The sequence below is a fragment of the Mesoplodon bidens genome, assembly GCF_964165515.1.
Source record: "Mesoplodon bidens genome assembly, chromosome: X".
Classification (NCBI taxonomy): Eukaryota; Metazoa; Chordata; class Mammalia; order Artiodactyla; family Ziphiidae; genus Mesoplodon; species Mesoplodon bidens.
In genome coordinates this window covers 73944613-74232970 of record NC_138163.1, presented here as the reverse complement: position 1 = coordinate 74232970, position 288358 = coordinate 73944613, and the positions used below count along the sequence as shown (strand labels likewise).

The window sequence follows — 288358 nt, the reverse complement described above, 5'->3', positions numbered from 1 at the left end:
CACACCTGTCAGAATGGGCATCATAAAAAAATCTAGAAACAATGAACGTTGGAGAGGGTGTGGAGAAAAGAGAACACTCTTGCACTGCTGGTGGGAATGTCAATTGGTAGAGCCACTATGGAGAACAGTATGGAGGTTCCTTAAAAAACTACAAATAGAACTACCATACAACCCAGAAATCCCACTACTGGGCATATACGCTGAGAAAATCATATTTCAAAAAGTGTCATGTGCCAAAATGTTCATTGCAGCTCTATTTACTGTAGCCATGAGATAGAAACACCCTAAGTGTCCATCATTGGATGAATGGATAAAGAAGATGTGGCACATATATACAATGGAATATTACTCTGCCATAAAAGGAAACGAAATTGAGTTATTTGTAGTGAGGTGGATGGACCTAGAGTTTGTCATACAGAGTGAAGTAAGTCAGAAAGAGAAAAACAAATACTGTATGCTAACACATATATATATGGGAAAGAATGTCATGAAGAACCTAGGGGCAAGACAGGAATAAAGACACAGACCTACTAGAGAATGGAATTCAGGATATGGGGATGGGGAAGGGTAAAGTCTGACAAAGTGAGAGGGTGTCGTGGACATATATACACTACCAAACATAAAATAGATAGCTAGTGGGAAGCAGTTGCATAGCAAAGGAGGTCAACTCGGTGCTTTTTGGCCACCTAGATGGGTGGGATAGGGAGGGTGGGAGGGAGGGAGACTCAAGAGGGAAGAGATATGGGAATATATGTATGTGTATAACTGATTCACTTTGTTATAAGCAGAAACTAGCACACCACTGTAAAGCAATTATACTCCAATAAAGATGTAAAAGAACAGCAACAACAACAACAACAAAAACTAAAGTAGGAATAAACGTGACCAAGGAGATGAAAGACTTAAATGCAGAGAAGTATAAAGCACAGATAAAGGAAATTAAAGATGATTCAAAGAAATGGAACGATACCCCATGCTCTTGGAATGGAAGAATTAATATTGTTAAAATGACCACACTACCCAAAGATATCTACAGATTTAATGTGACCCCTATTAAATTACCTATGACATTTTTCACAGAACTAGAGAAATAATCCTAAAATTTTATGGAACCATAAAAGACCAGGAATTATGAAAAGAGTCCTGAGGAAAAAGAGCAAAGCTGGAGGCATAACCCTTCCAGACATCAGACAATACAACAAAGTGACAGTAATCAAAACAGCATGGAAGATAGTGGAGTAGAAGGATGTGCACTCAATCCCTCTTTCAAGAGCACTGGAATCACAACTAACTGCTGAACAGTCATCATCAGAAAGACACTGGAACTCACCAAAAAATATACCTCACATCCAAAGACAAAGGAGAAGCCACAGTGAGAGGGTTGGAGGGTCACAATCACAATAAAATCAAATCACATAAACACAGGGTGGGTGACTCACAAACTGGAGAACAATTATACCACAAAAGTCCACACTGGAGTGAAGGTTCTGAGCCCCACATCAGGCTTCCCAACCTGGGGGTCCAGCAATGGGAGGAGGAATTCTGAGAAATCAGACTTTGAAGACTAGCAGGATTTGATTGCAGGACTTCTACAGGACTGGGGGAAACAGAGGCTCCACTCTTGGAGGGCACACACAAAGTAGTGTCCACATCAGGACCCAGGGGAAGGAGTAGTGACCCCATAGGAGACAGAACCAGACCCACCAGCTAGTGCTGGAGGGTCTCCTGCAAAGCTTTGGAGGATGGCTGTGGATCACCGTGGGGACAGGGACACTGGCAGTAGAGGTTGTGGGAAGTACTCCTTGGCATGAGCCCTCACAGAGTCTGCCATTAGCCCCATCAAACAGCCTGTAACCTCCAGTACTGAGTCACCTCAGGCCCAACAACCAATAGGGAGGTAACACAGCCCCACACATCAGCAGGCAAGCGGATTAAAGTTTTACTGACCTCTGCACAGCAGAACAACACCCAGCTCTACCCACCATCACTCCCTCCCATCAGGAAGCTTGCACAAGCCTCTTAGATAGCCTTATCCACCAGAGGGCAGACAACAGAAGCAAGAAGAAATACAGTCCTGCAGCCTGTGGAACAAATACCAAATTCACAGAAAGATAGACAAAATGTAAAGGCAGAGGACTATGTACCAGATGAAGGAACAAGGTAAAACCCCAGAAAAACAACTAAATGAAGCAGAAATAGGCAAACGTCCAGAAAAATAATTCAGAATAATGATAGTGAAGATGATCCAGGACCTTGGAAAAAGAGTGGAGGCAAACATTTAGAAGATGCAAGAAATGTTTAACAAAGAGCTAGAAAAAATAAAGAACAAATAAACAGAGATGAACAACAAAATAACTGAAATGAAAAGTACACTAGAAGGAATCAATAGCAGAATAAATGAGGCAGAAGAACGAATAAGTGGCCTGGAAGACAGAATGGTGGAATTCGCTACCATGGAACAAAATAAAGAAAAAAGAATGAAAGGAAATGAAGACAGCCTAAGAGTCCTCTAGGACAACATTAAAAACAACCAACATGCACATTATAGGGGTCCCAGAAGGAGAAGAGAGAGAGAAAGGACCCAAGAAAATAATTGAAGAGATTATAGTTGAAAACTTCCCTAATATGTGAAAGGAAATATTCACCCAAGTCCAGGAAGTGCAGAGAGTCCCAGGCAGGATAAACCCAAGGAGGAACACGCCAAGACACATAGTAATCAAATTGAAAAAATTAAAGGCAAAGAAAAATTATTAAAAGCAACAAGTGAAAAATGACAAATAACATACAAGGGAACTCCCATAATGTTAACAGATGATTTCTCAACAGAAACTCTACAAGCCACAAGTGAGTGGCATGATATATTTAAAGTGACGAAAGGGAAAAACTTACAACCAAAATTATTCTACCCAGCTAGGATCTCATTCAGATTCGACAGAGAAAACAAAACCTTTACAGATAAGCAAAAGCTAAGAGAAAACCAGCTCTACAACAAATGTTAAAGGAATTTCTCTAAGTGGAAAACACAAGAGAAGAAAAGGATCTACAAAAGCAAACTCAAAGCATTTAACAAAATGGTAATAGGAACAGGCATATCAATAAGTATCTTAAATGTGAATGGATTAAATGCTCCAACCAAAAGACACAGGCTCACTGAATGGAAATAAAAACAAGACCTATATATATGTAGTCTACAAGAGACCCACTTCAGAAGTAAGGAGACATGCAGGCTGAAAGTCAGGGGATGGAAAAAGATATTCCATGCAAATGGAAATCAAAAGAAAGGTGGAGTAACAATACTCATTCACATAAAATAGACTTTAATATAAAGAATATTACAAGAGACAAGGAAGGACACTACAGAATGATAAAGGGATCAATCCAAAAAGAAGATATAACAATTATAAATATAAATGCACCCAACATAGGAGCACCTCACTACCTAAGGCAAATGTTAACACCTATAAAAGAGGAACTTGACAGAAACACAATAATAGTGGTGGACTTTAACACCTCAGTTACACCAATGGACAGATTGTCCAGACAGAAAAATAATGAGGAAACACAAGCTTTAAGTGAAACAATATACCACATAGCTTGAATTGATATTTATAGGACATTCTATCTGAAAACAGCAGATTACACTTTCTTCTCAAGTGCACATGGAACATTCTCCAGAACAGATCACATCACGGGTCACAGATCAAACTTTGGTAAATTTAAGAAAATTGAAATCATATCATACATATTTTCCGACCACAACACTATAGATTAGAAATAAATTACAACAAAAAGTAAAAAACACCATAAAAAACACAAACACATGGAAGCTAAACAACACACTACTAAATAACAAAGAGATCACAGAAGAACTCAAAGAGGAAATCAAAAAATACCTAGAGACAAATGACAACAAAAACACGATGATCCAAAACCTATGGGATGCAGCAAAATCAATTCTAAGAAGGAAGTATACAGCAGTACAATCCTACCTCAAGAAAAAAGAAAAATGTCAAAATAAACAATCTAAACTTACAGCAAAAGGAACTAGAGAAAGAAGAACTAACAAACCCCACAGTTAGTAGAAAGAAAGAAATCGTAAAGATCAGAGGAGAAATGAATGAAATAGAAACAAAGAAAACAATAACAAAGAACAATAAAGCTAAAAGCTGTTTTATTGAGAAGATAAACAAAATTGATAAGCCTTTAGCCAGACTCATCAAGAAAAACAGGGGGAGGACTCAAATCAATAAAATAAGAAATGAAAAAGGAGAAGTGACAATGGACACCATAGAAATACAAAAAATCATAAGAGACTACTTACTACAAGCAACTTTATGCCAAGAAAATTGTCAACCTGGAAGAAATGGACAAATTCTTAGAATAGTATAACCTTCCAAGACTGAATCAGGAAGACATAGAAAATATGAACAGACAAATCACAGGTAATGTAATTGAAACTGTGATTAAAAATCTTCCAACAAACAGAAGTACAGGACCAGATGGCTTCACAGGTGAATTCTATGAAACATTTAGAGAAGAGCTAATGCCCATACTTCTCAAACTCTTCCAAAATAATTGCAGAGGAAGGAAAACTCTCAAACTCATTCTATGAGACCAGCACCACCCTGATACCAAAACCAGACAAAGATACTACAAAAAAGAAAATTACAGACCAATATCACTGATGAATATACATGCAAAAATCCTCAGCAAAGTACTAGCAAACAGAATCCAACAACACATTAACAAGATCGTATACCATGATCAAGTAGGATTTATCTCAGAGAGCAAGGATTCTTCAATATATGCAAATCAAGCAATGTGATACACCATACTAACAAAATGAAGAATAAAAACCATATGATCATCTCAATAGATGCAGAAAAAGCTTTTGACAAAATTCAACACCCATTTATGATAAAAACTCTCCAGAAAGTGGGCATAGAGGAAACCTACCTCAAAATAATAAATGCCATATATGACAAACCCATAGCAAACATCATTCTCAGTGGTGAAAAACTGAAAGCATTTCCTCTAAGATCAGAAACAAAATAAGGATGTCCACTCTCACCACTATTATTCAACATAGTTCTGGAAGTCCTAGCAATGCAATCAGAGAAGAAAAAGAAATAAAAGTAATACAAATTGGAAAAGAAGAAGTAAAACTGTCACTGTTTGCAGATGACATGATACTATACTTAGATAATCCTAAGGATGTCACCAGAAAATTACTAGAGCTAATAAATGAATTTGGTAAAGGGGCAGGATACAAAATTAATGTACATAAATCACTTGCATTTCTATATACTAACAATGAAAGATCAGAAAGAGAAATTAAGGAAACAACCCCATTCACCATTGCAACAAAAAGAATAAAATACTTAGGAATAAACCTACCTAAGGTAAAAGATCTGTATTCAGACAACTGTAAGACACTGATGAAAAAAACCAAAGGTGCAGAGAAACCTTCAAAATGGCAGAGGAGTAAGACGTGGAGATCACCTCCCTCCCCACAAATAAAACAGAAATACATCTACATGTGGAACAGCTCCTACAGAACACCTACTGAACGCTGACAGAAGAACTCAGACTTCCCAAAAGGCAAGAAACTTCCCACGTACCTGGGTAGGGTAAAAGAAAAAAAGGAAAAACAGAGACAAAAGAATAGGGACAGGACCTGCACGTCTGAGAGGGAGCTGTGAAGGAGGAAAACTTTCCACACACTAGGAAGCTCCTTCACTGGCAGAGATGGGGGGCGGTGGGTGGGAAGCTTCAGAGCCACAGAGGAGAGTGCAGCAATAGGGGTGCAGAGGGCAAAGTGGAGAGATTCCTACACAGAGGATCGGTGCTGACCATCTCTTGCCAGCCTGAGATGCTTGTCTGCTCACCCACTGGGGCGGGTGGGAGCTGGGAGCTGAAGCTCTGTCTTTGGTGGTCAGATCCCAGGGAGAGGAGTGGGGTTGCCTGCATGAACACAGCCTGAAGGGGGCTAGTGCACCACAGCTAGCTAGGAAGGAGTCCGGGAAAAAGTCTTTACCTGCCTAAGAGGCAAGAGACAATTGTTTCAGGGTGCACAAGGAGAGGGGATTCAAAGCACCACATAAACGAGCTCCAGAGACAGGCACAAGCCATGGCTATCAGCATGGACACCAGAGACGGGCATGAAACACTAAGGCTGCTGCTGCAGCCACCAAGAATCCTGTGTGCTAGCACAGGTCACTATACACACCTCCCCTCCTAGGAGCCTGTGCAGCCCACCACTGCCAGGTCCCGTGATCCAGGGGCAACCTCCCTTGGAGAACACACAGTGTGCCTCAGGGTGTTGCAACGTCATGCTGGCCTCTGCTGCCGCAGGGTCGCCCCTCATTCCGTACCCTTCCTTCACCCTGGCCTGAGTGAGCCAAAGCCCACTAATCAGCTGCTACTTTAACCCCATCACATCTGAGCAAAGAACTGATATCTTCAGGGGACCAACATGCAAAGGCGGTGCCAAATCAAAAGCTGAACCCCAGGAGGTGTGCAAACAAAGAAGAGAAAGGGAAATCTCTCCATGCAGCCTCAGGAGCAGCGGATTAAAGCTCCACAATCAACTTCATATACCCAGCACTTCTGGAATACCTGAATACACAATGAATCATCCCAAAATTGAAGCGGTTTACTTTAGGAGCAACTGTAGACTTGGGGTTTGCTTCCTGCATCTAATTTTTTCCTGGCCTTATGTTTATCTTAGTTTAGTATTTAGAGTTTATTATTATTGGTAGATTTATTTATTGATTTGGTTTCTCTGTTCCTTTTATATATATATATATATATTACCTTTTTCTCTTTTTGTGAGTGTGTATGTGAATGCTTCTTGGTGTGATTTTGTCTGTATATCTTTGCTGTTACCACTTGCCCTAGGGTTCAGTCTTTCCTTTTTTTTTTTTTTTTAGTATACTTTTTAGCACTTGCTGTCATTGGTGGATTTGTTTTTTGTTTTTTTTTTTTTTGCTTTGGTTGCTCTCTTCTTTCTTTCTTTTTTTCTTTCTTTTTTTATTCTTTTTCTTAATTTTTAAGAATTTTTTTAATAACTTTTATTTTTTTTTTTATTTTTTCCTTCCAGGGTCTTGGTGCTCAAGCCATGTGTCAGGCCTGTGTCTGTAAGGTGGGAGAGCCAAGTTCAGGACATTCATCCACCAGAGAACTCCTGGCTCCATGTAATATCAAATGATGAAAGCTCTCCCAGCGATCTCCATCTCAATGTCAAGACCCAGCTCCACTCAACGAACAGCAAGCTACAGTGCTGGACACCCTATGCCAAACAACTAGCAAGACAGGAATGCAACCCCACCCATTAGCAGAGAGGCTACCTAAAATCATAATAAGGTCACAGACACCCCAAAATAGACCACCATATGTTGTTCTGCCCACCAGAAAGACAAGATCCAGCCTCATCCACCAGAACACAGGTACTAGTCCCCTCCACCAGGAAGCCCACACAACCCACTGGACCAACCTTAGCCACTGGGGGCAGACACCAAAAACAAAGGGAACTACGAACCTGCAACCTGTGAAAAGGAGACCCCAAACACAGTAAGTTAAGCAAAATGAGAAGACAGAAAAACACACAGCAGATGAAGGAGCAAGGTAAAAACCCACCAGACCAAACAAATGAAGAGGAAATAGTCAGTCTACCTGAAAAAGTACTCAAAGTAATGATAAAGGTGAACCAACATCTTGGAAATAGAATGGAGAAAATGCAAGAAACATTTAACAAGGACCTAGAAGGACTAAAGAGCAAACAAAGAAAGATGAACAGCACAATAAATGAAGTTAAAAATTCTCTAGAAGGAATCAATAGCAGAATAACTGAGATAGAAGAACGGATAAATGGCCTGGAAGATAAAATAGTGGAAATAGCTACCACAGAGCAGAATAAAGAAAAAAGAATGAAAAGAACTGAGGACAGTCTCAGAGACCTCTAGGGCAACATTAAACACACCAACATTCGAATTATAGGAGTCCCAGAAAAAGAAGAGAAAAAGAAAGGGACTGAAAATATTTGAAGAGATTATAGTTGAAAACTTCGTTAATATGGGAAAGGAAATAGTTAATCAAGTCCAGGAAGCACAGATAGTCCCATAAAAGATAAATCCAAGGAGAAATATGCCAAGACACATATTAATCAAACTATCAAAAATTAAGTACAAAGAAAAAATATTAAAAGCAGCAAGGGAAAAACAACAAATAACATACAAAGGAATCCCCATAAGGTTAATAGTTGATGGCTATCATCAGGAAGTCTACAAATAATAAATGTTGGACAGGATGTGGAGAAAAGCAAACCCTCCTATACTGCTGGTGGGAATGTAAATTGGTGCATCCATATGAAAAGCAGTATGGAGGTTCCTTAAAAATAATGAAACTAAAAATAGAGTTACCATATGATTCCCTAATACCATTCCTGGGCATATATTCAGAGAAAGCCATATTTCAGAAAGATACATGCACCCCAATGTTCATGGCACCACTATTTACAATAGCCAAGATATGAAAGCAACCTAAATGTCCATTGATGGATGAATGGATAAAGAAGATGTGTATACATATACAATGGAATGTTACTCAGCCATAAAAATGAAAAATATTGCCATTTGCAGCAACATGGATGGACCTAGAGATTATCATATTAAGTGAAGTAAGTCAGACACAGAAAGACAAATGTCATATGGCATCACTCATATGTGAAGTTTGAAATATCATAGAAGTGAACTTATTTACAAAACAGAAACAAACTCACTGACATAGAAAACAAACTTATGGTTACCAAAGGGGAAGGAGGAGCAGGGTTAAATTAGAAGTTTGCGATTAGCAGATAAAAACTACTATATGTAAAATAGATAAACAACAAAGTCCTACTGGGACTAATATTCAATATCTTCTAATAAACTATAATGTAAAATAATCTGAAAAGGGATATATATATATATATATATATATATATATATATATATATATATATATATATATATATATATATATATATATATATCTGAATCACGTTGCTGTACACCAGAAACTAACACAACATTGTAAGTTATCTATACTTCATTTTTTTAAAGTGTGTATATTAATAAAACTGTAGGTTATGATGTGACGTGAATCTTCAGTTGGAACTAGTAATATAAAAGTAGCTATATTCAAAATTGAAGAATTGAAGCTGTGACAAAGTTAACATTTTTTAAAAATCTTAAGTTAGGACTGATAACACTACATTATTATTGTCTGATAACAAGCAAAGCAGCACGAGGACTCTGATAAATACAAACATATTGACAGTGAAGTCATTGACAAATCTCTAGGATGTCTCCATACAGCATACAATTTCTAAAATATTTATACTAATAACATTTATCTGTACCAATTTAGCCAGAAAATCTAAGCATCTCTTCCGATCTGACAACTATTGCCATGCAACACATCACTTGTTGTTACTTCAAATAAACACTTATTATTAGAACCTCTCTTTTTACAAGGTCAAAGAACAAATCTTTCATGATTTTCCAAGGGCCCTCCAGGAAATCTCAGACAGTTTTAGGTACAAGAGATAGTAAGATTCAATTCAATGTCAGAAGTTGTCAGATTTGAACACTTAATTAAGGTAGGATTTTAGGTTGCTGAGAAGCAGTACTTGGATACCTATTTAACCACAATGACAATAAAATATTTTTAAAGTAAACATAGTAGGTAACATGATTGTAAAACAACTTACATCTTCCCTAAGTGAGAAGTGTTTGTTCTCTTCAATCATCAAGGGCATAATAAAGTCAACATAAGCCATAGAATATTTGCTATCGACACAGATTACACAGAATAAAAAAAATAACCTTATAGAATTTTTATTAAGAGCAACCTGATAGTCCAAGAAAATTTTGTCAATTTAACAGAGAGAAAAAAGCAAACTCTAGTTTTGCATGTATATAATACTTGATACTAAAGGAAACACAGCTCTTTTTGAAAATTTTATGAAGAGACCAATCAAATCTTAGCCAGCTTTGTTCATGGTAAATAAAATTCCTCTTTCATGAAACTTCTATGACTTTCTATTTCCACTCAGATTTTGCAGTATACTTTGCTCTTTTTCATTCTGTAAAAAAAATTTACTTTAGGAAAACTACTCTCTTATTTATTTTTATTTATTTTATTTTATTTATTTATTTATTTATTTGCAGTATACGGGCCTCTCACTGCCATGGCCTCTCCCACTGCAGAGCACAGGCTCCGGATACGCAGGCCCAGCGGCCATGGCTCACGGGCCCAGCCGCTCTGTGGCATGTGGGATCCTTCCGGACTGGGGCACGAACCCGCATCCCTTGCAACGGCAGGTGGGCTCCCAACCACTGCGCCACCAGGGAAGCCCAAAACTACTCTCTTTTTCCCTTAACAAAAACATATCCTGCATGCTTTGCATACAAAGTCGAACTTCTGTGACCCCATTGCTCCTAGTAGAGTCTCATTTATGTATACTGATTATAACTTTAAATTCATGTCTATTCTTCAGAGAAAACTAGAAGGTAGATAACTTGTGTGTGAACTGTCACACACGAGCATTTTTCAGCAGAATAGCAGAGCCCATGAATACATACAATATAGTATTATATGGTGACACATATCCTTTATACAACTTCTCAAAGTGGCAAAAATGAACACATTCATTAACAGACACAAAGATGTCGCTTCTCTGTAGTATATAAAAATAAGAACCAAAGTATATAAACTTAAATTATGCTTTATAATGTTTCTGTATTCTTCTTACTTGCAAATGATCTAAACATCCAATGACAATTAAGTTAGTAAATGATTTTTAGTTACATAAAGATTTTGGAAATTATCTTTCAGCTGACATACAATAAAAAAATAATTATTATTGAAATAAATTTTGTCAGAATAATGATTCAATTTGGTTAAGCATATATTTACATTTTTCATAATCTTAAACATTTAGTAGAATTAATGATAGCTGATTCAATCAGTAAACCTGTATCGTTTAGGAAGAACATAACTCAAGTATAATAAAAATCTAAAAGTGTTGTGCCTAACATTGATTATCAGAGAAGACATAGATGTTTTTGTTAAACAAAAAATATTACACCAATCTCATTTGCCAAAGGTTTACCTAAATTATGTGAACCTGAATTCTTAAAACATTTTTGAGTTTGTTTCTGTACATTTACTTTTTAACACACTGAAAATACTGGAAGATCAATGTCCTTATTTTCTAGGAATTTTAAGAACATTCCTTTTATATAAGCACTTATTTATCCCTAAACCAATCAGAGTAGATCTTTAAGATTTTTTACAGCTTAATTTGGTAATACCATCTGGAGGTCAGAAAGCATTATACACTTACATAATGAGAGGTAAAAAGCCTTTCTGAATTACAGACACATTCACAGACACATGGAGAGATAAAAATCATATAGCTTCAATTCTATTTCAACCCTGAGTCAAAAGTAAACACAAAATTACAAAACACACCAATTCTTATCAAAGAACCATTCTCTTGTCATTGGGTAGGAGTCTTTAACTGATTTGAGCTTAAAACAGTTAGACAAACAAACAGAAAAGGCTAACAAGTCAGATTCCCTTGCCATCTTGCACTCAACAGAGACAAGATCTCTATAAGTCATTAATCCCCTTACAGAAATCACTAAATGGTCAGACAAAGCAAAATAACCTGGCATGAAAAATCAAGTGATTATTCAGAAACAATCAAATCCTTACTGAACTATCAGTGGACAAGAGTCTGGAACACAGGACCAAGAATCAGACTCACCATTGGATACGTGGATCACCAGTCAAGAATAGAGTGCAAAAAGGCTCTGAGATCCCTGGTTACTTGGGTGGAATAAACAGGGATCCAAAGCAAGTTGGAATCCCATCTGAGTCATAGCACCAAACTGTCAAAGACACAATGCACTGGAAAATTAAGGACATGAATTTATTCAGGTTATTGCAATAGAGAGAACAGTCATTAATGAGGAACACTCAAAGAAAAGGAAGGAAGTATGAGCCTTTATAGAGTTGGTAGAAAAAGGGGTCATGAAGAGGGAAAACAGTGAGGCTATCTGAATGGTAGAGGCAGTTAGTTCTCAGAATACACCAGAACAGGGGGGTCCTTTGTTGTTAGTTGTTTGGAACACAAAGGGATGGGGGGATTTTTCAACTGTCCCTGCTTTCTGGAAGCACAGGGCTTAGATAAAGTTCGTCATTGCCACATGACACAACATATTTCTCCTTTTTATGGTGAGAAGGCAAGGGAAGCTCAATCTTACAATACATTAAAAAAGATACATTCAAATACAAATTATTTATACACCTAGCAATGCCCTAGACAGAGACAAAGCTATTTCAGTTTTTTAATGTGCTGTTAATATTTTTCCCAGCAACTTACATAATTACCTCATAATCTTGAGTGAATGTAAATTTAATTTAAAAAGTGAAAGTTGACAATCATTTACTCACTCTTGCCTCTTCATTTTCTAGGGAAACCACTAGTAACTCTATATCCTCCAAGAAAGCATATGAGCTTTATTATATTTCCCTCAGTTAAACCTAACAAACTATGTTCTCTCAAACAGCCAGTACCTCATATAACCTTGAAGAATGTGATTAGCCCCAAAGAAAAGTGAAGACATTTTCACTTAGTGGTGAATTATCAATCACATTTCTCAGCTCTGTGCACATGTTCATGGTGTCCTACTGTCAAGTATTGTGAAAACTGGAACCCTTACATTGTTCAAATATCCATAGGGTAATTAAGTTTGTTGAAATAAAATGTATAAAAACTTAAACACTTTCCCCTGGCTGGAAGAATTCCCAGAGAATATGACAGGAGATTGTAAACATACAAGAAACTAAACAGACATAATCATCACCCTGGCTTAAAATGCTTTTTTTTTAATTTATTTTCATCTCAGATTTGAAACATCAGTAAAACAGATCCTGAATGAATGGAAAACATTAGCTCATATAGTTGTGTGTCTTGAAAGATTTTGTGGTTTCAGGAAACGACAAAACAGAGGAAAGGAACAGAGTGCTTTCATAAAAAATAACATCCTATAAACAAAAGCCATATGTTGTCTTTGAGACATATCAAACTCTAAGTTTATTAAAATTTCTACCTTGTAAAGTTGCTAGAACAATAAAAAATACTGTTATGTACCTGACTTGTCTTTTTCCCAGGGGTGACATTATCTTCTACCAGAGTGACCTTTCCTAGACAAGGTAGTTTCACAGACTTCAGAAGGACACCAGAGCCTAGAATCTCAGTTCCAGAAATTCTAACCCAGTTCTGATAAAAGTTTCCCTACCCTTACCAGCTCCATGACTAGTCACCCACGTGCTCTGAGCTAAGTTTGCACTCAAAAAACTTAGGCATAACAGAGGAATCCTATTTTTTTTCATAAAGTATATTTGTTGACAGAAGCCAAGTGATTAGAAAAGAAGTGCATGGTAAGCCCTTGACATTATTACACTCTGAAAAATATAGGAGGAGGAGGTAATTCATATCTAGTGTGGATTCCAACCAAGTAGTGATACCTCCCACGCAAAGGATTAGAATAAACAAAATGTATAGCAATCCCACTTGACTCTAGACCACCCCATTCCTGCAGTATTTTAACAGCAGAGACAAAAGAACACTGTTTGAGAGTAACTTAGGCAGGAAGAGTTACTCAGGTTAGAGAGTTGCAGAACCAACAAAGACATGAGCTGTTTCCCTGGTTAACAAATAAAGGAGGTAACAAAGATTTTGCAAAAGATAAGGAAAAAAACAAATCCCTTGTGAAAACCTACTTATTTTTGTAAAGATGTCCTTAAAGGGAATTTTGAGGAATAACCTAAGTAAATTCTGAGAATAATTTGCAAATTATCTGAGCAATTCTAGCACAAATTTTGAGTAACGTGAAATTCAGGGACATAAAAAAGTTCAGGAGAAACAGGGTGAAAAGGAATCCAGACTGGACCAAACAGGCCTTCTTCTATTAACTATACAGGATTAGATTTCCACCGGATCCTTAGTGAGGAGGAACTGGAAACCTATCTCAAAACTCCACTCTATATCTTTATAGTGATTATATCTATTTAGTGTAGTTAGAATAAATTATATCTAATTTTCACTAAAGAGGGAATTTTAAGGGATTCTCTGAATTCTTGTGTTGTATTCATAAAAATCTCAAAATTTAAAAATTCCTTCAGACATTATTATATATAGGTACCTAAAGAAGCCCTGAAACCTTCAAAACTGCTTCACCACATGGAGACCAAGCACACGGCATTAAAAGACAAGCCTTTGGAGTTTTTCAAAAGGAAAACACGTGAACACAAAGAACAGAAGCAATTATTGAAGGCCACCGCTTCATCAAATGTATCTGCACTGAGAGCATCATTCTTAGTGGCTAACTGCATTGCTAAAGCTAAGAAGTGTTTTACTATTGGTGAAGAGTTGATCCTGCCTGCTGCTAAGGACATTAGTCATGAACTTTTAGGAGAGGCTACAGTTCAAAAGGTGGCACGTGTTCCTCTTTCAGCTAGCACCATCACTAGATGAATGATGACATAACAGAGGATATTGAGGCACAATTGTTAGAGAGGATTCATGAGACACTTTGGTACACAATCCAGGTTCACGAGTCTACTGATGTTGACAACAAGAAAACAAAGCTTGTTTTTCTGTGATATATTTTTCAGGAAGATGTGCATGAGGATAAGTTACGTGTACTTTGTGACCAACGAACACCACAGTTGCAGAACTATTCAAGTCTTTGAATAATTACATATCAGGAAAACTGAATTGGTCATTTTGTGTTGGTATATGCATGGACAGAGCTGCTGCCATGATTGGATGGCTTTCTGCTTTCACTACTCAGGTCAAAGAGGTTGCTTCTGAATGTGAGTTTCCACACTGTGTCATCCATAGAGAATTGTTGGCTAGCTGAAAAATGTCACCAGAACTTAACAATATTTTGCAGGATGTGATTTAAATTATCAACCGCATTAAGGTACATGTCCTTAACTCACGTCTGTTTGTGCGGCTCTGTAAGGAGATGGACGTAGAGCACACACGTCTTCTCCTATACATGGAAATGAGATGGCTTTCTAAAGGTAGATCACTGGCCAGAGATTTTGGGTTACAAGAGCCACTCCAGAGATTTCTTTTAGAAGAACAGTCACCACTGGCAGCACATTTCAGTGACACAGAATGGTTTGCAAAACTTGCTTCCTTGTGTGACATAACCTGCTCAACAGACTCAACCTGTCACTTCAGGAGAGAATGACAACTGTGTTCAAGTTGGCAGATAAAGTGGCTGCATTCAAAGCCAAACTGGAATTATGGAGCCGGCGAGTGAACATTAGGATTTTTGACATGTTTCAAACATGAGCAGAGATTTTGAAAGAGACTGAGCCAGGGCCTTCTTTCTCCCAGCTGGTGCCTGATCACCTATCTCAGCTTTCAAAAGAATTTGAGCATTACTTTCCAACCACAAAAGACCCCCAAACTGGGAAGGAATGGATCTGTGACCCATTTGTGAATAAGCCAGGTGAATCAACTTTGTCCGTGCTAGAAGAGGGTCAATTGCTTGAGATCACACATGATGGTGGCTTAAAAGTATGTTTGAGACAAGTTCAAATCTCCATACTTTCTGGATTAAAGTCAAGGCAGACCACCCAGAGATTGCCACAAAAGCACTGAAAAGCCTGCTTCCATTTCCAACATCCTACCTTTTTGAAGCGGCGTTTTCTGCAGTGACAGCAACCAAAACGAGATTACGGAGTAGACTGGACATAAGCAACACACTTCACATGTCACTGTCTCCCATCACCTCCAGATGGGACCATCTAGTTGCAGGAAAACAAGCTCAGGGGTCCCACTGATTCTGCATTATGGTGAGTTATATAATTACTTCATTATATAGTACAATGTAATAATAATAGAAATAAAGTGCAAAATAGATGTAATGCACTTGAATCATCCTGAAACCATCCCCCCACCCCTTGGTCCATGGAAAAATAGCCACCTATGGGAATACCAGCTGGGTTTATATATACTTGCAAGTACTTAATTGAGAATGAAAAGAAATTGGGCCCTGAAATGGACAAAATGGGGTTCTTTTAGCATTCCAAAGCTGAATTTTTAGTGCACAATTACAGCCCGCAGTCTTCTGGATCTCTGCCGGCAGGGTACTGGAAACAACAGTGGTAAGTGCTTTTCTCTTTCCTAAAATTAAATTAGCAGGGAAAAATAGTTGTAGGGCTAGCTCTTAAGGAATTAAAAGCAACTGTCCTTGTTTTACAAATCTAGTTTTTATAGGACCAGATGTGTGGCCCAAAGATAATCCACAGCCTACCGATCCTTTTACCACTCCCAAAACCTCCCCTATTTATCTTTTTTTTAAACAATGCGTATGTATTTATTTTAAAATATAAGAAAAAAAACCTAAAATAAACAGCCCTAAATGTAAACAGATACTAGCTAACAGGATGATCACCACAGCAGTGTTTTTGCATCAAAAATGGAAACTTCCAAATGTCACAAAAATGAAGTAATAATTAAATCACTTATTCAATAACACCAAGTACAAGCAGTAGTAAATATATTTGAATTTTAGGCAAGAAAATGTGTTCCCCAATATACCTATATATCATGCAAGTAGATTAAAATTATATGTATAATAGGATGCAAATTTGTTGCAAGTAAACACTTTCCAATATGCAAATACAGCTAGAGATAGGTACATACAAAGGCATCAACATCTTCAGTGTGAGTATGTCTGGATGACAGACTTATCTGTGATTTTTGTTTTTCTTCTTACTCATTTTGGTTTTCTGCTATGGATATGTATCACTTCATACTAGAAGAATGGGAGAAGTTAGTTTTCATAAAGGAAAAAAATAAAAATAAAAAACTCCAAAGAGCTTTATTTTCTTTTAGCTTTTGGTTTAAACACTTCAAAATGTTTGCATTGGTATGTACTAGGACAAATGATGGCCTATTTTTTCAAGTTTTCCTGCATCTAATGAGATCATCATGCAAATTTTGTTCTTCAATTTGTTGATGTGGTATATCAAACTGATTGACTTGCAGATATTGAAAAATCCTTGCATCCCTGGAATAAATCCCACTTGATCATGGTATATGATCCTTTTAATATACTGTTGGATTCTGTTTACTACTATTTTATTGAGGGATTTTTTGTCTGTGTTTATCAGTGATATTGGCCTGTAATTTTTTGGTTTTTGGTATCTTTGGCTGGTTTTGGTATCAGGGTGATGGTGGCCTCATAGAATGAGCTCAGGAATGTTCATTCCTCTGCAAAGTTTTGGAATAGTTTAAGAAGGATTGGTGTTAGCTCTTCTCTAAATGTTTGATAGAATTCACCTGTGAAGCCATCTGGTCCTGGACTTTTGTTTGTTGGGAAATTTTTTAATCACAGTTTCAATTGCATTACTTGTGATTGGTCTGTTCATATTTTCAATTTCTTCCTGGTTCAGTCTTGGGAGATTGTGCCTTTCTAAAATTTTGTCCATTTCTTCTAAGTTGTCCATTTTATTGGGATATAGTTGCTTTTAGTAGCCCCTTATGATCCTTTACATTTCTGTGGTATCTGTTTTAACTTCTCCTTTTTCATTTCTAATTTTATTTATTTGAGCATTCTCCCTCTTTTTCTTGATGACTCTAAAATTGTATCATTTTTGCTTATTTTTTCAAAGAACCAGCTTTTAGTTTCTTCATCTCTATTTCATTTATTTCTGCTTGGATATTTATGATTTCTTTCCTTCTACTAACTTTGGGTTTTGTTTGTTCTACTTTCTCTAGTTGCTTTAGATGGAAGGTTAGGCTGGTTATTTGAGATTTTTCTTATTTCCTGAGGTAAGATTGCTTTGCTCTAAACTTTCCTCTTAGGACTGCTTTTGCTGCATTCCTTAGGTTTTGGATTGTCGTACTTTCATTTTCATTTTTCTCTAGGTATTTTTTGACTTCCTCTGCGATTTCTTCAGTGATCCACTTATTGTTTAGAAACATATTGTTTAGCCTCCACATGTTTGTGTTTTTTTACAGCTTTTTTATTGTAGTTGATTTCTAACCTCATAGCGTGTGGTGGGAAAAGATGCTTGATGTGATTTCAATGTTTTTCTTTTTATATTTACTGAGGCTTGCTTTTTGCCCAGCATGTAATAAATTCTGGAGAATGTTCCATGTGTACTTGAGAAGAATGTGTATTCTGCTGCTTTTGGGTGGAATGCTCTATAAATTTCAATTAAGTCCATCTGGTCTAATGTGTCATTTAAGGCCTGTGTTTCCTTATTGATTTTCTCTTGATGATCTGTCCATTGATGAAAGTGGGGTGTTAAAGTCCCCCCCATTATTGTGTTACTGTCAATTTCCCCTTTTATGCTTGTTAGTGTTTGTCTTATACATTGAGATGCTTGTATGTTAGCTGCATATATATGTACAATTGTTATATCTTCTTGGATTGATCTCTTGATCCTTATGGTACTGTCCTTCTTTGTCTCTTGTAATAGCCTTTGTTTTAAAGTTTATTTTGTCTGATATAAATATTGCTATTCCAACTTTCCTTTGATTTCTATTTGCATGGAAAATCTTTTTCTATCCCCTCACTTTCTGTCTGTATGTGTCCCTAGATCTGAAGTGAGTCTCTTGTAGGCAGTATATATGCAGGTCTTGTTTTTATATCCATTCAGGCAGTCTGTGTCTTTTGCTTGGAGCATTTAATCCATTTAAGTTTAAGGTAATTATCGATATGTACTTTCTAATTGCCATTTTGTTAATTGTTTTAGATTTGTTTTTGTAGGTCTTTTTTTCTTCCCTTCCTCTTTTTTTCTCTTCTCTTGTGATCTGATGACTAATTTTAGTGTTGTGTTTGGAATCCTTTTTATTTTGTGTGTGTGTATCTATTGTAGATTTTCGGTTTGCAGTTACCATGAGGTTTTGATATAGCAGTATATATATAAACAGGATTGTTTCAAGTTGCTGGCCTTTTAAATTCAAATGCCTTTCCAATATCCTGCATTTGGGCTCTCCTCTTCTCACATTTGCTGGGTTTTATATCATATTTGTGTGTGGATGATTTCCTACCTTTACTATATGTTTGCCTTTACTGGTGAACTTTCCCATTTGTAATTTTCTTGTTTCTAGTTGTGGTCTTATCTTTTTCTCCTAGAGAATATCCTTTAGCATTTGTTGCAAAGCTGGTCTCATGGTGCTGAATTCTCTTAGCTTTTGCTTGTCTGTAAAACTTTTGGTTTCTCCATCAAATCTGAATGAGAGCCTTGCTGGGTAGAGTATTCTTAGTTACAGTTTCTTCCCTTTAATCACTTTAAAGATATTGTGCCACTCACTTCTGGCCTGCAGAGTTTCAGCTGAGAAATTAGCTGATATCCTCATGAGAGTTTCCTTGTACATTATTGGCTGCATTTCCCTTGTTGCTTTTAATATTTTTTCTTTGCCTTTAATTTTTGTCAATTTGATTACTATGTGTCTCAGCATGTTCCTCCTTGGGTTTATCCTGCCTGGGACTCTCTACACTTCCTGGACTTGGGTTACTGTTTCCTTTCCCATGTTAGGGAAGTTTTCAGCTATTATCTGTTCAAATATTTTCTCAGGTCCTTTCTCTCTTCTCCTTCTTGGACCCTTATAATGCAAATGTTGGTGCATTTAATGTTGTCCCAGAGGTCTCTTATACTGCCTTTATTTCTTTTCATCCTTTTTTCTTTATTCTGTTCTGCAGCAGTGATTTCCACCATTCTGTTTTCCAGCTCACTTATCAGTTCTACAGCCTCTGTTATTCTGCTATTGATTCCTTCTAGTGTATTTTTTCATTTCAGTTATCTTATTGTTTATCTCTGTTTGTTCTTTAGTTCTTCCAGTTCTTTGTTAAACTTTTATTCTCTCTTCTCAATCTGTGACTCCATTCTTTTTCTGAGATCTTAGATCATCTTTACTATCATTATTCTGAATTATTTTTCAGGTAGATTTCCTATCCCCACTTCACTTAGTTGTTTTTTCTGAGGTTTTATCTTGTTCTTTCCTCTGGGACGTATTCCTCTGCCATCCCATTTTGTCTAACTTTTTTTTATTGCAGTTTCTGTTCTACAGGCTGCAAGCTTGTAGTTCTTGCTCCTGCTGTCTGACCCCTGGTGAATGAGGCTAAGAGGCCTATGCAGGCTTCCTGGTGGGAGGGACTGGTCCTGCCCATTGGTGGGTGGAGTTGGATCTTGTCCCCCTGCTGGGCAGCACTCTGTCAAGAGGTGTGTTTAGCCAGCAGCTATGTTCTCAGTAAGACTTTAAGCAGCCTGTCTACTGATGGGTGGGGCTTTGTTCCCCCTGTTGGTTGTTTGTCTTGAGGCTTCTCAGTACTGGAGCCTACTGGCTACTTGGTGGGGCAGGGTTTGGTGAGAAAAGGCAGCCTCTAGGAAGGTTCACACCAATGAGTATTACCCAGAGCTACTGCTACCAGTGTCTTTGTCCCTGCAGTGACCCACAGCCACCCCCCACCTCTGCAGGAGACCCTCCAATACTAGCAGGTAGATCTGGCACAGGCTTTTATGAGGTCACTGCTTTTTTCTCTGGGTCTTGGTGCACACAAGACCTTGTGTGCACCCTCCAAGAGTGGAGTTTCTGTGTCTCCCAGTGATGTGGAATTCCTGTGATCAAACTCTGCTGGTCTTCAAAGCCAAATTCTCTGGGGTCTTCTCCTCCCATTGCCAGACCCCCAGAGGTGAGCCTTACTTGGGGCTCAGAACTTTCACTCCTGTGGGAGAACCTCTGGTATATAATTATTTTCCAGTTTTTAGGTTGCTTACCCAGTGGGTATGGGATTTGATTTTATTGTGGCTGCACCCCTCTTACCATCTTATTGTGGCTTCCTCTTTGTCTTCAGATGTAGGGTATCTTTTCTGGTAAGTTCCAGGGTACTTTGGTGATGGTTGTTCAGCAGTTATTTGTAATTTTGTTGTTTTTGTAAGAAGAGTTGAGCTCATGTGCTTCTACTCCACCATCTTGTCTGTTTCTTTCCCCCTTATCTATCTTAAGAGGTTTGTAATTTTGAGAAAAAATTTTGACTTTAAGGGAACAAAGGCCTCCTTGAATGAACTTTCCTTTTTCCTCTTATGTCTTTGAGATGCAAATGTTCTACCTGGTCTTCTCCAGGAACCTTATCTCTGCTATCTTTTTAAAATGCAAATTTCAGGAGAGAGTATAGGTAATTTGGAACTTGTCTTGTCAAGGACAAAGAGAAGTCTTAAGTGTTTTCTCTATAAGTATTAGTAAAAATTGTTTAGCCACCTAGAAATGTGACCTTGATTTGGTCCATCCGCCAGAAACCCATTTTAAATTCAACCTCTTTTGTAACTGATGGGTTTCATGTTACTTTATAGTAAGTCCTCTACATACAAACCTTAAAGCTGTGAACTTTCAAAGATGCAAACATGCGTTCACATGTCCAATCATGTAAGTTAGCTCAAGATACTGTACTGTTAAGATTAAAAATATTTTCTTTATTTGTGGTGTTTGTATTTTTATGTATTGTTTGTGTGAAAAGTATTATAAACCTATTACAGTATAGTACTATATAACCAACTGTGTTGGGTACCTAGGCTAACTTTGTTGGACTTATGAACAAATTGAACTTACAAACACACTCTCAGAATGGAACTCATTTATATATAGGGGACTTACTGTACCTGATTCATGGCTGAAATTTTGGAACGGGACCGTACGGTCTCTGTCTTTATGTGTTTTTGTGAGTCTATATGTGTGTGTTGTAGACGTGTGGTATTGCCAAAGTTAATTTGTAAAAGAGCTTTATTTAATTGGCTTAAAGGAAATTAAGTACTTAAATAAACACTCAGAAATATAAAAGAAACTGGTCAGAATGGATTTTTGGTTCACATGATCTGGAAAATACTCCTTATTGAATTAATATCTGAAGACTTCCCTGGTGACCCAGTGGCTAAGACTGCACTCCCAATGCAGGAGGCTCAGGTTTGATCCCTGGTCAGGGAACTAGATCCCACATGCCACAACTAGGAGTTCACATGTTGCAACTAAAGATCCAACATGCTGCATCTAAAGATCCCACATACCACAACTAAAGATCCCACATGATGCAACTGAAAAGAAAAATATCCCACATGCTGCAATGAAGATCCTGCATGCCACAACTAAGACCACATGTGCCGAATCTAAGACCTGGCACAACCAAATGAATAAATATTTTTAAAAAGAATTAATATCTGGTTGCCAACAAACACATGAAAGGATGCTCAACATCACTAATCATTAGAGAAATGTAAATCAAAACTACAATGAGGGGGCTTTTCTGGTGACGCAGTGGTTGAGAGTCTGCCTGCTGATGCAGGGGACATGGGTTTGTGCCTCAGTCCAGGAATATCCCACATGCTGTGGAGTGGCTGGGCCTGTGAGCCATGGCCGCTGAGCCTGCATGTCCAGAGCCTGTGCTCTGCAACGGGAGAGGCCACAGCAGTGAGAGGCCTGTGTACCGAAAAACAACAACAACAACAACAACAACAACAACAAACTACAATGAGGTATCACCTCACACCAGTCATAATGGCCATCACTAAAAAGTCTACAAACAATAAATGCTGGAATGGGTGTGGAAAAAAGGGAACACTCTTGCACTGTTTGTGGGAATGTAAATTAATACAGCCATTATGGAGAACAGTATGGAGGTTCCTTAAAAAACTAAAAATAGAACTACCATCCGACACAGCAATCCCACTACTGGGCATATACCCTTAGAAAACCATAATTCAAATAGAGTCATGTATCACAATGTTCATTGCAGCTCTATTTACAATAGTCAGGACATGGAAGCAACCTAAGTGTCCATCAACAGATGAATGGATAAAGAAGATGTGGCACATATACACAATGGAATATTACTCAGCCATTAAAAGGAATGAAACTGAGTTATTTGCAGTAAGGTGGATGGACCTAGAGTCTGTCACACAGAGTGAAGTAAGTCAGAAAGAGAAAATCAAATACCATATGCTAACACATCTATATGGGATCTTAAAAAAAAAAACTGGTTTTGAAGAACCTAGGGGCAGGACAGGAATAAAGACACAGACATAGAGAATGGACCTGAGGACACAGGGAGGGGGAAGGGTAAGCTGGGACGAAGTGAGAGAGTGGCATGGACATATATACACTACCAAATGTAAAATAGATAGCGAGTGGGAAGCAGCCGCATAGCACAGGAAGATCAGCTCGGTGCTTTGTGACCTCCTAGAGGAGTAGGATAGGGAGGGTGAGAGCAAGACGCAAGAGGGAGGAGATATGGGGATATTTGTATATGTATAGCTGATTCACTTTGTTATAAAGCAGAAACTAACACACCATTGTAAAGCAATTATACTCCAATAAAGATGTGAAAAAAATAATTACTATCTGGTATTAAAGTTAGCTTAAGCTTCTTGGTTTAATTAATACAGACATCTTTAGAGTTATCCACATCAATTATAATACTCTTATTGTACCTTGGTTTACTATAAATCAAATAAGATCTTATTCCTGTGACAATGTGTATCAGAAAAAAATAGCTTGATATGATAATACTTTTGTGTAAATGAAATATAGGTAAATGAGATAAGAGCTTTTAGGTAAACTCTTTCAGGAATAATTATGTCTTAGGAATGTCTACTTAGGAATAGTCTCTCATGACTTTCATAACTTGCTACATTAAGTTAAATGATCGGAATTTTTTGACTATTGTAGATCATCTCTAATAAGATAAAATATTGGAACATCAATTGCTGGCGAATCTAAGTTTACCTACCTTTGCCTTCTTAGGAGAGGAAGACTAAAGCATAAGTTTTCCAGTCAGGAAATGGTGATATGGCAAACAGTTCCCAATTACGTGCTTCTTGGTTTTTGCTAGCTTTTAAGTGTTAAAATTGTAATATATGTAATTAAAGCTACTAAAATAAAAAGGGAAACATTTCAGTATGCCAGGAATGTAAGATGCGTGTTTTCAGTAAAAGAAGGTGTGAGGAATGGAAATGCATTTTGTTAAAGGGAAAAAGGGTACTTTTCTCCTAGAGATGGCTGTTTTCAAATGGAAAAGAAAATAAGGAACAGATTAGTATGGATACAGAAAACTGTGGAGGGTTTGTGGAGGAAGAACACTGAGAGAGTTTTGTGCATGTTCAGACTGACTAAGATAAGATTGAATTTAATTAAGAAGATGAATTTTAAAGTTAAAGTTGTCCAAAACCTGAATTTAGTTTTCTCTCTAGGAGGACAAAGTTTTCTTAAAATGTTTAACTGCTTTTGGTAATAGATTGTGTGAGTTTCTGTGCAGTTAATTGATTCATGACAACCTCTGAGATCTTTTATTGTTCCTTTGGTTAAATGAATAGATATTGTTTCACAGTGAACTATGATCCTATTTGACCAGGTGTTTTGAAACTTTTTGATATTTTTGACAAACTTCCCAAACATCAAATTCTAAATGAAGTTCATTTGACCTCTAGCTAACTTTCGAGTTTTCTAAAGGGTTCCTGGAGCACCTCAAAATATTTGATTTCTCTCCATCCTCAGAGAGAGGAATATTAAACTAATTAGGCATGGGAAGCATTGTCAAATGACTGGTGATAGAACTTCTTAGTCTGTATCATATGGGTAAAAGTTATTAATATAGATATTCTAGAAATTATATGGAGCTCCTAAAATTTTGGTATGTTCTGGTAAATTATATCAGCCACAATTCTACTTATTATCTTAAATTGTGTGTCACAGAAGTAAATGAGTTTATTTATCCTTGCATTGTTTAACTGTTTTATCATTCATAGACAGTTTTTTTACTCTGATGCTTTTGCAAAAGTATGTTTCATCTTCAAGAAGATTCATAGTACAGGTTTCTAATAACTTTCAGATCATACCACTGAACTGGGTAAAATTAAATATTCTAATGGAAAACCTGATGGCTTCATAAAACTGTTAATGGAAGATTAAGATCAAGGATTAGTCACATCAGAATGAGCAAAATTATAGGTATGGTTATAATTTTTGGGTTTTGTCTGAAATATTACTGGTTTGTAACCTGTGTTTTCCAGGTATAAGGAAATCTTTAAATTACACCTCTGTAAGTAGAAGTGAAATATTTATCTTTTCTCTCTACCTGATGTTTCTAGAATTTGGAAACTCTTAAGTTCCCATCAGCTTTCTCAGATACATAAGGAAGGCCACCTCCTAACAGGTACAGGAATCTCTATTTGGGGGACCTTGAGAAGAGAGGAATTCATCAAAATCTATCACCTAAATCTATAGATATTACAGTTGGAATCTGTGACATACTCTTTGTGTGTCTTCCCTGGCATTAAAGTTTTTTAAAGTTCAATCAGATTTATTATGAAAAGTTCCAGCAAAGCCAATTTAAAAGAGCCCATGTGATCAATTAACCAGAACTTTTTTGCAACCAAATTAGTCTTAATTTAGCTATATTTTGTAGAAATGAAGATAATTATAGAGAGAAAAGGATTATGTTTCAGTAGATGTTGAATTTTAATTTTATTAACTAAGGTCTGTATTTACTGGCTAAAACTCACTTCCCAGATAGCTCCTTTTAAAGCTTAGTTGTTAGAAGGACAGTCTAAGCCTCTTTTTCAAGTTATCACAGTAATCTAACTTTTGATTAAGGTTGGATTATCTGTGACCTACAACCAGGTGATTATGCATACTGGAAAAGACATCAGATAAAGGACTATTTACAGCCACATTGGAAAGTACCACATCAGACCTCTCCTGAATGAACTGCAATTCCTGTTTCTGACACCTGACTTTAACTAAGATCAACACTACCAAACCAGAAGAAGATGACATCTGAAGTAGACAGCTGACACAAGATGCTGGACCAGGCCTGTATACTGATTACTTTGACAATTGCTCACACTTTTGCTTATGAACAAATGTATTTCTTGGGCTCAATCGCATATAAATTTCAAAAATCCATCAAATTGCTGGGTTTGTGGCCAAGTACCTATGTCCAGTATTCCCAGGTTGCCTTGTTGGAATTCTCCTCTCCAAGGCTCTAATTGGATAGCCCTTAGAAATTTTATTTTAAAAGAAAGAAACTCTAACAGCATGCAAGCTAATGTTACCACCAGTATCACTAAGTGAGACCCCCTTATCTGGCCAACTGATAATGCCAGTTCTGAACATGAACATAAATACTCCTTTTCATTAGATGTGGAGTATTGGGTAGCTCCTAACAGGACACAATAGATTTATAGAACAAGTTTAGGCCCTTGGCTCTCCCCCCAGGTTGGTTAGGAAGATATATAATTGTTTTCCCTTAGGCTCAAGGTCACCAAGGTCGTCTTGGAAACAACCCCTGTCAATCTGTCTTTAATGTGGGCACACTGGTCTCAATCAGTTTTCCAAAGGTATGATCATTTGATCTCAATATTTGTTCCTTCACTTGGAATAGATGGTATCATTAGTCACATACATAATTTAACTAAATTTACTCAGCAAGTTTTGAATGATAGTAATCAAGCCATTAACTTGCTTAATTCAGAAGTCTCCATGATAAGAAGTGTAGTCTTACAGAATCGCCTGGGCCTTAATATTTTAACTGTTTTTCAAGGGAGAACTTGTGCTATAATACATACTGAATGCTGCAACTTTATACCCATTGAGTCTTCAAACGTAACCAACTTATGACCCATATAAAGAGTCAGATTTCAGCTCTGAACACTCCTCTTCCCAGTTTTAGGGGAAATACTAGGGAAATGGTTCGGGTCAGGAGAATACTGGCTTAAATCTTTGCTAATGATATTGTTGGTCCACTGGCAATTTTAATTAGTTTGTGGAGCTTATAAGGTGACAGTTTCTTGCCTTTTGTGCTTTGTGTCATCTATGGGTACTAAGATAATGATTTCTAAAACACTTGAAATTTTGATCACATTTAGAGTGTCTAACATAATGGACATACACAATTTACTTATTAGGAAAATTAGCTTAAATCTTATTGGACCACTTGGAATTGACTGTAGGACCTTGCTGAAGATTCTACTAGTATAATCCACCAAAAAGTGAAAACTGGGCGATTAGGACTGGGCACTGAAGACCATGATGAACTCAGGGCAGGGAAGCAACCACCCTGGCATTGAGGGACCAAATATTTGATCACCTAATGCTTCCTATGGAAATATTAATGATCAAAGGGGGGAAATAGTGAAATAAAATTCACATTTTATAACAAGGCAATATATATTTTTGTTTTTTTGAAATTAATTGTTATTGGAGGATAGTTGATTTACAATGCTGTCTTAGTTTCTGCTGTATAGGAAAGTGAACCAGTTATACATATACATACATCCACTCTTTTTTAGAATCTTTTCCCATATAGTCCATTACAGAGTACTGAGTAGAGTTACCTGTGCTATACAGTAGGTCCTTATAAACTGTCTATTTTATATATAGTAATATGTATATGTCAATCCCAATCTCCCAATTTATCCCTCCCTGCCTTTCTCCTTGCATGACCATAAGTTTGTGTTCTACATCTGTGACTCGATTTGTTTTGTAAATAAATTCATTTGTACAACTTTTTTAGATTTTTACATATAAGTGATAGCATATGATACTGTCTTTCTCTTTCTAACTGAATTCACTCAGTATGGCAATTTCTAGGTCCAATCAGTGTCATTGCAAATGGCATTCTTTCATTCTTTTTATGGCTGAGTAATATTCCATTGTATATATGTACCTCATCTTCTTTATCTATGTATCCATTGATGGACATTTAGGTTGCTTCCATGTCCTGACTATTGTAAATAGTGCTGCAGTGAATATTGGGGTGCATGTATCCTTCTGAATTATGATTTACTCCAGATATATGCACAGGAGAGGGATTTCTGGATCCTATGATAGTTTTATTTTTAGTTTTTTAAGGAACTTCATACTGTTCTCCATAGTGGCTGTACAAATTTACAATCCACCAACAGTGTAGGAGGGCTCCTTTTTCTCCACACCCTCTCCAGCATTTACTTTTTGTAGATTTTTTTGATGAGTGCCATTCTAAGCAGTGTGAGGTGATAACTCACTGTAGTTTTGATTTGCATTTCTCAAGTAATTAGTGATGTTGAGCATCCTTTCATGGGCTTTTTGGCCATCTTTGGAGAAATGTCTATTTAGATATTTGGCCCATTTTCTGATTGGGTTGTTTTTTTGTTTTTTGTTTTTATATTGAGTCACAAGTACTGTTAGTATATTTTGGAGATTAATCCCTGTTGGTCACTTCATTAGCAAATATTTTCTCCCATTCTGATGGTTGTCTTTTTGTTTTGTATATGGTTTCCGTTGCTGTGCAAAAGCTTTGAAGTTTAAGTAGGTCCCATGTGTTTATTTTTTTATTAATATTTATTGGAGTATAGTTGCTTTATAATGTGCTAGCTTCTGCTGTACAGCAAAGTGAATCAGATATACATATACATATATCCCCTCTTTTTTGGATTTCCTTCCCATTTACATCACCACAGAGAACTGAGTTGAGTTCCCTGTGTTATACAGTAGGTTCTTACAGGTTATCTATTTTATGCATAGTAGTGCATATATGTCAAACCCAACCTCCCAATTCATCCCATCCCTCATCCCCCCCTGGTATCCACACATCTGTTCTCTATGTCTGTGTCTCTATTTCTGCTTTGCAAAAAAATTTACCTGTATCATTTTTCTAGATTCCACATATAAGTGATATTATACAAAATTTGTTTTGTTCCTTCTCACTTACTTCACTCTGTACGACAGTCTCTAGGTCCGTTCATGGCTCTGCAAATTGCACAGTTTAGTTCCTTTTTATGGCTGAGTAACATTCCATTGTATATATGTACATCTACTTTATTCTTCTGTTGATGGGCATTTAGGTTGCTTCCATGTCCTGGCTATTGTAAATATTGCTGCAATGAAAAATAGGGTGCATGCACCTCTTTGAATTATGGTTTTCTCTGGGTACATACCCAGGACTGGGACTTCTGGGTCACATGGTAGTTTTATTTTTAGCTTTTTAAGGAAACTCCATACTGTTCTACATAGTGGCTATATCAATTTACAAGCCCACCAAGAGTGTAAGAGGATTCCCTTTTCTACACACCCTCTCCAGCATTTATTGTTTGTATATTTTTTAATGATGGCCATTCTGACTGGTGTAAGGTGGTACCTCCTTGTAGTTTTGGTTTGTGTTTCTCTAATAACTAGTGATGTGGAGCATCCTTTCATGTGTTTCTTGGCCATCTGTATGTCTTCTTTGGAGAAATGTCTATTTAAGTCTTCTGCCCATTTTTTAATTGGGTTGTTTATTTGTTTGTTTTTGATGTGAGCTGCATGAGTTGTTTGTATATTTTGGAGATTAATCCCTTGTAAGGTGCTTAGTTGGCAAATATTTTCTCCCATTCTGAGGTTTGTCTTTTCATCTTATTTATGGTTTCCTTTGTTGTGCAAAAGCTTTTAAGTTTAATTAGGTCCCACTTGTTTATTTTTGTTTTTATTTTCATTGCTCTAGGAGGTGGGTCAAAAACGGTCTTGCTGTAATTTATGTCAAAGAGTGTTCTGCCCATTTTTTCCTCTAAGAGTTTTATATTATCTGGCCTTATGTTTAGGTCCTTAATCCACTTTGAGTTTATTTTTGTGTATGGTGTTAGGGAGTGTTCTAATTTTACTCTTTTACCTGTAGCTAACCAGTTTTCACATCACCAGTTATTGAAGAGGCTTTCTTTTCTCCACTGTATATTCTTGCCTCATTTTTCATAGATTAGGTGACCATATGTACGTGGGTTTATCTCTGGGCGTTCTATTCAGTTCCATTGATCTATATGTCTGTTTTTGTGCCAGTACCATACTGTCTTGATTACTGTAGCTTTGTAGTATAGTCTGAAGTCAGGGAGCCTGATTCTTTCTGCTCCGTTTTTCTTTCTCAAAATTGCTGTGGCTCTTTGGGGTTTTTTTGTGTTTCCATACAAACTGTAAAGTTTTTTGTTCTACTTCTGTGAAAAATGCTATTGGTAATTTCATAAGGATTGCATTGAATGTGTAGATTGCTTTGGGTAGTATAGTCATTTTGAAAATATTGATTCTTCCAATCCATGAACATGTTATATCTTTCCATCTGTTTGTGTCGTCTTTGATTTCTTTCATCAGTGTCTTATAATCTTCTGCATACAGGTCTTTTACCTCCTTAGGTAGGTTTATTCCTTGGTATTTTATTCTTTTTGATGTGATGGTAAATGGAATTTTTTCCTTGATTTCCCTTTGTGATCTTTCATTTTAGTGTATAGAAATGCAAAAGATTTTTGTGCATTAATTTTTATCCTGCAAGTTTACCAAATTCATTGATGAGCTCTAGTAGTTTTCTGGTAGCATCTTTAGGATTTTCTATGTATAGTATCATGTCATCTGCAAACAGTAACAGTTTTACTTATTTTCCAATTTGGATTCCTTTTATTTCTTTTTTCTGTGATTGCCAGGGCTAGGACTTCCAAAACTATGTTGAATAAAAGTAGTGAGAGGACATGCTTGTCTTTTTTTCTGATCTTTGAGGAAATGCTTTCAGCTTTTCACTGTTGAAAATGATGTTACCTGTGACTTTGTCATATATGGTCTTTATTATGCTGAGGTAGATTCCCTCTATGCTGACTTTCTCGAGTTTTTATCATAAATCGGTGTTGAATTTTTTTGAAAATTTTTTCTGCCTCTATTGAGATGATCATATAGTTTTTATCCTGCAGTTGGTTAATCTGGTGTATCTCATTGATTGATTTATGTATATTGAAGACTTGCAGCCCTGGCATAAATCTCACTTGATCATGGTGTATGTTCTTTTTAATGTGTTGTTGGCTTTGGTTTGCTTTTAGTTTGTTGAGAATTTCTGAGTCTGTGTTCGTCAGTGATATTAACTTGTAATTTTCTTTTATTGGGGATGTCTTTGTCTGGTTTTGGTATCAGGTGATGGTGCCTTTGTAGAATGCGCTTGGGAGCATTGATTCCTCTGCAACTTTTTGGAATATTTTGAGAAGTATAGGTGTTAATTCTTCTTTAAATGTTTGATAGAATTCACTTATAAAGCCACCTGGTCCTGGACTTTTGTTTGCTGGAAGATTTTTATCACTGTTTAAATTTCAGTACTTGTGATTGGTCTGTTTGTATTTTCTATTCTACTGGGAATTGACTGTAGGACCTTGCTGAACATTCTGCTAGCATTACCTCCGAAAAGAGAGAACAGTGTTATTAGGACCTAGCATTGAGGAACATGATTGGCCTGGACAGGCAAGCATCCACCCAAGCATTAAGGGGCCAAATATTTGATCACCTAATGCTTTCTATTGAAAGATTAATGATCAAAAGGGGGAAATTGTGAAATAAAATTCATATCTTATGGCAAGGCTAGAAAAAATTAAATATGAACTTTTTTCTCTGCCCTTTGTCCTCCTCTTTCCCCCCTACTCTGCACTGTGGATCTGCATTATGCATCAAGCAGACCCCCACCCCCACTGGCAGAAATACTTGCTCCACCATAAAGAGCAACATTCTCCTAGCACCAAAAAGCCAACTCCTTAAAAGATAACTTCCTTCTTGCTCTTGTAAGGGACCACAATGACGCTTATGTCTGGCTTGTGTACACAGTCAATAATACATCATTTAATGTCCAGACCTTTGTCTCAAAAAACTTATATAACTGTGCCTTGATTTCTAATAGGCAGCACAGTTCTCAGAGTTTTCTGAGATGTTGTTCCCGGGTTATAATCCTTAATTTGGCTCAAATAAAATTTTCCATTTCTCTTAGATTGACTGATTAATTTTTCATTGACAACATCATGTTCTACTATAAAGCACTTAAAAGTAACCAAAATTTATAATATAAATTTAATAATTTATATTATAGAAGCTCAACAGTAGTATAGTATCTCAGGCCTCATACTCCTCTAAATCTTCTTTTCCTCAAGCACAAGCACAAGAGTTCAAAATAAAGGATTTACCATTATTTTCTGATGAGCGAGAGAGGAGTTTTTTTTTCTGTTTCATTTCACCTGTATATCTTGGAGTTTGGGTTTATATTATTTTCTGCTACAAATACATATTATTTCAAGCACTTAATGTGATAACTCAACTTCGTGAGCTACCAGAAACCTCCCCATCATTTAAGACATTTTTCTATAAGAGAATGCATTCCAAAAATATTTAAAGAGCTACTTGAAAGTGAACTATTTGAAAGCTACTGAAGTAGGTCAGAATATGTCACCTCAAAATATACCACTTTGGCATGAGGATTATTTTGAGTTAAAGGCAATTAAGAAAGAGCAAACACAGGAGGAGTTCTCTGCCCTGCTCTTATCTACCTAAAAGCAGGGCATACATTTCCATTTGTAAAAGTGTTCCCCTCTCCCTTTCCAGAAAGAGAACAACTCTTATCAAAAGATAATGGCTTGGGCTTCCCTGGTGGTACAGTGGTTGAGAATCCACCTGCTGATGCAGGGGACACGGGTTCATGCCCCGGTCCAGGAAGATCCCACATGCCGTGGAGTGGCTAGGTCTATGAGCCATGGCCACTGAGCCTGCACGTCCAGAGCCTGTGCTCCTCAGTGGGAGAGGCCACAGCAGTGAGAGGCCCGCATACCACACACAAAAAAAGAGAATGGCTTGAATCTGCATAACAAATCTTACTAAACAACTCTATCTACTATATTTTCTTAGTTAACATCTCACTATTTACCACCCTTAGGATCCCAAACCTACTTTTCCTTTGTCTAGTCCCTTATTCTCAGTTTGTCATCCTTTGTTAAAATGATATATAATCCCCCTGGTATAACTGCCTCTTTGGTTTTTACTATTTTTGTGTGTGTGAAGCCCCCTCCCCTACATGAAAATTAAAAACATTAATATATCTTTTCTCCTGTTAATCTGTCTTTTGTCAATTTAACTTGCATGTTCCATCTACATACATAAGAGGGAAGAAGAATAATTTTTCTTCCATGACAGTTCAATGGGCTCATAAGTTCAATATTGCTACATTCTAATATTTGCAATCAAATACAAATTAAAAGCTTATTTATATTTTAGTCATATTTGCAATTCTGAAATTATTCATCATTTTCTCTCAATCAATTTTTCTCAACTAGGGGCTTACCTAAGGACAAGATAAATGAGTAATGGTCAGTGGCAGGCAGGTGAGAAAAAGTTCTCCAGGTGATACTGATGCACAAGTCCTCCCTCAATCACTATTGCAAACATTTGTTTTCTGGTATAAATTTGTACTGTGTCTCAAAAGATATGCAAACCTGGCCCCCTAAAACAGCTTCCTAGCAAACAACCTTATCTATTTCAAACCTCAGGGCAGGTAGGCAAGTGTACCCTCTGTACTTGTTTACCACTTATCAACTATTGCTACCTGGGGCCCCACCCTATTTATAAGCAAGTCTCTGACTCTCACTCACTCTTCATCAGCATACTGGTATCCTCTCAGGAGGGAAGCATATATCTACATAGAGATGTCTGAAAGCACCATGTTCTAGATACCAATCCAGACATAAAATCACAAGAGTTACTCATTCTTGGCAGAGGGAAAAGAGGTAGCAACTTAGGTCATTTTGGGGAAATTCAGTTGACTAAAGGAGCTGTAGAAAGTCAAGCACTATTTTAATACTAATACCTAGATTCTGAAATGAGACTGACCAAATTGACTGGAGGAATTTAAAATCAATTTGGACTGTAGAAGTCTGCTGTTGCTATTTATCTGACTGAAATAAGAGACAAAGATAAAGCCAGTTGAAAGTTAACATGATACAATATGCTTTCCCAAGTCCCATTGCAGCTGTAAAGTATCATAACAATCCCTTTCTTTGAGTGACTACTGCTCTCTCTAAAATCATAGACTATCAGAAACATCACTGTTTGAGCCACTATCAGGAAGAAAAAAAATACCTTAATTTTACCTGGAGGATCTAAATCACTTTGACCCAGGTAAGAGACCTTGATTTCCATCTAATGTACTCTGATAAAAGATTTCTGGGTATAACATCCCACATCTATACTATTTCTTCCCGAGGACACAGGATCTTGAGTCCACTTTGAAATCCAGATCAGAAGTTCGTCCCTTTACATGCAGTCCTGCTTTGCCCATGAAACACTGCTTCATTTGAATTTCACTTAAAATCTACCATTCTCTCAAATCTTATAGTAATTCTATATTTTCCTTTGTTTGGTGAGATATCCCATGATTCCTCTGGTTTTCGATATTGGCCTTTTTTATTAGCTCATCAATCCAAGTCTCATTCCGATAGATATTAAAAAGTTTACTTTTATCCTAGAAGAAAATTTTATTTATCCATTCATTCTACTATGATATATTATCCAAAACTTGAAAGTAAAATAAACCTATGGGCATTATGTCTTTTAATGTTATACAGGGCAAATTCCACTCAAAGATTATGTAGAAAAATGAACCTAGTTTGACTCACTGATATTGATTAAAAGTCCAAAAATTAGTAAAGTTACATTGTAACATACAGATTTGGTGTAGTGGAGGAGCAAATAATTTCTGTCTGTTCAAGTAGATAATTCCAAAGGTTATATTGTATGGCCTTGTAATAATTAACATGTTTCGTACCTAAAACAAAAATTTTGTGCAGAGGAAGGAAAACTCCCAAACTCATTCTATGAGGCCACCATCACCCTGATACCGAAACCAGTCAAAGATACCACTAAAAAAGAAAATTACAGGCCAATATCACTGATGAAAACAGACACAAAAATCCTCAAAAAATACTAGCAATTTGAATCCAACAATACATTAAAAGGGTCATACACCATGACCAAGTGGGATTTATCCCAGGGATGCAAGGATTTTTTTCAATATCTGCAAAGCAATCAGTGTGATACACCACGTCAACAAATTGAAGAATAAAAACCTTATGATCATCTCAAGAGATGCAGAAAAAGCTCTTGACAAAATTAAGCACTGATTTATAATAAAAACTCTCCAGAAAGTGGGCATAGAGGGAACATACCTCAACATAATAAAGGCCATATATGACAAACCTACAGCTAACATCATATTCAATGGTGAAAACATGAAAGCATTTCCTCTAAGATCAGGAAGAAGAAAAGGATGTCCACTCTTATCACTTTTATTCAACATAGTTTTGGAAGTCCTAGTTATGGAAATCAGAGAAGAAAAAGAAATAAAAGGAATCCAAATTGGAAAACAAGAAGTTAAACTGTCACTGTTTCAGAAGACATGATACTATACATAGAAAATCCTAAAGATGCTACCAGAAAACTACTTGAGCTCATCAATGAATTTTTGCAAAGTTGCAGGATACAAAATTAATACACAAAAATCTGTTGCATTTCTATACACTAACAATGAAAGATCAGAAAGAGAAATTCAAGAACCAATCCCATTTACCATTGCATCAAAAAGAATAAAACACCTAGGAATAAACCTATCTAAGGAGAAAAAAGACCTGTATTCTGAAAACTATAAGATGCTGATGAAAGAAATCGAAGAAGACACAAACAGATGGAAAGATATACCATGTTCTTGGATTGGAAGAATAAATATTGTCAAAATGACTATACTACTCAAGGTAATCTACAGATTCAATGCACTCCCAATCAAATTACCAATGGCATTTTTCAGAGAACTGGAACAAAATAATCTTAAAATTTGCATGGAGACACAAAAGGCCCCAAATAGCCAAAGCAATCTTGAGCAAGAAAAATGGAGCTGGAGGAATCAGGCTCCCTGACTTCAGACTATACTACAAAGCTAGAGTCACCAAAACAGTATGGTACTGGCACAAAAATAGAACTATAGATCAAGGGAACAGGATAGAAAGCCCAGAAATTAACTTAAGCACTTATGGTCAATTAATCTATGACAAAGGAGGCAAGACTAAACAATGGTGGAAAGACAGTCTCTTCAACAAATGGTGCTGGGAAAACGGGACAGCTACATGTAAAAAAAGTGAAATTAGATCATTCTTTAACACCATACACAAAAATAATCTCCAAATATGTTAAAGACAAATTTGAAAACAGACACTATAAAACTCCTCGAGGGAAACATAGGCAGAACACTCTGTGACATAAAGCACAGCAATATCTTTTCTGATCTGTCTTCCAGAGAAATGGAAATAAAAACAAAAACAAATCGGTCCTAATTAAACTCAAAAGCTGTTGCACAGCAAAGGAAACCATAAACAAAATGAAAAGACAACCTACAGATTGGGAGAAAATATTTGCAAATGATGTGACTGACAAGGGATTAGTCTCAAAAATTTACAGACAGCTCATGAGGCATAATATCATCAAAACAAACAACCCAATCAAAAACTGGATAGAAGACCTAAATAGACATTTTTCCAAGAAAGACATACAAATGGCCAAGAGGCTCATGAAAAGATGTTCAACATTGCCAATGATTACAGAAATACAAATTAAAACTACAATGAGATATTACCTCATACCAGTCAAAGTGGCTATCATCAAAACATCCACAAACAATAAATGCTGGAGAGGGTGTGTAGAGAAGGGAACCCTCCTACACTGTTGGTGAGAATGTAAATTGGTACAGCCACTGTGGAGAACAGTATGGATGTTCCTTAAAAAACTAAAAATAGAGCTATCATATGACCTTGCAATTCCACTCCTGGGCATATATCTGTAGAAAAACATGGTCCGAAAGGATACATGCACCCTAATGTTCATTGCAGCACTGTTTATAAAGCCAAGACATGAAAGCAACCTAAATGTCTATTGACAGAGGAATGAATAAAGAAGTGGTGTATACATACAGTGGAATATTACTCAGCCATAAAAGGAATGAAATAATGCCATTTGCAGCAACATGGATGGACCTAGAGATTGTCATACTCAGTGAAGTAAGTCAGACAGAGAAAGAGAAATATGATATGGGATTGCTTGTATGCAGAATCTAAAATGAAATGATACAAATGAACATATTTACAAAACAGAAATGGACTCACAGACTTAGAGAATGAATTTATTGTCACCAGGGTGGGCAGGATGGAGGGAAGGCACAGTTAGGGAGTTTGGGATTGACAAGTACACACTGCTTTATTTAAATAGGATAACCAACAAGGAACTGCTATATAGCACAGGGAACACTGCTCAATGTTATGTGGCAGCCTGGATGGGATGGGAGTCTGGGGGAGAATGGATGCATGAATATGTATGGCTGAGTCACTTTGCTCTGCACCTGAAACTATCACAACATTGTTAATCGGCTATACTCCAATATAAAATAAAAAGTTAAAATAAATAAATAAATAAAATAGCAATTTTATCCAAAAAAGTTTTTTTGATTGTCTATACATAATTAGCTTCTCAAATGAACTGGTCTTACAATCTTTCTGGTTCCCTCATTAATTGATGAATTAAATAAATCTTTGACACCTGTTCCTTTTATATTTGTATAAAAATAGTGAGTTAAACTTTCTGAAAATTAAACTTTAACAGTTTACTCAGTAAATAAACAATTCAGATATTCAAACATTTTTACTTAATTTTTTATTATTTATTATTTACTTACATTTTTACCATTTCTGAACCTCTTCATTTCTCTGTGGAGACCCAAATTTCCATCTAGAATCATTTTCCTTCTCCCTGAAGGACTTGTTTTAACATTTCTTGTAGTTCAAATCATCTGGTAATTAATTCTTTCAGCCATTGTATGAAAATGCCACTATTTTACTTTTATTTTTAAAAATAATTTTACTGTGTATCATGCTCCAGTTTGATATTTTTTTTCTTTCAGTACGTTTAAAGATGTTACTCCATTGTCTTCTGGCTTTCACAGTGTTGAAATAAAGACAGTTGTCATTCTCATTTTGTTCCCTTAATATGACTTTTTTCTCTGGCTGCCTTTTTTTTTTTCATTTTTGTCCACACTGCATGGTTTGTGGGATCTTAGCTCCCCAACCGTGGATCAAACCTGGGCCCATGGCATTGAAAGCACTGAGTCTTAACCCCTGGACTGTCAGGGAATTCCCTCTGGCTTCATTTTTTACTGTTATTTTCCATTTATCGTGTGTGCTGTGTAGCAATGCAACATTTCCAATATTTCTTCTGTCTCTGGTTTGTATAAATTCTTGATTCTCTTAGATTATAATTTGTATCAAATTTGGAAAAAGTTAGCCATTATTTTTTCAAATTAATTGTCTATACATCATATTTTCCTTTGGGGACTCTAATTACACATATTTAGACAGCTTGATATTGTCCCACAGCTCACTAAATTTCTGTTCTTTTTTTTTTTTCTTTTTTACTTCTGTGCCTCATTTTGGATTATTTCTTTTGCTATATCTTCAAGTTCACTAATCTTTTATTTTGAAATGTCTAATCTTCTCTTATGAATTTGTCAAATTATCAGTTCTGAATTGGAGCACAGGGTCTGGATGGTGAGACATGGTTCAAAAATAGACAAGAGAAATTGAAATAGAGAATTTCATTATTCACAGGTCCTGGAGGAAGTGTCTGTCATGCATCAAGAGGTTACATAGAGAAGTCAAGGCAAAGTGCTCAGAGAAACAGGACCCGGGACACATGCCTTTATTAGGGTATGTGGGTAGAATGTTTTGGGGTTCTTGGCCTAAGGCTAGATTGGTCAATTCAAACCAAAAGAGCAGTGTTTAGTAAGTTCTACAGGGTTCTTTCTAAGGGACACAAAATAAAAGACATTAGGAGACAGGAGAGACTGTTTGATTACAAGAGCTTTTGGAGAAATCACATCAGGAACTTGCATTTGCTTGTGACTCTGTGTGCTGCCATTTAGAGCATGCACTTTTGTGAGGGGGCTAGCATCAGATTAACATCACTATAGGCTGCTTGGGCAAACAGAATGGATGCCAAGACAGCAATATCATGGAGAAGTTTAGCTAAACTCTAGACATGCTGTTAATCCATTTTTTTCATTTCTGATATTGTATTCTCTAGAAGATGAATTTTGTGTTTTTTTAATATCTATTCTTTCTTTTCTCATTATGTTCATGTTTTCTTTTCCAAGTATGAGAATATAAAGTATAGTTATAATAGCTGTTTTAGTGTTCTTGTCTTGTAATTTTATCTTCCTTGCCATTTCTGATTCAGTTGACTGATTTAACTCCTTCTTATTGATATATTTTTTGGTTTCTTTAAATAGCTAGGAAATACTGATTCAATGCCAGTCATTGTGAATTTTATGTTGCTGAGTGCTGAATTTTTTTATCATCTTTCTAATACTATTGAATTTTTTCTGGTAGGCAGTTAAATAACTTGGGACTTAATTTGATAATTTTAATATTTGTAAATATTTGTAAATATAGAATTAGCTTTATTCTAGTTCTAATTTGTCTTTGCTTCTTAGGAATAGCCTTTCTGGGGTCTCTACTGATGTTGTATGTATTCAACAAGATCTTTCCCCTTTAGCTGGAAGTAAGATAAGTTATTTTCAGCCCTCTATGAGCTAAGGAATTTTTTTTTGTTTGACAGATCCTTGGTAATTAATTTTCCTCATAGGTTGTTCTTGCCTGATCTGTGGGGCTTTATCCTCTGCATACAAAGATTGGAATTCAGCCAAAGACCTAAGGGATTCCCCATGCTAATTGTAGAGCCTGTACTCTATGTAGCTTCCTTCTCTCAGACACTGTATCCTGTAATTTCTCACTTCCCTGGTCTTTTCTATTTCTCCTCAACTCAGTGTGATTCCCAAATTCTCTTAGGTTTGTCTCTACATATGAGATAGTCTAGGGCTTATCTCAAAACAGAAATCTTTGGTGATTTTAGGGTTCATTACATTTGTTTGTGTTTTCTACGTGATTACTGTCTTGTTCTCCCTTTTGTCTGAAAAATAGTTTTTTTTCCTATATTTCGTTCACTTTTTTTTAGTTTTTAACTGCAAAAGGGTTATTCCAGACTGCCTTACTCCTTCATGCATAGAAGCAGAAGTCTCACTTACATTCGTTTTTTAAATAATGTTTTGAGGAGTATAGATTTCCAAATTGACTGTGTTTTTAAAGCACTTTAAAACTGTCATTCCTAATTTAACTAAGGTGATAAAACACCTGTACACTAAAATACATAGGACATTAGTGAAAGAAATTCAAGAAAACTCAAATAAATGGAAAAATATTCTATGCTCATGGATTGGAAAAATTAATGTGTTAAAATGTCCATACAAACCAAAGTGATCTGCAGTATCAATGCAACCCCTATTAAAATTCCAAAGGCATTTTTCAAAGCAACAGAAAAAAGAAAAACTATACTAAAATTTGTATGGAACCATGAAAAAATCTGAATAGTCAAGGCAATCCTGTTAAAGAACAACAAGGTAGGAGGCATTACCCTTCCTTACTTCAAACTGTATAACAAAGTTATAGTGATCAAAACAGTACTGGCATAAAAATAGGCACATAGAAAAGTGAAACAAAATAGAGAGCCCAGATATAAATGCAAGCATATACAGTCAACAGTTTTTGAAAAGGATGAAAAGACCACACAATGGGGAAAAATAGTATCTTCAATAAATAGTATTGAAGAATAGTAATAGTATCTCACTGGTGGGGAGATAAGGTGGGACAGAAGGGGAGCTTTGGGGGCCAGGAGGAGAGTGCAGCACCTGGTCTGTGGCAGGCAAGACAAAGTGAGACCTACACAGGTGGTCTGTGACACAACCCTCCACACCCCAGCCTGAAATGTGTATCCACCAGTGCAGATGGGGGCTGGGGGCTGGAACGTGGGATTTGGAGAGCAGACATGGGGAGAGGACTGATGTTGGCTATGAGGAAACAGCCTTAGGGGATAGGAGTGAGGAGCTCCACAACCAGGAATGCTCATGGAGGAAACCCCAACCGCCATAGAAGTGAAGCACAATTATTGAATGACACACAAAGGGTGGGACCACCATTAAAACCTTTCTCTCCATGTGCAGGCCCCTGTCTCCTTGAGGAATAAGAAGGGCTCCAACTGGAGCAGGCTCATGTGCCCCCAGCTGCCACCAACTCCTCCATCCCCTCCCCACTGGGACAAGGTCCTCTGCCCCTGGCTGCTGCTGCCTCCCCCACAGCCTCCCACCTGGGCAGGCTCATGTGTGTTGAAGCAGACTTGGGAGCAGATGTCTGTGGGTGTCCCACAAGCAGAGGTGGGGCTGAAACCACAGCTGAAGCCCAGGGGCCAAGCAACTGAGGAGAAGGGCTAAAATCTCTCCTCATTGCTAGGAGAACCATGGATTTATACCCCTGCAACTGGATTTGTAAACTCAGCACCTGCAGAACATCTGAATGGACAACAAGTGCTCCTGAAACCAAGATAGGTCTAGCTTTAGGAGCTGTGGAATTTGTGGTCACGTACATGTGGGAGTTGGACCCAGCCAGAGTCTGAGCTGTCTCCATAACACCCACAGCAGGTCCAGATCCATGATTACTGCAATCATGGGACCTGACTTCAGTGGATCTATGCTGTGGTCTGGTGAAAACAATGCCTGAGAGACACCAGGACCAATTGCTGGCATAACCACGATTAAGGTGGGGCTGAGAGTAGTGCCAACAACAGTGTAATCTGAGAGCTTACACAATGTGTGAAAGGTGACACAACAGAGCACACCAACAGATGAACAGCTCCAGAGATGGAATACTCAGTACCTTCTCTCCAGTGGGAGTGCTCCAATCCTGCCTACCTCATATCACAGATCAGAAACACAATGAAGAGACAGATCTCAAAGCCTCTACTCCAACATCTAGGGAGAAGGCCTTGCCCCTGACAAGGCAGTGACAACCACAGAGCAGAGGGGAGGCTCTGCTCAACATCCAGTGCAGGGTCTAGTTGCCACAACATAAGTCACACCTCCTATCAAGGGGATAACGGCCAGCATACACTGATGAAAGAGATGGCAGACATCCATACTAAAAACAGCCCTCTCACCAAAAATGATTAAACCTATGCAGGCTACACAAGAATGTTCCCACATAAAAATAACCCTCCTAGACAGTGTGAGGGTCTAGCATCAGAAGGAAGAAACCTCAAAACATTTAGCGTTGAAGGCCAGCAGGGTTTTAGTGCAGGAAATCCACAGACTGGGGAAACAGAGACTCCAGACTTGGAAGGTGCACACAAGATCTCACATGCACTGGGACCCAGCACAAAGCAGTACTTCCATAGAACCTAGGCTATACCTACCTAGGGGTCTTGGAGGGTCTCATGGGGAGGCGAGGGTCAATTGTAGCTCACTGTGGGAGCAAGGACACTGGTAGCAGAAGCCCCAGGGAATGTTGAGCAGTGTGAGCTCTCCTAGAGGACCCCATTTCAGCATCAGGACCAGCCCCACCCAACAGCCTTCAGGCTCCAGTGCTGGGATGCCTCAGTCAAACAACAAACAGGGCAGGAACAAAGCCCCACACAGCAGCAGACAAGCTGCATAAAGTCATACTGAGAGCACATTTATCTGCTAAACATGCCCGCTGACATGGCCCTGCCCACCAGAGGGACCAGACCAAGCTCCAACCACCAGTGGGCTGGACCAGTCTCTCCCACCAGGAAGCCTACACTAGCATCTTAGACAGCATCATCCACCAGGGGGCAGACAGCAGAAGCAAGAACTACAAGTCTGCAGCCTGCGGAAAGGAAATTGCAATCAAAGAACGTTAGACAAAATGAGAGAGCAGGGGAATATGTTCCAGATGAAGGAACAAGGTAAAACCCCAGATAAAACAACTAAGTGAAGTGGAGATAGGCAATCTACCTGAAAAAAAATTCAGAGCAATGTTAGTAAAGATGATCCAAGATCTCAGAAAAAGAGTAGAGGCATAGATCAAGGAGATACAAGGAATGTTTTAAAAGGACATAGAAGAGCTAAAAAACAAACAAACAGAGATGAACAACACAATAACTGAATTGACAAATAACCTAGAAGGAATCAATAGCAGAATAACTATGGCAGAAGAACAAATAAGTGAGCTGGAAGACAGGGTGGTGGAAATCACTGCCATAGATCAGAATAAAGAAAAAAAGAATGAAAATAAATGAGGACAGTCTCAGACACTTCTGAGACTTAAATATGAAATGCACCAACCTGGGAGTTCCCTTGTGGGATAGTGGTTAGGAGTCAGTGCTTCAACTGCTGTGGCCTGGGTTCAGTTCCTGGTTGGGGAACTGAGATCCTGCAAGCTTCGCAATGTGGCCTAAATAAATAAATAAATAAATACACATGCCAACATTCGCATTATAGGGGTCCCAGAAGAAGAAGAGAAAGTGAACGGGCTTGAGGAAATATTTGAAGAGATTGCAGCCACAAACTTCCCTAACATGGGAAAGGAAACAGTCACCCAATTCCAGGAAGCACAGAGAGTCCCCCCATACAGGATAATCTCAAGGAGGAACACACCAAGACATATAGCAATCAAACTAACAAAAATTAAATACAAAGGAAAAAATATTAAAAGCAACAAGGGAAAATCAACAAATTACATACAAGGGAATTCCCATAAGGTTATCAGCTGACTTTTCAGCAGAAACTCTGCAGGCCAAAAGGAAATGGCAGGATATATTTAATTGATGAAAGGGAAAAACCTACAACATAGTATACTCTACCCAGCTATGCTCTCATTCAGAATCAGTCATGAAATAAAAAGTTCTACAGACAACCATGGGTATTCCCTGGGGTTCCAGTGGTTAGGACTCCACACACTCACTGCCGAGGGCCCATGTTGAATCCCTGGTAAGGGAACTAAGATCCCACAAGCTGCATAGCTCAGCCAAAAAAAAATGCTTTGCAGACAAACAAAAGCTAAGAGAATTCAGCACCACCAAACTAGGCTTACAACAAAGGCTAAAGAAATGTCTCATGAGCGGGGAGTGGGAGGAAGAAGCCACAACTAGAAACAAGAAAATTATAAATGTGAAAGCTCACTGGTAAAGGTAAACATATGATAAAAGTAGGAAATCACCCACACACAAATATGATATCAAGACCAGCAACCATGAGAAGAGGAGAGTACAAATGCAGGAAATGAGAAATGCCTTTGAAATTGAGACCAGCAATTAAAACAACAACATACATATATAGACTTCTATATCAAAATCTTATGGGAACTGAAAATCAAATAATTTACAATAGATACACAAAAAAGAAAAAGCAACCCAAACACAAAACTAAAGATAGTCATCAAACCACAAGAGAAGAGAACAAAAGTAGGGAACAAAGACCAACAAAAACAAATCTGAAACAATTAACAAAATGACAATAAGAACATACATACTGATAACTATTTTAAGTGTAAAGGGATTAAATGCTCCAACCAAAAGACATAGACTGAATGAATGGATACATAAACAAGTCCTGCATATATGCGGTCTACAAGACACCCTATTCAGGCCTAGGGACACATGCAGACTGAAAATGAGGGGGAGGAAAAAGTTTCCATGAAAATGGAAGTCAAAAGAAAGCTGGAGTAATAATAATCATATGAGACAAATAGACTTTAAAATAAAGACTATTACAAAGGACAAGGAATGACACTACATAATGAACAAGGGATCAATCCAAGAAGAAGATATAACAATTGTAACTATGTATACACCCAATATAAGAGCACCTCAATATATAAGGCAAATGCAAACAGCCATAAAAAGGGAAATTGACAGTAACACAATAATAGCGGGGAACTTTATCACCTCACTTACACCAGCAGACAGATCAACCAGACAGAAAATCAATAAGAAACACAAGCCATAAATGACACATTAGATCTGAAGAACTTAATTGATATTTATAGGGCATTCCATCCAAAAGCAACAGAATACATTTTCTTCTTAAGTGCAAACGGAACATTCTCCAGGATAGATCACATCTTGGGTCACAAATCAAGTCACATTAAATTTAAGAAAACTGAAATTATATAGGCATCTTTTCTAACTTCAACACTATGTTATTAGAAATAAATTACAGAAAAAAACCCCGAAAAAACACAAAACACATGGAGACTAAACAATATACTATTAAACAACCAATGGATCACAGAAGAAATCAAAGATGAAATAAAAAAATAACTAGAGAAAAATGAAAATGAAAACATGATGATCCAAAACCTATTGGACACAGTAAAAGCAGTCATAAGAGGGAAGTTTACAGCAATATAATCTTACGTCAGAAAACAAGAAAAATCTCAAATAAACAACCTAACCTTATATCTAAAGCAACTAGAGAAAGAAGAACAAAACCCAAAGTTAGTACAAGGAAAGAAATCATAATGATCAGAGCAAAAATAACTGAAATAGAGATGAAGAAAACAATAGCAAAGATCAATGAAACTAAACGCTGGTTCTTTGAGAAGATAAACAAAATTGATAAACCTATAGCCAGACACATGAAGAAAAACAGGAGAGGATTCAAATCAATAAAATTAGAAATGAAAAAGGAGAAGTTAAAATGGACACCACAGAAATACAAAGGATCATAAGAGACTACTACATGTAACAATATGCCAATAAAATGGACAATCTAGAAGAAATGGATAAATTCTTAGAAAGTTACAACCTACAAAGACTGAACCAGGAAGGAATTGAAAATATGACCAGACCAACACAAGTACTGAAATTGAAAATGTAATAAAAAAAATTTCCAACAAGCAGAAGTCCAGGACCAGATGGCTTCACAGGCTAATTCTATCAAACACTTAGAGAAAAGTTAACACCTATCATTCTCAAAATATTCCAAAAAATTTCAAAGGAATGAACACTCTCAAGCTCATTCTATGAGGCCTGCAGTATTCTAATACAAAAACCAGACAAAAACACCACAGAAAAATTTACAACCCAATATCACTGATGAACATAGATGCAGAAATCCCCTACAAAATACTAGCAAACCAAATCCAACAACACATTAATAGGATCATACACCATAATGAAGTGGCACTTATCCCAGGGATGCAAGGATTCTTCAATATACACAAATCCATCAATGTGGAAATTTTTTGATCACAGTTTCAATTTCAGTGCTTGTGACTGCTCTGTTCATATTTTCTGTTTCTTCCTGGTTCAGTATAGGAAGGGTGTACCTTTCTAAGAATTTACCATTTCTTGTAGATTGTCCATTTTATTGGATCATTGTTATTTGTAGCATGTTCTTATGATCCTTTGTATTTCTGTGGTGTCCATTGTAACTTCTCATTTTTCATTTCTAATTTTATTGATTTGAGCCCTGTCTCATTTTTTCTTGATGAGTCTAGCTAAAGGTTTACCTGTTTTTTAATCTTTTGAAAGAACCAGCTTTTGGTTGCATTGATCTTTTTTACCATCTTCTTCATCTCTATTAAAAGAAGTGAAGGATAAAAACCATATAATCATCTGAATAGATGCACAGAAAACTTTTCACAAAATTCAACACCCATTTATGATTTAAAAAAAAAAAACTCTCCAGAAACTAGGCATAGAGGGAACCCACCTCAACATAATAAAGACCATACATGACAAACCCACAGCTAACATCATTCTCAACAGTGAAAAACTGAGAACATTTTCTCTAAGATCAGGAACAAGACAAGAATGTCCACTCTAGCCACTTTTATTCAACATAATTTTGGAAGTTTTAGCCACAGCAATCAGAGAAAAAAAAGAAATAAAAGGCATCTAAATTGGCAAAAAACAAGTAAAACAATCACTGTTTGCAGATGACATGATTCTATACATTAAAAATCCCGAAGATGCTACCAGAAAACTACCAGAGCTAATCAATGAATTTGGTAAAGTTACCAGATACAAAATTAATACAGAGAAATATCTTGCATTCCTACACCCTAGCAATGAAAAACCAGAAACAGAAATTAAGGAAACTATCCAATTTACCACGGCATCAAAAAGAATAAAATAACTAGGAATACACCTACCTAAGGAGAAAAAAAGACCTGTATGCATAAAACTATAAGACACTGATGAAAGAAATCAAAGACAACACAAACAGATGGAGAGATATGCCATGTTCTTGGATTGGAAGAATCAATATTGTGAAAATGACTACACTACCCAAAGAAATCTACAGATTCAATGCAACCATCCCTATCAAACAACCAAAGGCATTTATCACAGAACTAGAACAAAAATTTCACAATTTGAATGGAAACACAAAAGACCCCAAATAGCAATAGCAATCTTGAGAAAGAAAAATGTAGCTGGAGGAATCAGGCTCTCTGACTTCAGACTATACTACAAAGCTACAGTAATCAAGACAGTATGGTACTGGCACAAAAGCAGAAATATAGATCAATGGAACAGGATAGAAAGCCCAGAGATAACCATGCACATGCAGTCACGTTATCTTTGATAAAGGAGGCAAGAATATACAACGGAGAAAAGACAGCCTCTTCAATAAGTAGTACTGGGAAAACTGGAAAGCTACATGTAAAAGAATGAAATTAGAACACTTCCTAAAACCATACACAAAAATAAACTCAAAATGGATTAAAGACCTAAATGTAAGGCAACACACTATAAAACTCTTAGAGGGAAACATAGGAAAAACACTCTTTCACATAAATCACAGCAAGATTCTTTGTGACCCACCTGCTAGAGAACTGGAAAGTAAAACAAAAATAAAAAATGGGACCTAATGAAACTTAAAAGCTTTTGCACAGCACAGGAAACCATAAAGAAGATGAAAAGAAAATCCTCAGAATGGGAGAAAATATTTACCAATGATGCAACTGACATAAGACTAATCTCCAAAATATACAAGCAGCTCATGCAGCTTAATATAAAAAAAATACAATCCAAAAACAGATGGAAGAACTAAGGAGACATTTCTCCACAGAAGATATACAGATTGGCAAGAAACATATGAAAGGATGTTCAACATCACTAATCATTAGAGAAATGGAAATCAAAACTACAATGAGGTATCACCTCACACTAGTCAGAATGGTCATCATCAAAAAATCTACAAACAATAAAGGCTGGAGAGGGTGTGGAGAAGAGGGAACCTTCTTGCACTGTTCATGAGAATGTAAACTGATACAGCCACTATGGAGAACAGTATGGAGGTTCCTTAAAAGACTAAAAATAGAACTACCATACAACACAGCAACCCCACTACTGGGCATATACCCTGAGAAAACCATAATTCAAAAAGAGTCATGTACCAATATGTTCATTGCAGCTCTATTTAGAGTAGCCAGGACATGGAAGCAACCTAAATGTCCACTAACAGATAAATGGATGAAGAAGACGTGGTGCATATATACAATGGAATATTACTCAGCCATAAAAAGAAACGAAACTGAGTTATTTGTAGTGAGGAGGATGGACCTAGAGTCTGTCATACAGAGTGAAGTAACTCAGAAAGAGAAAAACAAATACCATATGCTAACACATATATATGGAATCTAAAGAAAAAAATTTTCTGAAGAACCTAGGGGCAAGACAAGAATAAAGATGCAGATGTAGAGAATGGACTTGATGTCACAGGGAGGAGGAAGTGTAAGCTGGGATGACATGAGAGAGTGGCGTGGACATATATACACTACCAAATGTAAAACCGTTAGCTAGTGGGAAGCAGCCGCATAGCACAGGGAGATCAGCTTGGTGCTTTGTGACCACCTAAAGGGGTGGGATAGGGAGGGTGGGAGGGAGGGATACGCAAGAGAAAAGAGATATGGGGATATATGTATATGTATAGCTGACTCACTTTGTTATAAAGCAGAAACTAACACACCATTGTAAAGCAATTATACTCCAAGATGGTAAAAAAAAAAGAGTCATGTACCACAATATTCATTGCAGCTCTGTTTATAATAGCCAGGACATGGAAGCAACCTAAGTGTCCACTGACAGATGAATGGATAAAGAAGATGTGGCACATATATACAATGGAATATTACTCAGCCATAAAAAGAAACGATATTGAATTATTTGTAGTGAGGTGGATGGACCTAGAGTCTATCATACAGAGTGAAGTAAGTCAGAAAGAGAAAAACAAATACCATATGCTAACACATATATATGGAATCTAAAAAAACGCAAAAAACAAAAAGAACCTGAAAGTGTTCTGTAGCACCTAGTGTCAGGACAGGAATAAAAGATGCAGATATAGAGAATGGACTTGAGGACACGGGGAGTGGGAAGGGTAAGCTGGGATGAAGTGACAGAGTGGCATGGACTTATATACACTACCAAATGTAAACTAGATAGCTAGTGGGAAGCAGCCAAGTAGCACAGGGAGATCAGCTCAATGTTTGTGACCACCTAGAGGGGTGGGATAGATAATGTGGAAGTGAGACACTAGATTGAAGAGATATGGGGATATATGCATATGTATAGCTGATTCACTTTTTTATAAAGCAGAAACTAACACACCACTGTAAAGCAATTATACTCCAATAAAGATTTTAAAATAAATTAATTAATATAGAACTACCATATGTTCCAGCAGTAACACTCCTGGGCATATATCCAGAGAAAATCATAATTCAAAAAGGTACATGCACCCCAATATTCATTGCAGCACTATTTACAATAGCCAAGATATGAAAACAACCTCAATGCCCATCAACAGAAGACTGGATAAAGAAGATATGTTATGTACAGTGAAGATATGTACAGTGAAATATTACTCAGCTATAAAAAAAGAACAAAATAATGCCCTTTGCAGCAACATGGATGGACCTATCAATTGTCATAATGAGTGAAGTAAGTCAGACAGAGAAAGTCAGACAGATATCAAATATCATACGATATCAGTTTTATGTGGATCTAAAAAATGGCTACAAATCAACTTATTTACAATACAGAAATAGAGTCACAGATGTAGGAAACAAATTTATGGTTACCACGGGGGAAAGCAACGGAGGGATAAATTGGGAAATTGAGATTGACATATACATGACTATATATAAAATTGATGACTAATAAGGACCTTTGTATAGCACAGGAAACTCTACTCAGTACTCTGTAATGGCCTATATGGGAAAATAATCTAAAAAAAAAGTGGATATATGTATGTGTACAACTGATTCATTTTCCTGTGTAGCAGAAATGAACACAGCATTGTACATCAACTATACTCCAATAAAATATTTTTTAAATAGTCAGGGGTTGGTTTATGGATCAAGTGGGCCTGACCATACTCCAAAAAATAAAGAAAACCTCTTTTTAGAAAAAAAGAAAGAATCAGAGAGAAAGGATAGATTATGTACAATGGAAAGCAATTAAACTAACAGACAACCTCTTAAGGCAACAAGTGAAAACTGAAAACAAATTATATATTCAAAGTGCTGAGAAAAGATGACTTTCCACATAGTATTGTGTAGCTAACGAAATTATCTTTTTATCACAAGTGTGAAATATAGACCTCTAAATAATTTACCCTAATATGCCTTTACTAAAATAACTTCTGAAGAATATAGCCCAGATAGGAAAAAAAGTAATCCCAGAATTGGATTAGTAGTGCAAGAAGGAATGAGGATCAAGGAATCTGGCAAATATGTAGATAAATGTAAATAAGCAGTTTGTAAAATTAAAAATAATGTTTAATTTGTGGGATTTTAAAATGACAGCAAATCAATAATTTGGAAAGTGTGAAATTGGAGTAAAAATGTTTTAAGTAAAAGTGTTTAAGATTTTTTGCAAAGTGAATTAACATACTACTTTTAGATATTTTAATTTATGTACACATAGTAAAATTTCAAGGATATATAATAAAAATAGAATGTATAAATTTTAAAACATGTGATAGAAAGATTAAGTTATCAGAATCCAGAATGTTTGAAAGCTGAACTTTGGTGGACTGTTCCAGGTCAGTGTAGCTTTTTGGACTGAAAGACTTTCTAGTCTATAAGTGGTAAAGTACCATTGTCTTTTTATGAATCTTTAATAGACATAAAATATACTTAACTAACTACAGTTCTACGAGGTGATGACTGCTTTCAAACATCTGGATAACCATCAATGTCCTGATGCTGGTTTTCTACAACCTCTTAGAGCTGGATGAATAAGAATAGAATGCTTTGGACCACTGTGTCCTGCACAGAGTTTTAAGCGCATGTTGAAAAATATCACAGAATTCTGCAGACAAACTTCACATTAATGCACTAAAGCTCCTCTGAAGTCCTATTTAGAGCAATAATTCTCAAGCATGACTACATTTTGAATCACATGTAGAGTGATTAAACACTGTAGGTGGCTGGGCCATTCTTCAGACTAATTAAATCAGAATTTGGTGGTGGAGCAGGAAGGGGTTGCAATCCCCAGCCCTAGCCTTTGAAAATACTGTAAAATTGCCTGTATCCTTTTCCACCTCCTTCCTAAGGGCCCAAGGCTCCATTATGCAACCAGGCTGCCCTTGCTTTCATAGCCTCTTCTGTCTGAAATTGGCACTCTCCCATCTGTTATCCCACTCCCTCAATTCCAACAAAAAATTTACTAAACTTCAGTACTGAGTCACAACAGAGTGTTATTGGCTGAAAATAGCTTAGCTAGCTTCCTAGAGAGAGAAGAGGGAGTTGTAGTTTAACAGGGGAATTTCAATAACAGAGAATATAAACTCAAAAGAATGAATCCAGAAAGGAGCAATTCCAGGCATCTTATTAGGGGTCACAAGGGAGCTATTTGGGTACAAAATTTATCTGAGAGCCCCTCACCTACCTGGAGGTATTATCTTTTTTACCTGTATATAATTTGAGCTAAGAATTTGACTTTTTTCACTTGAGAGTAGAGATATGTGTTTATTCTACAGAATGGAATGTTAGAGGGGAATGATGAAAAGAAAGTAAAAGATAATAGTTACTGATGGTCCCCACAACACAAAGATGTTCCATCCATTGTTCCTATTCTCTGCTGCTGAGTCCATATACATGTTTGGGGAGGAGGACAGGCATTTTAATTCCCTCCTGATTTCTGAGAATAAATAAATGAACAAGGAACTATATTGTTCTTAGGCTGGAGGGAAAACATTTTAACAACTTGTTTGTATGGAAGCTTATCTTGTCCCTTGGGATTGGCAGGTCAGAATCAGTTTTATTTGTACTTTATTTTTATTTAATTACATTGCGAGCATAGTGGGAGGGTGGAGTTTGGATAAATTTTCTTCATTCATATAAAAGAATAAATGTACATGATTTGATCAAAACACACATTTTAAAAAGAACAAGAGCTTGTGATTTATCAATCTGAAGAATTTTTTGAAATATCTGTGTCTATAATTTTTTTAATCTAGTGGCAGGGTTTTTTTTTTTTTGTAGCAGGAGCTATAAGCACAAATTAATCACAGCTTGAACATCTGTGTGTATGACTAAGATGGTAAAAGAATATATGAAAATGAAAATTGCCAAAAATTGTTGTGGAAGAAAAGAAAATTATATTTGAGTAAAAGAATGGAAATAAACATAAGAAGACATAAAAAACTGAGAAGGAGGAATAAGTTGAAGAGTAAAAATGGAAAGGGATTAGTAGTCTATAAATTATTCCATTCCAGGGGGGCTACAGGACACATAATATTAATAGCTAACATTTATTGACCTTTTTCAATGTTCTGGGTACAGTCTAAGTAATTTAAATACACTAACTCAAGTGATCTTCAAAGAGGTTGGTACGATTATTATCCCCATTTTATAGGTGCGGAGTAAGGAAATGAGACACTGTGCTGTTAGGTACCTTTGCCAAGGTCGTACAATCAGTAAGTTGAAAAGCCTGGATTTTTTAAAAGCTTAGATTCTAACCTTAGCAATCTGAAGCAAGAGCCTGTGTTCTTAATTACTGCAATATGATGTGAGAAACCAGAGTCCTACTCATCCTATCAAGAGTTTATTTTAATCCCTACTTCTTTAGCCATGCTAGTAAAACTTGGGAAAGGAAAACAATGGAATCCCTTGGGTAATAAGTTTTAAAAACTGACTCAGCTAATATTTGGTCCAAATAATGGTTAAGTGATATTACTCATACCCTTGCATGGTGCTAGAACTCTGGAGTGCAAAATGGGAAGGTGCAATGGCTCTTTGTTAATGTTATATGCCCAGATGTAAACCTCTCAATTTTATTCATTACCATGGTCACATCTTGGACTTTTTATCACCTGGATAATTAAATGTAACTTAGAGGGAGAGTCAAAATAAAATAACAAAAGGAAAAATTAAATATAAGCCAAGGACTGCCACTTCTGACTATGATGACACAATTTGCATAAGATCAACCCTTCTGCTAGGAACAATTATAAATTTTGGATTAATATTTTTTAAACTCGCTTGTTTGAAAGCATCTTAGAGCAATCAAAGCATTCAGGACTTGACAGGCCAAAATCCCAGAGAGAGGGAAACAAATGAATTGACGCAAACCATATCTGATACTATTTTCTTTGTGGACATTTTCTTATACCTGATATGGGGCATGAAAATTGAACAGAAATTAGTAAGCGTAAAGTTTTCTGTAGTCTCCAGAGGCTAGGGAGTCAAAACCCAGAGTTAAAAACTTCAGAAAACTACAGAGAAGTTAGCTGTGTTGCCAGTGAAATAGGAATGGGAATTGGCAGGAGTCTGAGAAATCAAGCAAAAAGCATACGCTAAGAAATTATACAGAACTTTCAGCATTTTCACAAAGCAGGAGAGGCCGAAATTAAAATTCAGGGCTTGCCAATAGGGGAGAGACCTTGGAAAATCCCGAGGATTGCAGTTGAAATCCTTGAAGTGCTGCACCATGAGTAAGAACAAATCAGAAATAGACCAGCTTTTAAAATGTCTGATAACAAGCCTAGAACCATCTGAATCTCTTATCTAACCAAAGTGTTCGGTCCTCACCCTAACTGCAGGTGACAAGAAAACTAAATTCAACATAGAATGAGATAACATCCAGATCCCTAGCAAGTTTTTATACACAATGCCCAACATGTAACTTAAAATTATTCATATTTCAAGAACTTAGGACCAAATGAGAGAAAACCAAGAGGTAAAAGCAAACAATAGGACTCAACCCAATCCCAAAATGGGCAAAATATCTAAATAGACATTTCTCCAAATAAGATATACAGATTGCTAACAAACACATGAAAGGATGCTCAACATCACTAATCATTAGAGAAATGCAAATCAAAACTACAATGAGGTATCACCTCACACCAGTCAGAATGGCCATCATGAAAAAATCTACAAACAATAAATGTTGGAGAGGATGTGGAGAAAAGGGAACCCCCTTACACTCTTTGTGGGAATGGAAGTAGATACAGCCACTATGGAGAATAGTATGGAGGTTCCTTAAAAAAACTAAAAATAGAACTACCATATGACCCAGCAATACCACTACTGGGCATATACCTTGAGAACACCATAATTCAAAAAGAGTCATGTACCGCAGCGTTCATTGCAGCTCTATTTACAATAGCCAGGACATGGAAGCAACCTCAGTTGATGAATGGATAAAGAAGATGTGTCACATATATACAGTGGAATATTACTCTGCCACAAAAAGAAACGAAATTGAGTTATTTGTAGTGAGGTGGATGGACCTAGAGTCTGTCATACAGAGTGAAGTAAGTCAGAAAGAGAAAAATAAATACCATATATGCTAACACACATATATGGAATCTAAAAAATAAAATTGGTTCTGATAAATCTAGGGGCAGGACAGGAATAAAGATGCAGACGTAGAGAATGGACTTGATGACACTGGGAGGGGGAAGGGTAAGCTGGGACGAAGTGAGAAAGTAGCATTGACATATATACACTACCAGATATAAAATAGATAGCAAGTGAGAAGCAGCTACATCACAAGGGGAGATCAGCTCGGTGCTCTGTGACCACCTGGAGGGGTGGGATAGGGAGGGAGATGCAAGAGGGAGGGGATATGGGGTGATATATATACATATAGCTGATTCACATTGTTATACAGCAGAAATGAACACAACATTGTAAAGCAGTTATACTCCAATAAATGTTTAAAAAAGCAAAATAGAAACACATAAACAAGTGATCTTAATATTGGAGTTACAGACAGACACTTTAAAATAACTTTAATTATGCATACCCCATGAACCTAATCCAACTTCTATGGATATACACAGAGATTTAAGTGTATACATCTAACAAAAGACATGCACAATAATGTTCATAGCAGTCATTCATCATAACACAAAATAGAAATGAACTGTATGTCCATCACCAATTAAGTTTAGTGCACTTTATGTATTTAATATATGAATGCTAAACCTCAATAAAGAAGTAAAGCAAATAAAATAACTATGATTAATATGATCAAGGAAATAGAGGAAAACATGGAAAATCTTACTAGAAAACTGGAATTTATATTAAAAATATAATGAAGATTATGGAACCAGATAATGAAATATTTAAAATCAATATCTTAATATGTGGACTTAACAGCATATTAAACAAAACAAAAGGGAAGATTAGTAGGTTGAAAAATAGGTCATTTGAATGGAGAGATGAAGGGAAAATAGGATGGAAAATATAGAAAAGAACATGGGATGTATGGTACAGTAAAAAATATCTAGAATATGTGTAATTGACATCCTGTTAAGAGAAAAGAGAGAATAGGGCACAAAAATTATTTAGAGAGACCTGGTTAAATTTTTATAGAACTGATGAAAGTCAGGAAGCTCTAGAATCATGAAACTCTAAGAATACCAAGCAGGATAAATTCAAAAGTCACACTGGACACATCATAGTAAAACTGATCAAAGTGAAATGAAAGACAAAGAGAAACACTTTTAAAGCAGTAAGAAAAAAAAGAGAGAAAGTAATTAACTTTCAAAATGGCAACAAGCCTCACAATGAAATATCTTTATTTTTCAACTTTATTGAGAAATAAGTGACAAATGTAATAGTGTATATTTATAATGTACAGCATGATAATTTGATACACCTATACAATGTAGAATGAATACCAAGATCAAGACAATTAACACATCAATCATCTCAAATAGGTAACCCTTTTGTGTGTGGTGAGAATTCTTAAGACGTACCCTCACCAACATTCAAGTTCACAATGCCATATTAGTAAGCATAGTCACGATGCTGTATATTAGTTCCTCAGAAGTTACTTATCTTATAACTGAAAGTATGTACACTTTAACCTACATCTTCCCATTTCCTCCTTCCCACAGTCCCTGGCAACCACCATTCTATTATCTGTTTCTATGAAATCAGCTTTATTTTTTAGATTTCATATATATGTGATACCATACAGTATTTGTCTTTCTCTTTTATTTCACTTAGCATAATGCCCTCCACGTTCATCCATGTTCTTACAAATAGCAGCATTTCCTTCTTTTTATGGTTGAATGTGAAAATGAATTATAACATTTTCTTTATCCATTCATTTGTCAAACAACATTTAGTACATTTAGGTTGTTTCCATATCTAAGCCATTTAATTCATGTTGCAATGAACATGGGAGTTCAAATATCTCTTTGAGATACTGATTTCATTTCCTTCAGATTTATACTAAAAAGTGGGATTGCTGGATCATATGGCAGTTCTATTTAAAAATATTTTTAAAACCCCTATTCTGGGAGATGCATGAGGGAGGGGAAAAAAAAAACAACCCTATTATATTTTCCATAGTGTCTGCACCAATTTACATTCCCACCTACAGTTCACAAGGTTTCCCTTTTCTCCACATCCTCACCAATGCTTGTTATCTCTTATCTTTTTGATAATAGCCATCCTAACAAGTGTGAGGTAATCTCATTGTGGTTTTGATTTGCATTTCCCTGATAATTAGTGATGTTGAGCATCTTTTCTTGTACCTGTTGGCCATCTATATGTCTTCTTTGGAAAAAAAATCTATTGCTATCCTCTGCCAATTTTTTGAGTTGCTTGATATTTTGATATTAAGTTCTATGAGTTCTTTATATATTTTAGATATTAGTCCCTTATGAGATATATAATTTTCACATATTTTCTCCCATTCAGTAGGTTGCTTTTCATTCCGTTGATGGTGTCCTCCACTGTGCAGACATTTTTTTAGTTTGATGTAGTCCCACTTGTTTATTTTTACTATTGTTGCCTTTGTTTTTGGTGTCAAATCCAAAAATTTATTGCCAAGACTGATGTCAAGGAGTATATGGCCTATGTTTTCTTCTAGGAGTTTTATGGTTTCAGGCATTACATTCAAGTCTTTAACCCATTTTGAGTTGATTTTGTGGTAGATCAAGACAGTGTTCCAGTTTCATTCTTTTGCATGTGGCTGTCCAGTTTTCCCAACATCATTTATTGAGGACACTCTTTTTCCCAATTGTACATTCTTGTCTCCTTTGTCATAAATTGACTATACATGTTTGGGTTCATTTCTGGGCTCTCTCTCCTGTTCCATTGATCTATGTGTTTGTCTTAATGCCAATACCATGCTGTTTTGATTACTATAGCTTTGTAATGTAGTTTGAAATCAGGGAGGGAGTGATGCCACCAGTTTGTTCTTCTTTCTTAGAATTGTTTTAGGTATTCAGGGTCTTTTGTTGTTCCACACAAATTTTAGGATTGTTTTTTTTTAGTTCTGTGAAAAATGCCACTGGAATTTGATAGGGATTACATTGAATCTGTAGATTACTTTGAGTAGTATGGACATTTTAACAATATTAATTCTTCCAATCCATGAACACAAAATACCTTTCCATTTATTTCTGTCACATTCAATTTCTTTTTCAATGTCTTATAATTTTCTATGAGTAATAGGTCATTAACCTCCTTGGCTAAATTTATTTCCAGATATTTAATTCTTTTTGATACAATTGTAAATGGGATATTTTCTTAATTTCACTTTCTGAGAGTTTCATATTAGGGTATAAAAAACTAACTGATTCTTATATAATAATTTTAAACTTTACTAAATTTGTTTATTAGTTCTAACTGTTCTTTGGTGGAGTCTTTATGGTTTTCAACATATAATTCTTTGTCATCTGCAAATAACACAGTTTTACTTCTTTCTTTCCAATTGGGATATCTTTTATTTCTTTTTCTTGACTAATTGCTCTCATTAAGACATCCAATACTATGCTGAATAAAAGTGTCCAGAAATGGAATCCTTTTCTTGTTCCTAATTTTAGAGGAAATGTTTCAGTTTCTCACCACTGAGTATGTTAACTCTGGACTTGTCATACATGGCATTTATCATGTTGTTGTACATTCCCTCTATATCTATGTTGTTGAGTTTTTATCATAAATGGATGCTGTATTATGTCAAATATTTTTAATCCATCTATTAAGATGCTCATATGATTTTATCCTTTACTTTGTTAATGTGGTGTGTCACATTGGTTGATTTATGGATACTGAACCATCGTTGCATCCCTGGAATAAATCCCACTTGATCATGGTGTATAATCTTTTTAATATATTGTTGAATTTGGTTTGCTAATATTTTGTTAAGAATTTTTGCATCTATGTACATCAGTGATAGTGGCATGTAATTTTTTTTTTTTGTAGAGTCCTTTTCTGGTTTTGGTATCAGGGTAATTCTGGACTCAAAAAATGAGTTTGGAAATGTTCCCTCCTCTTCTTTTTTTGGAAAAGTTTGAGAAGTAATGGATGTAAGCCTTCTTTGAATGTTTGGTAGAACTCATCAGTGAAGCTCTCTGGTGTTAGACTTCTGTTTGTTCAGAGGTTTTCAATTACTGAGTCAACTCCCTACTGGTAATCAGTATGTTCAGATTTTCTTATTTCTTCATTATTTACTCTTGGTAAGTCATATGTTTCTAGAAATTTATACAATTCTTCTTTGTTAGCAAATTTGTCAGCATAGGATTGTTCATATTAGTCTCTTATGATCCTCTGTGTTTCTGCAGTATCAGTTAAAACATCTTTTAAATTTCTGGTTTTATTTGGGTCTGCTCTCTGTTTTTTTTCTTGGTGAGTCTACCTAACGGTTTGTCAATTTTGTCTATTTTTTCAAAGAACCAACTCTTGGTTTCATTGATCTCTTCTATTGTCTTTTTAGATCTCTATTATTTATTTCCACTTTGATCTTCATTATTTCCTTCCTTCCAACGTTGGGTTTCATTTATTCTTATTTTTCTCTCATGTTTGATGTATAAAATTAGCTTGTTTATTTGAGATTTTCTTTTTTCTTGCTATAGGCATTTATTGCTACAAATTTCCCTCTCAGAACTGCTTTTGCTTCATCCCATAAGTTTTGGTATGTTCCATTTCCATTTTCCTTTGTCTCAAGGTAGTTTTTTAATTTCTTTTTTCATCTATTCATTGACCCATTGTTTGTCTAGTAGCATGGTGTTCAATCAACACATATATATATTTTAATTTTCCAGTTTTCTTCTTGTAACTGATTTCTAGTTTTATACCATTGTGGTCAGAAAAGATGCTTGATATAACCTCAACCCTCTCAAATCTATTAAGACTTGTTTTGTGGCCACTCATGTGATCTATCTCAGAGAATGTTCTATTTGCACTTGAAAAGAATGTGTATTCTATTGCTTGTGGATACAATGATCTTTATATTTCTGTTAAGTCCATTTGGTGTAATATGTAAGGCTGATGCTTCCTTATCATCTTTCTGGATTACTTATCCATTGATGTAAGTGGGGTATTAGAATCCCCTAGTATCATTGTACTGCTGTCTATTTCTCCCTGTAGGTATGTTAATATTTGCATTATATATTTAAGTGCTTTATATTGGGTGCATAAACATTTACAAATGGCATATCCTTTTGTTTGGTTGTCCCCTTTATCATTTTGTAATGACCTTCTGTATCTCATATTATAGTCTTTGTTTTAAAGACTATTTTGTCTGATATAAGTATAGCTACTCCAGCTTTCTTTTGGTTTCCATGTGGATGTAATATTGTTTTCTATCCCTCCACTTTCATCTTGTGTGTGTCCTTACATCTGAAGTGAGTCTCTTGTTGGCAACATACACATGGGTCTTGTATTTTTATCCATTCAACCACACTCTGCCTTTTGATTGGAGAATTTCATCCATTTACATTTAAAGTAATTATTGATAAGTACATTTTTTTTCCATTTTGTTAATTATTCTGGCTCTTTTGTAGTTTCTGTTTCTTTCTTCTTCTCTTGCTCTCTTCCTTTGTGGCTTGATGACTTTCTTTAATTATAATACTCTATTATAAGTTGATATTAAATTAAGTTTGAACACATTCTGAAGTTCTATATTTCTATTTGCCCTTCATGTTATGTTTTTGATGTTACATTTTATATCTTTTATCTTTGTATCCCTTTACTATATATTGTAGTTATAATTATTTTAACTACTTCTGTGTTTTAATGTTTATACTAGCTTTATGTGATGAATCCACTATCTTTACTATATAACTACCAGTAAGATTTACACATTCATATGTTTTCTTGTTACTAATTAGCACCCTTTTTTTTAGCTTAAAGAAGTTCTTTTAACATTTCTTGTATAGTCAGTTTAGGAGTGATGAATCCTTTAGCTTTTGCTTGTTTGGAAAACTTTTTAACTCTCAGTTCTGAATGATAACTTTTCTGTGTATAGTATTCTTTGTTGGTAGTTTTTTTCATTCAGCACTTTGACTATATTGTACTGCCCCTTTCTGGCCTGAAAATTTTCTGCTGAAAAATCTGTTGACAGTCTTATGAGGGTTCCTTGTGTGTAACAAGTTATTTTTCTCTTGTCGTTTTAAGACTTTTTTCCTTGTCTTTAATTTTGCCATGTTGATTATAATGTTTTGATATGGGTGCTTTTGGGTTCTTCTTGTTTGGAAATCTCTTTGCTTCCTGGATCTGGATGTCTGTTTCCTTCCCCAGGTTAGGGAAGTTCTCAGCCATTATATCTTCAAATAAATTTTCTGCCATTTTCTTGCTCTCTTCTCCCTTTGGAGCCCCTATCATGCAAATGTTTGTCTGCTTAATGTTGTCCCATAAGTCCCTTAATTTATCTTCATTTTTTGCATTTTTTATGCTCTTCTGACTGGGTGAGCTTTACTGCCCTGACTTCGAGTTCACTGATCCTTTCCCCTGCTCCATCTAGTCTGTTGTTGAAACCCTCTATTGTATTTTTCAATTCAATTATTGTATCCTACAGCTCTGTGATTTCTATTTGGTTCTTTCTCATATTTTCTACCTCTTTGTTGAAGTTCTCACTGTGTTCATCCATTCTTTTCCTAAATTCAGTGACCTCCATGAACATTACTTTTAACTCTTTGTCAGGTAAATCACTTATCTCCATTTCATTAAGGTTTTTTTTCTTAAGTATTACCTTGTTCTTTTGTTTGGAACATATTCCTCTGTTTCTTAATTTTGCTTGATTCCCTGTGTTGGTATCTACTCATCAGATAAAACAACCACCTCTCCCAGTCTTCAGTGAGTGACTTCATGTAGGAAATGAACCTTATTGTTCAACCCTGCCCTAATTCTTGGCTGTCTCTCAAACTTTTGTGATTGTTCAAGCAGCCTATTTTATTTTTAATGGTTTCCAGTAGTTGACGGTATGACAAGACCTCAGTGTCCCAAAGGGGAGGACCTCAGTCAGCACCTATATTTAGGCTGATTGGAAGCCAGACTCTCCAGTAGCAGCTTCTAGAGTATGCAAATGTATACAGTCCTATGGACTGAAAGTGTCAGCCCCACTGACCACCAGTGCCAAGTGATCTAAAAGAGTCCCCTGGGCAGAAGCTGCAAAAATCAGGTCTCCAAACAAATGTATAAGCTTCTGTCTGGGAGATACAAGCAAGTTGTAGTGAGGCAGATGGAGAGCACAAAGCTAGTGTGCACTGGCTTATGTTTCTCTGAGAACACGTCCATAGATTTCTAGATATGTGCCAAACCTGACGCCTACCCTCAGGTCAATGTTCTAGGACAAGCAAATAGACCTCTTTCACAAAGAGACTTTGAGTGTGTTTCAGTATGCTGTCTATGCAGAGCCCTGTGAGTGGTACCATGCCAGGAACTATCTCTCTGATTGTTATAGCCCCATGGGACCCAAGAATGCAAGTCCCTTTGGCTACCAGAGCCAGACAATCAAGGGGCATTCCCCTAGGCTGCAGCCTCAAAGATCAGAGAACTAGAAGTAAAAACTGGAGCACCAGATTCATGTAAAATCTCCCCTCAAGAGAAACGGATGTTCTGGATTAAGGCAGAGGGAGAGTGCAAAGATAGGGCCCACAATACAAGGCCTCTGGAAAAGATTACATTCAGCCCTTAGATGCATGTTTAGTTAGAATCCTGCCCCTCAGGCTGCAACTATCATGATAAGTTAACAGGCTTCATCATAGAAAGACTGGGATCTGGGGTCTATTGCTTTTTTGCTGTGCACTGGAGGTGGTAGCAATTTAAAAACTCTTTTCCTGTTGATTACAGTGTTGTGGGACCCATGAGTGAAAGCCCCACTGGCTACTGAAGCCAGGTGATACTGAAGTGTCCCCTGACAGAAACCACAAAAATTGGGATTACAGATATAAAACCTAGGCACCAGGTGCATGTAAAATTCCCCTCTGTGAGTTACTGACACTCTGGAGCATAGTAGAGGGAGAGTGCAAAGATGGCACCCACTTGCTGGAACAAGAAAAGGAAAATTGTCAAGATTGCACCTGCCAGGAAAAAAGAAAGAAAAAGAAAGGAAATAACCCCCTAGAGTTAAAAAATAATAATAATAATATTGCAGTCACTGGCTGGAGCAAGGCAGAAGGAAAGAAAAAAGCAGGAAAGAAGGAAGGAAGGAAGAAAGGAAGGAAGGAAGGGAGGGAGGGAGGGAGGGAAGGAGGGAGGGAAGGAAGAATGAAAGAAAGAAAGAAAGAAAGAAAGAAAGAAAGAAAGAAAGAAAGAAAGAAAGAAAGAGAAAGAAACGGACCTAGAGGCTTTTTTTTTTAAGGGAAAATAGAGATGGTGCCTGCAGCTGGAGCAAGACAGAAGGAAAGTACAAAGGTGGCATCCATCAGTCTCTATCCCAGATAGCACCTCAGCAGTCCTCCAAAAGTGTGTCAAATCATATGTCTGCCCCCAGGCCTACGTTCAAAGATCAGCAAATGAGGCTCTCCCATACCACATCCGGGCATGCTTGATTTGCCACTTCTTTGTTGGGCCCTGGGACAGGCGAGTCTGTGTGTTCAAGACCTTTAAGTGCCATTTCTCAGATCCCTATAGCATTTTGTCTCTCATGGACACTAGCCTGAATGGTTTTAAAGGTTAGAATTTTGTAGCCGAGCAGGACCCTATGGGACCATCCTGGGACAGACTCCTTCCCCCATGTCTTTTGCCTGCCTCTTGTTTATAAAAAGGCTTTCATCTCCTAGACTTTCCTTGACTTCCAAAGAACAGATTCAGTTACTAACTAAGAAAGTGAGGGGATGCAGAAACAAAGGAAAAACAAGCCCAACATAATCTCTTCCATGATTGTTAGCTTAAACTAATGCCTTGATTCATCACCCCAAACTGTCAAGATAACGTCCTGTGGCTTCAACTAGTTGGCCCCAAGCAGAAAGAGTGAAAATGTGGTATTAGGTCGCATATATTAATATCAGTCCATTACTGCTCTCCAATCAGCTACAGAGTTCAATTAACATCATCCTGGACTGCAAAGTATACTAAAGGTATGGTACTATAGACCTTACCCAGCTTTCATCCAAAATAAAAAGTAGCAGAATCTTGGCAACTGTTTACTTAAGGGGTTATGGTGCTGTCTTTTAGTTTCTACTTTTTTCTTCTGATTGTAAAATGAAGAGAGGTTATTATATTAGAGTTGTTTAAATATGCAATTTTTAAAACCTAAAAATTAGCCTAATGAATATTGTTTTGTTATGAAAGCAAATACCATGAGGGAGGGGAAGAGTGGGCAGGGGAATGTAGCTCTCTTTTTTTCTGCTTTTCAACCTTTCTCATGCTGCCATCTAGTGTTCTGTTTATACTGTTTGCATTTACATTTTAGTATTAACCGATATCCCTCTGTATCTCTAAATGCCACTGCAAGAAAGGATCTGGGTATTCTGACTTCCCTGTCCAATGTTCTTTTCACTTTACCACATTTGGGATAAAGTAGAACATAATCATAACAACTGTAGCTCTCACTTGTGATGGTCTCTGCAGTTTACGAAGTACTTTCACACACTTGTCACCTTAAATTGCTCCTAATAGCAGCACTTCAATGATCAGAGACTACAAATTCTTTAAGGCAAATAATCATAGAATGTCAGAACTGAAAATGATATTAGAGTATAGCTAGCCCAATGGTTTTCAAACCATGGTATTCTCTGTCCTAAGCTTCCATGGAAGTGACTTGGGGGTAGGGGTAGGAGTAATGGGACTTCTTCCTCTTACCCCTATCACCACAAAACACAACTCCTTTATATATAGCACTGTTCCATTGATTTTATATGTTTTATCTATTTAGGCACTAATATGATTTTATTTTTCTGTATGAGATTTTGCCCACAGCCAGGATTCTACTACTAAAAAGTAAAAGTTGAAAATCCATACAGATGAGAAAACTGAAGCTCAGAGAGTTTCAGTCATAAGTGAAAGATCATGCAGCTAATAAATAACAGAGAAAGATCTGCCTGATTCTAAGGCCCACATTGGCTTCCCAGACTATGGAGTTGCTTATACTAATCCAGATAGTTAAAAGAAATGAAAGATCAGACAAAAAAAAAAAAAGATGTTTTTTTTAAAACTGTGGTAAAATATACATAACATAAAATGTACCCTTTTAACCATTTTTAAGTTTATAATTCAGTGGCATTAAGAACATTTACAATGTGTATCCACATTGTATCCACCACTATGTATTTCCATAACTTTTTGCCATCTCAAACAGAAACTCTGTATCCATTAAACAATAACTCCCCATTCTCCCCTCTATCCAGTCCCTGGAAACCAAAATTTATCCTCTGTGTCTATGAATTTGACTGCTCTAGGAACCTCATATAAATGGAATCATACAATATTTGTCCTCCTGTGACTGGCTGATTTCACTTAGCATAATGTCTTCAAGGTTCACCCATGTTGTAGCATGTGTCAGAATTCCCTTACTTTTTTTTTCACATCTTTATTGGAGTATAATTGCTTTACAATGGTGTGTTAGTTTCTGCTGTATAACAAAGTGAATCAGCTATATGTACACATATATCCCCATATCCCCTTCCTCTTGTGTCTCCCTCCACCCTCCCTATCCCACCCTTCTATATGGTCACAAAGCACCGAGCTGATCTCCCTGTGCTATGTGGCTGCTTTCCACTACGATCTATTTTACATTTAATACTGTATATGTGTCAATGCCATTCTCACACTTCGTGCCAGCTTACCCTTCCCCCTCCCCATGTCCTCAAGTTCTTTCTCTACTTTTTGAGGCTAATATTACATTGTATGTATATATCACATTTTGTTTATTCATTCATCCATCAATGGACATTGGGTTGTTCTCTACTGTTGACTGTTGTCAATAGTGCTGCTATAATTATTTGTGTACAAATATATGTGAGTCCCTGATTTAATTTACTTTGGTATATACCTGAGAATAAAAATTGCTAAATCATATGGTATTTCTTTATTTACCTTTCTGCAAAACCACCAAATTGCTTTCCACTTTGAAGATTTTTTTTCTTTTATTCTTTTTCTTTTAATTTTTATGAGTATAGTTGATTTACAATGTTGTGCTAGTTTCACGTATATAGCAAAGTGAATTGGAGATATATATATATATATATATATATATATATATATATATATATATATATATATATATGTATATATATATCCATTGCTTTTCAGATTATTTTGCCATATAGGTTATTACAAAATATTGAGTAGAGTTCCCTGTCCTTATTAGTTATCTATTTTATATGATATCACTTATATGTGGAATCTAATAAAAATGGTATAAATGAACTTATTTACAAAACAGAAACAGAGTATAACCAATCTCAAAATCAAACTTATGGTTACTAAAGGGAAACGTGGGGAGAAGTGATAAATTAGGAGATTGGGATTAACATATACACACTGAAGTATTTTTAAAAGCAATGGATTATAAATTCAGACAATACGTTTTCCAAATAATATATTTACCACTCCAATAAAGATTTTCCTTTTATGTTAAATCGTTTTTTTATAGAACATTGTTGTCTATAATCAAGAACACCTTATATGATTTTTATCACTGCTTATACTAAAGATTCTCTTGCTCTCTGTATAGTTACAATGAGTTGAAGTTTTGCTGATAGTTAATGCTGAGATTTAGAAGTCCTGTGTTGTTTATGAAGACACATTTCTTTAGAATCCCTTCCTTTTTGTCTACCTTCCCTAACTTATTTTGGCAAGGCCCTAATCTAATAGAAATTCTGACATTTATATAAGCACATTTGCCTCCAAAAGATGGAAGAATAAGACTAATTTATCATGCCATTCTTTGAAGTTGCTCCAGATCAATTAAATGTCTTCTTCTCAGTGTTAAGTCCTCAGGTTTCCTAAAGCATAATTTTCAAAATTAAAAATGTTTCAATTGATCAGTTAATTAATGAACTGAATGATCAACTTACAGTATCATGTCACAATGTCTCTTTTACCTGAAGTAACTCTGTGGTACGAATAAAATGTCCTTTTTATTTTTACCCCCAGCACAGAATGTGAAAATCTTCCAGCAGATGCATAATATGAAATCAATTTGACCAGGATTATTCTATCGTTATTGCTAATATCAGTGAGTGTGACAAAAATAAATTTGCTTGAAGGAAGTATTCTTAGATACAGTTGTTTCTAAAAGACAATTCTACCAACATATTGACAGGTTCAAGCATTTAATTAACTAAATGTTTACCTACAGACCTACTAAGCTTCTGAGTTAACAAGAGAGAATATCCCTGTTTTCATGGAGGTTCCACTCTAGTGTCACGAGACAGACAAAGCACTAATAAGCAAAAATAATTTCAAATAGTGACAAGTACTAGATGGAAAGTGTTATTCTTTAGTTAAGATGGCCAGGTAAAACTTTTCTGAAGAGATATTTGAGCTGACACCTCAATGGCAAGTAGGAGACAGCCATGCAAAATATGATCCAGGCAGAGAGAATACCAAGTGCAAAGGCCTTGAGGTAGGAGAGGAAATGTACATATATACCAGATCATGTAGGGTCTTGAAAATCATGATAAGGAGTTTAGATTTTAACCTCAGTTCAACTTATATCAATACAGTTAAATCACCATGTATAATCTACTATGAAAGATTCTAAATTTTGATTCAGAATTTTATAGGAGAATTGACAGTTCTCTCATTCCTGTGTTGGAGGACAAGTCATTGGAAGTAGATCCTATTATAAGTCCAATAAGTGATCTTATCTCTGTACCTTTTTTACTACAAATTTATGGCTGGACACTGCTGATGAACAGGAGGGAAAATAGGTTAGTGGTATTACTACATTTTTGTGATGCTTTCAAGTTAAGTGTGTTGCAATAGGAGAAAACAGGGAATTTGATTTCAAAGAATTTAAAAAACACTTGGTTTTATGGTTTTAGGGTTCAAGCCTGAGAAACTTTGGGCCAGGGGACAGGTAGTAAACCATTTTTGAATTTAGCCATTTCCAGCTAATCCTTATTCTTTGGAAAAAATGAGGTTTGGAGTTAGCAAGAGGAAATCTCGACAGTCACTGGGGGTCTTGATATTTTTATGGCCACTTCCCTACCTTTCCACCCAAGTCTGCTTTCTATACTGCTTCAGGAGAAAAGATGGGACGATAAGTGTTGGTAAGTCAAAATGTGACCTTAGAAAAGGGCCAGAATTCCTAGTAACCAGAGGAATGATGGAAGTGTGTAGGCCTTAAAGAAATGCTACTTCATCTGGGTGATGAGGCTTATTAGCATCGCACATCACCATATTACATGATGAATGAGGACCTCTCCTCCAATATTTCAGAAGGGTGGGATACCGTAGTGACCCATCTAAGAAAGCTTTGCTGTTGCTTCAGGTAATGACACTGCCGTATTCCCCAGGAATCTAGAGATGGAAATGGCTCACACAGCTCAGGGTAGCCTCCTAGACATGAGACTAGGCCTCCACCTTGCAACTAAATGATGATAGCCTTGGGCTAATTTCCCACTCAAGTAATTTTGTTTTGGATTTGAACACGTATGAGGGTTCTAATCACTCCACATACTCACTAATATTTGTTACTATCATTATTATTATTATTGCCCTCTTAGTAGATGGAAAGTAGTATCTCATGGTTTTGATTTGCATTCCCCCATGACTAATGATATTGACCAACTTTTCATGTGCTTATTGGTCATTTGTTTATGTTCTTTGGAGAATTATTTATTCAAATCCTTTGCCCATTTTTTAATGGGGTTGCTTATCTTTTTGTTGCTGAGGTGTAAGGGTTCTTTATGTATATTCTGGATCCTAGATCCTTACCAGATATATGATTTGCAACTATTTTCTCCCTTTCTGTGGTTTATCTTTTCACTTTCTTGATAATGTTCTTTGAAGCACAAAAATCGTTAATTTTAATGAAGTCCAATTTATTGCCCTCCCTTTGGTTGCTTGTGCTTTGTCATATCTATGAAATTATTACCTAATCTAAGTTGACAGATATTTACACTCAGGTTTTCTTCAAAGAGTTTTATAATTTTAGTTAGGTCTTTAATCTGTTTTGAGTTAATTTTTGCATATGATGTGATATAGTGGCCTAGCTTCACTCTTTTGCACATGGATATCAAGTTGTTCCAGCACTATTTGTTGAAAGGACTATTCTTACTCTGATTAAATTGTCTTGGCACCACTGTCAAAAATCAATAGATCATAGATGTATGATTTATTTCTGGACACTGAATTCTATTCCACTGATTTATATGTCTATATTTATATCAGTATCACAGTCTTGCAATTGTTTTTAGTAAGGCTTGAAATTGGGGATCGTGAGTCCTCCAGCTTTGTTCTTTTCAGGATTGTTTTGGCTTTTCTGAGTCCCTGGCATTTTCATATGAATTTCTAAAGTTTCTGCACAAAAGTCAGTTGGGATTTTGCTGGAGATTGTGTTGAATCTGTAGATCAACTTGGGTTTATTGCCATTTTAATATTATGTCTTCTAAACCGTGAATACAGGATATCTTTCCACTTATTTAGATCTTTAATTTCATTCAAAAGTATTTTGTAGTTTTCAATGTACGGGTCCTATACTTCTTTTGTTAAACTTATTCCTAAGTATTTTATTATTTTTGATGTTGTTGTAAATGGAATTGCTTTCTCAATTTTATTTTTGGATTCTTCACTGATAGTCTATAGAAATATAACTGTTTTGCATATTGATCATGTATCATGCAAACTTGCTGTACTCATTCATTTTTTCTAATATTTTAAAATTCATTCTTTAAAAATTTCAACATACAGAATGATGAAATTTGCAAATGGAGATAATTTTACTTCTTCTTTTCCACTCTGGATGCCCTTTATTTATTTTTCTTGCCTAAACACCCATGTTAGGACCTTGAAGACAACGTTGAATAGAAGTGGAGGAAGCAGAAATCTTGTCTTGTTCCTGATCTTAAGTGAAGAGTATTCAGTATTTCTCTCTTAAGTATGATATTAACTGTGGGTTTTTCATAGATGCCCCTTATCAGGTTGAGGAAGTTCTCTTCTGTTTGCTGCAAATTTTTATCAATAATTGGCGTTGATTTTTTTTTTTTTTTTTTTTGCTTTACACGGGCCTCTCACTGTTGTGGCCTCTCCCGTGTGGAGCACAGGCTCCAGACGCACAGGCCCAGCAGCCATGGCTCACGGGCCCAGCCACTCTGCGGCATGTGGGATCTTCCCGGACCGGGGCACAAACCCACGTCCCCTGCATCGGCAGGCAGACTCTCAACCACTGCATCACCAGGGAAGCCCTGGTGTTGAATTTTATCAAATGATTTTTCTAATTCTAATGACACGATAATGTAGTTTTCATTTTATTCTATTAGTATGGTGCATTACATTAATTGATTTTTCAAATTTTAAGCCAAACTGCTTTCCTGGGATAAAACCCACTTGATAATGGTGTATATACCTTTATATATATTACTGGACTTGGTTTGCTAGTATTTTTGTACCTATTGATACTCACAAGGAATATAGGTCTGTAGTTTTCTTGTGTTGTCTTTGTCAGATCTTAGTATCTGTGTAACACTGGGCTCATAGAATATGTTGGAAAGTGTCCTTTTCACTTTTATTTTCTGTAATACTTTTTGAAGGATTAGTGTTAATTATATTTGGTAGAATTCACCAGTGAACACTCTACGACTGGGGTTTTCTTTGTGGGATGTTTTTAAATTATGAATTCAATTTACTTGTCTTAGTTCAGGCTGCTATAACAAAAATACTATAGAGTGGATAGCTTAAACAGCAAAAATTTATTTCTCACAGTTCTGGAGGCTGGAAACTCTAAGGTCAATGTTCTGGGAAATTTAGTATCTGGTGTGGGCCCTCTTCCTGGCTTGCAGCAGCCAACTTCTCATTTTATCCTCACATGGCATATAGAGCAAGGCTCTAGTCTCTCTTCTTATAAGGACACTAATCTCACCATGGGAGCCTCACCCTCATCACCTCACCTAAACCTAATTACCTCCTAAATGCCCCACCTCCTAATATCATCCCACTGAGGGTTGTGGTTTCAACACTTGAATTTCTGGGAGACAGAAACATTAAGTCCATAACAGTTGTTATAGGTCTATCTGGATTTTCTATTTATTCTTAGTTTTGGTAGTTTGTGTCTTTCTAGGAATTTGTCCATTTCATGTATGTTATCTGATTTGTTGGCATGCAGTTTGTCATGGACTGAATTGTGTACCCTGCCCCATATGTTGAGGCTCTAAGCCCTAATATGAATGTATTTGGATAGGGTCTTTGAGGAGGCAATTAATGTTAAATGAGATCATAAGGGTGGGGCTCTAATCCAATATGATTGGTGTCCTCCTAAGAAGAGGAAGAGACACAAGGGATGCATGCTCCTCTGTGTGAGGAAAGAGCAAGAAGGCTTCCGTTTGTAAGCCAAAGAGGGAGGCCTCAGAATAAACCATCTCTGCCAGCACTTTGGTCTTCTAGTCTCTGCAGATGTGAAATTTCTGTTGTTTAAACCACATGGTCTGTGGTATTTTGTTATGGCAGACATAGCAGACTAATATACCATTGTTCATAATATTCCTTAATAATCCTTTTGATTTCTTTAAGGTAGGAGGTGATGCCTTCTCTTCCACTCTTGATTTTAGTAATCTGAGTCTTATTTTTTCTTAGCATAGCTAAAGGTTTGTCACTTTTGTTGATCCCTTCATAGAGTCGACTTTTTGTTTAATATTCTCTACTGTTTTTCTATTCTCTATTTCAACTCTAATATTTATCATGTCCTTCCTCCTCTTTGCTTTGGGTTTAGTTGCTCTTCTTTTCCTAATTTCCTAAGGTGAAAGGTTAGGTTATTGATTTGAGAGCTTTCGTACTTTCTTTTATTATTATTTTTTTGGGGGGCGCACCATGTGGCATGTGGGATCTTAGTTCCCCGACCAGGGATTGAACCTGTGCCCCCTGCATTGGGAGCACAGAGTCTTAACCACTGGACCACCAGGGAAGTCCTCCTTCCATTTTATATAGGTATTTACAACTATAAGCTTTCTTTTGAGTACTCCTTTTGCTGGTCTTATAAGTTTTGATATGTTGTGTTTCAGTTTTACTCATATCAATGTATTTTCTAATTTCCCTTATGATTTCCTCCTTGATCTATTGGTTATTTAAGTGTTGTCTGACTTCCACATAAATTTTCCAATTCCCTCCTGTTGTTTGCTTCCAATTTCATTCCACTATAGTGGGAGGACATACTTTGCACGATTTAATCCTTTTAAATTTATCAAAACTTGTCTTATGGCTTTGAATATAGTATATTCTGAAGAATATCCTATGTGCTCTTGAGGATAATGTGTATTCTGCTATTACTGGAAACTGTTTTATGCCTGCTTCTCCCTGCAAGGTAAAATCTCTTGAGTCAGGTCATTGGAGCTGGTAGTGGGGAAAAAGGCAAGCTTCCCTCTGAGTGATCCCTACTGTAGGAGTTGAGCACTCAGTTGGGGGAAGGGACATCAGCCTGAGATCTTCTACTGGCATAGAACCACATCATGAGCTGGGGAAAGAGTGATCAGGGCCTCAGTCTTCTCAGCCCACACTACCAAAGCAGAACCTCCATACCATGAAAGGTGGTTGGGCAGAAAAAGGGAGCCCCCACTTGTCAACCTCATTGAGACTTAGCCTCAGTAACACATAGCTGGGGGAAGGATAAGAAATGCTGATATCCTGCTCCTACCTGGAAGAAATCCCTTAGCCTTGGATCTGGAGGGATAGGGAGGCTTTGTTTTTGGCTGTAGAAGGCTAGAGTAGTCACTGCCTTGCTGACCTGGGATGGGGTAAGGAGAGAGCAGCCTTGGTCTTGGTTCAGATACCATAGATTCTCACCTTTCTTGCAGAATTTCCATAGATTTTCTTGAACATACTTTTTTTGTTTTTTTTCTATGTGCCGTTTGTCTTTACATTTCCAGAGGTTTTCACCAGTTCCACTGAGAAGTGAGTCAGAAGAGCTCCTCCCATTATCAGGCTAGAAGTTAATCTTTCTAATTCATTTTTTACACTTAAATTGCATTCTGCAAGCCTTCCTTTATGAAAATTGAAACATATGAAAGCAGTTCAGATAGGATATTTGTCTTCAAATGAATAACTTTAATCCGTAGAGTATAAGGCTTATCAAGATTCTAAGAAAATCAAGACTCAAATGAAAGTATGTTTTGGAGATTAGGAAGATGCATAAAGGATATGCAAAAAATTGAGAATAAAATCATAAGTACTTTAGAAATCATTTAGTGATCAACTTCAGCCTTGTATAGCTAAAGACAACAGAAACCAAGGAAGAAAAGGGAATTGGCCAAAGCCACTCAGTAAGTCTCTGACAGATCTAAGGCTAAAACTAGACCAATGGGAAGTGGTATGTGTAATAATAGTTAAGTATACAGACTTTGGAAAATGACCTGAGGGTAAATCCTGCCATTTATTAGCAGCATGATCTTGGGCAAATTGTTTGCATTTCTACACACCAGTTTCCTCATCTGCAAAATAGGACTAATAATACCTTCCTAATAGCACTGAGCTCTCAAGAAATCTAACTATTATTACTAATACCATCAATTCTGACATTAAAATTCCACCATCACAAACAATCCCTTTATAGCCCATCCCCTCAAAAAAAAAATCACGTGAGGCTTCCCCTAACCTGTTTCTGAGGCTGCTGTGTTTGAAGGCATCGACACCCAAATCCTGAACACAAGAGGATTTCATTCCTCATTCACCCTCCAAACCCCATTCCTCTCTCTCCTCTAGTTAAAATGGATCTTAGAGAGGTATCAAAGTTTCCCCTTAGCTTTCCTTTCTCCCCTTACCTTCCACCATAACCATAGTACCTGACTCTAGAGTCAGACTCCTTCCATCAAAACACATGTCAAGCATACAGGCCAGGCCACAGAATGGTGTGCAACCACAGCACAAGGCCCCAAGCCAGATTTCTAGGTTATATTCTCCTAATATAAGCAAAGATTAGTGTAGGTATAATCAGTTAGCCAAACCTGACTTTCTCTACCTAGCTAGAAAAATAAACTCTCCTATTTTGAAGCCAAAAATAAAGCAGAATTAACTTACTAGAAATTAGGCAACAAGCCCAGAGAAAATTGATGTTCTCTATTTTCAACTCCCTTTCTGTTTGATTTTTACAGCAATCTTTGTTGACAGAACAACTCAACAGTCAATCTGTTGAAAACCAACATTTCTCTTCCTTGGAAGACAATGAGTGGAAAGTGGTTAGAAGAGAAAATGTGGCATTGTGAAATATGAATGAGACCAATGTAAATGCCACGAACCAAATGCAATTGGGGCAGTCCTAATGGCTTTTCAAAACCCATTGCAAAATCCCATTACTTAAGAATAAAGAAGGGAGCTCTACCATGTAACAAAGGACATTAGTTCTGAGTTAAATTACTTTAAGTTTTTCCCCTAATAACCACATAAACTGTAACAGAATTGTTATAAAAATAAATAAAGGGCCTCCCTGGTGGCACAGTGGTTGAGAGTCCGCCTGCCAATGCAGGGGACACGGGTTCATGCCCCAGTCTGGGAAGATCCCACATGCCGTGGAGCAGCTAGGCCCATGAGCCATGGCTGCTGAGCCTGCACGTCTGGTGCCTGTGCTCCGCAACGGGAGAGGGCACAACAATGATAGGCCCACGTACCGCAAAAAAAAATAAATTAAAAAAAATAAGTAAATAAGTAAATAAATAAATAAATACATAAATAAATAAATACTGTTATAAAATTCAAGTTAGCAGGGGTTCAAATTCAGTTTTACTATATTTATATGGCTACTTGAAACCCACCAAATGTCTTCCCTTTCCCAAAGTCTTACCTAGGAAAAAAATACAAATCATTAAAATGATACCAAAGAAGGATTGGTATATGAAAGTTAGGTTAGTAAATGCTTTCTTTTTGAAACACTCTATTCTCCCTAGATATTTTGGATTTAGGGAAATTTTTAAAAATGAGGGTGCAGGGTTCCCCTGGTGGCGTAGTGGTTGGAAGTCCACCTGCCGATGCAGGGGACACGGGTTCGTGCCCCGGTCCGGGAAGATCCCACATGCCAAGGAGCGGCTGGGCCTGTGAGCCATGGCCGCTGAGCCTGTGCATCCGGAGCCTGTGCTCCGCAACAGGAGGCCACAACAGTGGGAGGCCCGCGTACCACAAAAAAACAAAAAAACAAAAAACAAAAAATGAGGGTGCAAGGGAAGAGTGGCAAATTAAATGAGTAAAACTCAGAAGTAATTCAAGGAATGTAAAAAAAAAAAAAAAAGCCCAAAACAAAACCCTAAACTAAATTAAAACCATGGCTTAAACCAGGAACCTTGCTATACTCTCTGAGAATTGTACTTAAAAACCATTTAAATTAAGAAGGGGAAAAAGCTCTAGGTTTTTCAGCTGGCAAGAGAGCACAGAGTGTGTAAGGTAGCAGTAACTGATAAATTTTTTATCATGCACTGTAAAGGACACTTATGTGCATTATTAGCAGAATTAATCCTCAAAATAAGATATAAGTAAATTCGCTACATTTTTCTTGGATATTTACCTTTGTGTAATTATGCATAAGATATGTACTTTAAGAGTTCCATTCATTTTTCTACTTACAAATCTGATATCTTTAAAACTTTTAGTTCCTAACTAACCACCTCCTAAAAGTACTAAGAGGCATAAAGACCCACATCATAATGTCCTCTTTATTAAATGATCTTAGATATAAGCAAAAAGAAATGTTATCTTCAAAGTACTTATTGCATGATTTTGGAGTCTTCTTTTCATAGACAATGGAAAAAAGGAAAATGGAACCAAATATCACTCCATTAATAAGATATAAAAGCTAAGACTAGAAACCTGGAAGCTGATATTCTGGATGAACAAGGCTTTTCTGTTTACTAGCCACATAATGTTTGGCAAATTACTAGATTTCACTGAAACTCATTTTTTCTGATCTGAAAAATGGAATTGACTGATAGTGTCATTCTGGTGCTTGAGAATATATTTGAAGATGAAATTTGTAAACTGAAAAGCTCTTTAAAAAAATCACAGTGCTTGGCACATAACAATTACTCAGTAAATGTTGAAATTAATTAATAAATATTGACTGAAATAATAAAATGAACAAATAAACAAATCTGAGAAGGAATAGACTAGTCTTCCTTTAGCCACTTCTTATCATTGATATAAAGAATGTAGGCTAGGTCTTCCCTGGTGGAGCAGTGGTTGAGAGTCCGCCTGCCGATGCAGGGGACACGGGTTCATGCCCTGGTCCAGGAAGATCCCACATGCTGAGGAGGGGCTGGGCCCATGAGCCATGGCCGCTGAGCCTGCACGTCCGGAGCCTGTGCTCTGCAACGGGAGCGGCCACAACAGTGAGAGGCCCATGTACCAAAAAAAAAAAAGAAAAAAAAAGAATGTAGGCTACAAATTCCTGGTGGTAAATATCTTCTTCTATGAAGGAGATCCCCATATGTATCTGGAAAAATAACGTAGCTCATTATCTCAGATTTTTCTCTGGAAATTTCTGCTTGAATAATTATAAGCAAAGCAATAAAAGATTAATATTTTGACAGTATTGAAAACTTATTGTATTCACCGGTCATCTTTATGAGGCAACTGGAGAGTAAAAATATATCTACCATAAACTTGAACTATTATTTTGCCTTAGTAACTATTTTTCTGTATCATGATAACTACTCAACACAATTACAACAAAAATGAACAGCAACCTTCGAAACCGAAAGGCAATGTGACTATGATCAAGCAAATGATATTTTCTGCTCCATAGGACCACACTAGGCAAAATTAACACTTATGTTCTTATATACAAGGTTTGCTATAATTTGTAAATTAAAGTTTAACAAATAGAAACAATTCAAAACCACCACTATTTCATTATTAATGTTTCAGATGAACAATGCCCATTGTAACAAAAAATCCCCTAAAAAATGAACTATTTATAATTTGGGCTGAAAATTTCATTTTAACATGATATTCTAAGCTTTTTTAATAAGAAAAAAAAAGAATCACCTTCAGACAGTTTTACTGCCTGAAATTACTTGACAGGCTAAACAAAATTCCAAATATAAGTTAACATGTTGCTATACAAAAACTACTTAGAACTGTAGCATGACAAAAATCAATCACAAAAAAATTCCTAAAAATGAATAAATCTCACCAAGTAATATTAGTAACCTAAATGAAGCAATTTAAAATGTTTTGATTTCTTCATATATTTACTATAAAACTTATTCTCTAAGAGAATCATAAAAATGCTGAGCAGGTAATCTGACTATACAAAATTTACAAATCAATGAAAGGATACTAGCTTCAGAAATTTGTTTTTAAAAGTTCTCCAATGTCAAATTAAGATTTAATTTGTTAATAATTAATAACAGTTAGAATTATCTATTAGATGTTTGTAATCGACAGATAAGAGGTAACATTATTAAGGCAATTGCCACAGCTGGCAAAGGAAAAACATACTAAAGTTACCAAGAAAGGAAAGAAGAAAAAATGTCTCTTCAAAACTTCAAGAAAACACTGACACCATAAAATATTCATTTTATTTAATGTTGTATTTGGTTTACCGGCAATCTGTAGCATTAAAAAAATCCTTTATTTATTTATATGAAAGACCTAAGAAAGCAACTTAGGTGTACAGGCTTAAATATCCAAAGAAAACCAACTCACAGGCTCAATGTTTTGGTTTCAATTTATTTTGTGCATTTTTGGAAAGTAGCTTTAAATTGTCAGGGGAATAAAACTGAGGAAGAGGGTAGAGAGCACTCTGTCCTTGACCTTCCTAACTAGAAAGAAAAATGGATCTTCTTCTGAATACTACTGTAATATTTTGTTATAAAAATTCTTTACTTTTTTTATCTCAAAAAAAGTATCAGGTGAAGTCAGAAAACAACAGAGCCTGCTAATTAATAATTTTTAATGTACACTTTTATATCTTTAAAGAGGGCTATCTTTAACCAATCAAGCAACTATACACAAATACCAAACAATGCATCTCCACTTAAATCTCCAAATATTGCAAAAATGTGGACTACTTTCATAGCCATAGGATATGATGCCAGAAGGCAAAGGTGATATTTTTGCTAAATACCTTATTTCTTAATTCTAAATACACAAAACAGACAGTATATGTATGAAACATACAGTTGGGTCTTTAGCCAGCTTACTTACCTTGAAACGAATGGAGTTCTGACCACTGGTAAGAAAATTCTCAGCAGCCATTTAGTTGCATAAGTGGCATGTTCTTGTTAGGGCCTCCAGTTCCTGGCTTAAAAGTTACCTCTCACCTTGGGTCTCTCCCTTCTTCATTTACATTGAATTAAAGCACCATTTATAATATAGTTAAGCCTCTGTGGGCAATTTTACTATAAATAAGAATGCCAGAGATTCATAGCTCAGCTGTTAAAACTTATAAGCTATAAACACATTAGAAATCTATTCATTTCAAAGAGCTCTCTCTACAAAACAAAATGTTGAATAAAGCTTTGCAGGCTGTTTTTTAATGCACCAAGCAGCCCACATTTAAAATGCTAACATATTTTTACCTAAAAGTGACCCAAAGAATATCTGCAACAACTAAGGAAAAAAAGAAAAAAAACACCTTAATTTTCTTTGATAGGAAGAAGAGCCCTAGTTTCTCTAATTAAAATAATAACAATAATAGAATATTATATGACAAAAGACAAGAAATGAAAGGCCTAAGAGTTACATGTTACCATTTCTGAAGCTGGATAATGCAAAGGTAACTCCATATTTCTTTCTTTTTGTTAATTTATCTCCAGTACCTGAGTTGAGGCACAAAGCAGGAAGAGTGCAATCGATTCCAAACAACTTGGAATTTTATTGTAAACATCCCATAAAGAATGGCAACAAATTAGTTCAGTTTTTTTTTCTTTGAAGATAATTGCTTATAAAGACTAATAATTGCCAAACAAAACATCTTTTATAAACCAAGCCAGTTTAGTTTACCTTTCTTTACTGAATTTTAGTTTAATGGACATTTTGTCCATATACAATATCACATCAACTATTAACTGAATGATTTTCTACCTTAAAATTTATGGATACTAAGAACAAACATAAAGTACAGTTTTGTTAATACTTTGTAAGGGATTACAAAAGACAAGGATGATAAGTTACAGGACAAAGAAATAACTTACTGATTGCCATCACCACAGTATTGTTTAAAGAATTAACATTTGTAGTACTGCCTAATATGTATCTGGTGGTATATGTAAAAACACATTTCCCAACTGTGTTTCTAAATATTTTTGTATGTGATTTTAAAAGTCAATTACCAATGGCGATTTTAATACGTATCAATAGTTTTATTTTTTAGAAAATACTTACAATGCTTTTATGTCAAAGTCTCATATTCTAAATTTAATTAAGATAGGCATAAGAATAACAAATGGGCATACATATAAATAAACAAACACACCTTAACTCTAAACTGCAGGGCCTTTCTACTGTACTTCTTCCATCAATGAATCATAAATTGCCAGTCTTGTTGAAGTTTGCTAAATTAGGTGCACTCTTCATTGCAGAAAGAGAAATGAGGATAAAAGCAAGCAGGAGAGAAATGATGGAAAAGGAAATAATCAAGGATAAGACTATATAAGAAATAAATGTCAAAAAATTTGAGGACAATCCATATTATACAAAATATAGCACCATGAAAATAATTTAACCTCATAATTAGAATTTAAACAAAACTTGTTAAATTTGGTAAATTAAACTTGGTAAAGAAACTTTACTGAGAGGTGAAAAGCAAAAAAGCATGAAAATATTTTCACACTATTTTTTAAAACAAGCCTTAAAACCATGTTAGAATATTCTATTTTCAATATAACTTTCATAAACCCTCATGTAACACAAAGATGTTGGGGATGGAGTTAACATTTAAAACAATGAACTTTAAATGTTGAAATTTCCATTCCTTCCCCCAGAAGTAAACTATTTATTTCAGAACTTGAAATGTTGGTAATTGTTTAAAAGGCTGGATATAAAATTATACTGAAAATTATACAGGATGTAAGTCTTTTTGAGGATGTGAAAATTCCAGCTTAAAAAAAAAGAAAATTCCAACTTTAAAGATAAGTACCAGTTGGTAAATGTGCATAAAATAATTCCCGAGATATATGAGCAAGTAATAAGGTGTTTAATTTTATCACTACCACAACATACAAATTTTGAAAAATGCTCAAAAATGTTTTTATCAAAAAGCTAGAAGTAGCATTCACATCTTTCTCTTTTAATTATTCTGTTATTGTCTGATGACAACCTAGGATTACAACAAAAACAACAACAAAGGTAAATGACTCAAATTTAGTTCAAAGTACTGGAAGGCTGAGTTAGGTATCTGAGCACACAGTTGTGCAGAATAAGATTTATTAATTTTACTCAGTTTCTTAGCCTCTGGGTAAACAAAGTGCTGTATGGAAGAATTCCAGCACAAGCCTGATCTCTGGGAAGGGAAACAGACAAAGAAACATATGAAAGAAGGGCAAATTAGATTTAAAAAAAATAGGACACATGTACACGACAAAACCTAGATTGTTTATCTAGAAGGCATAATGATATGGATGATCAAGCAGTATATATACAGGCTAAGCACTTTACAAAAGAGGCAATAAATTGGTAGACAGTGAAAACGGCTGTCTTCCATACAAACTTTTTTTTTTAATGTCTGAGATAAAGCGTGTCAAGTTGGGGGGAAAAATCTACATATAGACCTATGCATGTGTGTGTGTGCGCGTGCAGGCACGAGCACCCACGTGCACACACACAAACATATTTAGTCATTACATTAATAGGCTAGTGAATGTTTTGGAAAGCATCCTATTGCTGGAAGAGATACACACAGCAAGCCATAGAAGAAACACACAATTCTGTTTTCATAAACAGATACACATGCTAGGATCTTAAAGCTGGGAATTAAAACATTATTAGCATTCATGAGAAATATTACAATTCATTGACTGTTAATATCTAGCATAGGAATAGGCTTGTACATGTATATGGTCTCATGGGCCTAAATGTAACTGTTTTTTTCTTAGCAATTTATTTAAGATTTAGACTTTTCTTCAAAATTCTTAGCTCATTTCCTACTTTCTTTGCTATGGCTAAACCCAGATCTTATTTAGGTTTTAAGGACCTCTAAAATATTAAAGTGATAAAATATCAATGCGATATAAATTACAACACATTCACAGGAGGTGGTATTACAAAAAAAAAGCAAAGTATAAATGGGGGGGGGAGGGAGTCCAGATATAAAAGTAAAAATACTGTCTTCCAAACTTTTATTTTCACACTTATTAAAATAATTTGCATGCAAACAGAAAACAATCTGTTTGTTTTGTAATAAATGATAACTATGCTCATCTAACATACCCTGGTGACTAACTTTAAATCCTAATAACTGAAATCAATATCACAGCAAAATGCTGTTCACTAGTATTTTCACAGTATCTCACTACATATAAAATATGCTTAAAAATGTCTTCAGCCTTATTATTCTAATTATCTAAACCTAGAAAATCTTGACGTTTGGGAAATAAATGTGCCATTTTTATTTTTCAAAATAAATTATAAATAAAGCTTGAGATAGCTAAATCACACAGATGGCAATTCTTCTACATTTCAAGAGGTCGGCTCTTCATAGAAGAATGTCAAAAAATTTTTTTCACACTAAAATGATACACATTTGAGTATATCCATGAATTTAAGTAACTATGTTACTTTGAATAGGGTAGGCCAAAGTGTTATCGATTCCAGGAAAACACAGGCACACATTTAGTCTAAATGTCTAAGATATGAAAAACTAAAATAGTAGATTTTAGCAAAAATCAAATGTAGAGTTTTAAACATGAATATTTTTGAATCTATATTATGGTTAAAAGTGGCAGCTGAGTTACAACCAGAAGTAATTTTGGTTTAGTGAAAAGTAGACAACAACAACAACAACAAAAAATCAGCTTGATCTACTGTCCAGTAACAGAAGTTAGTTCCATTAATAATTCACAATACTAATTCACAATACTTTCTTAAAGCCTGAACATCATTTCTACTGCAAGTGAAAATTGCTTAAAGATGTTAGTCCGAGAATAACCCCCACCGAACCCAACCAAAAAAGCAAAGTTATGTGTGTACTCCTTCCTCTGCACTTAAGGATTTTCAGATGCATGAAATGATTGAAAGCATAAGACAAATACATTAGCTTAGGAAATATCCTGGGATTACTAAGCATACATTAAAACGTTTCTTTTATCCCACAAGACTGATCTATGCGCAACAAATCGGTTGCTACAAAAACAGAGATCAATATTATCCTTCTCACCTCAAAAAATCTAAGAATCTAATGAATTAGCGAATTTGCAATCTCTCAAATTTGAAGAGTAAAATTGATCTTGGAACTCAAGCTCACTTATGGAACCATGTGCACTCTACTGCTGTAAACAAGACCATACGGTTTAAAGTTTTTTAATCTATAAAATAATGAATCAAAATATCAGTGTGCAGTGCAACCAGGTTCTATTCTGAAAGATTATCACAGAAGAACCCTTTGGAATGGTATGAGCAGAACCCTATTGAAGTTGATTCAAAATATTAGCTAGCCAAAACATTCCAACTCAAACTAGGTGCTGTGTTACATTTTAAAATTCAAAACTAGTCACTCACAGCTGTTAAATAGTAAGTGGTAGCAGAGATATATAAGTAGTAGATCAAGTCTACTTATACAAATATGTTCTAAGAAAAGACTAATAAGGTAGAGCATACTAAAGAAAGTTTGTTAATTACAACTATTAATTTGAGAACCAATACAATTACTAACCTCTCAGCTTATAACTTATGAGTATTCACTCCTATCAAGCTTGTTCTATTTCTCCTTAGTAATGAATGACAGCATCTATTTTTCTTAATGTTTCCAGTAGTTGTAGTTAATAGAGGTAGCTGAGCTACTATTAAGTTATTCTTTGTGGATGAGGATTTTTCAAATGTTTAAGTTATTTTTTAAGCTACACAAGTTCTATTAATGCAATAAAATATAATAGGAAAAAGAAAATGGATGCAAGAAACTTTTGCATTTGGCACCTTGTCTAGATTGATACCTCAAGTATTCTTTTTTTAATAAAGTTAATGCACACATCAGGACACACCACAAAGATTTGCTACATATTTACAAGGCACCAACCCTTTCTCACCTTTAACATGAATTAAGCAAATCAATGAAAAGCATATTAAGAACCCCCCACCCCCCAAAAAAACTGTAGTATAAATATATACTTCAGTTCAGTACAATTCAGGAAAGTTTGGCCTGGGAAGAGTAAAATAATCCAGATCGTTCTTACAATATAGAAACTGTAAACATTTAATAGCTGCCTTTAGGATTGGTGTATTGTGCAAAAGTTATTATTACTGGTACAGGAATCAAAATGGCAAAAACAAACTATATAAAACTCTGTAAGAAGGTGCTATACTTCTGTGATACAAAAGCAAAAGAGGGATATTCCATTGAGATAAAAATGTCATGCTACTCTTAAGAAGCTGAATGCTCCCTTCATGTAGTAAATCTGTAGTGTGTCTGTGGTGTGTGTGTATGTCTGTGTGTGTGTGTGTGTGTGTGTGTGTGTAGAATTTTTTAAAATTTAAGGCCTAATGAATAAGGCTTGTTTGAACAAATGAAGTGTGGAGATCAAAAGTCTTGAAACAAATGTATACTGGCATAATGGAAAAGCACCAATGTGAAAGGAAGCAGAAGTCCCCACACAACTTGCTTTGTAGATTTCCTGGTAAATTCCCTGCAGTAGAAGGCCATTAAATTTTTAAAATTATTCTAAATTTATTAACTGTTAATAATTCCATCCCATGAGATGGCTAACCCTGGCTTTTTCTGTCATTTTACGGACTCTGCCTGATCTGGATGTACCAAGATTTAGAGGATCTTCAGTGGACACAAAATTGTCATTATCAGAATCATCATTATATAAAACAGTCCTCCTGCCTTGGTTTCTTGTTTTAATTCGAGGCAGTCTACTGAAACGTCCTGAAAACATAGTATCAAATTCATCATCTGCAATACGTGCACGTTTGGCTCTGGTGGCTCCTCTAGAAGCACCTCTTCCTCCTCTCCCTCTCCCTCTCCCTCTCGTGCCACCTCCACCTCTTCCTCGACTGCCTCGTCCCCTGCCTCCTCTTCCTCTGCCTCCTCTACTCCATCTACCCCATCTGCCCCATCTGCCTCTTCCTCCCGTGCCTCTCGTCTTCCAGTTTCTTTTTCCATTGGCATATTGCTTTCTGAGTTTTCTTTTAGGCCTAGTTTGTATGAATTTGCTATAGTCATGGTCGCCATCTACGTAATCTTGATCTGTTCTGGAAGTTGATTCAGAGTCAGAATCAGAACCACAGGTACTTTCAGAACTTAAACTGGATCCTAACTCTCCACTCTCTGAGGAAGATAAATGTGATTTCTCTTTTGTTTCTTTTTTCTCTTTCTCTTCTCTTCCCATGCTCTCATCTTCTTCTGATGCACTAAGTAGTTTCCTCTTGATTCCTGCCCGGGGCTCTCTGCCATCACCATTTATAAGGGGTCCATCAAGGGAGTGATCTAAATCAAGATGAATAATTTTTAAAGTTAAGCTTTGACATTGATAAGATGGTTATTTAGGTTCAAAAGTAAAATAAAAAGTCTATCAAAATATATTTGGTGCCCAAAGATAGATGGGGTAAAATCATGGAGAGTGCTGGAGTATGAATTTAGATCTGTTTGAAATTAAAGATACTAAGGTTTTAATTTTTATCTAATTGCTTTTTGCAGGGGATGGGGGGAGTGTAGAGGGATGATGGGTGGTGAGGTAGCTTGGTAGAAATTTTAAGGGCTTGAACTCTAGAAGGAACAATCTGGGAACATGCATCAGAATAATTTTATTCATTCATTCAACAAATATTATTGATTACCTACTATCTGCCAGGCATTGTATGGACTTTGGAATATGGCAATGATGAGACAAAGTCCTTGATCTTTGAATTTATATTTTAGTGTGGAAACCCTGATAGACAATGAAGTAAACAAATACATAATATAACTTCAAGTACTAATATGGGTTACAAAGAAAAAGAAAAGTGGGTAAAAAAAAAGAGTGTGAATGTATGTATGGGGGGTATATTAGATAGGGAAGACTTTTCTGCTGAGGCAGTATTTGAGAAAAGAACTGAATGAAGTGAGATCTGGGGAAAGAACATTCCACTGAAGGAAACAGGAACCCAGTATAATTAGAGTGGAAGAGAAAAATAAGAAGTAGTAGGAGATGACTGCCAGTGGAGAGTTTTAAAGCTAGAGAATGACAGGATCTGATTTACATTTTTAAGAGTGCTATGGTTGCTGTATAGATAATGGAATATAGGAGGGGCAAGATTGAAAGCAGAGATCAGTTGGGAGTACATTGCAATGGTCTAGGTAAGAGATGATGAGAGATGTATCAATAAAGGTGATGATAAGTGATTAGATTTAGAATATTTCCTTCTGGGGGAGCTACCAGAACCAACCTTCATAGTTCAAACTGACAGAAATTGCTGATGGATTGGATGTCAAGTGTTAAGCACAAAATGAAGATCAACTCCTAGGTTTTATGCCTGAGTAACTTGGTGAATGGTAGAGATATTTTGCTAGGTTAGAGAACAATGAAGGAGAATAGATTTGGGCAATCTGGTGGAAAGAAAAAATCAAGATTCCAGATAGAAATACTACTAGAAATCCAAGTCAAGACATTTTAAAAAAGAAAAAGAAAAAAAGCAAGTGGATATACCAGTTCAGAACTCAGGGGAGACTTGGATAGAGTTGGAGATATAATTTTGGAAATTTTCAGTAAAGAGATAACATTTAGGGCAAAGAGAAATAAGAAAGCTCACTGAGAGAGCAAGTAAAGAGAGAGAAGGTGGCTGAGGACAGAGACTTAGTATATTCCAACATTTAAAGATAAAGAACAATTGGCAAAAATAAGTGAGGTAAGAGGAAAATAGGAAAGTGGACTGGCAAAATTGGAGAGAGCAAAGAGTAGGGTTGTATGGTAACCACAATTACAAGATTAATCTAATAGTCTAGGTGTTATGGATTGAATTTTCTGTGCCCACCCCACCCCCTCAAATACATATGTTGAAGCCCTAACCCCCAATATGACTGTACGTGGAGCCTTTAAGGAAGTAATTAAAATTAAATGAAATCATAAGGGTAGGTGGGCCCTAATGCACCAGGACTTGCCTGTGTCCTTATAAGAGAAAGACACACCAGTGCTCACTTGCTCTCCTTGTCTGTGTATGCAAAGAAAAACCTCACACGAGGACACAGGGAGAAGGTAGCCATGAGCAAGCCAGGAAGAAAGCCCTTACTAGACACCAACCCTGCTGGCACCTTGGTCTTGGATTTTGGACCTCCAGAACTGTGAGAAAATAAATGTCTGTTGTAGGTATATGAAAAGGTGCTCAACATCTCTAACCATCAGTGAAATGTAAATCAAAACCACAATCAGATATCACCTCACACCTGTTAGGGTGGCTAATATCAAAATGATAAAAGATAACAAGTGTTGGTGAGGATGTGGAGTAAAGGGAACCCCTGTACACTGTTGGTGAGAAAGTAAATTAGTACAGCCATTATGGAAATCAGTATGGAGGTTCCCTAAAAAAAACTAAAAATAGAACTACAATTTGATCCAGCAAACCCACTTCTGGATATATACCCAAAGAAATTGAAATCAGCATCTTGAAGAGATATCTGTATTCCCATGTTCAGTGTAGCATTATTCACAACAGCCAAGACATGGAAACAACCTGTATGTCTCTCTACAGATGAATGGATAAAAGAAGGAAATATTGCCATTTACGACAACATGCATGGAGCTGGAGGACATTATGCTAAGCAACATATGCAAGATACAGAAAGAGAAATATTGCATGATATCACTTATATCTATAATCTAAAACAGTCATACTCATAGAGGGAGAGAGTAGGATGGAGGTTGCCAGGGGCTGGAGGGAGGAAAAATGGGGAGGTGTTGGTTAAAGGGTACAAAGATTCAGTTATTCTGGATATCACATATGCAGCATGGTGACTACAGTTAACAATACTGTATCGTATACCTGAAATTTGCTAAGAGGATAGACCTTAAATCTCCTGAACACACACACACACATACACACACACTCAGTAACTATGTAGAGGTGATGGATATGTTAATTAGTTTGATTGTGGTGACCATTTCATGGTGTATATGTATATCAAAATATCAAATTGTACACTTTAAATATATACAATTTTTATATGTCAAATGGTATCTCAATATAGCTGCTAAAAAATGAACATCTGTTGTTTAAGCCAATCTGTGGTATCTTGCTGTGACAGCCCATGTTGACTATTATACTAGGCTAGAGACTATGGGGATAGCAATACAAACTGTAGCAAGAGATTTGAGTGATACTAAAAAGTTGTAGACTTCACAAAACTTAGCAACTGACACTTATGAGGGATAAAAGGTGAGTCAAAGAACACTGTAAGATTTTAAGCTGGATGACTCAGAAGATGATGGTGCCATTAACTGAAATAGTGAGTGCAAAAAAAGAAGCAATCTTGAAACATAAAAATGGATGATACCTAAGTGTCCATCATCAGATGAATGGATAAAGAAGATGTGGCACATATATACAATGGAATATTACGCAGCCATAAAAAGAAACGAAACTGAGCTATTTGTGATGAGGTGGATAGACCTAGAGTCTGTCATACAGAGTGAAGTAAGTCAGAAAGAGAAAGACAAATACCGTATGCTAACACATATATATGGAATTTAAAAAAAAATGTCATGAAGAACCTAGGGGTAAAACGGGAATAAAGACACAGACCTACTTGAGAATGGAATTGAGGATATGGGGAGTGGGAAGGGTAAGCTGTGACAAAGCGAAAGAGAGGCATGGACATATATACACTACCAAACGTAAGGTAGATAGATAGTGGGAAGCCGCATAGCACAGGGAGATCAGCTCGGTGCTTTGTGACAGCCTGGAGGGGTGGGATGGGGAGGGTGGGAGAGAGGGAGATGCATGAGGGAAGGGATGTGGGAACAGATGTATATGTATGACTGATTCACTTTGTTATAAAGCAGAAACTAATAAAAAATTTTTTAAAAATGGATGATAAGCACTCAAGGGAAATTTTTTTAAAGAAGTACTGGAAATGAGACTGGTAGAATAAAGAGATGTTAGGGCTAGATATATGAATTTGGAGTCATGAGCATAAAGATGATAGATGTAGTTATTAAATTCCTTTATTTGTAGAAGACAAAAAAGTGAGAAACTGAAAATAGGTGGCATGAAAGGCCAAAGAAAAGACAAAATATAGAAATATAGGAGAAACAGAGATATAGGATCAGTAGAGTATAGAAGCCAAGCAGTGGAGTTCCTAGAGGGTGTAGTCAATAGCATGCAACGATATAGAGAGATCGAGGAGATGGGGACTAAGAAAAGGACACTGGTTGGTCACTGAAGATTACTGGTGATTCTGGGGAAAAAAGATTTTGGAGAGTGGTATGGGAAGAAGCCAGACTACAAAGCATAAAGGAATGTTTAAATAGAAAGAAAATAGAGGTAGGAAGTATAAGCTATTCTTTCTAAAAGCTTGACAGTGAAGGATAGAGCAAAAAGAGAAGTGCCATGAGTATGCAATGGCAGCAGGATCAGAGGAGAGGGTAAAGATATAAATTGGAAAAATAAAGGCACTAATTATTTTAAAGTAATCTGAAGTTTCAATATTTCTCACATAACTGATATAAAATATATCTTTAGAACATCTATTTTTAAGTTATTTGATACTTCAATAACAATGAATAAGCTACTTAATCTTTCATTAAAAATTTATATAAAATAGAAATATATATTCCAATAAACATATTTATAAAAGCATATTAATCATTCTTCACAAACTTCAAATAGATGAACATATTAGAACTTTCTGTGAACATGCTCAGGGTCCATAACATAGGACTAAGTATAAGAAGAAAGTCTGCATAACAACAATAACCTTCCAGTATTTATAACCGATGCCCTCAGACATGGTCCAAAATGGATGTACCTGATAATGAATTATTAGGTCTGTGATTTCTTTTTAAGCAGTGAAAATTATAATTCAAATAAAAGTTATATGAAAGCTCATCACATGAAATAAAAAACAGAGTTGTTCTGGTTGAAAGGAGAAAGCTCTTCTGAGTATTTCTGAAGTACCTTTTTGGATTATCCAGAAACAGGTAGAACAGTCTGAAAACCCCTGAATTATTGAGACAGCAGGCCCCCAAAGGAAGAGAATATCTGAGTAACATAACTGGAAAACCAAAGGAAGGTTTTAGAAGTGGATGTTGACTGAAAGAAGGCTCACTTTTCAACACAAACCCTTTTGTAAAATTGGGGTAGCCCTTAAAAATATGAGGCCTAAAAAAAAAAAAAAAAAATATATATATATATATATATATATATATATATATATATATATATATATATATATATGAGGCCTATTTAAAGGTGATTTTGGATTCTTTTTCCTTTCTTATTCATATGGTTTAATAATATGAAAAACCCTAAATGTGTCAAACAGTCTAGTTTTTACTGTGCTTGGGGAAAGATCTTTTCATTTAGTTTTTTCTCCCTACTCATTTAAAATTTTATTTTAAAAGACTAAGATATGTTTGGAAATCTGCATATGAAATCCTATCTGACTCAAATCTGACAATATTGAAATCCTCATTAACTATAAGAACATGCTAATTTTTACTACCTAAATACATCAGCTTTTAAATGATTTGTCTGCCATCATAAAGGAACAAAGAATAAATGCCCTGTCCATATTTATTTCTTACCTTGTTTAATCGGCAAAACTTTATTTCGAAATGATTTGGCTTTCCCTGGGTCATGGCTATTTCCACTTCGGCTATATCCACTGAAGCTCGATGAAGAAAATGGCCCATCCAGTTCGTCATCAAGTAAATACAGTGACAGCCCTTCAGCAGCATCTGAAACTTACATTTAAAAAAATTGTGATGTTAACATAATTATGTTTTCAGAAATTTAAACAGGCTTTTTTAAAAACTATATCTCAGTTATTTCACTCTAACATCAAAATTACAAACTGTTTAAAGAAAATATGAATATTTTGAGAACAAATGTTTTATTACATCATTAAGCTTTCAAGCACAGTTTGTCAGAAAAACTTGTCCAAGGAAACCACCTCCCCACACTATGAATCTTCAATTCTTAGGTTGGCAAATATATTACAGATGAGTGGTCTGAGATATTACAGATGTTAAAAATCATAAAGTCACATAATTTTAAAACTAAGTGACTTTAAAATTCATCTAGTCTTAACACCCTCACTTTAAAAATGAAGAAACTAAGTCCTATGACCTAATGTCTTACCCAGGGCCACAGAGAACTGGGGATAAAATGCAACTTTTCTATTGATACATCCAAATCCACTGCTCCTTGCATTATAAACCATGCTGCCTCTTCTATATTCTTTAGTTAAACTAAAATACAGAACACGAAAAACAAAAGACATATTTACCAGGAGATGAGAAAGGAGAGCTAGTCCTGGCATAAGACACTGAGGTATTCTGGTCATTTTTAGGCTGTAACTTCATTTGTTTCTGTTTCCCTTTTGGACTATAAGTAAAAATATATAATAATGAACAATTTTTTCTATTAGCAATATATTATGATAGTATGATACAAAATGCTTAAGCTAAGCAAAGAAGAAATGCAATATAATTTAAGTGAAATACTTCAAATTGGTAATAGGACAAAGTTAAATTTCAATCATTAAAATTAAAAAAAAAAGGTTTTGGTATAGTAAAATCCATATAAACAAGGCTTTGGGTTACCAGCTCCACCTTTACACAGGTATAAGAGTTCTAACAACAACAACAGAAAATCTATTGGATTCCTTCAAAGCAGTCAATAAACTTTAAGAAGTGAGGTAATACATACAAGATGCTTTGAAAACTAAACTGCTATGTCAATGTAATATACCTAGGAGCTCTGCTACTAGATAATGAACTGCTGCTACTTCTTAGACGTTTTCTGTACCGTGGCCTTCTCCTCTTCTGACTCTGGATTGCTGACTTATATTCAGAGACGATATTTTTAATATGACTTTCAAATAAGGCAGATAATCGCAATGTCATGCTATAGATCTGAAAAGGTAGAAATTAGTCTTGTTTTACCAACTACTTTAATTATATAAAAATAACAGGTTATAAACATGCCTGAACAATATCAACATCATCCTTTCAGACATAATATATGTGCTCCTTACACTTGAAAAATTCTTCCTGAAGAATTAAACAAAATACCATTTTCACCTACAAATTAATAAAGATTTTTAAAAGATAATATCCAATGTTGGGAAGGGGAGGAAAAAACATTCTTATACATTGCCAGTGGGTATTTTAACCTGAACAACATTCTAAGGACAATCTGCAATATTTGCCAAAAACGTTAAAATATATACATCCTTTGGCTAATAATTTCATCTTTAGGAATCTATCCTAAGGAAATATCAGAGAATTACACACACAAAATAATTACGTTCAAGGATGTTAAAGATGTTAGACACAGCATTATCCATTTTAATTGAAAAACTAAAAACAACCTAAATCTCTAGCACCAGGACACAGGTTAAACAACACAAAACCACCTACACAAAACCACCTACTCTTCTGTTTTCAAAGAGTAATAATAAGATGGAAAAATGTTCATAATATATATTTTTAAAAAAGGCTTCAAAATATAAAACCTACTGTTTAAAGATTATACAAATATTTATCAGTACACATGTAAATGTAGAAAATAAATCAAGTGTGAAAAATTATGTGTACAGAAATCAGTGAAAATTCATGTCATATGAAGTGGAAGTGAGCATGTATATACCTACTGTGCAATTGATTTTAAAGTTAATCAGATACTAGTGATTAGAAAATACAAAAAATTATTACTTTTTCATTCTCAAGATGCTTAAATACTGACAAAACACAGAGAAAGTATTAAATGTGAGTATGAATAAACAGTTATAATTTCCCAATATAGTTCACTAATTTGTTATAATAAAGGAACATAAATATTCAGAGCTAATCTAAATATTTCATATAAATTAATCCAATCAACCATTTTTATTTATCAAATTATTTATTGGATATATTAAAGAGTACTCAAATTTCTACCACTACTTTCCTTGACTTCTCTCTGGCAAATATAGGTATTACTTAAGAGTAAAGAAGAGGCAGGTAGGAGAAAGGAAGAAGGGTTTAATTTCAGAATGACTATGCTAAATGTATCTTTAATGCATGCTTAATAAACTGTTTCAGGGAAAGTACTGAGAATCAAACTTTAGAAACTATGTCAGAATGGTAGTACATACTTGTTTAGCAATTTTAAAACTGGTGAAAGAAAATTGCCTGATATATATAACTAAACACTTAGGTAATTAATCCACCTAATATTGTTTTTTTCATACCCTTGACTTTTTATTAGAGGTATAAGCTTTGGAGTTGCTGAATATTTGGCGAACATCCTTATAAAATTCCAGAGGACTACCATAGTTTCCTGCTTCCAAAGTTTCTTTCACAGTGCTGAAGTCCATAGGAGTGTCTATAACATGACAATCCTACAAAGAAGAATGTGTTATTAAACACACAGGCTGAGTAACAACACTACATAATACAATGGGACTGAGATTTGCATCATCATGAAACAAACACACTGCTCTTCAATCTGCCAGTTACCTCTTCGTAGTCCCAAACCATCAATTTAATAGAGGTCTTTGGTGGCTCAGGGAAACAGCAGGGGTCTGTGGGAGGGTCTTAGCCCTCACCTTTCAATGGAAAACCATATGACTCTCTCAAGGGACAGAACAGAAAATCCACAGCCACTGGCTTCATCTCTACATAGATGGGAATATCTTGGAAATAGGTAGCGAATTTGTGACATGGAATTATTTAATTCTGTGTGAATAATCCCATCTTCTACTTTCATTGAGCAATGTGCCAGGGAGTTGGCATGAGGGTATTCTACCTAAACTGTCATTAGTTGAAGGTCAAAATCAAATTGGCCATGTTTGTGCCTTTCTCCTATCTTTTTGTTTTTTAATAAATGTGACACTTGTGCTTCATCTAAAGTCTTCAGTCTCAGATTCATAATTAGTTTGATCTTTATTAGTTAGTGGTAGGAGAAGATTCTTTCTATTTTAACCTAAATCTTTCAAGTCTAGTTAAGATATTCCTAGGGTTATCATATGGAATTACATCTGAAATTTATACTTATGTATACCACAACCACCAATAATAAACATGTTCTGGAGTGAAAACCATAGTCAATATTAGATCCTTCATCCTACTTAGAATCATTAAGAAATAAAAGCACAACATTTCTCTCAAAGGAGAATCCAAAGGGCCAGATGAAGGGGCAGAAGAAAGGTATTAAAAAAAGAGAAAGTATTTTTCAAAGTATGAGAAACCACAGTTGATCTTAATGTATCTTCTTAAATTTTTTTGCTAAATCATAAAAACCAAAGTGTATTTCAACATAATATGGCTTATGAAACAAACATTTTCATAGAGAAAAAATATTGGAACTTCATGTAATACAATGACCAAAACTCAAAAGACCCAGTCAGCCTGATGAATAAAGTCCCACTGGGAACAATCAGCTGCAGTTACAGACATAATTATGTTGTGTAATTGATGCTTTCTACTCTGCTACAGTAGTTTTAGACCTATAGAAACAAACATCTACCCAGATGCTACAAAGAACACTCCAGAGCATGTGTTGTTTAAAAGACAAAAAATAAACAACCAAAAACTCAAACAAAGGTAAAAAGATAGTGAGCAAAGTTGAAAAATAGCTTTACAAATTGTAAAAGGTTTACTTACAGTATGGGGATTTAAAAAAGTAAAACAACACAAAAACAACCAGAACATATATGCCTTTTAAGAGACTACTAGGCCTACCTCACAAAGAGATGGATCTTGTTGTCGTTCTGGAATAACTGACTCAGAGGATTCACCCTCTTGCTCTTGATGGCCCTATTAGGGTAAAGAAGATATATTGTATTTCCAGGCCACCACAACAAAATATCAAGACTTGCAATGCAATTATGATTTAAAGCTCAAAGATCCATAAACAGGAATTATGTTTTTACTGACTATAATTTAAGATGGAGGAATTCTACATTCACCATTCTCCTCTACCATGAAAAACACAAAACTAATTTATTCTACCTAAACCCCCTACAATAACAAATCAAGTTTTGTTGAATGTAATTTTGTTCCTTATTTGAATAATATTTTTTCCCAACTGAAACCTGTGCATGCAGAGAATACTGATGTTTACTAATTTCAGAGGATAGTTTGATGTATTTCTGAAATATTGCTGTACCTTTTTTCTGAAAAAGCTAAAACAGATTTGCTATCTATACTAAAAGGTTATTCAACATATAAATAGATATACTCCTAGAAAAGGAATCCTCTAATTTAAGTTCTCATGCTTTTATCTTTGACGAAAAGTAATTTGGTATATTGATTACTCTAAGTGATCATATTGAAGAACTTATTTATTGTAAATTAAATAGGGCTGATATATGATATCAAGGGTTTCCAGTGTGTAGAAGTTTATTAGAAGTTAATAAAATACATTATACAAATATGCAAAATAAAAGCAGCAAGGAAATTCAAAGATGTTTAGATTAAAATTTGGTTTACAACTGTGTAATTTACAAAGTACATGTCAGGCATTTTAAAAAGTCATGACTAATCACACTACCTACTTTCACAATTCAAAGATACACAAACAAAGAAGGAAGAAGGAAGGAAGGAAGAAAGGGGGGAAAGGGCTCTTACCTAGAACTTAGCATGGACATTTATGGGAAATTACATATTGGTAATTATTTAAATAACTATACTTACTGGGTAGGAAAGAGGATCAGATGGCTGTCGAAATGGCTCTGAGTCTTCACGTTCATAAATGAGGCCCAACAGTTCTGTGCATTGTTTTCTCCAAGCATCAGGATTACACTTTAAAGACAGTCTTCTGCCTCGGCATTTGACCTGTAGATTTTAAAAGAATTATATCTAAAAGCTCTTTCCTTAAGTCTTCATTGATTTTCTCCTGTCTTCCTATGTTAATATATATCTATATAAGATAGAGCAGCTGTTATTTAAAAGTTTCTTAGTTTAGATTAAACATCATTCTCCCTGGCAAAAATATAAACAAATAAAAACTGGATATTATATTCTTAGAAACAGCAAGAATTCTAGCATTCTGAATTCTCACTTTAAGAAAATCTACAAGGTCAATAATTTTAATACCTTAGTCTTTGCCGCTAGTTAAGAATATTTGACAATGGCACCGTAATTTTCTTAAAATAACACTTGAACAATATATATATTCTTAAGTAAATCCTTTGTGGTCATAATATATTCTTGCCTTTACTATTTGATGCCATTTTTACACAATCTGTTTCAGTATTTGAAAGGAAACATTTTCCTTATATACAACAAATGTTTGTCTAATTATCATAGAGGAGAAGTGTGCAGAACAGAGTTAACATAACAGACCTGAGGCTATCTATAGCAGGGCTTGCTTATAAGGTTGGCCCTTGACTGGCGTCTAAGAACTTGGTACTTGAACTCTTTCCTAAGTAATAAAGGTGGTTTACTGTGCCCACACTGTTTGTACAAAGAATGTCACTTGTGTTGAACATTCACTTGCCTGTACATTTCCTATGCTTTCCTGCTTTCTGGGAGTCTGGAATCTTGGCATGTGCTAGCTAGATGGGGTTTACATAACAAGCTCCCAATAAATTCTTTGGGAGCTCAGTCTCTAATCACACACATGTTGCTATATTTTCACTGTGGGGAAAGAATGTACTCTGTGTGGCCCTTCAGAGGAGAGAGAGAACATAAAGAAAACTGCACATGGATTCCTCCAGACTCTGTCTGTATCTTTTTCCCTGTGATCCAGCGGTGTATCCTTACTGTGTCACTGTCATAAACCTTAGCAATGAGTTAACAAGTATATATACTGAGTTCCATAAGTCTTTCTAGCAATTCTCCAAATATGTGGAGTTGGTCTTAGGGATCCCTGACACAGGAAGCCTGAATTTTTTCTTATCAGCAGTTCATTTATCCACTTACCATTCTTCCAGATGAAGTACCAGGACCATCTGAATCTAAATCAACCATTTCTGTATCCTAAAATTAAAATGGAAGAGTGGGAGAAGATATTAAGTTTATAAATTAGTCTTACAAATTAGATAAAATTTACAAAGAAATGACAAATATAATCACAATTAGCTCCCTCATTGGACCAGGCAACAGAACAAAGGTGGGAGGGAGACTCACTCCAAACTTCACCTACATGCTATATACAAGTTGGAAAATATACTGGGAGAAGAAGAGTAAATGAGGTTTCTCTTTAAATCAGAATAGGAAGTGAGGGGGAAAGTACTATGACTGGTATCTAAAGTTGTACCTAAATGTTAGTATTTTTTAAAAAAATTATTTTATATGACATGCTAATTTAATATACTATAATCATGAATTACTCATGATTAATATTTTGCTACTTCAAGAAATACATCTCTTTTCTATAGGGAAAATATGAATGTGTATTAAAACATAAGATTCAGTTAAGTATCCCTCTGAGGGTTAGTTTTTTAATACAAAGAGGCAAGGCCCACACACCACTATTAACTTGGTGATGGTGAAGCACATTGGTAATGCCTCGGATAATCTAGAAAACGGCTACAAATGAACTTATCTACAAAACAGAAATAGAGTTACAGATGTAGAAAATAAATTTATGGTTACCAGGCGGGTAACGGTGGGGGAGGGATAAACTGGAAGATTGGGATTGACGTATTCACACTACTATATATAAAATAGATAACTAATAAGGACCTACTGTCTAGCACAGGGAACTGTACTCAATACTCTGTAATGGCCTATATGGGAAAATAATCTAAAAAAGAGTGGATATATGTATATGTATATGTATAACAGATTCACTTTGCTGTACACCTGAAATTAACACAGCATTGCAAATCAACTATACCCAAATAATTTTTTTTTTAAAAAAAGCTAAGTAGCTCATGAGCCATTGGTTTCCCTTTCTAAAATTGCTGAATTACCTTTTACTTTAATTTTCTATTCTAACCCAGAGTGCCATTCTGAGGTGAGCAACATCCATCCATGATAAAAACTCCCTGTGGGGTTAATATCCAAAAGGTATAACAAAATAGGTATAGATTTTATTTCAACATAATAAAGGCCATATATGACAAACTCACAGCTAACTTCATGGTCAATGGAAAAAACCCAAAAGCTTTTTCTCTAAGATCAGGAACGAGACAAGGATGCCCACTCTTTTATTTTATTTAACATAGTATTGGAAGTCCTAGCTAGAACAATTAGTCAAGAAAAACAAAAGACATCCAAATTAAAAAGGAAGAAGTAATACTGTCTCTGTTAGCAGATGACATAATATTACATATAGAAAACTCTAAATACTCCACCAAAAAACTGCTAGAACTAATCAACAAACTCAGTAAAGTTGAAGGATACAAAATCAATATACAAAAATAAGTTGTGTTTCTATACACTAATAATGGGCTATCAGAAAGAGAAATTAAGAAAATAATGCCATTTATAATTGCATCAAAAAGAATAAAATACCTAGGAATAAATTTAACCAAGGAGTTGAAAGATCTGGACACTGAAAACTATAAGACATTGATGAAACAGAAGAATACACAAATAAATGGAAAGATAGTCCATGCGCATGGATTGGGAAAATTAATATCGTTAAAATGTTTGTACTACTCAAAGCAATATACAGATTCAGCACAATTTCCAACAGCATTTTTTGCAGAAATAGAAAATAATCTTAAAATTCATATGGAACCATATAAAAGAATTCTAATAGCAATCTTGAGAAAGAAGAACAAAGCTGGAGGCATCACACCTCCTGATACCAAACTATGTTACAAATATATAGTAATCACAAGAGTATGATATTGACATAAAACACAGAGATCAATGGAACAGAATAGAGCACAGAAATAAACCCATGCATATTGGTCAATTAATTTACAACAGAAGAGCCAAGAATATAAAATAGGGAAAGGATAGTTTCTTCAATAAATTGTGCTGGGAAAACTGGATATCCACCTGCAAAAGAATGGAACTGGACACCTATCTTACACCATACATTAAACACAACTCAAAATGGATTAAGGACTTGGATGTAAGACATGAAACCATAAAACTCCTAAGAGAGGGCTTCCCTGGTGGCACAGTGGTTGAGAGTTCACCTGCCGATGCAGGGGACACGAGTTCATGTCCTGGTCCAGGAAGATCCCACATGCCGCGGAGAGGCTGGGCCCGTGAGACATGGCTGCTGAGCCTGCACGTCCGGAGCCTGTGCTCCACAATGGGAGAGGCCACAACAGTGAGAGGCCCGCGTACCGTAAACAAAACAAAACAACAACAACAACAACAAAAACTCCTAAGAGAAGACACAGAGGGGTAAGCTGCTTGACATTTGTCTTGACAATGATGTTTTTGGATGTGACAAAATCCAAAGGTAATAAAAGGCAACAAAAGCAAAAATAAACAAGTGGGACTACTTGACTACTTCTGCACAGTAAAGAAAACCATCAACAAAATGAAAGGCAATGTACCAAATGGGAGAAAATATTTGCAAATCATATATTTCATAGGGGGTTAATATCCAAAAGATATAAACAACTTGATAGCAAAAGAACAAATAATCCAATTAAAAAATAGGTAGAGAAACTGAATAGACATTTTTCCAAAGGAGACATCCAAACAGCCAACAGGTACATGAAAAGGCACTCAACATCACTAATCATCAGGGAAAAGCAAATGAAAACCACAGTGAAATATCACCTCACACCTGTTAGAATGGTTATTATCAAATAGACAAAGAAATAACAAGTGCTGGTGAGGATGTGGAGAAAAGAGAGTCCTTGTGCACTGTTGGTAGGAATGTAAATTGGTACAGCCACTATGGAAAACAGTATGGAGGTTCCTCAAAAAATTAAAAACAGAACTACCATATGATCCAGCAATCTCACTTCTGGGTATATATCTAAAGGAAATAAAAACAAGATATCAAAGATATAAAGTACTCCCACGTTCATTGCAGTATTATTCACAATAGCTAAGATATGGAAACAATCTGTCTGTCAACAGATGAATGGACAGAGAAGATATGGTGTATATATATACACAATGGAATATTATTCAGCCTTAAGAAAGAAGGTAAGTCTGCCATTTGTGACAATGCAGATGGACCTTGAGGGCATTATGCTAAGTGAAATAAGTCAGACAAACAAAGACAAATACTGTATGGTATCACTCATATGTAGAATCTTAAAAAAAAGGAAAAGTCAAACTCATAGAAACAGAGTACAGAAAATCGGTTGGGTGGTGAACCAGATGGTGGGGGGTGGGAATATGGAGAGGGTGGTAAAAGGATACAAACTTCCAGCTAGAAGATGAATAAGGTGTGAGTATATAAGGATCTAATGTAAGCCATGGTGACTATAATTGATAACACTGTATTGTATAACTGCAATTTACTTAAAGAGTAGAACTTAAATGTTGAAAGAAAGGAAGGAAGGGAGGGAGGGAGGGAGGAAGGGAGAGAGGGAGGGAGGGAGGAAGAATTACATTTTACTTTAATTTCCTATTCTAATCCAAGTAATGCTACTTTAAAGAGGTATTCTTGCTACATCAAATTCTGAATCAAAATGCATTTATATGAAAGGTCAGAGAAAATATCAGGAATAAGAATGATGAATTTTTCATTAGTTTCAGGAGGATAATATCTAATTGGCATATCTGAGTTTTCCTTAATATGTAAATAACATTTAACTTCAATAATACTTACAGCATTTTATAGTCAAATACATTTTTGTAAAATTTAAAAACACTGGGGAAAAATAAATAAAAAGTAAAAATAAAAACACTGGAGATTTACCATTCTGGGAATTAACAGTACAGAAAATATAAACATGTAAAATACCTCTGTACAATAATAGCCACTGCAATAAAATCCAGCATATTTGAGTCACTCATCTCCGGGATGAATTGTTTTCCATTAAATACTTTTGAATTATCACTTTTCATTACTGTTTAAGCCTCTTATCTTGATTTTTGCTTCTCTCTATCATGGCCTCTAGTCACAATTAGCTTAATGTAAATTAGGGATATGACTGGGTGGGGAAATAAGATACATGAGGGTCTACTGACAATACTAATTCCATTTCATTAAGAAAAACTGGTTTATGTTTGCAAATTTTCATAAAGGAAGTCAAATAGCAATTCCATGAAACTACTAAAAATGTAGACTTTCAAGTTTAAAATTATAAAATACTTTAAAATTTTATATATACTGTGTAGAAAATTAATCCCTACTAAAACTTCCATCAACTAACCATTCTTTTAAAACACTGATTAGTGCTTTGTCCTGTTTTCAAGGGCTGGAAAATAAAGTATTGATTTCTCATCACTGAAACCCACTATGTCAAAAAGGATGACTGACCACCTCTCTCTGACTGTAGCACCACTATATTTTTGGTATATATTACCTACATATAGGTTAAAGAGTTTAATACAAAAAATGCAAGTGTTCAGTCAGCTTTCAGAAATCAGCTTCACTGCTCATAGTTAGTTTTAACATTTACATATAATACTTATTGTACTTTAAATGACAGAAAAGGAATTCATGCCTACTAATCATGCTGTGATTCTTACCTCCTCTGCATCAGTACTGTTTAGCTCTTCTGCTTTAATTTTATTATAAGTATCCAGTATATCAGTACAGCTCTGATCCCTGAGAAGACAGATAAATTAAAATACATTTCAATAAATTTTAGAAGTCAGAAGTCAGCCTCTGTGGGAGATAAAACTTCTTCTTACCCAATAAATCGAAGTAAGACATCAGTTACAATTTTGGCTGCTTTAACTATAGGACTGTCTGGCTCATTGAAAGTCCTAGCATTATGCTCAATGTAGCGTACTTCCCACATTAATGCTGATATTCTCCTATGAAAGAAAAAATACCCTGTTACTCTTGGTTCATACATTTAAAGTCTATTCTAGGATTAGACAACATAGAACAACTAGGCATTTAATCATGATATATCAAAGGTGTTCAAATATATGTATGTGACTCAATATATGTGTGTGACTAATGTGCACTAATAAAGGTATACAGTTAGAGTATTTGAAGCACAGGCAAGAGTTCAGAACCACTGGACTATAAACTTGGATATGAAAACATGGAAAAGAACTAACCCACAACATTGTGGGTAAACAGTGATTTGACCAAGGTCAAAGTAATAAAAACAAACAAATACTGCTTTGATAAATCAACAGAAGAATGTTTCGTTTTCAGAGAAAAGCAAAGAACAAAAAGGACAGATTTTTATCTCATTGCTTTTATGATATATATTATTGAATGAAATTATAGGTAAAGATATAAAATACACCCAACTGGTTATATTTATAACCATTTCATGGAATAATTGTGGTTAGGATACAGTAGACTCTAGGGTGAGAGAGTTACCAAAAGCTGCCCTCCACTGCCTTCCCATAATCACCCCACTCCCAACCAAACCCAAGGAAAAAATAACTTGGCTTTTTCTATACACATTTTGGGGCTGGTAATTAAATCTAATTAACTAATGCCTAATTCCCCAACAGGGTATTTAAAACATGCTCCAAGTTCCTGGAGCACCATAATCAGGATGATTCCACAAACTACTTAATCTGCCTTTAATAAGCTAAAATTAACTGTAGTTTTTGTTTCATATGTGACTTGTGCTAGTCATAATTTCCTCCCTGTCCATACCCCTTCTTACCCTGGAAGAGTGAAAATCTACTGAATAAAGGGAAATCAGTGTTCCAAATTTTCAGGAGAAATTTTGGAGCGGGTCTTCTAAACAGTTATTTTACACTATGAAAACAAAGATCTCAGTGTATCATTATGCAAAAAGGAAAGCAAAAGATATAAAACTATACAAGCTTTTAGGAAATGATAAAAACTAAATAGACCTGTAAAAGCGATTTTCAAGTCTCCGCCTGATGGTGTTGAGGTCAGTTGGATAAGCAACTACAGTACAATACAAGGGATAGGCACTGAGATCCACTGGAACAGCAAAAGGGCTGGCAAAATCTACAACATTTACAAAATAAAAAAAGACAGTTATAAAGAACACTAACATTTCATGTAAACAAAAACACATATAAACAAGAAGGGTGGGTGATATAATACTACATTTCTAAAATGCTGATGATTCAATTATGCAAAAACTAGACCAATACTATTATAATGTTATTCTTTTTATTTGGACATTCTATCTATGAATCAATCATTCATGATACACTGGTTCAAATCAGGTAAAAACAAGACAAAATTAAAGGGGAACTGTGTTTAACTTCAAATGTATGTCTTTTGGGGCTTCCCTGGTGGCGCAGTGGTTGAGAGTCCGCCTGCCGATGCAGGGGACACGGGTTCTTGCCCGGGTCCGGGAGGATCCCACATGCTGCGGAGCGGCTGGGCACGTGGGCCATGGCCGCTGGGCCTGCGCGTCCGGAGCCTGTGCTCCGCAATGGGAGAGGCCACAACAGTGAGAGGCCCGCGTACCGCAAAAAAAAAAAAAAAAAAAAAAAAAGTATGTCTTTTCTGGATAAATGTCAAATGTCTTGTGATATACTTCAGAAAATATAAGTAGTCATGGAGTAAAATATATTACTGCACCCACTGTCTTTACCAAAAAATCGATCCAAACTTAGCTCAGGGAATAGCTAGAAAGCCAAAATGACTCAAGAAAGTAAAAGACACCTATATGGCTGCCTTCACTATTATAGCCTCAGAACTGAAAAACTTTGCCAGTCATTAATTTGGCCAAGCAAATAAAAATGTTATTATTAAAACTAGAATCACCGTGCCTCTTGAGTTAAAAGTATACAGTGAGAAAATGCATTTCCTTTTACAGAACTTATAATTCTGCTGGTTTTCCTTATTTCTTCCCATCTTCCTAATATTCTTTCACATTCACCATACCCAGGGAAAGAAGGTGGTTGATGCCCTGAATAACTCGTTCACATTCCTCATCTCTGGAATGAGCCCCCCACTCTCCTTCCTGAGGTTTGTATAGCAAAGCAGTCAATTCCTCCTGGGACACAGGAACACCAGCACCAACTTCATCTGGAAAGGCAGCTACGCATAAAGTGAAAAATCAGAAATAATTAGTTTCTAGAATCATTCTATTGCCATTTTTCTTTTAGAAAAATTATAATTCATTTTTTAAAAGCATATTTACTTCCTTCTGGAATTGGCTCCATATCCCAGGGACTCATCTTTTCTCTCTCGTTATTGTCCCAGCTATTAAAAAATAACAAGATACAAATCAAATTCAGGTGACACTTTATATACTAGCATAATTTGCATTACTTCTTGGGGGTGAAATCTGTAAAGGGACAATACAGTTTCCTTGAAGTACAACTTTGCTTACACAAAGATAATAATAAGCTTCTAATAGAGAAAACATGGCCCATCAATATGAAAGAGAGTCATAAGCTTACTCTTAGTTCTGCTGGGCTTTTTTTTTTTTTTTTAATTCCAACCAAGCATACGTTCAATGTTAAGCCAGGGTACGGAATAAAAAGATCTCTTTGGAAAATTCCTTTCAGGTTAAAAAAGTCGATTTAATAGATCACTTCTTTCTATGAGATAACCTACTTTATTCTAACAGGTTGAGTATTATAGCTTCTCCAAAAGTTTATTATTCCCTTTGATCTACAATATGGAGACCCAAAGTCAATCTTCATAGAATAAACATTTGTTCTATCATTCTTGAGAAGAAAACTTTATTTATTAGGAATCTTACAACTCTGGTATTTCATGAAGAGCAAAAGTAAATTGTAGACAAACAGTATATCCAAACATAATGCAGTCACTCCTGTCTAGAATTCATACCATTAAATAAAAGACTATGTAAATATTCAGTATTATATTCCAGCTGTAACAATTAAACACTGAATTGATTTCAGTATTCTTCATGAAATAATAATTGTAATTCTTGTCTAAAATAGAAATACTTAAGAGAAAATACAGGAATAAGGGAGGCAGAAATAAGTCTTCAGTTCCTGCTTTGTGTTAGCATGCATATTGGACCAAAAGGTTTATCACCAAATTCCTTCCTTAAAGGTACTATGATTACTTCCTTACAGGTACAAGTCTTATAAGGCTAGGTAAGGTAGGGTTTATAGAAAGTCCATATAGTACTAAAGTATTATATCAGGTGTAAAAGACCATAAATATACTTACTGAACACTGTAACACTGGAAAGAACTATCAGGATACTCTGGTTGAAAAGGCTGCTGACTCTCCACGGTCCCAAACCACCAGGCATCATCTATTATACTGCGGAATCTATCACCTACAATGTTTTTAGAAATTCTTAAGAGTGCTCTTGAGAATAATCACTCTGTTCCCACTCTAAACTGCTAGTTTTTGTTGAATACAGAAGCAGCATTGTATCCAGCAATATTAGAAGTTTCAATCTGAGTTTTCCATATATGTGAATTTTATATTTTACCCTCTTCAAGGATTTTGATTTCCAAATGCTAATAATTATTCTGAAATAAATCACATATTACCGCATATAATTTAACTTTTACCAATTACTTGGGATCATTAGACATACTGCTTTTTGTACTGCACATATGATACTACAGTGGTTTCTTCTATTTTTTGTTTCACCATTTTGTTTTTAAAAATCCCTTCATACTAGTTTTGTACCTCTAAATGGCTAAGGAATACAAAACCAACCACGTGGACAAAAATGTTTCTCCCACATAAGAAAGGAGAATTTAAAGTACTAATAGCAGATAATAACATAGTGTTTGCTCTGTGTCAGGCACCATTTTATTCATATTGACCTTATAGGTAGATTCTGATGTGATTCCCATTTTACAGATAATGGAATTGAGGCAGAGAGAGGTCAAAATCTTGCCCAACATTAAACAGCTAGTGAAGGGGGAGGAATAGAGGGGGAGAGAATAAGAAGGGGAAAGAGAGGAAAGGGAGAAAAAGGGAGAGGAAGAGAGTGAGAGAGGAGGCGGGCAGAGGAGTAGATAGAAAGAGGTAGAAGAGGAGGAAGAAGGAGATGGAGAGGGGGTGGGGGGGCAGAGAGGAAGACAAAGGAGAGAGAAAACCACAATCAGTAAAGGTCTGTTAAGAGCCCAAGTGTTAAGTACTCCATTTCATGGCCATTGACATTTCAAGATTTTCTTTTTAATACAGATTTGTATTCTAATAGAGTAGGTATTCACAGAAAAGGTTTTATGCCACTTACAATGTTCATAAAATCACTGAAATGTAACTGAAAAGAAAAATTTAATTTAATTTTTCTAATTTGGCTAACAGCTTTTTCAGTCTACTGGTTTCTTTCTGTTAAATTGGTTTAAAAGTTACTTACTCTACTTCAAACAATAATTATTCAGTGAGAATTCTATACTTACCAATCTGCCAGTTCCTTTCTTTGGCTTCATTATAAAACTGATGTAGCACAAGGAAGTCAATGACATCTGGCATGTCATGATACCTGAGGAGAAAGTAAAGTACATATTATTCAGTATACAGATATAACAGTATAAGTTACTTTCTAAACATCCAGGGATATATGCTTAATGTGGAGGTATTGAGCAAAATGTTGCAAATCTCAAGGTCCCAGTGAATGCCTTTACTTAAATTAAACCCCATCTGTTTGATCTGTTTGGCTTAAATATTTACTTATGACATTATTTTTTTAATATTTGCATAAAGTATTTTATTTTCTTTATTACAGTGTATGTTTATTGGGGTTGTTTTTTGCTTGTTTTTTTTTCTCCGTATTTAGACATCTTTATTGGAGTAAATTGGCCTTACAATGGTGTGTTAGTTTCTGCTTTATAACAAAGTGAATCAGTTATATATATATATATTCCCATATGTCTTCCCTCTTGCGTCTCCCTCCCTCCCATCCTCCCTATCCCACCCCTCTAGGTAGTCACAAAACAGCAAGCTGATCTCCCTGTGCTATGCGGCTGCTTCCCACTAGCTATCTATTTTACGTTTGGTAGTGTATATATGTCCATGCCACTCTCTCACTCTGTCACAGCTTACCCTTCCCCCTCCCCATGTCCTCAAGTCCATTCTCTAGTAGGTCTGTGTCTTTATTCCTGTCTTACCCCTAGGTACTTCATGATCTTTCTTTTTTTCTTTTTTTTCTTAGATTCCATATATATGTGTTAGCATAACGTATTTGTTTTTCTCTTTCTGACTTACTTCACTCTGTATGACAAACTCTAGATCCATCCACCTCACTACAAATAACTCAATTTTGTTTCTTTTTATGGCTGAGTAATATTCCATTGTATATATGTGCCACATCTTCTTTATACATTCATCCAATGATGGACACAGTTTGCTTCCATGCCCTGGCTATTGTAAATAGAGCTGCAATGAATATTTTGGTACATGACTCTTTTTGAATTATGGTTTTCTCAGGGTATATGCCCAGGAGTGGGATTGCTGGGTGGGAAGGTAGTACTATTTTTAGTTTTCTAAGGAACCTCCATACTGTTCTCCATAATGGCTGTATCAATTTACATTCCCACCAGCAGTGCAAGAGTGTTCCTTCTCTCCACACCCTCTCCAGCATTTATTGTTTCTAGATTTTTTGATGATGTGCATTCTGACTGGTGTGAGATAAAAGCTCATTGTAGTTTTGATTTGTATTTCTCTAATGATTAATGACGTTGAGCATTCTTTCATGTGTTTGTTGGCAATCTGTATATCTTATTTGGAGAAATGTCTGTTTAGGTCTTCTGCCCATTTTCGGATTGGGTTATTTGTTTTTCTGTTATTGAGCTGCATGAGCTACTTGTAAATCTTGGAGAAAATCCTTTGTCACTTGCTTCATTTGCAAATATATTCTCCCATTCTGAGGGTTGTCTTTTGCTCTTGTTTATGGTTTCCTTTGCTGTGCAAAAGCTTTGAAGTTTCATTAGGTCCCATTTGTTTATTTTAGTTTTTATTTCCATTTCTCTAGGAGGTAGGTCAAAAAGGATCTTACTGTGATTTATATAATAGAGTATTCTGCCTATGTTTTCCTCTAAGAGTTAGAGAGTGTCTGGCCTTAAATCTAGGTCTTTAATCCATTTTGAGTCTATTTTTGTGTATGGTGTTAGGGAGTGTTCTAATTTCATACTTTTACATGTAACTGTGCAGTTTTCCCAGCACCACTTATTGAAGAGTCTGTCTTTTCTCCACTAGTATATTCTTGCCTCCTTTATCAAAGATAATGTGACCATATGTGTGTGGGTTTAGCTGTGGGCTTTCTATCCTGTTCCATTGATCTATATTTCTGTTTTTGTGCCAGTACCATACTGTCTTAATTACTGTAGCTTTGCAGTATAGTCTGATGTCAGGGAGCCTGATTCCTCCAGCTCCAGTTTTCACTCTCAAGATTGCTTTGGCTATTGGGGTCTTTTGTGTTTCCATACAAATGGTGAAATATTTTGTTCTTGTTCTCAGAAAAATGCCAGTGGTATTTTGATAGGGATTGCACTGAACCTGTAGATCGCCTTGGGTAGTAGAGTTATTTTCACAATGTTGATTCTTCCAATCCAAGAACATGGTATATCTCTCCATCTATTTGTATCATCTTTAATTTCTTTCATCAGTGTCTTATAATTTTCTGCATTCAGGTCTTTTGTCTCCTTAGGCAGGTTTATTCCTAAATATTTTATTCTTTTTGTTGCAATGGTAAATGGGAGTGTTTTCTTAATTTCACTTTCACATTTTTCATCATTAGTGTATAGGAATGCCAGAGATTTCTGTGCATTAATTTTGTATGCTGCTACTCTACAAAATTCATTGATTAGTTCTAGTAGTTTTCTGGTAGCATGTTTAGGATTCTCTATGTAGAGTATCATGTCATCTGCAAACAGTGACAGCTTTACTTCTTCTTTTCCAATTTGGATTCCTCTTATTTCTTTTTCTTCTCTGATTGCTGTGGCTAAAACTTCCAAAACTATGTTGCATAAGAGTGTTGAGAGTGCGCAACTTTGTCTTGTTCCTAATCTTACTGGAAGAGGTTTCAGTTTTTCACTAACGAGGACGATGTTGGCTGTGGGTTTTTCGTATGTGGCCTTCATTATTTTGAGGAAAGTTCCCTATATGACTACTTTCTCCAGGCTTTGTATCATAAATGGGTGTTGAGTTTTGTCGAAAGCTTTCTCTGCATCTATTGAGATGATCATATGGCTTTTCTCCATTGTTAATAAAGTGTATCATGTTGATTGATTTGCGTATATTGAAGAATCTTTGCATTCCTGGAATAAACACAACTTGATCATGGTATATGATCCTTTTAATGTGCTGTTGGATTCTGTTTGCTAGTATTTTGTTGATGATATTTGCATCTATGTTCATCAGTGATATTGGCCTGTAGTTTTCTTTCTTTGTGACATCTTTTTCTGGTTTTGGTATCAGGGTGATGGTGGTCTCGTAGAATGAGTTTGGGAGTGTTTCTCCCTCTACTATATTTTGGAAGAGTTTGAGAAGGATAGGTGTTAGCTTTTTTCTAAATGTTTGATAGAATTAGCCTGCAAAGCCATCTGGTCCTGGGCTTGTGTTTGTTGGAAGATTTTTAATCACAGTTTCAGTTTCAGTGCTTGTGATTGGTCTGTTCACATTTTTTATTTCTTCCTGGTTCCATCTCAGTTGTGCATTTCTAAGAATTTGTCCATTTCTTCCAGGTTGTCCATTTTTTTGGCATAGAGTTGTTTGTAGTACTCTCTCACGATCCTTTGTATTTCTGCAGTGTCCGTTGTTACTTCTCCTTTTTCATTTCTAATTCTATGTCCTGCCACTCCCTTCGGGCTTACAGAGTTTCTTCTGAAAGATCAGCTGTTAACCTTATGGGGATTCCCTTGTGTGTTACTTGTTGTTTTTCCCTTGCTGCTTTTAATATGTTTTCTTTGTAGTTAAATTTGATAGTTTGATTAATATGTGTCTTGGCGTATTTCTCCTTGGATTTATCCTGTATGGGACTCTCTGTGCTTCCTGGACTTGATTAACAATTTCCTTTCCCATATTAGGGAAGTTTTCAACTATAATCTCTTCAAATATTTTCTCAGTCCCTTTCTTTTTCTCTTCTTCTTCTGGAACCCCTATAATTCGAATGTTGGTTTGTTTAATGTTGTCCCAGAGGCCTCTGAAACTGCCCCCAGGTCTTTTCATTCTTTTTTCTTTATTCTGCTCTGCAGTAGTTATTTCCACTATTTTATCTTCCAGGTCACTTATCCATTCTTCTGCCTCAGTTATTCTGCTATTGATCCCTTCTAGAGTATTTTTAATTTCATTTATTGTGTCGTTCATCATTGCTTGTTTCCTCTTTAGTTCTTCTGGGTCCTTGAAAAATGTTTCTTGCATTTTCTCTATTCTATTTCCAAGATTTTGGATCATCTTTACTATCATTATTCTGAATTCTTTTTCAGGTAGACTGCCTATTTCCTCTTCATTTGTTAGGTCTGGTGGGTTTTTACCTTGCTCTTTCATCTGCTGTGTGTTTTTTTGTCTTCTCATTTTGCTTATCTTACTGTGTGTGGTGTCTCCTTTTTGCAGGCTGCAGTTTAGTAAGTCCCCTTGTTTTTGGTGTCTGTTCCCGGTTGCTAAGGTTGTTTTAGTGGGTTATGCAGGCTTCCTGGTGGAGGGGACTAGTGCCTATGTTCTGGTGGATGAGGCTGGATCTTGTCTTTTTTGTTGGAAGGTCCACATCCGGTGGTTTGTTTTGGGGTGTCTGTGGCCTTATTATGATTTTAGGCAGCCTCTCTGCTAATGGGTGGAGTTGTGTTTCTGTCTTGCAAGTTGTTTGGCATAGGGTATCCAGCACTGTAGCTTGCTGGTCGTTGAGTGAAGCTGGGTGTTGTTGTTGAGATGGAGATCTCTGGGAGATTTTCACCATTTGATATTACGTGGAGTTCAGAGGTCTCTTGTGGACCAGTGTCCTGAAGTTGGCTCTCCCACCTCAGAGGCACAGCACTGAATCCTGGCTGGAGCACCAAGAGCCTTCATCCACATGGCTCAGAATAAAAGGGATAAAAAATAGAAAGAAAGAGGATAAAATAAAATAAAATACAGTAAGATAAAATAAAATAAAGTTATTAAAATAAAAAATAATTATTAAAAAAATTAAGGAAAGAAAGAAAGAAAAAACAAACAAACAAACAACTGAATGGACAGAACCCTAGGTCAAATGGTGAAAGCAAAGCTATACAGACAAAAACTCCCACAAAAGGATACACATACACACTCACAAAAAGAGGAAAAGTGGAAAAAATAATAAATCTTGCTCTCAAAGTCCACCTTATCAATTTTGGATGATTTGTTGTCTATTCAGGTATTCTGCAGATGCTGGGTACATCAAGTTGATTGTGGAGATTTAATCTGATGCTCCTGCGGCTGCTGGGAGGGATTTTCCTTTCTGTTCTTTGTTCACACAGCTCCTGGTTTCAGCTTTGGATGTGGACTCGCCTCTGCATGTAGGTCGCCTGAGGGCGTCTGTTCTTCTCTCAGACAGGACAGGGTTAAAGGAGCAGGTGATTTGGGGGCTCTGGCTCACTCAGGCCAGGGGGAGGGAGGGGTACAGATGTGGGGCAAGCCTGCAGCAGCAGAGGCCGGCATGACGTTGCAGCAGCCTGAGGCATGCCGTGCGTTCTCCCCAGGAAGTTGTCCCTGGATCTCGGGACCCAGGCAGTAGCAGGCTGCACATCCTCCCGGGAGGGGAGGTGTGGATAGTGACCTGTGCTTGCACACAGGCTTCTTGGTGGCGGCAGCAGCAGCCTTACCACCTCATGTCCGTCTGTGAGGTCTGCACTGACAGCTGCGGCTCACGCCTGTCTCTGGAGCTCCTTTAAGCAGCGCTCTTAATCCCTTCTCCTCACACAAAAGGAAACAAAGAGGGAGGAAAATGTCTCCTGCCTCTTTGGCAGTTCCAGAGTTTTGCCCAGACTCCCTCCTGGCTAGCTGTGGTGCACTAATCCCTTCAGGCTGTGTTCACACCGCCAACACCAGTCCTCTCCCTGTGATCCGACTGAAGCCTGAGCCTCAGCTCCTAGCCCTCGCCCACCCCGGCGGGTGAGCAGACAAGCCTCTCGGGCTGGTGAGTGCTGGTCGGCACTGATCCTCTGTGCAGGAATCTCTCCGCTTTGCCCTCCACACCCCTGTTGCTGCGCTCTCCTCTGCGGCTGGCTCCAAAGCTTCCCCCCTCTGCCACCCGCAGTCTCCACCCACGAGGGGGCTTCCTAGTGTGTGGAAACCTTTCCTGCTTCACAGCTCCCTCTCACTGGTGCAGGTCCCATCCGTATTCTTTTGTCTCTGTTTTGTCTTTTTTCTTTTGCCCTACCCAGGTACGTGGGCAGTTTCTTGCCTTTTGGGGTGTCTGAGGTCTTCTGCCAGTATTCAGTGGGTGTTCTATAGGAGCAGTTCCACGTGTAGATGTATTTCTGATGTGTCTGTGGGGAGCAAGGTGATCTCCGTGTCTTGCTCTTCCACCATCTTCCTCAACTCTCCCTTATGCCATTATTTATATCACTAGCTATATTACTTACTTACTTATTTATTTATTATTATTTATTTATTTTTGGCTTCCTTGGTTCTTTGTTGCAGCATGCGGGCTTTCTCTATTTGTGGTGAGCAGGGGTACTCTTCAATGTGGTGTGCGGGTTTCTCACTGTTGTGGCTTCTGTTGTTGTGGAGCACGGGGTCTAGGTGTGTGGGCTTCAGTAGTTGTGGCAGGCAGGCTCAGTACTTGTGGCTCACAGGCTCTACAGTGCGGGCTCATTAGTTGTGGCACACGGGCTTAGTTGCTCCACGGCATGTGGGATCTTCCCGGGCCAGAGCTGGAACCCATGTCCCCTGCATTGGCAGGTGGATTCTTAACCACTGTGCCATCAAGGAAGCCCGATATCACTAGCTATATTATTTTTATCCTATTTTATAAGATAGTTGTTTCTTACATTACCCAGTTATGTAACCAGGTCTTCAACAAAACTAATGATGCTTAAATGTCTTGAGGCAATTGATCACATACATAGTTTCATATAAAATTAATTGTAATAGCACAACTCTAGATATGGGAAGAAGCAACAAGGAGAATATTTCCTGGATTATAAGAGTCTAGTAAAACTAATGATCCCAAGCCTAATCCAGAAATAGCACATTGAGTGGCCTATCAACAAAGTCCTTGCCTGACCTAAGAATAAGCCTTCATAATGCCATGGGACAAATGGGTCATGACATTCTTCCCAAACCTTGGTTGAATTTATGACCAATGGGGTGTACTGTAAACAGAAATATGTTGCCTGCCACTCCAGTTCTACAGGGGTCAAGTCATTAGCCACTGTAGTTGCTGACCTACAGCACACCCTGAAAGGAATTCAAGATGAAACATTCTGTGTTTTGGATATATGGGCCCCTAGATATTTAAGATGCATATGTAATGAAGAATTTCAATGACCCTGGATTCTTCCATCTTCCCATATATAGAAAAGCAATAAAATCATTAACTGAGATATCTGATCCTTGTGACTTGCAATAACTAGCAGAATGTATGCTTGACTATATGTATTCCCCAGCCCCCCAAAAATCATATATACACTGGCTCATTCCCTCCTACCTCTTGAGAGCAGATTGTCAGAGCTATCTGAGAGTCTGTCTACTAGACTATAGTCCTAAGTAAGTCCCCAGATAAAAGTGAAACACACAACTCTCACATTGTACGTTTTTCACTTGAGATATAGATAGATAGAAAGATAGATAGGGAGCTATTAAGTGGAGAAACAAAGCAAGAGTTATACAAAGCAAGAATTAAACATTAAACCTTGGTCTTTAAACTCTAAAGCCTGTAGTGCTGTCATGTTTTCCTTCCCATTAAGACTTGTACTCTGCAGAATACATGATAGGGATTAAAATACACACACACACACACACACGCAATCCAAGATAGGTACTCACTTAATGGAAAAAGATTCTCCAGTCATTTTGCCTGAAATGGGGTCCAGAAATGCAAGCTTCAAGCAGCACAGTGTAGGTGGTCCAACCTCATATTTGATTCCTACAATCTTAACAAATTCTTGTTCCTATTCATGTGAATAACAATAAATTATTACTTTCTATATAAATAATTGCCTAACATTTGCATATTATTTCATTATTATTTGAACAATTTAAAAATTATCTGAAACATCGTAAATCAACTGTACTCCAATAAAACTTTAAAAATAAAAATAAATAAATAAATAAAAATTATCCTAATACCCACCAGATACTAGGCACTCCACTAAGCGTTAAAGGTAATAAGACATGGCTCTTGACCCCTTAATAGCAATTTGTAGTTTAGGGCAGGGCTATAAACCAACGATAAACAGCAGAATCCCCTTGGGAACCTTTTTAAAATTCATGTTCCTAAACCCTACTACTATGGAATTGAATTCCTATGAATATCCTATGTCTGGGATAAAGCTCAGTCATATATATTTTGAAAAAACTCCCTAGGTTTTTCTCTGGGGAGTTAAAAATTGCTCTGCTGGTTAAGAATCACTCCTCTTGTCACTACTTCTCCCAAGAACTCCTTGATATTCTGCCAGTGGGAGATCTTTGTGGCCGTCTTCTTGCCTCCTCCAGCCCCACGGAACCCTACAAGTCTCAGTCATGCATGAGTGCATCTCCATCCATGTTGGCCAGGCTGGTGTCCAGATCAGCAATTTCTGCTGGGAGCTCTACTGCCTGGAACATGGCATCCAGCCTGATGACCAGATGCCAAGTGACAAGACCACTGGGGGAGGAGATGACTCCTTCAGCACCTTCTTCAGTGAGACAGAGCATGTGCCCAGGGCAGCGTTTGTAGACCTGGAACCCACAATCACTGATGAAGTTTGCACTGGCATCTACCACCAGCTCTTCCACCCTGAGCAGATCGTCACAGGCAAGGAAGATGCTGCCAATAACTATTCCCAAGGTCACTACACCATGGGCAAGGAGATCATTGACCTTGTCTTGGACCAAACTCGGACACTGGCTGACCAGTGTACAGGCCTTCAGGGTTTCCTGGTTTTCCACAGTTTGGTTGGGGAACTGGTTCTGGGTTAACCTCCCTGCTGATGGAATGTCTCTCTGTCGACTATGGCAAGAAGGCTCACCTGGACCACAAGTTTGACCTGATGTATGTCAAGACTGCCTTTGTTCACTGGTATGTGGGTGAGGGCATGGAGGAAAGAGAGTTTTCTGAGGCCCGTGAGTACATGGCTGCCCTTAAGAAGGAGTATGAGGAGGCTGGAGCAGATAGTGCTGAGGGAGAGGATGAGGGTAAAGATTATTAACCTGTCTGCTGCAATTTTACACTCTTGTCTTGGGACTGTCTTATTTGTGTTCTGTGGAGCTGCCCATTGTGGCCCTATCTTGTCAATAAAAGTGATATTTCTATTTGAAAAAAGAAAAGAATCACTCCTCTAGCAGAAATACAGTTTGTAAGTAGGCAGATGGACATGTTATGTATATGTTTGGGAAAAGGACTTACATTTATAAGTGCCTACAATATTATTTTATAATACCATCCTTATACATCATTATTAGTCACACTTAACAGATGACAAAACTGAGCCTCATGGGTAGAGTGACTTGTTTCAAGTTACACATTAGTATATAGCAGAGCTGGGATTGAAATTCAGGTCTTATTCCAAAGCCCAGGCTCTTATACCACATATATGCTGCCTCCTAAAATATCCTATAACTACAGGGTTAGAATTTAAAGTAGGAAATCATATGGTTTATTTATTCCTTTGATTCTAAAAAAAACACAAAACAAAACAAGAACAAAAACCTCAATTTTCACCTAATTCAGAACAGATGGTAGCATTCCTGTTTCCCAGGAGATGATTATGTAAAGCTCACTTGATAAGAAATTTTAGCACCTTATAACTTTAATACAATTTTTATAAGTGTCAAATCTTTATTTCAATAAATATATACATTCTCTCTTGCATCCTTTTAAGCATCATTACACAACAACCCTTCATTTACCTGGAAAACTATCATAAAATTGCCCTTTAGTCTCTTGTTCTCAGTGTCGAAAAAACAAAATGACAAAAACAAATGTAAACCTAAGTAGAAATGATGGTGTATGTATCTCTATGTCTCTTTGTCTGTATTTACATAAGTATGAATGAGTGAATGAATATGTATTTACAGTGAGAAAATCCTTCTCTAAAAAATAAACATATCTGTTTTATTCAATGACATGTAGCTACATAGGTACTATATCAAAAGAAATAAATAAAGCACCACAAAGTCATGAGTTTCTTAGAATTTATGATATTTACTATATCTTAAATCTTCCATAATCTCAAGGGTGTTTGTGGTCCACATATGCAGTCACAGTTTATAGAGCTTCGAGAACGTACAAAGCTGCTGTGGAAAATATCCAGGCCATGGAACTACTGCTTTGCTCCAATTATATCAATAGAATGGTATACACTACAGGACCTGAAGCTTGAAGGAAATTAGGTCAAATAATCAAGACAACAGGTGGCATACAAATTTCGGGAACCATAAGATGTGACCCATAACACTCAGCGGTACAAGAGTATGGTACATCACTTTATCCTGGCTGCACAATCAACAGTGAGATATCCAGAAACTGAGAATAAGCCTATAGGCTAATAACAATTCCCAAGATACTTCAATTGCATAGCTTATTAATTTGGTGAACTTACCCTGAGATCCATTTTATTCCATGGCTGTTTTTGTAGGTTAACGCTGTATATTTTTGATTTTCTTACAGCCCGTACATAAGCTTCATGTCCTTGCCTAAAATATATAAGCTAAAACAAAAAACATGAGGTATTAAACAGCAGCATCCCATTTAACACCTCTATACGTCCCAAGATATTCCTACAAATGTCCTCTTCTGTTTACAAAGAGTATAAATAATTATAATTTTGAAAAAAATTATACAATAAAGGTACTTATAATCAAATAATGTTCATTCAGTACTCATGCCTATGTAGCCCTGTGCTAAATATTGCATAATAAAAACACACACAGTCCTTCTTCTCCCTAGAACCTGCATAAATTTCTGAAGAAATAGACTAATGACAAATGTACACAAAAGTGGTCATATTTTAAAGTAATATATTTCAATCTGTAATTGACATTCTAAAGCATCAACATTTTAATAGCCTACACATTATATATATATATATATATATATATATATTTCTAACCACAGGCTACTAAATACAGTAATTTCTAGACAGATTAAAATTTTTCTTTTGTAAGAAATAATATCAGAACTAGCATGGTATGGAAGGAAAATGAATCCAAATGCTTGATAAAACTGTTCACCTCTTTAGGACAGCATTCACTACCATATTCTGATTCATTAAAAAAGTTTCTTTCCCACAATAATTTTTTTTCAGCCTCACACCATACTGACAGGTTCAAATCACCTCCCAACCACAAAAATCTTCGCCTCCTTTAAGGCTCAGAATACTGAATCTGATTAAACAATCAGCAAACATTTCCAAAGTGAATGCCAACATTGGATACAGCTTATTGTCCCAAGCCTGTGCCCACCAGGGTAGAACAATGCCAGGGCGAATGGCCTTGCAGTAATGTTCCCTAAATATCCCTGGGTGCACTCTGTACCTGAGAAGTTTAAGATCAGATTGCAAGTAGAATATTTAAGTAATGCCACCCTTCTTGTATACGTAGCTTCTTCCAAAGAGCAGGCCTACTTTGTAGGTGCTTTTCCCACTCTGCTTCCTTTATTTATTATTAATCCAAACACCCCACAATCATTACACAAAGGCAACCATGGGGACAGGGAAGAAGTCAGGAGACCTGACTGCTGTTGGTTCCACCCTTACAGGCCATGTGGCTCTGGCCTTCCACATGCTCACCTGTCAAATGAAGAGGACACTCTGCTGGCAGGGGTGTTTGAAAGATTAAAAACAATAACAAAGGACAGAGAGACTAGCATGCCTCAGGTATATCCTAAGTGCCCTACAAATATCCTTTACTTTAATCCTTCCCAGAGCCCTATAAGGTAGATACCTTTATCCCCACTGTACAGTTGAGTAAACTAGGGCACAGAGAAGTAATTTGTCAAAATCTTATTAGGTTTCATGCAATCCAATGTCCATTGCAGCACTATTTACAATAGCCAGAAGCAACATGGAAGCAACCTAAATGTTCAACAGAGGAATGGATAAAGAAGATGTGGTACATATATATAATGGAATATTACTCAGCAGTAAAAAAGAACAAAGTAATGCCATTTGCAGCAACATGGATGGACCTAGATTTGTCATACTAAATGAAGTAAGTCAGAAAGAGAAAGACAAATATCATTATGATACCACTTATATGTGGAATCTAAAAAAAAAAGGGGGTACAAATGAACTTATTTACAAAATAGAAGTAGAGTCACAGATGTAGAAAACAAACTTATGGTTATCAGGGAATAAGGGGGGAAGGAATAAATTAGGAGATAGGGATTGACATATACACACTACTATATATAAAATAGATAACTAATAAGAACCTGCTGTATAGCACAGGGAACTCTACTCAGTACTCTGTAATGGTGTATATCGGAAAAGAATCAAAAAAGAAAAAAAGAGTGGATATATGTACATGTATAACTGACTCACTTTGCTGTACACCTGAAACTAACACAACATTGTAAATCAACTATACTCCAATAAAAATGTTTAAAAAAAGAAAAAAAAACCTTATGTTTCCTATAATACTTTTAAAGGGGTGGTAGAGATAAATAGAAGAAAGTAACGTAAAAAATACCATACTATGGAGATTTTAAAAATACACTGACATATTCTACCAATCAACACTAAGTCAGAATTTCTAATAGTTAAAAATACAAGTAAGGGCCTCCCTGGTGGCGCAGTGGTTGAGAGTCCGCCTGCGGATGCAGGGGATACGGGTTCGTGCCCCGGTCTGGGAGGATCCCATATGCAGCGGAGCGGCTGGGCCCGTGAGCCATGGCCGCTGGGCCTGCGCGTCCGGAGCCTGTGCTCCGCAACGGGAGAGGCCACAACAGTGAGAGGCCCGCATACCGCAAAAAGAAAAAAAAAAAAAAAAAAAAAAATACAAGTAAAATGTTTTTAAAGGTTTAAATATTAGTATATAAACACAACTGTAATGGTAAAAAAAAGTCATTACCATGCTTACCAATAACATGATAAGCATGTTATTCAGATATCCTTTATTATATATTTATTCTAGTACTCAACAAATATTGATCAAATATGTATGTACAAGGCCCTGGGTGCTATGGTAAGACATCAAAATAAAATCCTTTCCCTCAAGGATATGGACAGACATGTAGATATATGAGTATGATACAAGGCAGAATGTAGTATGTATCATAAGAGAGAAATAATTTAGATGGGAAAGCACAGGAAGAAGGAGTGGCAAGCAAATGGTAAGTAGGGATAACATCCAAAAGAAGTTGGCATTTAAGTTAAACCTTGAAAAATGAGCATTTTTGAGAGGCAATGACCTGTGGGTAGGGATATTCCAGGCAAAATAATGAAGGCTTAACACTTAAAAGTAAAAAGTAATGCTGTCATTAACAGATTGATTATATAAAAGTATGTTTCTGCCTTTATGGGTTCTTTAAAAACATTATTTAATTCACGTATTTCACTGTCTGATTCACTTATACACCTTTTCCATTACCTGAACAACTGTCTTTACCTAATACACATTAGTCTTGAAGCATATAATCATGCACTAAGTTTAACAAAATAAAGGGAAAGGTAAATATGGTCCTATAAAATAGAGAGGAGTCTCAGATCATAGAGTATACAGATACTTATTCTGTTCTAAGATTTTTTTTAATATTTATTTGCTTATTTATTTATTTATTTATTTGTTTGTTTGTTTGTTTTTGGCTGTGTTGGGTCTTAGTTGCAGCACATGGGATCTTTTGCTGTGGCATGTGGGCGTCTCTCTAGTTGCAGTGCATGGGCTCTCTAGTTGTGGTGCACAGGCTCCAGAGCACATGAGCTCTGTAGTTGCGGGACACAGGCTCTCTAGTTGTGGCATGCGGTCTCAGTAGCTGTGGCAAGCAGGCTTAGTTGCCCCTTAGCATGCAGGATCTTAGTTCCCTGACCGGGGATTGAACCTTCACTCCTTGCATTGGAAGGCAGATTCTTAACCACTGGACCGCCAGGAAGTCCCCCTGTTCTAAGATTAATTCAAAATTATTTCTCTTAAGCCTCCATAAAAAAAGGCAATAAATACAAGAAATAGTGATTTTTGGATATACCCCTAAGAAAGCTCTTCTAAGTTTTTTTTCATACAGCATTCATCCAGAGCACGTTTTACTAAAATAACCACACAAACGAGCATTGCTCAAAAGTCCGACAGTTACAAGAAGACACACAGGAAAGGAACCATTTTAATAATATCAAAAGATATTATAATAAGCAATAGTTTAATTGTAAGGCTACTTGGTAGCTACCTCTGGTACAAAATATCTATAGAAGACAATTATAGAAATGTTTGGTAAAATTTTTATTGGTTCCAAGACTTTTAGAACCATTTCCAAGGTTTTGTTCCTTCTTTATTACGGTGATAATATTACATTCCTACTATGGGTCTTAAGTTGACAACTGTGGGTAAGCATTTAATCATTCAAAAATGAATGATTAGTCAATATGTCAGAGACTATACAAGCCAACTAGGGCTCAAAATATAACAATGCTACCATGATTTTCATAAGAAAATCAAATAAAAATTTTTCACTGTATAGAATTTAAATCAGTGTTTGACTGACCAATCATAAATATGGCTGTTACTCAATCATAGGTTCAGTAGGAAGGCCTTGTTTGTGAAATGACTTTCCTGTAAGCATTGAAAGGGGTGATGATCATCCTCTAGAATATTTTCTATCAGGTTGAGCATGGGCTTCTTTTAAAAAAACAAAAACAAAAAAACAAAGCAAAAACAACAGTATTAGGACTTGATTAGGATTCAAAATACCACTCAATTCTACTATGTGGCAATTAAGATAAAAATAAAGACAATTATTTTCATGGCTTCACAAGCCAATCAATTTATCTCAATGTTCATTGAGCATCTACTATACTAAAGACTCTGTGTCAGGCCCTACAAAGGACACAAAAATTAGTAAGATTCAGTCACTGTCCACAATAAATATATAATTGAGCAGCACAGTTAAGATGGTGAACATATAACTATAATAGAATTGAGAATATGGATGGCCTAAGACTGATATTAAAGTGAGTACTCTTGAGGTTCCAAGAGAAAAACGTTATTTAACAGAAAACAATTACCTCGTCTCCCATCTGTGGGACAAACGGGGAACGTCGTGGTATGGTATCCAAGATCCACTGAGGGGCAAACCATTCTTCATTGGGCTCACCTGCCATAGAAACCAGTCCTCCTTTCTAAAATATAGTTCACAAACATATAAACTGTAAATATATGGACAGTTGTAGAAAAAATAGCAGGTAGAAAATGTTAAAAACATCAGGTTATAATAAAACACAAAATATACAAATTTTAAACATTTTCTTTTACCAATTAATTATGCATAACATTTGTACCAATAAAACAAACAAGTGAGTAATATGTTGTTCAATTTTGGCTGACAGATAATATGACACTATATACTATCTAAAAACCACAAATTTTACTCTTCATGTCCTTAGTATATCAAAGGAATTCAAATACAAGTAACACAATAACTTTTTGCCAATTAAATGATGACCATCAAAAAGATAATTCTGTCTACTAAAGCAAGAGGTTACAGAATGAATACAGAATCCATTTTTAAATTAATATTCAAGGAACTCTGTGGATTAAGTTTTTACATCATTCAAATGAAATTATAGTGGGAAAAAAACATCATTGGGATGAAATGAAAACATAAAGAAATAGAAGAAGCCCTACATGATTTATCATATCCTTCCATTTTACAAGTCAAAAATATATAGAAATTTATGACTGGTGACATGACAAGAATAATCCTTTTATACTACAGTGGCTTATTTAAAAAACTCTACTACATTTTAACAAACAACTGTCAAAATGTATTTATTTAATGTTAAAATAATAATGAAAATATTCTAGCCTCTACTTTTGACAACAGAAAAAATTTAAAAAATCTTTACATCTTTTATACAATTTTACTTAGATTCTCAGATGGAATATTATTTTTAGATAAAAGTGAAGTGTTACTGTTAAATATTCAAATATCAAAGGAAAAAGCCAAAACCAAAAAAAAAAAATGAAAAACAACCTGTAAACTTACAAACCTTCTTTCTAGTCTGTTTAGGTTTCTTTTGCCGTTCTTCAAGTGACTTCAAATTCTCCTCCTCAGAGCTGCTGCATATTTTCCGTGTTGCCTGTCTCGTTTGCCTTTTTGGAGGTTGCAAATTTATTCCAGCATCTGCTGTCCAATCAGAATATTCACTTGATGAATCACTGTAAATAATACATAAGTTCAGAAAAGGAATAGTTTTGCCTCATGATTGAAAGATGATCATTTTGTAATCAAACAGCATTATAAATGACATGGTTTGATTTTGTTCTAACCAAAGATTAAAAAAAATATCAAATATAGAATTTTGATCATTACCTAAGTGATTTTAGTGAAATGCTTCTTGGATAAAGTATAATGCTTAGTTTCCCATAACAGGATTTAAAATTCAAAATTCCTGTCCAAATGACAAAAGCTTCTTTAAATAAAGATGTTCCTTATCCCTGGAAATGGTTAAATATAGTTGTTTTAAACCTGAAATAAATACACATAGCCTGCCAAGGTGTAGAATCTTGGATTTACAAAGAATCTTATTTTACAGATGGAACTATTTTAGGGAATTAAAGCCCATGATGACATGCGCAAAAAGATATTGGTAGAGCTAGGATAAAACAACAGGTCTCTGGGCTTCCAACCCAATACTCTTTCTACTATAACATACTATTTTAACTCTGCCTTTACCAAATTCCTACAAGAACATAATTTCACATTAAAACTGTCAAATGATATTGACCAAATCAAAACCATTAAAACTACCTGGAGGAACTTTCACTTTGCCATTCAATAACAGGATCCTCTATAGAAGCATCACTTGTGCCAACTGTTTCATCTTCCTGCAATAAAGAGCCAGCAATTGAGATATATGGTTATTATTAACTAGCATATTATTAATTAGCATATATTACCTGTCTTATAACACTTTTTGTATTCCCCCCTCCAAAGAAAAGTTCTAGTTAAAATGTATGTAATCATTCTTCTATATATACTTGTAACTCATAACTAAGCCTACCAAGTATTTAAAGATTTCTAGCATCTACTATCTTACTGATATGAGACACCTTTTCTTATTTCAAAGATGCAATAGACTCCTTAAGAAACACAAATATAACCCTCTTAAATTTTGTTAAAACCACTGTTTTCTTTTTTTAATTGAAGTATAGTTGATTTACAATGCTGTGTTAGCTTCAGATATACAGCACAGTGATTCGGTTTTTGTTTTTCATTGGGGTACAGTTGCTTTACAATGTTGTGTTAGTTTCTGCTGTACAACAAAGTGAATCAACTATATGTATATGTATATCCCCTCCCTCTTGATTCAGTTTTATATGTATATATATATACATGAAAAAAATATGAATTTATATGAATATATATATATTCTTTTTCAGATTCTTTTCCCTTATAGAAAGTCATTATTTTAAAAAATACCTACACAAAAGAAAGATAAAAATACCTATATGCCTCTACCAAGTTAATATAATTACTCTCCATAAAAAAGTTAATCATCTTTTTATTATGTAAGATCTCAAACGTACCAAAGTAGAGGAAATAGATAACATCCTTGTGTACACAATCTCCAGTTTAGACAATAACTCACTGCCTATCTTGTATATATACCCTTACCAATTGCCTCATACCTCAGGGATTATTGTGAAAAAAAAGCATTCCCACTATAAATATTTATTAAGATTAGGATTCTTTTTAAAAACATAACTACAACACAATTATTACATTAAAAAGATAACATTTTTTTTCTTTTTTAATAACAGCCTTATTGAGATAGAACTCACATACCATAAACTTCACCCCTTCAGAGTATACAGTTCAATGGTTTTTAGTATATTTAGAGCTGTTCAACCATCACCACTAATTTTAGAACACTTTCATCACCCCAAAAATAATCCTTAAACCCATTAGCAAGGACCCCTCACTACCCACTACCTCAAGCCCCTGGCAGACACCAATCTACTTTTGGTCTTGGTACTCTTGTCAAAGTACCACATCCTTTGAACAACAAAATCTGTACCAAGTAATCTTCGTTTTTCTTCTCTCTTCTTCTTTTTCATGTATTTTTAGTTTTCTTAACCATCTTAAATTGCTATGTTGCCCTGAATTTCTCCTTGCCTATCTGTCTTAGTGACACTCATGCAACAGGACTCTTTAATCCATCTACATTCATTGTCTTTTTGTTTTAATTCTTTTAAGTCCATGGCTCAGAGGCAATAGTTGTTTTTTTTTAATTGTTATTGGAGTATAGTTGTTTTACAATGTTGTGCTAGCCTCTACTGTACAGCAAAGTGAACCAGCCACACACACACACACATCCCCTCCCCTCTGGATTTCCTTCCCATCCAGGTCACCACAGGGCACTGAGTAGAGTTCCCCATGCTATACAGTAGGTCCTCATTAGCCATCTATTCCATACATATCAATAGTGTTTATATGTCAATCCCAATCTCCCAATTCATCCCACCCCCCCTTCCTCCTTGTTATCCATACATTTGTTCACTACGTCTGTCTCTATTTCTGCTTTGTAAATAAGATTGTCTAAACCGATTTTTTCAGATTCCACATATGTGTTAATATACAATATTTGTTTTTCTCTTTCTGACTTACTTCACTCTGTATGATAGTCTTGAATACGTGATCATTCTTTTCAGATCAACATTTTCATGGGTGGGGGGAGATAAGGAGGGATATCATTGATAAGAGTTAAAGAATTGTGAATGGTGGGAGAAGAATGAGGGTACCATACATTATCAATGTATAATTAAACACTCATTCACTTAAATATTATAGTTATTAAGAGAACAAAAGGAAAGGACTGGAGAAGAGAGGAATATGAGGAAAAGAACTGCTATAGTCTTTATTTCATTACCATGAAAAAGGTAGGTCTGAAAAAAATCATCACTCAGTAATCTCCATGACTGGTAAAGTCAACAATAACAGAAAACATGTATATTATGATTACACAGTCAACAAGTTCTGGAACTGTATAACTAGTTATCTCAGTTAATATTCCACTTCTTTCCATTTCTAGGCAGATTTGCTCTCACTCTCTTTTCTTACTGTCCCAAAGCCAAACTTTTCCTGGCATGTTTGATACCCTAAACCAAGATAATATCTTAGGTACACATAAGAGAAGATATCTAAAGGAATTCAATATAATGCTCAAATTTGCCTATTAAATGTCTTATTAATAAATAATACTCATAAGAAAGTCATTAAAATAATTTTCTATTAAATTGACCCTTAAAAATAAACCCAAAGTTTATCAAATTGCTATTTCTTTCATGATATGTCGATTTTCAGCCTTTCATAGAAAAAAAAAGTTTGAAAAGGAATCTAGGTATCAGATATGCCTTAACTTCTTTGTGATTTTACAAGGTCTCGGATATTGACCTCATTGATAGTCTCATGTTATTAAAACTAGTTGAAAAATTTTAAAAAAATAAGTAAACCCAAAGTGATGACACTAACTGGGAAACAAAAAATTACATTGAGTAAATAATAGCAGATATCTAACCTCTGAGGAGCTATCTGAGTCTTCCTGTACACCTGAATTTTGACATGATGCTTGTGAATTATGCTCTATGTTGGATCGTGTTTGGTAAGTATGCTGACGTTTGCGTTGTGTCCTTCGTAAAGACCGCCCACAGCTAGGTGGATAATCATTCTATAAAACAGAAGGAAAAGAAATTTAAAAAAATGAAAGTCTCAGTGAATATACACAAAAGAACATATATAAAGCGAACCAGTTGGGCTTGATTTGGAGTGAGGGTGGAGGTGAGAGATAGTTATAAATTCCCAAAAAGAAAACCCAAAATTATACTATGTTTTTACATTAAAAATATACTTCATTTTATATATTTAACCCACTTCCATTAATACTGATAACTTTCCATATTTTGAAAACTTTGTGATCAAATTAAAGACAGTGCTGAAATTCTAAGTTGCAAGAATCTGCCCACTCAGAATTTACATATACCATATTATCTACAATTTATTACAGGATGAAGCAAGATATATATATCATATGTATGTGTATATATAATTATTAATATAACATGTATTTCTTTAGTTCTATAAAAAACTACATTTAGTATATGAGTCAAAATAAAAATTTAATTTTTAATAACAAAAATGTAAAGTAAAAACTGTTTTATTCTACCCTTTACAAGTATAAAATATTATTACTGATACACCATATGTCAAAACCCTAATATGTCATCAGGAGTAAACAAGCTTAAAGGTCTTCTAAATCAGTATCAAGGGTCAGTTTCTTATCTTACATGTAAACGTTTCTCATTTTCAATATAAATAAAAATGTTTACAGATCCAACTACCCTGTTTATTAATCTCAGACAAGTCTGATGTTTGACAAATCAGCTTAGCAGGAAAAAAGAATATAAATCATGGATGTGAGTCATTCAAAATCTCTAAGAAAATAATCTTATCAGAGAACATCATATAAGCTAATAAAATCTGAATACAAATTAAGAAAGTGGGTATCAAAATGATCTAAGAATAGAGATATTCATATAATAATTACCTGAAATTGTATTTATCAATACTGAAAAGACACTTAAAATTCAGTACCCATTGCTTATATTTCCTTAATAAGATTAAAATCAACCTAGACTTTCCAATTTACCATACTCTTCAGGAGTTATAGTTATTAGTTCTGGGAACAAAACTATATTCTTATGCCACTAGTTTGTTCAACCTCAGAGTACTAGTAAGGGGCTTAACATGCACCTAATGAAGTACAGGAATCTTATTCCCTGATTAGCAGTTTCTACTGGGAATATGAATCTTCCTAATGTATATAGAACAGATTTTGCTCCTAATTAGGTAGGCCAGGAGTAAGCCTAGGGCAGGGGTCAGCAAAATTTTTCTGTAAAGGGCCAGAATACAAATATTTTGGCTTTGCAGGTCATATGATCTCTGTGGCAACTACTCAATTCCATATAGCATGAAAGAAATCATAGACAATATATAAATGAATAGGTATGGTTGTGCTCCAATAAAACTTTATTAATAGGAATAGGCAGTAGACCAGATTTAGTCCATGGGCAGTTTGCCAACCTCTGGCCTAGGGTATCTGAACATTTGTTTTACATTGTGATTAGTGATCCAGCATTAATTTTAAAGTTCTACTTTAACCATATGAAAATGGTATTTTAATACAAATATCCTATACATACAATGACCACATATCCTAGATTTGGGGGGATAGTTCTAACTTTGTGTAATTTTACCCTTATTAATAATAACCATATATCTCCATTTGGGGTTTTAAAAAAATAGTTTCCCTATATACAGACACCTATTGAAATAATCCCTTAATACATAACTGCCACCTTTCAAAAACCTAGTATCTGCAAATATTTACAAATAGTGTATTGCAAAGTACTGTAAGCCTAAACTTACCCTTTGGGTAGCATAAGATGGCTTTTTCTTCTTTTCGACTGTATAAAGACTTATTTCTATGTCACCTTTAGCAGTTCGACATTCTTCCTGAACCCTAATAACAAATCAAAGGTCAAAGTAACAGAAAATCATCAAAAAGCAAACCAATGGTTTATTTATTATTAGAGAAATGCAAATCAAAACTACAATGAGGTATCACCTCACACCAGTTAGAAAGGGCATCGTCAGAAAATCTACAAACAACAAATGATGGAGAGGGAGTGGAGAAAAGGGAACCCTCTTGCACTGTTGGTGGGAACGTAAATTGATACAGCCACTATGGAGAACACTATGGAGGTTCCTTAATAAACTAAAAATAGAATTACCATATGATCCAGCAATCCCACTACTGGGCATATACCCAGAGAAAACCATAATTCAAAAAGACACGTGCACTCCAATGTTCATTGCAGCACTATTTACAAGAGCCAGGTCATGGAAGCAACCTAAATGCCCATCGACAGACGAATGGATAAAGAAGATGTGGTACATATATACAATGGAATATTACTCAGCCATAAAAAGGAATGAAGTTGGGTCATTTATTGAGACATGGATGGATCTAGAGTCTGTCATACAGAGTGAAATAAGTCAGAAAGAGAAAAACAATTATCGTGTATTAACGCATATATGTGGAACCTAGAAAATGGTACAGATGAACTGCTTTGCAGGGCAGAAATTGAGACACAGATGTAGAGGACAAACATATGGACACCAAGGGGGTAAAGTGGCAGGGGGTAGGGGTGGGGGTGTGATGAATTGGGAGATTGGGATTGACATGTATACACTGATGTGTATAAAACTGATGACAAGAACTTCCTTTATAAAAAAATAAATAAAATAAAATTCAAAAATTCAAAAAAAACCTAGATAACAAAAACACTTTTAAATATAAAATGGGACATTTTAACCATTTTAGGTATGTAACTCAGTGGTATTAATGACATTTACAATGTTGTGTAACCATCATCACTATTTCCAAAACTTTTGCATCACTCCAAACATAAACTTTATAACCATTAAGCAAAAACTCTTTATTTCTCCTTTCACCAGCCCCTGCTAACATCTAATCTACTTTATATCTGTATGAATTTGCCTACTCTAGATATTTCATGTAAGTGGAATTATACACTATTTGTCCTTCTGTGTCTGGCTGATTTCACTAAGCATTATGTTTTCCATGTTTATCCATGTTATAGCAAGTATCAGAAGTTTTTATGGCTGAATTATATTCCAGTGTATGTATATATCACACTTTATTTATCCATTCATCTGTTGGCAGAAACTTGAATTGTTTCTACAATTCAGCTATTATGAAATAATGCTACAATGAACATTGGCATACAAGTATCTGAGTCCTTGCTTTCAATTCTACTTCTAACGTTTTGAACAGAGAATTATTTCATATTGTTCTACTGCCAGGGGTAGCATTCAGTTCATATATTAGCTATGTCTCCCTTTTCTTATTACTGCTAAAGAAAGAAAAGGTAAATTAATTTTGCTACTTTGTTGGCTCAGCTGGTAAAAAGGTGTTGCTAGGAAGATATCATGATTTGAATGGATTTTCTATGTTCTCTGTCAATGTCCTTTCTGTTTTCCAAATCTATTTCTAGTTGCTGTGCATCATCTGGAGTCAATATTACAGTAAATGTTAAGGTTTACAAATAAGGATAGGGATTCTAAGTTTGAAATTCATCTTAATGAAATCGTTTCATCAAAAGAAGTCTACTTAAATGATATTTCTAAATATACACTAAGCACTGGGTCTACTACATACCTATACTGCACTCCCAAACTGCTCCAATTCTGAGTTTCCTCAGAACCACTGTTGAATATTGGGTCCATGTATCACTGACATTATTTAATCACATATGGCCTCATGTTCTTACTTAATAGTATTTTTTTCATGTCTTCTAACCTAGACTATAAATTCAAAGAAGACAGAGATTATGTTTTTTTCATTTTTCAGTATTCCCCAAAACATTTATCACAAAGCTAAGTAAATTTAAGATAATCTTTAAATAGTTGTTATGGAATGAACTAAAGAAATAATGTGGAAAAACTAATGCATGCCTCAGCTAAATTAAAGAAAAATACCTTAGTTATTAGCCTAATATAGTACATTTTCTAACATCTTTATTGTAGTATAATTGCTTTACAGTAGCGTGTTGGTTTCTGCTTTACAACAAAGTGAATCAGCTATATGTATACATATATCCCCATATCTCCTCCCTTTTGTGCCTCCCTCCCACCCTCCCTATCCCACCCCTGTTGGTGGTCACAAAGCACCGAGCTGATCTCCCTGTTCTATGTGGCTGCTTCCCACTAGCTATCTATTTTACATTTGGTAGTGTATATATGTCCATGCCACTCTCTCACTTCATCCCAGCTTACCCTTCTCCCTCCCCATGTCAAGTACATACTCTACATCTATGTCTTTATTCCTGTCTTGCCCCTAGGTTCTTCAGAACCATTTTATTTTAATTTTTTTAGATTCCATATATATGTGTTAACATATGGTATTTGTTTTTCTCTTTCTGACTTACTTCACTCTGTATGACAGACTCTAGGTCCATTCACCTCACTACAAATAACTCAATTTTGTTTCTTTTTATGGCTGAGTAATATTCCATTGTATATATGTGCCACATCTTCTTCATCCATTCATCTGTTGATGGACCCTTAGGTTGCTTCCATGTCCTGGCTACTGTAAATAGAGCTGCAATGAACATTGTGGTACATGACTCTTTTTGAATTATGGTTTTCTCAGGGTATATGCCCAGTAGTGGGATTGCTGAGTTGTATGGTAGTTATATTTTTAGTTTTTTAAGGAACCTCCATACTGTTCTCAATAGTGGCTGTATCAATTTACATTCCTACCAACAGTGCAAGAGGGTTCCTTTTTCTCCACACTCTCTCCAGCATTTATTGTTTGTAGATTTTTTGATGATGGCCATTCTGACTGGTGTGAGATGATACCTCACTGTAGTTTTGATTTGCATTTCTCTAATGATTAGTGATGTTGAGCATTCTTTCATGTGTTTGTTGGCAATCCATATATCTTCTTTGGGCAAATGTCAATTTAGGTCTTCTGTCCATTTTTGGATTGGGTTGTTTGTTTTTTTGATATTGAGCTACATGAGCTGCTTGTAATTTTTGGAGATTAATCCTTTGTCAGTTCCGTCGTTTGCAAATATTTTCTCCCATTCTGAGGGTTGTCTTTTCATCTTGTTTATGGTTTCCTTTGCTGTGCAAAAGTTTTTAAGTTTCATTAGGTTCCATTTGTTTATTTTTGTTTTTATTTCCATTTCTCTAGGAGGTGGGTCAAAAAGAGTACATTTTAATTTACTTACTCAGAAAGAATGTTACCATATTGACTCACCTACTAACCCCATTATTTAGTTCATTGACCACCACTCTTCTGCTCCATGCCATGAGATCTCTTTCAGTGGCCATCTGGCTTCTAGGAGCATTGTTATGCATTTGTCGGACACCTTCAATTTGACCACTACGTCGGAGTCCAATGTTTGGGGAAGAAGATATGTCCATATTTGGATTTCTCAAAGCTAAAACAAAAACAAAGGAAGGCACCACTCTCTCAGCAAAGGCACCAAACTCTTCCAGATCAGAACTCTAAATAAAATGGGAGATTCAAAGACAGTACTGCAGGACAATATTGCTATCCCTTTTTTATACGTTTTCTGTACCCCCTTTATGGTTTCTACAATCTTATAGATAAAGCAGGCACTCAATAAATGTTTACTGTCTCTATAGCTCTTTTAATTTTTTTCAGAGGACTTTCACATCTGTCATCTACTAAATGCTCAGTAAATACAAAAGGTGTATTTAACATATTTGGTAGATTCATAAATGTTATTAGTACTAGTTCAGAAAGCAGCTTTTTAATCTAAATTCTACCTTTATTTAACCCATTAAAAGATTTTTGAATAGAACTCCAATAAAGCTTTCTAAAATAGTACGAAAAAATATTTAAAAAATTAACCTATCAAAATTTCATTTTCAAAATTGACAAGGAATGAAAGAAAGAGGAAATGAGCAATAGAAAATTTACTTTTGTTTTTAATCCACCAGTAAGGACCCTGCTTATTTTTGTTGTAATTGCAAATAAAACAAAAATGGAAAATGAAACATTAAACTGTTAAAATAAGCACCAGAAAAACAAACAAACAAACAAATGAACATTGCAAAGAGAAGTCAGTGGGGTCCCTTTGACTAACAGCATTTCAAACCTAATCACAGAAACCTAGCTTTGAAATTACTGACCTCTAAATCAGGGTTCTAAGAAATTTTTATGTCTTAGGAACAAATGGCCTGGATATATAGGATTATCAGCCCACTTCTTATCTTGTTCCAGGTTAAGGAAAGCTTATCTGAGCTAGGTGCTCCAAGTGAAATGAACAAAGAATGTTTTTATTTTAATTTTATGGGATACTAAAGAAATCAGGAAATGAGTAAAAGACCCTGTGAATCACCTCAAATCTAAATCACCTTATTCATTTCTGTGGACTCCAAAACGTCACAATACCCAAATAAATGTCCTCAATTATGTAAATATAAAAAGAAACACATTGGCCAAAATCCCACGAGGACTGAATTGTAAACAGAACTAATAGTTCTTGATAAAAGTAAAACTGACATAGGCTAAGATTATATAAAATTCAGATGTATAGACACATTTCATGTAAAGTGAAGGAAGACATACAATAGATTGGAATAATAGTGGTAATTAGAATCAAACTTGTCAAAGTCAATTAAGAAGTTGTATCTGGGGCTTCCCTGGTGGTGCAGTGGTTGAGAGTCTGCCTGCTGATGCAGGGAACGCGGGTTCGTGCCCCGGTCCGGGAAGATCCCACGTGCCGCGGAGCGGCTGGGCCTGTGAGCCATGGCTGCTGAACCTGCGTGTCCGGAGCCTGTGCTCCGCAGCAGGAGAGGCCACAACAGTGAGAGGCCTGCATACCGCAAAAAAGAAAAAAAAACAAAAAAAGAGAAGTTGTATCTGTATTCCCTAAGAAGAGGGCTTCTTGTCTTCCAGTGTAGTTTTGTAAACTCGAGAGACAGATGATATGTTGCGTCCTTTTCAACAAAGGAGGGCAATTTTTTTTTGTATTAATTTTTAAAGTGCCTTTAATTTTGAAAACTTTTAGGTCGGTTACCTTAGAAGGGGCTGGACTTATTGTAGCACCTTGCTTATTAGAACAAAAGTAAAGACTGCAAATACATAACTGAGTTAACAGAAAACAGTATATTAAAATACACTGTCTGTGGGCTTCCCTGGTTGTGCAGTGGTTAGGAATCCACCTGCCAATGCAGGGGATGCGTGTTTGAGCCCTAATCCAGGAGGATCCCACATGCCGTGGAGCAACTGAGCCCACAACTGCTGAGCCTGCACTCTAGAGCCTGTGAACCACAGCTGCTGAGGTCGCATGCCACAACTACTGAGGCCCACACGCCTAGACCACGTGCTCCAGAACATGAGAAGCCACGGTAATGAGAAGCCTGCACACTGCAACGAAGAGTAGCCCTAGCTCACTGCAACTAGAGAAAACCCACACGCAGCAACGAAGACCCAACACAGCCAAAAATAAATAAATGAAATAAATTTATAAAAACGAAATAAAATCAAATACAGCACCTGTATTCCTTAGGAGATGCTAAATCACTTTAGCCCCAAATGATAATGAGAGTATGGCACTTTAGTGTATCATATCACAACTGTAAATTAACAAAAATATTGCTTTTATTTAAAAACCTAAAATGTTCCTCACATGTAATTACTTGGTACCAGTAAAATAATTAAAGTACATTCATCATACCTTTTACAAATATATACATACTTACCACCATTAGCAGAATATGATCTATTAATTGGAAAATGTGGAACATCTCCTTCATTAATTAGCCTCAGATCTTGTTCTCTTTGTAACTCCCTGATTATTCCATCAAGAATGCTCTCATCTTGGTCATTGGTTTGTTGCCCAATTACCTGTTCTACTACTTCACCATCACCTTAATTAGACCAAAGATATAAAGCCACAAAATTATTTACATTTCAGTGTGCCATAAATATAGTAAACTCAAGCTTAATCTATAAGTTTCTAGACAAATAGTTTTAAAGGGATTAAAGTGAAAATAAAACGTATAGCAAATAAAATATTTTTAAATAACTTTTAAATATGTCAGCTTGTGTGTTTCACTTAACCAATGTCCCCAAACTAGACAGTATTATGAGAGCCTTCTCACCTTAAAGAAAAAATATTAAATTATTAACTTAAAAATGAATTTTCTCTATAGAATATTCCATGCTAAAATTTGGGAGTAGAGATTTGAGTAAGGTTTTAATAAGTTCAACTGAAAATACCAAAAATGCTTTGCATCTTTCGTGAGAATTTCCTTTCTGAAAGAAATCAATTATGGTCTTTCAAATATTGTCTCTTTTGAGAATACCTCAGTATATTGATGAGTATAGACATTATTTCTTATAATGAAATTCAATGATTACGTCTGAATAAAAACTTATTTATTTCTATGATCTTTTTCTTTCTTAAATACATCTTAAACCTATTTTTCATCTTGTCCTCTAGTCAGATTAAATGGCATCTAGTAGAGTAGCCAAGTGATCAGGTCTTATTGGAAGTAAAATATGAATTACAGATTTTTTATTCATATGCTTTCAGTTTTATCTCCTATTAATATTCATGCCTTTCCCCCTTATTTAATAAATATGACATCAAAGAAGTAACTATTGGCACGTGTGTAACACCATTTCATTGCTCTACAAATCTTTATGAGAGAGAACATAAAAAAGGATATGCAACATTTCATTCTAGAAAGGTCAAGTCTTAATTCCCTAGTAAGGATATAAAATTCCATTTGCAGGAGTTCCCTGCAAATGGTTAGGATTCATTGCTTTCATTGTGGAGGCCTGGGTTCAATCCCTGGTCAGGGAAACATCCTGCATGCCACATGGCACAGCCAAAATACAAAAAAAAAAAAAAAAAAAAAGAAAAAAAATCCATTTGAAAATAAATAACTTATTACCTCATACTTAGAAGAAAACCTACAAGTAACAAACTAAGGTATGAAGGCATTCTGGTGTGGAGGGTGGTGTGGAGGCAGTATACCTAAGGGAAATATGCCAACCAGAAGAGTTGCTTTAATAGAGAATAGCTTATTTCAATGTCTTTTTCTGCTACATTCCCATAATGCATCACACTCATCACTGCTTCAATATCCTCCAAGGTTGAGTGTTATTTAAACACTCAGCATCCCCCACCCCAAAACTCAATAATTCTTTACATTTCAAACATGAGGATGGGTAAACAGCCACTGCCCAGTTTGTAGTTCTTGAAATTTCCTCTTCTTCAGTCCATTAACTATGTACTCTCAAATTAAAATACTAATACTATGAGCAGTGGAATTTCACCAATTATAAAAGCTTGACATATTAAAGTTAGTACATTTAATCATCACTAGATTTCAATACTATAAACAACAGGATCATACATATGTTCAGGGTTCTAAGAAAGCAGGTCAACACATTCTCTGTTTGAGTGTACTCTTCTTTGTCCTAGTCCATTTATCTGTGTCCAGGTGAGATAAACAGTGTAAAAGTACTCTGGTAAGATAAAAAGTTCTATGCAACTGAAAATTAATAAAGTATTAGGTAAAATATAGTATAACCTTCTACAGAGTTTAGCATGGGGATATATTATAGAGAGAACAGAAGCAAGTATAACATTTTGCAAAATGTTTTAAATTTAATTTTGTAGAGAACATACCATTAGCCACATATCCCAGCTGTGGTATAAGCTGTTCATCTTTACAATTTTCCCGTCCTGGTACTAGCCTTTGGAATTTTGTGGGATGTGGATTTCCATCAACATCCACCAAGAATGGGGGAGGCATGAGATGAGGAGCTTGTTGGGTTTGTTCATCCAATACATAGTTGTTGGCATCACGGATAAGAGGTCGATAATCCGTATGGAAGAACATCTGATCTGGAATCTTTATGACAGATTTTTAGTATTTAATATGCACAGGAAATTTATAAATAAGCATTTATTTTCATTCCTAGAGCACAGGTGTTTTTTCAAATCACACAATTTCTGCATTATCTTTATAGTCCTCTATAGTCATATGTTCCCTCTAGGTAGAAGTGAATCACCTAGATCATAATCCTATCTTTTCTCCACAAAACTCTACAATCTATATTACATTCTGGCCCTCCAATATCGTATTTTTCCAATTAGAATAAGAAGAAGCAAAGCAACAACACAGTAGATAGAGTTAGTTATTTTTTAAGTTGCAAAAAAATACAAACTTTTATAACTATTTTTCTTGCTTATTTTTATTCAAATAAGGATCAATGGAGTATAATATAAATGGTGAGACAGGTAAATATCAATTGCGTGAAAGACACTCAAAGGTGATACAAGTATTGAGCTGAACTCAAAGATTCTAAGCTCTTTTCCAACTCCAAGATTCTATAATCTATCCTAAAGTCACAGCTACTAAAATATAAGAAACCAATTAAGTTAGCTTCCAAAGTATTTTAACAAGATCAATAATAGGTAAAGTAGCCAAGCAAGAATATAAGCATTCAGTCACCAGCTGCTTATTCCCAACTTAGGATAAGTAGAGGATGTAATCTGGTAAAATTGTTCTATTATTACACCTGAAAGGCAGTACAGAGAATATGTTCTAAGCAAAAGGATTTCCTAATGATTTTTTTTTTTTTTTTGGCTGAATTGGGTCTTCATTGCTATGTGCGGGCTTTCTCTAGCTGTGGCAAGCAGGGGCTATACTCTTCGTTGCAGTGTGCAGGCTTCTCATTGTTGTAGCTTCTCTCGTTGCAGAGCATAGGCTCTAGGCACATGGGCTTCAGTAGTTGTGGCACACAGGCTCAGTAGTTGTGGCTCATGGGCTCTAGAGCACAGGCTTCAGTAGTTGCGGCACATGGGCTTAGTTGCTCTGTGGAATGTGGGATCTTCCCAGACCATGGTTCGAACCCATGTCCCCTGCATTGGCAGGCAGATTCTTAACCACTGCACCACCAGGGAAGTCCCTCCTAATGAATTTTTATATCTACATCATCCTATATCTTAATAGTAATTTGAACTGCCAAGCTTTATGTTCTGCCAGTGATGAAAAATTTTACCAAAAAAGGTGACTTTGTTATTTTATATCTATTGACACAGAGTGACCCTTATTAACTGGAATACTTCAAATAAAATTTATGAATGATACAATACAAAATTGCAATCTACAACAAAAACTAAATATACTAACCTTTTCATAGTATTTACTGCATCCAAATCCAAAAAGCAGCAAATGCCCATGAGAATCAGTGCAGGCAAAATGGTTTCCATCTGGTGAAAATTTACAGTCAAACACTGCACCATGGCCTTGACCTTCAATCTGAAATTTAAGAGTCACTTTAAGTCATCTTAAGAGGTAATTTTCAAATAATAAGTGGTCAATAGCTTCTGCTTGCTAATATCTTGGATTCTGTGATGCATCAACATTCCAATGTACTCTCTGACTACTGTAGCCAGAACCCTACTGTAATAGTAAAGCTCTAAAAGAAATTAGGGAGAATTTCACGTCAAACATTACTAGCAATGTCATATCTGAAGAAGAACTGCGTGAATGACTGAAGAGAATAATAAAGACCTAAACACAACCAAATTGACAAAGGCGCTATCTCAGCAAAGTCAAGATATTATCTTCATATTTAAATTGTAATGCAAGTTTTAAAAGAACCATCCTAAAATTAAAGTACACAAATCAATCTCACTAACACAAGGCAGAGGATTATTATTAACACTCTGAATCTGTATAAAGCCTATAAAAGGGAGCTCAAAGGCCAACAATTTAGAAACGTTTAGTCAGAACTATTCTTCAGAAAGGAACACTAAATATGGTGAATATGAGTATTCCCATCACCACAGGAGGGTGTTCTACTGGAAGAAGAGATGGCTCACCATATTCTTCCATAGTTTGTATGAAATATATCTTAGAAGTATCCATATCTCCAATTCCATGTGTGCCAAACAGCTTTCTGATTACTAACTAAGCTATATGGGGCTTACCAGAGACAGATACAATACAGTCACTGTTGTGATTCATTAATTAGGATTACAGTTTAAACATTAACTTTTTTGTGATTTTGGTTAGTGTTAGCTCCAAATGCTTATTAAATTTGAGTTTCTAGAATTAAGAGCTGGGAACAAGAATTTGGAAAGTGCTAACACCACAATAACAGAGACATCCTGAAAGGCATTTCTCAACTGGCCTTACTCTTGGGTCTTGAGTCATCCTCTAAGTTATTACATGGATTTAAACAGATGACACTTGCCACTAAGTATACTTTAATTACCAAGTTGTCACATAAGATAAGTCTGTTTTAATATCAACTAAGCATAGATTACCCTTACCATGTTAAAATAATTCCGAATTTTGGTCCCCCGGTCAAGGTCCCAAATAAAAATGTTCCCATCATGACCTGCCGAAAGTATGATCTTTTGATCAAATGGATGTGCTTCCAAAACAAATACTTCATCATCATGTCCCTGTGACAAAATCAATATTAAAAATGAAAAGCAACACTGAGTATCTGGCTTATTTGGTTAAAAGATCTTGGGAGTACGCTATCAATCTGATTCAGATGAATTCATGTACACAAATTTAACAGCATTTACTACATGCACGTTATAAGAAATAGTTTAGAGTTCCTTATATATTTAAATGCTGATTTCATAAAATATTCAATAAAGAGAATATCTGAAAAGGTGTTTAAAATAAAGACAGTCAAAATCAGTTATAGTTCATTAACCAGGTCCCTGAAGTGGAATTCTTATTTCTAGGACTCTGCTATTAAAAGGTTACAAAATATGTGACAAACAGAATCTTTTATTAACACCCAATTCTAACACAGTGATAACAGACAAACCTTCATTATTCTTCATCCAGCACTCTCTATCACTGGTATTCATATTGTATCGTGGGAGGCCCCATGATATATTCAAACAAGCTATAGTTTGTCCTTTTTACCTTTATCTACTTTATAGTTGAAGGTTTCATCTAATATACTATCTGAAAAATGGGTTTGCTGCTAAAAAAAATAAGTTTGAAAACCAATGCTCATATGTTTCCATGACAATAAATCAAGTAATATCAGTATCTCTATAGACCTTAGATCAGGAGTCTGAAAACTATAAACTTCAAGCCAAATCTAGCCCCGGTATGTTTCTGGACATACAGCCTGAGAGATAAAGATGTTTTTTACATTTTTTAATAGGTGGTAAAAAATGAAAGAATATGCAACAGAGACCATATGTGGCCTTCAAAGCCTAAAATATTTACTATATGGCCTCTTAAAGAAAAAGTTTGCTAAAACCTGATTTAGATCATTGTTGATTTTCCTAAACTCCTGACTAGAGAGTACATCATTAACAACAGGCTCAAAGTCTTAGAAAAGCATGCAGGAAATCCTGAAATTGGATTTCACTTAGGAACACGTCAGCATATTACACATCAGGGGCTTCTAGAAATGATCATATATTGTGAACCTAAAAAGTGCATTTTATCCCAAATCATTGTATACAAAAATAGAGTATCCTACCATATCACCATTATGGACAAAAATCTAATAGTAACTTCAGAATGGCTCAAAATGAAAAATGGAAGATGAGGAGGTAAAATCCATTACAATAAATATGATCACAAAACTTTTTCCCAATGACTACCAAAAAATTATTTATTTACCATAACAAAATCTCTTGTTGAATATCCAATTTGATATAGTAAATACTTTCTCAGTTTCCTAATTAGTAAATAATAAAATTACACTGTTAAACTCAAATGATAGTGATACAACTACATTAGTGTACATTAGGAAAGACAGGCTTTTAAATAGGGGGTTGCATTTTTGGCCAAAATGATATAGTCACTGGGTCATGGGAAACAAAACCTAGTCAGCTTCAGTCATGTCTTAACATTTATCATCTGCCCTATTTTTATTTATCAAGCACACCTCTATTTCCACCACTACCACACAATCCAAATTATCATCATGGCCCATCCTATCACAGAATCCTACAGTATACCCAGAGTCATTCTTATCTCATTCCAATCTATTCTCTCTACTCTATTGCTAGAATTACAGGGTATTTTTCAAAAACAAAATTCACATGCTATTCCTTTGCTTTTAAACCTTTTCATGGTGTCCTGTTGGTCTCAGGATAGATCCTGCAAGACCTTGTATGGTCTGGCCCCTGTCCATTTCTCCAGTCCTATGGGGTGACACTCTTTCTGCTTTCTGTGCTCTAGCCAAAAATTGGCTTTCTTTCTCCTCCTTTCTACCTCAAGAACTTTATACATGCTTTTCCCTCTTCTTAGAGGGACCTTTCAACCTTCTCCCATATGTAATTTACCAAATATTTATTGACCATACTGAGACAGAAAATAAACAAACAAAAAAATACAGTAAGAAAATATCAGGTAGTGATAAACACTATGATGAAAATAAAGCAGGACAATGACTGGGAGGCTACTTTAGATTGTTTGATCAGGGAAGGGCTTGTCAAGGAGGTGACATCTAGGCTGAGAGCTACAAATCTTAACCCAAACTTCACTTCCTCAGGAAGCTTTTCCTGACCCTGCCAGACCAGGTTTGGTCATCCTATTAGAAACCTGCTTTGCACTTTTCTTTCTTAGCATTTATTTATTAAATGCTTGTTTCTTTCTTTTTTTAAAAAAAAATTATTTATAAGCTGTAAACTCCAGGAGGATGGGGACCCTTTAATTTAACATTTACTCCTAACTCAATGGTTGGCACAGTGGATACTCAGTAAGTATTTGCTGAATGGAAGAACTTTATGCCCTAGTTAAGACCCTGACATACAAATTGTTAACACATAATATATAAATTCTATACCAAAACTAAGCAGATTTGACTGTTACAAGGACTAAAAATAGTCTGTCCTAAAATTTCTTCATTAAAATTCACTGGAAACAGATGACCCATGAGTCAGCCCATGGGAAGTGTACCACTAAAGAGAACTCTAAATTAAGATATTTATTAAGATGGAATTTTATAAAACCAATGGCTACAACATGGCATTTGAAGCTGTGATTTTTAGAGATAAAGACCTGCAGCCACTGGCCACATGTGGCTACTAAGCATCTGAAATGTGGCTAGTGCAAACTGAGATGTTCTATAATTGTAAAATACACACTAGATTTCAAAGATTTAGTACGAAAAATGTGAACAATTTCATTAATATGTCATATTAACTACATGTTCAAATGTTACTATTTTAGATATACTGGGTTAAATAAAATATATTATTAAAATTAATTTTACCTGTTACATTTTATTTTTTTATTGTGGCTACTAAGAAAATTAATATTATATACATGGCTCATATTATATTTTTATTGGACTGTGCTGACATAGACAAACATTTCCTAGTAAGTAATAAAGCAAACAGTATAGGTTTTTCCACACATATTAATAGAAACTTGTATCAGGGAACAGTGAAAGCCAGAATGAGATAAGCATTGATTTAACAGATAAAAGGAAGAATCTAAAACTCCCCTAACACAGTGTTAGGGTTTTACTTAGGAAGGAGGACTTGGGAGGTATATGAAAGATCAACTGCAAATCCTCACAGGCCTTAGAAAAGATTATCTCACATAGGCATCAAATAAGGATGATACTATGGCATACAACAAAGAGATGAGTCATGAGAATTGGTATCTAGTCCCTATCATTTACTACTGTGTAAACCATATGGCAGTCACTTGGCCCTTCTGAAAGTACTTATGAATCGATTATTGAAGCTGATAGGAAATAGGCTTTTAAGTATAGTTCAACTAGGACAAATTCCTTTTTTTAAAAGAAAGAAGGAAAGACACCATTTTCTCCTACTTCTTCCTCTTACCTCTACTTCTTGCATAAATTAATCCCCAAAGGTAAAATACAGGATACCCTTGTTAAAATAAAGTCAGCTCTACACTTAAAACACTAATAACAAAAAAATCCCAACTCATGTTAAAAACAAAATAACTTACATACCCTTGACCACATATGATAACATAATGTGTAAATAAATATCAGTCTTGGAAAGGATCTTAAGAAGTTTTCATACTTGCTTTTAGCAGCTACACCATGTGCCATCCCTATTTTGTAGATATGTCAACAGAGGTAACTTGAATAATTACTTCTCCAAAGGACAGTAAGCCATAGAAAGTAAACTAGAACACTGAAATTTCCTGTCTTCTAGAATAATGCCCTTTGTGTCCATTTTAATTATTCCAAAAATAGAATACTTACGGATAAAGTATGAAGAAGTTGGCCTGTGATAGAATTCCATACTTTCAAAAGGAAATTGTTCACTGCAGTAATAACTGTGGTATCATAGCGATCCCAAGCCACCATAGTCACCTTAAGTTTAGTGACCTTGTCTTCTCCAGATGGCAAATTATTCCTAAACAAAATGATTTCAGGTTCATAAATTTTGAACAAAGGTGCATCTAACAGAGCAAATTATGGCAAAAATCTCTCCAGGAGCATGCAATTTTTAAAATTAAAAACTCCTAAACTATACTTTTAACTATTCATGAAATAAAATAATAAGAGTAACACATAGGGCAATACCCATAAGATTATTTTAGGGAGGAAAAAAAACACAAAATGACAAAAAATTTATAGTTAGTTACATGAGAACAACAAAAAAGTGAAATTAGAAAGGAATCTGCAGATACCTTGAAAAATAAAGTACAAGGTTAGATTTGCTACCAGAAAATAAGAAGAAAACATATAATGGACACTTTATTCTTAAATATTCATTTTTGAAACTAAAAGGTCTTATAAAAAAGCAGTAAGAAATTCAGTAACTGTTGCTTTAATTGAATGACATTATCAGTAGCTGACTATGACCACAAAGTTGGTTCTATATTGTTATTAATGGGAAGATAATTAATTTCCCGGTCATACCCTAAAGGAATTGCAGTATCCTAAAGAGGAATTATATATCTTCCAATGAACAGTGAAGATGATGAAACAGAATTCTGATTAATTGTATTTATAATGTCAAGTAGGAATGTTAGCAATATGAAACATAAAGGTATCCTCAGTATGTCAGAGAAATATCTAAACATATGATGACATTTAATAGGGACAATCCTCAAAGTAGAAAATAGTATAAATAGATATAAAAAATGACTCATACAAAATCAGGGCAGAGAATGATTATATGGGCATTAGTAAAGCACAGAGACCTTTGGATCACAAGAGACCAGAATTTTCAATGAGTCAGCTATGTTCCTATCATCCAATCTGTCCACCAACAGCAAAAGGCAATAGTGCTTAGAGACTATATACAGATGCAAACTTCACATCTACCAATTAACTCCAAATTAAAAAGATATTTATTTTCATTATTAAATAGAATTCAATAATGTAAAACATACTATACCATATGAGAACCACTAAAATATCTAATATCAAATCTTACCCAGTCATTTTAGTAGCCATATCTAGTACTATACTCTTCCACTCTTGTTGCTGATATTGCCAAATTCTTGCCGTTCCATCTCTACTTCCACTAACAAATCTTAAACTGCAAAGAAAGTTAAAATATCCTTATTACATCCCTCTAAAATGGAAATCACTATTTTTCTAATTATAAAAGTAATACCTTCATCCTCATATACTTCTGCAGAGAATAAAAATGGTACACTTTGTAAAACAGTTTGGCAGTTCCTCAAAATGATAAACAGTACCATATGACTCAGCACTTCTACTCCCCCATAAATATACAAGAGCAATGAAAACATAAGTCCACACAAAAACCTGTACACGAATATTTATGACATTATTCATTATACGCCAAAAAGTGGTGACAACCCAAATGTCGATCAACTGATAAATGGATAAACAAATTGTTGTCTATCCATACAATCGAATGCTTGACAGCCACAAAAAGAAATCCAATTCTTATACATGCTCCAACATGGATGAATCTTGAAAACATTATGCTAAGTGGAAAAAGTCACAAAAGACCAAATATTGTATGATTCCATTAATATGAAACATCCAGAATAGGCAAATCTATAAAAACAAAAAGGTGGATTAATGGTTGTTCAGAGCTGAAGGTGAAGGTGTAAAAAGATTGGGGATTGAAAGCTAAAGGGTATGATATGGGAAATCTTTTTAGGGTGATGACAATGTTCTAGGGCTATGGATTCAGAGATACAAACTACTATGTATAAAACAGATAAGCAACAAGGATATAGGGTACAGCATGAAGAAATATAGCCATTATTTTATAATAACCTTAAATGGAGTATAATCTATAAAAATATTGAATCACTATGTTGTACACCTGAAACTAATACAGTATTATAAATTAAATATACTTCGATTAAAAAATAATAAAATAAAATTGATCATAGTGAAGGTTGCACAACCCTGTGAATATACTAAAAACATTGAATTTTATGTGGAATATATCTCAATAAAACTGTTATAAAAATACATTCATTAACCCATAAATCTATCACTGTTCATAATTTAGTTTCTATTCTTTCAGACTTTATTAAAGACATATATATACTTAGATATTCCCCCTAAGGAAAATAGAATTACACTACATATAATGTTTATAATATTTTTCTTTAATTTAAGTGTACAGTTTGACTCTTGAACAATGTAGGGATTAGAGGCACCAAACCCCACACTGCCACACAATCAAAACTTTGCGTGTATATTTTGACTCCCCCAAAGTTAAATACTATTAGCCTACTGTTGAGCAGAATTACCAATAACATAAACACTTGACTAACACTTATTTTGTGTGTTATATGTGAATCTACATATATTTTATACATTCATGACATACCTTTCTCTTAATTTTTTGATATTTCTAGGCTACATGGTTTGTCTGAGTTTTTTCAAATTGTCACAAATCTCCAAAACTTTTTCTAATGTATTTATTGAAAAACAATCTGCATAAGTGGACCTGAACAGTTCAAACCTATGCTTTTCAAGGGTCAACTCTATTTTGTCAATATATTTCTATGTTTACAAATATAAAAACTACCATCACTTTCAATAAATGTTCAACAATACGGATGTATCAAAATTTATTTAATCAACCTCCTAATGATGAATATTTTTACTGTTTCCAGTCTTTGCCATTATAAATAATGTTGTGATGAATATCTCTATACACATCCTTGTAAAACCTTATATATATCTTTGCTGAGTCAAAGGGTAGGCACATTTTTTTTTTAAAGAAAGAAAAGCTTTATTCTGTCTCAGCTTCCGGTTTGGTCACAGATGCACACACTGGGAGCTGTCAAATCAATGACATTTTCCTAGTATAACAGTATAAAGGACCCTTTCAGAAAGAATTTATACTCTTTTCCTGAATCTTTTCTCCCTTATATTCCCCCTTCAGGATAGGCACATTTTGAAAGCTTTTGACATACTGCCAAATTATTTCCCTGAAAAGTTTTTTTAAAAAACAATTTACAGTATCATCAAGGTTGTGGGGGAGTGTCTATTTTCCCTAAACCCTTGTCAATATTGGGTGTTATCATTCTTCAATATCTTGTCATTCTGAAAGAAAAAAATTGTTACTGTTATTCTAAATTGTATTTCTCTGATTTTTAGTAAAATTGGACATCTTTTGATGTATTTACTGGCCACATAAGTAATTAAGATAAAATAATGTTTCTCATTTAAGGAAAAAGGCAAAGAATTAAAAAAATTCATATACTCCTAGAATGAAAGAATAGTAGCTGTACAAACCTTCCAGTGTATAGCTCAGTAGGGTGCAATAAACCAACTTAAAAATTATTTTAAGGATTTCTCATTCCTAATAAAAACATCACTCTTTGTGGACCATCATTATTTACTCTCGCATTTAACAAAGATGAACACATTCATCATAGTAATCACCCAGTGTTTGAAAAATATTTAATAATAAAACATGGTCACCCACATAAAGTCTATATAGACAGATAAGGATACAAATTTATGCTATGTAGTTGAATTTTTAAATCTATTCTAGGTCAATTTGTAGACCAGGGCAGAAGATTATCACCTTCTGGGGACCAGACATTTGAGAGGGTACATGAATACCTGTATATAATTTCTGAGTTTACAGACATAGGAAATTGTGTATCATATGAGTAGTAGAGACAGTAAGCGATACAGATGCTCAAAGGAAGAAAAGACAGCTAAAATCTCAAGCAGTCAGGAAAGGCTTCAGGTAGGGTATGAACCTTAAAAGGAAGATAGAACTTAGAGAAGAAAAAGAGACAGGAGGGAGAAGGAAAATAAAAGGAAGGAGAGCAGAAGGAAGAGGGAGGACATAGGCGGTATAGAAAAAGAGTGAAAGGAAGTAGGGTATGATTATTTCTGGTGTGAGGTAAAGTATAAGTGAAAGAATGGATAAGAGAATGTATATGGGATGTAATAATAATGATGACTAAATCAATTGGGCTGGATCTAAGTATTTAAATGGGGAATAGTAGATAAGAAAAGAATGTAGGTCTAAGTCAAGTTGAAGAGAATTCTGAATGCCAGGCTAAAACATTTGAATTCTATAAACAAAGAGAAAACACTGAAGATTTCTGAACAGGGCAATGTTCATCTGACAGAGATGGACAAGATACATTTAGAAGGGAAAAGAAAACTGAAGGTAATGGGTCAAATAATGGAATTCTTGACTAAGGTGTGAGATAACAGAAATGGAAAAAGGAAAATCACTAATAAAGGAAGAACTGAGAGACTATGGCTACTACTTGGATGGGAGCTTAGAAGACCTGGGGTAAGAATGTCATCAAAGACAGACAAGGGTGGGCTTCCCTGGTGGCGCAGTGGTTGAGAGTCTGCCTGCCGATGCAGGGGACACGGGTTCATGCCCCGGTCCGGGAAGATCCCACATGCCATGGAGCAGCTGGGCCCATGAGCCATGGCCGCTGAGCCTGCGTGTCTGGAGCCTGTGCTCTGCAATGGGAGAGGCCACAACAGTGAGAGGCCCGTGTACCGCAAAAAAAAAAAAAAAAAAAAAAATGACAGACAAGGGCTTTCAGCCTAAGTGACTGGACAGAAAAAAAAATGTAGTAGAAGTAGTGTTTTCTGAAGAAATACAGGTAAAATATGTGAAACATCTGTTTATACAGATATGTACTACATAGTTACCTGTCTCCATTGTTACAGAACTGAACAGCAACAACCTTGTCCTAAAACATAAAACAATAGATTTTTGGTTAGAATTAATTTATTTTTAAAACGAATAAAGTACTCTTCCCGTCATATTCACATATGAAAGTATCATGGAGTAGATTTTTTAATGCTATAATTTTCTTTAAAAAAACCCTCTAATTTTCTTTAAAAAAATTAATGAAGGCTGAAACAATACATTAACTAAGGAGGAATACTTATCAGCAGTAATTTGAGAAAAACCAGACATAAGCAAACCTGTTTCTAAACCATAATCTCAAGAGACAGATAGTTCTGAATAGGTGATAGTTTATTATATCCCCCATAATAAGACAGCACACTAATCTAAAACGCCAACTTAAAATAATTCATTTAATAGTAGTTGAATTAAGTTCCTCACAACATTTTTTTTAAATTTTAGAAAACAAATCAATAATTTGTTTCTTACATGGTTTATTTAATTATTTTACAATGAATTCATTTGACCATCTTTAGGTTCTATAATTTAGATACTGTTGTTTGAACCTTCCTTTACAATGACTAAACTAAACTTTTACAAATATAATGTGCATTGTAGTGATTATATTATAGTAATGCACCTTCAAATGTAAACATTTTCACAAACCACAATTATTGAACTACATTTGAACTTAATTTTTAAATTAATTTTCTTTTTTTATTTGAACTTAATTTTTTTTTTTTTTTTTTTTTTTTTGCAGTATGCAGGCCTCTCACTGTTGTGGCCTCTCCTGCTGTGGAGCACAGGCTCCGGACGCGCAGGCTCAGCGGCCATGGCTCCCAGGCCCAGCTGCTCCGCAGCATGTGGTATCTTCCCAGACTGGAGCATGAACCCGTGTCCCCTGCATTGGCAGGCGGACTCTCAACCACTGCACCACCAGGGAAGCCCTGAACTTAATTTTTAATATAAAGCTCAGATACTAAATGTCTTCGTATTTAACTATTTTTTTTCATTTTAAAAACGTGTTAAACCGTGTTCATATGTTCAGACGTATCTGTGATTCACACTGTACCATGATTTCACTGAGTATTTACCTGACAGATTCGGGATTCTCACTGCCAGTTGCAATAACTGATTTTAGATGTTCTGGAAGGACATCTTACTTTCAATGACTAACAGCCGCCACTGATTTCAACAGGGAATGTTTAAGTTTTCTGACTTTTTTCTTAGCTAGGCCCTTGCCAACAAAAAACCTACCAATCAGTGTTTCTTCATCTTTTCCCCCCTCAATTATTTCCCATTCATTTATTACCTCCTCCTCTCTCAGCTCTCAATAAATTTGACTGAACTGTATACACACCTTGCTTGGGTGGTAACTGTAAATATGCCTCCTTTGTGTGCTCTAGCACAAGTGGATTTTTCCTACTGGATAGTCTCAGATTGAGATCTTTATATATTTCCTAAGTTTTTCTCTTTCACAATTTACATAATATTCCAGGATTTTAGTATCTAGGAATAAGTAACAGCAAGGTGAGAGCTCAGCTAGGTTCAGTAACTTTTCATAAGGAGAATATCCAATTATGTTTATATGGTGAGACAAAAGCAGGAGGGTGTTTCCAAAAGCTCAAGGAAAAGGTTTCTAACAGGGGTCTCTTTTACTACAAATTTCGGGAACATGATTGATTTTGGAACTCACAAAGTATCTTTTTTTAAAAGTCATCTTTCAGGGAAATTATGTGTTTTATTGATATGTACTAAGACTATTCCAAATCAAGTGTCAATAGTAGTAGGAACAGTAACAGTAAGACTTGTAAAGCTGAGTACTTTCAAATGCTGACTATACAGCTTTGACAATGAGGAACATGAGATATACAGTGAGCTGAAACAGAAATACTCCCATATTCAACAGTAAATAATTACCTGGAGAAGGTAAGGAAATAAACTGAAGGAAGAAGTGAAAGGTACACAGGGATATGAATAAACAGTAGTGGCTCCAAGATTCCTGAAAATGTCACAGGAGAGTGGAAAGAGATTGGGAGGAAAAATGCCAGGCATCAATGGCTGTCACCCCAGCATAAAATTGTCCCCTGTACGGAAGGCTGTTTTTGATAACTAAGTGGGATTAGATTTCAGGAGTCTGATGGCATTCTGAAAATAATCAAACTAAGATCAATGAGCTAAATTCAGTAAAAAGAATTTTTTTTCCTAAGACATACTTTAATGTGTCTTTTAATAAGTGTATAGACTTTGAAGTAACAAACACCTATGTAATTAATAAAATAAAGCAAGCTAGAAGAGGATTTTTGTAAATTATTACTGTAATATATATATATATATTTTCCCTTCCCATACAGTCAGATAGAAATTGTCTTAAATACTACATCCATACTAAATCCAGAATTTTACACTGATCTTCATTACCAAAGAGACATCTTACCATATAGGTTTCAGTACCAATCTATATTAAATTAGGGTAGAGATCAGAAAAGAAGAAATAAAACCAATTTTCCAGGGATGTTTAAAAAGAAAGCAACATATTTAATTTTCTAATTTTGTTCTTACCGTATGTGACTCTAATTCAGCAATTTTCTCAGGGATCTCAGAACCCAAATAATATATTCTAATCACATGGTCAGTGCTACCTGTTGTAATGAACATACCACCTAGAGGATTAAAAAACAAACAAACATTGTACCAAAGAATTTTAAAAACCCTCTGATGGCTTCCTTAGTTATATGTTACCTTGTTATTTAAAAAGCCTTCAAGAAACATAAGGTTATTTTCTAACCATTAAAGACATATTAACATTTCTGAAGAAAAATAAGTAAAATTCAAGAAAAACAAGAGGAATATTTAAAGAACAACTATACCATTCACCCAATAAAAATCGACCAACTATACACTAAATACAGGCCTTTGGATCATAAACATTAAAGGCGTTGAGGAATTCATTTCTTCATATTTTATGTAAAAACATAATGTTCCAAAATTATTTATAAAATAACCTATATCTACAATTCTTTGTATAGTGGCTACAGTGGTTGAGTGTGAAAACTCAGCAGCTTTTGGGATGATGAAAAAAATTCTAGAGATGGATGGTGGTAATGTATGTAGAACAATGTGAATATACTTAATGCCACAGAACTGTACACTTAAAAAATGTTCTTAAAATGGTAAATTTCATGTTATATTTTACCACAACAAAAAAGAAAAGGTTAACCATCACATAATTCTTAGTAGTAGAAAAACACTGTTTATATACTGTGAACATGTCTTTTACATGGAGCCACTGTACATGTTTTCTGAAAAGTCAGGGCAGAATTTTAGTGTTGAATTGTGTATGAGTATTGGGGGAAGGCTGTACTTTTTACCAACTAAATTCTGTATTATATAAAAACATATTAATTGTAAATAAGAAAACAACTCAAAATCTATTACATGTTAATTAGAGTCTACAAAGGTCTGTCTATTATAACATATGGTTCACATTTTTAGCATGTTTCCATTAATTCTCAAACATACACATTTTTTCTCCACAAAATTAAAAAAATATTTTACAATTGAAAAATCTTTTATAACTGGATTATTCAATATTTTAGGTACTCAAAACATTCAATTTTTACACATACCAGAACTGAAAGATGAACAAGATATCTGAACTCCAGGTCTAGATCTCTCAGTAAATTTCACTGGGCGATCTCTAAGAGAAAAGTAAAATGTTTTTATTTTTCATCATGTACATTTAATGTGCAAGAATTTTAGCATACTGCTAGATATTGACAGATTTATCATCAATATTATAGAAACCACAAAACTGAAGTAGTCAGTAAGTACTATTCCCGTTATTGAAGTTAAAAATACATTTAAACTTACAAATATATTTTATGCTATCAGTATTATTATGTTAGCTTTACAAACAAATTACAATGTTACTTACTACCATCATGAAGAAAGGTTCAAAGTGTTCTTACCAGAGTAAGAAATGAAAGAAATACTCCTTATCAAAATTTTGTGCATAAATTAAATAGTCTCTTCAACATTGGTTTCATAAAAAATTTATTCTAAAATATCTAACATCAAATTGAAGTAGGTATGCATATGTACATACACACTCATACATACATAAATTTATATACTTACATACATTGACTATCAAGAATCTCTCAAGGTGATAAAGAAAAATTTCTAACCCAATTTTAAACTTACTTAAACTTCATTGTTTTTACATGCCATTGCCAGAAACAGATAGTTCCATCAGCACCAGTAGAAGTGAGGTATCTGGTTGTGCCTTTAGTTGATGGACAAAACTGGAAAAAAAAATTAATTAAAATAGAAACCTTTCATGTTCAAGCTTAATTTCAGTTTCAAGAAATTATTTATTTAAATTTCCTAGATTAATGAATACCTTATAAAAATTGAAAATATCAAAAAACTAGAAAAGTCATTCATTGAATTTAGGATAAAATATTTTAGCCCTAAAGATAATTATTTTAAAATTATTCAACATCACACTTTAATATTATTATTTTACTACTTTTAATGGAGAAAAAAAACAAAGTCATTACTAGTTAAACCATTACAAATCTGCTGAATATACACTTATATAGCAACCATATAAAATTTGTATAGTTCACATGAAAAAGGCATGCATCAGAAGTAAGTCTAAAACAGTGATAAGGAAGTTAATGTCTAAGTATTGGGTTTTAACATTTTACTTTAAACTCTAATTTCAATGAAGTATGATAGAAATTTCACCATTCTTAAATTTAAATCATCTTCACGTGTTTTAATGGATAACATAAAATAGGTCTGATGTCTGTTTGTATCATTGTGGAAAAAAGAGATTAAAAAAATATACTTGAGTTGCCAATTTAAAGTATGACTACTATCCGATGGTCTTTATCATGTAGGATTCTCAGGCTCTAACTCTCAGTATTTTACAGGTCCTCAGAAGAGAATCAGAGAAGGGAAAAACCAACTAGGCTCCCGATACCTGGGACACAGGAAAAGGTTGAAAATCAAACCAGGGTCTCTAGCATGCTCATGAGCTTTAAAAATCCCAAATAGGAATTTCCCTGACAGTCCAGTGGTTAGGACTCGGAGCTTTCACTGCCATGGCCCAGGTTCAATTCTTGGTCGGGGAACTAAGGTCCTGCAAGCCACTCAGCATGGCAAATAAATAAATAAAAATTAAATAAAAAATTAAAAAAAATAAAATCCCAAATAAACATAATGAATACCTTCTAATGAGATGAAAATCAAGGATCATTGGATTTGAATAAATTTTAAACTCAAACCAAAAGAAAATGATCATTATAGATATTAGAAGTCATTTATTTAGTTTTCTTGTTTGGAAGCACAGAACTTCTAAAGACTACAGAGTTTAAATCAAACAAAAAATATCAATTAATATTATCCATTAACAGTTGATGAACATTAAAGAAACCAGTACTCAGGTAGCCTGCTTATATTTTCATTTCTGACAGAGAAGCATGCAATAGAAAGCTTAATCCACAATCTATAGTAGGGGTCTTCAAATTAAGGCCCACACACCAAATCCAGCTTCCTGCCCATTTCTGTAAATAAAGTTTTATTGGAACACAGTCACCTTACACTGTCTATGATTGCTTCTGCATTGCAAAGGCAGAGTTAAGTAGCTGCTGCAGAGACCATATGGCCTTCAAAGCCTAATATATTTACTATCTGGCCTGTAAATTTGCTGATCTAGGATCTATAGGAATGAGAAAATAAAATATGAAATGTAATGATTTTATTAAGTTTGAAGAATCACCAAAACCTTTATTATGCTCATATTTAAAATGTTTCAATCACAAAGGGGAATTCAGTCCATTAATGTACCTTAACTGGATTGTTTTTAAATGAGAAATCATGTTTAAGATTATAAAAACACATATGTGCATTTCTGAATACAAATTAATACACAGTTATTGAAGAAAAGTTAGAAAATATAGAAAAACAGAATAAAAGCTATTTATAATCCCACTACCCAGAGGCAACCACTATTAACATCATACCATTTTACCTCAATTTTATTAAAAAAGAAAGAAAGAAACTGAGAGAATAATAATACACTATGATGTTAACAGAGACAGTCAATTAGCAAAGAATAAAGCATACAGAATGCATGCTAAATTATCATTACTATGAACAAAAATGAAAGAGTGCTGGGGGGGTAATGATTTACAATTTTAGAGTGGTAAGTTTGTCAGAGGAGGTCTCCCTGGAAAAGTGACAGACATTTCCATCACTTAGAAAGTAAGGGAATAAACCATGTGACTATCCAAAGAGGACCATTTCAGAGACATGAAACAGCAAGAGCAAAGACAGGAGTGTAGCTAGAGTGGTCTAAAAAAGCAGCTAAAGCAGAATGAGAACAGGACATAAGTAGTAGGAGATAAGGTCAAAGAGAGCAAGAGGCTGAGTATGTAAGGCTTTGTGGGTCATTGTAAAATCCTCAGCTTTAACTCTGAATTTGGAGGCTATTAAAGGTTCTGAGCATCAGTGACATGATTTAACTTTGTTTTTTTTAAACTTCCATCGTAAAATCACTCATGCAGCTACACAGAGGCTAGACTGAGACAGAAAAGAGGGATGGGAAGAAGCAGGAAGATCAGTTAGAAGTCTGTTTCCAAAATCTAGGTCACAGATGATAGTAATTTGAAATAGGGTAGTAATGATAGAGGTCATGAGAATTTGTTCAGATTCTGGATATATTTTGAGGGTAGAGCCAACATGATTTGCTAACAAGTTAGATATGGGCTATGAGAAACAAAAAGTCAGGGATGACTACTCTGAGCAATTGGAAGGATGAAACTGTCATTTGTTTAGATGGGGAAAGCTTTGGGAGGAGTAAATCTGAGGAAGGAAGACAGGGGTTAAGTTTTGAAGATGTTGAGTTTGAGATGCCTCGTAGACATTCATGTGATGATGCCAAGTAGATAGTTGAATGTACAAGTATGGAGCTAAAAGATAGGCCCCAAGATGGAAATACAAGTTTGGAGTCATCAGCATACAAGATGAAATTTAAAGCCATGAGAGTTGATGAGATCAGTAAGGGAAAGAATGTTAAAGAAAAGAGGTCCATACAAAAACAAAACAAAACAGGGCTTCCCTGGTGGTGCAGTGGCTGAGAGTCCGTCTGCCAATGCAGGGGACACGGGTTCGTGCCCTGGTCCGGGAAGATCACACATGCCGTGGAGTGGCTAGGCCTGTAAGCCATGGCTGCTGAGCCTGCACGTCCGGAGCCTATGCTCCGCAACAGGAGAGGCCACAACACTGAGAGGCCCGCGTACCACAAAAACAAAATAAAACAAAACAAAACAAAACAAAGACGTCCATGGATCTCTAGGGCACTTACACACATAAATCAAATGAGACAGAAACTAGCAAATTAAACTATGAAGGAGCCAAACAGTTCCATAAACATTTCCAGTATAAACAAATATTCATATTTTTTATATTGTATGAGACTATCTCCAAATTCCAGAAACAGTCTGTCAGATAGGATTGTGGGAACACAAGTAACTAGTAATATCCCAAAATAAAATCCAAAAAGTAATTTCAACTCATCAAAAATTTGACATAAAAATGTTCAAATTCAATATATGTTGAATCCAATTCCTGCTAGGCCCTCATAAACAGGTGATATATTATTTAAATAACACACACAAAAAAATGACTGGCATATTTATTAGTGATTAAAGAACAAAGAAAAGTGAATGGGAGTAATTATCTCATCCGCAAAAGTGATCTCCTTGCCCAAAATAAAAGACAGTGTCAGAAGGATTGCTCTGTTTTGCTGTCAACACAAAGAAGAGAACAAAGTTCTTTGGGGAGTATCCAGGACTTACACTACCAACATCTGGTAAAAACACTATATGGACAAATATTTAAAAACTCAATGTTTTGTATGTCAAACATCAAGCTAAAATAAGAAATGACTGAAACTAAGAATAAAAATTTCCCTAATATTAAACTATGCATACACACACACACACACACACACACACACACAATCTGAACTGATAAACATTTTGTATTAAATATTAACACAAAGTATGCCAATATTCAAATTAGAAGCTACTTATATCCTGCCTAAAAGGTACTGGTGTTGTTCCTTAAGGCAATTCCAAGTCTTTTCCCTTCTTCACAAATACAAATGAGATAAAGAAGATGTCTTACACTGCACTTGAAAAACCTTTTCAATGACCTTTTTACTTATTTCTAAAGGGAACAGATTTATATGAAAAGGGAACTTTAAAAAATACCTGTCTGCAAGGTAGGGACAAAGCCCTTAAGAGATCAATATTTTTCTGTTGCCATTCTTTGTATAATCCACACGATGTAACAAAAAACAAGAGAATTCTCATTCTTATTACATCTACTAGAGGTATCTTTTTATTTTTCTTACCTGTATGGAAGTAATAGAAGCTGAATGTCCCTGAAGGACTGCAACTGGTGCACAAGTTCGAAGACACCACACTCTTACAACTTTATCACAGCTGCCTGCGGCAATGAGAGTGTTTTCATAGTTAACAGCCATGTCAGAAATTTCAGCAGAGTGCCCTCGAAGTGTAGCAAGAAGGCGCCCGTCATCTGTTGCCCAAATTTTCACCAAACAGTCATCTGAACCCTACAGCAACACAAAAGGACAGAAGATTTACAGTAAAGCAGAAATTTGCACCCTCCCCCCCCAATAAAAGCAAAAACAAAGGAGAATTTTATTAAGTTACTTCTAAGCCTTTTCTTTTTAGTCTCTTTTCTTCATATAACATGGAGTGAGTAGAAAATATAAAATATGTCCAAATGACAGCACTGACAAAGCACTGTCCAAACTGATAATGGCATATATGAATAACTCCTCAAAACTACTACCAATCCTGAAAACTCAAAATATTTTTTTTACTTTTAACTGATTTGGCATTAACTATCTCTGCCATTATTTCTTTCCTTATACCTGACAGTCTTTTTTCTTAATTGCTTGAATTTTTTTTCTCTACAAATACTTAAAACTTTAACCTAAAATCTACATGCAAACATGAGACTTTGTTAATAATCTCTGGGGAAAATATTATGTGGAACTTCCTACTGAGAACTTCAAAAGAGCTTTAAATAGTAAAAAGCAATTCTACTGTGGTAGATAAGCTATTTAATAATTATCTGTTTATAAAAAGATGAAAATCATCATCCTCATCATCATCAACACCCATATACTTAGGTGATGCATTTTGTGTCATGAAAACATCAATGGAAGAGTCTGTAATGAACTCCAAGAAGTTGTACTCCTCAAAATACAAACCACTTCCTTTGTTGTAGCCTACGAATTTAAAAAGAAAAGTATGCTATTACCTACACTTCTACATTAACTTGGTACTGAAACAATGAGACTAAGCCTTTACTTGGAAAGATTAGTGTGCTACTATTTTGTGCTCAAAAGCACACAATATGATCTGGTTAATAAAAGTCCAATTTTAAAACTAATTACTATTGAATTCAAAGAGAGATATATACAATAACTGTAATCTTCATTACTAAACATGTAGTTCAACTATTCAACTATAAGGATGATGTAATCATTAATTAAGCAGAACTGGCACCAATAGAAAATACATTTTAATAAATGTTTGCTAAAATGGAATGAAACCAATTGAGTAGATAAACTTGTTTCACATAAATTAACCACCTCTAGAATATAAGGCCTTCTGAAGATTTATTTTTTTTAATTACATTTCCCAAATATTGAGTTAATTATAGTTCATCCATTTATTTATATAGAAAGAGAAAAGATTTTCAATTTCCACTCATCTTTTCTTGCATGCATTGTGTCTAAAAAGGAAGAACTGCTTACAAAGCATAGTTCAAGGCCATGAAGCCTAGCTTCCATTGTTGTAAATCTCTAATATGCTATAGTATCATTAATTTTAAACTCACTGTAAAAATTCTTCTCCCACTTCGGTCAAATGCTACACAGTAGACAGATGACAAGTGCCCCAGAATTCTCTTATGCATCTTAATGTGCTGGTAAGCAGATGAAGGGAAAATATGGCTGAAGCGACTACATCCGGTTAATTGCCTGGCAGAGGTGATATTCACTGAAAAACAGAAAACAGAGGATTCACTTCTTAAAACCTAAAAGTGAAAACTACATTTAACATGAAGTTAAATCATCAGTATTATGATGAAACAAAACAGGGTACACACACCATGGCAATTCTACGCTGTGAGAAGTCTAAATTCCATCACACATTTCACGATTTTATGAACTCAAGTTCACTATCACAAAGCACTAAGAATACTCTTCTTTCAAATCCCAGAAGTCTGATTTTCTGTTTACCTTACTATGGTTTCCCAAGTACAATCCCATTTTGCCTTTCTTGGTATACTTCAGTCAAAGACACTGTAACTTTAAATATATATAGGTAAATCTTACCATAACATGAAATAATTTTAGAATAAAAATGGTATTTGGTTAAGTATAATACATCTTAAAATGTATATAGGAAATTCTATGAACTCCTGTCCTACCTTCATATACCCATCCACCCTGTAAACAGTTGTGCCTAAAAATTCAAGAGCAATACAAGAGATTTATACAGTAAAAAGAGGAAGGAAGCTATAACACCACATAGGTTTTCAGTAACAAACAATCCTTTCTATACTTTATAGGTTCTCCCTCTTTTTGGTTTCAGAAACTATAGACTCTCCCTCTAATCAATGAACTTTTGAGAATTCATCTCTTATAAGGTCAACTTAGATCCTGGCTCCTTTTTTGTTTGTTTGTTTTGTGTTCTAATTTTCTTAAAAAGCAGCCAGAATAAAGCATAAGTCTGCAAAATTCTCCTCCAAATACCATCTGGATTCTACTCACTTCCCTAAAACGAAGATCTTGTTCCCTATGTAAGGATATACAAGTACCTACTTGCTCTGTGACATTCCACCAGTCTTCCTTTATACACTGAAATTATTCAGCATCCAACATATTATATTTTAATCAAAACATAGAAGCCTTAAAAGTTAAAGTGACCTTGAGGCAAGGCAAAATTTTACCATACTTCATAATAATATAGTATAAATAATAATAGCTTTATGTTGAAACAAAGCAAAATTAAGGCAAGAATTGAGTTGTAGCTAGATTAGTACAATTAGAAGCATGCCACAATCAAAAATAAGAAACCTTTCAACATCTCAATCTTAAAAGTAATGAAGTCTTTTTCAGGCAAAGGTCAATCCACTGGCCACCTTAAACTGACAAAATGACAAAAATTGAATGATGAATAGAAAAATCCAATTTTGAATGCAAATCATAAGAACACATTAGAAATCTGAGTATTTATGTCGAGATGCTGAATAAATAATGGTGGAAAATCCATAAGCATCAGTACTAGGTAAGAGGTTTCCTTTTTGGCAGTTGCTTCCTATGCCAACCTCTAGAAATGGCCACAACTCTAAGATGGGAAGAGCAGGCACCGTAACTTTCGGACTTTAGCAATCTTCCCTCTCCAGTCAAACATTTCTTACTGTTCTGAGTTCCTTGAAACAATCAACCATTACTTCTGCTTTGTTTTTTTACATTCATATTCTGTAAATAAATAGAGGAAAAGGTGTGTTACTTTTAAGGAAGGATTTTTCAACCTTGGAACTATTGGCCTTTGGAACTCTGGGACTGTGGATTCTTTGTTGTGGGGGGCTGTCTGTCTATTGTAGAATGTTTAGCAGCATACCTGGCCTCTACCAACCAGATGCTATTAACACCCCACCAACAACAAATTGTGACAAGCAAAAAATATCCCCAGACATTGCCAAACATCTCCTGGGGAAAAACTGCCCCTGACTGAAAACCAATTTGAAGCTTAAAAACAAAAAAAAAAAACACCATCAACATGAAGAAAAAAATCAGAAAAGCAGAGATAGAGAAAGAATCAGAATTACAGAATATATGATGGACTATTCTGTAAAAATTAATAATTAAAATATGAAAACTCCATCAATGTGGAACAATTTAGGCACTACAAAGCAAAAAATATAAAATATGAACTTGTAAGTAGATGATGATTTAAATTATACAAAAAATGCATACATATATGTATAAAGACTAGAAAGAAAAAGAAAAATGAAACCAACTGCTTTGTGATAAAAGTATAGATTTTTTTTAAAGTTTCACTTAACACTCTTCTAATAGTACATTTTTATCTTAAATTCAAGTTTTCTATTAGGTTCTCTAGTCCACTAACAGCTATTCAAAAAATTCCTATATATGGTATATCACATTCAACAGCAGCATCATCAAATATTCCTTCTTTCTTATCTCAGCGATTTCTGTTTATTCATATAGCACCTGAGATGATAATATTTATACATTTTTCTCAGTCATTTGGTAATGTTAACAAGCCTTAGGCTCTATATACAATAAGGAGTTCTGTCAACACTCTTTTGCATGTATTCACCATTTAGCCACTATTTTTCAGTACTGATGCTTTTTGCTTTTCTTACATCTCTAAAGAATCCTTTATCAAGAACATTTTCTGAAATTTGTAATTGCTGATAACTGACTTTAAAAATACAATTAAAAAGAGTTCACTTTTGACCAATCCTTGAGTATTTTACTAGAAAGTAGATCTCATTCTTCTAGCATAAATATTATATAGCTCCTTCAGGGGAGAGGGATGCTTAGAGTCCTTATTCCTTTCCTCAAAAGTAGTAATAAAATAAAGGGACACACACACACAATTATCACCGTGTTGTATTTAAATGTTTCTATCAAGATTACTATGAAAAGCTATATGCCAATAAAGTGGACAACATAGAAGAAATTGACAAATTCCTAGAAATGTGCAATCTCCTAAAACTAAACCAGGAAGAAATAGAAAATATGAATAGACCATTGGTAACCAATCTAGTGGTTACCAATGGGGAAAAGAAAGGGGGAGGGGGCAAATTAGGGATAGGGGGTTAAGAGGTACAAACTACAATGTAGAAAATAAATAAGCTACAAGGATATATTGTACAGCAAAGGGAAACATAGCCAATATTTTATAATAACTATAAATGGAGTATAATCTATAAAAAATTTTGAATCAGTTATATACCTGAATCTAATATTGTAAATCAACTATACCTCAATTAAAAAATAAATAAATAAAAAGAAAACAGTCAAAAATAAAATAAGGGATTTCCCTGGTGGTGCAGTGGTTAAGAATCCACCTGCCAATGCAGGGGACATGGGTTTGATCCCTGGTCAGGGAAGATCCCACATGCCATGGAGCAACTAAGCCCATGCACCACAACTACTGAGCCTGTGCTCTAGAGCCTGCAAGCCACAACTACTGAGCCTGTGCACCACAACGAAGAGTAACCCCTGCTCTCCACAACTAGAGAAAGTCTGCACGCAGCAACAAAGACCCAACAGAGCAAATAAATTAATTAATTAAATAAAATATATACCCTTTTTAAAAAAAATTTAAAAATAAATATCTATCAAATGTACTATTTGAATGCATTGTTTCTTCTTCTATTATAAGCAGAATGCAAGATTAAAGATGAGCAATTTAAACTTTCACCCTAACAAAGTAGAATATTAATGAGAAACAACTACAAATTTAAAAAAAATCCCACAATCCTATGTCAATATATCCACTATTCATTATTGCAATCTCAATATTAAGCCTTCTAAAATCTACTGTATTTCAAAGGTATGTAATAAGTTTTAGTATATATAATTAATTACCTTGATTACTTATTTAAGTATTTTAAAAACACTATAAAGAGGGCTTCCCTGGTGGCGCAGTGGTTGGGAGTCCGCCTGCCGATGCAGGGGAGACGGGTTCGTGCCCCGGTCTGGGAAGATCCCACATGCCGCGGAGCGGCTGGGCCCGTGAGCCATGGCCGCTGGGCCTGTGCGTCCGGAGCCTGTGCTCCGCAACGGGAGAGGCCACAACAGTGAGAGGCCCACATACCACAAAAAAAAAAATAAAATAAAATAAAAATAAAAATAAAAATAAAAACACTATAAAGAGTAAACGTTATCTCAGCTTCAATTTACTAAGGAATGTAGCTCTCAAAGTTACAAAAGTGAAATGACAATACAACCCTCAAAACACTGGTTAGAACGGGACAATCAATCAACATTTTAGTCAGAACAAAATGCCTGCTTCTCCATCCACTGTTGTTAAGGATCTGGCAACCTTGAAAAATAGTACACCTTAATTATGACACCTTTCTATCTGGGGAGTTGATATGGTTATAGTCAGGTTCGAACAATCAGCTACAGAGCATTTTCTCTTGAGTACTGATGTGAACATGCCAACCTTGTCTTGAAATACATTAAGAACTTTTGAGAAAAACATCTTTGATGTCATAATAATTTCTTTGTATTTAGCAATGCTGGCAAATTCACTTAGTAGATAAACTAGTCAAATATATATACATATAAAATTTATTTAAATACAAAATATTGCATTCAGAATCCACTATGTCTCCTAAGTTTTTTTCTTTAAATCTTTGTAGGATAAGCTTCCAAACTGTTCTCTAAAAAATGATATATGAACTAACCCAACAAGAGACCAAAATGCTTAAAGATTCAAGTAATAACAAGCTAAGACTTATTCAGTGTATTTTATAAACTTTTTAAGTCACAGAGATTAATAAACAGCTACAAATGGAATAATTGCTTTCTCTCTTTAAAAGGTATTTGTTGACAACCTACTATGAGCTAAAGCACTGTGACAGACACTAGAATACAACTTATAAACGAGTCAAACAAGATTCCCATCCTTGTGGAATTTACATTATTCCACTGGGCAAAAGCTTTCATCATTTACTCAATTTCAGGAATGAATAAGATACTTTAATGAAGTGATCTGCAGAAATATATATCTCTGAAAATGTTATTTCTAATAAGTTCTGCAAGTGATGCTGACACTGTGCCAAATTTGGGAACTACCAATTCTAGTCCAACTTCCCTCCCCACAAAATTATCCTTTCTATAATGTATCTGGTAGATAGCCATTCAGCTTCTGCCTATACACTTCTAGTAAAGAGAATATTATTTCTCAAAAATGAATGATTTATATGTTGAGCTGCTCTAATTTTGCAGAGACTCTACCTTTCACTGAGCTCAATTTCCTTCCCTACACGTTCCAGAGAATCACAGTTTTAGCCCTTGAGAGCTACACTTAAAAAAAAAAGTCAAATCCCTTTGTTACATGGTAACCCATGAAATATTTAAAGATAGCTATCATTTGTGCCTTAAGTCTTCTCTCAACATGTGAGGTCCCCTCTATATTACTCACAGCCATAATTTACAAACACCTTTCTTTCCTATCATTCCCTATAGAAAAAAAACATTATTTCACCATAAACACTACTGTGATTGCTTTTTCCTGGTAAGTCTCTAGTTCATCAATGTCTGAGCCTCTTAAAAAGATACGAGGGGCCTCCCTGGTGGCGCAGTGGTTGAGAGTCCGCCTGCCGATGCAGGGGATACGGGTTCGTGCCCCGGTCTGGGAGGATCCCATATGCCGCGGAGCGGCTGGGCCCGTGAGCCATGGCCGCTGGGCCTGCGCATCCGGAGCCTGTGCTCCGCAACGGGAGAGGCCACAACAGTGAGAGGCCCGCATACCGCAAAAAGAAAAAAAAAAAAAAAAGATACGAGGACTTCCCTGATGGTCTAGTGGTTAAGATTCCACACGTACAATGCAGGGGGTTCAGGTTCAATCCCTGGTCAGGGAACTAAGATCCCACATGCCGCGTGGTACGGCCAAAAAAAAAAAAAAACAACTGAGCAAAATATCCCCAGTGGTCTGATCAGCACAGAGTACAGGGGATTATTTCCAGCTATGCCTCTATAAATGCAATTTAAGATTGCAAAGACTACATTAGTTTTCTAAAACAGCTGCCTTACGCTCTCTAATAGTCAGATTAAAGTTAGTTTGACATTCTTTTCTAGTAAATGTATTTGAGGTCCTAGTGATCACCTCCTTCTTTTCTAAAAGTACACAAACCACTTATTAAATAAGCCTGTCTAAAATTTTCCTGGGGTTAAAGCTAAGTTCACCAATCAATAATTTAAAGATCTGTTCTTTGTTTCCTTATTGTATACCTGTCCGTTGGTCATTTCCATTTCTCTTGTCTACTCTGATTTCACAAAGAATACCTGCCAGTGAAAACTAGTTTAGTATACTGTGACTTAATTCATTTGGGACTCTTAAAGCAGCTAGGTACTCATGCATCTTGGGTTTTCTTTTCTTTTAACCATGCTAAGCTCTATCCTTTACAGTTTAGAGATCTTCCTCTTTGATAGAGAAGACTAAAGCAAAATATAATTATGCCCAGCACTTACATTTTAGTGATAAATGTATTCCATCTATTCCTTTTTAATAAATCTATAGGTTCCTTCCCCATATGCTAATTGGAACTTTAAAGGTGTTTTGGGAGTATTCTTATATGGATTGAACCATATGAAATTGTTGATATTCAACCATTTTCTACAAATAGAAGTAGTGATTTTAAATGGCTCAACATAATAACTAAATTGGAGTGGGAGGAATAAAAGGACATTCATTATTAGTTTGATATAGATATCCTGCTTTTTTACCTCTCCATTAGGAAAGCATCATCCATACTGTCCAGTCTGTAATGTAAATATAATCCAATATAAATTTCTCACTCAGTCTCTACACACTGTTTTTCATAGCACAGCCACAGTTTGGCCTATGGATTTGTAAATACATTTAACATGCACTGCTACTCCTTACCTTCCTATTAGATATGTTTGTTTATGACCAAGTATCGCCACTCATAACACTTTAAGTACTAATACCATTACAAGTTTTGAATGTATTTATGTTAAATTTTCTAGTGCATTTTGTTGCATTATATCTAATATTTGTAAATATTCTGCCTAACCTGTATGTTTTCTGTCATGAATTATTGGCCACTTCCTCCTTTATGGATCTTTTCCCTATGTTATACCTGCTATACTTCATCATATAACTTTTTTTCTTATGGGTAATTTTACTAGCCCAGTAACAAATGGTAAAATTAACTTATTTTGGCTTAATTTCCTGTGCTTTCTCCATATCAGTTAGAAGTGGTAATGAACAGTAAAAGGGAGAGAATACAAGGTAACAGTTATCCCACAAGAAGGCTCAAATTTTATGAAGAACATATTAAAGAATTAATTTAAAATGAATAAAATGCACATAAAGATTCTCCTGAAATCTATTTTTTCTATTAATATTTTAAATGCTATTTAATTACCTTTAGAAATTAATAATACTGAATGGTCTTTGAAAAAAGGAACATAAAAATATCATAATTTGAAGTGTATAATATTCTAGTGTATGTTGGATATTAATGCACCATTTTATGTAATCAAATTCTATTTGTTTCAAAATTACAATATGGAATACTGTGTCCCAAATTAATAAGGTTAGAACCAGACTGACTTTTTTCATCTAGTCTTCAATAATAGCTTTGCCTTCCTCACTTTTTGGCATCCTGAATTATAAGGATGTGCTTCTTTTCTTAAGTTACTCTTTTTTTACTGTCCTCTTCATTAGTTATCCATCCTACCATTTTATAGGAAAGTAAAATCTACCAATAACCTATAAAATTCTAGTGTTAGAAAAAAGTGTGTGTATTTTAGAACATTTGTTGAGTGTGGCACAAGATATACTATTTATTCTCTTGATTTCAAAGGTTAGTACTAGACCCTCAAATATTAAATGGTGATAAAAAAACTTTAAAATTTAGAAGAATCAATAACAAGGACACTTAACAACAGTAAATCCAAACTGAGGACTTATTACAGGGTTGTTGTACCAAAAAAAAAAAAAACTGTATTAGTACATCAGCTTATTCCTACAATAGTTCAAGACCACACAGTTTGTTCTCCTAAATTCAGTCAATCATATCAACACACCTAGGTTAGTAAGCAAAAAGAAATAGAAGGATCATTGCAAGTGAATAAATTCTGTGAAAAAATACCTCAAAGCACATTTCCTTCTATTATCTTCATACATGAAAGATAGAACATTATTAGACCAAAAAAAAAATGATTAGGAAGCCTAAGCTAAAACATACTGAAACAATTATATAACAGGTAGAGGACAAAAACTGTAAAGTAGTAAGTAAGTTTAAAATTGGGGAAAGTTGTAATAAAGTATAAAATATTTGTATTTTATACTAAATTTAAGGTTTTATATTTTATATACTTAATAAAGAAAATGTTGAATTAGAATGAGTATTATAGAATTTCATACTCCACATGATTTCTTGCTAAGACACAGCTATCAATAGCAGAATCCAAATTTAAAGTGCATTAGGGGAATGATGTCAGCATCATAACAGTTGAGTTTTTCTTTTTTTCTCTCCCCTCTGATGAACAAATAATTGGACAATAATAGCTGAGAACATCCCAATCATGGGAAAGGACTTGGACATACAAGTACATGAAGCTAATAGAAAACCTTATTACTGCAATGCAAAAAGACGTTCTGTAAGACACATTATAATGAAAATTTCAGAAATCAATGATAAAGAATATTAAAGCCAGCAACAGGAAAAGAGAAAGTAACCTACAAAGGAAACCCCATTAGCCTATCAGCAGATTTCTCAGCAGAAATTCTATAGGCCAGGAGAGTGTGGACTCACATATTCCAATTATTGAAAGATAAAAATTGCCAGCCAAGAATACTTTATCTGGTAAAGTTATCCTTCAAAAGTGAAGGAGAAATAAAGGTTTTCTCAGCCAAACGAAAGCTGTGGGAGTTCATTACCACTAGACTTGCTTTGTAAAGAAACACTAAAAGGAGTTCTCCAAGTGAAACGAAAGAACTAAAAAGCGAGATGATGACATATGAAACACTCTACTAAAGGAGAAAAATGGACAGAATTAGAAAACTGTAATTCCATATTAGAATGGTATGTTAACCACTTAACTTTAGATACAGGTTAAAAGGAAAGTATTAAAAATAACTGTAACCACTATAATTTGATAATGAATACACAGCATAAAAAGAGGTAAATAGCGAAACTGAAAATATAAAAGTGGAGGAGAAGGACTTCCCTGGTGGTCCAGTGGTTAAGACTCTGCTTCAATTGCAGGGGGCATGCGTTCAATCTCTGGTTGGAGAACTAAGATTCCACATGCTGCATGGCACAGCCAAAAAAAAAAAAAAAAGAAAAGAAAAAGAAAGAAAGAAAGAAAAGCAGAGGAGAAAATGGGTGGAAATCTTTAAAGGTGAATGAAGATAAGTTGCTATCAGCATAAAATTGACTGTTTTTTTTTATCTATAAGATGTTTTATGTAAGCCTCATGGTAACCACAAAGCAAAAATCTAGAATAGATTCATGAAACTAAAAATAGGACAGACAGAGCATTCCACCATGGAAAACCAACAATTTACAAGGCATGCAGAAACAATGGGAAAAAGAAACAATGGAGACATAAAACAACCACAAGGCAAACAATAAAATGGCAGTTGTAAGGCCTTACATATCAATAATCACTCTAAATGTAAATGGTTGAATTCACCAATCAAATGGCATAGAGTGGTTGGATGGGTAAAAAAAAACAAGAAAAAAAAAACAAGACCCAACTACATGCCATTTACAGGAAATTCAGTTCAGCTCTAAAGACATATAGACTCAAATTAAATGGATGGAAGAAGATACTACTGGCAAGTGGAAACCAAAAGAAAGTGGGGGTAGCCATATTTATCAAGCAAAGTAAGACCTTCAAGCCCAAAATGATAACAAAGACAAAAACTGTCATTATATAATGATAAAAGGAGTCATTACATCAAGAAGGTATAACAATTGTAAATATATGTGCAGCCAACATAGAAGCACCTAAATATATTAAGCAAATACTAACAGGTCTGAAGGGAGAAACAGACAACAAAACAACAATACTAGAGGACTTTAATAGTCCCCTGTCAGCAATGGATAGATCACCCAGAGAGAAAATCAATAAGGAAAGGTTGGAATTGAACATACTTTAGAGCAAATAGACTTAACAGATATATAGAACATTCCATCCAATGGCAGCAGAAGAAACGTGAACATGAAACATTTTCCTAAATAGATCATATGACAGGACACAAAACAAGTCTTAGCAAATTTAAGACTGAAATCATTCCAACTATCTTTTCTGACCATAATCATATGAAACTACAAATCAACAACAAGAAGAAACCTGGAAAGTCTACAAATATGTGGAAACTAACCAACACAATTCTGAACAGCCAATGGTAAAAGATAAAATCAAAAAGGACACAAAAAACTATCTGTAAACAAATGAAAATGGAAAGACAACATATTAAATCCTAGGAGATGCTGCAAAAGCAGTTCTGAGATAAGTTTACAGTGATAAATTCATGTATTAAAAAAATTAGAAAGACTGGAAATAAACAACATCACTTCAAGAAATTAGAGAGGAGAACAAAGTAAACCCCAAGTCAGCAGAAGGAAGGAAATAATAGAGATCAGGGTGAAAATAAATGAAATAGAGACCAGAAAAACAATAGAAAAGTTCAACAAAACTAGGAGCTGGTTCTTCAAAAAGATAAACAAAATTGACAACTTTAGCTAGGCTATGAAAAAAAAAAGTGAAGACTCAAATAATATTAGAAATGAGAGACATTACAACTGATACTGCAGAAATACATAGGTTCATAAGAAACTACTATGAACTATTATATGCCAACAAATAGATAACATAGAAGAAATGGATAAATTCCTAGAAACACATAAACTACAAACACTGATGCAGGAATAAATAGAAAATCTGAACAGATCAGTAACAAGTAAAGAGACTAAATCAGTAATCAAACACCTCCCAACACAGAAAAGCCCAGGACAGGTGGTTTCACAGGGCAATTCCACCAAAAATTTCAAGAAGACTTAATGCCAGTCCTTCTCAAATTCTTTCAAACTGTAGAGGAGGGAACACTTCCAAACTCATTCTATGAGGCCAGGATTACTCTGATACCAAAGGCAGATAAGAGCACTACAGGAAAAGAAAACTACAGATCAATATCCCTGATGAACATAGATGTAAAAAATTCTCAACAAAATATTAGCAAACGGAATTCAAGAACACATTCAAAGAATCATAGAAAATGACCAGGGCTTCCCTGGTGGCACAGTGGTTAAGAATCCACCTGCCAAGGAAGGGGACACAGGTTTGAGCCCTGGTCTGGGAAGATCCCACATGCTGTGGAGCAGCTAAGCCTGTGCACCACAACCACTGAGCCTATGCTCTAGAGCCTGCAAGCCACAGCTACTGAGCCCACATGCCACAACTACTGAAGCCTGAGTGCCTAGAGCCTGTGTTCCAAAACAAGAGAAGCCACCATAATGAGAAGCCCGTGCATGGCAACAAAGAGCAGCCCCCGCTCCCTGCAACTAAAGAAAGGAAAGCCCGCATGCAGCAACAAAGACCCAACACAGCCAAAAATAAAGCTAATTAATTAATTAATTAAAAAAAGAAAGTGACCAAGTGGAATTTATCCCTAGGATGCATGGATGGTTCAACATATGCAAATCAATAAATATAATATATAACAGTAATAGAATGAAGCATAGAAATCACATAATCATTTCAATAGATGAAGAAAAAGCATTTGACAAAATACAACATCCTTTCATGATAAAAACTTTCAACGTATTGGGTATAGAAAGAGCATACCAACATAATGAAGGCCATATGCAACAAACCCATAGCTAACATTATATTCAATAGTGAAAAATCAAAAGCTTTTCCTTTAAGACCAGGAACAAGACAAGGATGCCCACTCTCACCCCTCTCATTCAGTTTAGTACTAAAAGTCCTAGATAGAGCAATTAGGTAAGACAAAGAACTACAAGACATCCAAATCGAGAAGGAAGAAGTATAATTGTTGTTATTAGCAGATGATATGATTTTATATATAGAAAATCCCAAAGACTCAAGTAAAATATGTTATAAGGAATCAACACATTCAGTAAAGTTGCAGGATATAAAATCAACATAAAGATATGAGTTGCATTTCTATACACTAATAATAAAACATCTGAAAACAAAACTATCCCATTTACAATAGCATCAAAAACAATAAAATACTTAGGAATAAATTTAACCAAGGAAGTAAAAGATTTGTACAAAATAAATAAATAAATAACTACAAGACTGTTGAAAGAAGTTGAAGATACAAACAAATGGAAAGAAATCCCATGTTCATGGATGCAAAGATTGTTAAAATATCCATGCCACCCATATCTATCTGTGGATTCAACACAATCCCTATCAAAATTCCAATGGCATAATTAAAAATAAAATTCAAAATTCAGAAAAAACAATTCCAATGGCATAATTCAAAGAAATAGAAAAAGCAATCCTAAAATTTGTATGGAACCACAAAAAAACAGAATAGCCAAAGCAATCCTGAGAAAGAACAAAGCCAGATATACCACACTTTCTGATTTCAAACTATACTATAAAGCTATAGTAATTAAAGCAGTATGGTATTGGTATAAACACAGACCCACACACCAATGGAACATATTGAGGGTCCAGAAATAACCCTCCATGTATGGTCAACTAATATTCAAAAACATAGTCAAGGGAACCAAGAACACTCAATGGGGAAAGGATAGTCTCTTCAACAAATGGTGCTGAGAAAACTAGATAAACACAGGCAAAAAAATGAAATTGGACCCCTATCTTACACCACTTACAAAAAATAACTCAAAATGTACCAGAGATCTGATACCATAAAACTTCTAAAAGAAAATGTAGGGAAGAAGCTCTTTGACATTGGTCATGGCAATGATTATTCACATATGACACCAGAAGCATAAACAACAAAAGCAAAAATCAACAAGTGGGACATCAAACTTAAAAGCTCCTGCTCAGCAAAAGAATCAAAATGATGAAAACACAACCTACAGAATGTGAGAAAATTTTTGCAAACCATATATCTGATAAGGGGTTAATATCCAACATATATAAAGAACTCATAAAACTCAATAACAAAAAATCTGATTAAAAAGTGGGCAGAGGGGCTTCCCTGGTGGTGCAGTGGCTGAGAGTCCTCTTGCCGATGCAGGGGACGCGGGTTCATGCCCCGGTCTGGGAAGACCCCACATGGCGTGGAGCGGCTGGGCCTGTGAGCCATGGCCACTGAGCCTGCGCGTCCGGAGCCTGTGCTCCGCAGCGGGAGAGGCCACAGCGGTGAGAGGCCCGCGTACCGCAAAAAAAAAAAAAAAATGGGCAGAGGAACTAAACAGACATTTGTCCAAAGAAGACATCCAAATGCCCACCAGATAAATGAAAAGATACTCAACATCACTAATTGTCAGGGAAATGCAAAGCAAAGCCACAACGAGATATCACCTCTCATCTTTTAGAATGGCTATCATCAAGAAGACAAGAGATAACACACACTGGCAAGGATGAGGAGAAAAGGGAACTGTTGGTGGGAATGTAAGTTGGCTCAGCCCCTATGGAAAACAATATGGAGGTTCCTCAATAAATTAAAAATAGAACTACCAGGGAATTCCCTGGCAGTCCAGTGGTTAGGACTCCACGCTTCCACTGCAGGGGTCATGGGTTCAATCCCTGGTTGGGGAACTAAGATCCCACATGCTACATGGCACAGCCAAAAAAAGAAAAAAGAAAAAGAAAAGAAAAAAAAAACTACCATAATACCCAGCAATTCCACTTTTCACTATATACCCAAAGGAAATGAAAAAAAAAATATTGAAGAGATTCACTCTCACTTTTATTCTGGTATTATTCACAGTAGCCATGATATGGAGACAACCTACGTACCCATAACAGACGAATGGATAAAGCAGTTGTGGTATACAATGGAATATTATTCAGCCATGATAAAGAAGGGCATCTTGCCATTTCTGACGACATGTATGGACCTTGAAGACTTTATATTAAGTGTGATGAGTCAGAGAAAGACAAGTACTATATAAAGACAGTAAGATGGTGGTTATCAGGGGCTGGGGAGTAGGGGAATAGGACAGATGGTTAAGGGCACAAACTTAGTAAACAGTAAATAAGTCCTTGTGATCTAATGCACAGTATAGTGAATATAGACAACAATACTGTTGTATAGTTATCAAACTTGCTGAGTTTAGAACTTAATTATTCCAATCATTAAAATGAAATGATGATTATGTAATGTGATAGAGGTGCTAACTATCATTACAATGGTAATCATATTAAAATATGTAAATGTATCAACATGTTGTACACCCTTAAATTTACACAATATTATATGTGTAACAAATATATTTCAATTTAAAAATGTGCATTAAAAATGCCCATTTTTATAAAAAGCATAGGCTCAAATAAGCATTTGATTCAACCACAGGAAGAGACATTTGCCAACAGGTACAATTAGAAATTTAATATTTGTAATCATTTTCTGTCTTATGAAAATTTTCATTGAGATTTACATTTAAAATGTAACTGAGCTTTGTGCTCTTTAATTCTAGACACAGGAAATGCAGGAGACAGGAAAAACAGCTGCCTTTGGCAATCAGAAAATGCAAACCTGCTGTCTATGACAACATGGATGAACCTGGTGGACATTATGCTAAGTGAAATAAACCAGATGGAGAAGGACAAATATTACATGATTTCACTCTTATGTAGAATCTTTTTTAAAAAGTTGAATTCATAGTAACAATAAGTAGAATGGTAGTGGTCAGACGCTGGGGGGAGACAGAGGAGGTGATACTGTTTAAGGAGTACAAACATTGGGTTTTAAGATAAAAAAATTCTGGATATCTAATATACAGCTTAGTAACTACAGTTAATAATAATCTACCGTATACTTGAAATTTGGTAAGAAAGTAAATCTTAAGTGTTCTCATAACACACACAAAAATGGTAACATAATAGGTAACTGACAGGTTTATTTTTTATTGTGGTAATCATTTCACATGGTAGACATATATCAAAACACCAAGTTGTACAACTTAAATGTATATAATATGTTTTTGTCAAAAATAAATAAATAGAAAGGAAAAATGCAAGCCAACACTATTGAAGATTCTGAGAGGCTAATCAGCATTTCTGAGGCCCTAGAAAGTAACCGACACACAACCATGACTTACCTTTCTCTCTTTGAACTAGTGTATGTTATAGAATTGTGCTAGAGCTTGAAGGAACTTTAAAGATTAATTTTTACTCTAATCACTCATTTTACATATAAATAAACTATGATCCAAGTTGGTGAAGCAAATTTTCCAAAGTCATACAGGTGATAATTAACAGAGAAGGAGGGTGCTTGAATTTATGTCCAATGTTCTTTTTTCTTATACCACAGCTACCTCTCAGTTAGTGCTTTATGTTTAAACATATCAGATATCAGCAATGTTTACCCCCCCACCAAATAAAGGATACTGATGGGTCAAAGCAGTGAACTCAGACCCTTGTTTTTCTGGGTACCAAGTCACTATTCAATATAAATGAGGACATGTGTTTGACAGACAAGGAGAGCAGGGCAAAGGATATATACAATAGTAATCCTGTGGGAAAATCAAAGAGCCAGCCAAGTAGCTCGACAGGTGTTGGCAGAATGGGTTCTACCAATTCCCCCTATTTTGGCAGAATGATGGAGTAAAAAGGCAACATAGTATTGAGAAAAGAACAAGAGGCCTAGCTTCTTCCTTATCTATAAAATCTATAAAACAGGCATAATACCACCTATCTAAGTGACATGAATTTTATAGAACATCTAGCACAGTAGACTTAGTTTCTGTGAAGCTTCATTCCTATTCTTCCCTTTCCTTTCCTCTCTAGAATTTCAGTGCTCTCACATTCCAAAATGGGTAGGGTGGAGAGAAGAGGAAAACATTTGGTATTAGATCGATTACTCTAATGATAGTAATCTCTATGCTAAAGAAAATAATAAAATATATTCAAAAACATTATATTATCCATACTTTGCCAACCGGAATAGACAAAAAAAAATCCCTTGTTATATAATAAACCTTAACATTTATTTAATACTTTTTATGTGCCAGGCACTATGCTAAGCACTTTATATGTTTAACTTATTTAACCCTACAAAGTGAGTACTATTAGCATCCTCTTTTTAAAGACATGGAAACTGAGGCATAAAGAGGTTAAATAATTTCTCCAAGATCCCAAGCTAATAACTGACAGAGCCAGGATTCAAATCGAGGCAATATGACTTCAGAGGCTGATCTCTTAAAAAATATTGTATAACAGTTTTTTTCTGAAAATGAGAGAAAAAAATTTTTTAAATTATCATTTGCACCAATAGGTAAACTGTGTTCCAAATCTTCTAGCCCAAACCAACCCAGATCATAATTACATCTGCCAAATCATCTAATCCCAAAACTATAGTATAAAAAAGCAAGATAGAATATGTTTTAAAAGAGATTGAAAACTCCTAGAAATAATAGGTGGGCTAAGCAAGGTCACAGGAAATAAGATCAACACACATAAATCAAATGCATTTCTATACACTAATAATGAATATGCAGAAACCAAAATTAAAAACACAACATCACTGATAGGGGTAGGAGATTAAGAGGTACAAACTACTTTGTATAAAATAAATAAGCTATAAGAATATATTGTGCAGCACAGGGAATATAGCCTCTATTTTATAATAACCACAGATGGAGCATAATCTTTACAAATTGTGAATCACTATGTTCTACACCTGAAACTTATGTAATATTGTAAATCAACTATACCTTGATAAAAAATAAAGTGTAAAAAACCACACACATTTACAATCACTCCAAAAATTAAATACTTGGATATATACTTAACAAAACATGTACAATATCTATATGCTGTAATTATAAAATGCTGATGAAAGAAATCAAAGGAGACCTCAATAAATAGACATACCATGTCCATGGATTGAAGTCTTGACATAGTAAACACGTTAATTCTCCCAAATTGATTTATAGGCTTAATGCAATTCCTTTCAAAAGGCTTTTACAGACATTAATAACCCTGTCCTAAAATTTATATGGAATGGCACTGGCCCTAGATGTTGAAAACAATCTCGACAAATAGTAAAGTGAGAGGGACTACTCTTTCCAACGTTAAGCCTTACTATGTAACTACAATAATCAAAACAATGCGGTCCTGGTAAAGAGATAAACACATATATCAATGGAACAGAATAGAGGAGCAAGTAGATACACACAAATAGTAACTGATGTTTGAAAAAAGTACAAATCAAATTCAATGGAGGAAGGATATCATTTTAAACGAATGGTGCTGGAGCAACTAGACATCCATTGATAAAAAATATTGAACTTCCACCTAAAGTTCAAACCTAAACTTCTCCCAGTTTACCAACGCAGCACCTTTGCTTACGCTACTCTCTTAGCCTTATGCCTAACCTCTGCCATTTCAGCTAGTCAATATCCTTCTTATCCTTGGAGGCATAGCCTAAAATCATTCTTTTTCATGAAATCTTTCTCAATCACTTCAGCCAAAACTAAACCCTCCTGTTTCACTTCTTATCGTGGTCCTTGTATTAGTTATCTGTGCATATCTCTGATCTAATATGACAAGCACTTTAAGGATAGAGATTAACGTCTAATGTATCATGTACTGACCTAGCTCAGTCCCTTGGAAGCAAAAGACCCTCAAGTATTTGCTTAATTATCTGGTCCCACCTTTCCCAAAATATCCAACCATAATTCATATTCCTCCAGGGCATAAATTTTCCACTTAAAATCAGAGAAGTCTTCTTTTCTGTCCTATGCAGATATCCTCTCATCTGTAATGTTCCATCCTTCAACTTATAATTAATCCTTCAAAGTTCATCTCAAAGGTCACTTATTCCTCAAAATCTTTCCATGTTTCTCTTAATCAGTTTCATCTCCCCTTCCTTCCTTAATGCCCATTACTGTATTTCCATTAAATCACTTAGTCTATGTCTGCTTTAGACAGAACATTTGTGTCTCCTCCCCCAAATTCATATATTGAAAACCTAATATCCAATGTGATGGTATTAGGATGTGGTACCTTTGGGGAAGTAAATTAGTGACTTTATATAAGAGGCCTGAGAAAGTTCCCTTGCCCCTTCCTCCATGTGAGGTATCTATGAACCAGAAAGCCAGTTCTAACCTGACACCAAATCTGCTAGTGCCTAATCTTCGACTTCTCAAATTCCAGAACAGTGAGAAATAAATGTTGTTCATAAGCCACCTCGCCTATACTATTTTGTTATATCAGCCCAGAAGAACTGAGACAATGCCTTGTACTATAATCATAATCCAGCATCTGTCTAAACCTCCCCAAAGAGTAAAATTATTGACAGCAAGGACTGCCCTGAACATTAGAAAAGGTTTTGCATATATTTGGTGTTCAAGTATTTGCTGAATTGAATAAAAATTATTTCTAGTATTCAACCTTCCAAAACCATTGAGAATATAAATTCCATAGTAAGTTTGATAGGGAATATTGATCAAATACGCAATTTTCTTCTTATGACTTACAAGATATCATTTCTGATTCTCATTTCAAGATATCATTACTGCCTCTCCAAACCTTGCCTTCTTAGTTTCTTATATTGTTTTTTCTACTCTGACTCACCCTTGATGAAATGCTAACAGTGCACTCAAATTCTATCCTGGGATTTCTTCTGTTTTTCATGCTGTCCCTGCAATCTTACCTACCCATATACTAATTACTGCCAAATCTTTATCTCTAACTTACATCTTTCACGTGAGCTCCTGGACCACATTTTCAACTACCTAATGGACATCCTTCCCCTCTACCTAGATGTACCACAGATGGAGAGTTCCCAAATCATGTCCATTATCCTTCCATCACAAGTTTTCTATATTTTCCCTCTCCTCAATTTTGTTACTAATAGTTTTACTCTTCCTCTTTTATGCCCCACATCCAATCAAACTGTATTATTCATCTCACCTCCAAAATTTTGCTTGAATCAATCCAGTTATGTCCATTTCTATTGCTACTACCCCCACACTCATCATCTCCTGTCTATACCTACAATAAGAGCCTTCCCTCTGATTTCCCTGCCTGCCTCCTCCATTCTCTCTCCTCTCCAATTTATCTTATATTTTTCCACCTGAGCTATCTTTTCAAAATAAAAATCCAATCATATAATTTTCCCATTCAAAAGTACCCAATGGTTCTTCAGTACCTATAGTATAAAATCTAAATTCATTAGTGTAGAACAGAGGTTGGCCAACTTGGGTCCACAGGCCAAATGCATCTCACCACCTATTTTTACAAATACAATTTTATTAGAAAACAACCATGGTCATTCATTTACATATTATCTAGAGCTGTTTTTACACTACCACAGAGTTGAGTAATTGCAACAGAGACCAAATGATCCAGAAGGCCAAAAAAAAAATTGACTATCTGGCCCTTTATCCAAAAATTTTGCTGACTCCTGACATGGACAGTTCAGAATAATTGGGCCCCAACCTCTCTTTCCAGTTTCATCTCCACCGCAGATTCTAGGCTCTTACAAGGGGTTCTATTATGGCAACTAGGAAATATATATTACTTACTTTGCTGAGACTTTTGTGGAAAGGGCACTGGATTTGGAGACAAAGATCAGGTCCTGAAACTTAAGTTTAGATACTAAAAAAGCACCCCACTACAGTCGCATGTGAGCTAGATAATCTTTTTGTGATGATAACTCAAATACCAGATCTTTAACCTTTGAGTAATTATTATCACTATCAACATTATTATCAGCATGTGTGATCCAATATCATAATTACAAGTTACATTTGCATAACATTTTAAAGCTTATAAAGTAATTCCAAAGACATCTCATTTGAGTTCACAGTAATCCTGTGAGATCTGAAGGCAAGCATTTTTTTCAATTTGTAAATAAGGAAATTAAAGCCCAAAGAAAATGTCTTGCCTAACATCAATACATAGCAGACCCTTGGTTCAATCCAGGTCTCTTGATTCTAGTTCAACAGTCTTCTTACTTTTCAGTGCTGTCTATTTAATGCCATTATAGAAAATATATAATGAGCCGGAAATAGGAAATAACTATAACATCAAAAATTCTACATTATATTCCTCAATATTCCCTCTACCTGCAAAAGACACTGAACAAAATCGGCAGGGACTCTGTTATCTACTAAATTGGGTTTTACTAGAAAGTTCACCAAGAACCAAAGAGTTGGTTTGAGATGGCCACATCAGAGCTGTTAGACCATTCTTCTACCCGACTCATTCTCTATTTACAGTGGAGAAAAATCTGTTGGTTTTAAAATTATTGTACACTGTCATGGAATTTTGAACTGGTGTTAGAAAATGTTTGTAGACCAAAACAAAAGATTTTCAATTCAACAGACTAAGAACATCCAGAAAAGCCCTTAAACACAATTAATAACAAATTGTTGTAGGTTGACCATGTGTTTTTAAAAGATTTATAAGAACACATGTTGAAAGAATCAAAACTTATCTGGGACTGAAAGAGTAAATGTCATTTAGGACTGAAAAAGAAAAAAGAGGCCCTGCAATTAATCAGGCTGGGAGGACAGACAAAGATAAAACCAGCTGAAAAGTTAACAGGAAACACTGTTTTTCCCAAGGTCATGCAGCAATTGTAAAATATCATAGCGACCCCTTCTTTGGGTGATTACAGCTTTCTTACCAATGATGCCCCCATCCTCACTTTGGTATTTTCATTTATTACTGGAGCGAGATACCCAATTCCTAAACCGCCCTGCTTCATGACCGCACCCAACCCTTAGTTAATCCCCACTTCTCTCAATTAACCTCAGAATCAGCCACCAATCCAGAACTAATCCTGGCTTCCTTCAGACACTCCTCAAAATTCTTCAGTGGTAAGCCACAATTTACTAAAGACACTTCCCTCCTCCCTCTTGCCCAGAGGCCTTCCACGGTGCCTCAGGAGTACATTCCCTCACTAAGAGTCAATAAATTTGATTTTGTCAAACTACAGGCTTGTTCCTAGGGGTCTTTGTTTGATGAGACTTGCACAAGGTAAGTTATTTTGAATTACCCTACACATTCAGCAGTTTAGTACTGACAAAAGCCCTCCCTGCTACAAAACAAAAACAAAAACAGAAACACTTGAACTGGACTTCCCTGGTGGCGCAGTGGTTAAGAATCAGCCTGCCAATTCAGGGGACACAGGTTCGAGCCCTGGTCCGGGAAAATCCCACATGCTCCAGAGCAACTAAGCCCATGCACCACAACTACTGAAGCCCACGCTCCTAGACCCCATGCTCCACTACAAGAGAAGCCACTGAAATGAGAAGCCCGTGTACCGCAACAAAGAGTAGCCCCTGCTTGCCACAACTAGAGAAAGCCCGTGCTCGGCAACGAACAGCCAACGCAGCCCCCCAAAAAAATAATTAATTAATTAATTAAAAAAACTTGAACCTAAACCAGAAAATCACTAAACACAAGAAACTTCCACTGCCAATAAGGATGAATAACTCACTGAATTCTACTGCTTATATCACAGGAAATATCTGATCAATGATGCTAAGAGATAATGACATCTACCATATCTTTGCCTGCCAAAGCCAGGAAACTACCATATCTGCTGGGAAAAAGAGTACATCATCGTGCTCGCTTCGGCTAAAATTGGAAGGATACAGAGAAGATTAGCATGGCACCTGCACAAGGATGACACACAAATTCGTGAAGTGTTCCATATTAAAAAAAAAAGAGTATATCATCAACTTGGCATCAAGCTCCAGATAAAAACCAGATGTGTACAAACTGGTGATATTATTTGATTTTTAACACAAATGAGTCACATAACTCTTGAGCAATTTTATCTGTCACCTACAATCTAATAATATGCTATACAAAGTGTTCATGAAATCTTTGTGTAATTTGCTAACTTTTAATTTTTAAACTTTAATACAGATTATATAAAAAGAATATTTCCAATTCTTCTGCAACTGGCATTGAAAGATAAACTGAATTAATTGTTTTAAATATAGGTCAAACTAACTTCATATCCATAGAAGCCATAAACAACCCAGGGAGTTTAAAAATGCTTCTTTACCAGTAATGCTCTGGAAATAGCAGGTCTAGCTATTTTAAAGAATAATCTCAACCCCTTTGCTAGGCCAGCCCTATGAGAGGAATGAAGGACAAAGGACATTATTACCAAAAGCATGTTCTAATATGATGCCTATAGCATCAAGAAATGTTTTAAAATCCACTAAAACAACTTCATAACAATAAAGCAAAATTGTGACCTTCTAAGAAATAGTAGCTACATACCTACATCAAAGACAAACCTCAAGAATGTGGGGGTAGGGCAGAGGTTGAAGCAGGGAGAGGGGTGCTTTCAGCAAAAGCTTAAGGCATTCAAAACAGTACCAGGCTCAACCAATAATTGCTAACCAAATAAAAGACTTAAGGCTTTATACACACAAGGCAGAAAGGATTATTGTTCACAGATCAGACTTCTTACACCACACCCATCACCATCAACATCATCTTCAAAAACAGTTTTTCAGGAAACAGGTTGTATTTAAAGAGGGCTAAATTATTCTTGGATTAGTCTTTTCTCTTTTACAAAAAAGTCAATTGATTAACATTTGTAGTTTTATTTTTTTAATATTAATTAAAAAATAGCATAATAGCATATATACGACCTTATGATTGGTTAAAATGCAGTTGAACATATCAATCGGCTCCTATAGGTAGAGAGGACAATAACAGACCAAGAAAATACTCTGCCAAGAACATTGGAAATTGACTCATGAAATTCAGTGTTAATTCCATATTTAAAATGACTAGTGTTTTCTGTGTGAAACTTGGTTTGGGATTTCCCAAAATAGCTCTAACAACAAATTAATATAAAGTCTTAAAAGAAGCCAGAAAAAGGGCAAAAATGAATTTTAATAAAACCTGAAAACTGTAGTAGAAGTACAACAGAATTATTTCTTTCATGGATTTGATGCTACTATGAATCAAATTATATCTCTGAAAGCTTAACCACACAGAGTAACAGCTTCACAGTCTTTAAGGCTGATGCCATTCCCACCCCTTAACACCCATCCACAGTACAATTTAAGTAAACCTAGTAAGTCCTACAGGCTATTGGTATTCATGGTCATTGAATGTCTTATTGCTAGGATAATATCATATAAGATATGGCAAAGAAACCATATTTCTAATTCCATTCAGGCTTTCTGCAAAGTTCACTTAATATAATTTGGGAATAAATATCCTAAATCTTTATTTTACTATCTTCTTCTAAACCATTTAATTTGATTTGGTTATTATACAGACATTTTAGACTGTCTTTTCCTCCAAATAAACAAATCTAAACTGTTTTACAGCTTCCCTTTGTGAACTATAAAGTTCTATTTCTATAAGGTACTGGGTAAAATGTATAGAACAAATACTAAAAGATCCTTTTAGAATACTCTGGTGTATGTTGAAAGAAAAAGCTAAAGAAATGACAAAGAATAATGAGGAAAGGAAAAAAGTGTTCTTAATAGGATTAAACAGAAATTATATTTTCATTATATTTTACATGATCATACTAAGACACAACAGAATCTACTTCCTTTCAAATAAAGGAACTAAAATTATTATCCTAATATTAATATAATATTGATTCCAGAAATGGATACAAGGGGCTAGAAACTCATACAAGCTATATAAAACCATAAAAATGCCTTTAAAAGGGATGCTTCCATTTCCATGTGGCAGCAATCATAGCACTTCCATTCATTTAATATTTAGTGAGCACTCACAATGTAGCACATACAAAAGACTCTGAGTTTATATTCCAGTTCTAATTACTTGCAGGTGTGACAAGAATCCCTTGCTCCTCTCCAGATACAAGAAAGCAATAACTTTAGAAGCAACTTGTTTCATGCATAATTATCAAGTACAAAAAGGAGGAAGGTGAAGTGGAGGGAAGCAGGCAACAAAAAGCAAGTCTTGGCCAAAGTGTGATACATGGGCAAGAGATGAGAACTACATAAAATCAGAGGGAGGATGACAAATATTCCTGGCAGAAACCCAGCCAACCTCAACCAAATAAAGTTTACCTTAAAGTACTTTCTTTCAATTTACATTTACATATTAACAAGAGGTAGATTTCCCACCTCCAAGTGAATTCTGGCTTTAAGTTGACATATAACCATACAATGGCCAATAAGTCAAGAGCCAATCAATGTTAAATGGAAGCTTATGGCAACAGATAAATATTAATTTGGCTACAGAGTTAATACAAGCCTCCTGAGTTTTATAAGTTGTAAATTACAGGCTTACTATGTAAATTACAGGACATTGCTATATGTCAATTGTACTAAAGATAAAAGGGGTAACAAAAGGTTTAGAGTCTTACAGCATCATGCCCTTGACTCAGTTTAGAAATACAAGCATGTACATTTGTTCCTTGGGTACAATGTTAAGTCTCAAACTAAAATGAACAAGGCGTCTTGCTGCCATTTCTATGGATAATTTTATGAAAATTGTTTAGAATGTGATAATTAGGACAATTTCTGAAACTTTTACCATGATGGGTAATAACTATAATACTAGTTCTTCCAAATATTCATTTCAAACAGACATGAAACAGATTTTTAAAATTATTTCTGTACTGACAAACTCTCAAAGCAGAGATGTACTTATATGAAATTATATTTTCAAGTTTTAATGTAACCAATACAAAGTTTCCAAAACAACCACTAATTTTTAAAGGGATGAAGAAATAACAATACATAGTGATTATAGTGTAAGATCTCAAACAGTACTACAAATATTAATTACATATGCCCCAGGATTTCTTTGAGTGGTATTAGGTATTGATACTGTTTTGAAAGAAAAAGACTCACAGGCATAGAAAACTTATGGTTACCAAAGGGGATGGTGGTGGGGGAGGGAAGAAAAATCAGGAGTTTGGGATTAACATATACATACTACTATTTATAAAACAGAAAAACAACAAAGACCTACTGTATAGCACAGGGAACTATATTCAATATCTTGTAATAACCTATAATGGAAAATAATCTGAAAAAAGAATAGATAGATATACATATATATATTACTGAATCACTGTGCTATACACCTGAAACTAACACAACATTGAAAATTAACTATACTTCAATTTAAAAAAGTTAAGAAAAAAAGAATAAGACAGGGACTTAATATGAAAAGTACTGTTTTGAATTTAGTTCAATGTTTTTCCTCTGATTTAATTTGACACAATGAAAAACCAACTTGATTAGTCAAGCATACAGCTGATGAGGTGGCATGACTGGAGCTTAGACCTGTAATAATGTAAATATAGGCATTGTTGGTCTTGCCCTATAGGAATTTGGAAATTTATTCCTGGTAAATTTAAGTACACATATATTTAAAGTATTACAGCTGTTAGTCTGGAGAATGTAATCTGGGAATTAACTCCCAAATTCCATTCCCATGCTCCCTCTCCTCCATTTCATTAAATTACTAAATAACATTGCTGATTAACTGCACAAAAGATGGGAACATTTGAATAAATAATCCAATATAGTAGAGAGTCCAGATAAGGTCAGAATTTTATTGGTTTGGGCCAAAGACAATCGTAAAACTTTCATTGGAAAGAAGTGGCACAATGTGATCTTTAAAGTGAGTTACTAAAATCATAATAGGAAAAGCTAAAGGAAGTTTCTAAGTACAAAAATTGGAAACATTCCAGGTTAAGTATATAAAGTAAATCATTAGGCAATATATTATTACCAAATTATGCACCTATCCAGAGGGCTGCTTACGGATTCCCACACTGGTCTAGATCTGCACTGTCCATTGGCTATATGCAGTTACTGAATGTCAAATTACTTAAAGTTCCATAAAATTAAAAACTTAGACCTCAGATACAATAGCCACATGTGACTAGTGGCTACTGTTTTGGATATCACAGGATAGAACATTTCCATAATCACTGAAAGTTCTATTGGGTAGCACTATACTATATAAAATACCAGTTAAAGTGAGTGCCAAGAAATAACTGGTACAATTCCAACTATACTGAATAAAATTTTAAATGTGGGACATATCTGTTTACAATAAAAATTCTACAGAAAGTAGGAATAGGGACTTCCCTGGTGGCCCAGTGGTTAAGAATCCACCTTCCAATGCAAGGGATGCAGGTTCGATCCCTGGTCGGGGAACTAAGATCCCAGATGCTGCAGGGCAACTAAGCCCATGAGCTGCAACTACTGAGCCCACGCACCACAATTACAGAGCCCACATGCTTTGGAACCCGTGTGCCACAACTAGTGAGCCCCCGAGCTCTGGAGCCCGCACACCACAACTAGAGAGAGCCCGTGCAATGCAATGAAAGATCCCACGTGCCACAAATAAGACCCGACGCAACCAAAAATAAAGTAAGTTTTTTTTTTTTTTAAATGAAGTAGGAATAGAAGGGAACATCCTCAACCTGATAAAGAGCATCTACAATCATACTTAATGGTGAAAGATTGACTGCTTTCCCTGTAAGATCAGGAATAAGGCAAGAACATCCAGTCTTACCACTTCAATTCACAATTGTACTTGAGGTACTAACAGTTCAAGGCAAAAAAAAAAAAAAAAGCACTATAAGGCATAAAAGATTATAAAGGATAAAGTGAACCTGTCTTTATTTGTGGACAACATGATTATCCATGTAGAAAATCTCAAATAATGTCAAAAAAGAAAAAAAGGCTATTAGATCTAGTTAGAGAATTTTGGATTAGCAATATACAAAAAAAAAAAACAACACTGTGTTTACTAACAACAACTGGGAACTGAAATTTTAAAATACACAATTTAAAATAGCATCAGAAACCCTTAGGGAAAAATTTCACAAAACATTGCTGTGAGAAATTTAAAAAGACCTAAATAAACGGAGAATTATACTATGTTCCTGGAATGAAAGGCTCAATGTTAAGATGTGAATTTTCCCCAAATTGATCTACAAATTCAATGTAATCCCAAACAAAATCTCAGTTGCTTCTTTTTATAGAAATTGAGAAGCTAATTCTAAAATTATACATTGCTAGTAGGAATACAAAATGCGATAGCTACTTTTGAAATAATTTGATAGTGTCTTAAAGTTAAACCTGCACTTACCATATGATCCAACAATCCACTACCTAGCTATTCACCCAGAGAAATGAAAACAGATGTTCATGCAACAACCTGTACAAGAATATTTATAGGTCTTTATTTATAATAGCCAAAATTTGGAACAACCCAAATGTCCATCAATAGATGAATGGACAAACAGAATCCAGTGTATCTATACAACAGAATACAACTTGGTGAAATGATATGCATGAATAAAAAAAGAATTAGGTCTAAGTGAAATCAAACAGACACAAAAGGCTACATACTACATAATTTCGTTTAGATGACATTCTATATAAGGCAAAAGTACAGTGATAGATGAGTGGTTTCCAGGGATTGAGGAAGAGGGGATTGACTGCAATGAGGCATGAAATGAATTTAAGGGGTGATAAAAATGTTCCATATTTTTATTGTGTTGGTGATGGTTATACAAATGTATTCATTTGTCAAAACTCATTGAACTGCACACTTAAAAAGGCAGAACTTGGGAATTCCCTGGTGGTCCAGTGGTTAGGACTCAGGGATTTCACTGCCAGGACAGGTTCGATCCCTGTTGGGGGAACTAAGATCCCACAAGTCATGCGGTGTGGTCAAAAAAAATGGGGGGAGAACCTTTTTATGTAAATCATACATACACCATAATATATGACTTAAAAAATAAAAGTAATGTGGCTAATCCTTTATCTTTTGAGTTCTAAGTGTAGATCTTTTATAAAAGGAAGTATTGGTAACATCTGACCATGAAATGTTTTTTTTTTTTCCCTTTGGCCACCCCACACAGCTTGTGGGATTTTAGTTCCCCAACCAGGGATTGAACCTGGGCTCTCTCGGCAGTGAGAATGTGGAGTCCTAACCATTGGACCACCAGGGAATTCCCCATGAAATGGTTTAGAAATAGACTGGAAGGCAAGCAGTGTAACGTATGCCAGTCACATACTTCTCTGGGCTTTGGATTTTTCTTCTCTAAACAGGGGTTTGCAACCCAGTTTCCCAAATCTGTTCCCAGGAAACTTTCAGAATGTTACAGGTGTTCTGGGAAAAGGATTTCAACTGTCAATTTACTTAGATAATGCTGCCCTTAAGGTGATTCACAATGCATTTCAGCATATGAAAGGATCTGAGCAGTCCTACATGCATTCATTTGTTTCTGTATTTTTTTAAACTCAGTGTTTCCCACATTTACTTGACCAAGGAACCCTTTTATCAAGAAACAGTGTTGCTAAAAGTTCTTTCTAGTGCTAAGATTCTTTGATAAAACCTTCAAGACTTACCTTCATGATTAAGTTTTATTTATACAAGGAAACTATAAAATTGATTTTAAAGTAGCTATGGAAAACTGTACCCCACAATGAGAAAACTGTCTCAAATAACAAATTTTAAAAGATTTTCTACTCATCTTGTTTACTTCCATAGTCAACTCCCCTGAATTTTTATCAGGTTCTGAATTCTAAATATGTTGAACTTAAGTATCCTGACTAGTATATACTACATGAAAATACATCATGATTGAGTTATCTCTATTTCAATAGCTCATCCTCAAATAACATGGCAGATTTAAGAAAGTGAAAGCATCAGTGACAGGGACACTAAAATTCCTAAGCAATTATCATTATGAATAACAAATAATTAAGTCAGAATGTGAAGCATTTACTGTACAAAACCAACAGAAGTTTGAATGTATATGCACAGTAGAAAGAATTTTTTAAAAGAGAAGAAAAGAGGGACTTCCCTGGTGATCCAGTGGTTAAGACTCCATGCTCGCAATGCAGGGGGCCTGGGTTCAATCCCTAGTCAGGGAACTAGATCCCACATGCCACAACTAAATATCCCACAAGAGGCAAAGAAGATCTCGCATGCCACAACTAAGACCAGGTGCAGCCAAATAAATAAATATTTAAAAAAAGAGAAAGAGGGCCTCCCTGGTGATGCAGTGATTGAGAGTCCGCCTGCCAATGCAGGGGGACATGGGTTCGTGCCCAGTCCGGGAAGATCCCACATGCCGTGGAGCGGCTAGGCCCATGAGCCATGGCCGCTGAGCCTGTGCATCCGGAGCCTGTGCTCCGCAACGGGAGAGGCCACAACAGTGAGAGGCCCGCGTATCGCAAAAAAAAAAAAAAAAAAAAAAAAAGAGAGAGAGAGAAAGAGAAGGAAAGAAAGAATAAAGAAATATTGAAAACCTAATACTCTACAGGCTGCTCTTCAGTGGTTCACATGTGACCACTGAAGGAAGTATAAAGCATATAAACAATGTTGATAGTACGACTAAGACTATTATATATTTTGAACATAAATAAATGCATGAAAAATAAAAGCTATCTCAATTCAATTCAATAAATTAATTATGAATAAAGCTTAAGGGAAAAGTGAACACCAGAAAATTCTGGATGGTAAACAAACTGCCGCTGAAAATGAAAAAAAAAAAAAAAAAACAGTAAAAACACCATGTCCAATTAGACCCAACCCAGTAGTCTACTTTTTCCAGTAATATCCATGCTATGGAAGAGTAGTGTTAGCAATATATATCAAAGAATCCAATTTATCTTAATAAAACTTATGAATCTTTCTCAATGACTTCATCTAAATATTTTAAAAAATTATTTCTAGTCTAAATTTATTTAACCTCTTTGGGTAAATAAGTTCTATAAGCTAATTATATAAAATAGTACTCCTTAAAAAAACTAATCTTATTTTTCAATTTGAATTTAAGGCATATTCTCTAGGCACTAGGCACTATATAAAATAATGTGATTTTTCAGAAGAGTGAGAAAATAGGAAAAGAGTGGCAGTTACTCATCTAGCTGCCTGGTTCTCTACATTCTTCACAAGAATTAACTTTAGTATAAATGGTTTTGTTAGCTAGATCTCCTTGGGAACCACTACTATTATTTCTTCATAATGGTCTGGCCAAAGATGACCCAGGAATAATATGAACGGGACATGTGAATTTCAGTAAACTACAAGTGGGAAGGGTGATTTTTTTTCTTTTAATAAAGACATAAAATTTATTACATCATTATAAGTTTGGCAAGCAGCTGTAAGCAGAATGTACTTTTGCTTCCTTCTGAAATCTATCTTTACATAGTTCCCTGTAAAATCTTTGAGCTCAGCACAGAAATATGTAACTAGACATCCATATGGTAAAAAACACCTGAAATATATAAAAAAGGAAATGCTTCTGCTAAGAGGAAAGAAAGAAAGAAAGAAAGAAAGAAAGAAAGAAAGAAAGAAAGAAAGAAAGAAAGAAAGAAAGAAAGAAAGAAAGAAAGAAAGAAAGAAAGAAAGAAAGAAAGAAAGAAAGAAAGAAAAAGAGAAAGAAAGAAAGAAAGAAAGAAGAGAAAGAGAGAAGCAGAGAAAGGGAGAAAGAAAAAGAAAGAAAGGGAGAGAAAGAGAAGGAGAGAAAGAGAGAGAGAAGGAGAGGAGAGGAGAGAAGGAGAGAAAGGGAGAAAGGAAGAAAGGAAGGAAGGAAGGAAGAAAGAGAGAAAGAAAGGAAGGAAGGAAGGAGAAAAGAAAGAAAGAAAGGGAGGGAAGACAGGCGAGGAGTGGAAAGGAGGGGAAGGGGAAGGGAGAGAAGGAGGAGGGGAGGACGAGGGGACGGGGGAGGGGGAGGAGGGGAAGGGGAGGAGGAGAGGAGAGGAGGGGAAGGGAAAGAAAGAAAATGAATTTTTAAAAAAGGTTACCTTTTACAAAACCATGATTATATTTGCTTTACATAAAAATGCTTTAGGGCTTCCCTGGTGGCACAGTGGTTTAGAGTCCGCCTGCCGATGCAGGGGACATGGGTTCGTGCCCTGGTCCGGGAAGATCCCACATGCCGCTAAGCAGCTGGGCCCGTGAGCCATGGCCACTGAGCCTGCGCGTCTGGAGCCTGTGCTCCGCAACGGGAGAGGCTACAACAGTGAGAGGCCCGCATATCACAAAAAAAAAAAAATGCTTTAAAAAATCTGGACCAACCATGAAACTCTTCAAGAATGTAAGCAGTTTGTTTATACTTCAAATTTAATTCTGGTATGTATTTTTGGCTGTATAATGAGTTCAGGAAGGAACAAATTAAGAATATGTTTATAACTCACATGGACATTACTCACCCACATTTGGAGGTTTCACATAATTTACAGGTAGTTCTGGAGGTCTGCCTCTATGTAGAGCTGCAAAAGCAGAGCCATTCCATAGTATACTCTTACAGTCTATACAAAAAGATTCAAAAGTCAGTCAAGGCATATAACAGTTTTCTTTTAACTGTACCCCAGAGGCAAATATCTGTTTTCAATTTTATTTATTGAAATACATTTTTAACTATTAAAACCACAATAAGAAATAACATGCATATGTTTAAAAGTGTTATAATCTATATTATGATAGGTAAACACCAATGCCTTAATATTATCATCAGGATATTTTATTTTCATGCTGATATAGAACCAAAGCTTTTATTATACATATATTTGAATCTTATGTAAATATCTCATGGATTAATAAGGTTTTAAGTTTACATTCATCCCCTTCTTGATCTTTAGGCTTATACACATCTTCTCATATAAAACTGTATAAGCAAGGAAATGAATACAGCACAAGTATGCCAGGTAAAATTCAGAAACATTTATACTTCATGTATGCTCATGTTATGGAGCGCCTGCCAGCTGTGCCATGACAGGTTGTTACACTGCATATCAGATGATAATTGAGTAAAAATAGTTGTGTTTTTTATCTTTAATGTTTATGTCAAAAAATTCAAGCAAATATGAAATATTCCTAATAATTCAAATTTGAAACAAAAATATTCTAGTACTCTCTTGAAAGGTTTCAAATTAACTGAATTGAAGAATTTCCTTAAATTATAAAATGAGATATTTAAAAACTGACATCATTTATGTAACTATTTATATTTGTAAATTAGGATTTTTAAAACATTATGGTAAAAAAACAAAACATAGAAATAAATTGGTTGCCAGACCTGAAGTATTTAATTCACTAAGGCATCCTAAACGCCTAATTTCACATTTTTATGTTCAGAAAATTCTATCTATATAATTTACATATGGGGGTTCCGTGTAAAACTTTGGGAGAAATCTGTAAAAGACTGAAAAATAGTGGAGTAGAGAAACTGTTACTGAATGCTGATGGATTGATTTTTTTAATATTTTTAATTATAAACATAGTTACATATCATAATTTTTATTTACCTGTTATGAAGTACCCAATGTGATTAGGATGATATCAAGACTCAAAGATTAAGAACATCAAAATGTAATGAAAGAATATTTTATGTATTTATACTGTACTAATCAGAGCAGCAGTCTTTTGAGATTTCTATTCCATAGGATTACAAAGATATTTTATAGTCTTTACCTCTATAGTATTCACTGTTTTACAGAAAAGGGATCCATTTAGGCCTCTAAAAATTTACTTGTACACTAGGAAAATAGAAACAAGGTTGGCAAGATAAGAAAAACTAAAAGAAAATTAGTATTTAGAAAAGCATGGGGACATTTAATTAACATAAAAATACACTACTCTTGACTCTTTCCTCTAAAAACTGTAAAAATCTTACCTTTGGCATCCCGTAACAGAGACTGCCGACCAACACCTAGTAATGTCTGTACCCCAGGAACACTCTGAGGGATCTCCTTATCTAGTAAGGGACCAATCCGCTCACAAATTTTAAGGAGGTAGTCTGGAGGAATGTGTGCATTGGCTGCCACCTAAAAAGCATAAGTAAAATACAGGAAAACAAATTTGGTTTAAAAACATTAATCTAGTCCATTACCAAACATCATGGAAAAAAGTACAATTTTAAAACAAGGAAAATAACATTTTAAATATTTAATACTTCAACCAAATTTAAGAAACAGCTACAAAAAGTAAGCATCATTTAAACAAATGATAACACATAAATGACATGGCAGTTTAACTTACTTTTTCGTGCCTTGATTAAATCATTTGCTTAGCTGTTAATCTAATGCAATAAGCATTACAAAACAGCAAAAAGGAGCATGCCTAAAAATCAAAGAAGTACAAAGATGATGGGTAAACTCTACTAGTACTTGATCAGCAGTGATCAAGAATCAGAGAATCTAGATTCTATATAAATGATAAGAATGCAAACAAAAGGTAATACTTGCACCAAACTCTCACTTAAGTCCCTTTAGGATTAACAGGGCACATTTGCTTAATTAAAGCAGAACTCTTTCTCCTAAAAAAGTTAATTGGTTTTCAAAAAAGTATCAAATTAATGATTATTTTAAATACCATGTTCTAAACAAGCTATGTACTCAAAATTCATTGCAACATTAACTCATTTTTTTCCTCCAAGTGCTTTATTTATTTTTTTAACATTAACTCATTTTTAAAACACAAGTAAATTTCTGAAGATGATTAACAAATGTAGATATGGATGAGACAATAAAACAACGAAACTGGTTTTCATTTTTTATCTAAGCTAATGTTAAAGTTACTGATGTGTTTCATAAATACCTAATTATTAAAACAGTAAAGAGTAAACTAGAACATTAAAAATCTTTAGATAAAAAGAACATCTACATTCTCATCTTGACAAAAGGCCCTAAAATCTACTTACAGTTACAATGCCAATTTTTATAAGTGCTACAGAGAGAGAAATATATATATATATATATATATATATATATATACATATATATACCTACCATCATATAGGACACATATCAATATATTACCGCCAAGTCAAAAACAATATAACACAAAGGAATAATTTTGTAAATCATCCCTAATGATCACCAGAAGAGATTATGTGTGTTCTTGATAAATACTGGTTCACTGAATCAATGAATGAGTAAAAACCAAAGTCTACCTATAAGCAATATCATATGAACTCACAGAGGAAAAAGCTTCCTCCTATCAGGGTGCCTTTTTTGTTTTCTTAGGAACCACAGGTCAAAGAACTACAATCCAACATGTACTTAGGAATCTGAGAATAAATGATTCTATTGTGATTTTAAAAAATTATTTCCTGCCAATTATCTTTCGTAAGTCCCTGCAAAAACGAATTTTAATCTACCAAAATCACTGGGGCCTGGCAACTGTCATGATGGTCAGGAAGAATGGCAACTTATGGGACTTCCCTGGCACAGTGATTAAGACTCCATGCTTCCACTGCAGGGGGCACGGGTTCAACCTCTGGTCAGGGAACTAAGATTAAAAAGAAAAAAAAAAAAGAATGGCAACTTAACCTGATTATTTGCATCTACAAGGTTTAGCTTCTGGATTGGGACAAAGTATCAAGCAAATTCTTTCAGTTATTTCACACATGTCTAGTTTTGTTTTCCAAGCAATTAACTACATAGAACTAAAATATACAGGTAATATTAAAGTGAAAGTACGTGATGATTCAATCTAAAGACTTTTTTTTTGTTACCTAGAGACACTGATGTCCTAAAATCCTAGTTTGTAATTCATTCTCTCCACAATAGGGCATTCCTAAATAGGCCTACATGCAAATATAGTTAGTACTCCTAAAAACATATATCTCAAAGAAAAAAGCCTTAACATACTGCATATTAACATCTATAATAGTTTGTGCCTTTTTTCCCCCAACACTGTCTTGTATAAACTGGGCTTCTGATATCAGTCATTACTTTTTCACCAAGTAAATGTTATAAGTCTTTACACACAATGGTAGTTGATGTCTTTAGTGGCATTTTCTTTTTTATCAATTTTCTTTTCCTCATTTCATTACCATCTCAAGAGTTATTCATTTGTTACACAAATCTAACTACCCTAAAACTTGCAATATATATATATATATATATATGTATATGTATATATATATATGTATATGTATATATATATGTATATGTGTATATATATATATATGGTAACATATAATCCAGAAAATGGGAGTTCTCTGATATGAATTTTTAGTATTACCCTCTTAAAGAAATCTGTCAGAATTATATCTTTATATCTTTATATCTTAAACTTAGGCCCCCTGGCTACTTCATTTTATAAAAACAATGATGTTTGATTTTCAGCTAGTTATATAAATTTTTTATCAATTCCTCAGTAATCATTTAAAAACACAGAATCATTAATTAAGCAACTAAAACAAGGCTCATCTACTCTCATATTCTCCCCCTTGAAAATTTGTATTAGTAACACAGACTGCAAAAAGTTAAAACTATAAATTTGATAAACTGAAAGAAATTAAACGAAGCCTAGATTATAAACCTTCTTGATAGGAACACTGGCTGACCTAAAGAGCAAATCTAACAACTGAAATTACCACACTTGAGAATCATTATGACAACTGAGAAGACCAGAGAGCTCACTGAAATGATCCTACTACTCATAATTAGTTAAAAGGAATCCAGCTGGGCACTGAATAAAATACAAAAGGTACCTAATCTCAGGGGGCCAGAACTGCACCAAGAGCTACATTTGAAATACTAATTTTCAGATAGCCATGATAGCATTCTTCCTTTGGCTTTTCGAAATAATAAGATCAGACAAGTAACTAAAAAACAAAGAAAATAAAATTGTATGTTTTGTTTTCTAACTAAAATCACTACACAGGTAAAATGAAGAATGAAACTGAGACCATATGCTGAAGAAGTAAAATGAAACATTTTATCTGAGGTTTGAAATTTTTTTGGGGGAGGAATAGAAAATGAACATCCATAAAGTTAGTCACATGACTTTTTGATATTTGGGGACAGGAAACAAACAGATTTTGAAAAATACAGCAAGGCTTTAAATATATCAATATAAGTATAGTAGAGATAAGCATAGTACTTTGAAGTCTAAGAGCCTGGATTACTCAGGCTCTAAAATTGACTAGCTGTTACTCCTTCTGGCAGTATGATACAGTAGAAAAGTCTTAGATTTGAATTTTTCCAGCATCCCCAGGATCCTACTTATATGACCTGCAAAGTTATTCAGTCTCTCTGAGCCTGAGCTTCCTCATCTGCAAAACAGGGAGTAATGATAACCACCTCATATTATTTGTAAAACAAAAACAAAATCATTCACTCATGCATGCATTCATTCAGACATTTGAAGTACAGGGATATAATGGAAAGATTAAACTGCTGCCCTAAGAAAATCCATAATCCCAGTGGGGGAAACAAACTAGTAGCTAGAAACAAATCAAATCTACAAGCGCCCAGAGGTTTAGTACATAGAACTAAGGAAGCAATGTACAGTACCTAATTTAGCCTGGGGGTAGGGGTTCTTGTCCAATTTCATACCTGAATTCTAAGTGAAAGTTAACAAGGCAGACATAAGGAAGGAAACACATTCCAGGCAAAGAGAAAGGCACCCCCATCCAGTAAACACACTTTGCACAGTGACTAGTACATATATCTCCTCAACGTTTAAGATGCTCCTCCACAACATTAAGTTAAAAAAAATAAAAATAAAAAATTCTATCCAGAGTATCTGATTTTGAAGGAAAAAAATGCCCACACATATACCAAAAAGATGAAAGAAAATATAAAAAAATAATAGTTTATTTTCTGCTTGATACTGTTCAGTAAAATATAAATGTCTGCAATAATCCAATATTATCTTTATAATTTAAAATTTGAGTTTTAATGTTTGCTGAAATTGAAGGAGGAGAAACGAAAAACTGGGAAGCAAAGGAAAGAAAGCAGGCCTTTCCATTGTAGTAATACCACTGGTTAACAGGGTGGGCTACAAAGTGTTAAGACTTCCTATCATTTTCTTTCGAAAATATTAATCATTGTTCATAGCATTTACTTTTATTTTTATTAGTTTTAAGATTTCCTCAGGAATGAGACAGGCAGAGCAATCCACGTAGGGCTCAAGTATTCTCTGGTTTATACTGCCTCAAGAAAGCACTAAAAGTACTATAACCCTGAGGTCAGATGATATCAAGAGAAGAACAAGGGACCCACCCACAGTCTAGAAGTTTCTCAGTAGAGAAAGGTCCAATAAAAAGAACTCCATACTAGCTAGCAGATTAGTAAGCCTAAAAAATATATATCATGAAAACACTCCTAAGGGCTTCCCTGGTAGTGCAGTTGTTGAGAATCTGCCTGCCAATGCAGGGCACACGGGTTCCAGCCCTGGTCTGGGAAGATCCCACATGCCTCAGAGCAACTAGGCCCGTGAGCCACAACTACTAAGCCTGCGCCTCTGGAGCGTGGGCTCCGCAACAAGAGAGGCCACAATAGTGAGAGGCCCGCACACGGCGATGAAGAGTGGCCCCCGCTTGCCGCAACTCTAGAAAGCCCTCGCACAGAAATGAAGACCCAACACAGCCAAAAAATTAATTAATTAATTAATTATTTAAAAAAGCTACAAACATCCATGACTTATTAAAAAAAAAAGAAAGAAAAAAAGAAAACACTTCTAAAAAGTTAAGAAAATTGAACAAGTAATAACTAAGAACCAGCTAATTATAAATCACCATGGTAGATACTAAAAGGCATAAGAAAACATCTTCAACAAGGTAATTTAAAACACAAGAAATAAATTGTCAATAATGTATAGAAAATAAGATTAGGATAAGAAGAGATCAGTCAGAAGGGTTGAGGATCCCTGCAACAAGACATGGGAAAAACATACCTCCCACTTCTTAAAAATGAGTTAATACTATACCAGTATCATATTGAATTACTTTTCTGTAATTCATAAAAATGCAAATAACACTAAATATATTTTCACCTAGTGATCATTCCTTGCTTAACACAGATGTACTTCAAAGACACTCATTTTGGGCTCAATTCTGACACTTTTTAAATGCTTTTTTTTTTTCTTTTTTTTTTTTTTTGCGGTACGCGGGCCTCTCACTGTTGTTGCCTCTCCCGCTGCGGAGCACAGGCTCCGGACGCGCAGGCTCAGCGGCCATGGCTCACGGGCCCAGCCGCTCCGCAGCATGTGGGATCTTCCCGGACCGGGGCACGAACCCGTGTCCCCTGCATCGGCAGGCGGACTCTCAACCACTGCGCCACCAGGGAAGCCCTAAATGCTTTTTTAATGGTACTATTTTATATGCCCCTTACCTTATAAAAAATATTAGGAAAATTGGGTGGTGATAATTAGCCAATTACCAAATAAAACATAAATTCTGGGGTCATAGATCTTCAGATTTTAATGCTAACCATTCAAACTCTCTGTCCTATATTTAAAATGTAGTAAAATGTAGTAACCAACTCATTTGCATTCTTTCATATTTAACTCATTTGGTCCACACAAAAACCTTGCAAAACTGGCAGGGGTTTTTCTTTTATAAATGAGGAAACTGAATCTCTGAGAGGTTAAGTAACTTGCCTGGGGTGGCTCAGCGAGTAATGACTATCTCCTGGACTAAATCTTATGGCCTTTTCTACTACCCACAAAATCCTATTTGAGAAATGTCAAACAAAGGCATCTCTAAAATATGACACAAACACTAAGTTAACTTTAAATTACTATTTTGCTCCCTACAAAAAAAATTATTAATCAGTCAATAACCAACATCAGTAAAACTTCAACAAAAACACACAAACTAAACTAATATTCAAATGTCACAAAGGTGCTTTCTGGACAAAATTTGATAAGAAACATTCACACAATCCAAATTCTTACTCTTTAACAGCAGCTCTCTTCGTTTCCTTAATACCATCTTATTTGTACTGAGATACCAGTTTTCCTAGAACTGGTGCTAAATCTCCAAAAGGATTTTAATCATTGAAAGTATGTTTCTAGAGCCCAATTGTGGAAAAAAAAGCCAGTGATCAATCCAGATGAATAGGTAAAACAAACAAAAAAGAAAGAAAAGAGCGTACACGTGGCTCAAGCCAATCAGTAGTGAGGAATACCAGTTTACAGACACTGACTGCTGCCTGCCATAATACCTATCAGTTAACATTATATCCACACGGGAGTCAAGCAGCGCATGTTTTTTGGTTTCCCATGATGCATTCTGTTCCTCCTAACTATGGCTGTGTCCACATAACAGTTAATAAATCACACATGCTTAAATTGCTTCCACACTTAGAGATGCAATAACCATGCTACCAGCACTCAAAGATCATTCTACAGTTCTAATAGACAATTTAAGCTATTACTAGTAACTAGAGAACAAGAGCTGGGTAAGGTAAGAAAAAAATGCAGGTATGTCTGGAATTCAAATACAGTGTTTTAAAGCAGTTGGTGAGGATCAAATGAGATAATGTGAAAACATTTTTAAAGTCAAATATGTTAAATGCAGATGTAAATTCTTATAATGACATATATCACCATAGATGTACTATTTCTAAAGACAGCGGTGAACATACAATCTTGACCAAAGTTTTTTAAATAGCAGAAAACTGCTTCAAGTCTTTTGAATATAAAATGAAGGTAATAAAATCTATGTCACTCCAAATGTAAGCACTAACTGGTGCTTTCAAGTCTACAGATGAAAAATGCTGAATAAATGTAAAAATATATACCACACCTAAAGATAATTATGTCTTTGGTTCAGTCTTATGATAGGAGTACCCATACAGTGATTCAAAAATCTTAAAGTATGCCTTTAAAAAATGTTTCCAACTCACCATTCCAATATATAAAATTTGTATATTAACAAAAACTGTTCATTTGTTTACACACACACACACACACACACACGCCCCTCACTGCTCTGTTTTGTCATCCCCAATAAAGCTCCAAGGAGGAAGCAATAAAATAGTCAACAATTCAACAGGGTCACCGCAAATGAAAGGACATCTGTATTTATTTATATTATCTACCTTAAGATGTAAGAAGCAAATCTAATTCTATTATGCTGTAAATAACAGTCAAGCAGAAATAAAGAAAAATACTCAGATCAAACTTCAAAAACAATCACCCTGACTTCAAATCTCTCCCTGTATCATTACAAAATTCTGAAAATTAATTTAGAATTTTTTTGAATGTCATAATCAAAAACGTTACAGTTCAACATAAACTGACAAACATTTCACGTTCAGACTCATTTTTTTAAAGGCACTTCAGATCTTGGCATGTCAATACTTGGCTGCAAGCAGCTTTAACAAAAAAGCACCTTCCCGTGTGTTCCAAATTATAAGTAAAACACTAAATCAGATTTAAGAAAGAAAAAATAGGGATTTCTAGGCTATGCAATAGTAACAGTAGTAATGAAGTGTTGAAGAAATCTAACTTAGTATCTTAATATTCTTCTAGATAAATCAAGTTAAGCAGTATAGACAATTCAAATGAAAATATACATATGGACAGAAAGGCAGGATTTTTGTTTCAAGTATGTAGTATACATGACTATGCAACTTCAATTCAGTATTTTGATATCCTTGTTTATAGTCCTTCACCTCTTTATTATGCATGTGTCTTCTTTCCTTTGTATATCCCAGTACATCTTCAGTTTGAAGTGCTGCTATAAAATTATACTAATTAATACTTTGCCCTAAATTTCAATCCAAAACATGTAGCTAAATCAAAGATCGCACTGTATAAATCCATTGTTCTAATAGCACTTTAAAAAATACTACCCCGGGACTTCCCTGGTGGTCCAGTAGTTAGGACTCTGTGCTTCCACTGCAGGGGCACAGGTTCAATCTCTGGTGGGGAATTAAGACCCTGCATGCCCCTTGGTGTGGCCAACACAACAAAACAAAACAAAACAAACCTACCCCAAGAAAAAAATCCATCTCTCCTACAATGAAGCCACTCAAAATCTCAAGTCAGATTTGAAATATTTTTTTATCAACAGTACGACTGATGAATCTAGCAATCAAACACTGCACACTCAGTTCTCAGCCACTTCTTTTCCTTCTGTTCAATTCTCAGCCCTGCCTCATCTTCCCTTACAAAGAAATCTATAGGTAGAGAACAGACATATGACTAAAAATAAGACCATATTATCAAAATGTAATATCCCTACAAAAATTGGATCCTGGTGGAAAAATAAAAACCTATATGTACAATACAAAAAGTAAATTAAAAACAAAACAGGTAACACTAATCCATAGATAACAGTCAAACAATAGAAGAAATTCTGTGTATATAAAAATTAAAAATGTATAAGGAATTATAAAGATAATAAATTAGAAAGATAAAGGTGAAAATCAAGTATATGTAGGGATATACAAATGGATTAATGACAATTAAAAAAATAACTTGTTAAAGTTTAAGCCTCACTAATAATGCGGAAAAGAACCAATTAACTCAATTGAGGACTATTTTCACCTATTAAAGCCACCAAAAGATTTTTAAATATTTTAAAAATTCATTCTAAGTATCTAGATGGTTACATTATAAATTAGGATAATCTTCTGGACAATAATTTTATAATATATAGCAAAAGCTAAAAAATGGATGAGTCCCTTGACCTGATAACTCCACTTCAGAAATATAGCCCAGAAAAACAACTGAAAAAAAAAGAAAAGAAAAAGAAAGAAAAAAGCAGAAAGACTACTTAACTATGCAAAGATATTAGTGAAAAACTGGAAGTAAACCAAATGTTCAACTAGCAATTGAGTTCTAATCACAGCAACTTAAAAACAACCGAATCTTTCCTTGCCATTAAAATAACAATGACTATTCAAATATAGATAAGTATATGTGAAAGTGTTACCTAAGAAAATATAAAGCATAAAGTGGACATTGATTACAATTACATGAAAATATGCCTTTACAATATAAGGAAAGGAAGTCTAGTAAACTGGGCTTTCTTTTTTTTTCTGTGTGTGTGTGTGTGTGTGTGTGTGTGTATGCATGTGGGTGGTTAGGAGACTATTTTTAATCATTTTGATGTTCATTTACATTTTGCCACTGTCAAGTTAATTTTTAAAAAGCTTTTTCCTTTTAAAAAATGTTACTTGCTTAAAATGGTCTACTTAGAAACAAATAAATATAAACAAAAATATTGTCAATACACCTCAGTATAAAACTCTATCTTCAAAACCACATTAGTCATAAAGTATTAAAACATACTGGCAAGCACTGTTGTTTTTGCCCGTTTTTGAAAGAACTTCAGTCCAACAAAAAGTCTGACTACAAATTAAACTGGTAATGCATGCAGTTTTTCAAAAATATTTTTTATCCATCGGAGAACTTTTTACCATTAATATTACAGATGGTTGAGTTTATCCTTATCATAATTATTATACCATTTTCTGTGCTTTGCAAAACTAAAAAAAAATTTAGTCAGTAGATTTGGTGATAATTAGCATGGCCTCATTCTTGTAATTTAATACAAAGAAAAATATCAAATGAACACCAAAGTAATTTAAATATTGTTTAAATTACTTTTGAATTTATTTCCTGATGGAAGCAAATTTTAAATCATTTTATTTATATTTAGAGTCTACCATACCCCTCCAACTTTCTTTAACTTTGTCTGACTTTCCTCTGTTTGGATCTTACTGGAAGGAAAGATAGCTGAACTTAGATTTTAGTAACATCACCCCTTTCTCCTTTCATTTCCTTCCAACTGACTGTGCCAGTGGCTAACACAAGGGAACATCCTCCCAAAAATAAAAAGGATCACCTTTTTGTGTGTGTCAATGCCGAACAGAAGGTGCATTTACACTATGAATTATATTTGCTGAACAAACAACAGTCAATCCAATGCTTTTGGTCCTTTACTAAAGTATATTCTATTTTAACATATGACCATCGTTGTTTCCTTGTAAATCCAAAATCGTGTTTCGTCAATTCTCAAAAAGCTCATAATCCACAGTTCTTATTTAGTGAAACTGTTAACTGCATAAACGCGATTTAATAATGATTTGATGAGCTATTTTCTACAATCTGAGATATACAACGATTATGCTTTTATTCCGTAGTCGATTATCTAACCCCCGGCAAATTTTGAAATTAGCTTGATGCTATTATTTTTAATTGTGTCGTTTTTCCCTAGTCCCTGGTCCGTCAACTCCCCTCCTGAACCACCTCTGCCGTGCGGCCCACCGCCCCCGACCAAGAAAAAAAAAAAAAAAAAAAAAAACAGCCTGGCCTCTGTTCCCGTATTTCAAGCCAGGACCAACCAGAAAGCAGTTTTCTTCCACTAATCCGGAACTCCGGGCTGTTACCAACCCTGTCATTGGCCAGCGTCAGTCCTTGGTACGTGCCCCAAGATAACCCCCTGGTTTCTCTCCCTTTTCCCCCTACAATGGGCCTTTCTCGATGTTTGTAAAATATTCATAATCCACAATACGGCATCTCTGATAACCAGTTCACATTCTTCAAAGTTTTCGGGTGGAAACAAACGAGGCCAAGGGGAGGGCAAGGTACCCTTTCTCCGACTCGCCGGGAGGGGGGAAGGGACAGTTCTTCGGCTCAGCACTGAGCTCCAGAGCCGCGTAGGTTGAAGGGTCGGGGGCGGGTTGGGGGAACAAGGTGGGGAGGGAGTGGAGAAAGAGTTGGGTTAAGTTGAAATGAAAACTTTACTCACCAGATCCTCGAAGCTTCTTCTGTGCTCTCTCCCCTCCCAGTCTAAGCGGCGCGGAATAAGCTGGGGGCCGGCGAAAAGAAAGGGGGGAGGGGGCAACGATAAAGGCCAAGCCTCTGCTCCGCATCAACCCGACCCAGTTTGGGTCCGGGTCCTCGACCCTTTGGCGTCTTTATTGCCGTTGGCCTGATAGCTGTTGTCTCAGAGCTAGATGAGTGTGGGGGGAAGGAGGCCGAGGAGGAGGAAATCCTGAAAAAACACCTCCCACAGGCATAAAGAGGGGGCGAGTTAAGACCCCAGCGATATCCGCCCCTTTTGAGGAAAGAAGCCGGTTCACCACTGTGACAACAGCTATGAGTGCCCAGATCCAAGCCTTCCTCCCGGCCCTAGCCCTCCGCCCCTTACTTGCCCTTCCTCCAGTCTCACCCCAACCGTCCCCACCTCTTCCCGAAGGGGGTGCGTACCTGATGCTCCTCGAGCTCCTGCACTAGCACCTGAGCAAAAGGGAAACACGGATATGAGGGCAGCTCGGGCCATCAACCCATTCCTCCCTCCCCAAACTGAACCCAGCCGCTGACGGCAGGGCTACTCAAGGCCGGCCTTTCCCTCACCCACAGAGGAACCGCAAACCCCGCTGCCTCGATTTCCCCACTGGGACCATTCCCCAAGACTCCCAGATCTCCTTCCCCTTCTCACCTGAGCGGATTTGTTGCAGGGTCCGGACTGCAAGAATCTAGCGATCAGGTAATACAGCTCTGAGGAAGGTGGGGGGGGGAAGAGGTTGAGAGGGAGGCAAAGAAGAAAAAATAGAAGCTTTTTCAAAAGAAACTGACAGCCGTCGCGCTAAGCCCCCATCCTCTTAGCCCCCAGACACAGCTACCCACCGGCTTCGATCTGGGTAGGTGCCGCCGCCATCCTTTTCCCGAAGGGGTTTGGGGGATTTACTCCAGAGGGGCTGGCGGGGGCGGGTGGGGATGCTGCCTCTATTGTGGTGAAGCCCCCATGCCCAGGAGTCCCGCCGCTTCCGCCGCACTCCTCGTCCCAGTTTCGGTCTCTCTCGGATTCATCGCATCACGTTTCGACCCATAGATATTCTAGCCCAAGAGCTGAGGAGGCGGAGGAGGAAGGAGAGGGAGAGAGAGAAGAGGAGGGAGGAGCCGAAGTGGCGGAGGGGTGGGCGGGGGCAAAGGGGGTGGAGAGAGGGGAGGGTAAAAACTGTGAGAGGGACCTGCAGCGCTCGTTGTTCACCGCCAGAGGCACTAATGCATCCTCCAGTCCTCAGCTCTCCAATACAGCCGACAGTTACCTAGCTACCGCTCGCGGAAGGAAGGGGAGGTGCTAACTGATGGCAGACTCTCTGGCAGCTACCGTAGAACTCAGTGGTGACGTTCCCTTCGGCGAGTTCCAGAGTGGTACCCTTCCTGTGAGGACAACCGGGCCCTTTCCTATTGAGGACCTTTCCCTCTGGCGTGGTCGTGAGGAACATGTGAGGAGCCAACTTGATTCAGCTGCTTTCTTCGATTCCCTCCCGGCACCGAGGAGGCTTTGTTTTTTTTGCCTCTCTTCCACCGAAAGGAGGCTAGCCGCTAAAGGATCGCGTGCTGAGAAAGAAAAGGAGCCCCTACTTCGTTGTCACTTGTTTCTCTTTAAAATGATTTTTGTACCAGATGAAAATGCTGTGAACTTAGCAGTCCAGAGGGCAGGGCTCATACTGTTATAGAGAAAGAGCAGCTCTCAAAACGTCCCCTGATTCTGATAAATTTTCAGGAAGAATTTGATGGCAGACATGAAGCATTTTATTTGTTCCCCTTCTGAATGTGTAACACATGCCATATCTGTCCCATTGCTATAAGATAATTTTCAATCGTGTCTTCAAATACTGTCAAAATATTTTACGTTAACCATGGATTTTTATGTATTATTGCATATCTGTAGGCAAGGTAGTTTTCTACAGGTTTGGGGCAACTTTCGTTAATTAATATATAACCCCTAACTCTTAGTACAGTACCGACTTTCAGTAGTTGGTTACTGAAATCTTAAGTGATCAAAGGATTTGTAGAGTAATTGATATACATATAGTAAACAGTCTACTTCCCTACTTTCCCTCACGTAATATATTCACACCTCAAGCCCTGACCAAAAAGTAATTAATAGAAGCTGAACCTGATGAGGCCAGAAATGCTGTTTAAGCTGCATGTACTGTTTACATTGAAATATTGATTTGAAGGTTCACCTTTTAAGGTTAGGGCTGGATTCTTAGGATTTTGATTTCCTCACTCAGAGTTCAGCCATTGACCATAGTGTGCCTAGAATTTCATTATGCTGGCATAAACTTAGCCTAGGTTGGTTAGTTCTCACTCTGGCCATTATTTTCCCCTCAGAAAGAAAGAACCACACAAGATGTGATATGATAGGTCTATCTTTGGTTATTATGCTGTAGTACTTGATAAGACAAATGTCATTAACTGAAAAATATTAGATATTGAAAAGATCTATAAGCCCTAGATAACTCATTGCAAGTAGCTTAGCAAAACACCAGACTAAATATATTTTACAGACCAAGTATAATATATACAACAGTTACCATTAAGCCATTACAGTGTACTAAGCACTTTACATATTTTACCTCATTTAATCTTTATAATGACCCTAGGAGGTAGTTTCTATTGTTATCCACATTTTACAAGTTATAAAAATGACTATATGACTTTGGACAACTCACTGAAATTCTGTGAACCTTATTCCTCATCTATAAAATATAATAGTACTTGCCATGCCCACTTCACAGTAATTGCTGTAAAAGTCATGTGAATATGTTTGTGTCATATTTCAAACTGTATAGGGCATTGTTATTTCAGTGATCGCTTCAATATCAGTCTGGGTGCAATCAGGAGAGACAAGGCACACAGTAATTTGAAAAGAGAAAGTTTAAGGTACAGAATTATTAACAATGACAGGAGATTGGAGTAATGAGGAATTACCTAGTAAGGTGTAAAGAGAACTCTAAAGAATATAGGAATAGAAGACATAGTATATAATATAATAGCAGATAGTTTAATAGCCACTAACCCTAGAGCTGAGAGTACTCTCAATCCCTATTGCCTACCCAGGGCTAAGATCCAGACATTGTTGGAGAGGACACAGCCAACCAAGGCTCATTCAATGTCAGGAAAGATGCTGTGGTACCTTGCTGGAACTCCAACTTCTGGAAATTTCTAGAAGCCTACTTTCTGGAATCAACCCTCTAGGGTACCTGGGAAATAATGTTCACAGGGAAATGTCTCACCAGGGGCACTTTACTACAAAACCACCAGAGGCAAGGTGCCAGGGGAGGCTGTTGGGTGCTACCAAGAGCATGCACCACAGGAACCAGGCACTAGAGAAAGCTACACAAGCTGCAGGAGCAGCCTACTCCATAAGCACTCCAGAAGCGGGATGCAAAACCTTTTCTTCTTATACTGTATTTCCAGTTTGCTCTACTAACAAAGCTTCAGTTCTCGCTGACCAAAGGAAACATATTTAGATAGCCCAGATCCATTTTCGTAGAGCAGTCAATAATGGATAATTTGGAGATGATGAGCAACAAATCAATAAACTGGCACAAATTCCCTACTGTTTTCTTGACTATAAGGACTAGGTTGATAAAAGGAAAGTTATTAAAATGTGTGTGTTAACATAAAAGTGTTCATTTGTTCTTTAGGATAAGCCGAATGCTTTGAATTATTTTGTTGCAATTAGAATCACCAGTCTTAACCCTGTGGCCAAAGGCTTAATTGGGAGGGGAAGGGAATTTTTATAAGCTAAAGCAAATATTGACTTACATAGAAAAAATCAGGAATGTTTACCTGATAGGTATTAGTTTCCTAGGACTGCCATAACAAATTACCACAAACTGAGCGGCTTAAAATAAGGGAAATTTATTATGTCACGGTTCTGGAGGCCAGAAGTCTGAAATCAAACTGTCGCCAGACCAGAATTCCTTCAAAATCTCTGGTGGAGAACCCTTCTTCCAGCTTTTGATGGCTCCTGGCATTCCTGGAAATTATGGTAGCCTAACTCAAATCTCTACCTCCAGCTTAACATGGCCTTCTTCCTTGTGTGTCCCTGTGTTAAATCTCCCTCTCCTTTTTCTTACAAGCACAACAAACATTGGATTTTGGCCCCATCCCAAATCCAGAATGATCTCATCTTGAGAACCTTAACTTAGTTACATCTACAACGACTCTATTTTCAAATAAGGTCATGTTCACAGGTACTAGGGGTTAAGGCATGGGCATATCTTTTGGAAGATATATAACTAAACCCACTAAATCATTTATTTTATTCTGACTCTTTAAAAATCACATTTAAGGGAAGATCAAAGTTGAAAATTTAACAATTCTCCCCAGGCTGGCCAGAAAAGAAAGAAAAAAATAAAATAGGAAATTCTGAGATGGAGGGATAGAAGTAGTAAATAAGAAGATTAAGGGACTTCCCTGGCCGTCCAGTGGCTAGTACACCGTGCTTTCACTGCCGTGGGCCTGGGTTTAGTCCCGCAAGGGAATTAAGATCCCACAAGCCACTCAGAGTGCCCAAAAACCAAAAAAAAAGTTTTAAAAAATATTAATATACCAAACTCTGTAAATAAATAGTTGCTCTCTTTTCCTGTCTGTTTCTTAAAATAACAAAATTATATAATGTAATTCTTAAAATAATGTATTCTTGAATTAAAACATATCACATACATTATAATATATTAACATATTTTAATACATTGTATAGGTGTGATATGCATAACAAAAATAGGGAAAAAAAAGAAGGAAGAGGGAATAGAACTATATAGGAGTAACATTTGTATATCTCAAAAGAACTGATTTAGTATAAAAGCGAACTACATTCTGTTAAGAGGTATACAATCAACCCTAGATGAGCCACTAAGAAAATAACTTTAAAAAGAGTGAAAAAATAATTTAAAAAGTTCAAAAAACGAAACAAAAAAAAAATTTAAGTTCCACTAAGGAATATTTACTTAATTCAAAAGAAAGGGGAAAAAAAGGAAGAATAGGACAAAAAGACATGAGATGTATAGAACAAAAATTAAAATGGCAGACATAAATCCAACTATATCAATAACAACTTTATGGGCTTCCCTGGTGGTGCAGTGGTTGAGAGTCCACCTGCCGATGCAGGGGACATGGGTTCGTGCCCCGGTCCAGGATGCCGCAGAGCGGCTGGTCCCGTGAGCCGTGGCCGCTGGGCCTGCACGTCCAGAGCCTGTGCTCCACAATGGAAGAGGCCACAACAGTGAGAGGCCCGCGTACCGCAAAAAAAAAGAAAAGTGTGAGAATTTGTTGCTAGCAGATCCATATTACAAGAACTGTAAAGGGAAGTTATTCAGGCTGAAAGCAACTGAATCCAGACAAAAACTCAAATTATTCAAATCCACATGGAAAAAAAAGTGCAACTGTAAAGATTACTATGTAATTATAAAAGACAGTAAAAATACATATTTCTCCTACATTCTTAAATTATTTTTAATTGTATAAAATAAAATAATGTGTAGATAATCTATTGTTTGGCATATCACATATAGAAATGTAATATATTTGCCAATAACAGCAAAAAGAAGGTGAGTGAGAAGAAAGATGTATTGGGTTAAGAACATGATACCATGTGGTACGTCAAATCGGTAGGAACAAATTCAGAGTGCAAGAAATGACAAATAATCAGGTTAATATAAAAAAGCTATAAATATATACTAGCTCTCCTTTCTTCTCTTAGCTTCTACAAAATATTAAATTATATAAAGTCATGATTATAACAATATATTGTTTGGATCGAAAAATTTATAAATGTAATATGTTTAACACCACAAAATGGGGGAAAATGGAGTAGAGTCATATAGAAATAACATTTCTATATCTCAGCAGAATTAAGTTAATATAAATTTTAAGATGATTCTGATGAGTTATGATGTACATAGTAAGCTCCAGAACAACCACAATGGAAATAACTCCCAAAAATATAGTGAAAATATTATTAAAGAAATTTAGGGCCTCCCTGGTGGCGCAGTGGTTGAGAGTCCGCCTGCCGATGCAGGGGATACGGGTTCGTGCCCCGGTCTGGGAGGATCCCACATGCCGCGGAGCGGCTGGGCCCGTGAGCCATGGCCGCTGGGCCTGCGCGTCTAGAGCCTGTGCTCCGCAACGGGAGAGGCCACAGCAGTGAGAGGCCCACATACCGCAAAAAAGAAAAAAAAAAAAAAAAAAAAAAAAAAAAGAAATTTAAATGTAGCATCAGAAAATATTAACTTTAATGCAAAAGAAAGCAGTAAAGAAGGAGTAGAGGAACAAAAAGGAACAAAAAGTGAAATGATACAACTGTTGGTGGGAATGTAAATCAGTGCAGTCAGCATTGAAAACAGTATAAGTTTCCTCAAAAAATTAAAAATAAAACTACCATATGATACAGCAATCCCACTTCTAGGTATATATCTGAAGGAAGTGAAATCACTGTCTTGTACAGATACCTGCACTCTCATGTTCGTAGCATTATCCTCAATAGCCAAGACATGGAAACATCCTAAGTGTCAACCAACAGATGAATGGATAGGGAATTCCCTGGTGCTCCAGTGGTTAGGACTCTGTGCTTCCACTGCAGGTGGCCCAGGTTCAATCCCTGGTCAGGGAACTAAAAACAAACAAACAAAAAAACAGACGAATAAAGAAAATCTGGTATATATATATATATATATATATATATATATATATATATATATGCAATATAACATTATTCATCAGTAAGAAAGGAAATTCTGCCATTTGCAACAACATGGATGAAACTTGAGGGCATTTGGCTAAGTGAAAGAAGTCAGGCAGAGAAAGACAAATACTGTATGATCTCATTTATATGTGAATCTAAAAAAGCCAAACATAAAAACATAGAGTGGAATGGTGTTTGCCAGGAGCAGAGGAAAAAAGGAGATATTGGTCAAAGGGTACAAACTTTTAGTTATAAGATAAAGAAGTTCTGGGAATCTAATTGTTGTGTTAAGTTATTTTTAAGTAGAGCCCCAGGGTGTTGGATGGTGAGCCTCAGTTCAACAAAAGACTGAAAGGAATTAAAACAGAGAAGTTTTTGGAAGTTCTCTGGCAGTAGAGTTGTTAAGACTCCACCCTTCCACTGCAGGGGGCACGGGTTCCATCCCAGGTCAGGAACTAAGATCCGGCAAGCCATGAGGCTTGGCCAAAAATAAGTAAATAAATAAGTTAATTAATTAATTAGTTTAAAAAAATAATGAAGTTTATTACTCCAGGTCCTAGAAGAGGTACACAGCATGCCTCAAGGGCATTGTGGGAGGTCAAAGCAGAGTGCAGTCTGAGAGAGAACAGCAGGACTTAAGATCCACGCCTTTAACAGAGTCTGAGGGTGGAGCACTTTGGCATTCCCAGGCTAAAGCCAGATTGATCAATTCAAACCAAAAAGAGCAGGTGTTTGCTAAGTTTTGCAAGGGTTTTATCTAAGGGGTGCATGAGGGGAAGGCTCTGGAAGATGGTGAGGACTGTTTATCACAAGGGCTTTTGATATCAGTCATATCAGGAGCTTATATTTGCTTGTGACTCTGCAGGTTGTTTCTAGGTCAGGTCTTCCCAGGAGGAGCTAATGTCAATTCAAGGGTCCTGCAGGCCACTTGGCCATGCAAAATGGATACCAAGGAAGCAATGTTGTGGAGTAGTTTAGCTAAACTCTCAACACTAATGTACAACATGGTGATTATAGTTAACAATACTGTTTTGTATACTTGAAAGTTGCTAAGAGAGTCAATGTGAAATGTTCTTACCATAACAACAACAAAAATAATAACTATGTGAAGGATGTGTTAACTAACCTTATATGATAATCATTTCACAATATATATTTATATCAAATCATCACCTTGTACATCTTAAACTTACACAATGTTATATGTCAATTATATCTCAATAACGTTGGGAAAAAGTAAAATGATACATAAATCCAAATATATCAATAATGCCATTAAATATGAATGGATTATACACTACCAAACATAAAATAGATAGCTGGTGGGAAGCAGCCACATAGCACAGGATGATCACCTTGGTGCTTTGTGACCACATAGAGGTGTGGGATAGGGAGGGTGGGAGGGAGGGAGACGCAAGAGGGAAGAGATATGGGAACATATGTATATGTATAACTGATTCACTTTGTTATAAAGCAGAAACTAACACACCATTGTAAAGCAATTATACTTCAATAAAGATGTTAAAAAAAAACAATCCAATGAAAAGGCATTTTGTCTTACTGGATTAAAAACATTATCCTAGAGACTGACATACAGAGTGAAGTAAGTTGGAAAATGAAAAACAAATACCATATGCTAACACATATATATAAATCTAAAAAAAAATGGTTCTGAAGAATTTAGGGTCAGGACAGGAATAAAGACGCAGACGTAGAGAATGGACTTGAGGACATGGGGAGGGGGAAAGGTAAGCTGGGATGAAGTGAGAGAGTGGCATGGACATATATACACTACCAAATATAAAATAGATAGCTAGGGACTTCCCTGGTGGTGCAGTGTTTAAGAATCTGCCTGCCGGGGCTTCCCTGGTGGCGCAGTGGTTGAGACTCTGCCTGCCAATGCAGGGGACAGGGGTTCGAGCCCTGGTCTGGGAAGATCCCACATGCCGCGGAGCAACTAGCCCCGTGAGCCACAAATACTGAGCCTGTGCGTCTGGAGCCTGTGCTCCGCAACGAGAGGCCGCGATAGTGAGAGGCCCGTGCACCGCGATGAGGAGTGGACCCCACTTGCCGCAACTAGAGAAAGCCCTCGCACAGAAACGAAGAGCCAACACAGCCATAAATAAATAAATAAATAAATAAAAATTTTTAAAAAAAGCAAAATTCCTTTAAAAAAATAAATGAAAAAAAAAAAAAAAAGAATCTGCCTGCCAATGCAGGGGACACTGGTTCGAGCCCTCATCCGGGAAGATCCCACATGCCGCAGAGCAAATCAGCCCGAATGCCACAACTACTGAGCCTGTGCTCTAGAGCCCGTGAGCCACAACTACTGAGCCCACGTGCCACAACTACTGAAGCCCACGTGCCTAGAGCCCGTGCTCCTCAACAAGAGAGGCCACCACAGTGAAAAGCCCATGCACTGCAATGAAGAGTAGTCCCTACTTGCCGCAACTAGAGAAAGCCCGTGTGCAGCCAAAATAAATAATAAATAAATTTTAAAAAATAATAAAATAAAATAAAATAGATAGCTAGTGGGAAGAAGCTGCATAGCAAAGGGAGATCAGCTCGGTGCTTTGTGTCCACCTAGAGGGGAGGGATAGGGAGGGTGGGAGGGAGACACAAGAGGGAGGAGATACGGGTACATATGTATATGTATAGCTGATTCAGTTTGTTATAAAGCAGAAAATAACACACCACTGTAAAGCAATTATACTCCAATAAAGATGTTAAAAAATATCCAACTGTATACAGTCTATAGGTGAAACACTTTTAATTCAAAGATACAAATAGATTAAAATGAAATGGATGAAAAGTATATATCATGCAAACAGCAACCACAAGAAAGCTGGAGTGGTATACTAATATCAGAAGAAATAAAATTAAAAACAAAAAATGTTACTAGAGATAAAGAGGAACATTTTCTAATGATAGAAGTTTCAATACATCAGGAAGAGATGTATTCTAGGCCATAAGACTGACCTTAATAATTTTTAAAAGATAGAAATGCAGGCAGTCCTCAACTTAGGATGACACTAGTTATGGTTTCTCAAATTTCCGATGGTGCAAAAGCAATATGCATTCAGTAGAAACCATACTTTGAATTCTGGATCTTGATCTTTTCCTGGGCTAGGAATATATATATAATACTCTCTTGTGATGCTGGGCAACAGCAGTGAGCTGCGGCTCCCAATCAGCCACAGCTCCCAGTCAGCAATGCAATCACAAGGGTAAACATCATATGGTTCTGTACCCACACAACCATTCTCTTTTTCACTTCCAGTACAGTATTCAAGAAATTACATGAGATACTCAACACTTTATTATAAAATAGGCTTCATGTTACATAATTTTGCCCAAGAGTAGGCAAGTGTTCTGAGCATGTTTAAGGGAGGTTAAGTTAAGCTATGATGTTCAGTATGTTAGATATATTAAATGCATTTTTGACTTACAGTATTTTCAACTTATGATGGGTTTATCAGGACATAACTCCACCATAAGTCAAGGAAGATCTGTAATACAAATTGTGTTCTCTGACCAAATGGAATTAAATTAGAAGTCAATAACAAGAAAATTGGGAAAGTTACAAATATGTGGAAATTAAACAGCATACTCCTAAATTACCAAAAAAGAAAACCAAAAGGAAATTTTAAATTTATTTTATTTATTCACTTTTTCGATGAAAGCATTGAAATTTTATTTGTCCAAATGAGTATTTATCTGATGATTGTTACATTTAAATAAATTGGATTTCTTTTTAAAAGAAATTGGAATGTGAGCTACATTTCTCTTTTATTATGAATCAAATTTTAAGGACAGTTACTGGTCCATGTTTCAAGAGGTATATACATGAAATGCCTGATATTCTGACCTTTTAAGGAAATTAGTCTTTGAGGAAATCAGTACCTAATGATAAAATAAGATGTTTATAGTATGACTTCAAAAAACAGCAAAACCTTCAGTAGAACCTTCAGATTTTCTTGCATGTGGTTATAGTCTCAGTAAATGATTGCTAACTAGGTGAACAAGAAGAGAAAGTATTGATTCTTTTCATTGTCTTCAGTAGTAATATTTGTACAGAATTTCTCAAAACTTTTCATTCAAATTCATTTTGTAGACCTCTAAGGGTATCTGTGAAGTACAGAAATATACCTCAAATCATTGATTGACTTTAGAATTATATTACTCTGTTTTACAATGTCCTCTATATGAAATAATTTTCAAACAAAAATAGTGTTACCCCCCCATTGTTCACTAGGCTTTGTTCTGAATTACTTTTGAAATATCTCCAAATGTGCTTTCACCCTCAAAAGATAATGTATCACCTATCATTGAGACTGTCCCAAACTATTTAACATAAGGTTGGAAAGCATTATAAAAACATTTAGAATGTGTCCTAGTGGCAGTTTCACCAGAGTAAGTGCATAGCCATAGTCCTGTAGCTTCTTCAATTGCATTAAAAATTATTTTAGATTAATGCAATGAAGCAAAAACTTATGAAATCAGCTAAAGCAGTGCTTAGAAGGAAATTTAAAGTTGTAAATGCTTATATTACAAAAGAAGAAGGATCCTTGGGCTTCCCTGGTGGCGCAGTGGTTGAGAGTCCGCCTGCCGATGAAGGGGACACGCGTTCATGCCCCGGTCCGGGAAGATCCCACATGCCGCGGAGCAGCTGGGCCTGTGAGCCGTGGCTGCTGGGCCTGCACATACAGAGCCTGTGCTCTGCAACAGGAGAGGCCACAGCAGTGAGACGCCCGTGTACCGCAAAAAAAAAGAAGGATCCAAAATCAATAAGCTAAACTTCCACCATAGTATCAATATACTGGAAAAAGAAAAGCAAATGAAATGCAAAATTCACAGAAGGAAATAAATAATGAAAATTTAAAAAAAAAATAATGAACTAGAGAATGGAAAAATGGTAGAGAAAAATCAATGAAAGCAAAAGTTGATAATGTGAAAAACCAACAAAACTGAGAAAACTAGATAAGCTAACCAAGAAAAAAATGACCAAAATAGGCTCATATTACTAAAATCAAGAATGAAAGATGAGACATTATTGCCAAGCTCACAGAAACAACAAGTAATCAACTTCCAACTTCCAACAAATAAAGCCCAGACTCAGTCAACTTTACTCCTGAAATCTAGCAAACATTTAAAAAATTAATGGCAATTCTTCACAAATTCCTCCAAAATATAGAAGAGAAAATAATGCTTTGTAAATCATTCTATGAAGTATTACCCTGATCTCAAAAGCAAACAAACACATCACAAGAAAACTATAGACAATATATCCTATGAGTATTGTCATAGTTAATTTAATGTGTCAATTTGACTAATCATGGGTGTCTATATTAAACACTACTGGGTGTGTCTTTGAAGGTGTTTCTGGATGAGATTAACATTTGAATTGGTGGACTCTGTAAAGTAGATTGCCCTTCCCAATGTGGGTAGGCATCATCAAATCCATTCAGGACTTTAAAAGAACAAAAGTCAGGGGAAGGAGAAAATTGCCCCTTTTTTCCCCATTTCACTCTTTGAGATGGGACATCTCATCTCATCTCATCTTCTCCTGCCCTCTAACTAGGATTGACACCATTGGCTCCCCTTATTCTCAGGGCTTCAGACTTAGAGTGAATTACACCACTGCCTCCAAGCTGGAGACATCTGGGACTTCTCAAGACTTCATAATCATGTGAGCCAATTCCTAGAGGGACAGAATTTTATGGGTGTGTTTTCTAAAGTGGTTCAAGGAATTTACTCTCTAATCTCATTATATTCAAATATACTAATGAGCAAGGAGCTAGGTAACTCTGTATATGATAATTTCCACTATTTTTGAAAAACTAATAAGTATAATGTTGGTTGATTGTTCCTAACGTCGCTAATAGTGAAAGAAAAAGAGATCAGGGATTCAAATTCACAAATTCAAGAGGAACAAAAATGACCTAAGAACTTCTATGTGTGTCATGAAGGAGACCTTATTGATTATAGCTGCAGAGATGAAATTGCTAACATTCAAATGTAGATCCTCATCCTGTGACTGGTTGAGTTACAATGCAAGTTGAACTCCCAGCCTTGCAGGGTGTCTACTGTTAAAGTGAGGACATGGATTGAGAAAGAATGAGATCCCATAAATTGTGGGAAGATCCTGATGAGGCTGAGGACATTGGACCCCTAAATTCTGATTAATCTTAATTACCATTCAAAGAGACCTCCCCACCACCAATGGAAAGTGTCTTCCTCAATCCCAGCAGAATTGGCCTCCCAACCCCCATCAGAAGCAGCCTTTCACCTCCAGTAGAGGCAGCAAGGTGCCAGGGGCATCTCTACCTTGATTGGTAGCAGCTTTTCCACCAACAGCAGTATCAGGCTTTCTACCTCCACCTAAGTGGGTTAACCATTCATTGCCCAAGGAAACTCTAAAGACCTCCCCTAAGGCAGTTGCCATGTAAGACAGTGGTGATTCTCCTCAGAGCCCACCCCCACCACCACTCTTTGCTTCTAGACCTATAACTAGACTCAAGTCCCTGTAGGCTCCTAAAGATGAGGTACAATGTGTGACCCATGAGGAGGTATGTATTCCAAAAGAGCTACTTGAGTTTTCTAATTTATACAAACAGAAGTCCTGGGAACATGTGTGGGAATGGATATGGAGGGTGCGGTTAATGGTGGAAGGAACATAATGAATCAGGTCAAATTTATTGATATGGGCTCATTACACAGAAATTATGTGTTTAATGTTGCAGCCAGGGGAGTTAGAAAATACTCTGTTTGTTTGGTTTGTTTTTTGGTAGGGCTAAAATGTAACCAGCATGAGTGAATTAAAAATGCTGGAAATGCCTTGGTTTAACAGAGGAGGGGCTACAAAGGCTTAGGGCTTAGGGAGACTAGAATGGTGGAGTGGATTTGTCACTTAAGACCAACCCACCCAAATTGGGAGGGTCCAAAAGACATACATTTCGCCAATGCTGGGAGGCATATATTTGTGAGGAGAGCCACAGCATCCTTGAAGAGTTCTGTGATCGCTCTTCTTTATAAGCCAGACCTCACAGTGGGAACTACAGTTACTGAATTGGGAAACCTAAGTGCAGTGGGAATAATTGGATCCCCAGATGACAGAGGCCAATTGGCTGCACTCAACCTTTAAAGGCAATGTGGGCATGATTGTTGTAATGGACAGCAAAGTTAAAGCTGCATTTACAAAAGTATGACTTGTCCAGACCTAGAGCATTGGCTAATTGATCATAGTGTTCCTAGGACTGAAAGAGATAGGAAGCCTACTAAAACCTTAGTTGATCTATATGAGCAGAAAAGTTCTTAGTCAAGTAAACCAAAGTTGAACCTAAATCATAGAAACAGAGAGTCACAATCACTCAATTCCCAGATGAGAGAGTTTACAGATCCAGAAACCCTTGAATAAAGGGGAGGGCACCTTCCTTCAAGGAAGGACCTAGTACGCTCCTGAAAATTATACTGTTAATCTTTCTCTCAGCTTTACCCAAAAGGACCTATGGCCTTTTACCAAAGTAACTGTATACTGGGGAAAAGGAAATAATCAGACCTTTTGGGGACTACTGGATTCTGGCTCTGAACTGACATTGATTCCAGGAGAACCAAAATGTCACTGTGGCCCTCTAATCAGAGCAGGAACTTATAGAGGTCAGGTGATCAACAGAGTTTTAACTCAGATCTATCTCACAATGGGTCCCCAAACACATCCTGTGGTTATTTCCCCATTTCCAGAATGCATAATTGGAATAGACATACTTAGCAGGTGGTAGAATCCCCACTTTGGTTCTCTGATCTGTGGAGTGAGGGTTATTATGATGTGAAAGACCACATGGAAGCCCTTAAAACTGCTTCTACCTAGAAAAGCAGTATATCTAAAGCAACACCACATTCCTGAAAGGATTGCAGAGATTTGTGCCACCATCAAGGAACTGAAAGACATAGGGGTGGTAATTCCACCACATCCCCATTCAACTCTCCTATTTGGCTTGTGCAGAAGACAGATGGATTTTGGAGAATGACAATGGATTATGATAAACTTAATCAGGTGGTGACTCCAATTGTAGCTGCTATACCAAACGTAGTTTCATTGCTTGAGCAAATTAAAATATCCTCTGGTACCTGATATGCAGCTATTGATCTATCAAATGCCTTTTTCTATATCCTTGTACATAAAAATCCACCAGAAGCATTTTGGTTTTATCTGAGAAGGCCAACAATACACTTTCATTGTCTTACCTCAGAGGTATATGGACTCTGTGGCCATATGTCATAATTTAGTTCTCAGTGACCTTGATCAACTTTCCCTTCCACAAGATATTACACTATTCCATTACACTGATGACATTATGTTGATTGGACCTAGCAAGCAAGAGGTAGCAACTACTCTAGATTGTTGGTAAGAGAGTTGCATGTCAGAAAATGGGCAATAAATCTGATTAAAATTCAGGTGACTTCTACCTCAGTGAAATTTCTAGGGATCTTGTGATGTGGGGCATGTTGAGAATTCCTTTCTAAGATGAAGGATAAGTTGTTGCATCTGGTCCCTCCTACAACCAAGAAAGAGGCACAACACCTAGTGGGCCTCTTTGTATTATAGAGGTTAACATATTCCTATTTGGGTGTATTTCTCTGGCCTATCTAATGAGTGATGCAAGAAGCTGCTACCTTTTAGCGGGGCCCAGAACAAAATAAGTCTCTGCAACAGGTCCTGGCTGCTGTGCAAATTGCTCTGCCATTTGGACCATATGATCCTGCATATTCAATGGTGCTTAAAGCAGGTAGGGATACTCTTCAGTGGTGCTTAAAGCAGGTAGGGATACACTTTAAAGTCTTTGGGAGGCCTGTCAAGGTGAATTATAGTACAAACCTTTAGGATTTTGGAACAATATCCTGCCATCTTCTGTAGATAGCTACTTTCCTTTTGAGAAAGAGTTCTTGGCCTGCTACTGGGCCTTAACAGTGACTAAATGCTTCACTGTAGGCCACCAAGTTACCATGTGCCCTAAGCTTTCAATCATGAACTGAGTGTTGTCTGACACACCAAGCCATAAAGTTGGGCATGCACAGCAACACACCATTATCAAGTGGAAGTGGTATATAGAGGATTGGGCTGAAGCGGGCTTTGGAGGCACAAGTAAGTGACATGGAGAAGTGACCCAAATGCCTATCGTCTCCATTCCTCTTTTTTTTTTTAATCCATTCGTCTTAAACTACAGTAAGTCCCCTGCATATGAAACTTCAAGTTGCGAACTTTCAAAGATGCAAATATGCGTTAGCATGTCCAATCACGTAAGTTAGTTCATGTGTCTGGCGTACATTGTCACGTGTGTGCATCCTCTACATGTGGTTGTGCTTTTGTATACTTTACTGTACAGTAGTGCATAGAGTACAGTAGTACAGTATCTTTATTTCAAGCCCAGGAAAGAGCTACTACCTAGACATCACTGGATCATTTTTTCAAGAGGGTAGATCGAATTGAATCCAACAAGGAACCAAAACCTGTGCCATCAACTTCAGGCGTGAGTGAAATTGTACCTTGCCCTCTGTCTCCTATTGCTGATGATCCTTCAGCTCTACCATCTCCCACCTCCTCTCCCTCCTCCAGTCAGTAACTCTTCTTGCTTGTTCACTTGATGCCAGCCCCTGTATGCCAGCTGCTGTACTGTAGTACTGTACTTTTCAATGTACTGTAGTGTAAGATTAGAATTGTTTTCTTTGTGTTTTGTGTTTATTTTTTATGTATTATTTGTGTGAAAAGTATTATAAACCTATTAGTACTATATAGCCGATTGTGTTAATTGGGTACCTAGGCTAACTTTGTTGAACTTGCGAACAAATTGGACTTACGAATGTGCTGTTGGAACTCATTCGTATGTAGGGAACTTACTGTAGAGGATTTATTTTTTGAATTTGGACTAGTTTTTTCCTTTAGTTGGGGAAAAATTATATAGCATCATTCAAAAAGTTAATAGTCGGGCTTCCCTGGTGGTGCAGTGGTTGACAGTCCACCTGCCAATGCAGGGGACGGGGGTTTGTGCCCCGGTCTGGAAAGATCCCACATGCCGCAGAGCGGCTGGGCCCATGAACCATGGTCGCTGAGCCTGCGCGTCCGGAGCCTGTGCTCTGCAACGAGAGAGGCCATGGCAGTGAGAGGCCCACGTACCAAAAAAAAAAAAAAAAAAAAAAAATTTAATAGTCACAATTTAAGGATTTCTTCCTTAAAAATTGTCCACTTATTTAACTATTAGATGTTATCAACAAATATGAACAGAACAAGTCATATTAAAGTTGCATTCATATCTGAGAACTTTCATTATAAAAAATTGTATATAATTTTCTACTTTCAGCAAAAAATTTAAAAAAGTAATTTTGTTTTACATTTTAGGGAATATCTGAGGGGCAGGACATATATAGTTCAATCTCTGTATATGCAATGAATCTGTAGAATGGCATCCCACAAAACACAGTGATAATCTAAGAGCCTACTACAGATTTTTTAGTCTTCAGAGAAATATTGTTGATTTCAGCATTCTTAGTTACTAATGTAAGATAAAATTTTCACCTTAAGTTTTCGGGAATTCTGATTAATCAGGCATTATAAGCCATAATTCTTAATTCCCCAGCTCTCTGATTAAAATGAAAATTCACTGTGATTAATTTTATATACATTAAAGTCCATATTGCTCATTCAGTTTATTGTTTCATATTTTTAAATAGTTTAGCTGAAGTCAAATCACCTAGTCCCCAAATATCACCTCTTTCTTCAAAGTGCATAACAAACAAAAACTCCCTACAAAAGTGTCTGATGTGAATTTCTTATTCTGAGTAAACTTGCTTTCTACCTGAGCTAACGATATCAAAGTACACTTTGTCCTTTGAAATTCTTATGAATTTGCTAGTAGTTTTATTTTTCTGAAAATAGCTCTTTCCAACATGATGCAGCACAAATAATGAATGGAGTGAGTGTCAGAGAAATTTTGTTCTAATTCTGGCTCCATCATTAACTGTGTGAACTTAGGCAAATCATATAACTTATTTAGACTTAAAATAAACTATATAATGAATATATTCCTCTTAGCTCTAAAATCCTGTGACTATAATCTTTACTTCTACTCGATTACTTTATCCATTTCAGTTTTCAATATCCATCCAGTGAAGATGCAAGTCTCTTATTTCTGTTACCTCCTTTAAGATAACAAATACTCATCCAACATATCCCTACCCTACTCCATAGTGCTCTCAATTCTCCTGCATTTTTCCTTTTCTCTCTTCTAGGGTGCTTTGTGGAGACCCTGATGCTTGTAGGCAAATTCCACTTTTTTTCTAAAACCTGTTTGTCAGCCTAACAAAATCTCATTCTCACAGGAGGACATCAACTTCTCCAGTTTCCCTCACTGGAAATTTCACCTGCAAACTCCAGTACATGTGGCTTCCCCAGTGCCCAGCTTCTGCAGCATAAGGGCAGTTTCTCCAGTGCTTGGCTCCTGTAGCACGTGTAGCCTCCCAAGTACTTAGCTCCTTCAGCAGACATGGCTTCTCTACTGCCCAGCTCCCACAGCTTCCCTTGAGCTCTTCCCCCTTGGCCATTTTTCTAGCTGATACCTCCACATGATCAGCTGTCTTAGGTACTCCAGAGGGTGGTTTCCTGTAAATCTTGGAAGGCAAATTTCCAGCAAGTTCTATCAGCATAACACCACAGTGACTTCTCTGTCATGGTAGTGCCCACTCCAATAAGGTCTGGATCTCAGCCCTGGGCAGGGGGTGGGATGGGGATGCTTTACTTTGGGTGCTCTATCTCGGCCCTAGGAGTAGTAGCTATTCCTTATTTCTGCTATTCTTACATTCTTTAAAGGATTTACTTCTTACTAGCCAATCCCCTCTTATTCCCATTCACTGTTATTGTTAATAATTCTTTACCTTAAACTTTGCCTATTCAAATTACTGTGTGAACCCAGACTGATACAGATGAGTCTATTTCTTTGTAGCTTAATTCAGTCCTTAATTGTTTGCAATCAGGTTTCTATTCCAACTGCTACTGAAAAATGATGAAATCCAACCACCTTTCTTCATCTTGTTTTTTTGCTGCTTGTGGCAGAAACTTCTTAAAACTCTTACCTAGGCTTCCATGATGTTATATTACTCCAACTGTCTTCTGAAATTTCATGTTTTCCTTCTGTATTTTCTTTATTTACTCAATTTCTGCTCATACTTCTTAACTGTCACTACCAAAGTCTGACTAGCCTTTGGCTACTTTCTGTTTATTTCTCTTCTTTAGATAACTCATATTCTCATGGTTTCAGCTAACATCTCTGATATAATTAATTCCAATCTATGTTTGTAGTCCTCTCATTTCTCCTAACTTTAATTCTGTATAATTCGTTCTTTTATTCAACAGATATTTACTGAGTTCCAACTATGTGGCCGACATTGGTAGATACTGGACATACAAAAGTGAACAAGGCACATTTACTGCACACAACAGGTTTATTGACTGGTGGTGAGCAATAACAATAAAAAGAATATTATTATACAGTGTGATAAGTGCTGCAATTGAAGTAAAGAGTACTATGGGAGCATAAAAGGACAGCCAACCTAATCTTGGAGGAGGTCAGGGGGGACTTCCCAGAGGAAAGATGTAATCAGAGACCTGAAGGATGAGCAGGAGTTAACTAAGTGAGGGGCCTTGAAAGGGAGGAAGAAGTTAGAAAGACAATTTCAGAAAGAGAGAACAGTATGTGCAAAAGCCTAAGTGTCATAGAGAGCATAGAGTTTTGGGGAGACTTCAGTTAGTTCAGATCATAGAATTGTAGATCAATTAGCCAGACCATAAAGTTTAAGGGGAGAGTGACTAAAATGAAGCAGAGGTCAGAAATTCAAACTGTCTACTTCTTCGACATTTTTCTTGTGATATTCTGCAAACATCAAACTCACTATGTACGGGTAATAAAAAACACATTTTGACATCTTTTGTTTTCCTTAAAAGTTCATCCTTTCAACTTCTAATCTCTTATTTTTCTGTTTCTCTACAGAAATCATAACCTTTTATGCCAATTTTTCTACTACCAAGATCACTGCTATTCCTTTGCCTTTGACTATATTGCCTCCACTCTGAAGCTTCCACTTTCATCCTCTCTAGTCACTCAATTTTATTATTTATTTATTGTCTCCCTCTTTTTTTTTTTTTTTTTTTTTTTTTTTGCGGTACGCGGGCCTCTCACTGTCGTGGCCTCTCCCGTTGCGGAGCACAGGCTCCGGATGCACAGGCTCAGCGGCCATGGCTCAGGGGCCCAGCCGCTCCGCGGCATGTGGGATCTTCCCGAACCGGGGCACGAACCCGTGTCCCCTGCATCGTCAGGCGGACTCTCAACCACTGCGCCACCAGAGAAGCCCTTTGTCTCCCTCTTTAAAGGAAACTTTCCTAACCTATTTTCAGTACAAACTCATACTTATGTAGCATTTTCCCTCTTATATCATTAATTATTTATTTCATGTAAACATATACTGCTGTACCTTGTTCACTGATTATTTTATTCACATATTTCTGAGTGCTGTGCTGAACACAAGAGACCCAAGAGTGAACAAGATAGACAGGACTCCCTAACTCCCTAACTATCCCTTCCTCTCACCTTTCCCCCTGGTAATCATAAGTTCATTCTCTAAGTCTGTGAGCCTGTTTCTGTTTTGTAAATAAGTTCATTTGTATAATTTCTTTTTAGATTCCACATGTAAGAGATATCATACTATATTTCTCTTTCTATGTCTGACTTACTTCACTTAGTATGACAATCTCTAGGTCCATCCATGTTGCTGCAAATGGCATTATTTCATTATTTTTAATGGCTGATGGGAAGGGAGCTTGGGGGAGAATGGATATATGTATATGTATGGCTGAGTCACTTTGCTGAATGAACCAGAAACTATCACAACACTGTTAATCAGCTATACTCCAATATAAAATAAAAAGTTAAAAATAAAAGATAGACAGGACTCTTGCCCTCATGGAGCTTATAATATACTAGAGTTTTCTGAATGCATGTCCTACCTTTTCAGCTATACTGTAAGCTCCTTGAAGTCAAGGGCTATGATCCAAAGTTTGTGATAAATGTGTCTGAGCTCAGAATAATAGAAATGAAAAAAAAATCAAAATGAACAGGTGAAAGGCTTAAGCCTAGTAACATTCTTAAAAAATATCCCTAGGTAGTGTGGACACATTTTCTAGAAAATGGGACATTTATATAGGGCATAACATATTGTAATTTTTTAATACTTTGCAGATGATCACTCATTTTTTCAAGTGCATATCACAGCGAATATCTTGAACATTTATCAATTAAACATATATTCACCTATTAATTTCTGATAAATTCTAACTTCATTACGTTAATCCAACCTCATCACTATTGATATTTTGGGCCAGATAATTCTTTGTTGTATGTTTGTATGTTGGGTGGGGGCTGCCTGTGCATTGTAGACTGTTTAACAGCATCTCTGGCCTCTTCCCACTAGATGTGTGTAGCACCCCTCCTACCCTAGTTGTGACAACCAACAATGTCTACAGATATTGCCAAATGTCCCCTGGGGAGCAAAACCACCCTGGTTCAGAGACACTGTAACCTTATTCTGAGATTCGTGGTAAACAGTTGCATGGTGACCTTCAGTCCAATATTCAAAATAAGATTCCTGTATTTGCATTTTAGCAGAGGTCTGAGGATTCCCCACACACAAATCACAGTTGCTTTTCATACAGGGTATGTTATACCCAAGAAATGTTCATATTTTTAGAAATGAATGTGGAATTTACTCATTCTTTGGCATTCCTTATCTTTCAGGTAAAAACTAACGTTTATTAGCTATACATTGTGATAAATGTTCTACATGTATTATCTCACTTTAATTCCTGTAACAACTCTGAGAAGTTGGTATTATATCAGCAGATGAGAAAAATGAGGTTCAGGAAAATAAACTAATTAAAAAAATATTGAAGTATAGTTAATTTACAATGTGTTAATTTTTGCTGTACAGAAAAGTGGCTCAGTTATACACACACACACACACACACACACACACACACATATATATTATTTTTAATATTCTTTTCCATTATGGTTTATCCCAGGGTATTGAATATATTTCCATGTGCTATACAATAGGACCTTGTTGTTCATCCATTCTATATGTAATAGTTTGCATCTACTAAACCCAAACTCCCAGTGCATTCCTCCCCCCACTCCCCTCCCCCTTGGCAACCACAAGTCTGTTCTCTATGTCTGTGAGTCTGTTTCTGTTTTGTAAATAGGCTCATTTGTGTTATATTTTAGATTCCACATATAAGTGATAACATATGATATTTGTCTTTCTCTTTCTGACTTACTTCACTTAGTATGATAATCTCTAGTTGCATCCATGTTGTTGCAAATGATATTATTTTGTTCTTTTTATGTCTGAGTAGTATTCCATTGTACATACGTACCACATCTTCTTTATCCATTCATCTATCAGCGGATATCTAGGTTGTTTCCATGTCTTGGCTAGTGTGAATAGTGCTGCTATAAACACAGGGTTGCATGTGTCTTTTTGAATTATAGCTTTGTCCTGACATATGCCCAGGAGTGGGACTGCTGGATCATATGGTAATTCTATTTTTAGTTTTCTGAGGAGCCTCCATACTGTTTTCCATAGTGGCTGCACCAACTTACATTCCCACCAACAGTGTAGGAGAGTTCCCTTTTCTCCATGCCCTCTCCAGAATTTGTTATTTGTAAACTTTAATGATGGCCTTTCTGATCAGTGTGAGCTGATTCCTCACTGTAGTTTTGATTTGTATTTCTCTAATAATTAGCAATGTTGAGCATCTTTTCACATGCCTTTTGGCCATCTGTATGTCTTCTTTAGATAAATGTTTATTTAGGTCTTTTACCATTTTTCAATTGGGTTGTTTGTTTTTTGGTTGTTGAGTTGTATGAGCTATTTGTATACTTAGGAAATTAAACCCTTGTCAGTTGCATTATTTTTAAATATTTTCTCCCATTCTGTAGGTTGTCTTTTTATTTTGTTTATGGTTTCCTTTGCTGTGCAAAAGCTTGTAAGCTTGATTAGGTCCCACTTATTTATTTATTTATTTTATTTCTATTGCCTTGGGAGACTGATATAACAAAACATTGGTACAATTTATGTCAGAGAATGTTTTGCTTATGTTCTCTTCTAGGAGTTTTATGGTGTCATGTCTTATGTCTAAGTCTTTCAGCCATTTTGAATTTATTTTTGTGCATGGTGTGAGGGTGTGTTCTAACCTCATTGGTTTACATGCAGCTGTCCAACTTTCCCAGCACCACTTGTTGAAGATACTTTTTTCCCATTTTATATTCTTGCCTCCTTTGTCAAAGATTAATTGACTATAGTTGTGTGGGTTTATTTCTGGGCTCTCTATTCTGTTCCATTTATCTATATGTCTGTTTTGTGCCAATACTACAGTGTTTTGATTACCATAGCTTTGTAGTATTGTCTGAAGTCTGGGAGGGTTAGGCCTCCTGCTTTGTTCTCTAGGAAACTCAAATAACTTGTCTAAATTTATACAGTTCATGGTGTAAATTAGTTTCAAATCCAGAACTCTGACAACAAAACCAGTTTACTTTCACACTTACTGACCTTTCCTTCATCTGAGTAATTCACCAGTCAGAATGAGTTATACAGTAAATTTTAATACCAGCAGAAGGTGGTGGATCAAAAAGTTTCCATTCTTACTTTGGGGGAAACTGTTATTAACTTTCTCAATTTACACCCTACCATCACAGTTTTCATGTTGTTTAATGATATAAAGTACCAGAAACTCATCAGTTTCTCATAACAGTTTTCTAAACGAGAAGGGAAAAGAGATTGATCTCCACTACATGCAAATAAATCGGGGGTGTCAGAAGGGTAAAGATCTAGTCACTCTGTGGTAAACACCTCAGTAGAATTACAGAGGTTTCAGTGGTTTTGTTGATCCTTTTTCTAGTTAAAAATAATGTATGTTTACTTATGATAGAGTTTAAAAGATAGTGTGCTAGAATGAGAAAGTACTATTCTGGAAATCAGGTGATTCCAGAGATTTTAGTTCTGGTTCTTGGTGTAATTAAGACACTGAGTAAGTTATTTCTCTACTCTGGACCTCAGGTTCCTCACTTGTAAAAGGAAGGGTAGTAGCACATATGACTTCTAAGGTCCTTTATAGCTCTGACATTCTAAAAAGATCTGTGTTGTAGAAAACTCCTCTGAAAGAAATAGAAACCATAAATACCATATATAATACTATTAAGGTTTCACTGTTTAAGTAAAAAATAATTGGAATTACATGATTGTAGAAATTCAAAATTATATACAATCCTAGAGTTGTTCGTTCCTTAGGGTTTTTTTATTTGATTGTTTTAAATATGATTGTTATTTAACTCCATTCTTGCCTAAAGACTTTTTTTCTTTCTCCTCACATTTCCTCTAGATGGTGTTCCATAACCAAAAATCACTCCTTTTAAGCTAGAAGTTATTAAGAAATATTCTTAGTCAAGAGCACGCTCCCTTGTGTCTCCAAATTCTCTATTATATTTTATCAGTGTCACAGTTTACAGGATATCAGCGCTATAAAGTATAAATATGTTTTTCTAAGTTTTACAAATGTATTTAATATAGCACAAAGCACCATCTGTATGGAATAGTACCATCTGTTATGCTGCGTACTGATATCATATTTGTGTTATGGAAGCCAGGCATTAATTGGTGTTAGATGTTTAGTATTCTGTTGATCTGCTAGATAGTGTGTACATCATTTATAAAATGAAGCTTTTGGGAATTCCCTAGTGGTCCAGTGGTTAGGACTCCACCTTTCCACTCAGGGGGCATGGGGAATTCCTCTGGTAGGGGAACTAGGATCTCACAAGCTGCTTAGCATGCCGAAATAAATAAATAAATAAAATGGAGCTTTTAGAAACATAGGACAGGAGACACATAGTTTTTCGAGGCAGAAGCTCAGTGTGTCTCCCTTTGCCTGGCAAAGCAATAAATCTATCCTTTAAAAACAAAAACAAAAACATAGGACACCTTGAGTTAAATTTTCTTTACACATATTCAACAGATACATAATGAATATTTTAAAGGCAAAATTTTACTTATATGTTATGTATTTCTTATTATAATATATATTATTTCACAAAAGTATTAAAACTTCATACATAGGAAAGATCTTAGACCAGATAATTTATGACTTGTATTTTAAAAAGGGTCTTAAATGTCTTTTAATTAAAAAAAATACTGTTGGACCCCAGAGGAAGATGGCAGAAGAGTAAGACGTGGAGATCACCTTCCTCCCCACAGATACATCAGAAATTCATCTACACGTGGAACAACTCCTACAGAACACCTACTGAACGCTGACAGAAGACCTCAGACCCCCCAAAAGGCAAGAAACTCCCCACATACCTGGGTAGGGCAAAAGAAAAAAGAATAAACAGAGACAAAAGGATAGGAATGGGACCTGCACCAGTGGGAGGGAGCCGTGAAGGAGGAAAGGTTTCCACACACTAGAAGCCCCTTCGCGGGCAGAGACTGCAGGTGGCAGAAGGGGGAAAGCTTTGGAGTAGCGGAGGAGAGCACAGCAACAGGGGTGTGGAGGGCAAAGCGGAGAGATTCTGGCCCAGAGGATCGGTGCCCTCAGGCACACACCAGCCCGAGAGGCTTGTCTGCTCGGCGGCCGGGGCGGGCGGGGCTGGGAGCTGAGGCTCGGGTATCGGCTTTCAGTCCGAGCGCAGAGAGAGGACTGGGGCTGGCGGCAGGAAGAGAGACTGAAGGGGTTAGTGCACCACGGCTAGCCCGGAGGGAGTCTGGGGAAAAAGTCTGGAGCTGCCGAAGAGGCAAGAGACTTTTTCTTCCCTTTAGTTTCCTGGTGCACGAGGAGAGGGCATTAAGAGCGCTGCTTAAAGAAGCACCAGAGACGGGCGCGAGCTGCGGCTAAAGACGTGGACACCGGAGACGGGCGTGGGATTCTGGGGCTGCTGCTGCCACCGCCATGAGGCCTGTGTGCGAGCGCAGGTCACTGTCCACCCTGCCTTCCGGGGAGCCTGTGCAGCCCGCCACTGCCGGGGTCCCGGGACCCAGGGACGGCTTTCCCGGGAAAGCGCCCGGAGCGCCTCGGGCTGGTGTAACGTCATGCCGGCCTCTGCCACCGCAGGCCCGCCCCACACTGCGCGCCCCTCCCTCCCCTCTGCCTGAGTGAGCCAGAGCCCCCGAATCAGTGGCTCCTTTAAACCCGTCCTGTCTGAGCGAAGAACGGACGCCCTCCAGCGACCTACGTGCAGAGGTGGGGCCAGGTCCAAGGCTGAGACCCGGGAGCTGTGAGAGCAGAGAAGAGACAGGGAAATCTCTCTGTGCAGCCTCGGAGGCAGCGGATTAAAGCTCCACGGTCCACTTGATGTGCCCTGCGTCTGTGGAGTGCTTGAATGGACAGCGAATCATCCCAAATTGAGGAGGTGGACTTTGAGGACAAGATTTAAGACTTTCCCCCCTTTTCCTCTTTTTACAACGAATTATCCCAAATTAAGGAGGTGGACTTAGACAGCAAGATTTCAGACTTCTCGCCCTTTTCCTCTTTTTACAACGAATTATCCGAAATTGAGGAGGTGGACTTGGAGAGCAAGATTTTTGATTTTTACCCCTGCTCTCTTTTTGTGAATGTGTATGTGTATGCTTCTATGTGAGATTTTCTCTGTATGGCTTTGCTTCCACCATATGTCCCAGGGTTCTATCTGTCCGTTTTTTTTTTCAATAATTACTTTTTAATTTTAATAACGCTACTATATTTTATACTTTATCCTATTTTACTTTACCTGCTCTTTCTTTTTTTCCTACCTTCCCTTCCTCCCTCCCTCCCTCAGCCCCTCCTTTCATTCTTTCTCTCTTTCTTTCCTTCCTCCCTCCCTCCCTCCCTTCTTCCTTTCACTCTTTCTTTTTCTTTCCTTCCTCCCTCCCTCCCTCCTGTCTTTCTTTCTTTCTTTCTTTCTTTCTTTCTTTCCTTCCTCCCTCCCTCCCTCCCTTCTTCCATTCACTCTTTCTTTTTCTTTCCTTCCTCCCTCCCTCCCTCCTTTCTTTCTTTCTGTCCTTCCTCCCTCCCTCCCTCCTTTCCTTCATTCTTCCTTCCTTCCTTTCTTTCCTTCTTCCTTTCTTTCTCTCTCTCTTTCTTTCTTCTACTAATTATTTCTTTCTACTTTTTCTCCCTTATATTCTGAGCCGGGTAGATGAAAGGCTCTTGGTGCTGCAGCCAGGAGTCAGCGCTGTGCCTCTGAAGTGGGAGAGCCAACTTCAGGACACGGGTCCACAGGAGACCTCCCAGCTCCACATAATATCAAGTGGCGAAAATATCCCAGAGATCTCTGTCTCAACACCAGCACCCAGCTTCAGTCAATGACCAGCAAGCTACAGTGCTGGTCACCCTATGCCAAGCAACTAGCAAGGCAGGAACAGAAGCCCACCCATTAGCAGAGAGGCTGCCTAAAAACATAATAAGGCCACAGGCACCCCAAAACACACCACCAGACGTGGACATGCCCACCAGAAAGACAAGATCGAGCCTCAACCACCAGAACACAGGCACTAGTCCCCCCGACCAGGAAGCCTACACAACCTACTGAAACAACCTTAGCCACTGGGGACAGACACCAAAAACAACGGGAACTACGAATCTGCAGCCTGCAAAAAGGAGACCCCAAACACAGTAAGATAAGCAAAATGAGAAGACAGAAAAACACACAGCAGGTGAAGGAGCAAGATAAAAACCTACCAGACCTAACAAATGAAGAGGTAATAGGCAGTCTACCTGAAAAAGAATTCAGAATAATGATAGTAAAGATGATCCAAGATTCTATTTCCAAGATCCAAAATCTTGGAAATAGAATAGACAAAATGCAAGAAACAGTTAACAAGGACCTAGAAGAACTAAAGATGAATCAAGCATCGATTAAAAACACAATAAATGAAATGAAAAATACTCTAGATGGGATCAATAGCAGAATAACTGAGGCAGAAGAATGGATAAGTGAGGTGGAAGATAAAATAGTGGAAATAACTGATGCAGAACAAAATAAAGAAAAAAGAATGAAAAGAACAGAAGACAGTCTCAGAGACCTCTGGGACAACATTAAACGCACCAACATTCGAAATATACGGATTCCAGAAGAAGAAGAGAAAAAGAAAGGGACTGAGAAAATATTCGAAAAGATTATAGTTGAAAAATTCCCTAATATGGGAAAGGAAATAATCAAGTCCAGGAGGCACAGAGAGTCCCATACAGAATAAATCCAAGGAGAAATACACCAAGACACATATTAATCAAACTGTCAAAAATTAAACACAAAGAAATCATATTAAAAGCAGCAAGGGAAAAAAAAAACAAATAACACACAAGGGAATCCCCATCAGGTTAACAGATGATCTCTCAGCAGAAACTCTACAAGCCAGAAGGGAGGAGCAGGACATAATTAAAGTGATGAAGGAGAGGAACCTGCAACCAAGATTACTCTACCCAGCAAGGATCTCATTCAGATTTGATGGAGAAATTAAAACCTTTACAGACAAGCAAAAGCTGAGAGAGTTCAGCACCACCAAACCAGCTTTACAGCAAATGCTAAAGGAACTTCTCTAGGCAAGAAACACAACAAAAGGAATATAACTACAATAATGAACCCAAAGCAATTAAGGAAATGGGAATAGGAACATACATATCAATAATTACCTTAAATGTAAATGGACTAAATGCTCCCACCAAAAGACACAGAGTGGCTGAATGGATACAAAAACAAGACCCATATATATGCTGTCAACAAGAGACCCACTTCAGACCTAGAGACACATACAGATTGAAAGTAAGGGGATGGAAAAAGATATTCCATGCAAATGGAAATCAAAAGAAAGCTGGAGTAGCAATTCTTATATCAGACAAAATAGACTTTAAAATAAAGTCTATTGGAAGAGACAAAGAAGGACACTATATAATGATAAAGGGATCGATCCAAGAAGAAGATATAACAATTGTAAATATTTATGCACCCAACATAGGAGCACCTCAATACATAAGGCAAATACTAACAGCCATAAAAGGGGAAATCGACAGTAACACCCTCATAGTATGGGACTTTAACACCCCACTTTCACCAATGTACAGATCACCCAAAATGAAAATAAATAAGGAAACACAAGCTTTAAATGATACATTAAACAAGATGGACCTAATATATATTTATAGCACATTTGATCCGAAAACAACAGAATACACATTTTTCTCAAGTGCTCATGGAACATTCTCCAGGATACATCATATCTTGGGTCACAAATCAAGCCTTGGTAAATTTAAGAAAATTGAAATTGTATCAAGTATCTTTTCCGACCACAATGCTATGAGACTAGACATCAATTACAGGAAAAGATCTGTAAAAAATACAAACACATGGAGGCTAAACAATACAATACTCAATAACGAAGTGATCACTGAAGAAATCAAATAGGAAATAAAAAAATACCTAGAAACAAATGACAATGGAGACACGACGACCCAAAACCTATGGGACGCAGCAAAATAAGTTCTAAGGGGGAAGTTTAAAGCAATACACTCCCACCTTAAGAAACAGGAAACATCTCGAGTAAACAACCCGACCCTGCACCTAAAGCAATTAGAGAAAGAAGAACAAAAAACCCCCAAAGTTAGCAGAAGGAAAGAAATCATAAAGATCAGATCAGAAATAAATGAAAAAGAAATGAAGGAAACAATAGCAAAGATCAATAAAACTAAAAGCTGGTTCTTTGAGAAGATAAACAAAATAGACAAACCATTAGCCAGACTCATCAAGAAAAAAAGGGAGAAGACTCAAATCTATAGAATTAGAAATGAAAAAGGAGAAGTAACAACTGACACTGCAGAAATACAAAAGATCATGAGAGATTACTACAAGAAACTCTATGCCAATGAAATGGACAACCTGGAAGAAATGGACAAATTCTTAGAAATGCACAAACTGCCAAGACTGACTCAGGAAGAAATAGAAAATATGAATAGACCAATCAGAAGCACAGAAATTGAAACTGTGATTAAAAATCTTCCAACAAACAAAAGCCCAGGACCAGATGGCTTCACAGGCGAATTCTATCCAACATTTAGAGAAGAGCTAACACCCATCCTTCTCAAACTCTTCCAGACAATTTCAGAGGAAGGAACACTCCCAAACTCATTCTACGAGGCCACCATCACCTTGATACCAAAACCAGGCAAGGATGTCACAAAGAAAGAAAACTACAGGCCAATATCACTGATGAACATAGATGCAAAAATCCTCAACAAAATACTAGCAAACAGAATCCAACAACACATTAAAAGGATCATACACCATGATCAAGTGGGGTTTATTCCAGGAATGCAAGGATTCTTCAATATACGCAAATCAATCAATGTGATACACCATATTAACAATTTGAAGGAGAGAAACCATATGATCATCTCAACAGATGCAGAGAAAACTTTCAACAAAATTCAACACCCATTTATGATAAAAACCCTGCAGAAAGTAGGCATAGAGGGAACTTTCCTCAACATAATAAAGGCCATATATGAAAAAGCCACAGCCAACATTGTCCTCAATGGTGAAAAACTGAAACTATTTCCACTAAGATCAGGAACAAGACAAGGCTGCCCAATCTCACCACTCTTATTCAACATAGTTTTGGAAGTTTTAGCCACAGCAATCAGAGAAGAAAAGGAAATAAAAGGAATCCAAATTGGAAAAGAAGAAGAAATCTGTCACTGCTTGCAGATGACATGATACTATACATAGAGAATCCTAAAGAGGCTACCAGAAAACTACTAGAGGTAATCAATGAATTTGGTAAAGTATCAGTATACAAAATTAATGAACAGAAATCTCTGGCATTCCTATACACTAAGGATGAAAAATCTGAAAATGAAGTCAAGAAAACACTCCCATTTACCATTGCAACAAAAAGAATAAAATATCTAGGAATAAACCTACCCAAGGAGACAGAAGACCTGTATGCAGAAAATTATAAGACACTGAGGAAAGAATTTAAAGATGATACAAATAGATGGAGAGATATACTGTGCTCCTGGATTGGAAGAATCAATATTGTGAAAATGACTCTACTACCCAAAGAAATCTACAGATTCAATGCAATCCCTATCAAATTACCACTGGCATTTTTCACAGAACTAGAACAAAAAATTTCAAAATTTGTTTGGAAAAACAAAAGAACCCGAATAGTCAAAGCAATCTTGAGAACGAAAAACGGAGCTGGAGGAATCAGGCTCCCTGACTTCAGACTATACTACAAAGCTACAGTAATCAAGACAGTGTGGTACTGGCACAAAAACAGAAATATAATCAATGGAACCGGATAGAAAGCCCAGTGATAAACCCACGTACATATGGTCAACTTATCTTTGATAAAGGAGGCAGGAATGTACAGTGGAGAAAGGACAGCCTCTTCAATAAGTGGTGCTGGGAAAACTGGACAGGGACATGTAAAAGTATGAGATTAGATCATCCCCTAACACCATACACAAAAATAAGCTCAAAATGGATCAAAGACCTAAATGTAAGGCCAGACACTATCAAACTCTTAGTGGAAAACATAGGCAGAACACTCTATGACGTAAATCACAGCAAGATCCTTTTTGACACACCTCCTAGAGAAATGGAAATAAAAACAAAGATAAACAAATGGGACCTAATGAAACTTCAAAGCTTTTGCACAGCAAAGGAAACCATAAACAAGACCAAAAGACAACCCTCAGAATGGGAGAAAATATTTGCAAATGAAGCAACTGACAAAGGATTAATCTCCAAAATTTATAAACAGCTCATGCAGCTCAATAGCAAAAAAACAAACAACCCAATCCAAAAATGGGCAGAAGACTTAAATAAGCATTTCTCCAAAGAAGATATACAGACTGCCAACAAACACATGAAAGAATGCTCAACATCATTAATCATTAGAGAAATGCAAATCAAAACTACAATGAGATATCATCTCACACCAGTCAGAATGGCCATCATCAAGAAATCTAGAAACAATAAATGCTGGAGAGGGTGTGGAGAAAAGGGAACACTCTTGCACTGCTGGTGGGAATGTGAATTGGTACAGCCACTATGGAGAACAGTATGGAGGTTCCTTAAAAAACTAAAAGTAGAACTACCATATGACCCAGCAATCCCTCTACTAGGCATATACCCTGAGAAAACCATAATTCAAAAAGAGACATGTACCAAAATGTTCATTGCAGCTCTATTCACAATAGCCCAGAGATGGAAACAACCTAAGTGTCCATCATCAGATGAATGGATAAAGAAGATGTGGCACATATACACAATGGAATATTACTCAGCCATAAAAAGAAATGAAACTGAGCTATATGTAATGAGGTGGATAGACCTAGAGTCTGTCATACAGAGTGAAGTAAGTCAGAAAGAGAAAGACAAATACTGTATACTAACACATATATATGGAATTAAAAAAAAATGTCATGAAGAACCTAGGGGTACAATGGGAATAAAGACACAGACCTACTTGAGAATGGGCTTGAGGTTATGGGGAGGGTGAGCGGTAAGCTGTGACAAAGAGAAAGAGAGGCATGGACATATATACACTGCCAAACTTAAGGTAGATAGATCGTGGGAAGCAGCCGCAGAGCACAGGGAGATCAGCTCGGTGCTTTGTGACCGCCTGGAGGGGTGGGATGGGGAGGGTGGGTGGGAGGGAGATGCATTAGGGAAGGGATGTGGGAACAGATGTATATGTATGACTGATTCACTTTTTTATAAAGCAGAAACTGATAAAAAAAAGAAAAAATATACTATGATTAACATATTAGAGAAAATAGAGAAAAATTTAGAAAAAATGTTTATGATGAAATATTTCAAGAGAGAAATAAATTTAAATGGAAACATTCTAAAAAAATACTGTTGCATTTAATGTGTTTATTCTTAACTATTTTATCATCTTTAGTTCTCTACTCTCTTTAAGGAACTAATTATTTCTGTAACTCTAATCCGTTACCATCACTCTGCTTCTCACTTTAACTCTGAATGTCAATGATATAAATTCCTTGGTATCTCAACATATTGAAAGTACCAACTTGAAAGATAAGATGAGTTGTCTCTGAAGATTTTATGTGTGGGTTTTATCAGATACGATTTTGTATTTAGCTGCCATTTTTAAAGTATTACTCATTCAGCAAATGTTAAATGTAACCAAAATTGAATGTTTTAATTTTGTGATTATTGATTGTTAGAGAATTTTAATATAGTGTAATTAATTTCTTTTTTTTAATTTTTACTGGAGTATAGTTGATTTACAATGTTGTGTTAGTTTCAGGTGTATAACAAAGTGAATCAGTTATACATATACATATATCTACTTTTTAAAAAAAATTTTTAGATTATTTTCCTATATAGGTCATTACAAAGTATTGAGTAGAGTGCTCTGTGCTATACAGCAGGTTCTTATTAGTTAACTATTTCATTTACAGTAGTGCGTATATGTCAATCCCAATCTTCCAGTTTATCCCTACACCCTGATGCCCTGGTAGCCATAAGGTAAATAGAATCCAGAGTCTCACAACATAATCTCAAAATGAAGAATCAGGACAACTATACGTGAGTAAGAAAAGACAATCAACAGACACTGACACCAAGATCACACATGGAATTATCTGACATGGATTTTAAAGCTATTGAAAAATACTTCAGTGAGCAATTACAAGCACACTTAAAACACATAAAAAATTGAAAGTCTCACCAAAGAAATAGAAAATAAAAAGAAGATCCAAATGAAAATTTTAGAACTGAAAATACAATAACTGAACTTAAAAAACTGGATGGTTTCAATAACAGAATTAATATGACAGAGGAAGTAATCAGTCAACTTGAAGGTAGAGCAATAGAATTTAGCCAGTCTGAACAACAGAGAGAAAATGACAAAAAAAATAAATGACAAGAGTCTTAGAGACCTGTGAGACAAACACAAAAGATATACTATTAGCAGCATTGGGGTCCCAGAAAGAGAGGGAAAGAGTATGCAGTAGAAAACTACTAGAAGAATTATAGAAATGAATAACAGATTAGAGGTTGTCAAAGATTAGGGATGAGGGGAGGAAGAAAGTGGGGTTAGTATGACTATAAATGGATAGCATGAAATGTCTTTGTAGGGATAGAATAGTTATGTATCTTGATTCTGGTGATGGCTATATACATCTACACATGATAAAATTGTACACACACACACATACACAAATAAGTACATATAAAATTGGTGGAAACTAATTAAGATTTGTAAATTGCACCAATGTCAATTTCCTGGTTTTGACTGTACTGTAGTTACCCTGGGGGAAACTGGTTGAAGGGTGCACTGGATATCTCTGTATTAATTTTGTAACTTCTTGTGAATCTATAATTATTTAAAAATTTATAAGTTAAGAACAACCACTTCATATACTGGGACCAACTTCTGATAAGAACAGTAAAAAGATAAACTTCAAAATTAAATAGGTTTTTTTTCACTTGTGACACAATCTCATTTTATTTGGCAAGCACACAATAAAAATAATTAAACACCTTCCCTCCTCCCCTTTTGCACACAACTAGAAAACCTGTATAAGGACAAGCTGACTTAAAGTGATTCTATGTACTTCAGAAGTAAATGAATTGGGCTTATTTTGTAATGTAAGACTCTAGAGAATTCTCATCAACTCCACATTGAGTAACAGACCTTCAATATTATGCCTAATTTTTGTTTGTCCCACGTTTAGAGCTTCTATTATTTACATGTGTCTTGTGCTTTCTTGGCAATATGTTAAAAGATTATCTGAGTTCCCTCAAGAGCTTTATTTTAAATTTAAAAATGCATTAGTCTATGAGCAGGGAAAGCATGAAATATGTTAAGTCTCCACTCAATAATTCACTATTAAATCAATATATAAATAATGTTTTTTAATTAATTTATTTATTTTGGTACTTTTTTTTCTTTTTAACATTTTATTGGAGTATAATTACTTTACAATTTTGTGTTAGTTTCTGTTATATAAGAAAGTGAATCAGCTATACGTATACATATATCCCTATATCCCCTCCCTCTTGCATCTCCCTTCCACCCTCCCTAACCCACCCCTCTAGGTGGTCACAAAACACTGAGCTGATCTCCCTGTGCTATGCGGCTGCTTCCCACTAACTATCTCTTTTACATTTGATAGTGTATATATGTCAATGCCACTCTCTCACTTCCTCCCAGTTTACCCTTCCCCCTCCCCATGTCCTCAAGTCCATTCTCTACATCTGCATCTTTATTCCTGTCCTGCCCCTAAGTTCTTCAGAACCATTTTTATTTTAGATCCCGTATATATGTTTTAGTATATAGTATTTGTTTTTCTCTTTCTGACTTACTAGAAGGTGTTTTTGGGAAGGAAACTCACACAAGCCTGTTTATGACAACAAAATGTGTGAGCCTGAACAACTAATAATTTATGAGATTATTAGAAACCTGGTTCTTAAATTATTTTTCTTCATTTTTTATTCTTTGTGAACATATAACATAGTGGATATTTTTGCCACACGCTACGTATATGACATTGGGCATGCTGCTGAAACTCTAAACATCTCAGTATCTTAGCATTCTTATCAATAAAGTAGCAATGGCAAAAGAGTACCTATATTGCCATTATTATCGGGGTTATATAATTAAATGGAATGCTTTTAAAGAACTATGTTCAGGGCTTCCCTGGTGGTGCAGTGGTTGAGAGTACGCCTGCCGATGCAGGGGACGCGGGTTCGTGCCCTGGTCCGGAAGGATCCCACGTGCCACGGAGCGGCTGGGCCCGTGAGCCGTGGCCGCTGGGCCTGCGCGTCCGGAGCCTGTGCTCCGCGATGGGAGGGGCCACAACGGTGAGAGGCCCACGTACAGCAAAAAAAAAAAAAAAAAAAAAAAAAAAAGAACTATGTTCAGAGAAAACAATAAAGTTAAGTAAACTTAAAATAAAGTATTAAATTAGCATTCTGTTTGTCATTGTTCCTTGTTTTCGTAGCCAAGAATTTTGGAGTGGAATTTGATGTAAATTTTCAAGAATTAAATACAATAAAACACAGAATACTAAAACACCTTAATAAACATGACTGAGGTTATTCTAGTGCTTTAGAATGAACATGTGAACACCCGACATCATTACAGGGTACAGAAATTTGGAAGTTTTCTCCCTATGGAACCAAATGGCATTACTTGGAAAATGAATTCTTCTGAAACGTATAGTTCTGGTATGATATTGTTTACTGGTTATGTTTATTTTTATGTAAATAGTAAAGTAGGCACCCTCTATTTAATTGAGCCTACCAGTTACTTGATTAGAGTAAACAAGAATATATTCTATCACTGCAATGCAATTTCCCCTTTATTCTTTTTCCTATATAGTAAGCGTTTAATTCGTGACATTGAAAATCCCGAGTATCAGAATCTGAGATCTGAAATTTCATACTATCTCTTTTGAATCTCCATTATCCGACACACTGAGATGCTATCTTCACAAGCATTTTCCTTCAGATGCATGTTTTTTTAAACACAAGTGGAAAAAGGTAAATTAAAAAAAATATTTTAATTGATTTACAACATTGTGTTAGTTTCAGGTGTACAGCAAAGTGAGTGAGTTACATATATGCATGTCTCAACTGTTTTTTAGATTATTTTCCCATATAAGCCATTACAGAGTATTGAGTAGAGTTCCCAGTGCTATACAGTAGGTACTTATTAGTTGTCTATTTTATATATAGTAGCATATATATGTCAATCCCAATCTCCCAATTCATCCCTAAATCCCTAACCCCCTGGTAACCGTAAGTTTGTTTTCTACATATTTAACTCTCTGTTTTGCAGATAAGTTCAATTGTACCTTTTTTTTAGATTCCACATATAAACTATATCATATGATATTTGTCTGTCTCTGTCTGACTTACTTCACTCAGTGTGACAATCTCTAGGTCCATCCATGTTGCTGCAAATGGCATTATTTCATTCTTTTTTATGGATGAGTAATATTCCATTGTATATATGTACCACCACTTCTTTATCCATTTCTGTATTGATGGACATTTAGGTTGCTTCCATTTCCTGGGTACTGGGAATAGTGCTGCAATGAACACTGGGGTGCATGTATGTTTTCTAATTATGGTTTTCTTTGGATATATGCCCAGGAGTGGGATTGCTGGATCATATGGTAGCTCTATTTTCAGTTTTTTAAGGAACCTCCATATTGTTCTCCATAGTGACTGTACCAATTTACATTCCCACCAACATTGTAGGAGGGTTCCCTTTTCTCCACACCCTCTCTAGCATTTACTGTTTGTAGACTGCTTGATGATGGCCATTCTGACTGGTGTGAGGCGATACCTCATTGTAGTTTTAATTTGCATTTCTATAATAATTGTGATGTTGAGCATTTTTTATGTGCTTTTTGGCCATCTATATGTCTTCTTTGGAGAAATCTCTATTTAGATCTTCTGCCCATGTTTTGACTGAGTTGTCTGTTTTTTGATATTGAGCTGCATAAGCTATTTGTATATTTTAGAAGTTAATCCTCTGTTGGTTGCTTCGTTTGCAAATATTTTCTCCCATTCTGATTGCTGTCTTTTCATTTTGTATATGGTGTCCTATGCTGTGCAAAAGCTTTTAGGTTTAATTGGACCACATTCATTTATTTTTGTTTTTATTTTTCTTATTCTAGGAGGTGCATTGAAAAAGTTCTTGCTGTGATTTATGTCAGAGTGTGTTCTGCCTATGTTTTCCTCTAAGAGTTTTATAGTACCCAGCTTTATATTTAGGTCTTTTTTTTTTTGAGTAGAATAGAATAGCTTTCTTACTTTGCCATGCAAAGGGGAACACAGTGGTCTCCTGCCCCAGAAACCGTGTGTACTCACCCCTTTTTTTGGCCATGCCACCTGGCATGTGGGTTCTTAGTTCCCTGACCAGAGATTGACCCGTGCCCCCTGCAGTGGAAGTGCAGAATCTTAACCAAAAGGCTGCCAGAGAAATCCCTACATTTCAGTCATTAATCCATTTTGAGTTTATTTTTGTGTATGGTGTTAAGGAATGTACTAATTTTATTATCTTACATGTAGCTCTACAATTTTCCCAGCACCACTTATTAAAGAGACTGACTTTTCTCCATTGTATATTCTTGCCTCCTTTGTCATAGATTAGGTGACCATAGGTGTGTGGGTATATCTCTGGCATTCTATCCTGTTCCATTGATCTGTATTTCTGTTCCTTTGCCAGTACCATATTGTTTTGATGACTGTAGCTTTGTAGTATAGTCTAAAGTCAGGGAGCCTGTTTCCTCCAACTCCATTTTCTTTCCCAAGACTACTTTGGCTCTCCATTGTCTTTTGTGTTTCCATACAAATTGTAAGTTTTTTTTCCCCTAATTCTGTGAAAAATGCCTTTGGTAGTTTGATAGGGATTGCAATGACTCTGTAGATTGCTTTTGGTAGTATAGTCATTTTCACAATATTGATTCTTCCAATCCAAGAACATGGTATATCTCTCCATCTGTTTGTGCCATCTTTGATTTCTTTCATCAGTATCTTATAGTTTTCTGAGTACTGGGCTTTTGCCTCTTTAGGTAGGTTTATTCCTAGGTATTTTATTATTTTTGATGCAATGGTGAATGGGATGTTTCTCTGATTTCTCTTTCTCATCTTTCATTGTTAATGTATAGGAATGCAAATGATTTCTGTGTATTACTTTTGTATCTTACTACTTTACCAAATTCATTGATGAGCTCTACAAGTTTTTTGGTAGCATCCTTAGAGTTTTCTATGTGTAGCATCACATCATCTGCAAACAGTGACAGTTTTACTTCTTTTCCAATTTGGATTCCTTTATTTCTTTTTCTTCTCTGATTGCCATGGCTAGGACTTCCAAATATATGTTGAATAAAATTGTTGAGAGTGGACACCCTTGTCTTGTTCCTGATCTTAAGGGAATTTTTTTCAGTTTTTCATCATTAAGAATGATGTTTGCTGTGGGGTTTTCATATATAGCCTTTATTATATTGAGGTAGGTTCCCTCTATGCCCACTTTCTGGAGAGTTTTTATCATAAATGTGTGTTGAATTTGGTCAAAAGCTTTTTTTGAATCTATTGAGAGGATCATATATTTCTTTTATTCTTCAGTTTGTTAATGTGGTGTATTGCACTGATTAACTTGTGGATATTGAATAATCCTTACAATCCTGGGATAAATCCCACTTGATAATGCTGTATGATCCTTTTTAAAAAATATTTCTTTACTGAGTTATTTGTCTGTGCCAGGTCTTAATCACAGCACACAGGATCTTCATCACAGCATGTGGGATCTTTAGTTGCAGCATGTGGGATCTAGTTCCCTGACCAGGGATCAAACGCTGGGGCCCCTGCATTGGGAGCACAGAGTCTTAAACGCTGGACCACCAGGGCAGTCCCTGATCATTTTAATGTGTTGTTGGATTCGGTTTGCTAGTATTTTGTTGAGGAGTTTTGCATCTATATTTTTCAGTGATATTGGCCTGTAATTTAATTTTTTTGTGATATCTTTGTCTGGTCTTGGTATCAGAGTGATGGTTGCCCTGTAGAATAAGCTTGGGAGTGTTCTGCAATTTTTTTTTAAGTTTAACTAGAGATTTATTGCTCTTGAAGTTAAATTTTTTTTTTGCTTTATAACAACTTTAATCAGTTATACATATACATATGTTCCCATATCCCCTCCCTTTTGCGTCTCCCTCCCATCCTCCCTATCCCACCCCTCCAGGCGGTCACAAAGCACCGAGCTGATCTCCCTGTGCTATGCGGCTGCTTCCCACTAGCTATCTACCTTACGTTTGGTAGTGTATATATGTCCATGCTGCTCTTTCACTTTGTCACAGCTTACCCTTCACCCTCCCCATATCCTCAAGTTTTAATTTCTCCATCAAATCTGAATTAGATCCTTGCTGAGTAGAATAATCTTGGTTGCAGGTTTTTCTCCTTCATCACTTTAAATATGTCCTGCCACTCCCTTCTGACTTGTAGAGTTTCTGCTGAAAGTTCAGCTGTTAAGCTGATGGGGATTCCCTTGTGTGTTATTTGTTGTTTTTCCCTTGCTGCTTTTAATATGTTTTCTTTGTATTTAATTTTTGACAGTTTGATTAGTATGTGTCTTGGTCTATTTCTCCTTGGATTTATTCTGTATGGGACTCTCTGTGCCTCCTGGACTTGATTAACTATTTCCTTTTCCATATTATGGAAGTTTTCAACTATAATGTCTTCAAATATTTTCTCAGTCCCTTTCTTTTTCTCTTCTTCTTCTGGAAACTCTATAATTCGAATGTTGGTGCATTTAATGTTCTCCCAGAGGTCTTTGAGACTGTCCTTCATTCTTTTCATTCTTTTTTCTTTATTCTGCTCTGCAGCAGCTATTTCCACTATTTTATCTTCCAGGTCACCTATCCGTTCTTCTCCCTCATTTATTCTGCTATTGATCCCATCTAGAGTATTTTTCATTTCATTTATTGTGTTTCTCATCGTTGCTTGATTCATCTTTAGTTCTTCTAGGTCCTTGTTAACTGTTTCTTGCATTTTGTCTATTCTATTTCCAAGATTCTGTATCACCTTTACTATCAATATTCTGAATTCTTTTTCAGGTAGACTGCCTATTTCCTCTTCATTTGTTAGGTCTGGTGGGTTTTTATCTTGCTCCTTCACCTGCTGTGTGTTTTTCTGTCTTCTCATTTTGCTTATCTTACTGTGTTTGGGGTCTCCTTTTTGCAGGCTGCATGTTCACAGTTCCCATTGTTTTTGGTATCTGTCCCCAGTGCCTAATGTTGTTTCGGTGGGTTCTGTAGACTTCGTGTTGGAGGGGACTAGTGCCTGTGTTCTGGTGGATCAGGCTTGATCTTGTCTTTCTGGTGGAGAGGTTCACATCTGTTGGTTTGTTTTGGGGTGTCTGTGGCCTTATTATGAATTTAGGCAGCCTCTCTGCTAATGGGTGGTTTTGTGTTCCTGTCTTGCTAGTTGTTTGGCATCGGTTGTCCAGCATTGCAGCTTGCTGGTCATTGAGTGAACCTTGGTGTTGCTGTTGAGATGGAGATCTCTGGCAGATTTTTGCTCTTTGATATTATGTGGAGCTAGGAGGTCTCTTTTGGACCAGTGTCCTGCATTTGGCTCTCCCATCTCAGAGGGACAGCAATGACTCCTCGTTGCAGCACCAACAGCCTTTCATCCACCCGGCTCTGAATGAAAGGGAGAAAATGTAGAAAGGAAGAAGGAAAGAAAGAAAGATAGAAGAAAGAAAGGAGAATGGAAGGAAGAAAGAAAGAAGGAAAGAAAGAAAGAAAGGAGGGAGGGAGGGAGGAAGGAGGGAAGGTAGGAAGAAAAGAAAGAGAGAAGATAAAGTAAAATAGATTAAAGTATGATAAAATATGAGTTATTAAAATAAAAAATAATTATTAAAAAATTTATAAAAGCAGAAAAAAAAAGGACGGATAGAACCCTGGGACAAATGGTGGAAGCAAAGCTATACAGACAAAATCTCACACAGAAGCATACACATACACATTCACAAAAAGAGGAAAAGGGGGAAAATCATAAATCTTGTTCTCAAAGTCCACCTACTCAATTCGGGATGATTCGTTGTCTATTCATGTATTCCACAGATGCAGGGTACGTCAGGTTGATTGTGGAGATTTAATCCGCTGCTTCTGAGACTGCTGGGAGAGAATTCCCTTTGTCTTCTTTATTCTCACAGCTCCTGGGTCTCACCTTTGGATTTGGCCCCGCCTCTGCATGTAGGTCACCGGAGGGCGTCTGTTCTTCACTCAGACAGGACGGGGTTAAAGGAGCAGCTGTTTGGAGGACTCTGGCTCACTTAGGCCAGGGGGAGGGAGTGGTTTGTAGTGCGGGGCGAGCTTGTGGCAGCAGAGGTCTGCATGACGTTGCACCAGCCAGAGGCACACCTTGCACTCTCCCAGGGAAGCTGTCCCTGGATCCCAGGACCCCGGCAGTGGCGGGCTGCACAGGCTCCCCAAAATGGGGGCATGGACAGTGACCTGCGCTCACACACAGGTCTCTTGGCGGTGGCAGCAGCAGCCCCAGTGTCTCACGCCCGTCTCTGGGGTCTGTGCTTTTAGCCGCGGCTCGCGCCCGTCTCTGGAGCTCCTTTAAGCAGCACTCTTAATCCCCTCTCCTCACGCACCAGGAAACAAAGAGGGAAGAAAAAGTCTCTTGCCTCTTCGGCAGGTCCAGACTTTTTCCCGGACTCCCTCCCGGCCAGCCGTGGTACACTAACCCCTTCAGGCTGTGTTCACACCACCAACCCCAGTCCTCTCCCTGCGCTCCGACTGAAACCCGATACCCGAGCCTCAGCTCCCAGCCCCGCCCACCCCGGCGGCCGAGCACACAAGCCTTTCGGGCTGGTGAGTGCTGGTCGGCACTGATTCTCTGTGCGGGAATCTCTCCGCTTTGCCCTCCACACCCCTGTTGCTGTGCTCTCCTCTGTGGCTCTGAAGCTTTCCCCCTCCGCCACCCTCAGTCACTGCCCACGAAGGGGCTTCCTTGTGTGTGGAAACCTTTCCTCCTTCACGGCTCCCTCCCACTGGTGCAGGTCCCGTCCCTATCCTTTTGTCTCTGTTTATTCTTTTTTCTTTTGCCCTACCGAGGTACGTGGTGGAGTTTCTTGCCTTTTGGGAGGTCTAAGGTCTTCTGCCTGTGTTCAGTAGCTGTCCTGTAGGAGTTGTTCCACGTGTAGTTGAATTTCTGGTTTATCTGTCGGGAGGAAGGTGATCTCTGCATCTTACTCTTCCACCATCTTCCAATAGACTCAGGTTTGGGATTTTCTTAGGGGCCTTGGATTCTCATCTACTCACTGATGATCCAATTACTTGGCTGACTGATGACCCAGTATGGGTGGACCAATGGCCCCTCACTAAGGAGAAATTAAAGGCTGCAGAGCAGTTGGTTATAGAACAATTAAAATTAGGACACTCAGAGGCTTCCACTAGTCCTTGGAACACTCCTATTTATATTATCAAGAAAAAATCTGGAAAATATAGGTTATTACAGGATCTAAGAGCTGTTAATAAAACTATGCTAATAATGGGAGCTCTTCAACCAGGCCTACCCTCTCCAACAGCCATACCACACAATTACCATCTTTTAGCTATAGATTTAAAAGATTGTTTTTTCACTATTCCTTTGTTTCCTGAAGATGGAAAACATTTTGCTTTTAGCTTGCCTTCGTTAAATTTTAAGGAACCCATGAGGAGATTTCAATGGAAAGTATTGCCTCAGTGCATGGCAAATAGTCCTACATTATGCCAAAAATATATGGCTCAGGCCTTGACACCTGTGAGAAAAAGGTTTCCAACGTTGTATCTCATACATTATATGGATGATATACTTTTAGCCACTGATAATATTTATTTATTAGAGATGGCTTTTCAATTTTTACAACAATCCTTACAATCATTTGTCTTGGTCATTGCCTCAGAAATAGTTCAAAGACAATCTCCATTTTTATATTTGGGAAAATATATTGATAACACTACCATTAGGCCTCAAAAACTACAAATTCGAGTTGATAATTTAAAAACATTAAGTGATTTTCAAAAATTACTTGGAGATATTAATTGGCTAAGGCCTTCCTTAGAACTTACTACTGCTCAATTACAGCCTGTGTTTGATATTCTTAAAGGTGACTCAGATCCTTCTTCTTCACGCTCTATGACTCCAGAAGGATTTCAAGCTTTACAAATAGTTAATAGAGCTATCAGCTCTGCACAGTTAACTCGAATTCACACTCACCTGCCAATGTCTTTAATTGTTTGTCCAACACCTCATGTGCCTACTGCCATCTTATGGCAAACTGTTGGAATTATTGAATGGATTCATATGAAAACTACACCCTCTAAAGTTATTCCTCTTATTATGAACTTATTAGTAATTTAATAATGCAAGGTAGAACTAGATGCTTACAACTTATAGGTATAGAACCTTCTCAAATTATTGTCCCTTATTCAGTTAGTCAACAAAATTGGCTTTTTCAACATAATAATGAATGGGATCTTGCTCTTGCAGGATTTTCAGGTACCTTGGAATGCCATTACCCTGCTGATAAATTGATCTAATTCAGCAAACTTAACTCATATCTTTCCTTCTATAATTAGGCAACAGCCTATTCCTCATGTACCTTTGTTTTTTACAGACAGTTCTTCTTCAGGAGTGGCTACTGTAATCACTGACGATGGAACAAAACTAATTAAACAAACTTCCTTGACTTCAGCTCACGTTTTGAATTGTATGCTGTCATTATGGCTTTTAAACATTTGCCTTCTATATCTTTTAATTTGTTTTCTGATAGTAAATATCTTATTAGCTTATTTTTATTCTTCTGGAGACTGCAACCATAGGACATACTAATGACCCTGAATTATCATCCTCTTTTCGTTTGCTTCAACAGCTTATTCATTCCCATGATGGTCCTGTTGCAGCTCTGCATATCCGTGCTCATTCTAACTTGCCTGGTCCATTGACTAAACTTAATGCGACTGCAGATGTTTTAACTCGATCTAAATGTGATCTTTATCCTGTGCATTTTCCTCCCCAAAATAAGGTTAAGGTTACTCTTCCTCCTCAATCTCTTTTCCCTAAAGCAGGACATATCCCAATTTACCATACTCCTCCTTTCCATTGGTCATGCTATCAAGAATGGCTGGGCCTCCCTGGTGGTGCAGTGGTTGAGAGTCCGCCTGCCGATGCAGGGGATGCGGGTTCGTGCCCCGGTCCGGGAGGATCCCATATGCCGCGGAGCAGCTGGGCCCGTGAGCCATGGCTGCTGAGCCTGCGCGTCCGGAGCCTGTGCTCCGCAACGGGAGAGGCCACAGCAGTGAGAGGCCCGCGTACCGCACAAAAAAAAAAAAAAAAAAAAAAAAAAAAAAAAGAATGGCTAATGTATTGCATTCATTATCTTCATACTGTTGATACTCATGATCCATGTCCTGGACACCCTCATATTACGGTAAGTTATGATCAAACTGCTTCACAAGCAGCACAACAATCGCATGCTTTACACCATCAATCGGCAGCTACATTATGCAAACAATTTTCCCTTACTCGTGAAGCTGTCCGACAAATTGTTAAGCAATGCCCACAATGCTTACCTCACCTTCCTGTTCCACATTATGATGTTAATCCTCATGGATTATTACCTAGTCATTTATGGCAAATGGATGTTACTCATAACCCATCTCTTGGTAAATTACAGTTTGTTCATGTCACTATTGATACTTATTCTGGTTTCCTCTGTGTTATAGCACAGACCGGAGAGGCTACTAAACATGTCATTACTCATTTATTACATTGTTTTGCATTTATAAATATTCCTAAAGTTATAAAAACAGATAATGGGCCCGCTTACACTAGTGCTGCTTTTGCAACATTTTGTAATTCATTACAAATTACCCATATTACAGACATTCCATATAACCCTCAAGGACAAGGTATTATAGAACGTGCAAAAAGATCTTTAAAGCTAGCTATTGAAAAAATAAAAAAGGGGGAATTATATAGAACAACACCACATAACCTTATAAATCATGCTTTGTTTATTTTAAATTTTCTCACCATTGACAAATTTGGCTGCTCTGCAGGGGAGAGGTTGGTGGCTGAGCCAAGATTGGCCTCTCAATCTCCAGAGGTCCTCTGGAAAGATCCGTTAACCAGCACTTGGTGTGGTCCTGATCCTGTGTTGATTTGGGGACGTGGTCAGATGTGTATCTTTCCCAGATCAGCGCCTGGACCTCACTGGCTTCCTGAGCACTTAGTCAAGCAAATAGATGGCTCGCCACAGCTCACAACAAGTTCAGAAGATGAAGAAGCTCTGCATCTCTCCCGAAAATTTGACAGTGTTGATTCAGAAAAAGAAGAAGAGGAAATCACTTGTCAGGACGACTCAAAGGAGTGATGTTCCAACTTGGGGACAAATTAAACAATTGGTTTCACAAGCTCAAGAGTTAGTGAAACAACAGAATAATCTTGTTACACCTGTAACTTTATTTTTGGCTATGTTGGCAACCATTTCATGTGTTCCCTCTGTTAATGCAGCAACTTACTGGGCCTATGTACCTGATCCTCCACTATTACAACCCATATCTTGGTTTGAAGCAGAGTTTCCTGTATTTTACAATGATACTGTTTATGGGCCGCTTATTGAGACTATAAAACAAATCAATATATCTGTAAATTAGACTAACTGGTTTAATACCTATCCTGTCTGTCTTAGCCCATTGAATCTGGAAACTGGATGTGTAAAAGCTATTAGTTATGAGCATACAGATGTTTATGAGGGAACGGATCAATCAATTAGTTTGTCAGGCTCTCCAGGCATCCTTCATTTTACAGGAACCAGCATTACTCTTACATGCCCGGCTACCAGCTGATGAGAGGATCTTAAGGATACCATAATTTGGTATAAAAATGGACAACTTATTAATATTATAGGTTGACTCTCATATGCCTCACCACTTAGGGATTCTGCTATTACTATAGCCAAGGTTACAGGTGAAGATTCAGGAAATTATTTCTGTATGAAGTGTTTACTTGGAGGACAAGGGATACTTATAGCTGGACATCAGGTTACTATTCTTAACAGAAAATCAAAAAAATCAATTTCCTCCTTTTATGACCGTTAACTTTCCTGAATCCAATTTTGAACGTTGCAATGAATCTTGGAATAAAAACAAAATATGGTGTACTATAGATTATACCAAGGGGTCAATTCTTATCTCTTTTATTCCCGTCATAGATAGGTTTATCACATTTCAAAAGAACTGGGATATATGGAAACCAGCTCTAACTTATTCCAATACACCTGTTATAACTTGTGTTGCTCCTCCATATACACTTTTGATTGGTTCTATTAACATTGGTAATTCTTTCAAAGGAGGATATAATATTAGCTGTGTTAATTGTATTTTTAACAGTTGTATGTTCGCTTCTGCAGGAACGCAATCTGTGCTTATACTAAAGCAACCCATGTATGTTATGGTGCCTGTACATCTGAAAGAACCTTGGTATGAAAATACTGGAGTACAGGCATGGGTGGAACACTCTAAAGCCTTGCAGAGAAGGAGATGCTTTATTGGGTGGCTAATAGTAAGTATACTTGCCTTGGCTGCTCTATCTGCCACCGCGGCTACTGCTGGTCTTGCTCTTTCACAGAGTATTAATCAATTATCTCAAAATACCAGTCTTGCTTTATCTTCACAAAGTCACATAGATTTACAGATTAATAGCAAGTTAGATGAATTTAAAAACGCAATTTTGGGAATTGGAGATCAGATGGCAGCATTAAAATTGAGGATGCGTTTAGCTTAGCATTCAAAGTATATATGGATTTGTGTTACTCCTTATAAGTATAATGACTCTATTTGGGAATGGGAAAAAGTAAAAATGCATCTGCTGAGTGTTTGGTCAGATAATAATATTAGTCTTGATCTTAAGAAGTTAAACACTGAAATTCAGGATACACAAAATGCACATCTTGATGATATTTAGCCAGAAGATGTAATTCAAACATTACTGGATCATTTAAAGTGGTTAAACCCTCAGTCTTGGATTACTGGAGGGTTGTCAGGATTTATTTCCCTGGCCATAATTTGCCTATTCTTGATAATAATCTTCTCATGTCTGTTTCGTATTCTCATGCAACAATATGCTACTCTCGGCACTAAGCTTCATGGAATTATTTTGCAACAAAAATTAAAAAGATAAAAAAGGGGGACCTGTGGGAAACTGTCAGCCTTGAGAGCAGGCTGTGGACATGCCAGGCATTCCACCACTGCTAGAAGGGACTGTGCCTACTTGTTCCCTTCCTTGTTCCATTCCATGGGAGATAAGTCACCAGGGCCCAGAGATCAGAAAGAATGTTAAATGAGACAAGCAAAGCTGTCTCCCCCCTGCACGTGCAGGTTATTTTGGATGATTCTGAGTTTACAGATTTTCTCCCAGGGAAGTTAACCTTGAGCTGAGGCAGTCTGTAGATAATGTAAACCACCACCTGGCAACCTTCCCTTTTCTAGTCTGTATAATCTGCAACTGTAGCATAATAAAATTTGCCTTGCAACCATCAGTTGTCTTGGTCCTCCTGACCCCATTCGTCGGTGCTACTTCAGTTCCTTACCCCTTCCCTTCTGACACTGGGTGGTGAAATCCTCTTTCTCAGGCTGGTCTGCGGCACTCTGGTGGGCAGAGCTCAGTGAAACTTTAATCCACTTGACTGTTGATGGGTGGGGCTGGGTTCCCTCCCTGTTGGTTGTCTGGCTGGAGGTAACCCAACACTGGACCCTACCTGGGCTCTTTGGTCAGGCTAATGACAGACTCTGGGAGGGCTCAAGCCAAGGAGTACTTCCCAGAACTTCTGCTCCCAGTGTCCTTGTCCCCACGTTAAGCCACCCCCCCCACCTCTGCAGGAGAGGTGACCTTCCAACACTAGAAGGTAGGTCTGGTTCAGTCTCGTATGGGTCACTGCTCCTTCCCCTGGGTCCCGACACACGCACACAACTTTGTGTGTGCCCTCCAAGAGTGGAGTCTCTGTTTCCCCCAGGCCTCACGAAGTCCTGCAATCAATTCCCACTAGGCTTCAAAGTCTGATTTTCTAGGAATTCCTCCTCCCATTGCTGGACCCCCAGGTTGGGAAGCCTGACGTAGGGCTCAGAACCTTCACTCCAGTGGGTGGAATTCTGTGGTATAAGTGTTCTCCAGTCTGTGAGTCACCCACCCCAGTTATGGGGTTTGGTTTTACTGTGATTGTGCCCCTCCTACCATCTCATTGTTGCTTCTCCTTTGTCTTTGCATATGGGGTATCTTTTTTGGTGAGTTCCAGTGTCTTACCATCGATGATTGTCCAGTAGCTAGTTGTGATTCTGGTGTTTTCCCAAGAGGGAGTGAGAGCACGTCCTTCTACTCCACCATCTTGGTTCCTCCTCCTCTCATTTTTTGTTGAGTTGTCATTAGAATAGCAGAGAAAATTTTTGCAGTGGTATTGAACTTGTCTCCACTGACTCACCACCCCACAGTGCCCACAATGTCTCTGACAGCCAGAACATATGCATCCAAGAGAAGGAAAGGTCCATATTAACAGTTTAGTTGTGCCTCAGGAACAGAACAATGTTAACTCATCCAATCATAGATGGACCCAAGGTTTTGGCCTCACAAGTACTATTCTGACTCACTGAGCTAACCATTGTATGCTTGTTGTCTTACTAGCTATAACTCATTGTTTTGTTATTTTATTATTTGCTGGGATTATAATATGCATCTTTATCACAACCTATTTTCAGGTGATATTATACCACTTAACATATAAGAATCTTACAACTGTATACTTTTTTTTCCCTTCTTGGCTTTTGTGTTTGGTTGTCATTACACATGGTCTATTTACATATTTGCAAATTTACATATGTACATATATTCATGTATCACATACATATTTACATATGTTCTAAAGCCCATAATTCATTGTTTATATTTTTGTTTACAGAGTCAATTATATTTTTAACAATATTTAAATAATTTATAAAACTGGCACCCATGTATTTATTATTTCTGGTGCTCTTCATTTCTTTGTGTACTTTCAGATTTCCCTGTAGTGTAATTTTTTTCTTCTTGAAGAACATCCTTTAACATGTCATGTAATGTAGGTCTGCTGGTAATGAATTATTTTACTTTTTGTATGCCTACAAATCTCTTTTTTTGTGGTTGTTTTTAACAGATCTATTAATATATAATTCATATGCCTTTATGGATTAGCCAATTTAAAATATACAACTGAATTAATATTAGAACATTTTTATTATCCATGAAGGGAAACTCATACCTATAAGCCATGGTTTTCCATTTCCCCCCAATTACCCCAGGCTTGGCAACCACTAATTTATTTTCTTTATAGAGTTGCCTATCTGTACATTTCATACAAATGAAATCATACATGCTTTCTATATCTGGCTTCTTTCACATAACAAAATAATATCAAGGTTCATCCATGTTTATCATGTATCAGCAATTCATTATTTTATGGCTGTAAGATATTCCATTGTATGAACCTACTACATTTTGTTGACCCAGTCATTAGTTGATGGCCATTTGGGTTTTAACAATTTTTTGTTATTATGAATAATTCCACTATGAACATCCATGTATAAGTGTTTGTGTAGATATATGTTTTCATTTCTCTTTGGTATATACTTGGGAGTGGAATTACTGGATCATATGGCATCTTTATGTTTAACATTATGAGAAATTGCAAAACCGTTTTCCAAAGCAGCTGTACCTACATTCTCACCAGCATGTGAAAGTTCCAATTTCTCCACATCTTCACCAACACTTGTTACTGTTTTTAAAAAGTATAGTCATCCTAATGGGTGTGAAGAAGTATCATATCCCCTAGTGGTTTTGCTTTGCATTTTCCTAATAACTAATGATGTGGAGTATTTCTAATTCACTAATAATTAATTAAATTGAAGTATAGTTGATTTACAGTGCTAAATTCTGATGTAGAGCAAAGTAATTCAGATGTGTGTGTGTGTGTGTGTATACACTTTTTTCAGATTCTTTTCCATTATAGGTTGTTATTACAAGGTACTGAATATAGTTCCCTGTGCTATAGAGTAGGTCTTTATTGTTTATTTTACATATAGTAGTGTGTGTCTATTCATCACAAACTCCTAGTTTATCTCTCCCCCCTTTTCCCCTTTTGTAACTATAAGTTTATTTCTTATGTCTGTGAATCTGTTTCTGCTTTGTAAATAAGTTCATTTGTATCATTTTTTAGATTCTTCATATAAGTGATATCATATGATATTTATCTTTCTTCTACATACTTCACTTAGTATAATAATCTCTAGGTCTGTTCATGTTGCTGCAAATGGCATTATTTCATTCTTTATGACTGAGTAATATTCCATTATATATATATATATATATATATATATATATATATATATATATATATATATATATACATATCACAACTTATGTTGCTCCCATGTCTTGTCTATTATAAATAATGCTGCTATATGCATTGGGGTGCATGTATCTTTTTGGATAAGAATTTTCCTCTTTTCTGGATATATGCCCAGAAGTGGGATTGCTGGATCATATGGTAACTTTCTTTATAGTTTTTTAAGGAACTTCCATACTGTTCTCCACAGTGGCTGCACCAATTTACATTCTTACCAACAGTGAAGGGGGTTCCCTTTTCTCCACACCCTCACCAGCATTTATTATTTGTAAACTTTTTGATGATGACCATTCTGACCAGTGTGAGGTGAAACCTGATTGTAGTTTTGATTTGCATTTCCCTAATAATTAATGATGTAGAACATCTTTTTATGTGCTTGTTGGCCGTCTGTATGTCTTCTTTGGAAAAATGTCTGTTTAGATCTTCTGCCCATTTTTTGACTGGATTGTTTGTTTTGTTGATATTGAGCTGTATGTATATTTTGGAAATTAAGCCCTTGTCAGTTGCATCATTTGCAAATATTTTCTCCCATTCTGCATGTTGTATTTTCACTTTGTTTATGGTTTCCTTTGCTGTGCAAAAGCTTATACATTTTATTAGGTCCCATTTCTTTATTTTTGCTTTTATTTCTTTTACCTTGCAAGACTGACCTAAGAAAACATTTGCTATGATTTATGTCCGGGAATTTTTTTTTGTCTATGTTCTCTTCTTGTAGTTTTATGGTGTCATGTCTTATGTTTAAGTCTTTAAGCAATTTTGAATTTATTTTTGTTCATGGTGTTAGGGAGTGCTCTAACCTCATTGATTTACATGTAGCTGTCCAGCTTTCCCAACACCACTTGCTGAAGAGACTGTCTTTTCTCCATTGAATATTCTTGGCTCCTTTATCATAGATTCATTTACCATAGGTGTGTGGGTTTATTTCTGGACTCTCTATTCTGTTCCATTGATCCCTTTGTCTGTTTTAGTGTTGAGCATCTTTTTTCTTGCATTTATTGGCCATTGTGTACTCTTTTTTTCTGTGTGTGTGTGTGTGTGTGTGTGCCTTCTTTTGAAACATGGCTATTCAATTCCTTTGCTCATTTTAAAAACTGAGTTGTCCCCTCAGAATGGGAGAAAATATTTGCAAATGAAGCAACTGACAAAGGATTAATCTCCAAAATTTATAAGCAGCTCATGCAGCTCAATAACAAAAAAACAAACAACCCAATCCAAAAATGGGCAGAAGACTTAAATAGACATTTCTCCACAGAAGATATACAGACTGCCAACAAACACATGAAAGAATGCTCAACATCTTTACTCATTAGAGAAATGCAAATCAAAACTACAATGAGATATCATCTCACACCAGTCAGAATGGCCATCATCAAGAAGTCTAGAAACAATAAATGCTGGAGAGGGTGTGGGAAAAAGGGAACACTCTTGCACTGCTGGTGGGAATGTGAATTGGTACAGCCACTATGGAGAACAGTATGGAGATTCCTTAAAAAACTACAAATAGAACTACCATATGACCCAGCAATCCCACTACTGGGCATATACCCTGAGAAAACCATAATTCAAAAAGAGACATGTACCAAAATGTTCATAGCAGCCCTATTTACAGTAACCCGGAGATGGAAACAACCTAAGTGTCCATCATCAGATGAATGGGTAAAGAAGATGTGGCACATATATACAATGGAATATTACTCAGCCATAAAAAGAAACGAAATTGAGCTATTTGTAATGAGGTGGATGGACCTAGAGTCTGTCATACAGAGTGAAGTAAGTCAGAAAGAGAAAGACAAATACTGTATGCTGACACATATATATGGAATTTAAGGAAAAAAAAATGTCATGAAGAACCTAGGGGTAAGACAGGAATAAAGACACAGACCTACTAGAGAATGGACTTGAGGATATGGGGAGGGGGAAGGGTAAGCTGTGGCAAAGTGAAAGAGCGGCATGGACATATATACACTACCAAACGTAAGGTAGATAGCTAGTGGGAAGCAGCCGCATAGCACAGGGAGATCAGCTCGGTGCTTTGTGACCACCTGGAGGGGTGGGATAGGGAGGGTGGGAGGGAGACGCAAAAGGGAGAGGCTATGGGAACATATGTATATGTATAACTGATTAAATTTGTTATAAAGCAAAAAAAAAATTAAAAAAAAACAAAAAAAAAACCTGAGTTGTCTTCATTATTGAAAGCTGTTTTCACTGTATTTGGGCTGATGGATTTTTGAAAGCTGTTTTCATTGTTTGGGCTGATGGAGTATTTTCTTTCACTACTATTTTTCCTTCAGTACTATTATTCTTTCAGATGTGTTTCCTGTCTACTAGTTTGTATTGTTTCACAAGAAATCTGCTATCATATTTATCTATGTTTCTCTGTGTGTAAAGTATCTTTTTTTTCTGGCTGCCTTGGGACATATATCTTTATTGCTAGTATTTTAAGCAATTTGATTATGACATGCATTGGTACTATTTTCTTCATGTTCCTTGTATTTGGGCTTTATCAGTTTTTAGATCTGTGATTGAAGTTTCCATCAACTTTAGGAAATTTTCAGTCATTGTTTCTTCAAATATTTTTCTACCAACTTTTCAAGTTTTCCTGAATTACAGGTATACTAGGCCACATGAGGTTGTTTCAGAACTCAGTGACTCTCTGTTCATTTTTAAAATATTTTTATTTTGGAACAAATTTAGATTCATGGGAAATTACAAAGATAATACAGAAAAGTCTAGTGTATCCTTCACCCAATTGTCCCAATGGTTCCATCTTAAGTAGCTGTAGTACAATATCAAAACAAGAGAATTAAAAATGTACAATGTGTGCATAGTTATATTCCACTTTATCACATGTATAGGTATGTGGAACCACCACTGCAGTCAAGATATATCATCTCAGAATGCTCCTTCATGCTAAGTGCTTATAGTTATATCCATTCCATATGCCCTACCATATGATAAAATGGAGTTATATAGTATATGACCTTTTGGGATTGGCTTTTTTTTTTCACTCAGCATGATACAATGTGTTTGTGTTTACTCATTCACACACTGGAGGACAGCTGTGTTGTTTCCAGAGGTTACCTATCATGAATAAAGCTTCTGTGAACATTTGTGTATAGATTTTTTGTGTGAACATATGTTTTATTTCTCTGGGATAAATGCCCAAGAGTGCAGTTGCAGTGTGGTATGGTAAGTTCATGTTTAGTTTTATAGGAAACTGCCAAACTATTTCCCAGAGTGATCCTGATACTCTGTTTATTATTATTATTATTATTATTATTATTATTATTATTATTATTATTATTATTATTTATTTTATTTTATTTTTTTGCAGTATGTGGGCCTCTCATTGTTACGGCCTCTCCTGTTGTGGAGCACAGGCTCCGGATGCGCAGGCTCAGCGGCCATGGCTCACGGGCCCAGCCGCTCCGCGGCATGTGGGATCTTCCTGGACCAGGACAGGAACCCGTGTCCCCTGCATCGGCAGGTGGACTCAACCACTGCACCACCAGGGAAGTCCCTCTGTTTATTTTTTAAGTCTTTCTTTCTGTATTTCATTTTGGATAGTTTCTATAGTTATACCTTCAAAGTAAGTAATTTTTTCTTTTGCAATGTCTAATGTTCTGTTAATCCTATCCAATGTATTTTTCATTCCAAGTACTGTAGTTTTTATTTTCAGATGTTAGATTTGACTTGTTTTTGTATATTCTATGTTTCTACTTACATATTATAACATTTAGAGTACAGTTATAATAAGTATTTTAAATATCTTGTCTGTTATTTCTGACATCTGTCTCATTTCTGGGCCTGTTTTGATACACTGATTTTTTTCTGCATTATGGGTCATATTTTTTCTTTTCATGCCTAATAATTTTTTATTGGATGCAAACATTCTAAATTTTATCTTCCTGGGTGCTCAAATTTTTGTATTTTTATAAGTACTCTTGAGCTTTGTTCAAGGATACAGTTAAATACTTGGAAACTTTTTGATATTTTTGGGTATTCCTTTTAAAGATTTTTTAGGTGGCACCAGAGCCAAGTTTAGTCTAGTGTTGTTTCCCACTACATAGGTGAGACCCTTCTAAGTTCTCTCTGCCATGTCTTAAGAATAATGAGGTTTCCAGTCTAGCTTGTGGGAACAGGTTCTGTCACTAGCTCTGATTATTATTTCCTCTAATCTTTTTAGGTGGTCCTCTCCTTATCTTCTGATAGTTTACTTACATGGATACAGTAATTAGTACTCTTTTGAATACTTCAGGAAGACCCTTTAAATCTGATTACTCTATCTCTGAACCTCTCTATTCTCCAGCACTCTGCTCTGTGAACCCTGGCTACTTTGGACTTTCACACTCTCAACTGTCTCTACAAGTCAGCACATCTGCTGGGCTCTCTCTGAGTTCCCGCTCCCTGTGCTGTGGCCTTGAAACTCTCTCAGTGCAGTAAGCTGAGGCATTTATTGGGCTCACTTCATTTTTTTCAGTGTCTCTTAGAAATCAGTCTTTTCTTGCCTGATGCCCAGTGAATTGAAAGCTGATGTTTATATCTATCTATATCTATGTTTATGTCTATATCTAATGGTCTTTATTTTTGTCATTTCTGGTAGGAGAATAAAACTGGTCTTTGTTACTCCATGTTGGCCAGAAGCCAAGCTAACCACTATAGAAGCACGGTGGACAGAATTAGCTTGGTTCCTTCAGCCCCTTACTTGGGTCAGATATTTTGCACACCAGGTCAGCAGCCACTAATTCACTTACTTCAACAAGGCTATTAAGGCAATAATTTATTATTTCAGTTGTTTTCAAATGGCACTATTGGTGCTTTCAGGGCCCAAACTCTATTATTAAGCTGCTGTGTGTCTTGTGGAAACTGAGAAAAATTGCCACAAAATGACCTCTCTTTGTTCTAATTCTGCTTTGGATCCTGTTTGACTTCATTTGATGCTGTGTTTTTCAAAGTTTCATTGTGCCCGTTACTTCTCCATTGTATGATCTCTGGCTTTCTGTTAAATACATTTTTTTCTCTTGTGACCACTGAAGCAAAACACATTCAGTTGATTATTTTACTAATATCCATCACTCTGTACAATGATTCCCCTTGCCAACTTTTAGACCTTCTTATGATTTGAATGAGGAGTTTGGTAGTAGTAAATTTGGCTGTCAGTAAATTCTAAAAGCCTTGTTGAATTGACTTTTCAAAAATTCCTTATTTTGAATTAATTATAGATTCACATAAGGTTGAAAATAAATGCATAGGGCAGTCTTATGCACCCCTCACCACCTCATACCAACATCTCACAGAACTACTGTATAATAAAAAAAACAAGAAATTAACTTTGGTACATTGATTTCGCTTTTTATACATACACTTGTGTATGTGTGTGTAAGTATGTGTGTAGCTCTATGTGATTTTGTTACATTGGTAGCTTTGTTTTACCACCACCACAATAAATACATGATTTTAATTTTTATTATTATGATTATTTTTATTTTTATGATTATGCGTATATTTATATTATTTTTATAATATTATTTTATAATATTTATAATATTATTATTATTTTTATTATTATTATTTTCCTATTTTGATAGTTCAGCAGCATTACAACTCTTACTAGTCCTGTGTTACACAATACTATCCCTTAAGTATAAAACTCCTTTACACAGGGAAATTAGTTGTTAGACCCAGAAGTTGAAGCAAATATATGACCTTTCTATTGAAAAGAATAATTTTTAAAGCTGTTTCATCTCTTCTTTTTAAAAAATAAATTTATTTATTTATTTATTTTTGGCTGCATTGGATCTTTGTTGCTGCATGCAGGCTTTATCTAGTTGTGGCGAGTGAGGGCTACTCTTCCTTGGGGTGGACGAGCTTCTCATTGTGGTGGTTTCTCTTGTTATGAAGCACAGGTTGTAGGCACGTGGGCTTCAGTACTTGTGGCACGTTGGCTCAGTAGTCGTAGCTTGCAGGCTTAGTTGCTCTGCTGCAGGTGGGATCTTCCCAGACCAGTGCTCGAACCCATGACCCCTGCATTGGCAAGTGGATTCTTAACCACTGATCCACCAGGGAAGTCCCTGTTTCATCTCTTGCATTATGACCTTTAAATTTTTTAAGAAGAAATTATTTTCAATATGGATTTGGAGAAACACAATATTAACTGAAGATTTATGATTAGTGAGATTTGACAGTAATTTGTTCTCAATGAATGGATCACTTGTTGCATACTTCCTAACATTTGCGAATATGCAATTTAAACTCTAGTTCAGTCTTGTCCATTTAAAAATACTATACCTTTTAAGTCTCTTTCAGTCTACATGTTTCCACCCTATCCCATTATTTTCCTTACAAGTTATCTTTTGAAGATCTTGGACTATTTGACCTGTAGTGTTTCCTACAGTCTGGTGGAGTGCTACATTACTTCTCCTACCTATATTTTCCACAAATTGGAAGCTGGTTTCAGAGACTTGATCTAACTCATGTTGGACTTCTTCAGCAAGCCTATAGATAGATGATGTTGTATTCTTTCACTAGAATGCATATAATATCTGGTCGTCTCCCTTTTTTGTGATGATACCGGCTATTGAAGTTCAACATTTAGATTTTTTAATTCATTGGGAGCTACGACAATGTTTATTCTGGGCTTCCCTGGTGGCACAGTGGTTGGGAGTCCGCCTGCCGGTACAGGGGGCACGTGTTTGTGCCCTGGTCCAGGAGGATCCCACGTGCCACAGAGCAGCTGGGCCCATGAGCCATGGCCGCTGGGCCTGCGGGTCCGGAGTCTGTGCTCCACAGTGAGAGAGGCCACAATGGTGAGAGGCCCGCATGCCACAAAAAAAAAAAAAAAAAAAAAAAAAAAGTTTATTCTGATTCTATAATTCTTCATATATTACATGGAATACTTTTAAGTAAATGCTTCCCTTAATCTACTGTTTGGTTACATATGAGGAATATAGGAGAAAAGCTTATTTCCCCTTCTTTACTAATTTTTGAGATAGTTAATTTATTTGTTAGCATTCTATGAAAGTGAAAAATTAGCTTTATGTTTTTAAAAATATCATCATAAACTCATGAATCTCCTTTTTCTTTTCTACACCAAGAATCCATTCTTACCCTTTTAAAAGTAGCTGTACTATGTCTAAAATGCTTGAGCAGATAGCCATTGAATTCTACATTCCAATCATTTTAGTCCTCATCTGGTTTTAGCTCTACATGTAACATATGTCCTATATGTTTAATGCTCACCAATATTTATAGACAGTCTGATTGTGTGAAGATTGTTCTCTACTAGATTCTTCAAGAAGAGATCATAGGAATAATACACTGAGTTTTAACATGTTGATAAGTGTTTGTACCCTTTATACTTGCAAATCAGTTTTGCTAGATATAAAATACTGGGCTGGTATTTTCTTTGCATATCTTAAATACATTTCTTCATATTCTTCTGGTTTAAGGAAATTGCTGTTTGAAAATCTGTTGCTATGGTAAAGGTTGATTATTATCTAATTTTTCTTACTTGATAAGTCACTACTTTTGTCTAAACCAAGGTTTCTCCATCTCAGAACTATTGATATGATGCACTATATATATATAAATAAATAAATATATATATATATATATATATATATATATATATATATATATATATATATATATATATATATATGATATCCTACAGTAAATTGTAGAATGCTTAGCAGCATTCCTGGCCTCTACCCCTAGATGCCAGTAACATCTCAGTCTTTAGGCATTGCCAAATGTCCCCTGAAGGCAAAATTAACACTGGTTAAGATTCACTTATCTAGATTCCAACAGAAAATTTAATTATCTTAATAGTCCAATAATTCTAAAAGAATACAATACCTCTTGGCCTTGATCAATCTGCGTTTATGTTTTCATTTATGTGATGTTATTTTAAGATCTAGCTTGAAATGTCTTTTCATTTCGGGAAAGAGTTCTTCAATTATAGTATTTAGAATTTATTATTTTCTTTGGGAATATCTTCTTAAAGAATTACTATTACCTGTATATTTGTTCTTCTTTGAGTATCATTACATTTTATAACCTTCTATTGCCTTCTATTTATCTCTTTCCACAACTTTTTAATTTGCAAATTTTTCCTCATTTTTGCCTTCTATTTCTTTTAAAGTACAATCTACATTCTTTATTCAATATTGTGTTCCTTCTAGTTCAATCTCTTATTCTGAAATACTTTTATCTTTTTAATCTAATTCTTTACTGAATTCTGTAATTTAATTTCTCTGATTATATAATCCTAATTTACATTACTTTATTGTTTTCAACATTTTGTATTATGCTCTTTTTAAAAATTAATTATTTATTTAGTTATTCATTTTTGGCTGTGTTGGGTCTTAGTTGCCACAAGCAGAATCTTTGTGGTGTATAGGCTCTTCGTTGTGGCGCACAAGCTTCTCTCTAGTTGTGGCACCTGGGCTCCAGAGTGTGCAGGCTCAGTAGTTGTGGCATATGGGGTTTCTAGTGGCACATGGTCTCCAGAGCACGTGGCCTCTGTATTTGTGTCACGCGAGCTTAATTGCCCTGCAGCAGGTGGGATCTTAGTTCCCCGACCAGGGAGCGAACACACGTCCCCTTCATTGGAAGCTGGATTCTTAACCACTGAGCTACCAGGGAAAACCCTATATCATGTAATTAATGTTGGTTTCCTCCTTTTGAACTAGAAAGTCACAATTTTGATTTGTTCTATCAACATGAGTTTCTGGCATACTTCTACAGTCTGTAGCAAAGTTATTCAGCTCTTTTTACTTAGAGCAATTTTGTGTGAAACTTTTTTTTCATCTTTATTGGAGTATAATTGCTTTACAATGGTGTGTTAGTTTCTGCTTTATAACAAAGTGAATCAGTCATACATATACATATGTTCCCATATCTGTTCCCTCTTGCGTCTCCCACCCTCCCACCCTCCCTATCCCATCACTCTAGGTGGTCACAAAGCACTGAGCTGATCTCCCTGTGCTATGTGACTGCTTCCCACTAGCTATCTATTTTACATTTGGTAGTGTATATATGTCCATGCCACTCTCTCATTTTGTTGCAGCTTACCCTTACCCCTCCCCATATCCTCAAGTCCATTCTGTAGTAGGTCTGTGTCTTTATTCCTGTCTTATGCCTAGGTTACTCATGACATTTTTTTCTCTTAGATTCCATATATATGTGTTAGAATACGGTATTTGTATTTCTCTTTCTGACTTACTTCACTCTGTATGACAGACTCTAGGTCCATCCACCTCACTACAAATAAATCAGTTTTGTTTCTTTTTATGGCTGAGTAATATGCCATTGTATTGCCACATCTTCTTTATCCATTCATCCGATGATGGACACTAAGGTTGTTCCCATCTCCTGGCTATTGTAAATAGAGCTGCAATGAACATTTTGGTGCATGACTCTTTTTGAATTATGGTTTTCTCAGGGTATATGCCCAGTAATGGGATTGCTCAGTCATATGGTAATTCTATTTGTAGTTTTTTAAGGAACCTCCATATTGTTCCCCATAGTGGCTGTACAAATTCACATTCCCACCAGCAGTGCAACAGTGCTCCCTTTTCTCCACACCCTCTCCATCATTTATTGTTTCTAGATTTTTTGATGATGGCCATTCTGACCGGTGTGAGATGATATCACATTGTAGTTTTGATTTGCATTTCTCTAATGCTTAATGATGTTGAGCATTCTTTCAAGTGTTTGCTGGCAGTCTGTATATCTTCCTTGGAGAAATGTCTATTTAGGTCTTCTGCCCATTTTTGGATTGGGTTGTTTGCTTTTTTGTTATTAAGCTGCAGGAGCTGCTTGTAAATTTTGGAGATTACTCCTTTGTCAGTTGTTTCATTTGCAAATATTTTCTCCCATTCTGAGTGTTGTCTTTTGGTCTTATTTATGGTTTCCTTTGTTGTGCAAAAGTTTTGAAGTTCCATTAGGTCCCATTTGTTTATTTTTGTTTTTATTTCCATTTCTCTAGGAGGTGGGTTAAAAAGGATCTTGCTGTGATTTATGTCATAGAGGGTTCTGCCTATGTTTTCCTCCAAGAGTTTGATAGTTTCTGGCCTTACATTTAAGTCTTCAATCCATTTTGAGTTTATTTTTGTGTATGGTGTTAGGGAGTGTCCTAATCTCATATTTTTACATGTACCTCTCCAGTTTTCCCAGCACAGTTTATTGAAGAGGCTGTCCTTTCTCAACTGCACATTCCTGCCTCCTTTATCAAAGATAAGGTGACCATATGTGCATGGCTTTACCTCTCGGGTTTGTATCCTGTTCCACTGACCTATATTACTCTTTTGAGGCCAGTACCACACTGTCATGATTACTGTAGCTTTGTAGTATAGTCTGAAGTCAGGGAGCCTGATTCCTCCAAGCCGTTTTTCTTTCTCAAGATAGCTTTGGCTATTCGGGGTCTTTTGTGTTTCCATACAGACTGTGAAAATTTTTTTTCTAGTTCTGAGAAACATGCCAGTGGTAGTATGATAGGGATTGTATTGAATCTGTAGATTGCTTTGGGTAGTAGAGACATTTTCACAGTGTTGATTCTTCTAATCCAAGAACAAGGTATATCTCTCCATCTATTTGTATCATCTTTAATTTCTTTCATCAGCGTCTTATAATTTTCTGCATACAGATCTTTTGTCTCCTTAGGTAGATTTATTCCTAGATATTTTATTCTTTTTGTTGCAGTGGTAAATGGGAGTGTTTATTTGATTTCACTTTCAGATTTTTCATCATTAGCGTATAGGAATGCCAGAGATTTCTGTGCATTAATTTTGTATCCTGCTTCTTTACCAAATTCATTGATTACCTCCAGTAGTTTTCTGGTATCATCTTTAGGATTCTCTATGTATAGTATCATGGCAGTTGCAAACAGTGACAGCTTTACGTCTTCCTTTCCGAATTGGATTCCTGTCATTTCCTTTCCTTCTCTGATTGCTGTGGCTAAAACTTTTGAACATATGTTGAATAAGAGTAGTGAGTGTGGGAAACCTTGTCTTGTTCCTGATCTTAGTGGAAATGCTTTAAATTTTTGACCATTGAGGATGACGTTGGCTGTGGGTTTGTCATATTTGGCCTTTATTATGTTGAGGAATGTTCCCTCTATGTCTACTTTCTGGAGGGTTTTTATCATAAATGGGTGTTGAATTTTGCCGAAAGTTTTCTCTGCATCTGTTGAGATGACCATATGGTTTTTCTCTTTCAGTTTTTTAATATGGTGTATCACATTGGTTGATTTGACTATATTGAAAAATCCTTGCATTTCTGGAATAAACCCCACTTGATCATGATGTATGATCCTTTTCATGTGCTGTTGGATTCTGTTTGCTAGTATTTTGTTGAGGATTTTTGCATCTATGTTCCTCAGTGATATTGGCCTATAGTTTTCTTTCTTTGTGACAACCTTGTCTCGTTTTGGTATCACGGAGATGGTTGCCTCATAGAATGAGTTTGGGAGTGTTCTTCCCTGTGGTATATTTTGGAAGAGGTTGAGAAGGATAAGTGTTAGCTCTTCACTAAATGTTTGATAGAATTAGCCTGTGAAGCCATCTGGTCCTGGGCTTTTGTTTGTTGGAATATTTTAATCACCATTTCAATTTCAGTGCTTGTGATTGGTCTGTTCATATTTTCTATTTCTTCCTGATTCAGTCTTGACAGGTTGTGCATTTCTAAGAATTTGTCCATTTCTTCCAGGTTGTCCATTTTATTGACATAGAGTTGCTTGTAGTAATCTCTCATGATCTTTTGTATTTCTGCAGTGTCACTTGTTACTTCTTTTTCATTTGTAATTCTATTGATTTGAGTCTTCTCCGTTTTTTTCTTGATGAAGCTGGCTAATGGTTTATCAATTTTGTTTATCTTCTCAAGAACCAGCTTTTAGTTTTATTGATCTTTGCTATCGTTTCCTTCATTTCTTTTTCATTTATTTCTGATCTGATCTTTATGATTTCTTTCCTTCTGCTAACTCTGGAGTTGTTTTGCTCATCTTTCTCTGATTGTTTTAGGTGTAACATTATGTTGTTTATTTGAGATGTTTCCTGTTTCTGAAGGTAGGATGATATTGCTATAAATTTCCCTCTTAGAACTGCTTTTGCTGCATACCATAGGTTCTGGGTCTTCGTGTCTCCACTGTCATTTGTTTCTAGGTATTTTTAAATTTCTTCTTTGATTTCTTCAGTGATCACTTCGTTATTAAGTAGTGTATTGTTTATCCTCCATGTGTTTGTATATTTTACAGTTCTTTTCCTGTAATTGATGTCTAGTCTCATGGCATTTTTGTCAGAAAAGATGCTTGATACAATTTCAATTTTCTTAAATTTACCAAGGCTTGATTTGTGATCCAAGATATGATCTATCCTGGAGAATGTTCCATGAGCACTTGAGAAAAATGTGTATTCTGCTTTTCTGGATGGAATGTCCTATAAATATCAATTAAGTCCATCTTCTTTAATGTGTCATTTAAAGCTTGTGTTTCCTTATTTATTTTCATTTTGGATGATCTGTCCATTGGTGAAAGTGGGGTGTTAAAGTCCCCTATTTTGAATGTGTTACTGTCGATTTCCCCTTTTATGGCTGTTAGTATTTGCCTTATGTATTGAGGTGCTCCTATGTTGGGTGCATAAATATTTACAATTGTTATGTCTTCTTCTTGGATCAATCCCTTGATCATTATGTAGTGTCCTTCTTTGACTATTCTAATAGTCTTTATTTTAAAGACCATTTTGTCTGAGAGGAGAATTCCTACTCCAGCTTTCTTTTGATTTCCATTTGCATGGAATATCTTTTTCCATCCCCTCTCTTTCACACTGTATGTGTCTCTACGTCTGAAGTGTGTCTCTTGTAGACAGCATATATATGGGTCTTGTTTTTGTATCCATTCAGCCAGTCTGTGTCTTTTGCTGGGAGCATTTAAACTATTTACATTTAAGGTAATTATTGATAGGTATGTTCCTATTCCCATTTTCTTAATTGTTTTGTGTTCGTTATTGTAAGTATTTTCCTTCTCTTGTGTTTCTCACCTAGAGAAGATCCTTTAGCATTTGTTGTTAAGCTGGTTTAGTAGTGCTGAACTCTCACAGCTTTTACTTGTCTGTAAAGATATTAATTTCTCCATCAAATCTGAATGAGATCCTTGCTTGGTAGAGTAATCTTGGTTGTAGTTTTTTGTCCTTCAACACTTTAAATATGTCCTGCCTGTCCCTTCCGGCTTGAAGAGTTTCTGCTGAAAGATTAGCTGTTAACCTTATGGTGATTCCCTTGTGTATTATTTGTTGTTATTCCCTTGCTGCTTTTAATATGATTTCTTTGTGTTTAATTTTTGACAGTTTGATTAATATGTGTCTTGGCATATTTCTCCTTGGATTTATCCTGTATGGGACTCTCTGTGCTTCCTGGACTTGATTAACTATTTCTTTTCCCATAGTAGGGAGGTTTTCAAGTATAATCTCTTCAAATATTTTCTCAGTTCCTTTCTTTTTCTCTTTTTCTTCTGGAACCCTAATAATTCGAATGTTTGTGGGTTTGATATTCTCCCAGAGGTCTCTGAGACTGTCCTAAGTTCTTTTCACTCTTTTTTCTTTATTCTTTTCTGCAGTAGTTATTTCCACTATTTTATCTTCCAGGCCACTTATCCATTCCTCTGCCTCAGTTATTCTGCTATTGATCCCTTCTAGAGTATTTTTAATTTCATTTACTGTGTTGTTCTTCATTGATTTTTTTTTCATCTTTAGTTCTTCTAGGTCCTTGTTAAAAGTTTCTTGCATTTTCTCTATTCTATTTCCAAGATTTTGGATCATCTTTACTATCATTATTCTGAAATCTTTTTCAGGTACATTACCTATTCCCTCTTCATTTGTTAGGTCTGGTGGTTTTTTGCCTTGCTCCTTCATCTGCTGTGTGTTTTTCTGTCTTCTCATTTTGCTTATCTTACTGTTTTTGGGTTCTCCTTTTTGCAGGCTGCAGGTTCGTAGTTCCCATTGTTTTTGACGTCTGTCCCCAGTGGCTAATGTTGGTTCAGTGGGTTGTGTAGGCTTCCTGGTGGAGGGGACTAGTGCCTGTGTTCTGGTGGATGAGGCTGTAACTTGTTTTTCTTGTGGGCAAGTCTACGTCTGGTGGTGTGTTTTGGGGTGTCTGTGGACTCATTATGACTTTAGGCAGCCTTTCTTCTAATGGGTGGGATTGTGTTCCTGGCTTGCTAGTTGTTTGGCCTATGGTTTCCAGCACTGTAGCTTGCTGGCCGTTGAGTGAAGTTGGGTGCTGGTGTTGAGATGGAGATCTCTGGGAGATTTTCACCATTTGATATTATGTGGAGCTTGCAGGTCTCTTGTGGACCAGTGTCCTGAAGTTGTCTCTCCCACCTCAGAGGCACAGCAGTGTCTCTTCTTTGGAGTACCAAGAGCCTTTCATCCACATGGCTCAGAATAAAAGGGAGAAAAAGTAGAAAGAAAGAAAGAAAGAGCATAAAAGAGAATAAAATAAAGTAAGATAAAATAAAATAAAGTTATTAAAACAAAAAATAATTATTAAGAAAACATTTTTTTAAAGTTAAAAAACAAAATCAAAACCAAAAATAGATGGTTAGAACCCTAGGACGATTGGTGAAAGCAATGCTATACAGACAAAATCTCACACAGAAGCATACCCATACACACTCACAAAGCGATGAAAAGGGGAAAAATAATATATCTTGCTCTCAAAGTCCACTTCCTCAATTTGGGATGATTCGTTGTCTTTCATGTATTCCCCAGATTCAAGGTACATCAACTTGATTGTGGAGATTTAATCCACTGCTCCTAGGCTGCTGGGAGAGATTTCCTTTTCTCTTCTTTATTCTCACAGCTCCCAGGGCTCAGATTTGGGTTTGGCCCCGCCTCTGCATGTAGGTCCCCGGAGGATGTCTGTTCTTCGCTCAGACAGGACGGGGTTAAAGGAGCAGCTGATTTGGTGGCTCTGGCTCACTCAGGACAGTGGGAGGGAGGGGCAAAATGTGGGTCGAACCTGCGGCGGCAGAGGCTGTTGAAACCTTGCACCATGGTGAGGCACGCCATGTGTTGTCCCGTGGAAGTTGTCCCTGGATCCCCGGACCCTGGCCATGGCGGGCTGCACAGCCTCCCCAGAAGGGAATTATGGATAGTGACCTGTGCTTGCACTCGGGCTTCTTTGTGGTAGCAGCAGCAGCCTTAGCATCTCATGTCGGTCTCTGGGTTCCATGCTGTTAGCCATGGCTCGTGTGTCTCTGGAGCTCCTTTAAGCAGCACTCTTAATCCCTTCTCCTCACACACCAGGAAACAAAGTAGGAAGAAATTGTCTCTTGCCTCTTTGGCAGTTCCAGACTTTTCCCCAGACTCCCTCCTGGCTAGCCGTGGTGCACTAACCCCTTCAGGCTGTGTTCACGCCTCCAACCCCAGTCCTCTCCCTGTGCTCCGACTGAAGCCTGAGCCTCAGCTCCCAGGCCTGCCCGCCCCGGCGGGTGGGCAGACAAACCTTTCGGGCTGTTGAGTGCCGGTCAGCACTGATCCTTTGTGCGGGAATCTCTCCGTTTTTCCCTCGGCACCCCTGTTGCTGTGCTCTCCTCCACAGCTCCAAAGCTACCCCCCTCCACCACCCACATTCTCCGCCCACAAAGGAGCTTCCTATTGTCTGTGTGAAACTTTTTATAATAATTATATGAAGTGAGATTTTCTTTCCAAGATTTTAAGTTAATTTTCACAAAAACAATTTTTTTCTATTCATCCTAAATTCATCAGCATATATGGTATTTAATTGGAATTACAAAATAAAATAACTAATACAATTAATGTATTTAGGCTTCAGAGCAAACATAACTGATCTTTGGCAAGAATTTCAGGTAGGAGAAATAGCATGTGTAAAGGCACATGTAGAGGGTAAAACATTTTTTGAAGCACAGATTTGCTAAATATGGAGCATTATCTTTTTATTCCTAAATCTTCTATTTTACTATTTTTTAAATATTTTTATCTTATATTGGAGTATAGTTGATTTACAATGTTGTGTTAGTTTCAGGTGTACAGCAAAGCAATCCAGTTATACGTATATCTCTTCTTTTTCCGATTATTTTACCATATAGCTTATTACAAAATATTTTTAAATTAATTTTTAATTGAGTATAGTTGCTTTACAATGTTGTGTTATTTTCTTGCTGTACAGCAAAGTGAATCAGTCATCCATATACATAATTCCACCCTTTTTTAGATTTCCTTCACATTTAGCTCACCATGGAGCACTGAGTAAGTTCCCTGTGCTATACAGGATGTTCTCATTAGTTACCTATTTTATACAAAGTAATGTATATATGTCAGTCCCAATCTCCCAATTCATAACACCTCTCTCTACCCACTTGGTAACCATAAGTTTGTTCTCTACATCTGTGACTCTATTTCTGTTTTGCAAGTAAGTTCATCTCTACCATTTTTCTAGATTCCACACATAAGCAATATTATATGGTATTTGTCATTTGTAACTGACTTCACATTGTATTTCTCTAGTTCCATCTGTGTCTCTGAAAATGACACTATTTCATTCTTTTTTATGGCTGAGTAATATTCCATTGTATATATGTACATCTTTTTCATCCATTCCACTGTCGATGGACATTTAGGCTGCTTCCATGTCCTGGTTATTGTAAATAGTGCTGCAATGAACATCGGGGTGCATGCAGCATGCATACTTTCATATTATGGTTTTCTCTGGATACATGCCTAGGAGTGGGATTGCTGGATCATCTGGTAGCTCTATTTTTAGTTTTTAAAGGAACCTCCATACTGTTCTCCACAGTGGCTGTACAAATTTTCATTCTCACCAACAGTGTAGGAAGGTTCCCTCTTCTCCACATCCTCTCCAGCATTTATTGTTTGTAGATTTTTTTTTACTTGCAAGGCTGTAGTTTATTTAAAAGTTGTCACACTTCATGTATACACAGTGATGTTTAACTTGATCCATAAAAATAATAAATGTGCAGATTAGCATACTGTGGAAGTAACCCCTCTATGGGAATATTGGCTACTTTTTAGAATTGGTACTGGAATCGAGTTGGTTCTTAGGTTCTGCTAGCATCTACTTGGTTCTGTGTTTTGATTTGTTGCAATTCTCTTTTTCCTTTCGTAGACCTTTTCAAGTAAGTGGCCCGTTAAATGAGATTTTGTGAGCAGTGCAGACTGTGCCTCCTTCTGCATGATTCTATCCAAATCCCAAGACAGTTGGGTGAAATTGCATTCTTTGGGGGCAGTAACATTGAGACAAGTATCAGGAGCTCCTTCCAATTTGTAAGTTATTCACCTTCTTAAGTGACATATTTATTCTTTTGTATTTTAGAAATTAATTTAAAAAACACAGAACTGTAGTTTTTCACATTAGCTCTTCCGTAGGCAGGTAGGTATGGGATTTTTGATACTTGAAACCTCCGTAGGTGGTGGCTTCTGTAACCATGGGTTTGGGGAGAGAGGACAGTGCAAAGGAAGGGAAAGAAATCTCTATCTGCATCCAGAACCCCAAGGTTCCTAAGATGTTGGGAGGGAAGGGAGACTGCATGGTTTAACGAGGGAGGAAATAAATCTCCAGCCAGATAAATCCTTTGTAAAAAAGAAAATGACTTTTGTAGGTGAGTTTCTTGTCTCTTAATTCTTTTTCCTAACCTAATTCTGTCATTGTAGCCTTCTTTTCAGTAGCTGTTGTTAAATAGTTGACACAGCTATCATTTTTTTTTAACTATTTCCTTTTATAGCTTTGGCATTCTTCTACTCTTCCAAGGCCTGGATGGTGATTTCCCATAAGCTTATAGCCAGGTCATAGGTTTGTACTCTCTGCTTATGCCCATCACTAGCTCCACACACTCCTGTCCATTCTCTTTCATATTCTTCCCCAGTGCCTTTTCTTTTCTTAGTTTTTATTTTTTCTTTTCTTTTTTTTTTTTTTGCGGTACGTGGGCCTCTCACTGTTGTGGCCTCTCCCGCTGTGGAGCACAGGCTCCGGACGCACAGACCCAGCGGCCATGGCTCACGGGCCCAGCCACTCCACGGCATGCGGGATCTTCCCGGACCGGGGCACGAACCCGTGTCCCCTGCATCGGCAGGCGGACCCCCAACCACTGCGCCACCAGGGAAGCCCTCTTAGTTTTTCTTAATTAAATTTTGTTGGAGTATGGTTCCTTTACAATGTTGTGTTAGCCTCCACTGCACAAAAAAATGAATCATCCATACACATACAGATATCCCCTCCCTTTTGGACGTCCCTCCCACTTAGGTTACCACATTACATTAGGTAGAGTTCCCTGTGCTATACAGTATGTTCCCATCAGTTGTCTATTTTATACATTGTATCAATAATGTATATGTGTCAATCCCAGTCTCCCTCACCACCCCTTTTCCCCCTGGTATTCATACATCTGTTCTCTATGTCTATGTCTCTATTTCTGCTTTGCAGATAAGATCATCTATGTCATTTTTCTAGATTCCACATATATGTGTTATTATATGATATTTGCTTTCCTCTTCCTGACTTACTTCACTCTGTATGACACTCTCTAGGTTCACCCACGTCTCTACAAATGATCAAATTTCATTATTTTTCATGGTTGAGTAATGTTCTACTGTATATATGTGCCACATCTTCTTTATCCATTTCTCTGTCAATGGACATTTAGGTTGCTTACACATCCTGGCTATGGTAAATATTACTGCAATGAACATTGTGGTGCATGTGTTCTTTTGAATTATGGTTTTCTCAGGGTATATGCCCAGTAGTGGGATTGCTAGGCCACATGGCTGTTCCATTTTTAGTTATTTAAGGAATCTCCATACTGTTTTCCATAGTGGCTGTATCAATTTACATTCCAACCAACAGTGTATGAGGGCTCCCTTTTCTCCACACCCTCTCCAGCAATTGTTATTGGTAGATATTCTTGCTGATTGCCATTCTGACTGGTATGAGGCTTTTCATTCACATTTCTCTAATAATTAGTGATGTTGAGCATCTCTGCATGTGTTTTTTGGCCATCTGTATGTCTTCTTGGAGAAGTGTCTGTTTAGGTCTCCCTCCCCCACTTTTTTGGTGGGGTTGTTTGTTTGTTTTTTGATGTTGAGCTACACGAGGTGTTTGTATATTTTGGAGATTAATCCCTTGTCAGTTGTTTGGTTTGCAAATAATTTTCCCCATTCTGGGGGCTGTCTTTTCATTTTGTTTAGGATTTCCTTTGCTGTGCAAAAGCATTTAAGTTTATGCCCCCATTTATTTTTGTTTTTATTTTTATTGCTATAGGTGGTGAGTCAAAAAAGATTTTGCAGTGATTTATGTTAAAGAGTGTTCTACCTATATTTTCCTCTAAGACTTTTATAGTATCCAACATTAGATTTAGGTCTTTAATCCATTTTGAGTTTATTTTTGTGTATGGTATTAGGGAGTGTTTTAATTTCATTCTTTTACATATAACTGTGTAGTTTTCCAGAACCACTTATTGAAGAGACTGTCTTTTCTCCATTGTATATTCTTGCCTCCTTTGCCATAGATTACGTGGCCATAGGTGCATGGGTTTATCTCTGGATTTTCTTTCCTGTTCCATTGATCTATATTTCTGTTTTTGTGCCAGTTCCATACTGTTTTGATCACTGTAAATTTGTAGTGTAGTCTGAAGTCAGGGATCCTGATTCCTCCAGCTCTGTTCTTTCTCAAGATTGCCTTTGCTATTTGGGGTCTTTTGTGTTTCAATTCAAGTTGTAAAATTTTTTGTTCTAGTTTTGTGAAAAATGCCTTTGGTAATTTGATAGGAATTTCATTGAATATGTAGATTGTTTTGGGTAGTATAGTCATTTTCAAAATATTGATTCTTCCAATCCAAGCACATGGTATATCTCTCCATCTGTTTAGGTCATTTTGATCATTTTCATCAGTGTCTTATAGTTTTCTGCATACAGGTCTTTTGCCTCCTTAGGTAGGTATATTCCTAGGTATTTTATTCTTTTGGATGTGATGGTAAATGGGATTGTTTTCTTAATCTCTCTTTCTGATCTTGTTAGTGTATAAAAATGCAACAGATTTCTGTGTATTAATTTTGTATCCTATAACTTTACCAATTTCATTGATGAGCTCTAGTAGTTTTCTGGTAACATCTTTAGGATTTTCTATGTTTTATTTCTTTTTTTGCAATCTGTGTTATTTTATTTCTTTTTTGTCACTGATAGCCATGGCTAGGACTTCCAAAATATGTTGAATAAAAGTGACGAGAGTGGACATCCTTGTCTTCTTCCTGATATTAGAAGAAATGCTTTCAGCTTTTCACCATTGAGTATCATGTTAGCTGTAGATTTGTCATACATGGCCTTTACTATGTTGAGGTATGTTCACTCTAAACGTACTTTCTGGAGAGTTTTTATCATAAATTGTTGTTGAACTTTGTCAAAAGACTTTACTGAATCTATTGAGATGATCATATGGATTTATCCTTCAATTTGTTAATATGATGTATCACATTGATTGGTTTGCATGTAATAAAGTATCCTTGCATCCCTGGGATAAATCCCAGTTGATCTTAGCGTATGATCCTTTTACTGTGTTGTTGGATTTGGTTTTCTAGTATTTTTTTGAGGATTTTTGAGTCTATATTCATCAATGATATTGGCTTGCAACTTTCATTTTTTTTGATGTATTTGTCTGGTTTTGGTATCAGGGTGATGGAGGCTTCATAGAATGAGGTTGGGAATTTTCCTTCCTCTGCAAATTTTTGGTAGTTTTAGAAGGGTAGGTGTTAACTCTTCTCTAAATGTTTGATAGAATTCACCTGTGAAATCATCTGATCCTGGACTTTAGTTTGTTGGAAGACTTTTAAACACAGTTTCAATTTCAGTACTTGTGATTAGTGTGTTCATATTTTCTATTTCCTCCTGGTTCAGTCATGAAAGGTTGTATCTTTGTAAGAATTTTCCTATTTTTTCCAGGTTGTCCATTTAACTTGTGTATAGTTTCTTGTAGTAATTTCCTATGATTCTTTGTATTTTTGTAGTGTCCATTGTAACTTCTCATTTTTCATTTCTAATTTTATTGATTTGAATCCTTTGCCTTTTTTCTTGTTGAGTCTGTCTAAAGGTTTATCAATTTTGTTCATCTTCTCAAAGAAACAGCTTTTAGTTTCATTCATCTTTTTTTTCTTAACATCTTTATTGGAGTATAATTGCTTTACATTGTGTTAGTTTCTGCTGTATAACAAATTGAATCAGCTATATGTATACATATATCCACATATCCCCTCATTCTTGCATCTCCCTCCCACCCTCCTTTTTTCACTTCTCTAGGTGGTCACAAAGCACCGAGCTGATCTCCCTGTGTTATGTAGCTGCTTCCCACTAGTTATCTATTTTACATTTGGTAATGTAAGCATTTGGTCAGTGCTACACTCTCACTTCATCCCAGCTTACACTTCCCCCTCCCCATGTCTTCAAGTCCATTCTTTATGTCTGTGTCTTTATTTCTGTCCTGCTCCTAGGTTTTACAGAAGCTTTTTTTTTTTAGATTCCATATATATGTGTTAGCATACAGTATTTGTTTTTCTCTTTCTGTCTTACTTCACTCTGTATTACAGACTCCAGGTCCATCCACTTCACTACAAATAACTCAATTTCATTTCTTTTTATGGCTGAGTAATATTCCATTCTATATATTTGCCACATTCTATATATGATAACCTTATGTGGATTCCCTTGTATGCTATTTGTTTCTTTTCCCTCGTTGCTTTTAATAATTTCTCTTTGTCTTTAATTGTTTTCAGTTTGAATAATATGTGTCTCAGTGTGTTCCTCCTGAGTTTATCCTGCGTGGACTTGGGTGACTGTTTCCTCTCCCATGTTAGGGAAGTTTTCAGCTATTATCTCTTCAAGTATTTTCTCAGGCCCTTTCTCTCTCCCCTCCTTCTGCTACTCTATAATGTGTATGTTGGTGTGATTAATGTTGTCCATGAGGACTCTTACACTGTCCTCATTTCCTTTCATTCTTTTTTTTAAAATTCTGTTCCATGACAGTGATTTCCACTCTTCTGTTTTCCAGCTCACTTATTCATTCTTCTGCCTTTTATTCTGCTATTGATTCCTTCTAGTGTATTTTTTATCTCTGTTATTGTATTCTTCAATACTGTTTGTCTTTTGTTTATGTCTTTCAGCTGTTTGTTAATCATGCCTTGTATCTTCTCAGTCTGTTCCTTCATTCTTTTCTGGAGATCTTGGATCATCTTTATTATCATTACTCTGAGTTCTTTTTTTAGTAGATTGCCTATTTACACTTCACTTAATTGTTCTTATGGGGTTTTATCTTGTTCCTTCTTCTGGAATATATTCCTCTGCCATCTCTTTTTGTCTAACTCTCTGTGTTTGCAGTCTTCATGCTACAGGATACAGGGTTTTTGTTCCTCTTGCTTCTGGTGTTTGTCCCATGGTGGGCGAGGCTGATCTAGAGGTTTATGCAGGCTTATTGGTGGGAGGGACTGTTTCCTTGCCACTGGTGAGTGGATCTGGATCTTGTCCCTCTGGTGGGCAGGGTCGTTTCAAGAGGTGTGTTTTGAGGTGGCTGTGGGCTCAGGAAGACTTTCAGCAGTCTGTCTAATGAGGAGTGTGTCTGTATTCTTGCCCTGTTGGTTGTTTGGCCTGTGGTGTCCCAGCACTGGAGCCTAGAGTCTGTTGAGTGGGGCCAGGTCTTTGTGTCAAAATGGCAGCCTCCAGGAGAACCCATGACAATGAGTGCTCCCTGGTATCTTCACCACCAATGTCTTTGTACCCACAGTGAGCCACAGCTGCTCACCACTTCCCCAGTATTCCCGTCTAGACCAGCAGGTAGGTCTGGCTCAGGTTCCTATGGAGTCACTGCTTTTCCCTGGGTCTCAGTGTGTGTGAAAACTTGTGTGCACCCTTCATGAGTGGAGTATTTCTTTCTCCCAGTCCTGTGGAGTTCTTGCATGCAAGCCCTTGGGGCCTTCAAAACCAAATGCTCTGGTGGAGGGGCGGTCTTCCTCCTGATGCCAGATCCCAGGCTGTGGAGACTGATGCAGGGCTCATATCTCTCACTCCTGTGGGAGAACTTCTGTGATATAATTATTTTTCAATTTGTGTATTGACCATCTGGTGGGCATGTGATTTGATTGTATTGTGAATATGCTCCTTCTACTGTCTCACTGCTGCTTCTTCTTTGTCTTTGGATGTAGAACATCTTTTTTTGGTAGGCTCTTGTCTTTTTTGCCTGTGGTTGTTCAGCAGTTAGTTGTGATTTTGGTGTTCTTGTGCGAGGAGGTGAACTCACATCCTTTTACTCTGCCATCTTGCTGGAGCATTTTCTTTTATATAAACTTGGACATGCCCTTGGTTTTGTTTTCTATTAATAGCTTGAACAATTATCTCAAAATCCTTAACAAACTATTAGCAAACCGGATTCTACAATACATCAAAAAATCATACACCATGGTGAAATCAGCTTTATCACAGGGGTGCAAGGATGGCTCAATATCTGCAAATCAGTAAATGTGATACACCACATTAACAAACTAAAAAGTAAAAAAACATGACTATCTCAATAAATGCAGGTAAAGCTTTTGACACATTTAAATATACATTTATTAAAAAATTCTTAACAAATTTGTTATAGAAGGAACATACCTCAACATAATAAAGGCCATATGTGACAAATCTACAGCCAACATCATACTCAATGTATAAATCTGGAAGCATTTCCTCTAAGGACAGGGACAAGACAAAGAAGCTCACTCTCACTACTTTTATTCAACATAATGTTGGTAGAACTAATCACAACAATCAGACAAGGAAAAGAAATAATAGGAATCCAAACTGGAAAAGAAGAAGTAAAACTGTCATTTGAAAATGACATTACACTTTATATTGAAAATCCTAAAGGTTACAACAAAAAACATTAGAACTCATCTATGAATTTGAAAAAGTTGCAGAATTCAAAATTAGTATAACCAAATATATTGCATTTCTATACACTAACAAGAAATTATCATAAAGACAAATTAAGGAAACAATCAAATTTACAACTGCATTAAAAAGAATGAAATACATAGGAATAAATCTAACCAATTAGGTAGAAGACGTGGAAACCATAAGACTTTGATAGAAGAAATTTAAGATGATTCAAACAAATGGAAAGATACATCATGCTCATGGTTTGGAAGAATTAATATTGTGAAAATGGCCATACTAACAAAGGCACTATACAAATTCAATTCAATCCCTATCAAAATACCAATGTAAAAAATACTGAATCACTGTCCCATACACCTGAAACTAACACAACATTGTAAATCAACCATACTTCAATTAAAAAAATAAATTAATTCTACTCTCTCACAAAATATGATTTCCATAAAACAATATGAAAATCATCTCAGGTAATTTAGGCATCAATTTCCTCTAACAAATGTGAGATTCAATTCTTTCAAATAAAGATGTGGAAGGTAAAATTGCATTTATGAGAAAAATACACATGATTTAAACTTTTTAATATCAGTTACTTATAAAATCTTCATTCCCTAGATTTACTTCTAAATAGCAACTGAGAATTAACATTAAAAAATACCAATGACAGGGCTTCCCTGTTGAAGCAGTGGTTGAGAGTCCGCCTGCCGATGCAGGGGACATGGGTTCGTGCCCCAATCCAGGAAGATCCCACATGCCGCGGAGTGGCTAGGCCCATACGCCATGGCCGCTGAGCTTGCATGTCCAGATCCTGTGCTCCACTACAGGAGAGGCCACAACAGTGAGAGGCCTGTGTATGGAAAATAAATAAATAAAAATAAATAAAAATGCCAATGACATTTTTGACAGAAGTAGAACAAATAATTCTAAAATTTGTATGGAATCACAAAAGACCCCAAAGAGCCAAAATAATCTTGAGAAAGAAGAACAAAGCTGGAAGTTTCATTCTCCCTAATTTCAAACTATATTATAAAGCTAAAATAATCAAAACAGTATAGTACTGGCACAAAACCAGACCCATAGATTAATGGAACAGAATAAAGAGCACAGAAGTAGACCCATATTTATATGGTCCATTAATCTGTGACAAAGTAGGAAAGAATTTAAAGTGAGGAACAGACAGTCTCTTTAATAAATAACGTTGGGAAAACTGGACAGCTGCCTGCAAAAGAATCAAACTAGACCAATCTCTCACACCAAACACAAAATACTCAAAATGGATTAAAGACTTTAATATAAGACTTGAAAACATAAAACTCCTAGGAGAAAAATAGGCAGTGTGCTCTCTGATATCAGTCTTAGCAATAATTTTTTCTGGTCTCTCTCTTCAGAAAAGATTTACAATAAAGGAAAAATAAACATATGTGACTACATAAAATGAAAAATCTTTTGCACAGCCAAGGAAAATATCAATAAAACAAAAGGTAACTTACTCAATGAAAGAAGATATTTGCAAACAATATATGTGATAAGGGGTTAATATCCAAAATATACAGAGAACTCATACAACTCAACATGAAAAAAGAACCCAATTAAAAAATGGGTAGAGGGAGATTGGTTCAATGATTGGTTCAAGATGGCAGAGTAGAAGGACATGCTCTCACTCCCTCTTTCGAGAACACTGGAATCACAACTAACTGCTGAACAATCATTGAAAAGATGACACTGGAACTCACCAAAAAAGATACCCCACATACAAAGACAAAGGAGAAGCCACAATGAGACAGCAGGAGGAGCACTATCACAATAAGAACAAATCCCATAACCTCTGGGTGGGTGATTCACAAACTGGAGAATACTTATACCACAGAAGTCCACCTACTGGAGTGAAGGATCTGAACCACACATCAGGCTTCCCAACCTGGGGGTCTGGCAACGGGGGGAGGAATTCCTAGAAATCAGACTTTGAAGGTTAGCGGGACTTAACTGCTGGACTTCGGCAGGGCTGGGGGAAACAGAGACTCCACTCTTGGAGGGCACACACAAAGTAGGGTGTGCATCAGGACCCAGGGGAAGGAGCAGTGACCCATAGGAGACTGAACCAGACCTACCTGCTAGTGTTGGAAAGTCTCCTGCAGAGGCAAAGGGCAGCTGTGGCTCACCAAGGGACAAGGACCCTGGCAGTAGAAGTTCTGGGAAGTACTCCTTAGTTTGAGACCTCCCAGAGTCTGCCATAAGCCCCACCAAAGAGCCCAGGTAGACTCCAATGTGGGGTCGCTTGAGGTCAAACAACCAACAGGGAGGGAACTCAGCCACACCCATCAACAGTCAAGTGGATTAAAGTTTCACTGCGCTCTGCCCACCAGAGCAACAGTCAGCTCTACCCAACACCAGTCCCTCCAATCAAGCCTCTTTGAGAGCTTCATCCACCAGAGGGCAGAAAGCAGAAGCAAGAGGAACTACAGTCCTGCAGCCTGTGGAACAAAACCCACATTCACAGAAAGACAGACAAGATGAAAAGGCAGAGAACTATGTACCAGATGAAAGAACAAGAGAAAACCCCAGAAAAACAACTAAATGAAGTGCAGAGAGGCAACCATCCAGAAAAATAATTCCGATTAATAATAGTGAAGATGATCCAGGACCTCGGAAAAAGAATAGAGGCAAAGATCAAGAAGCTGCAATAAATATTTAACAAAGATAAAGAAGAGTTAAAGAACGCACAAACAGAGATGAACAATACAATAACTGAAATGAAAAATACACAAGAAGGAATCAATAGCTGAATAACAGAGGCAGAAGAATGGATAAGTGATCTAGAAGATTGAATGGTGGAATTCACTGTTGTTGAACAGAAGAAAGGAAAAAGAATGAAAAGAAATGAAGACAGCCTAAGACACCTCTGAGACAACATTAAACACAACAACATACATATCATAGGGGTCCCAGAAGGAGAAGAGAGAGAGAAAGGACCTGATAAAGTATTTGAAGAGATTATAGTCGAAAATTCCACAACATGGGAAAGGAAATAGCCACCCAAGTCCAGGAAGTGCAGAGAGTCCCATACAGGAAAAAAAAACCCAAGGAGAAACATGCTGACACACATAGTAATTAAATTCACAAACATGAAAGACAAAGAAAAATTATTGAAAGCAGCAAGGCAAAAATGACAAATAACATACAAAGGAACTCCCATAAGGTTAACAGCTGATTTCTCAGCAGAAACTCTACAAGCCAGAATGGAGTGACATGATATATTAAAGTGGTGAAAGGGAAGAACCTACAACCAAGTTTACTCTACCCAGCAAGGATCTCATTCAGATTCAGTGGAGAAATTGAAAGCTTTACAGACAAGCAAGAGTGCAGAGAATTCAGCACCACCAAACCAGCTCTACAACAGATGCTAAAGGAACTTCTCTAAGTGGAAAACACAAGAGAAGAAAAGGACCAACAAAAACAAACCCAAAACTTTTAAGAAAATGGTCAAAACGAAGCTGGAGTAGCAATACTCATATCAGATAAAATAAACTTTAAAATGAAGAATGTTACAAGAGACAAGGAAGGACACCATGTAATGATCAAGGGATCAATTCAGGAAGATGTAAAAATTACAAATATATTTGCACCCAACATAGGAGCACCACAATACATATGGCAAACACTAACGGCTCTAAAAGAGGAAATCGACAGTAACACATTAATAGTGGAGGACTTTAACGCCACACTTACACCAATGGACAGATCATCTAAACAGAAAATTAACAAGGAAACACAAGCTTTAAATGACACATTAAACAACATGAACTTAATTGATATTTATAGGACTTTCCATTCAAAAACAGCTAAATAGATGTTCTTGTCAATGTGCATGGAACATTCTCCAGGACAGATCATATCTTGGGTCACAAAAGAAGACTTGATAAATGTAAGAAAATTAAAATCATATCAAACATGTTTTCTGATGATAATACTATGTGACTAGATATCAATTAGAGGAAATATACCTGTAAAAATACAAACACATGGAGGTTAAACAATATGTTACTAAATAACGAGGAGATCACTGAAGAAATAAAAAAAAAAATACCTAGAGACAAATGACAATGAAAACACAATGACCCAAAACTTATGGGATGAATCAAAAGCAGTTCTAAGAGGGAAGTTTACAGCTATACAAGCCTACCTCAAGAAACAAGAAAAATCTCAAAAAACAACCTAACGTTACACCTAAAGGAACTAGAGAAAGAACAAACAAAACCCAAAGTTAGCAGAAGGAAATAAATCATAAAGATCAGAGAAGAAGTAAATGAAATAGAAACAAAGAAAACAATAGCAAATATCAAAAAAACTAAAAGCTGGTTCTTTGAGAAGATAAACAAAATTGATAAACCATTAGCCAGACTCATCAAGAAAAAGAGGGAGAGGATTCAAATCGACAAAATTAGAAATGAAAAAGGAGAAGTTACAACAGACACCAAAGAAATACAAAGCATCCTAAGAGACTACTAAAAGCAACTCTATGCCAATAAAATGGACAACCTGGAAGAAATGGACAAATTCTTAGAAAGGTATAACCTTCCAAGACTGAACCAGGAAGGAATAAAGAATATGAACAGACCAATCACAAGTAATGCAATTGAAACTGTAATTAAAAATCTTCCAACAAACAAAAGTCCAGGACCAGGTGGATCCACAGGTTAATTCTATCAAACATTTAGAGAAGAGCTAACACCCATCCTTCTCAAACTCTTCCAAAAAATTGCAGAGGAAGGAAAACTCCTAAACTCATTGTATGAAACCATTATCACCCTGATACCCAAACTAGACAAAGATACTACAAAAAAAAAGAAAATTACAGACCAATATCACTGATGAATATAGATGCAAAAATCCTCAACAAAATATTAGCAAACAGAATCCAACAACACATTTAAAGGATCATACACCATGATCAAGTGGGATTTATCCCAGGGATGCAAGGATTCTTCAATATATGCAAATCAATCAATGTGATACACCATATTAACAAACTGAAGGATTAAAACTATATGGTCATCTCAATAGATGCAGAAAAAGCTTTTGACAAAATTAAACACCAATTTATGGTAAAAACTCTCGAGAAAGTGGGCATAGAGGGAACTTACCTCAACAAAATAAAGGTCATATATGACAAGCCCACAGCAAACATCATTCTCAATGGTGAAATTCTGAAAGCATTTCCTCTAAATCAGCAACAAGACAAGGATGTCCACTCTCACCTGTATTATTCTATATAGATTTGGACGTCCTAGCCATGGCAATCAGAGAAGAAAAAGAAATAAGAGGAATACAAATTGAAAAAGAAGAAGTAAAACTGTCACTGTTTGCAGATGACATGTACTATACATAGAGAATCCTAAAGATGGCTCCAGGAAACTATTAGAGCTAATCAATGAATTTGGTAAAGTTGCAGCATACAAAATTAATGAACAGAAATCTCTTGCATTCCTATATATTAATGATGAAAAATCTGAACGAGAAATTAAGGAAACACTGCCATTTACCATTGCAACAAAATGAATAAAATACCTAGGAATAATCCTACCTAGGGAGACAAAAGACCTGTATGCAGAAAACTAAAAGACACTGATGAGAGAAATTACAGATCATAGAAACAGATATAGAGATATACCATGTTCTTGGATTGGAAGAATCAATATTATGAAAATGACTATACTACCCAAAGCAATCTACAGATTCAATGCAATCCCTATCAATTAGCAATGACATTTTTTACTTTTACTTTACTTACTTCTTAGTCTTAAAATTTGTATGGAAACACAAAAGACCCCGAATAGCCAAAGTAGTCTTGAGGGAAGAAAACGGAGCTGGAGACATCAGACTCCCTGACCTCAGACTATACTAGAAAGCTACAGTAATCCAGACAATATGGTACTGCCACAAAAATAGAAATATAGATCAATCGAACAGGATGGAAAGCCCAGAGATAATCCCACGCACCTATGGTCAACTAATCTATGACAAAGGAGACAAGGATATACAATGGAGAAGAGACAATCTCTTCAATAAGTGGTGCTGGGAAAACTGGACACCTACATGTAAAAGAATGAAATTAGAACACGCCCTAACACTGTACACAAAAATAAACTCAAAATGGATTAGAGACCTAAATGTAAGACTGGGCACTATAAAACTCTTAGAGGAAAACATAAGAAGAACACTCTTTGACATAAATCAAAGCAAGAGGTTTTTTGATCTACCTCCTAGAGTAAGGGAAATAAAAACAAAAATAAACAAATCGGACCTAAAGAAACTTCAAAGCTTTTGCACAGCAAAGGAAACCATAAACAAGACAAAAAGACAACCCTCAGAATGGGAGAAAATATTGGCCAATGAATCATCAGACAAAGGATTAATTTCCAAAATATATAAACAGCTCATGCAGCTCAATATAAAAAAAAAACAACCAACCCATTCTCAAAATGGGCTGAAGACCTAAATAGACATTTCTCCAAAGAAGACATACAGATGACCAAGAAGCACATGAAAAGCTGCTCAACCTCACTAATTATTAGAGAAATGCAAACCAAAACTACAATGAGGTATCACCTCACACCAGTTAGAATGGGCATCATCAGAAAATCTACAAACAACAAATGTTGAAGAGGGTGAAGAGAAAAGGGAACCCTCTTTCCCTTTTGGTGGGAATGTAAATTAATACAGCCACTGTGGAGAACAGTATGGAGGTTCCTTAAAACGTTAATTATAGAATTACCTTATGACCCAGCAATCCTACTCCAGGGCATATTCCCAGAAGAAACCATAATTCAAAAAGACACATGCACTCAAGTGTTCATTGTAGCACTATTTACAATAGTCTGGTCATGGAAGCAACCTAAATGCCCATTGCCAGCTGAATGGATAAAGATATATACATATATACAATGGAATATTACTCAGCCATTGAAAGGAACGAAATTGGGTCATTTGTAGAGACATGGATGCATCTAGAGACTCTCATACAGAGTGAAGTAAGTCAGAAAGAGAAAACCAAATATTGCATATTAATGCATATATGAGGAACCTAGAAAAATAGTACAGATGAACTGGCTTGCAGAGCAGAAATTGAGACACAGAAGTAGAGTAAAAAACGTGTGGACACCAAGGGGGGAAAGCGGTGGGGGCGGGGTGGTGTGATGATTTGGGAGATTGGGATTGACATATATACACTGATGTGTATAAAATGGATGACTATTAAGAAAAAAAATGGGTAGAGGACCTGAATAGATTTTTTTTTTCAAAGAGGACATACAGATGGCCAACTGGCACATGAAAATATGCTCAACATCACTAATCATCAGGGAAATGCAAGTCAAAAGCACAATGAGGTATCACCTCATACCTGTCAGAATGGCTATTATCAGAAAGACAACAAATAACAAGTGTTGGCAAGGATGGAGAAAAGGGAACCCTCATGCACTGTTGGTGGGAATGTAAATTTGTGCAGCCATTATGGAAATCAGTATGGAGGTTCCTCAAAAATTTAAACAGAACTATCATATAATCCAGAAATTCTACTTCTGTGTATTTTTCTGGGAAAACAAAAACCTTAATTCAAAATGATATATGCACCACTATGTTCATGACAGCATTATTTATAATAGCCAATATATGGAAGCGACCTAAATATCCGTTTATAGATGAATGGATAACAAAGGTCTATCTATCATCTATGTATATGATGGAATACTACTCAGCCATAAAAAATAATGAAATCTTGTCATTTGCAACAACATGGTTTGGTATCGAGGGTTCTATGATAAGGGAAATATGTCAGACATCTAATGATAAATGCTATATAAATTCACTCATAATGATAAATGCTATATAAATTCACTCACATATGGAATCTAAAAAGAAAAACAAATGAACAATCATAACAAATCAGAAATTGCCTGAGATACAGAGAACAAACTGGTGGCTTCCAAAGGGAAGAGGGATGGCAGAATGAGTAAAATAAGTGAGGGAGATTAAGTGGCAAAATCTTCCAGGTACAAAATAAATAAATCACAAGAATGCAGCATATAGCCTATAGAACATAGTCAACAATATTGTAATAACTTTGTATGGTGGCAGATGGTAACTAGACTTTTTGTGGTGATCATTTTGTAATGTATAAAAACACTGAAGCACTATGTTGGAGCCCTGAAGCTAATATAACATTTAAATCAATTATACTTCAATTAAAAAGTTTAAAATGTAAGAAAACTGTCTTTCTCATTTAAGGGTGGAATTAAAAGCAGTACAAAATTTTCCGCATCTTTTCTTTTCATCCCACTTTTCCCATCCTTAATGATCCCTCACCAAGGTCTCAAATGTGCTCCCATCTTCCTCATATGCTAAATAGAGTAAGCAAGAAATGACATGACATGTTTTCCTTTGTTAAAAACACTGGAGATAATCAAATTCCCTCTAAAGATTAACTGTAATTCTCATCCTCATTTTGTCTACTTACTCTGCAAACCCTGCAGTATCTATCCTAATTATAAAATTCCTTTGAGTACCAGAGTGTCACATAAATAAATATCTTCTTAAGAAACAATCATAACACAAAATGCGGGTGTTCACATATCTCTAATAATATAAGACTCAGAAAGACTGTTACATGATAAAATTATTCAAGTCAATCTGAATTCTGGAGGGAGTCACACTGTGACTGAACATTAATAATGCTTTACTGAAAATCTAAGTTCTGCATAAATGGAATGGGTTGCGTCTGGAAGAGTGAGTGCTCTATTATTGAAGGTGCTTTATTCCTGCCTGGCAGGTCACATTTCAAAGATTTATGCATTTGATGGCTTTATTAGTTAGGGTTCTCCAGGGGAAACCAAACCAGCAGGAGATAGAAAATGGCTTAGGTGGTTATGATGGCTGAGAAGTCCCATGATCTGCTGTCTGCAAGCTGGAGAGCCAGGAAATTTGGTGGTATAATTCAGTCCAAATCCGAAGACCTTAGAACCAGGGTAGCTGATGTTGTAACTCCCAGTCTGAGTCTAAAGACCTGAGAACAGGGAACCAATGTATTAAGTCCCAGAGTTTGAAGGCCTGAAAACCAGGAGCTATGATGTCTTACAGCTGGAGAAGATGGACATCCCAGTGCAGAAGAGAAAGAGAGAGTTCACCCTTCCTCCACTTTTGTTCTATTTGAACCCTCTATCGTTTGAATGATGCCTGCCCACGTTGGTGAAGGTAGATCTTCTTTACTCAGTATACTGATTTAAATGCTAATCTCTTCCAGGAACACCTCATAGACACATGCAGAAATAATATTTTACCAGATATCTGGGCATCTCTTACCCAGTCATTTGACATATGAAATTAACCATCACAATTCCACCCTTTGTCAATTTGACACCTATCTTAAACCATACCTAATTTCCAAATAAAGGCAATGAAAAGATCATAATCTGCCTAACATATTACAACTATCCTTTGTACAACTGAAAATGCACGAAATGCCTTCCCTAGAAGAGGAAGTAAGGACCTTGAAAGATACAGTGAATCCCCTACATATCAATGTGTTCTGTTCTGTTCTGAGAGTGTGTTCATAAGTCCAATTTGTTCATAAGTCCAACAAACTTAGCCTAAGTACTCAACTAACGCAATCGGCTATATAGTACTGTACTGTAATAGGTTTATAATACTTTTCACACATATAATACATAAAAGACAAACACATAAAATAAAGAAAAATGTTTTTAATCTTACAGTGGTACAGTACAACAGCTGGCATAGAGGGGATGGCATCGAGTGAATGGACAAGAAGAGTTACTGACTGGAGGAGTGAGAGGAGGTGGGAGATGGTAGAGCTGAAGGATCGTCAGAAATAGGAGATGGAGGGGAAGCTGCAATTTGAGTCATGCCTGACGTTGATGGCACAGGTTCTGGTTCCTTGCTGGATTCTATTCTATCTACCCTCTTGAAAAAACAATCCAGTGATGTCTGGGTAGTAGCGCTTTTTTTTTTTTCTCGTCATAGATGACACGGTAGCACTGAACTGCATTCTGAACAACAGCTGCAACCTTACTGTACCATTCTACGTTTGGGTCCTGTGCCACAAAAACTAACAGTGCCTCCTCAAATAAAGAAAAGCCCCTTGCCATTTCCTGCATCATGAATCTCTTCAGTTCTTCAGTTTCTTCTTTCTCTTGTCTCTCTTCATCCTTTCTCTGGGCATCCAATTCCATTGGGTCTTCATTAGTAAGCTCCTTATGTTGCACAGCAAGGAGTTCAATGTTATAAGAATGAGGGACGTCTACCATCTTTTTGCCTCACTCTGCTCTCTCAATTATTTTCCCTTTTGTTTCCATTGTTATCGCTTGGTGATTCTTAGCAATACCAGCTACATCACCACTGCCTTTATGCTTGCTTCTGGACATCCTAGGCTTGCAATAAAGATACTGTCCTACTGTACTTATACAGTACTGTACAGTAAAGTACACACAAGCACAACCACTTGTGGAGGATGCACACACGGGACAATGTATGCCAGACATGTGAACTAACTTATGTGATTGGCCATGCAAATGCACATTCACATCTTTGAAAGTTCACAACTTGAAGGTTCATATGTAGGGAAATTACTGTGTTTGTTGTTCTTCTGATATCCTGTAAACATGAATACTGTGATATAAAAGTTTCAATACTTATATACTGATATGAAGTCAAGTATATCTTATTTTCCATGGTAAGAGAATAAGGGAGGAGAGAAAACAAATATATTTGCTTAATATATGTATATGTACACATAAAGGTATTCATAACCAAATAAGGAGGAAATACTCATGACAATTTCAGTTCTCATTTCTGTAACTAATCATGTGGTCAAAACTGGTGTTTATAACTAACTTCTTTTATTCATTCTGTATCCTATTTTTCTTCAAAAATATCTCAGCTGGTCGTGGTTCTTCACCTGGTGAGGTGACCCAAACCTTTATTCTTGAAAAGTCTGGGCCATTACTAATCCTGCCTGGACTAGATAGCTGTAGTTTTCCTTTGACTTAATCATAAGGCATGGTAAAACAAAGATGCCTTAGGGAATCTCCTATATTCCAGATATACTCTTCCTTACCTCCATTGTGGAGTAGCAGTCTAATTTCCCCTTGCAAGTTAAGATCAGTCTTCCCAGCCATCATATTAACTCCCAGTGTTGATTCAGTGGCCGGAGGAGCCCAAGTTGCCAAGTGGTATTCTTAAATTCCAGTTCAATTGAATCATTGTTTCTAGTGGTGTAAGCATTTCCCCCTCTAGAACAAAGACCTCTAGGACAGCAGAGCATAAAGTCATGGGAACAGGAAGCAAAAACTTTGCTAGTGGATGGGAGAGGTAACAGGGATTAGTGGCACTCCAATTTCCATCCCTGATTCCTGGACTTGTGAATCTTGCCTGTAGGAGAAACAGCATCATATAATGGATGCTGATTCAGAGAATACATAGCTCTGGAGGACCTTGTCCCAGCCCTGCAAATTATTACCACTTACTGAATACTGTAAGTCTTCAAAAAGTCATTCTACCATTCTATCAAGCCAACTGCTTCAAGACAATGGGGAACATGGAAAGACTAGTGAATTCTATGAGTGTGGACCCATTGCTGCACTGCTTTTGCTGCTAAGTGAGTTTCATCACCTAAAGCAATGCTGTGTGGAATACCATGGTGGTGTAGTAGGCTCTCTGTAGTATAGATATGGTAATTTTGGCAGAAGCACTCTGTGCAGGGAAGGCACATTTACAGCCAGAGTAAGTAACCCTTATATAATGGTAGCAATCCAAAGTAATCAACCTGTCATCAGCTAGCTGGCTGATCACCCCAGGAAATAATAGTGCCACATCAGTGTTATTATCTGTTGCTGGCAGATAGGGAACTCAGTGGTGGCCTAAGCCAATTAGGTCTTGATGAGTAGAAGTCCATGTTGCTAAGCACATGTACAACCTCCTTGCCTGCTTTTATAGCCACTTTCTTCATGAACACATTGGGTAATGTCAAGGATGCCTGGATAAAGAGGCTGAGTAGATTCCACAAAATTTTCCAATCATGTTCCTGGAAAATCCCTGACCATCCAGACAAAGCTTTGGCCACAATCTTTGAATTTGGTATATAGTCACACGTCTGGCCACTTCTCCTGCCAAGAAAAGTGAACAACTAGGTGTCCTGCTTGAAGTTCTGCCAAATGAGAAGTTATCCCTTCAACACTTTCCTTCAGGGATGTCCCAAAGAGGGGATGTAGTGATGCAGCCATCCACTTTTAGGTCATGCCTGCATATTGTGCAGAACCACCTGTAAACCAGGCCCAAGTCTTCTCTTTTTTATCGACTGATTGTAGAGAACTTTCTATTAGGCCATACGTGAAGACTAAGAGAGAGAAAGCAGTGTAGTTAGTGGGGACCATGGGCATTTGAGACATTTATTCATGTAACTTACCTGTGCCTTCAGGGTCTGCTCAGGCCTTATTATGTGTATACCACTTCCCTTTGATGATGGAGTATTGCTGTGTATGTACAACCTTATGGCTTGGTGGGACAGATAACTCCCAGTTCATAATGAGCAGCTCAGTTTTAATGGTAACTTGGTGTGTCGTGACCAAAAGTTTGGTCTCTACTAAGGTGCAGTAACAAGCCAAGAGCTGTTTATCAAAACGAGAGTAATTTTCTGAGGATGATAGCAGGGTCTTGCTCCAAAATTCTAAAGACCTGAACAGTAAACTATAGGGGCCTCCAAAAGACCCTAACAGCATCTGTACTTGCCACTGACACTTTAAGCACCATTGAATATGCAAGATCATATGACCAAAGTGGCAGGGCAACTAACTTACCAGCTTGGAACTATTGCAGAGCCTTCTCTTTTTTTGAGTTCCACTCAAAGTGAGCAGCTGTTTGAGTCACTTGATAAATGGGCCAGAGAAATACCCAAATGAGGAATGTATTGCTTTCAAAACCAAAGAGACTCTAGGTGTTATTCCTCTTTCTTGGTTTTAGAAGGGTCCAGATGAAACGACTTACCCTTCACTTACAATAAATATCTCAAAATGTCCCACTCTGTTGGACCCATAGAAATTTCACTGAAGTAGAAGACCTCTGATTTAGTTGGATTTATTTTCAGCCTTCTGACACACAATTATCTTGCCAAAAAGCCTATTGTATTTGCTACATCCCACTCATTAGATTCAATCAGTATAGCATCATCAATATAATGGACCACTGTAATATCTCGTGTGATATCTTGTGGAAGGGAAAGGTGATCAAGATCGTTGAGAACTAAATTATGACATAGGGCTGGTGAGTTGATACACCCCTGAGATAGAACAGTAAAGGTGCATAACTGGCATTATCAACTGAAAGAAGATTGCTTCTTGGGGATGTTATGGACAAGAATGGAGACAAAAGAATTTGCCAGATTAATAGCTGCGTATCATGTATCAGAAGATATTTTAATTTGCTCAAACTATAAAATCACATCTGATAGAGCATATGGAGTCACCATCTGGTTAAGCTTAGGATAATACACTGCCCTTGCCCAAGATTAATCTTTCTTCTGCACAGACCAAACAGGAGTGTTGAATGGGTATGTGCTGGGGGTCACCACCTCTGAATCTTAAAAACCCCAGTAGTGACACTAATCCCTGCAACCTCTCCAGGAATGCAGTATTGGTTTTGATTTACTATTTTCCTAGGTAGAGACAGTTCTAACATCTTCCACATGGCCTTTCTCACTATAATAGCCCACTCTCCATATATCAGGGAACCAACGTGGGGATTCTTCCAGCCGCTAAGTATATCTATTCCAATTATATACTCTGAAACTGGGGAAATATCACAGGATGGGTTCAGAGACACATTGGACTCACTGTGAGACAGACCTGAGCTAAAACTCCATTGATCACCTGATCTCTGTAAACCCCTACTTCGACTAGAGTGCCACAGTGACACTTTGTGTCACTGGAGTCAATGAAAGCTCAGAGCCAGCGTCCAGTAGTCCTCAAAAGATCCATCCACATTACTGCAAATGGCAGGATTTCATTTTTTATGGCTGAGTAATATTCCATTGTATATATATACTACATCTACTTAATCCAATAGTCTGTTGATGGGCACTTGGGTTGCTTCCATATCTTGGTTATGGTAAATAGTGCTGCTATGAGCATAGATGTGCATTTTTCGAATTAGTGGTTT

At 36.2% G+C, this 288358-nt stretch overlaps 1 protein-coding gene across 2 annotated transcripts; it reads right to left on the bottom strand.

Annotated features, from left to right (window-relative positions):
- Positions 1 to 79010: 79010 nt before the first annotated feature.
- BRWD3 (bromodomain and WD repeat domain containing 3) lies at positions 79011 to 200463 on the bottom strand. Of its 2 annotated transcripts, XM_081223299.1 has the most exons (41): positions 200243 to 200463; positions 200055 to 200113; positions 199823 to 199852; positions 199362 to 199421; positions 188535 to 188685; positions 187072 to 187170; positions 155815 to 155975; positions 154295 to 154516; positions 150070 to 150170; positions 149493 to 149563; positions 148426 to 148526; positions 145884 to 145924; positions 142186 to 142290; positions 141003 to 141156; positions 137101 to 137235; positions 135953 to 136081; positions 134443 to 134668; positions 132503 to 132670; positions 130026 to 130209; positions 126605 to 126698; positions 124698 to 124847; positions 121928 to 122004; positions 121167 to 121335; positions 120183 to 120296; positions 115572 to 115679; positions 112816 to 112940; positions 105276 to 105358; positions 104080 to 104191; positions 103073 to 103134; positions 102814 to 102969; positions 101802 to 101922; positions 100665 to 100790; positions 100500 to 100578; positions 95853 to 95909; positions 94623 to 94763; positions 93669 to 93743; positions 92177 to 92326; positions 90694 to 90857; positions 90230 to 90327; positions 89526 to 89684; positions 79011 to 84235 (listed from the first exon to the last, which is right to left on the bottom strand). In XM_081223299.1, exons 1-41 carry the CDS (start codon positions 200271 to 200273, stop codon positions 83481 to 83483), a joined length of 5403 nt encoding a protein of 1800 aa, XP_081079425.1. In that variant the 5' UTR covers positions 200274 to 200463; the 3' UTR covers positions 79011 to 83480. The 2 variants fall into 2 exon arrangements, with proteins under 2 accessions (XP_081079425.1, XP_081079426.1); XM_081223300.1 differs by lacking the exon at positions 92177 to 92326.
- Positions 200464 to 288358: the final 87895 nt, after the last annotated feature.

Coding starts and splice junctions, on each gene's coding strand:
- BRWD3 (XM_081223299.1), bottom strand. CDS start 200,273: ATGGCGGCGGCACCTACCCAGATCGAAGCCG. Junction 126,699..130,025: donor CTAAATAATGGGGTTAGTAG/GTGAGTCAATAT, acceptor ATTTGTTATTAG/GGTTCAGGAAGAATGTCGAA. Junction 120,297..121,166: donor CTAAACAGACTAGAAAGAAG/GTTTGTAAGTTT, acceptor ACTATATTTTAG/AAAGGAGGACTGGTTTCTAT.